We start from the raw sequence: 288,358 nt of genomic DNA, 5'->3' as shown, positions 1-288,358 counted from the left end.
AAACCTTTAATCTCACATGAGGTAATACGCCATTGAAAATATACAAAGTAGATGTTTTAGCAAATACAACTTTAGGGACAGGCAAGTTGTGTTAATGAACACCATTGAAATTTTCAGTCCTATCCTGCTTTTATTCACAGGGAAGGGGTAAGTTCCCCTTGTTACCACAGGGTGCACTGGACTTGGAGTGCAGCAGCGCAGAAAAGTCAAACAGGCAACCATGCTGCAACCTGTTAAGAGAATATAACATGCAGTCAACAGGGAACTGGGTACCCGCTTCATCATAATCCCTGTAGAAGTATCCTTGCTTATGGATGCATATGCTTGGGCTGCATAAACTATTGCTCAATGTTGCATCCACAGTCTTTCTCCTTGTGAAAGGAGATGGTTACAGCTTCTCTGCATCTTTCAGTGACAGATGGTTGAACGAGGCTGGCTTCTCCACTCCCTTCCCTTTCCTCCCCAGCACTGAGAGTGGTGGAGACAGCCCTCTGCACTGACCACCTGGGCTCCCTGCCCAAATTATTTTCCAGAAGATAAACCTTCTGTTCTATTTACCTAAGAAGTACCTCAGTTTTATTGAGAAGATTTATTTGTTTTTCTAAATATGTTCTCAGGTTTAAAAGGTTTGAATCTTGGCCTAGCTTGTACATAGTTATCCTATTTTTAACAAGATGATAGCATGGCCAGTAGTCAGTCACAACATAGAAAATCAGGATTTTCCAGTTTCTATACCGCTGTTGTTTTGTTTTTTTGTTGTTGTTTGTTTGTTTCCAGAAAGGGCAAAATATGCAACAGAACAAGATCAATCTTTAAATTCAGACACTTCAGAGAAACTTCGCTTCTGGAGTAATACATGAAAATAAACTATTTGAAAGTATAGCCAGTGTTCTTGCTATAATTACATAATTACATAATTACAGCTGCAGTGAACCAGTTAGCTGGCTTGTTTTAAGTACAATTCTATGATTTGAACAATGTAGTGTTGCTGTTGATGTTTAAAATACAAATAATTCTTGTGTACCTTCCCCGTTGACGTATGGTAATCAATGACCTAGTGCCAGTTGAATGGGCTGACTCGTTGACCTATTGACCCATGTTCAGAGTAGCACTCAGGATTTGGTCTAATCTTGTCTAAACTTATATAGGGGCATAATCTCCAGAGAAGATTCTGTAAAAAAACAGAGATGGAAATGCTATTACCCAAACAGATAGGCAAATAAGATAACTGAATAGATCTTTTACAAGTATGTTTGTTATTGCTACTGCTTAAATTGAATTTTCGTATGTAGAGGAAGAAAAGGCATTTTTGGTTGTTTCAGGGTCTTTGCAAACTAGTGATGTGCTAATTTCAGAACAGAGGTTCTAAAAACACCAACTTCAATTATATAAACAACTTTTAAATAAAAGAAGACCATGAGAATTAGGAAATACCAGCTGATGTATTCAGTCAGTCACCTTTTTTTTTTTTTTTTTTTTTTTTGTAGTCAGCACTTAATTGTTATAACTGATAATAAAAAAGTCTTTGTTCTGAAATGAAAACATGAGCAGTATGCAAATTGACAGAAATATTAGCACAGCAGTTCACTCAGGTGTAGAGTGTAATTCAAAGTTCATTTTATAATATTCGGCCCAAAGCATGTAGCTTGAACATATGCTCATAGATTTATCAAAACTAAGACACTGGTTTAATTTTATCATTTTCATTGAATGCTTATCACAAACAAAGCCCAATGGAGTTATTGTTGATACATTTTACATCCCATGCTCAATACATCTACAAAAACAAAGATGTGAAGCAATTCTAATAAAGAGATAGGAGTCTTTGTGAAGTTTGTAAGATTTCCCAGAGTTAGTCAAAATGTAAATTTAGAACTTACCCTAAATTGTTCAAATTTTGTCTCCTGTCCTGAAAGTTTATTAATATAAGAATATTTTTTAATGGTATTTTCTGCATGCTACTTTTAGTCTAGGCTGAAAATTTCTTAACAGCTTCTATACAATTGTAACCACTTTTCATTATTGAAGTTTAGGAATGCAAAGAGAACACAGATGGAGACAGCAAGGATATCTGAACATTGAAGAACTGCTATAGAAGAAATAAAAAAAAAAAAAGATGTGAAGAGGTCTCTTATTTCTTCCAGCCAGAAAATGCTTGGAAATTCAATCTGCTCTCTCTGTGTCCTTACAAAAGCAACATTCTCAGGGTGAGGTAATTTACAATGTATGTGGAAAGGACTATCTGCCATTATCATCATTCAGCATAAATCATAATTTGTTGTTAAATAAATTAAATATCTGAACAGAATATTAGAATAGAGAATTAGAAAGGAGTAAAACTTGACTTTTTTTTTTTTGGTTAATTATATCCTACATGAACTTCAGTGTCAGAATCTAAAATATTTAAAATCTCAGCAATAATATCAATACAAATTAATATCATTGTACAACTATAGTTGTACAATACTTTCCATTCTTTATTTGTACTGCATACTGTTTAGAATATTTAGTGGAATATGTTTTGCTACATAAAACTGTAATTATATTCCAGCCTATAGGTGCAATTGCAATATTAATATCAACATCTGCTTAGTGAGTTGATCACTTAGCTGTTTTGTTTGGTGTTTGTATGGACTTTCATGGTACTGTGGTTACTAGCATTTAGAAATACATGACTTAAAACCTGAGAGTTTATTTTACTATAGTCATTATATCTTTACAGTCCTCAGCTCCTGCAGAAATATGTATGGATTGGAAAGCATTTAAAACAAACAAACAAAAAAACAAGTAAACAAACAAAAAACAAACAAACAAAAAAAAAACTTGGGAAGCATGAAGGGAATGCTTTTAGACAAATTGAGAAGGGGGGCTGAAGAACATTATCTGTCTTGGACAACATGGGAAACTGAGAAGAATATAAGATTGCTGTTGTATTCTTTCTGGCATAAGGTAGAGGTGAAGATGAAGAGAGGCAATTAGGAGAATGTGCTTACTTCATTACTTTATTTACTTTATTACTTTATTATATTTTGGGGGGAGGGATTTTTTGGTATTTTTTGGTGGTATTTCATAATGTTTTCTGCATTAAGATTCTCTTTGCAAATAGCTTGCCACTAAAATAACCATAGGCAATTTTCCCAGTAATTTCCATGTAACTTTTCAGATGAGACAAGATTTTTAGCCAACCAGCAGTACTGTATGCCATTCTACTTCTGTCAAAAGCTGTAGCATGTATACCATGCTGTAATACAGAAAATCTGATCTCCTGTTGTTCACTGTCAGCCTGAAAGACGTGAATAAACATACGGTCAATGATGTGAGAAGCACAGTACATTGCCTCAACCACTCCCTGTTGGATAGAGAGGGACTCTTTCATTATTAGTATCCTAAGTATGGAAAAGTCACATGGTCAAATGAAGAAATGCATGTACATGTATTCTAGATCCTCAGTAGTTCAACATCTTTTTATCATTTATGTTGGTTGAGTATCGGGAATTTGGACTAAATGGGAAAAAAAACAGATGCTAACAGCACAGTTTGACCTAATATTGATAGGGTAAGGTTGATAAACTTCTGGTACAACTCAAGAAGGCTTAACTTACTGTGGGATAACAGCTTTTGTTTGTTTGTTTATTAATATTTTAGTAGGAACTGTGGTTTAGATATATGTTCCTGGTAAAATACCAGCCACATAAGTACCTTGGGTCATTGTGGTAGGTGTTTATTGTTCTGTTTTATAGTTATGTAGGGGCATCCATATATATACATATATATATATAATTATTATTATTTTGTATACAAAGGGGAGTGTCATTGCACCTTTAAGATCTGATCATACTCTAGCATGGAAAAGGAAGGGAAACTGTATGCAAGCTTTTCCTCATACAAGCTTTTTTTTTTTTTTTCTGTTTGAAATAGTTTACCTAGCTTTTTTTTCTACAATATAAGAGAAATATTTAGATATTTTCTTAAGCCAAGAGAAGAAAGAGTGTGTGTCTAAGGGATGAAATAGAGAGAAAGCCATCTTATTGGTGATTCTGAAACATTTATATTTTCTGTTGTGGCAGCTTTGGCCCTCCCCCCCCTTGCTCTGTTACTTCTGAGATTTGCAGAGTTAAAGTGCTAAGTGATTTCCTTAGTTTGCTATACTGATTAGACATGTTGAGGTGCACTTTGGCTCTGTGACAGTTCTTGACAAAACTGGTGGAGCTGGTGATTCCCTTGAGGGAATATTTAGTACACAACTCTTAAATAAGTAAACATCTGCTGGCTTTCATACTATGTCTCTCTTTCACTTATTCTATCTCTGAAAATTAAACATGGAGGAGACAATTGAAAATACTTTCATTTTCCCTCTACAAGAAAAAAATAAGCTTTTATTTTAATTATTGCTTACATAAAAAAATAAACTGTTGAGGTTCAGCAGAGGCAGACAGGTCAGAAAATTGTCACAGGATTGACATAAGTGCTGATAGCTTTTATTTTATTTTATTTTATTTTATTTGTACATTTTAACTTTTGGCAAAGTGTTCATAGAATTTAATTAAGCTGTTAAATTGTTCTTTGTGATCAAAGAGCAACCGTGGGGTCTTGCCTGGACATGTTAAATACACAAAATTTCATTGCAAGTTGATCCTCTGCAGGAGGATCTGGGTAGGCTGTACCAATGGGCTGAGGTCAACTGTATGAAGTTCAACAAGGCCAAGTGCCAGGACCTGCACCTGGGGCGCAATAACACCAAGCAGAGCTACAGGCTCTGTAGATGAGTGGTTGGAAAGCTGCCTGGTAGAGAAGGACCTGGGAGTGATGGTTGATAGCCATCTGAATATGAGCCAGAAGTGTGCTCAGGTGGCCAAGAAGGCCAGCAGCATCCTAGCTTGTATACGAAGCAGTGTGGCCAGCAGGTCTAGGGAAGTGATTGTCCCCCTGTACTCAGCTCTGGTGAGACCACACCTTGAGTACTGTGTTCAGTTTTGGGTCCCTAGCTACAAGAAGGACATCGAGGTTCTTGAGCGAGTCCAGAGAAGGGCGACGAAGCTGGTGAGGGGTCTGGAGAACAAGTCCTACGAGGAGCGACTGAGGGAGCTGGGCTTGTTCAGCCTGGAGTAGAGGAGGCTCAGGGGCGACCTTATTGCTCTCTATAGGTACCTTAAAGGAGGCTGTAGTGAGGTGGGGTTGGTCTGTTCTCCCACGTGCCTGGTGACAGGACGAGGGGGAACGGCTTAAGTTGTGCCAGGGGAATTTTAGGTCGGATGTTAGGAAGAACTTCTTTACTGAAAGGATTGTTAGGCATTGGAACGGGCTGCCCAGGGAAGTGGTTGAGTCACCATCCCTGGAAGTCTTTAAAAGGCATTTAGATGTAGAGCTTAGGGATATGGTTTAGTGGAGGACTTGTTAGCGTTAGGTCAGAGGTTGGACTCGATGATCTTGAGGTCTCTTCCAACCTAGAAATTCTGTGTGAAATTACTGTCTGCCACAGGACAGGAGAGAAACAAAAAAGAATGTTGTAGAAACATGAAATTGATTTTTAAAGCATGAAAAAAATCTATGGATTTTGACATAGATAATGGATGAATTCTTTTCCATAAAATTAACAGTAACATTTTGAGTATTTGAGGTTTTGAAATTGATTTTATGTATCAAAAAAATATTGTAGATTTCTAGTAGCACTGTTATCTTTCAGAACCATTAAGTTATTAAGCAGAAGCTCGCTATGAATTGTTTGATGAGAAGATTTCTAGCAGTCTATTTTCAGAGTGCAAATTACCTATATCCTTCTGCATGTTCTGTGTTTCAGGGCTTCTACGTGCTCTTCATAAAGAATCTACAGAAACAAAAATTACTTTTTTTCCAGTTAGATGCATTCATAACCTTGCTATCAGTTTTTATTAAAAATGCAAAATGAATTTTTAGAAGAGCTTTGACACTTGCATTGTTAATGTGCTTTCAGGCATGTAATTAGTAGAAGAGTTTAATCTTTTATATTCCATACTTTGATCAGAATAAATAAGCTCAGGCAATCTATAAAGTATTGACCAGCATCCTTGATTGAAGAAAGCTGTAAGCACCACTTCAAGACACTATCATAAATGTGAATGCACATCACTAGTTCTGAATATAATGGAGAACATGTTCAGTTGTTATTGTTATTATTGGTATATCAATCCAGACCATAGAAATCTCTATTTTTACTTCTTCCTCTCCCTTTGTTTAGAAACTCAGCATGTTTTTTCAACATTTGGGGAAAAAATTGAAAACTGCCATCTGTAGCAGCCAGATAAATAAATGATTTATTCTATAGCTGAATCCATACTAAAAAATTTAATCAGTCATTAACAAAACATGTCTGGTAGGCTGACTGGTAAGATGAAGCATTAATATTTTTTAACATGTAATAAAAGTGAAATGAAATTAGTTTGCCATAAAAGTAAAATATGAATTTGTCATTGAATTAACAGAACAAAAACCAGGCTTGAAAAAACTGCACTTTTTAGTTACTTTGTAGTAACTAAATTTAAAACACTTATAAAATACCATGTTGAAAGCTTTGACTTTAACTCCACGCTTTTTTTCACACTTACATAGATCAGACCTGTCACTAATTGAAATTAGTAGGTGAAATATTCAGTGAAATGTTTTTGCCTGAAAGATTCAAAATTTTTCTTCATGTATGGAGTTATGAAACATAATAAAATGAAAATTGTGATTTTCTAATGAAACAGAATAAGACCATAAGGCACAAATTAAAATAATAATAATAATAATAATGTGGGCGCGTAGTATTCAATCTGTCTAAAAAATATTTGAAAAAATGCACTTGTTTGACGTCCCTCAGTTTTTTAAAACGAAAGTAAGTCACATTTCCAGCTGTTTTTTCTTGATGTTCAGAATAAGTAACAGTGCTGTTTCAGTGCGTGTACTTCTTAGTTTACTTGTTCCTCAAAGCTTAGATGGACAACATTGCCCAAGGATGAAAAATTTAATGTTCAAACCCTGAAATGCTTAATACCACCATTGACTCAAACCTTCATGATTCAGACATGAAAACGTGCTGAGTAAAAGCAACTGGGCAACAGTTAACATAGTTCTTTTCCATTTTTTCTTCCAGATGGCTTCCTGCATACGCTTTGTCTGGCATGCTAAATCACAGAGAAGAGCAAAGATCCTGGCATATAAAAGGTGAGTTTTGGGCTGCACCTGTGGGTATTACCTGCATTTGTCAATGCAGGTAAGTTTTATCTTGAGCCTTTAATTCCAGCTCTTAAAAGAGAGCTGCACTCTCTTCAAGGGCCCAGCCTTGAAGAGAGTTTAGTCAGAGTCTAATGACTAGATTCCATCAGCAGCTAAGCACCCACACAGCTGCTTGCTCACTATCTCCATCCTTTCTGTAACTGGAGTGGGCTCCCCAGGTGAGTGTTCATGGCTCCAAGTTTGCAGGAGTTCAGGAAGCATTTGGACAATGCTATTTGGACATAGGATTTGATTTTTGGGTGGTTCTGTGTGGAGCCAGGAGCTGGACCCAACGATCCTTGTGAATCCCTTCCAATTTGGCATATTCTATGAATCTGTGATTTTGTCTCAGTCTATACATAATAAAAATGAAAAAGTATTTTTACTTCTGAACTTTACAAAACTAAACTGTAATTCAGGTCATACTTAGAGACAGATCCCCACAGGAGAGTTTTGTTGTAAAATCACGTATGCTCAGTAGGTAGTACATGAAATACAGGATCATACATCAAGGAAAATATTTTGATAACTGGCTATAAAGTAAATATCCTGTGTTATGCTAATTTTGGTAACAATGCAAAGTAATACAACTATTTTATATATTCCAGTTAGTGCTTGGTTGCTTCGCATTCCGTATAACACTTCATGTTCAAATACCTATAAATAATTCTTTAAGATCTTTGAATAATAATAATTTCAATATTTTACATTGGTTAAATAAACAATAATAATTAAAAACCACCTTGAATATAACAGTATTTTAAAGAATCGTTGGTGCTATCTCTAAATTATGAAACTAGAAAGAAATTAACTAGTCTTATTTACTCACTTCAACAAAAACTTGAATCCAGCACTTGCATTTTGTCAAAAACTTGAATTCTCCAGCATTTTATCTCACTGTTATCTCTTCCCATTCTATAAATAAAAGTAAGAAACAAAAATCAATGTTTTAGGATCAAAAAATATAACCTATTTAATTCCTTTTATACATACAGGGATGATCACTGCTTCTGCATTATGATGACATTCAAGATTTCAGCCTTCAGAAGTAGGAGGTATTTTGACAAACCTAGAGACTATATATTATATATTATTTAACTATTACATATTTTGAAATTATTTTGCCAGTTAAGATAGTAACAGTTTCTATGGTCAAGTAATGAAGTCATGTGAATCTACTAGTTCTGCAGAGAAGACACACAGCTAACTAACTAACTAACTAACTAACTAAATAAATAAATAAAATGAAGTATTTAACATCATTTTAATTAATTTCCCTGTCTTGACAATTTCTCAATACTTTTTTCCCCTATCAAAGACTTCATTCTTCTTTTTTTAATTAGCTACTTAGGTTTGGCTGTTTATAAACTACTCAACATATCTTTGAAAATACAAAAATTAATCGCTTTCCCATATATATTTTAAATTATTCTGCCATGTGTAACTTGTGTTGAATTATTCACCAACACAGCATTCATTATGAAGCTAATATATTTTGATACGGGTTATCAAAAGAAATGCACTGTAACCAGAAATAACCTCTCTAAGCACCATTTTGCTAATTTCTCTCAAAAGATACAATTAAAATGGGAATTGCGATGGTAATGTTACATTTATTCTTTTATTTTCCTTTGAATTATAATAAAAAAACAGACATTCATAGTGTAATATATGTCTTGGGGAAAAAAAAAAAAAGTGGGTAAAATCCCACATAGGACATTTTAAATAACATTTAATTTCTCATTCTTTGTTTGTTGCTTTTTTTTATAGATAAAATAGTCAACTTTATATTTTATTTTAAAAATGCAATACTTTGCACACTACTTAGTACTCTCTATATTTAATCAATGCTCTGAAAGTAATAGGAGTCATTCAGAGAAAGAATAATATAAAACAGTATGATTAAAGACTTCACCATAATGCATATTAATAATTTAAAATAAGCTAGCTTTTCCTAAAATCCAAATACTTATTTTTTTCAGCATTAGATTTTCTTTTTGTTACTTTCTATTCTTGAAAGGGATTTTGAATATATACATGTTGCAGAAATAATAGTTCTTCCTTCATATATCTTTCCTTCAACATAAATTAAAAAATAATAATAATTATTTTTCTATACAATAATATACAGTATATATATACTTCTATACAGTAGCTCAATAAAAAGATTAGAGCTTTTTTTGTTGTTTGTTTTTGGTGCTGTTGCTTTTTGAGGGAGAGTGTCAGCGCCAGCAGGAGACAGGATGATCAAACAAGGCCCTAAAATAATATGTATTTTCTAATTCTAGATTTTGTTTGTACATATTTTCTAAGCCAGATTATTTAAATATATATTTAGTGAGGAAGGGATCTATGTTTTTTAAAAACTATATTTTGCAAGAACTTTATAACCTAAAAAAAAATAATTCATTATTTCAGATAATAAATAGGAAACACAATGAGGTTATTGAAAAGCTTTAAACATTAGAAATATTGAATATCATAGTGTTTAAATATGCATTTGGAGTATGAACTGCTTTGTTTTTTAAACATATGATTTTTCTCAGAAATTATTTCAATAAGCTAAATTACTGTTTGTTAAAAACAGTAATTAGGTTAGATGTTAGGAAGAACTTCTTTACCGAAAGGGTTGTTAGACACTGGAACAGGCTGCCCAGGGAAGTGGTGGAGTCGCCATCCCTGCAGGTCTTTAAAAGACGTTTAGATGTAGAGCTTAGGGATATGGTTTAGTGGGGACTGTTAGCGTTAGGTCAGAGGTTGGACTCTATGATCTTGAGGTCTCTTCCAACCTAGAAATTCTGTGAAATCTGTGAAAAAAAAAAAAAAAAATCATGCAAAGATTGATTCACCATTATAACAAAACCCACAAGTTCTACCCTGAAAAAGAATTTCATTTTCAGAGTTGCACTGCCAGATCTATCATACCTCTGTAGCTAGAGTCTATTCATTGTGCCACAAGCTTCATTTAACCTGGGCAGTGGCAGGGCAAGTGAGACACTGTCTCAGCTAGTGACTTCCTGAGGTGTTTTTTTCCATTCCTCCCTTCTTGGGGAGCAGGTTCTTGCTGTAGATGACTGATGGTGCTGAACATCACAGCTGAAACTACAGCTTGCCTACCAGAATCATAGTGAAGATGGATCATTTTAGGCCTCAGCAGGGAAATAGGTAGCTATGGTCTCTGACTTTGCGGTTAATTTAGAATACAGCTGTAGGAGGATATGTTCTGGTAAGGGAAGACAGCAGTTGTCAGACCCACCCCCTTTCCCAGTAAAGAGAAGCAGTTGCCCACCCAGGTAGGACAGGGGCAGCAACTGTGTGATTGGTTTTGATCTTCCACTCTTCTGGAGGGAATTTAAGGTAGACTAAGCTTTCTAATACAGTGGAGAAAGGACAGATTTTCAAATCACAAGTTATCTTTTATTAAATAGGTGTGAATCTTGTGGCTAGTGCAGATGTACCTATGAGCATCCACACAGGCACGTATTATGTTTTCAGCCTCAAAGCACTAGACATGATGTATATGCTCAACCAGAAAATACTGCATATATGAAACATGACAGAAACGACACTAGTACATTATCACACATGGCTACACCACTGCTATGCATCAAAAATGTCTTAAAAAAAAAAATATATATATATATAGTAGTTACTCCTCTTTGGTTTTCATCATGTTATCCTGCAGTTTTCTCTTGATTTTGCTGAGCTGTTTCTGTTTTGTATACATCATTGATATGCTGGGAGAAAGCCGTTGTATAAGAGGCTCTGTGCATTAAGGGTAGCTGCAAGAGTATGAGAGGAGGCAGGAGTGTATGTTTTGTGGTACATCATAGTCATGAAAATGGAAAAACTCACCCATATCTGGTGGAGAAGAAAAGTCAAAAGTACAAAGGCTTTAATATTGAGGAACTGACAACAGCATTGCTCTTACTTAGATATAGAGGCTTACTTTAAATTTCTTTAAGAAAAAAAAAAAAAAAAAACAGTGCTTAAAACTACACGTGGATTATTTTCATGCTTTTGTGTCAATAATGGAAGCCTTCTAGGATAGGAAACTGAACATAACATCTGTTTATGTAAATTAATTTATACAGTTAAAAAAAATTAGAAAATCATAATGTGGACATTAACAGACAGCTGTTGAAGAAAACACAAACATGGCAATGTTATCTATATTCATCATGCTTGGAAGCTGTTTTTTTTCCCCTGATTTTCCCCTTTTTAAATTTTTTATTAATCTTACAAAACTTACTACTTGAATTGGCAACACAAAATGTTAAAATGTCACTTCATTTGTTTAGATGAAAGTTAAAAAATTTTACATGCTGAAGCAATATGAAACTAAATTTAACAAAAGCCATGTGGTTGCTATTAGTCTGCTATAGCACAAGTGCAGGTAACAGAAGATTAGAGAAAAACAAACAAAACCTTATAATACATCTATGACTCTCCAAAACAAACAACAGCAATTAATGTTGGATAAAATATTCTTGGCTGTAAGCTGCTGAATATTACTCACAGAATACATTATTCTCCCAAAGTAGCTGTTATTCATTAAATAAATTATTCACGAATAGTCTTTTTGCAGTATTTGACCAGCTCTCTATCTGGTTGATTGCCAACTCATTGAATAAATTGTTCAAAAGATAACAGCTTGATTCATGTATAATGTATTTGAAAAGCTTCTTTTCTAGTTCTTACCAACTCTGCTTAGACTAAGTAATATCCTGTGCATTTATTAATAATTTGTCATTTGGTTGGCAGAAGTGAATAAAGGCAACAATAAAGGATGGGATCTGACTTCCCCTGAGGTCAGTGGAAGTTTTGCCATTGACTTCAGATGGGTCCAGGGTTTCATCTGCAATGTTTAAATGATGACTTTGAAATGTGATGCTCATTGTTGGTGTATTTAAGTTTGTATAAACTTTAAAGTACTGAAGGTATGCTAATATGCTACAGTGATGACAATGTGCCATAACATTTTGGTATAAACACATGATTGATGTAGGAGTAGAATCATTATCCAGCATGAACAGCATGTATGTTTAAAGTTACCTCTCTTAAGTCATTCTTTGAGCTTATATCAATCTACAGATCACAGAAAATATAAAAATTGCAGTATGAATACAATTGTGATTTTGAAACACTTTGTGATAAATATATAAAGAAAAAAAAATCTGCAAATGTATATTGTCACTCTTCTTTTTAAGAAGGTAGAGTCAGAGGTGATATACAATAAGCAAGTTGCCAGAATCCCCTTCCAAGCATGCTAGAGTTGAAGTGACAATGATAAAAGACCTATGCTGTTGATTACATTAGACAAGACAGGACAAAATAGCGGAAGATGTATTAATGTTGAAGTTAAATTTAAATCCAGGTAGAAATGATTTCAAGCAGTGTGCATAAAGCAAAAAATAGCTCAAAAATAAAGCATCATGCATTTATCCAAAGATAGGGGTTCATCTTTTTGGAGTACAAGTGTTTTATTTTATTGTTATTGTTTTTTAATATAAAATTTGTTATACCATTATTGTAATTTGACTTATTAATTTGTGGATTACTTTGACTTCCAGGCAGTGCATTGTACATAGAACTTGCATTCAGTTATTTTTTCTTGTAACATTTCTGCATTTTTCTCAGGCATTATTTTCCAAAGTATAATTAACTTGTGTGTGACCTTCAACTTCTGCTTACTGTCACATTTAGATTAAATCAGTTTATTAAGTCTAGTCTTTTCCTATATTACAATTTTGCAGTATTCCACTATTTTATTATTTTTTATAATTAATTTTCTAAATGAATTACAAAGATCTTTTGAATACCATTAAGCCTTGGAAACTTACAGATTACCTACTTAAAATGCTTGGATAGTAAGCATATAAGGACTTTTTAAGGAAGGATTGTTGGCTATTGATTCCTGTGCTACTTTGATTTCATACAGTATGACAGTTTTATGAAGTGCGACACTGAAAAGGAGCTTTTGAAAAACCTCACACCCTCTTGTACAAGTGAGTCTTCCCAATTCCTGATCACAAATGCAGTCAAAGTCACCGATTCATATTCTTTTATGAAAGATGGAGGTAGAAAGACCCCTGTCCCCCGTTTTTCACCCCTTTGACAGGGGTGAAAAACAGGAACTTTTTTATTTTATTTTATTTTTATTTTTTATCTTGCTCTGAATTTCCTTGAGTGTGATAGCTGCCTTCTGAGTTCTTATTTGGTAGTGCTTAGTAATGTCAGACACTATGGGATTAGTGAGTCCTTTTCTAATATATTGGTGTATTGACTGAATCTCATAAGTGCTTAATGATTTTATGCCACTCACAAGACCATCAAATTATTCTGTAATATCAACATTTTCAGGTACCTGAAATATTCACACCTGCTTATTTATTATTATTATTATTTAATTAATTTTAAATGGACTCCATGTTGACCAGTATATTCCCAGAAAAATAACATTATAGAATAAGGCTAGAATAACCAAGAATCTGCAATTGAAGTGTTTCATTACAGATGGCAGGTAAAAAACAGTGTGCACCTGCATTCATGTACAATAGTATTTCTCTTCCCTGTGTCTTTCTATTTTGCTGCTATGTCCTGCAATTTAGAGGTCCAAAATTCAACTAAAAAGAAGAAAACAGTATCAAATATGTAAAAATATTTAAAGATGAGTAGTCACAGCTAATAAAACACCACCAGCTTTTCTCTTCAGCTCATGATCTTTGAAATAAAGGATAGAAAATGATTTTTTTTTTGGTAAAATATTCAGAATTATTTTAGACAGTAATGGAAAAATTTAAACACAGCTCACAACAATTTAAACTAGCACATTTGAAGAAAGCATGCGTAGAATATTAGATGATACATATTTAACACTAGCTTCTTTATACACACTTTCATAGCTTCAGGTACAAACAAACTGATCTTGGCATTTTGCTTTTTGTTCCACTGTTATCTAAGTTTCATTATTGCATTCAAACAACAAAACAAAGCTTTGGTTATCAAATTTGGTGACTTACAATATCTTGTTCCAGTCAAAACATAAAATTTAGATTTTCTTAGAATGAAAAGGCTTTAAAGTTTCGCTTTGACATGGTGCAGGTGCTGGTATCGTTACACCCGATCTGGAAGATTTCATTGAAGAGAACAGTAAGCAGATGATTTTTACATCCTAAAGAGAGTGATTAGGGTGTTATTTCTGGGGATCTGAAGTGAATATGTTATGCTTTATTCTTAGTAATACTGAAAAGTTGTTTTAGCTCCATTTTTCCTTTGCTTGGAACTTTAGTTAAATAGTTACAGTGGATCTGCATCAGAACAGTTTTAATACTATTTGCAATGAACATATTCTCAGAAGGAGTATTTAGTTTATTAACCATTTTTCTCTTATTATAGAATGGTGGCAAATGCTATGGTCTAAAAATAAGTTGTTTAGAAATAACTGATGTTAAAATCAGTTGCTACTTGCTAGGTTTTGCTACAACTCATTGAAACTGCTTACACAGGGCTACAGGTTGAAATGTTTTGAGTGAATGTAGATGACACTTGTGATTTGTAATGAATTTATAAAAAGACCTCATCTGAGATTCATTGAACTTCAAACCACTTGTCCAGTAGGCAACCATACAATGTGCAATGCTCTTTTTTTCATCTTTATTGTAAGGAGGAAAAAAAAAATGTTCCAACCTTAATGCTGACTTAATATTTGAAGTATGTGTGAGTAACAGAAAATAATTTTATAGGCCTTAATCACCTATTCCAATAAAGGAACCTGGAAGGAACCTGGGAAGGAACAACCACATGTATCAGTACAGGCTGGGAGATGACCTGCTGGAGAGGAGCTCTGAGGAGAAGGACCCCTGAAGGGGTCCTGATGGACAACAAGTTGACTGTGAGCCAGCAGTGTGCTCTCATGGCCAAGAGGGCCAATGGGATCCTGGCGTGCATTAAAAGGAGCATGGCCAAGGGAGGTGATCATCCCCCTCTACTCTGCCCGGGTCAGGCCTCACCTGGAGTACTGTGTCCAGTTCTGGGCTCCCCGGTAAAGAAGAGACAGGGATCTCCTGGAAAGAGTCCAGTGGAGGGCCACAAAGATGATACAAGGCCTGGAGCATCTTCCTTATGAGGAAAGGTTGAGAGACCTGGGTCTGTTCAGCCTGGAGAAAAGAAGACTGGGAGGGGATCTCATCAATGTGTATAAATACCTGAGGTGTGGGGGACAGAGGGATTTGGCTAACCTCTTTTCAGTGGTTTGTGGGACAGGACAAGTAGTAATGGTCACAAGATAGAGCACAGGAAGTTCCGCACCAACATGAGAAAGAACTTCTTCACGGTGAGGGTGATGGAGCACTGGAACAGGCTACCCAGGAAGGTTGTGGAGTCTCCTTCTCTGGAGATATTTAAGGCCCATCTGGATGCCTACCTGGGCAGCCTGCTCTAAAGAACCTGCTTTGGCAGGGGGGTTGGACCCAATGATCCTCTAAGGTCCCTTCCAACCCCTTCAATTCTGTGATTCTGTGAAAGTTAGTTTGAAAAACTCTGATGGGCATGAACCAAATAAACTTGGTGGGTTGAATAATTTTTGGAGGAGGTGAAAGGAGTTCACTTAGAGTCTTAAAGAGGCATCAGTTTGAAACAATCTAATTCAATGCTTCCTTTAATCAAGACTTGCTTCTGCTTAAGCAGTATAGTATATATACTCTTCTGCAAATTAACAGTGGATCTTTGGTTGAGTTTTCAACTCTGTAGATTTATAAGTGTTTGCAGAAGGTGATCCTTTCTGCTGTCATGATTTTGACAAGATAAGATTAAGTAAGTTTATTACAAAGCATTGAAAATATTTTTAAAAATTTGGTCTTAGGTACAAACGCAGAAGACCTGTGTATCCTGGGAGTGTTAAATGGAGACTGAGAAATAGTCACTTTACCTATTAATAATATATTAGTGAGTATCTGTTAGAGGATGATGTCAGAAAATACTTTCATCTAGGTAGACTTCTTAACACAAAACTTGTCTAATGGATCATATTTGAATAGCGAAATCACTTAGAAAATAGATGTATATTTCAGCTGTTTTTTTTTTTTTTTTTTTTTTTTTGCTTGTTTGTTTTGTTTTTGTTTTGTTTTGTTTTATTTTCTGTACTCATTTCTCAATTTCAGTTGTTTGTGCTCTGGTGATATATGTATATATTCTTTAAAATTTTCTTCCTTTTCCAATGCAGTTGAAAGCAAAGATATTCTTATTGCTTACTGAGGTACCAGAAGGTGCTGTTCTGAAAATGAATGTTACCACAGATGCATTAGTGTGACCTTACTAATGGAACCAAGAGGAAGAAGAGAGGATGGGTTTCACATGTCTTATGTCTTACTTTTTATTTTCTCTCCTTGGCATCCTTCTCTGCAGTCTCAGCAGATATTTCTTTGTCTGAGATACAGTCAGAGGCTTATTTCTACTTTGAAAGTTTTGTGAGAGGCTGAGGCATGAACTGGCAGAAATGGAAACTTCCCGTACATAAATACAACAAAATTATATAGAATTATAATACTATATAAAATTATATATAGCGTTATATTATTGTAGTGGGTTTACATGGCAAGGTTTTGGTAGCAGGGGGCCATAGGGGTGGTTTCTGTGAGAAGGATCTAGAAGCTGCCCCATGTTTGGTAAGGGCCCCACTGCTGACCAGAGCCGAGCCAATAAGTGATGTTGTTTAGTGCCTCTATGAGAGCATATTTAAGACAGGGAAAAAAATGCTGCACCACACAGCAGCTGGGAGAGTGAGAGGAGTGAGGAACAGCCTTGCAGGTGCCAAGGTCAGTGAAGAAGGAGTGGGAGAGGTGCTCCAGGCGCTGGAGCAGAAGTCCCCTGCAGGCTGTGGTGAGGACCATGGTGAAGCAGGATGTCCCCCTGCAGCCCATGGAGTACCACGGTGGAGCAGGGTTCCATGCTGCAGCCCGTGGAGGAGACCACGGTGGAGCAGGTGGCCCTGCAACAATGGAGGCTGCCACCTGTGGAAAACCCCTGTCGGAGCAGATTCCGGGCCGGACCTGTAGCCCTTGGAGAAGAGACCACACAGGAGCAGGTGACCTGGGAGGAGCTGCTGCCCGTGGGGGACCCAGGTTGGAGCAGTTTTCTCCTGAGGGATGGACCCCGTGGTACGGACCCATATCTGGAGCAGTTCTGGAAGAGCTGCTGCCTACAGGAAGCCCACAGCGGATCAGTTCATCAAGGACTGTATCCCGTGGGTGGGACCCCACAGCACAGGGGACAAGAGTGACCAAAAAGGAGCGGCAGAGAAGAAGCGCTGTAGACTGACCATAATCCCTATTCCCCCGTTCCCCTGCGCTGCTCGGGGGGAGGAGGTGGAAGAGGGTGGATGGGAGGGAAGGTGCTTTTGGTTTCTTTCCTTTGTTTCTCACTTCTCTAGATTGTTAGTAATAAGCAATAAATCTTACTGTCTCCCTATGCCAAGTCTGTTTTGCCTGTTACAATAATTACTGCATGATCTTCTCATCCTTATCTCAACCTTTGAGCCCTTTTCATCATATTTTCTCCCCATTCCTCTTTGAGGAGGGGGAGTGAGAGAGTGGCTGTGGTGGAGCTCGGCTGCCCACTCAAGCGGAACCATGATGATTATATTATATATCATGTTATATATTAGAATTATATATAATTATATATGCATACATAATTTTATTATTGTTATCTTTATTGTTGTTGTTATTATTATTATATATAACTCTGAAGTTAAGTTGAAACCTTTCTGGAAACCGAGGACAGTTCCTGCACCAAACCCATGAAGGCATGTTTCTGAGTTCCACAGAGAAATTAGGGAAACTGTAGTGTCTGTTTGGCTTGCTCTTTGCAGATGGTTACAGTTCTCTGTCACCTGCTTTGATCACTACTCATCTCAGAAGAGTGGGACAGATGGGAGCACTCTGGAAACTTCTGGTCTGTACTCTCTTCTAAAATGTAGATGTTCTGATATCAAAGAAAAGTACCAATCTTCACGACTTAAAGACTTGCAACTGTCTCCTCTCCTAACTTCCATAACAGTCCCCCCCACCCCCCCAAAAAAAAAAAAAAAAGAAAAAAAAAAAAAGAGGAAAGAGTTCCATTCAAATACAACAGTTTGAAACAGAAGCAGAAAACATTTCAATCAGCTCAGATGATATAGAGACCTTACACTCACCTATGTTCATCTATAATTTGTCTTGTGAAAGTATTATTTTTTTTTAAATAGCATATAACAATATGTAGCTTATGTGGACCTATGCTTCTATTCAGAAAACAAATATATAAAGGGACTCAGTGTGTAGACGTACAAAAGCTATTGTTTTTTTGTTATTATATTTTTTGGTATTAACTAATTATTTTTTTGTTATTATTAACTTTTCAGGAAAGAGCTTGCCTTGCAGCAGATGTCATTTAGTTTACTTTTTCCTTAAAGAGGACAGTCCGACTTAAAAAATTAACATGGGGAAACTCATCATGCCTATGCAAATGGACAGGTACTACAAGATAGGTAAGTAACTGTGCTGATGTAGTAACTTGCAGTGATGTGTTTATGTAGCCATGTCTCCTGGCTCACAATTTCTAGAGAAATTGTCATAAAAATTATTAAGTACATAAACATGTATTAAAAACAACAACAACAAGGAGGTACTGGTAGCTCTCTGCATGGATTAATTCTTGTAGTCTTTTTTGCTCCCCTTCCCATCAAGACCTCTCAACATGCGACAGGAGATTTTTTGAAATCCAGAACAAATAGTGACTTAAACCATTTTTCATCTTGCATTAATGTTCTGAGATGTTTCATAATTTATATAGTGCTCAAATAGTAAGTATTTAGGACATAAAAGCATTAGGACAAGTTTCTGTCTGCAAGCTTGTACAGCCAGAGTGATAATTTAAACTTGCCTTTGTATTGTTTGTCTCCAATTTTTCTACTTTTTTTCTCTAACAACAGAAATTAAATCTATTACTTTATTTACTGATGTATTATGTGTAAAAGGTTTACACATAAATTAAATTAGGGATTGGATTTTTTGCCATGTATATGAAATAACGTAACAAACGTAGTTCTAATGTTGCTCACAAACTCTTAACTGTTCCTCTGTTGACATAACTCAACTTCCACATCTACCATTTCCAATCCTCTCCAATTCCAGCCACTGACTCAAATTTCCTGCTAACACTAGAAGGTTATACTCTTGATGTCTATTTTTTATATATTGATTTTTTATATATATATCTATATATATATATATAGAGAGAGAGAGACTTTCCTATATTTTTTCTGGTGCATAAAAATTTCTTTTCCAAAGCTCAACCCCATATATATGTGTGCGTGTATATATTTCCATTAACATAAACCACCACAGTTATTTTATAATGCCTTATTTTCTTGAGAATGGCATATAACCAATATTTTTGTCCTTGTATTATTTAAGAGAAGAATTTTGAGTTTGGTCTTCACTCACAAATGATTAGAAATCTTATTTTTTTCAAGTGAATGATTTGTAAACCTTGTACTTATACTATACTTATAGTGAAAATGGAGAACACCACAATTATGAATGAAGGCATTTTTTCCATAAATGCAAAAAGTGTTTTTTGTTGTTGTTTTGTTTTCATTTTTACTAAAAAGTCATTTGTCCCTTCCTGTTTCAAACTAGCTTTTAAAATCTGTCATATGTCTTCACCCAACTTTAATCGTGTTAAAAGTAATATAGCACTTGTGTATTCAGACCTTCATGTATATTTGGAACATATTGTTAAGGAAGATGTGTATATATGAAATAATATGAAAGATATTCTTAACACAATATTTTCCTTTTTGTTTGGAAGTTTCAGGGTTTTTTTTGTTTGTTTTTTCAAGTATGAAGTCTCACATTGGAGATAGAGATAAAAATATAATCCGAATCCAAAGAAGTCTGATAAAATTTGTATTAGCAGGGATGAGTCCTGTTAATTAAGCTAGTCCACGCATAACTGAAGTAATCACTGAAAACTGTGACTGTTACCACCTCAGCAACAAGCAATGCATCCAGGATGTTAATTTTACCCTTCACAAATTCAAGATGTAGCAAAAGGTGATTAAATTGACATAATCAGAAGAGAGAGAAGTGAGAGAAGTGTCAAACAAACAAACAAAAAAACATAATAACTTTGCATCAAGATTCATATAGTCATTTAAAAAGGAAAAGACTCAGATCTTAGCTGCTGGTGAAGGCTGGTACCATGCATCAAATTGTGCACATTTTATACCACCTTATCATTAAGCAGTTAAGATGTCTATGGTGATATTACATGGGAGCCAAGATCAGTCCAGTCCTAAAGAGCATAGCAAAATAATGGCATGCTAGCAAAAATACAGGAACAAAAAAACTAATTTCAAGATTGTTAATGTCTGGGTCAACCTAAATAGAAGACAGTAATTCTTGCTATTATTAGAAATGATTTGGGTGCAAGGTAGAGGTGCTTGAGGTGAGAAAAAATATAAGGCAATATTGAGTCAATACTAGTAGGCCATGAATGTGAAATGATCTCAGATACCTCATGCAATGGCTGTTAAATGAGTCTAAAGTTCTCTGCAAATCTGATGCTGTCCTGCCTATTTGTGCACCTGCCAGGAATCCCTATTCAAATGCGCATGGTGTATGAAGAGCATGATAAGGACAGACTGCACAATTGCTCCAAATTCTACTGAAATGTGATCTTTGGGAGAAGAAGATATCACAGTGGGGCTGATAACAATCCCGCTGAAAATGAGGCTGACTAGATTCACTTCTTAATAGAGATGGATACAAATGAAAATTCCAGATTAGTCCCAGAGTTCACAGCTCGATTTAGGAAACTCAAGTTTATAGCAAAGGCTTTTGTTGCTGCTCATTATAAAAGTATGAAGTTCGTAATGATCTTAATATTTGCTCTAACATTTTGCCCTATTCCACATTCCTGTTTTTTCATTCCACTTATTTTTTTAATCAATAGAAACAAAGCAGATGATGAGATGGAATTTTTATATAATCTCTGTCTGTGCTGTAATAGATTTCACTAAAGAGGAAAAATATAATATTAATTAAGCTTTCTAGTTCTAATTCTGCTGCCTTAAGATGTTCTCGTGTCATTGTCAGCAGCTGTTCAAAAATTAAATCCAAACAAAAATCTAGAGAGCTACTGTGATTCTTCGGCTGACAGTGGTCATTAAAAGCATCTAATATCAACTAAACACTCTAAAGAGAAATATCCAGTAGTAACATTCGTAATTTAAATCTGCCCAGAGATAAGATGTAAACCGATTTTATGAAAAAGTATTGTAGCTATGTTAGAATTTATTCTTTTAATTTGGGGTTTTTAACTTATTATGCATTATACACCACTGTTTCCTTATATTTCCTTTTGTCAGGTGAGGAGGTCTGAAGTAACCACATGAAAAGTGATAGATGTAAGTAGACAAACTATTATTATTATTATTATTATTATTATTAATTATTGGATTCCTTGCATGTGTTGTAAGGATTAAAAGACAAGTAGCAAATAGTAGTGTCCATTCAAATTGGATTCTGATGGCTTGGCACATCATCAGATTTAAGTAAGCATTCAGCAGATAAACAGCCTTCTACATCTTAGTTATTAATTCTCCCAGGGGTATTCTGTCTATAACCTGTTCAGATTCACTACCATGCAGGAAAAGTGTTTCCCTGCAAGAGTGATAATCTTGCCTATGTGTTTCTGTGTAATAACTAACATCAATGAAAAAAAAAAAAAAAAAAAAAAAAAAAAAAAAGGCAAAACTCTGTTTCTTTTGCATTTTATAAATATTTTGTACTTTAAAACAGTCCATTCTGTTCAAAAACTGAATTTAAAATGCCACACTGAAAATTCGCAAAGACTGATTATTTCTTTGTAAAATATTTAATGATAGATTTCCTAGGGTGGTGGTGGTAGAATTCACATTAGGTAAAAATGTAACTGTTTTCTTTTTGAAATCTTGCCATGCTACATGGAATTTTCATAGGGCAGGAAGTTAAGCTTGTGCATAATTCTTTGTGAGATTATAGTTCACAGATACTGCTAGAGAGATGACTGGTGCTATAGACCAATTTTAATGTGATATTTTGAGTAAGGGAAAGGGACATTTTTGTAATGTATAATAAAAAATGAAAAGATATAGCAGTTTATCTCCTTTACAGCCATAATGAGTACATCATTTATTTGCCCTGAGAGCTTCTGATCTGAAGAGATGAGATGCGCGAAAGAATACAAAGTGAACAGAAAAGGTTCGTGCAGCAGGTCAGTGTTGGAGCTGCAAAGAGAATTCTAAGTGTCCATTAGCCCATGTAGCTTTGGAAAAGCTTGTGTGAAGTGTACAAAAGGACAAAAGACTGTGAAAGATCATTTCTGTATGGTTGATTTTAAGGTATCGTTGCACTATTTTTTCAGTACTCTAATAAATGTAAACTGTCCTCTGTATCACTTAGGATTTAACTTTTCACTTCAGGCTTCAAAAAAGAGGCTACAGGATGAACAGAATTTGTCAATTTGTCATAACTCAGTAATGAAGTTATGACTTTTTTTTTTCTCCTGAGAATTACAGCATATCTAGATCTGAGAAGATAAAATAAAATAGCATTTAGATGCTTAAATGCAAAATTACTGTGCTATTATTTCTTGACTGTCTGCAGATGAACAAGGATCCACAGTAAGACTCCATTTCAGTAGTAAAAATAACCACATCTCTGTAGTTCTGCTTCATTATCTGCTGTTTAGAAGTCTTAGGAGTGTTCTGAAGTTCAGTGATTATCTCTTGTCTCACATTTTTCAAGTCTGATCAGGCTCCACACAGAGATGTGTCTTAACCTACCTCATGGGAGGAGATTCCCTGAAATAAATGTTCTCAGAGAACAATTAAGGAGTCGGCTTCTGTGCAAAAACACAGTTACAACTTTTCTTAAATATCAGTGAAAGTAAAAGTGGTGCCTTTAAATAAATAAAATAAATAAATAAATAATAATAATTAACAAACAAAAGCAACCTCCCAATAGCTCTGTTGTCTCCTCAGCACTCAGCACTTCCATAGATCGTAGAAAAAAAATAGATTAAATTAAAGGCCTACTCATGCGCTTCTCTGTCTGAGACTGAATGTTCCATTTCTTTCTATACTGCCTTAAAAGCACAGTGTTGTTTAAAAGGAGATGCTTCTCATCCATGGGATCAAGTAGAGGTTACTTTTTGAACTGAATAGAGATGTTGACTTCAGGCTTAGCTTCATTCAGTAGCTCAAGCCACTTTCATTCTTACTCTGTTGGAAGTCCTGTTGCCACTGTGACCCTTTATGAGCTTCACTCTGGAAATCTACCCAGAGTAAACCCTGTACTGGGTATTTCCAGCATTGTCTATATATCTTGAAATATGGAAATGTGCTGCCTACTACCCTGCCTATGTCTAGTATGCAAGATATATACATAAGCAGGACTTCCACGTCATCAGGAGATAATTCTTGTTCCTATTGTTATTGAAGTTATCCCATATTACACTTTCAGCTGTGAATCATGACCTGCCCTATGGACAGGGAATTTAAGTCACATCGGGGCTGTGCTGTCTCCTCTGCCTTGTACTGCCTAATGACCAGGCAATGTTGTCATATGAAGTTCTTCTGTCAACAGCTGCTGTCCTGTTCTTCACTGATAATATGAGTTTGCTCATCTTGGTCTCTGTTGAAATCAGCCTCTGCAATCTGGCTGTTATTAATTCTGGTGGCTCAGATGAAAATTGATGCAAGTCCTTTTGAAGTGAATGGAAAAGGACACAGAAAGATTGTTATTGTGGTATACCGCTTCTAAGAAATACACATGGAGTGGTTTTGAGCTAAAATGATCTTCTAGTCTAGAGCATCCAGAGTTGGTCATGTTGTAGGGATGGTCTTATGCTATTGCCTCAGGATTTTCTTTGTACCCAGACTTTAAGTTTATGCGTGCTTCTATTATATGTCGATGAATACTGTGATTCCTTGGCAACCTGTGTACCTTCTTCATACAGAACAATTGGAATGATTCCCAAATAAGCTCTTCTGAAATGAGAGGGGATTGCTGTATTTTATAGTGGAACAAGGTGGCATAGCTCAGCAGTGCAGTGGTATATAAAAGTCTTGCAAGGTCATGAAGTCTCAAGAAGGCTTTTAGAAGCTAAGTGAGACAGCTCAGGCTAATCTAGTGCTGGCCATATCCAGGCTATTTTGAGACAGGAACCAAAGCAAGAGGCATCTCCTTCCATCTTTCCATTCTGCTCTATCCACGTGCAAACAAACTCATATTGAACATTGCCAAAAACACCTGGACCAGGCCTTATGAATTCCATCCTATTTTGCATCATTTATTTAGGTTATGATTTCTTCCAAGTGTGCACTCTTCTCTTGTATGGAACACATTCATTTTTCTCCCTGACACCCCTTCATGTCTATATTCTGGTCAGGAATATATTTTAACTTCTGTTTACTCTGTGCTTGCATCCAGTATCATGCTGGACTGAGAAATATGGATTGAAAAGTCAGAAATGTAGGCTGGAAGTGGCAGTCCTGTATCCTGGGGTCCTTATTTAAATAACTGGGTGTACAGGAACAAAGTGCTTGTTGTTATGCAAATACTGTTCATTCTTAACATAACCTTTGGCTCCTCATGAATGAATGAAACCCCATAAAACACATTTTTAAATGAATAATACATTCTTTGTGTGAATTGGATTATGGGGGTCTGCAGATTTCAAAAATAGTATGCAGTTATTTAAATGAGATTAAATGGAAAGAAAACTGTGAACCAAAGACTCTGCACTGAAACAAGCAGAATATCCTGCCTGCCTTATTGTTCATTTGCAAGTAACAGTCTGGTCAACAAGACAACAAAACTTTTTACCTATAAACCAGAGTTTCCACCACGCTGCAGCCCTCCCCCCCTCTTTTTAATACGTTTATGTTTTAAAGGTCAAAGCTGGTCTCAGCCTACCACTGTTCTCTTATCAAAATAAATTCCCTAAGTCATGGTGAATGTTTTCAGGACTAAACTGTTGAACCCATGATAAAAAATGTCAGTTGTCATCAACAATCAGATGCTCTGTACAAAGAGACAGGGAAAGAAATGTCTGTCACTTGACACACATCGTGAATAATAGTTTTCTGCATGGTCTTGAATACACTGTGCACATCTCTTTCATAGCTCCAGATTTCTGCACTGAGCCAAATCTAAATAGGTGAATAAGCTGTTATTTTCACAATGGACCAGAATACATCTGGACAGTGTAAAAATATTTTATATTAAAAATATATTTATTTTTTAAAGTATTTATTAAATAAAATGCAAATTTTCAGAGGATGTCAAATTCTTTTTCTTCATTTGGGCAAATAGATTCATTTTTGATACTTAGAGAGGAATTAAATTTAGTGTTTCTCAGTCTGGATGAGTCCTTCCAAGAGCTGTGGAACAGAGGTCAGTGTTCTGTCACCAGTTTCTACTTCTGTGATGCCTTGAAGAGTCATACCTAACCACGAGATCAGTGTACAGCTTGATCCAGCCAACGTAGTGAGAGAAGGCTAATGAGAGCATGCAAAACAGGTGAAAGCACAGTTTGTGTATTTCCAAAGGCCTTCTGTAGTGTGTAGATGGCCAGCTGCATGGGCTCATAATCAGAACTTTGCTGCCTAGAGAATTTTTGAATATTGAAAGCTTTCCTATCTGCGGGCCTAAGCAATCACTGAACAGCATTTAGCATATCTAATGTTGGATTTGGTACATAATGCCTCTGTGGATTGGCCTCATTGCTAGAAATTAAATTTGCATTGCATGTGATTATTATTTTTTTAGATCCTTGGTATTATGATATCTTCCATTAATATCAGAGACCCTTATGTTATCTACAATGCATATTCACCATGAAAGAAGGTCTATCCACTGAAAAGTTTAGAGCTGAACATGCTTAAAACTCTAGGTTATGAACCTTTTGTTAGAATCATTATTCCCTGTTCTCACAGTCTCTGTACAGTCTGATCCTTTTTTAAAAAAGAAGTGTTATCTTCCATATGGATGTGTGGACATTCATAACATTTACTGAGTCCAGAGCTTTCATCCCAATGCTGACTTTGTAATGTCAGGTGATCCTACATGGCAGAGTAACTTTATGGTTGCATCTGCAATTCCCCATAATGGAATAGTTGCAGGTTTGATGCAGTGAAATAGTTGACTTTCAAAGTTCCAGTTACCTGTAATCAACTGGTGAAGACAGTGAAAATTCACAAGTTTATCTTATTATTTTATTTTGAAGATGTCACGTGTGCTTACTACCTTTAATTCGCCCTTCTAATTCTTACTACCTTTAATTCCCCCCATTTTTCCGATAAATGGAAATCCCTTAGAAATCCCTTAGCGATCACTGGAAACTGATTGATTAAAGTGATTAAAGTTGAAACTATCTATATTTTTACCATCAAAAAACTATATATATATATAATATCACAAATTATGCATTGCTCTATACAGTTATAATTCATCATCTTGGTACTTAATTTTAGAAAAAAATGTTATTTCTATTAGATATCCTGAAATTTGTGGGAATAAGGAAATTGATACAGACCATGCTAAATTTTCAAATGTTCTTACATTTTCCTCACTGAGTGTCAAGCATAAATGCTACAAAATAGCACATCACAGAAACAATGAAATAGATAACTTGCATAAGAAAGAGCATCTCAAATATGAAAGTAACTTGTCAAGAAGTATAAATAGCTTATAGAAGATATAAAAACAGATGATGTGGTAAAGTACAAGGGAGAAATATCACCACAATAGATGTACTGGTTTTTAACAGGGGAACAAGCAATGGGGAGAAATATGAAAAGTATACACAGAAGACCAGGTGATGTTAGACAGAATTGACAAGCAGGGATCAAAAAGTATCAAACTGGGAAGAACTGAGAAACTGATAGGAGTAAATGAGTATTTTATATTTGTCATATAATTGAAAATATTTGAAGTGCTGATTGAAAAACATTATGAACCTTGTCATAATGCTGAAGTATATGGCAATAGCTTTTGCCTTGTGAAATGAATCCCCAAATAGTACAGAGGATGAATTAGTACAAACTACAACATATTCTACGTTACCTTATCTGAACCAGCTAAGATCTCTTGATTAGAATATTGAATGATGGCTGTGAAGAAAGTTCAATATAGGAAATCTCTTTTGAAAAATAAGTCTGTAGTTATATAGTACCTTCTACACATTTCAGTTAAGAACGGTCCTAAGGCTGCTTTGCTCATTTTGCATACATTCTCATGAAAAGTTCTTTTACACTCCCAATAAAGTATGATTGCAAGCTACCAATCTCTTTTCAGCCTCTGCATAAATAAAGGTGGCTTTTTAAGTGTTAAAACTTCATAGAGATTTGGTGGCTCATTTGTGTAATTCTTAGGCAAAACTTCAACTGATATCAATGAGAATTTTGCATGCAAATATGTGTCTGAAGATGTAGTAAGTAGTTCAGACTGGCTTGAGCCATGCCAAACATTTGACAGTGGGGGATAGTACTGGCAGAGGGCCTGCTGACTCGTCTCTCTCCATGGAAATAAATGAGTTATCAAGGGCAGATTGCTCAGTGTGGAGCTAGAGATCCTGGGAATACATTGCTCTCTTACACTTGTAAGAGAGGCATGCAATATATATTTTTTTTTCTGTCTCTCAGCATAGTAGTGTTTTTTGTAGGTGGCTCACCAGATCATGAGCTCACTTGCTAACTTCCACAGACATGCAGCCTAACCCTTGAGGTACTAACATTTCGTCAGATCTGTTTTTGGCAGGACCAAAGACCAAAATCACCTTAGTTTTCAAAACACTAAGCAGCTTGTCTTGATCTTCTGCATTTTTTATTTTTTTATTTTATTTTATTTTTTTTTGGAACATGACAGCACAATGTGTTTAAAAAGAAATAAAAATCTTTGTTTTTAAGAAGTTTCTGGGGTATACATCTTCAGCTAGAGGAAAGATGATTTTATCTGGTTTTCTCTCTTGGACTTAAGATACATGCCTGTTGGCGGTATTTGGTGTTATTTAACTGCTAACCAGAACTGGACATTCCAGCCAAAGTGTACTTCAAAAGGTCTTTGATTTTCTTCTAACAGTTGCTAAATAGATAATTATCTTTACTGATTGACTCAAGTACATATGGTCAATAGTAAACATTGTTGATCACAGAATGTGAGAGGCTTTCAATAAATTTTCATGTCATCTTCTTTATGATTATGACTTTTCTCTGGATAACAAAGCTTTGAATTTGATTGTCAACACTCATTTGAACTATACGCTTGGCAGGAAGATAACTTGACAGAATTATATTGTCTTCTCATTTTTTGACAGTTTTAAACAGCATAGAGGTAAATAAAATTTTAGTTTCTTTAGGCTGATTTAAGTTATTTGTACTAGTAGATTTGCACAACAAGCCAACTTCATTAGTCATTTCTAAGATTATTTATATTATTAATGATGAGGATGCTTATAAATGCTGAAGAATCAGTGTCCCTGCACTTCTACCTCACTTCTCCCTTCCTTTTTTTTGCTGAAGATACCAAGCTGCTGACTGGATATCTGCTTGAAAAGATTTTTGTAGATTTAATCCAATGACTTTTTTTCATTACCTCTTGTTTGTATCTTGTGCTCTCATATTGAAATTATCTATAGCCATACTTATCAGATTTTATTTGAATGGCTTCTACCTTTATTAGAAATATCTCATCATGTTCTGTGACAACAGAGAAAAATCAAATTATTTAACTGAATCATGCTTAGTTGAGATGGAATGTTGTCAGAAAAGGCTTTTCTGAACAGTTATTGATTACACTGTAACAGCATTGGCTATGTGCTGTCTCAGGCATTCTCCTTTAGGTTATAATTATCATCTTATTTACAATCATTATTTGGTATTTGAAGACTGTGTGTGCTATAATAGAATATGAGAAGCAATTGCAATGAAAGCAAATGTACTTTGTCTTCCTGTTCTTCCTGTCTTTTAGGCAGTTCTATAAATTCTATAAATAATCATTGTATCCATAGCAGAAAAATAGGAAGTTGGAAAGATTTTAGTCAGAGCTATTTGAATTTTCTTGTTTAACACTTTTAATTGCATATGTCATAATCTCTAATGTTTAATTTTAAAAAGTGTCATAACGTAAATATAACTATGTTTACAATTTCTGTTCTGGTTTCCTTTAGATGAGTGGCATTTAAAATTCAAGCTTAGTGATAGAAAAGGAAGCAAAAAAAAAAAAAAAAAAAGAGTTAAATTTGGAAAAGCAGCATCTTGGTTTGCAAGAATATAGCATGGACAGTGAAGAAATGTGACATTCTAAAGAGAAAGATATCTAACTGAAAAAAAAGTCAGTAGCCCATTGATTAGGACACAAGGCTAAGGGAGCAATTCGGAGTCTATTTACTTCTCTGTCTAAGATACTCTTTATATGGGGGAAAGAGGAGGGAACTAACTTTGATATTCTTATGAAATCAAATAGTCAAAATTATAATGACATGAAAGTCTTGTTACCCATCCAGTATTAGGTAGCGGATTTAAATTTTGTACAATTTGTGTAAAGTTTTTATTCTTTGTTAGCTAAGTTTTTTATTATTATTATTATCCTTTGTTTAGCTAGGGAGAATTTATTTATTTTTATTTTTTCTAAGAAATGTATTCTTAAATATTAATTGGGTCCAGAAATAGACTGCAAGTTTCCCTCCTCCATTTTCAGTATCTTTGTGGTCTATCTCACTCCAAAACAAAATAAAATAGCAAGGATAATTCAAACAATGCTGAAAAAACATACTTGTAATTCCTTCAGGCAGAATTTGAATCTGTCTCCTGTGTCTTATGGGGAACAAACGAGTAGAAAAAAAATGTCCTGTTGGAAAAATAAAAATACTACATCTGTCTGTTATATCTGGTGTTTTAAAAAGCACTCTTTCCCTCTTTGCTTTTAGTGTATCATGTTCTAGTAGTATCTAGAGGGTTTTGTTGGTGTTTTTTGTTTGTTTTTGGTTGGTTGGTTTTTTTTTTTCAAAACAGTCTTTGCAACAAGGTTATGGCTCCCTGGTCTGCTTGGACAAGCAGCAAATTTAAAGTAAAAAGGAAACAGAAAATAAGAACTTTCTAGAAAGTAATTCAAATCCTTTTGTAGGTTTAATGGCAATTCCTTGCTGTTTCCGCAGATATCCAGTGGCAGAGGATATGAGCCTTGAGCTCTCAGGTGATTTTTGCCATCATCACCGAGTTTACACAGAAATGCTTAGTTTCCCATACCTTTGTGTTACACAGTGTTCTTTGAAGCAAGTATGGCTGTAGATTTCTGGCTTTCATTTCTGCTAGGAGAGGAGGATTGGTTGTCTTTTTAGTATGTTTTCAGCTATCATTTTGAAACAAGAGTTACCTTGTCTGTATAGCTTCTGTTTCCCAAAGTACATGGTAGATCCTTTATGACTGCATTCAAATTGAGTTTAACTCACTGGTCCAAAGGTATTTCTAGGTTTGCATATAATGAGGAAAACAATGGCACCACTCTACAAACTATGTCAGGTAGGAAATATAGTAACAGCAAAACATGGGTAACAGCAAAAAGAAGTGACAGCAAATGGCTTGGTTTATTCTAGGGCAGAAAGTGACAAAATAATATGCTTTGTGTGTGTGCTTATATATGTATGTATATATATATATAATATGCAATTTAAATACTGTTGATATTGCCATCTCAACATTGTACATGCTACTTCACTTGGAATTATAGATTTGCCAGATGTTATGACTAATTAGGCAGACGGTGGTTGATAATGTTGAGGTTTTTCTAACAGACAGTTGCATTCCTCTCTCTCCTAGTTTCCTCAGTTCTTTGTCCTAACCTTTGTTCTTCCAGCAAGGAAACAGCAGGGAACGTTCTATTTACAAATCAATCTTATTAATGCCAGGATCACTTAGTAAACTATTAGCCAAATGGATGTGGGAATAACTTTCCTGAACATTGTAATTGAAGTATACGAAAATTCCAGATGCATTTTGTACAGAAAAAGTAACCAAGTTAAAATATACATATATAGTCTCTCTGACTGTTTTCATAGATTCAGTATAGAGACAGAAATTCTGTCCAAGCATAACATAACTCAAGCAAGAGAACAGCAAATTTTCATATTCCCTAATATGAGTATGCTCAAGCTACTGTACTTGAGATATATGGGATTTAATTCACTTCATGACGTGGCCTTACACAATTAAGATATTAATCAATATAATCAACTGCTACATCTATGTTGTTTTTAAATTCTGTGAAGGGAAATTTGTATTTTTTTTTTTTTTGGACTATTCAGCTCTGTCCTTGGTCTGAAAAATAACCCTTTCTACTGGTAAAATAAGGAGAAACATGTTAATCTCATTTTCTGTACTTCTTACAGAGATGGAGTTAAACTGTACGATAATGATATTTCAACATGGTTAGGTTAATGTATGGAAACAAATGGTAAAATCTTTCCTACTGAATTTTGATTATCTCACTTCAAGTTGATTAGAAGGATGGAAATGGCTTCATCTAGCATGCCCTTACAGCCTCCTGCTTCAAGCACTTCAAGCAAATTTTCATATTTGAGTACCCTCTGATCTGGAACTCCAATCTCCTGATGAGCAGATTTGTCTGTTTCATAAAATAGACATGGTGACCCCATCAACAGGTTGGTTATAAAAGTAAAGGTGGTAATCTCTGCACTTGTAGAGAGCTCAATCTGTATCTGAGTATCTGCTTAGTGTATGCTGAAAACACAAGCCATTACCCTTTTGTTACAAAGTCCTGAGACATCTGGGTCAGCCTTACCATATGTTAAATGCCTTTATCCTTTCCACCTTCTGCTTTTCTCACCTGGATCCTAACCCTAAAGGCTTATATTTGCTCTTCCCAGTGGGATCTGATGTGGTGGGTTAATATGAATGACTCTGAGCTGACATCACAAAATAGTTTTTAAAATCTCAGACCTCTTCTGGGCACTATTTGCATTTGGAATGCAGGTTTTGAGGCTAGCAGAGATAACATTTGTCAGCTTTGCAGGTTAGAGTTAGTAATTCAAATTCCAGGAAACATGTCTCCAATGTGACCTTCTCACCTTCCTGTTCTCTCTTAGTGATTTGAAGCAGCATTTGCTGTACAATTTTCTGTGTTTCTAGCTAATGGTAACTTAGCATTGCCAGCGTTGTTCAATCAGTTCCAACTTTCACTGTAAATAGTTTCTGAGCAAGTCAGTAATTAATGTTGCACTGATGACTGGTGGCATCTGTATGAGTTTATTATCATCTGTACTGAAACACAATGCACAATGAAAACATGGGGGACTCTAAAGAAAGAGTCTAATAAATTTACATGAATTAACATTAAATTTAATTTGCCACATGCCAACCAAACTGTGCAGCAGATCTAAATCCTTTAAAAGGTATTGATTTTTCTGTTGTTGCTTCTACCCAGGCCTGATTGCTACACTTACATGTATTTCAAGACTTTACTCTGTTTTTTTTTTGTTTTGTTTTGTTTTGTTTTTGTTATTTACCAAGCCCACAACGTTCCAGATGTGATGATTGATATACATGGATTGTTTTTTCTTGATGAAAGAAATGAACTTTTTCTTATATCTTGTAAAGAATGTTTAAATGATTAATTCACACATACATGTATATCATGCACAGAATAATTATAATAGATATGATGTTTACTGTAATCTGCTCTCTTGGACCAAATATTAAAGGATAATGGAAAACTAACATGAATAAAATGGTACCTCTGTTTGGCAGTGTTCCTATTCAAAATAGAGCAGTATTCAAATTTGATAGCAACATTGAAATACACTAACAGCTAGTAAAGAAGCTGTTGACCCCTTCCATAAGGGACTATGTGGTAGATTCTGACAGCCCTCAAAATGCTAAACAAGTGGAAAAAAAATCATCATTTTAGCAAACATTGTCAGAGAGTCTAAATTCAGAATGAAAATAAAATACACAGAATAGAAAGTAGAAACATCAAGACAGATGGCAACAAACAATTTTGCATCAGAGAAGTTCCTCATGCTTTAAAGGCTCAGAATCATAGCTTTGCTGTGCCCAGTTTTAAAAACAGAAAAATGTGAAATCAAAGTCCAAATATAGACCTCAACAAGGTCCATGCTTCTGGTAAATCCTTGAGTGTTACTGGATGTTACAAAATAAAAATAATAACGAAATAAAAATAAATAAATTAGGAAAATTCCATTGAAAACAAATCAGATCTCCCACACAAATGCATTAAAAATGCTATCAATTTGTTTTAGTCTTTGAATGAGTTTTAGCTTGACTTGCTGAATCAAAAGCTGAAAACGGAACAACACACATGCAGACAAATTTAATTTTAAGATAAAGTTTTAAATCTCAGCAAGTGCTGCAGTCCATCCAGGGAGCAGGAACATCTGGCTTTCTCCATGGACTTGAAAAGCCACATGCTTAGTGCTGCTGAAAGCCCTCTTCCCTGATGTCTACTGGTGTAGATGCAGCTACAGCATCTGAGGACATCTGGGTCCTTCGATGTCCGAGAATGAAACTGCATAATCTCAGATTAAAAGCTTTTTGGATGCACTGTGTATCAGGACAACAACTTAATTTTTCCATCTGTGCATTAGAAGAAGACATCTTCAGACAAATTTTCAGTAGCTACTGAAAGATTTCATGTTTCTACTCCTACTGTAGCTGCTCCAGTAGAAAAGAAAAGAATAAAAGCATCATTGAAAATATTATCCTGGATCCAGCACAGTTGGCTGAAAAGTTTGGTTAAGTCACTAACTTCGTAAAATAAAATCCAGAAAGAAAGGTGGCCAGTCAAAGTATATTCAAATAAATGTAATAAGAAAAATTACCTCATCCATCTTTCACTACTTGTCAGGGTATATGGTTAAAAAGAAAATGGCAGGATAATGAATACTAATATATATCATCAAAAGAAGAAAAAAATTCAAAGAAAGGTGAGAGCTACACAACATTATTAGTGGTCTCTAGTGTATATAAGTTAATGCGTGTCATCCCAGGTTACATCAGAAAGAAGATAGGTGCTGTCAAACAGTATTTAGTTTGACATTAATTTTAATCCTAAAATTAGATTTTCAATTTAGAAATATTATCAAAAGAGTAGAAAATGTAATTAGTCATCCACTTTTGTTTCTAAAGGTCTTCTAGTTTACAATAAAGATTTTCGGTTTTATCTGAAGTCTGTCCTTCCTTCTCCCCCACCCTATTCCAAAAATCAGTGAATAGACTGGTTGGAAATAGGATTAGGTTAGTATGTTCACCAACATACTTTAAATGTGGCTACAAAACAAAGGGATCCTTTAGTAACAAGCACTTCAAGACAGAGAAGCCAGAACATTGGTAAACAACTTATTTTTTCTGAATGAATATAAGATATCTTTAATTAAAAGAAGAAACTAAAATGTTCCATCAATTTTCCACAGGCATCTTTTATATTTGCTAAATCAGGATTGTTTTTTTTTTTTTTGTCAAAGATTTCACAGCAAAATAAAATGTTCTGAAAATAATTGGTACCCATTATTTTCATGACTACATGTATTTTGTTTCACATGTATATTTGCTTTGTTAAACAGCTTTGTAAGAAAATTGTTTCCAACTCCCCTTTCAGCTGTGTTTTAAAGGAATACCATTTTATTCATGTTAGTTTTCCATTATCCTTTAATATTTGGTCCAAGAGAGCAGATTACAGTAAACATCATATCTATTATAATTATTCTGTGCATGATATACATGTATGTGTGAATTAATCATTTAAACATTTTAAAGGAAACAGTCTAAAGCCTGGAGAGAGTTTTGGGCATTGCATGCTGACCCTAAGCATTCATCCTTTGCAGTCCACATTCTGACACCTCTGAGTATTGCTGAAAAGAGATTTAACATGGCTGCTCCAGAAGTTGCCATCTTGTCAGAGTATAGTTTGTGTTAAGTGACTACAGAAACAATAATGCTTTATACAAATTACATGGGGAAATTGTAACAAACAAAGAGACCCAAAAGTTGATATATCGATGCTTCATGTTGCCAGGGTGTCTGTAGCACAAAGCATGACCTTTTTCTCACCCTACATTTTCAGCTCTTTCACATTTAGTTTTATCTGTTACAAGTAAGCAGTGCTTTCTGTTTAGATCTTCTGACCTTTTGGAAGAATTAAAAATTTCACCTTAGTCTGTTCTGTTGTCAGATTAAATAGTTGAAGTAAATGGAGAGTGAGAGATGATACCTGAAGCTCTACTGAGTGCACAGAAGTGCTGAGGGGATATTGAGTCTCCCAGTCCATGCAAACTCACTTAGCTTTTTTTCTAGTCTTAGTCTGCAAAGTATAGGATGTATACACTGTCCCAGGAAACCTCTGAAGAGAGAAGAGGGATTAATACTTCGTGTTTCTGTATGGCTTGACTGGACAACTTTTTGGTGGACTTAGAGTCAAATTATGTACTGCTCCAAAGCAGTGCTTTGTCTGCAGTTTCAAGAATAACATAGAGGCAAAACAAATGTGCCATCTTCTCTCTGTCATTCTCTATTTGTTTTCCCAGGTGTACCTAATACATAAAAGATAACTTGGTCTTGAGGGTAGGTATTACCCCAGTGCTCCTCAAAACTGAGACTGTACATGTGCCAAGCTTTCCAAGCTCAGAGTGAAAATGCCTAAAGATGCACCTTTAAAGGATTTCAGATGTAGACTTAAATGTCTAAATTCTTGTCTGTGTTTCATTACTAGTATTTAAACATGGTGGGGTTTTGTTTGCTCATTTTTGTTTGTTTATTCTTATTTTAAATATTTTTCTTTTCTTTTTAAAGGTGGATGTTTGGTTTTGTGTTTTGAATAGGCTGAAGATGTACCTACTGGGTCAGGAAACCTGGCTTTTCTCAGAAAAGCAATTGACTAAATGGTTGTATAGTATGAAGCAAATCTAAAATCACAACAGATTTACACATGCACAATTAAAACATTAAAACACAATCAGGGCACGTTTTAGTATTGCAGAGCTGGGTAAAACTATAAAAATATAGGGGAAAAGGTTGCTTTATCCAAGTGTTTTACGAAGTACTGTAACAAAGTGTCTAGCAGTTTCAATAGTACGACAGTACTATTCTCAAACAGTCCTTCAACAAAATATGACTTATTTCTGTCCTTCTCTATCATTATCTAACAATTTACTGTCATTATTCTGAAATTTTGGCTTGTATTTTCTCTCTATGAATGATGATCCGAATGGATACTGGGGGCAGGAAAGTGCAATTTCAACAAAACGGCATTTGAGTGTTTTTTTGTTTGTTTTTGTTTTAAAAAATCCAACAAGCCATTTTTTATATGTATTTGTTATCCAATATGGCATACTCAAATGCTTGAGAAGGCTTGTGTATTCATCACTGGAAGACAAACTGAGGATTTAAGCATTCTATGGATTATTTTTTAGCTCCACAGTCAAAATATTAGTAATCCCACTTAAATTTATATGAAAAAGACAGCTGGAACATTTTGCTCATCACAGTGAATTTAATTCCAGTAGATTTCAAAGCACTTTCTAAACTTAAAATAATTGACTATTGCAATATGCCTATCTCTAGAGAAAAACATAAGCAGAAATCAAAAGCTCAAATGTATTCAAGTGTTATTAAATTAACTACGGATGTTGTCTCTTTCACTTTCTGGTGGTTACTGCATAAAAGCAGTATTCTGGTATCTGGATCAAAGAGAGCAGTTGATGCAGTTATGGGATCAGCTTTTGATAAATGAGCTGCATAATCTCATATACCTGTAGAGATGTGTAGAAATCAAAGAGAGAGCACAGGTGGAGGTTTTTTAAAGAGCACTGAGTCAGATGAGAAATATGAGTTAAGTTATTTAAAAAAACAAACAAGACTACCCCTAACAACTGAAAACCTTTCCATAGCACATTAAGGAAAACTGTACTGTGATGGAAGTTCTGTTTTGGATAACACATATTAGAGGTCATATAGAGGCATAAACAAGAATTAATTCATGTTTCTAAAGACAGTAGGCAACTTTCTAACAACAACGACAAAAAGTGTTGTATTCAAAAATCAGTCATTTAAGATTTGGAACATACTATGTTCCAAGATAACTGGAAATTTATGATAGATTGGAGGGGAAAAAGTCAATATCTGGTGATGGTACTACAGTAAAATCGTCTATATCCATAATATTACGTTTCATATCATATGTGTTTATCATTATACCACTGCATGTTTATCTGTTAACTTGTAGTGTTAATTCAAAAGACTATGTGAAATTATAAACACAATTGGGTAGAAGAAGACAGAAAAAAATGTAAGTAGAAATAGAGTTTTCAAACAGAAGAAGCCCAAGTAAAAATGGGTGAAATGCCTATCATTTTGCTAAGTTTGTAATTTTGTTCTCATCCTAACAGAACTAGTGGGAAATATTCAGTGAAATGAAATATTATAAAACTACTTTCAGCAACCCATTTTATTAAATGGGAAATGGGTCTCATCAAAATGAATTTACTGTATTTTTGAATTTCTAAATCTGGCCAGTAAAGCAATTTGGTGGATCTAATGATTGAAAAAAAAAAAGCAAAACACTTTTTTAAAAGTACTATGAATTTGTTTACTTTTAGATGGAAAAATATTAAAAGAACAAATAACTAATAGCAAATAGAAGAATGATGCTAAGGATTAGAGTTAACAATTCCATACTACTGAGTCACAGAAACCCACTGAAACAAAGTACTTTTTAATACAGATAGACTACAGACCATGACTTCAGACTGGCAGACAATAGATACATCTGTGTAATCAATTTATTCATGTGAAGAATGATTTTTACCTGAATCTCCTCATCATCATTACGTATGTGTTCAGCTTCACTTTGGCCTGTGCTATTTGCAAAGTGCATTGATAGCCAGTGTAAAATAACGCAGTGAACTAGGCATGTGCCTTACTCTGAACTACCACAGTTATACTTTGCAGAAACAACTGATACCATTCTAAGATCAGGGTAGCAGTGAATGGAAAATGGGGAGCTGAGTTCATGTTCAGTATCTTTCCTCTTTACTAATTATTTTAGTTGTACTTACATGCTTTTAGTTACATTACTAATATGAATAAGATAAATAGTCTAACATTGGACTCACTCCTGACAAACTTATATGTGAAAGGCTATTAAAAATTTTACAGAAAGTTTTCAGAAAATATGTATGAAATACCCATGGGTACTAGAAATGTCTTAATGTGAGAACTCAGTCTCAGAAGATTTAAGGGTGACTTGATTATTCTGCACAAGTACTTTCAATGACACAGAATACTGGATTCTGAAGGTCACTTAAAACTAACATAATAAGAAGCTAGGAAACAAACAAACAAACAAACAAACAAAAAAGGCATATGTTTGTTTTTCCTGCCATATATCTGCACAAAGGTCCTGAAAACTTGATCCCCCTTGGGGTAAAAGGTCTTTCTGACCCAGTTTGTCCAGACATATTAATGAATGACTGCTATGGAATAAACAATGTAACCCATATTATCTTGGAAGAAGCTAGTTGTGATTCTGAAGAAGATGTAGTCTACCTAGGAAAGGTGCCTTTCATCTCAGCACAGATTGGGTAAACTCCTGTACTAATCTACCTTTTGAAAACTAGAGAGACATGACAAGATATTTTAGGTTAATTAAGAAAGCATGTGAAGAAAGAATGTTAAAATCATAAAGACTGTTCCTCACTGGCATTATACTCTGTTCTCTGTCAAATCATTGAAACATTTTAACTTCTTTTCCCTCTATTAAATGAAAAAAAAAAAAAAAAAAAAAAAAAAAAGTCTTTGCCTTTCTCTAAAGAATAATTATGTTTATTTCTGATTTTAGTACCTTGAAAAGCAATACCACAAAATATTGCAATTATTTAGAAGATACATTTCCTCAACTATTAACATGTTTTTTAGATTGTAAGTCTTTTTTTATTTGATTTTTCTGTTTTCCTGAAATACATATCTTCTTAAATATCAAGAAGAATTGTTTCAAGTCTGTGAAGTTACACTGGTACAAAGTATAGAACCTTTTTCATGTATTTGATAAGCCTGATGATTTTATAGAACTTGATTTTGAGAACAGTTTAGAAGAATTATTGCTATATTTCACACTCCAACAGTGTTTACATTACAGTGAGTTCGTATTTGATGTCATGTAACGTTATAGGCACGAATTTGGTTTAGATCAGCTTGGAAAGTCTAACTTACATTAGACTGGCCAATTCTACTGGAGTTTAATGGTACTTGTTGCTTCAGGGGGTTTCTAAGATTAAAAAATTGTCTTTCAGTAATATGCCTTATAGAAATGATCGCCATACTGAAAATTAAATATCATATTTTAAAGACAAACAGAAATGAATTTTAAACCCTTTTTAATACAACTTGTTCATTAAAAAAAAAAAAAATTACAAGTGATACACATTGTGATATACATTTCAATCATGACTTTCGATTCTGATGATCTGTATTTTTTTTTACTGCATACTGATAGTCGGCTGAATATGAGCCAGCAGTGTGCTCAGGTGGCCAAGAAGGCCAACGGCATCCTGGCTTGTATCAGAAACAGCGTGACCAGCAGGGCTAGGGAGGTGATCGTCCCCCTGTACTCAGCTCTGGTGAGGCCGCACCTCGAGTACTGTGTTCAGTTTTGGGCCCCTCGCTACAAGAAGGACATCGAGGTGCTTGAGCGGGTGCAGAGAAGGGCGACGAAGCTGGTGAGGGGCCTGGAGAACAAGTCCTACGAGGAGCGGCTGAGGGAGCTGGGCTTGTTCAGCCTGGAGAAGAGGAGGCTCAGGGGCGACCTTATCGCTCTTTTTAGGTACCTCAAGGGAGGCTGTAGCGAGGTGGGGGTTGGCCTGTTCTCCCACGTGCCTGGTGACAGGACGAGGGGGAATGGGTTTAAGCTGAGCCAGGGGAGTTTTAGGTTAGATGTTAGGAAGAACTTCTTCACTGAAAGGGTTGTGAGGCACTGGAACAGGCTGCCCAGGGAAGTGGTGGAGTCATCATCCCTGGAAGTCTTCAAAAGACGTTTAGATGTAGAGCTTAGGGATATGGTTTAGTGGAGGGCTGTTAGCGTTAGGTTGGAGGTTGGACTCGATGACCTTGAGGTCTCTTCCAACCTAGGAAATTCTGTGATTCTGTGATACTTGTTCTTGAAGTTCAACCACAAGTAGACAAATTACAATTAAAGACCTTGATTGTAATACCTCTCTCTATATAATTTGAGCGTATTTTTCCTATCTACTTTGTGAATACATGAAGAAATTTCTCGATGAAATTTCTCTCGCTCAAATACAAGGCTAAGTTGAAACTTAGCATTAGAACAAAAATGAACAAAAAAAAAAACCTTTTTCAATGTTGTGGGTTTTAGAGTCTAATTGTGATTTATTTATTTTTTAATGTAAAGCTTATGGGATCTCAGTCTGGGAATCAGAGTGTATTACTGTCAGCTTCTTAAATTCTAGGTTTGACGTATTCTGGACTTTGAGTAACTACAAAAGGAGAAGCACTCTGATGAGCTAAATCTTTAACTGACATGGAAGTGAGGAATGGTTGACATGTAGTTTACAAGATGCAGTTGGATTGTTAACGTGCTTGTGATGAACACAACACCAAATTTCCAAACAGAGAAGATTACACCAAAGAGTAAGTCCTCTCAAAGTTTCTATTTGGAGGGTTGAAACGTCTTGTAGTATAATTTATATTGGAGATTGGGCCCAGCTCTATAAACTGTGATGTTAGCTCTAACATTCAATTTCTTTTGCAGTCCTTAACTAGAGCTTACAAAAGCTTTATGCCCAAGTTGTACACAGAGCCTGCCTTTACCATTTTGATTCTATTTGTAGAGAAGGCATTTCTCCAGACAGAAAAGACAGAAAGGTTTCACTGTTGAAAATTACAAAGGTTGAGCAAGTTAAGAATAAAGTTTATGCACAATTTATGCTATCAAAAAAAAATAAAAAATAGCAATAGCTAAATTTTTCTTCTCCCTTATGAATGAGGAAAAGTATCTTCTAAGTTATTTTAAGTGATCCAGTCTTAAGTAGTTGTTGGGGGTGGGGGATTGTTTGTTTGTTTTGTAATTTTGTTTGTTTGTTTTTATTTGGTCATAATCTTTCCATGATATTTCAATCAAGAAACTGAAACATATCAAATTAAACAGCCTTTTAGGCAGATGTATATCCAATGATCCAATGTAGAAAATGAAGCTATCATAAAAGAGATAGAGTACAGCATAAAGAAACCATAAAAACATATCCAGTAGCAGCAAATACATATTATATCCAAACAACAATTATAAAATATAAAAATCAGCCTTCTGTTAAAAATAATACAAAAGACCCATAATCTCTAATCCTAGCTATAAGCCCTTACCTATCTATAGGAAAACAAACCAAAAACATTTTCCCAGAAGACCTTTGCTATTTCTAGAGGTTTTTGATTGAGGATTGTTGGACTTTCTTTTTTTGAGGGAAGGGAGGATATGGAAGGGAAAGAGGGGATAAAGGACTGCTTAAATATATCTAGTTCTTTGATTTTGTTTTAAAATTGAAAATATTTATATTTTTTAAAGGATATTTATTTCAGGTTATAGTGTTTAAGAAAACTATTTCCTTAGTTAAAAGCTACCTAATGCATATTTTAAATAGCCACAACAAGCAGATATGGGAATAATTTAATGACAATATTCAACATCCAATGAACAAAAATAATTTTATCATTTTTTCTCTGTTCGGAGCAGGACAGTTTGGTTAGGCAGTTTATCTAGAATCCTGTCTGACAAAGAAACACCTTTTTGTGTGTGTGTGTTTCCCAATTCATTTTTCCAAATATGGAACCAGGTAGGAATCTGTGTCTCATATTTCATGTGCGTTTCCTCATGAGAAGGTGAGAGTGCCCGTGAGAGTTTCTTGATTTCTGTGTAATTTTTTTCCATTTTTGCAAAATAAATAAATAAATAAAATCCTCCCCTCCTGTTAGCATTCCTCGAGCCATAAAATCCCTTCCGAGGTGTATTAAATAAAAAATAAAAAATAAAAAAAAAATAATAAAAAAAAAAAAAAGGAAAATGGGAAGGTGTTATGATGAGAAGACAGGTTGATTTTAGAGAGAAGATCTGTTACTGTAGTGAAGTCCAAAAAAAAAAAAAATACTTTTAATTGAAAGCTATGCATATTTAATAGGTCAGATAAAAACAAAGCTACTTGGAAAGCATCTATGGACACGACAACTTAAGCATAGGGTCCTTTATTTTTTCTTTTTAATTTGAGAATATGCCATCCTATCTTTGCATCCTTTATTAATCATACTTAACTTTTGCCTCAGTGAAGTAAAAAATAAGGGTTTCATTAATCTCTTCTTTGTCAGAAGTACTTGACTCCTAAGAAATCTCTTTATAGCTGTTACACTCAGATACACTCAAACTGTTTGTGTGCTCTGCTTCTATGCTTCATCACCCACGAGGAGCTATAAGTCATTAAAACTTTGCTAAAACAGTTTTCCTAACTTGTGACTGTTTGGTGGTTTCATTATTAAAAATGATTAAAAAAAAATAATGGAAACATTGAATCCCTAAAAGGTTGCGCCTGAAGTCCAATAAGACTCATTATTAAATCTAATATTGCTCGATGCAATTTAGCATGAATATTATTTAAAAGCTGCTATGGTAGAAGTTTGCATGTAGGGTCTATGTTACTGTTAATGCTAAACTGCTGTCGTTGCCTTATACTATATTTTGTCATTAATTATCTAAGAATTTTATATCTTTTTATTACATATAGCAAGATTTCATTCTTCAGGTGCCAAAAGTGGAACATTAGTAACATGTAGGAAATCAGAACATTTGCAGCAAAGCTTCCATAGCACTGTGGGAGTTCTGCTTTGATCTTGCTGTAATTAGCTGCCTTAAAGTACAAATGAAAAACTCACAAAATCCTTTATTACTTATACCTATTAGAGTGGATATTTACGATTCTGTGGTTCAGAACTTGTTAGTTTTGAACACTTACGGACTCTGAAGAAAGCTATGTTTTGCTCCTCTCTCTTGCTCAGTTCTTCCATCTACTTAGTTTCTGCTTTATTCTCTAAAGCAGGTCAATCATTAAGACCAATTTTGCTTTTGGAAGGCTTGTATCACTCACTGCTGGATCCTTACAAATGAACTATTAATGTGCAAGTACCAAGATCCTCCATTCCCCCACAGTTGGCACTTCATCCCTGAAGCTTAGCCTTCTAACACTTTGATGCACACTGCTGGCAACCTCATGGTTTAGAAAAGTGTTTTTTAGCATTTGAAGATTCTGTGTACGTTACATGGCCCATCTATCAATGACTTTCAGGTTATTAATTGCTCATAAATGTTCATGAATTTGTGTCACTCTGATGAACCTGTTAACTTGCATACAAGCTATTAATTATTCATTTGTAAGTAATTATGCTGCTGATTTTTGCATCCTCTATAGCTCATTATGTAAACTAAACATGTTAACAGTCCCAATACTGATTCAGACTTGAGATACAGCTCTCTGTGACAGCAGCTAAAGGCTGTGAGATCAAAGATTTCTATAACAAAGTAAAAATTATCTATTGATGGAAAAATCTTTGTAATAGATGAAATGAAAATATTTGTTCAGAAATATATTTACAAATATTTTACAAATTTTTACAAATATTTTTTATTATTTATATTATTATTTATTATTTACAAATACATATTTTTTTTCTGAAGAAAAAGCATTTAAGTGAGACAATAACTTCTGAAATAAAATCTCTCTTTCCAAATAAACGTCATTGACAAGGACATAGTAATCTTAACAGTGAGAAAATTTCATATTTGCAACTGTAATTGTTTTAAAGTTTCTGCTACTTAAATCCAACCAATCTTCTTGATTTGAATGTATGGGTTTCTATTCATACTGTACTGTTAGGAACTGATGTGAAAGTATAAGAAAAAATATATCTGTGAATCTTGGGTGTGAATTTCCTGAAGGTCACAACTCCTTTGTATTGAGACTCTTCACAGCACTGTGGACAGGGATATTTGCTGGGCAAGTCTCCCAGTGACTCCAGAATAACCTAGGGGCAGACCACAAAATAGGGAAAACGAACAAATCACAACCTGTTCTCTTCTCATTTTTCTTGCTGCGAATTGTCAGATGATCTTCTGCTTACCCAACATATGAAAGAAATGTAAGAAACACCTATTTGTCAATTCACTTGTTTTCTTTTTGTGCATACTGGATAGCAGAGCATTTTGCCATTTCATGTGTATTATCTACTAAAGGACTGGTGTACTGCTACACTGGTAAGTGTTCACTGTACTGCATGGAGACAATCCTCTTCCAATTTGCAGTACAGGCTTTTACAGTTGACAGTGTGCTTAAAGTCTTCAGTTATACAGAGGAATTTAGTAGTTTAAACTACATAACGTTTCCACTTTCTTTCTTTGGAGTAGAGCCCTATTAACTTGAGAATGTGTTCTTTTATTTCATGATAGAAATGCTTGTGAATATACTCATTACCACAGGAATATTGAGTATTTGCTAATAAGTATTGTAGCATTGTGTATAATTCCTGGATTGTAAAAGCTTTAGACAATTCCTAGTCTATATGCATGTTCAGGGTACCTACCAAGCTGGTGTAAGACTTCAGCTACAAGGATTATTTAAAAAGTAGGAAATTATTATTTTTTTGGAATTGTAATATTTTTGGCAGCGAGGCTCAAAAGTACAATTTAAGCATTTAAAGTACATATAGGTACTTTTGAATAATAACAAAACAGATTCATCAGAGATTTATTACCAGCCACCACATAACACCTGTCAAAATACTCTTCCTTTTGACTTGAATCATGGACTATCCTGCATTGAAAGGGACCCACAAAGATCATCAAGTCCAATTCCTGGTTCCACACAGGGCTACCTAAAAATCAGACCATATATCTGACAGCATTGTCCAAACACTTCCTGAACTCCAGCAGGCTAGGCGCGATGGCCACTGCTGTGGGGAGCCTGTTTCAGTACCAGACCACCCGTCTCAGTGAAGAACCTTTCCCAATACCCAGTCTGAACCTCCCCTGTTGCAGTTTCATGCCATTCCTTTGGGTCCTGTCACTGTCCCAAGAGAGCAGAGCTCAGCGCCTGCCCCTCCTCTCCCATCATAAGGGAGCTGTAGGCTGCCATGAGGCCTCCCCTCAGTCTCCTTTTCTCTAGGCTAAACAAACCAAGTGACTTCAGCTGCTTCCCATTCATCTACTACAGCCCCTTCACCATCTTTATAGACTTCCTTTGGCCATTCTGTAAAAGTTTTGTGTGTCCTTGTTTTATTGTGGCACCCAAAACTGCACATAATACTCAAAGTAAGGCCACATAAGCAGCATAGAGTAGAGTGAGACAATCCCTTCCCTTTACCAGCTAGTATTGCTGTAGTTGATGTTCCCCAGGATACAGTGCACCAGTCTTAGTGATGTTTATTAACTATCTTCATTTGTGACTTTGCATCAGTCAAGTAACTGTAAGATGGTTAGTTTACGTAATGAACAGCAGTACAAGAAGCAAAATCTTCAGTTTAATTAATTAGAAATTAATATGAATGATTTACACGTATACTAACAAGTTCATCAGGCTAACGTACTATAAATGCCAGAACATTTGAGAAGTTAACAACCAAAGTAATACTAGTGCCTGGTAGTAGAAGGCTATTTTTATACTCTATGGTCAAAGTACTGCTGTCTACATCAGAATTCTAGCTCTAATGAACTGAGTGGCCTGTGACTTTAATAAATTAAACACCAAAGGTAGACTTCAGGTCAACCTATACTGCAAGTTTCTCACAGGAATAAAGAATAACTCATAATTTGTAATCTGAAATGCATCCACTGTTACAAAGTGATATAATATCAGTACTAGTACAGTACTAGTATATTTTTTCTATTTTTAAAAAATAAATACTGTTGTTCAAATTTCAGAAAATCTCCAGATGTGAATAAAATCTTTTTTGATGAACAGGTGTGAGAAGAAGTATGTGACGTGTAGATTCTTTAAGAATGTATAGAAGATACTAGATCTTTCTGTTTTCACTTACTCAGTTTCACATATATTTTGGAAGCAGGAGACTGTTTTCCTGTGGAAAAAATACTAAGAGAACTGTCCTGTTGTATATGCATCTAACGAACCTCTTGACTGAAACACAACTGAAGTACAGAGCTACAAGGGACAACTAACCCTTAAACATTAATAAAAATAGGTACTTGTAAAAATGCCTCAAGTGAGATAAAAACTGAAGGCAAGCTCCTGTTACTAGCTACTTCAGCAAACCCACACAGTAGATAGCTCTTTTGAGTGAGTCTACTTGAGAAAAAAAAAAAAAAAAAAGCAGCTTCAGTTTGTGCTCACACCTTTCTTTACTAAAAAAACGTACTACCATGGGATTCACATCAGAGAACAGGCTTCATTAGTTCCAGTTCTATGGTTTCATTGAACTACTTGTGCTTTTCTTGTTTTTGTCTGTTTGTTTAACCTAAATCCTTAGTGGCTTAATTCTACGTCGTCATATTTATTGGCCAATAATGGTAGTTTTGTTTTCAATTTATGAGTGTTTTACATTATTTTAATTGACATTTTTGGGCTTTTAAATTATTTGTGCATGGAACTCAATCTCAAAGGGTTTAATTTAGCTGTGTGTAAAATTTGATGAATGTACAGAAGAACATGAAAGAATAAAAACAAAGATCTTGATACAAATCTCACAACACAGGAACTGCTCCCTAAAGGGGGATTCTTTCAGGCAGATCAGTGTCTTTCTCTGTTGAAGTCAATGGAGCTACGGTAGTTTACACCTCCTGAGGATCAGGATATACACCATTAATACCTGATCCAAAGCCCACAGAAATCATTTGCTTTTAGTATTGTGACTTCATGGCTAGAATAATCTGCTGGTATTTGTGAGCCTTCTGTTTAATGAGTTCTGACATGTTTGTCAGGGAGCCTGCTCCTTGCCTAAGGTAAATCTCTGAAGAACTGCTTCTTTCCTAAGATGCTCTTATAGCCGTGCACACCTTAATGACTGCTGGATATGATATAATCAGGCAATCCATCTATTGCATTTGAGCAAATGTTGACTACTTTTTCATTTTTTTTCTCCTGTTTCTCTTTTTTTATTTTTTTTTTTTCTCTTTGTTTTTATTTTTCCTGAGATAGACCTCAGATAGTTTTTGGCCACTAATAAGTGGCCAAAGTGGCAGAGGCTGACATTGTTAATTATGATGTATATGTGAAAATAATAGTGAAACTTAATGCTTAAAAGGTAAAATTTAACAATATGTGTTTAGTAACAACTAGAAGAATCTACTATGTAATTTGTTCTTCCAGCTACTTAGGGAAAATTTGAATTTGTTTGTGCTTTTTACCCTTAGGAACAGATGGAGCTAAATAGCTTACATATATGCTTCTGGAGCTATTTGAGAAAATGATCCTGCTACTGCAAGTGAAAAAGTTATCCTGAATCTTGGCTGAAATGGGTTACAGAGCAGCAAAATCATAGCATAAAAATGAATAAGGGATGACTCAGCATATGCACTGAATTGACTTAATTGGTTTTGATTGTCTTAAAATACAAACATTTCACAAGTTGTTAAGATACTTGTTCTGTGCAACTTGCTTGTGAATCTCATGAGACCACTAATTCTATTATGACATTGCTACATTCAGTTCTCCAACAGGATTCAGCTATAGTATTTTGGTGCTCATACTTCCAGTACCAGGCCTGGGCAATAGTAAGCAGCATGCCAGACACTGAGAGCTTGAGGAAACACAAACTTTTCATAAAGATTATTTTATTTTATTTCAGAATTATCTGGCAATACATGTCACTCATTAAATCTATGTAGCTTATCACTGTTTTATCAGATGACTCATGTGAACACCTAGCAAATATTTTTGAGGGTTTCTGTTTTGTTTTGGTGGGTTTTTCTGTTTGTTTGTTTTTTGAAACTGCTAGATAAAAATAAAAACTAAAAATGAATTCAGTGTTGATGCTTCTGGATTCCTACTGAATGTAGGAAAAAAAATCACATCTTCCCTGTATCTTAAAATACAGGACATAGTGTGTTTATCTCAACACATCAAGATGTAATGACTATCTGTTACTGTACCAGAAAATATTACGATATCAGATTATCTTGTTGGATCTCAGAAAATGCATTAATGAGTTAATGATGGAATGGATGACTTTGTCATTATATTTTGTTTATTCCTTTTTTATTAAAATTCTTTTTTTTTTTGATAAGTAAAATTCTCAGCCAACTATCAATGCCATCAACATGCACTCATCAGACCCAGGAATACAGCTGCCAAATCAAACAAATAGCACCATTAGAATGCTTTTCTTGTTTCACTTGGTCATGAGCAAGATATTTGCAGTTACTGATGTGTTGATGACCTTAAGCAAGTCTCACACATTGAAGATGTAATTATCTAATTTTTCCTGTAAATTCAATGTGACAAAAGATATTGAATACTGTCATATTTAAGGTTAACTCTAAATTAGAGTAATGAAAATTAGAAAGAAAAAAAAAAAAAAAAAGAGGAAGTGAAAGCACTGTGTTTCTCATCCTATCTTGATGACATTTGTGCTCCAACAAGCCTTTTTCTAAACTCCTGTGCAAACATTCTACTATTCTTCATCTCCAGGTATATAACACATCATAAACGGTATACGTCACTGAAATTTTCAGTAGCTTAGGGAAAATGAAATATTTTGCAAGAGGTTCTGAGTGGGATTTTGATAAAAATGTTTATAGATTCCTAATGCAGAGATGAAAACACTGGCATGACAGAAAAACTCTCCTTGGATCTAGAAATGTCTGGATCTCATAATCAATTCTCTTTAAAGGAGGAATTAGTTTTACTTATGCAGTATAGTTTTTACTTTGTGGGGAAATAATGATACCGAAAGGACATTTGCACTGAATTTAATTGCTGAAATTAATTTCAGAAGCGTGCAGTTCCCACTAAATATCCAAACAAAAAGAGATAGGGTCCTGGGAACTTGAGAACAGTGAATTTATGACAGTTATAAGATGATTTTCCTAGTTACTAGGGAGCTTAGGAGCTCTGTTTCTACAGTAGCATTGCCAAAGCATGTGGTGAACAGGAGACTGGTGTGTTCTAATTTCATGGCAAGCTGCCATTCTGTCTGCCAATGAACTGAAGAGGAAAAAAACAAACAAACAAAAGTGAGTAGTGATATATAAGCTGTTAGAAAAGTAGGCAAATCTTCCTAAAACATAAAATGATTTCATGAAAGACAAATCTTTTGAGTCAAATTGTATTGTCCCATTTGATAACCATAAGAAAAACAAAATTGCTCATGCCTCAAGCTCATGGGTGCAAAGAGTAGGAGAGCATCTGAGAATCACTTATGCATTTACTGTATGTTTCTTCAGGGCAACAGACTACTTTGTATTAGTGATAAGTTTTATTGATGAGGATGTGGCATGGTAATACCAATAGTGAATTGAAAATAAGATATTAAGATACTTTTTTTGTTTAGGTTTTTAATATTCCTGCAACTCAGTACCTATAAAACACAGGTATTAAAAACACAAGTATTATTTCCCTACTTCACTGTGAACTTGGGAGGATAAATATCATTTTGTGTGTGTGTGTTCCCAGTATGTTGGTTTTAAACATGTTCCTAATCTAGTTTTTGTTGTTGTTGTTGTTTTGTTTTGTTTTGTTTTGTTTTCAACAGCAGCGAGTAAACTGGCAGAGTGAACACTGAATCATCTTCAGTGTGAAGAACTAAGTCAGGTGAATACTGAAATAATATGTACTTCTCTTTTGTTTCTTCTGCTGATTCACAACTCAAATTAGTAAGGGGAATTGTAGATTTATTTAATTACAATACAGTGCATGGACATAAACCTCTAATGAAGATATACAACTTTAAGGTGGAAAGTTACAGTAATCAGGCTGTTTAAGACACATCACATCTGTTTAAGACCTTCCTTACCCTTTTGACATAAACCAATAATAGAGGCATCCATTAATGTGGATGCAACAGTAGAGTTTTATGGCTGCAACAGTCCTTCAATGGGGAGTAAAAGGAAGAAATGTGCTTCCATTGCTGAATCACAAGCTAGGAGCCACAACATTTTTAAATATGCCTCTTAACTCTACCGTTTTTTTGTTTTAAATGATTACTTCATGACCTTAAAAATACCATCACAAAGTTTCTTGGCTTTGTTGTTATTTACTTGCAAATACAGTCACTTTAATGCTACAAGTATCTATTTTATGCACCTTTTTTAATAAAGATTGAGTTTGCAGCTAGAAACCTTTTGAGATTTGAGGAATATATACAGTATCTAAAATATCTAATCCTTCCTTCCCCTTCCTTCCAAAAATAGTCACTCATTGGATAGTTAAGTTATTTTAAGAAAACTGAGAAATATCATTACTGTTTCTATTGTCCTGGAAAAATATCTTGTTACAGCACTTCTGATATTTGTAAAACTACTATATTAAAAATATGAGATTATTTAGGGTCAGCAGGAACAGGAAAAAAAAAAAAAAAAAAAAAAAAAAGATATATGCCTTGTAAAGCTCACTGTAGATATGAAAATAAACATCCAGAATAAAGGCATGAGCTTACCAGAGAAATATAAATGATACAGATAATATTCTGCAGAGACAAACAAAATCCCAAATATGATAAATTTTGTATTAGAAGAAAGATTATGGCAACAAAGGGCAAGACTTGAGTAATTTTTTTTTATTTTTTTTACACTTAAAATAGTTGAAGAGTTTCATAAACACTTTTTCATGATTGACTTTAAAGTGTCACAAGTGGGACTGAGCTTTACATAAGGTTGGGGTAGAGGACATATACAGAAAGTTCTGCCCTTTTTAATGTTCTTAGTGTGCATCGTCTATTTTATGCTTCCAAAGATAACAGACAAATTCTCTTGCATGCTTTTCTCCTTCACTATTGACAGAGGTCACCTGTAGCATTGCTCCTGGAAATAGCCCCTCAATGGAATCATTCCCCATAGACATGGATCTTGTTGTGTTAGAGCTATAATAAAAGCATGTTTTCTAAGAGAACACGTATTTAATTATATAACAGGTCTACATTGTTTAGGTTTAGAAAGGTACTCTGAGGCTGAAGTTTGTTTCTAATCTAAAGTGGAGGGGACTTTTTTCTTCCCTTTCCAAATTTTATATCAAGTGCAATGTAAAATCTTAAAATGAAGGTTAAAGCTATGCTTATGTTGATCTTAGGTTAGAAAAGGCTTGAAAATAAGTGTCTTCCAAGCTCTTTCCTTATTCATTAAACTTTTGCTGTGGAATAGGTTGCAATAACAAGAATCAAGATTCTCACAAGTGATTAACTTAACAAAATGTCACTTTTTTTTTTTTTTTTTTTAACATAAACGTGCATTACTTCAGTCATCTAGTGTATTGATCCTCTTTTGCTGCTTTGAAATATCATGATATCAGTCTCCATATGCCTATTTCCTTAAATGAAGTTAAAAAGAGAGAGAGAGAGAAAACACTGAAAGTTGCCGAATGATTTTAAAGTCTGCAGAACTGATGTGGGCATTACTTCATTAGGATTTCTCTTACTGAGAAGGATTAATTTTTTTAGATTAACTTAAATCTAGGGTAAATACTGAAGATACTAAGGGATTAAATCAATGTTACCATTTAAGTCTTCAAGTACCAAAGTGACGATTATAGCAGAAAAAAGAGCAAAATTACTCTTACTGAATAGCTTCTTAGTAGATGTGTTCAACCTTTTTTTTTATCAGATAATTAGGGATGTTTTCATACTCTTTGTCTCTTTATTCTAATACCTCTTCTGCACTAGAAAGACTGAGATAGAAAGGAAGAAAGAAAGAGGAAGGAAAAGCAAAAAAAAGACGAAAGAAAAAAAGTCTTGCAACATCTATGCAAATGATCAGTTTCTTCTTTACATAACCTGGTTCCATCCTCCACTACACTTTTTAATTTGTTTTCCTTCCAGTACTCGTGGATATTTGCTGTTTACAATAATTTGGTATTAACAACTGTACATGGAAAAGAACAGTCAAACATCTTGATATAGGTGACATAGAATTTTGCTTCAAAGACTGAAGCTGAGAGAGTAAGAACCCAAGCCTAGGAGGTAAAGCCCTTAGAATAGTTAAGAGAGTCTGTGCTGTCAGCTGCAACTGTGACTTTCCTGGAAAAGAACTGTAACTGAGAAAAGCACATTTCTTTTATCTTTCACTTTTCTATTCTCTTTTCTCCTTTATTTGTAGTCTGCCTCATAAGAAGACTGGACTAGACTCTAGCAACAGGACTAAAAGTGCCATCTCAAATATATTCCTTTCTCTACCCAGCAAGGGCACTTCAAATTCTTGGAGAGACCAGTTGAAAGGAAGGAAGAACAGGAAAGATTATTAAAATGGAGGTGTGTTTAAGGTTGTTTTGGGGTGGTTCATCAGGTGGCACTGTTTCATATAGTCAGTACATCTTTTCATGATGAACAATATACTTACTGTTTGAGGGCTGCCATAGCCGTTTTGAGAATCAAGGTTTCTTTTTGAGGGAGGCTTTGTCAGCAGGCTTGAAAGCGCCCTTTGTCAGCATCATCCAGGCTGAAGCAAGTTCTGCAAGTGGATGCTGCACAGCGTTCAACTTCCTCCAGCTTCTGCTCCAGGGACTTGATGGCTGGCTGTTCAAGGGCTGCTGCTCAAGGACTTGTGCAAGTAAGCAAGGGATAATAGCACTATTAATGCTATGGCTCTCTGGAATATATATCTTGCCCAAAGTACTTCTTTCTGTCATCATGGCTTTAAATGACAGGCACAACTGCATTAATGCAGTAGACTTTGCTGGGATGCTTATTTCTGATGATCAACAGCACCGTCTGGAGCCAGAAAAGCCCATATTAAGGAGGCTAAGATTGATTAGGCCATAGTGTGAAACAGGGTGAATCATTACATAGTACTCTGAAACAGGTCTCTTGAGATGTGCCAAGGACAGTCTCTTTCAAGTTTAGGTGAGGATGTTGAAACACTACTTCCTGCCTGTTGAGGTGCACGAGGGGTAGCCACGGATAAGAGCTACCAACTCTGTGGAGAGCAAAGGAAGGGATGGAGCTGGCTGCTCACTGCAGTGTGTTGTCCAAATGTTGCTGTGCCTTTGCAGACTGGCATTATAGACAGATCGTGCTGCTTCAGATGCTGTCTGGAAAATTGATACAGCCTTTTAAATCACCTGAATGCTTTGCCATCACTATTTGCTGAGCAGCATAACTCCAGGCATAATATGCTTATGGGGGTATTTTAATTCAGCAGGCTGATCCTGCCATCTCAGGGTGGTGGCTGGGGCTAGCACCAAGACTCCCCTGTTGTACTGCGGCCTGGGGCTAGGCCAGATGTACATGTATGTTTGGGCCTACGCCCAGGTCCACAGCCCAGCAGCAAGGCAGCAGGGCTATCCACGGGTCCAGGCCAAGGCTGAAAGCAGCCTCGAGGCCTGGGCGGCTTAGACAGCGGTGTCCCTGCTTGCTTCATCATTACCACCGCTTGCAGCTGTGGGACAGGGCTGTGGGCTGAGCCACCACTGTTGAGCAGGTGCTTCAGATGCAGGGCCCAGCTGCCTGTGAGTGCCGTGCTGAGCTGATGAGCCCTCAAGGGTTTGGCACATGGACTCATGGGGCTTGTTTACCTCAGCAGCAGCACACCAGACTCCTGCTTGCATAGCCCCCTACTAAGTGCAGTGGCAGAGGAGAAAGCTGTTCTGCAGCTGGTTGAGCCCAGAATGGCCTGCTTTGTTTACACCTCATCCCTGTCTTTTCAGGGTAAGTGGAAGCAAAATATCATTTGTATGATGGGTTTCTTGCAAAAGGTGTCCAGTTACCTTGCATGCATCAGCAGAAATCAAAATGTGGGCGGTGCAGCCTCAGTGTGAAATGGCTGGCTTGTCCTGATAGCGTGCACTTCTGTATGGACATCATCGTTTAAATCCTCTGCCTACTGCATACACCTCAAAAATTATATAGACTTCAAAAAATAACAACAGGATTGGTCTAAAGAGCTTGGATGTGATCACAAACTCCAATGATCTTTGGCCCTTTTGTGTAGGGGAGGAAGAAGAAAGAAGGGAAGCGGGTAGGCATAGGGGAATAAAAGCAATTTTACATTTCTTTCTTGTTTAGCTGAAGCACAAAATGCTACAACATTTCACTGTCATCTCTCTAATTAAATGATATTCTTTATTTTTAAATAGCTGGAATAGCATTTTGGCAGAAGGGGCTGGAAGCCTTTTTCAGCTGTTTCTTTTGTTGTACCATATTCTTAGTCAATTAATTTTAGTCTTTCTGTATGTTACAGCTAATGTTACAATATTACTAGAATAGCAGTGCTTTCTCAGATATCTTTGGTATTATAAAATTAAAAATGATTAGAAATGGAAAGGGCATTTTCCATTAAATTCTTCATTATCTTTTGTAGAAACACGTAAATTAGTTTTGAAATCCTTAGCTGTTATTTCATGAATGAGTGCTTTCTCTTGTCAGGAGGCATGTTTTGTTTTTTTTTTTTTTTTTTTTTTTTTTACTCTTACTATTAATTCCTATAAATCTGTTTTTAAATCCAAATTTTAAAGTCAGTGTTTATTCGATATATATGTTCCTTTGATGTAAAATTTTGAATTCAGCATGGAAGGTTTCCAAATTGTTTATAAAAATAGCTTATAAAATAGTGTTACCCTTACAAGCCTTTCAGATCATGACTTTATAGGGTGAGTTTCCAGAAAATTTGCCCTCTGGCTGCTCTTCTGGTGAAGAGTGTGAAAGCATGCCTGATTTTCTAATTCTCCCAAGGTTAAAAATTGTAGCTGAATAACTAATCTTCACAATTTTCTTTTAGACAGACAGGCATATAGTATATATATATACACACTCTTTTGACACTATTTAAAACTGAAATTTTACCAATACTCAAGGTCATGTCACCAAAAGAAAAAAAAAAAAAAAAAAAGGAAAATTTACTAATTTGTTTATTTTTTTTAAATTTGATTATACCAAAATAAAGAAATGTGGATAATATTATAATTGTCTTTTTCCTAGGTAAATTAGTCACTGCACCAAATTATGTAAGAGCTTCCAAGTTGATATGCCTTGTTGTCATGGTATTAAAGAAATCAAAGACATTTAACATTTGAAACTTTTTTTTTTTTAAACTTTCTTTAAAAGATAGGCAATCTGTATACATGCGTTTGCCCAACTGGTCGCTCATTAGTTTGGTCAAAATTGGTTTGAGGTTTTAATGTTCTTAATATTCCTTTGAGTATGGAAGGAACTTAATTTGCATAAAGCATATTTAAGTTCATTATACTGAGCTCATTATTGTTCCTTCTTTTGTAACTGATACATCTGATACGTGAGCTTGAGTTTGTTTGTTTGTTTGTTTTTAAATTCAAGGGAATTCTTAGCAGACGCTGTTTTATTCTTTTTTTTCTAGTGTTTTCTTTACAGGTTTTTCTTCTAAAATTATTTGTGAATTACAACTTCTCTACCTTTGAATATGTTCAGATTATGTGACAGAAAAAAACCTCACATACTTTCTTCAAGTTTTCTACAAAGTTTTAGTAACCGAAGTGAACCGTAATCAGTGTGTTTTCTTTCATTTCAGTTTGATTTTGATTGGGTGCCCCAGCTACTCTTGATATAAAGTACTAAAATTCTTCGCTTATTCTTATGACAAGGTGTATGACCTTTCTCTTTTCTTGCATTATTATTCATCCTTTTTTGATAACATTGGCATGTTATTTCTAGTGCTCTGACATTCTTGGCATCCTGCCATGCTCTTCATGCTTTTGACCCAGAAATGTTAGAAAGGGAGGAATGTTTTTTAAGAAGTTTGTTCCTACAGGAAAGGTAAACACATTGCTTTAAAGAAACTACCTTTCTTCTACTGTTAAGGCTTTTGTTTTGCTTTGTTACTTTTTTCACCATGCTCCATGAAAAATTAATCTTGATGTATGCAGCCACATGTTGAATAGTGGATTTGAAAATAATCAGTCAGTAGTTCTGGCCTGACAGTCTGTGAAGTAAATTTACAGCAAAAGTCAGGTAGCTGTTGTGGCTGAAACTCTAAATTAAATCATATTTTATGTTCTTTTGTACTGCTCCAAACAACAAAGTTCATTGTGATTGGTGAGATATAATATTTCAGATCCAGTTCTTACTATAAAACCTATGATTTTGAGACACATGATAGACTGTTATCTGAACAATATTTCTGTATACTTATGTCATTTTGCAACAAAGAAAATCAGTTTCAAATATTTGAGATAACCCAATATAAATTATTTTAGGGAAAGATAAATGTCAAGCGCACACATCTTACATGATGCAATTAATAGAAAAATCTTTTTCTCATAATTCTGTTTTGCTGCTTTCCACATACTCAAATATAATGTGTAGGTACTGATCTAAAGTATTGTTGCAGATAAAGTATGGAACTCTTTATAATTTTTTTCCATTAAGTATATCGATCACTGTGATTGTTTTGCTGCTTTCCACATACTCAAATATATTATTATATATTTTTATTAACTGCTTATTATTTATATTATTATTAACTGCTTATTCCGGGAAGGTTTTCGAGCACATACAGGTTAAACCGTCATTGACATTTTTGATGCTTTTTTCCTGGATAAGATCTTAAAATTCAACAGCATAGTGTCCTTCATTTATGTGTAGAGACATAAAGTTGTGCAAGGTGGCACAACTGACAGAGATTTGCAGCGTTCCTCAGCAGAAACATGTTTGTGCTTCTTCTGATCTGATATGTAGGTACCTGAATTAGGTCTGCACTTTTGTCCAGTGTATGCATGTGTATTCATGTCTATAATAACCTTTGGCAGGTTTCTCACTGACAACTCACTGACTTAATTCCTGCATAGGAGGAGGTGTGCACTCTTTGATTGAAAATCCAGAGGCTAGAGCATTTGCCCAGTTTGATGGGTGGTTCACATTAAACAGCTTCATTTGAACCAAATCTGAGAGGGGGATCTTCATTTGAAGATTCCTTTTCTTCCCTGCTATTTGCCCTATGCTAACTATTCCATGTTTTTTATTTGTTTGTTTGTTTTCCTAATAGAAGGAATTTTGCTTTCTCTGCTATACAATGAAACAGCTTTGAAAAATGTTTCACTACTGGTTCTAAACTCTAACTTCCCAGTTAGCTAATTCCCTAGCTGAGGTACAGTTGATGAATTTAAATAATCGCTGGTGGTGATAACATATATTTTCCACTTTCTAAATGTTTTTTTTTTTCAGTTTGCTTCTGAGATGCTGAAAAAAAAAACGAAAAAGACAGCATCTCTTTTCATGTCTATTATTTAAAGACAAAAGGCACTGAGGATGACCTACTGACCTACACCTGATCAGATGTTTTGGGCATGACCTCAGAGTTGGAAGTACTTTTCTAATTTTTATCTAATTTCTATTTGTCAGTGTATGTACCTTTAGACAGCTAAGTTCCTCACCTCAACCTGAGTCGTGGTGGACTTACATTCATTGGGGATCTGCAGGTGCGCAAGAAACCAAACATTTCTAGGGGCTGTCCAGGTGTCATCTGTATTTTCTACGTAATTTATACTTAAAGTGTTTTATTCAGCCAATTCTGGCTGTGTATCAGGGCAACACTTTTCAGTGCAATACAGTATTTCACCAGTGAATTGGCTAAAGAATTGTCAGAACAAGATGCACTGTACGGAAACTTCCAGTACCAAATACAAATAAATTCAGTAGAAATTAGTATTGCTTGAAAAAGATCTAAGTCAATATGACTTTTCTGACTCAAGCTGCTTTCTAAAAGGAAAGATAATTCAGAAATGTAGTCACTTTTTATAGTCATCAGATTAATTCACAAAAATTGATTCATTGAAACTAGTAAGCCGATACAAACCAGTAGGACAGAATTCATACTCTTTCATATATTCTATGAAACCCTTGTTCCTCTCACACCTGCTGTTACCCTGCTAGCCTTAGGAAAATTATGACATTGTTAGTAAATTTCTCTTTACATTTGGAGAGTACCTTTTGCAAGCTCAATAAATCTCAGATGGTTTTCAGATGGAAGTATTTTGGGGGAGATTAACAAAAGAACAAAAAAAATCATAGCCATTTTTCATTCAACAGCAACAGTATCAGGAAGATAAGCCTAGGAGATATACACAGGTCTTTTATTAACTGTTTTTGAATCCTCACTTTGACAGTTTAAAAAAATATTTGTCTCAAATTCCTTGCATTTGCAGAAAAAATAATGTGCATTCACTAGATTCAGAAGTCATGCTTGAGGATTGCGACATACAGTATTACCAAATATTCTGTGACTAATGGATTGTCACAACAGTACAGAGCCATGTTGGAGCAGTTCTTTAAGAGCTGCTGCCTGTGGGCAGCCCCCGCAGGACCAGTCTGGGAAGGATGGCATCCCGTGGGAGGGACCCCGCGTGGAGCAGGGGCAGAGATTGACCGTGAAGGAGCGGTGGAGATGACTCCCCTTTGAGAAAGGGGAGTGAGAGGTCGATTGTGGTTGCTCAGCATGGGGGAACCACCACACAAACTGAAGTTCTTTATCAGTATATTTTGAGTGTCCTACAGTAATCTGACTAGAAAATATCTTTAGTTATTTAGCTAACCTGATCTCATGGGTCCCTGTCAATGGCAGGGGGGTTGGAGTTAAATGATCTCTTCTAAAAGGTCTCTTCTAACCCATCTGTTTTATGATCATCCAGATTTTAGAAACCAAGGAATTATTTCATATTCTGTGAGTTAATTCAAATAAGTATGTTACCACACTATAGCCTTTGACTTACAAATCGTAGAAATGGAAAAAAGTTTTTTTTTTTTGTAGTCATAGTTACCTGGTGAATGTATTGGGTTTTGTTTTGTTGCTTTTTCCCTACGTTATTGACTGTTTCAAGTGGAATATCCTATTCTGAGTTCATTTCTAACCTTTCCATAACTTCTTTTTTTTTTTTTTTTTTTTTTTTTTTTTCCTTTTCCCTAGATGTGCTAGTTCAAATATTTGGTTTACACACAAGGAAAATTGTTAATAGTATTTATTTATTAAGCTTTTGTACCTATTTTTTTTTTCACTGCTTCTATATTGTCTTTTCAAAATTATTACAGCGAAAAATTGCTGCTTTGTCTTTAAAGGAACAATTTGACCTCTGTCCCCCCCATCTTTTTTTCTCCCTTTAATACTTGTTCTCCCCTCCACATTAATTCTAGGAAACTTCTTTCTAATGAGCAGTACCAGTGTGCAAGAGTAGAAAATAGCAAGAGAAGGATGTTCTAATATTAACTATCGTTTTATAAAAGTTATTAGTGGCAGCTGTCTAAATAATTTTTTTTTTTTTTTTTTTTTTTTTTCCATTATGGTTATAAATCAGAGTAAAGATTTGTCTGACACAACATGGAATTTCAGACTCTTCTAACCTGGTAGCCATGCCATTTGTTTTTAAACAGCAAATTCAGAATTGTGCTTTGTGTTTTAAATCTGAAATTTGTTACTTTATATTTTCATTTTGTCATTTCCTCCTTGGATTCTTGGCTTTTTTTTTTAAAGACACAGTGAGAAAAACATAATAAAATGTTTAAAAGATTCTAATTTATTACCTTATAGTTGATATTACAGGACATTTTCTCCAGAATTATGACAAGACTATTGTAAAACAGGAGATGACTAGTCTAACAGTTGGTTTTGGGTAATGACTGATTAACATATGTTAGCTGAAGACTTTTTCATTCCTGCAGCTACTTCAGATGTGTGTTATTAAACTGCATAGTAAAGATGTTTTCAGTTTAGATTTTGAGATCACTTAAATGACTTTGCATATATATTATTTCTTTAAGTAAAGCAAACAGAATATTTTAATACTTTTTTTTTTAATGCGTAAATCTGTGATGATAGTAACAGGAAATTAGAAAGACAGACTGTGCTGTAACTTAGAAGACAAATGAACTCATCAAAACTAAACCTGCCATGAAAGTCTTTTATTTTGCAGCATTCTTCCTGTTTACGGTAAAACAGGATTCTTGTAGATTTACTTTTTATAGCATGAAAAAATAAGCTTGGACAAGCAATGTAGATAGATTGCCGAGAATGAACTCACCTAGTCACTGAAGATTTCAGACACAGCAAATCATTTAACAGGATATAAAGTGACCAACATATATATAGATATAGGTATAGTTATGGATATATAGATATATTACTGAGCCACACAAGTAAAATAGTTTGTATGGCAGTGAGTTTGGCAGGTGAGGGAGAGAGATTACTCTCCTGGACAGAGCTTACCTTGGGTGGACAAACACGCTGCTTGTTTATCTTAAGGCTTGCAACTGTGATTGACATGAAATCCTTCTGCGGCTTCCGTATTTACAATTAGTGATACTGTTATTAATGACATTGTTTCATTATGTTCATGGGGAGGTTGATTATTACGTTTACGTTTTTCTATGTTACATCAGTATCCATTCAGTATCCAGTTATCTGGAAGATATCTGTTCTTGAATTCAACACTGTGCAGCTTCAGGTTTCACCACTGCAAATCCATTACACTTCCTTTTTTCCAGTCAGTTTGATCTCTCCAGGAAAGTATGTCATGCATCTTTATTGTCAATGTGTTCTGCTCTGCGGAAATGTGTGTTAGTTAAAAAACAAAACCACAGCAAACAATATGGATTCCCTATGTAAAAATACTTTCCAGTTGGTGATCTTTCTCCATAGTTATGCAAACGAAATTTGGCAAGATTTTTGTGACAGCGACAGTGCCCTCATGTTGACAGTCATGTCAAGATTAGAATTGTAGGTAATTATCCTGTAGATTTTACTATATGGTGCCATGTCTTGATCTGAGACACAAAGTCACTCACAGTGAAATCCCCCTGCTTATAAATATTGATGTTTCCAACATGACTTGTCAGATTGGTGATGAGTACAAGCTCTTTCTTATAATCCAGCGAATTATTGAACAACATAAGTTCACTGTTGTTTATCTTGCCAGCTTTGTTGTGATCAATTGCTGCATACCAGATGTCAGCTGCCAAAGCAGCACATTGAAGTCATCTGTGATGAACAGTTTGCTTGCCACAGGATCTGTGCCAGTGTTGCAATCAAGGCTTTTGAACTCTTTTTTCCCCACTGCTGTATTGGGGGATTTTTGTTTGTTTATTTTTGAAGTTCCAGTGATAGTAATATTGAACTTGCAGAAATATTGAACAGCAGCATGGTCTAGTGATGTGGTTTTGTTTTGTTTTGTTTTTTAACTGAACTCTACAAATTTGTAATTGCAAATTCTTTATGGATATTGGTATTGCCCAGGTGTGGTCTCAGTGTCTGGGTTCCAGAGATGATTAGTCCAGCTGTGTCTTCCTAGATCCTCTTCCATTATTAATGTGGTTCTACAGTCTTCACAATATCCTTCATATCTGAAGGAAGTGATGGGTTGTGGGGGCTCTGTAAGAGCAGACTTGAGGATGATATGCATCAGTTAGGATATCCAAATATTTAAATTAGGTTAGTTTTTGTAATCTTTTTGCAATAGTTATGTTATTGCAGTGAGCATCAATCAGTTGAAACATACGTGTTTTTTTTGTGCATCTAATTTTTGTATTATAAGCACATTACTCATTCAATATAAAATACTGTGATAACCAGCTTTTTGTTTGACAAGAGTATATGAATCGAATGAAGGTAGAAGGAAGACTCTGAAACTTGAATTAAAGGACCACCGAGTTCTAGCAGATCGTTTGATAAGACTCTCAAATTTAATATTTTCTCAGAACTCCTAAAACACAGTATTTTCATGTAAAATCAGTTATTTCTGTACTATATTAATATCCTTATTTTTGTTGTTCTGGAAAGAAATTTTAACAGCTTCATGAGGTATGTGTTAGCATTTTAAACTTTTATAAGTGTATGTGTATTTATAAACAAAATGATTCATCTTCCACAGCAATAAAAGGAAATAAGAGAATAAGATATAGTATTATGTTGTACGATCTGCAATACGTACAACTGAACCAGTTGTTATTTAGTGTGAAAGGAGAAGTATAATACTAAAAATCATTTAAAAAATTCAAGACACCCTGACGTACTAAAAGAAAATGAGATTCCATCCCACAAAACCAATATTGGCCAGCAAAATTAAATATTTGTACTTAGAGATAGGGGGAAATGAACATTGATTGGAGGTACAGATTATAAACTGGTTAAAAATATATAGATAGATGTGTCAGAGGATCAGTATCTGTATATTTCACATAAGATACATGGGAACCCTGGATCAGAAAGAAACAGTCTATTTAAACTGTCAGACTTAAATGATAAAGATAACATTTTTGAAAGCAATATGAGAGCTGGAAGAGATAATATAAATCCCCATGAATTCTCTGTAGTCCAGATTAGAGTCCCTCTGCTCAAGCAATGAATAAAGTCTTAATGTCCATGATGACTTTCTTTCTAGAGGAAATACTAGAGACAACAACTGTATTTCCTGAACAATATGAAGTTAAGCAAAATTGAAGTTTACATTTCTTCTGCGTACATAATGGTTTAAAACTGAAGAAGAGATCTTAAAACAAATAGTTGGAATTGATCATAAAAAAATAATTTTAGCTTTTGAAGTAGAATGATATGCTGCAGGATAAGATATTAATGATCAAGACAGATCGTAATATAATCTGCTTTTTAAGTAGATTCAAATACTGAAGAGAACACAAAGTCTTCCCTGAAGCTTAAGAACAGCCTAAAGCCCCTTTGAAGGGAACATTGCGCCAATGATAATCAGCAGAATTGAGCTGAATTTTATTTGACAGGGGTCAATAACTGAACTAAAACACTTTAAAAGCCATTCAAACCAATATGCTATGTTGTTGATGATACCAGCTGACAGCAGCCATCTTATCTGCATCATCTGGAGCTCAAACCTTACAAATGATTCCAATGCAGCTGTTTTGTATCAGATTAATTTAGAGGAAAGGAGGAGTAGTCACCTGTTTCCTATACAAATTCATGAGGAAATACGGGGTAAAGCAGGCATTAGACTCATAGATCCAGTTTCACAAAACACATTTATATAAATATCTATTAGATATGTGGAACAGCAAATGCAACCTGTGTCACACGTTATTCAGAAATTAAATGGACAAAAGTGGAATGTGCTGCTGAGACAGTCTCCATTCATTCCCCAAACTTCCCAAACCCCTCTTCCTTGGTTCAGTTAACAGACTTCATTTATTATGTTGTGTTCATGATGAGAACACTGGAGTCAGGAAGCAAGCTCAAAGATGAATCATTTCAGCCCCAATTACAGAAGACAGTCTCCTCAGCAACACTTAAGCCAGCTAGAGGATATCAGAAATCATGGGCATAGGCCAGAAAAGGTATGGGGGAATAGGAAGTTTAAAGATAAGGAAAGATATTTCTGTTCTGCTTTCAGAACAGAAATAAGGGGAGAGGAGGGATTATTATTTTTATTTTTTTTTCTCAGAAGTCTGCTTGATAGATAGAGGAATGAAGGTATTTCAGGGAACCCGTTGTCAGTAGTGGAAAAAAGTCCAGAATATAAAACTTAGAGGTCAGAGCCCTTTTAACCCCAATCTTGGAGAGTCTTACATATTTTATTTTCATTTCACAGTGGAATACTGTGGAGTAGTACTGTGGAGTCGAAAGGCTATTAGTCTTTTTTTTTTTTTTCCTTTCTTTTAAATTTGCATAGCATCCTGGAGAAAATTCAGTGCTTATCATTGAATGGAAATTCATACATGAAAATGTTGAAAGGCTTTGGTACGTATATAGTACAAACACAAACTGCAATACATGAAACAGAAGTAGTAGCAAGTATGAACGTGTTGCAGAAATATCATGTGGTCCTGAGATATTTGGTGGTGCAGTTAATTGAAATATAAATTCAAGCGGAGTTGCCAAATGCCCTAGTAGCTTAGATGCTCTTATTTAGTTATCTGAATATGTTAGACAATGGGCTAAACTGTTTTTCACAGGATAGATTCCTTATATAGTAGAATTTACTGCTCCAAGATTGGTTCACGTTCATTATTTTCTCTGACATTTTCTGGATAATGTGAAAGAAACAGTTTCCATTTACCAAAGCAAGTTCAATAAGACAAAGTGATTTAATCTTTCTTATTGATTTAGTTAGTGGGGTTTCAAATTAATATTTCCATTCAAGTATATAGAGTTGAACTTGCAAAATGAGGGACTGAAAGCTACTCTTCAATCCCAGCAACAAAATATGTAATACTGATATTTTGACAAGACCATTTAATGGTCTACAGCGTAGATTCCTATCCTCTAGTTTGTCGAAGTACTTACTTGTTTTCCCACTACACCTCTAAAACTTTAGAAGTATGTGCCTCAGCAATATAGATATAATCTGCTGAAGTGTCATAAATCCATTATAATACATTTTCTGCTACTATAAGGCTGTTAGTCATAAAAATCTGAGGTGTAACTTTCCCCACAGTGTGGAGTCAAATTATGTACAAACCCTTAATACCCTTTAAGTAAAATTTCTTAATAATAGCCATTCATTTTAATTTTCTTACTTTAATCCCTAACTACATCATTTTGAAGATGTGCGTTTTAGAATTATTAAACGAATATCCTAAAACTAATTTTGTATAAGCCCTGATGGCACTTATTCAATAACAGGTAGAATCACTTTAAAAATCCAGATGCAATTATTCACTGCTGTGATAGAGTAGTCAATGCTTTATGATCTTAAGACATTTTACAGTAAGGTAAGATGATCTCCATTTTATGGAGATTTATCATCCTCATTTACAAATAATATATGCAGTACTTTTTTATTATTTTTTATTTTTTTTAACCTGATTCAACTAAACCAGCTGAGTGATCCCGAAACTTAGGTTAATTAAGTTATAAATGATTTTCTACTGGCATGTAGTTTCTATGGAACTGTGAAACTAGGTGTAGTATCAGCAATTTTTGTGCTTAATAGAAGTTTCTCTAAATGAAGACAAACTAGTTCTTGCACAAACAATTACACTCTTTTTTTTTTCTTTTTAGTTCCTTCCTATATCAAACTATCCAAAGTTTTTCACTTATCTCACAAACAGGTTAACAAGATTCTCAGTAGCCTCTTTTGAAAAGCCACGAAGTCCAAAACAGAAGAAAGCAAGCATTTAAAAAAAAAATGTTTTTCAGTAATCCTTAACAGTATTCTCCTCAAAAACTTACTTTTGCTGTATGTTATTTCCTTTGTCTTAGGAGAAAAAAAAAAAAAAAAAAAAAAAACGAAAACGAAAAATAACTAGCTTGTCATTCAGAATACTATAAAGAGTTTTATTTTTCAGGGTGTTACTGTGAGATCTTGTAAGCATAGATAACTTTATTCACATGAATAACAGAAATGATTTGTTGTGAGGGAAGTAACTCAAGAGGATATTTGTCTGCTCTGAAGCAGAATTAAGTACATTTATACAATTCCATGCTCACAAAACTTTGTAGGTTTTTCAGCAATTAAATCAGCTAGGAGAGACAAAGTGTTCTGTTATATATAGTTTTTATTTTGTTTCACTAATTTGTTCTTGTTGAGTTCTTGCGTTGTATACTTTTTGTTTGAGCCACAGCTGATATTACTGAGTGGTACTCAACCACTATTTCTGATGTAAACAGAAGTCATGTCACGATGATTATCTTTATTCTGCTTTTAGAAGATGAACTGGATATTCTTGATGTCCTTACAAGTGGTTCCAATATGCCCATAAGAGGGATATAATCATATATAATAGGTAGGCTAGCAGCCAACCATACATTCAACTGTTCACTCCTTTTCTCTCTTGGTGGGGTGGGGGTGTTTAAGTCACAAGTAAATCAGACTTGACTTGGAAAATTAACTTAATTTATTGCCAATTAAAATTTATATTTAATTACTGATTTAAAGTGGTGGGAAATAACAAGTGGGTTGCCTGCTCTGCCATTGAGCACCTTGTCCTCTTCTGACCTTGGTGTTTCCTCTGCTGATTCTTGCTTTTTTTTTTTTTTTTTGTTCCTTTCTCCTCTCTTGGTCCAGTGCTTTCTGCCCTTTCTTAAGTATGTTTTCACAGAGGCACTACAAATGTAGTTAATGGACTCACCTGTGTCTTGTGGTGGGTCCACTGCAGCAGCAGCTGGGACTGGCTGACTGGCACAAGGCAGAGCCTGGGCTTGTCTCAGAGGCCACTCCTGCAGCCACAATGCTACAAGTACTGTGCCATGTGTACCTGATGCAAATTATTTATAAAAAAAAAAAAAAAAAAAAAAAAAAAAGTGCTTAGAAAGGAGGTATGCATATACAAAGTATGTACTAAAATTCTTCCATGAGGCTGCAAAGGAAACCGAACAAGTTTCTTCTGCTTTCCGGATGAGTACAGTAACTATTACCCTGAAGGGAAACTAATGTTCAGCTTTCAGATGTATTTTTAAAGCGTTGCACGTCCAAGATGCAATTATTCTTTCAAAGTCTGTTTTTAGTAAAGGGCTCATTGCTGTGAATCATGAATTCAGAACCATATCAAAGTACCTGATTTTGGTCGGAGTTGAGACAAATTCCTGTTAACAGCATTTGCAATTAGTTAGTGATAGACAAGATTTATTAGCCAGGGTTCACACCATGGTAACTATAGTCATGTTAGTACAACACTGAAGTGCTCCCGTCGGAAGAGAGAGTAAAGCAGGTAGAAATATCTTTCCAGACCACAATCAGTTTTTATATTACTCAGGTCATACAGAAATATTTGTGGTGAAGAAAAACAGACTTTGAGACTAGTGTCTTCCCGTTTAATATTTGGTCCAAAGCTCAATGAAAGAAATGCAGGGACTCTGTTTCCCTCATGCTCTGCCAGCATTGCCAACTGTTCAGTTAAGGATATTTGAGGAACTGTCTCTGACTAATCCTTTTTGTATGCGTGTTGTCCAATAATCTATTGAGTTTATAGGTCAATCTGCTGATAGTGTCTGCCTCCACATGCCCTTGTGTCCTCAAATTCTATTGCTTGCTATGTAAAGAAAGGCCTTGTGTTCTTTCTCTCTTCATCCGATCTTCTACTACTTTTATCAGAGGCACTAAATACACAAGCACGTGCGTATGCAAGCATAATCTGTGCATAACTTGCCTCTTGTCTTCGATTTTGTAAATGCTGATCAGCACTTTCTCTTCAACCACACGAGCCTGAGCCATTTATTCTAGTGTACCTTTCCTGAGATGCAAACACCAGAACTGCACGCAGTATTTATATTGTGGGTTAAACAAGTTTTATGTGCTAAGAGAATGACGTTTTTTGTGTTATTTTTGCAATATCCTTCGTGACAATGTGCAACATTTCACTGGCTTCTTTGCCATATGCTGAAAACTGAGCTTACGATTTCCGAGAATGCTAGAAAGCCATTCAAAAACTTTCCTCATCTCTAACAACCAGTTCTGAGCTCAATATTGCAGAGGCATTTTTCACTATTGAAGCTCATGTATCACCTTTTTGTATTCTCATTCAGTTTTGTGAGGTCATTCATCATTTGGATGTCATCTGATTATCTGTCCACAACTCTTGAGATTTTGAATTACTTCCTCTTCCAGGTCACTGATTAGACGTTGAATAAAACTAGTCTCAGGACCAGCCTCTCTGACCCTTCTCTGTTCTGGAAAGTGACCATTAACATTGCCCTTTGCATTGTATCCTTCAACTGACTTTCAGTTCTGAAAAAAGCCTTTCTTCTAGTCCTGTAACAGTTTCTTTACAAACTTTGGTATGGGGCCTTCTCCAACACATTATTTTGTTTTCATTGGTTTGTTAGTGAATTTAGACTCATCTGATTCTTTTTTTTTCTTCTTCTTCTATGTCATTAATATACTTAATAATCCTACTGGAATTTAAGAACTCAAGAGTTCAAACCTGAGATAATCATAATTTTTAAATACAGAATCAAAGAATAGCTTGGATTGAAATGGTCTTTCATAGATCATCTAATTCCAACCTCCCTGCCATAATTAGGAACACCTCCCACTAGACCAAGTTGCTCAAAGCCGCATTGAGCTTGACCACTTCCAGAGATGGGGCATCCACAGCTTCTCTGGGCAACCTGCTCCAGTGCCTCACCAATTTCATCATAAATGCTTCCTTATAGCCAATTTGAATCTACCCACTTGCAATTTAAAACTGTTGCCCTTTGTCCTGTCACTGCATACACGACAAAATAGTAAATAGTCTTTCTCTATCTTTCTTATAAGCTCTTTTTATGTATTGAATGGACACAACAAGATCTTCAAAAAGCTTTTTCTTCTCTAGGCTGAACAACCCTAACTCTCAACTTTTTTTAATAATAGATGTTTTCCACCCCCTGATCGTTTCTTTGCCCTTCTCTGGACCTGCTCTAATAGGTCCATGTCTTTGACAGTAAATAGAATGAATAGTTTTGCTGTGGTTTTGATTTGAAAATATCAAATATTTTCTGTTTGCAATGCTATTCCTGTAGCAAAAATAACTTAATTTCTATTACAAAAACTGCTGTTACAAAAATTAGTGCAGTTGTGGGAAAAATTGTGTTAAATATAAGGTCTTATGTAAGAGATGTTCATATGTTTATAAGATATTCAAAAGTATATACTGATGTGGTCCTGTTTAGCTGTATGCAGGAAATTCATCTTCTGTGTTTGCATTTATGTCTGTGGGGACACTGGCGACATATATTGCTTGTACTTTTAGACAATAGGGCTACAGTATCACAGTTTTCTTCCAAAGGACTTCACATAGTGGTTTCCTGAAAACATGACTTATGTTTTACTTTCACTGAATAGTCCACCCTATGCAAATGATATTCATTAATGAATATTCATGCACACACATGGTTTGGTAACATTATTAGAATGTCATTGCTGGTGTTTTGTGAAACTTGTTTTGTCGGTAATAAAATACCTAGAATCAGAATTAATCTTTCATATTACATTGCTCCTGGTTAGTGACTTAGATGGCTTCTGATGTCATTGTTCTGTTTTGCTGATTCTTCAGTTTCTAAATTGGACTCATCTGCCAGATATGGAAAGAGAAGCACAACAGTGGACTTAAACAACACATTTCTTCTCTGTGCTAGCTTAGATAGAAGGTGTAATTAAGAATTTTCTGACACTTCTTGCCTGAAGTGGAAATGCCAGTGGTTTGATATCTTCATTGTCAGGTGCTGCTATGACCAATGTGAAGGTGGAGAAGGTGTGTGAATTACTAGAAACACTGTTGACATAACCATTGGATGGACAGACTTTTTCATGTAAAAATAACTTTGGATAGAAATTAATAGAGATTTTGTTCTGTGGGTGTACTGTTCCCCCTGTATTTATGTTTAATTAAGGGTAAATTTTCATTGTTGAATAAGATGTGGTCATCCTCATCATAAGATGTTGATCATCCTCAGCTTTCTGGAGAGGTATTTGGAACTTATTCTCTTTACTCTGAATTCTCATTTAATTTTGCTTAAATAAATGACAGGTTAGGAAAAAAAAAAAAAAGTGAAGGTAAGATCTGGCTAAATTTTTCATAAACATTTTCTGTATGTGTACTATGACAAAACTTATCTTTGTCATGGGTATCAAGGACTGTGAGTGATAATAGATTATGGAAACTTATTTTAAAATTATTATTATATTTCAAACGTGTGGCTGTCTCTGTACAGTTTAATTTTAGATGGCTGTATGTGTCATCTCAGTTTTGCAACGTTTCACTGGGGAGAAGATTCACACTGTGATTGTTTATGTGTTTGTGCCAAAAGCAATGTAGTGGGGCTCTGTAATTCAGTAATTCCTTCTTAGAAGGGAGAACTCATTAAGTTGTGAGCATTGTCTGCAGTGTTAAATATATGTAAATTCAAGCCTATTTGAAAGGGCTACTATTATGTAATGAATAGCAGTATAATGGAACAAAAGTTCAGTAATGATCCAGAGTATATTGGTTTAATAGATTTTAAAGCCAGTCTGACCTCAGCGATGTCACTAATACAGAATTTTGGTTGTTAAAGTTTTCAGAAAGGAAATAACTTTTCAATAAGTAGCTTTACTATAGTAATTTTCACTCTAATGTACTGTATTACTGTTGTTATTGTAGTACTTGATTGATCATCCTCAGCTTTCTGGAGAGGTATTTGGAACTTATTCTCTTTACTCTGAATTCTCATTTAATTTTGCTTAAATAAATGACAGTTTTGGACAACTGGTAATATGAAGACAGTTGTGATCAAAGACTATGGTCAACGTTCTTTCTTGATTAATTTCTAAATAACCATAATACACAAAGATGACCGTTTTAATGCTGGTATGGGTTTGAGCAGAAGTTTGAATAATTTTCTCCGCTCTAAGGAGGAGCTAATGGTTTATAGAGCCCGATTGTGTTATTTAAGAGACGACACACTTGTGCGTATGTTTGTACGTAAACAGGGTAATACCATAGTAATTGTGTCTTACAGGCCTACATTTTGTTTTGAGCTCATTTGTGGAAAGAAAACAAAGATTTGTTAAAAATTGCTATCACCTTAAAAAATAAATATTCAAAGGAAATATCAAAAGAGAGACATGTGTTCTAAAGGGCAACTAAAACATAACATAATCAGGAAATTGTGTTTTAGAAAGTAAGGAATAAATGGGATTGGAAATCAGTGGATAAAAATTACTGGAAATTATCTAATTAGTGGGAAAAAAATACTGAAAGAAAGAATGGCTGTTGCACATTCTGCCCCATCTGAGATCCTGTTGTGTTTTTTTTTTTTTTCTGTGATTTCTTTGGAGGTTATGTTTGAGTTCCTCCTGCAGAAGATAATAGGTGTATGAATTGTCTGGATTTCCTTTCTTTCCAGAACCTGCATTCTTTGTCTGTGCCCTTGTGACTTACTGTATTGTTGTGGCAGATGCTCTTCTACCTATAGGTATATCTGACCATGATATGTCTCACGTTACAATCTTCCACATGCATTTGTATCCCTATAAGTCTAAATTTCTTTGATGTTCCTTTCATTCCTTTCTCCTTTTTCTCAATATCCATTTTCATTCCATTATTCACTTGATAATGAAACCAGCAGAACAAAAATGTTATTAGAAGGCAGAAAGTCTAACAATATTTGCTTGAGAATGAAGGCTTTTAAAACATCCCAAAGAGGTAAATAACATATTAGGGAAGCAAAATAATGTCCCTGAATATAGCTTCTACAGCCATTTGGCTAGCCTAGCATGTGCCTGAACACCAATCTATACAGTGGTCCAAGAACACAGATTTTTTTTTTCCACATTCCCTGACTTGGCCTCCCCCACCTCCCCCTTTTGTGTATTTGTTAAAGCAGGAAAAGGCATGATTATTCACAGTTCAGAATTTAGCAACAGAACAACTTTATTTTTTTTAATTTCCCCTCACAATAGAATGCGTGTGTTGTTTTTGTTTTGTTTTGTTTTTAAATGAAATTCTCTTTTCAGAAAACTTTTATATTGTTTCTCAAAACTGAAATTGATGTTCCAATAAGTTTCAAAATTATCACTTAATGTTCTACTATTCGAAGTGAAATTCAGAACCCCAAATGTATCAAAGCCCAAGGCACTGCCATACAGCAGTCATTGACCCTTGTGTCTATTTATTGTGTTAAAGTTGATAATGTAGTACCTTTGAAATTTATTTTGGAAATTTCTGTAGGATCTTATCTCTACTGATGTTGTTTGCTCATTTATTCCAGATTTCTGATACAGTTTTAATGACTAAAATATGTAGAAGGCTGTTAAGTCCCATAGACTTTTTAAGAGAATTAAAATTGGTTTATTCAAGACCAAGTTCTTTATAGATCGATTTAGCTTTGCTGATGTACTAGCATTGTGCCAGTTTCTGCCAACAGAGAATTTTCTCCTCATTTAAGGTTCTATTAGCTAGGTCTATTTTGCCCTTTTCACTGTGTCTCTTCTAGTTCTACATTATGTGATCATGGAACATTGGTACTTAGTATAGATTAATTATTATCAAAGTGTCACTGTTTTCTTTGACTATAAATGTCCATAGGCATGCTTTGTTTCTGTATGTTCATAGTTGTTTGAATGATAAGACAACCCTGGAGTGAACATACACATTTCAGATAGCAAGATGATATTTTCTTATCTGAAGCAGCTTCAGTAATATACTACTATTGTACCAGTTCCTGAATATGCTTGCCTTTATCTCTGTTTTTCATGTCTGCTTTGCTCAGCTTTTGAGTTTGACTTAATGGGGTTTTGAAATGTATTATTAACCTCTTGTTTATTTATTCTGTTCCTTCTGGATGATCTGGTGTGTGAGGAACAGAGAGAATCAGAGTCTTGAATTCTCATAAAGATTTTTGTTCTTCACATTAGAGCTGCTCTCATGTAAGCCACTCTCTTTTTGACCTTTCTTCCTTTATTATCGTCTGCTCTATTCCTCGGTAAGGTAGAATGATACCCTTGCAACGGGGCATGCTTAAATTGGGTTTGCTTTTATATCCTGTCATCGATGTATGCAAAGCTTTCTGAACCTCAATTTCCAGATTTTCTTATCTCTAACAATCTGTTTTGCTCCGTCTGTACTTGCTCAATAGCTATGAATTAAGGCCAGCTACCCTAAAGGGATTTGGTCAAAGCTCTGATGTTATTTTAATATTCCCCCTACATACAATTCTTTCTCAGTCTCACCATTACTTTCATCATAATATACCCCAAGGGCAATTTTGGTTGCTTTCGAAAGTCTTGAAAGACAACAGTTAAACATGAGCAATACACGTGAATGAAACCTCTCAATAGCTGTACTGGAAATTTTCAAACGTTTACTAAAAAACAATGGAGATGAAACATGTCCTTAAAGATGCAAAGCTAAAAGAAAAACCAGTAGACAGGTACAGAGAAGATCTTTGGGGAGAAATCTAAATTTAAAATAAAATAAAAAAAGTTTAGTATCCTTGCTGGGGATACTATAACAACAATTAGAAACAGCTGAAAAGAAAGAAGAAAGAAAGACTGAAACAGAATCTTTTACACATTTGATTTGGAATGACTGAAAAGTAGGAAGCCTTAGGAATCCTAAGTAAAAATGTACCAAAGTAAAAACAACACATTCATTTTAACCGTCCTTTTATAAACAGTTCAAAATATCAATGATTGGGAAAACAGCAAGGCTCTACTTTCTATTTACATTAATGTTATTCATAATTGTAGATAATATTACTCACAGATGTTGTCATTGTTTCTGATTGTTGCCTGTCTATAGGTGTTTTGCCCCAGCTTCTGCAAATCAGCAGAATATGGAAAGAGCTACTAAGCCTCAGTAAGATTCATATTTTATCAGAAGCAAGGACTGCAGGGGAAAATAATATGCCCCCCACCTTCCCTTTCCCACAAAAACAAACCACAAAAAAAAAAAAAAAAAACAATCAGTGATCTTCTATAGGATTTTCAGAATCAAGATTTGCTATCATGCTGCTAGTGAATTAGTATGTCATCATGAATCAATACCTTATCAAACTTATCCAAAACCCTAGAATCAAATAGTTTACACAGATGGCAAAGATAAATAAGGTTACTAGATTTCCAATCCAGTGTTTTTTAGTGTATTCATTACTGTTGGAGATGCAAAAGGATTCATACTGTCTCACAACAGAGGGCTTTATAAAATGGGTAACTACCAAGCAAAATAGAGAACTATCCAGTTAAGCATTCTGCGAGTTAGGTTTTATGTAATCGGGACATTATGGCATTCTTTCTACAGTATGTAAAAGTCTAACTGAAATAATGCCTGGGCATTATTTGTGACAGGTTTTGCAGGGCAAAGGAAGGTCCAAAATAGTGGGAAAAGATAAATTGCCAACTTCGAAAGGAAGAGATGCCACAGGGAATTACATAAGTCTCACTTTGCTAACAGGAAAGGTTACAAAGCAAACTAAAAAACATTCTGTATGTAAACACCACGAGGGGAATAAGTTCAAGCTGATAAAAACCAGTAACATGTATTTGTCAGGATAGAACCAACTCAGTGAATGGCAAATGTAGAAGACAAAATTGTTCTAATTTAACAAGACACAATGAATTCCTCAAGCATTCAAAAAGTTGTTGTAAATTGGCAGTGATCGGTTATTCCTCCTTGGAGGTAGACAAGGAAAGATGTCCAAACTACTTTGACCACCAATTCAGGTTGATAGTAGGATCTTTCCAGTCATAAAAATAGACTTCTCAGTTGATTAGCAAAGGCTGTAGAGATGTTCACGAAAAGATAGACATCTCTCAGAATTAGTAGTAGTAGTCAGTCCTGCAGTATAATTAGTAAGTGGATTGTATGACTGCTGTGCTTTTGCAGTGATATGTTTCTGCCTCCAAAGGAGATGATTTTTGCATTGTCAGACCTCTCAAATTTGGTCCTCAATTATTTGCATCTCTAAATCAAAGACCCCTACTTCCTAGCCTCAGTTTTATAAATTAGTGGATCAGAAGAAAAGCATTTCATTTCTAAGTGCGTCTTATAGCAAATAAGTACTTGTGAGGAGTAGTTTAGTTCATTCGCACATACATTGTGAGAATGAAACAATACATGTTTTTTGTATGTTGTGTTTATATTCCGTGGTAACATTTTTTGAAGGGCAATCAATCATTTCCAGAATTCAAAGAATGACCTATGCCTCAGTAATCAAAATTTTTTGTTTCGTTGGTTGGTTGGTTTTTAGTGTTTTTTTTGGTGAAAAGCTAGAAAATTGAGAGAGATCAAATTTCGGTCAGAGCCTATAGCTCTGTTTACCATGCTCTACAGTCTACATGGGTATTGCTATTTTACTCATGTTTGTGCATCAGACGCACTTATTCCATTGGTTCAAAAACTATAGTGTGTTACCAGCTGTCAGTGGAGAATGGTAGGGATATATCTATTAGAGAGTTGTGTTGTTAATATCTTGCGGGACCTGACTGTAAGAGCAAGTCTCTCTATACAGAGAACCCTGTTCATCATGTGCTCACCTCCAAGCTCTTGAGTAGTGTTTACTACTACTGAATTTTATTAAGTAGAAATCATCGTAATTAAAATAGCTATTAAAGTCACTCTTCAGCAAAATATGTATTAGCAGACTCAGCCTTAGAACTAATTGGTCATTGGAGAAAGTTAGTATTGTATAAAAATGTTGCTTGAAAAAATGTCTTCTTTTTACATTTAAAAGCAGACAGCAATTTCAGGTACATGCAAATTTTGCCTTGTCTATGACCAATTATGATGAATATAATGGATAAACTAAAATAAAAAGTTCTCAAATTATAACATTAAAAAAGCATAAAAAGAAAAATACTGCAGCATAAAAAGACAGATGCAGAAAGAGAAAATGAAAATTAAATTGTATAGTTCCAGCTGGCTGTTTTAACACCTGCTAATAGGTGTAGAATAGTTTCTTAAATTAAGTTGGAATACAATCTTTATAAATAGAAGCACAAGAATATTATGTAACAGATCTAAATACATAACTCCAGTTTGAATAGTTATAGTTTTATTTATTTATTTACTTATTTATTTGGTGTTTGGATGCTCACATTTCTGATTTTAACTTTCTGTGAACATTTGTACTTAGTAATCTATCATGCCACTATTATTTTTACTGGATCTATTTTGCTTTATTAAAAGGTCAAATTCTTAACAGTATTTCACTAAAAGAGTCTCCCAACAGTAGAAGCAGTGTTGCAATGGTAGATTTGCTATAACTCATTGAAATTTCTGATTTGTTGATAGTCAACAGTGGAGATGATCTTTTTTTTTTTTTTTTTTTTTATAGGCATTAACTAGTTGTGTATCTTTATACATGTGGCTTAACTCCCTTATAGAGTAAAAAATAACTACATTAAGTTAAAGATGATACTGCACTTTAGGACAGGAAAACTAATATTTCTTATTAATTATATAGTCTTTCATTTTAAAGACAGTGACTCAGAGAACCTCTCTAAACCTTTCAGAACACTAAAAAATTGATGGCAATATTATTGCTTTTAAAATGTTCATGAAGTTGTAGATGATGGTAAAATAGTGAGATGAGAGACATGGAAAATGGTAGATGTGATTTTGTTCCTCTGTATTTCAATGCATGTTTTGTTTCTGACATTGCAGAAACCCTGCTTGCAAAATAATTATGTGATCAGCGGAATAAGTTACCTGTTAAGATCTGATATTTGGTACTGTATTAGCTCAGCATCTCACAATGCATAATGCAATTTCCCTCCAAACATTGTTGTGATACTGAGGTGTTTTAAGAAGAAAACTGTTTTTGTGCCTGAAACATCCATCTTCTGGGATGCTCTGTGGTGAGTCCTTGGATCTAGATCTGCCTGTTCATATAAAACCAGTAAACTCCCATTTGAATTTTGCTCATGTGAAAACCAACATGAGCTCAGAGTGATTCTGAAAAACAGCTAGAAGTGCATGTGTTGGCCTGCAAGGACTTATCAGAGAGGCAAAAAACTACACTGATGATAGGTGTATTTAAAGCATACATATATAGATGAAGAGCTAAAGCTGAAGCCTTGAAAACCTCCACCTTATCAAGTGCACCTTTCTCAGGCAACATGTTTCTACATTGTAAACTTTTGGACATTAACTTTTTTTTTTTTTTAATCTTACTATGTCTAAACTTTTTAGCATATAGGTAAGTTCTAAACACAGCAAGGATGTTACTTCTGCTGAAGCCCTCAAAACCTATAGGCGTGCTCAGGTCACTCCAAGTACTTATAGACAGACTCCTTGTAGAACAGGGATGAATGTAACAACATTCTCTTTTATGCAATAAAGTGGCTATAATACCTTCAGGTAAGAGCTTTTCCTTGTGAAGCAATTGCCATACCCTTGGAATTGGCAAAGCTTGTATGAGCTTCTATCTCATTTCACAAGTGTCATCTTCCAAAACAATGAATTCATCAGCTGGAATTTGTCCTTGGTTATGAGAGACCCTTGATGTAGGGCTCTCTTCTTTCACAGCTTAACCTCTCTTTTTTCCTGTTTACCCTTTAATATAATGATTTGTTCTGCTTTTTGTAAATAAATAAGAAAATGTAGCCGTATATTTCTATATGAATAGGAGGTTGTTCCTAAATGGATGCTAGTAGTGCATAAAATTGAAAGGTACTTTGATCTCTGTCTTTCTGTGAAAGAATATCAAAATACTTTTATGCATCAGTTTAGCTTGTTGTAAGGGAGCTATCATTCTCCAAGAGTAGTATCAAAACAGCCTGTTATTGCCTATTCCTTGATATCAACAGGTAATGTGGGAAAGGACCATAGTACTTGGTAAGGCAGTAGAAATGTCATACCTTAAATAGTAAAATAATATTTTAAAAAATATTATTTCAGGCTGAAGTTGTTCTTCTTCTTTTCCATGCCTATTTTTTATGCAGGACTACTTCTGAAGCCTATTTTGGTTGTACTTCAAAGAAGACGGCAATATTGTCTAGAAGACAGTAAGGAAATCTGAGAATCTAGAACTTGTACATATAATCATCTCTCTACCAGTGATTTAACAGTATTTGAGTAAAAAACTGACTCGTGAATGTGCCTAATTAAAAAGGCAGTTTATTAAATTGAACTGATCTCTTAGCCTTAATGAATGGTGATTTTTTTTTTTGTTTTCTTTTTGATTTTTCTTTGTTTTTGAGTTTAGAAGGAAAAATTAGTGTAGCGCTGATGGAATTAATTAACAACCTATAGTTTGTCTAGGACAGTAGGCTTATGGCTGCAAGAAAAACAGTTTTCAAAATTCCTACCTTTAAATTTAAGTAGAACTTTGATGAGAAATCCAGTCTTACACTGTTTTTTAATCTCATTTTAGAAAGAGGCGTGTTATTACTTCTGAGATACCACATGTTTCCAGTATGGAGTATAACTGAATTGGAAAACATGATGTAAGAAACAACAGTAAAGAAAGATGTATTGACTTACAGAAACAAACATTGTATGTTAAGTTTTGCAAAAAATAATAGATTTCACCAAGGAAAATAATAATAGAAAAATATAGAAATAGAAAAAATAATAAAATATTAATAATAAATACTGATAATCAATATCTCTGTTTAATTAGAAGGGGTCTTGATATCATTTGAGTATCTGGACCATCTTCTTTGCTGACTTAGGGAAGCCTCAGAAAAACAAATGGTGGAAGTAAAGGTAAATTTGACCTTCCATGTGCAGTGTATGGATCGTTCTCTAGTACTTTTGAGTTACTCTTTCATTGGTGAAATAAAACCTGTAATCTGTTCCTTTATTTTCAAGGCAAATACTGCTTTTAAGGTATCAGCATCCAAAAGAAATAACAGCATCCTGACAGTGTTGGTGCTTTGTTAGTTGTTCAGTATGAATGAGAAGGGCCTAAATAGCAAGACTTGGACACTAAGCCTAAAATTCAGTATTAAACTGAAAAGGTGGAAAAACACATGAAAACAAACAAACAAACAAACAAAAAAAAAACAAAAAAGAAAAAGACACTATTTTTTCTCCTTATTTCATTATGATGACATCATGAAAACACTTAATTTTAAGTCAGAAAATGCTTCATTTGCTTGGAGGGCTCCAAGTGTGACCAGCAAATCACAGATTAAGGCATACTTTCAGCCTTGTTCCTAGTCATTTTCATCTATTTGTGAATTCCTTGTCCTTTTCTTTCTAGTAACAAAGCTATGTTGAAGGTCAACAGACAGTGCCAGGAAAACTTTGGAATTGATTTTGGTAAATATTACTGTTATAATATGTCAATCACACATATTCCTCTCTACAACTCTACTGTGGGACCAGTTACAGTGATAACAATATATCCCAGGCATATTGGGTCAGATTATTTTGCATTTTCTATAGGCTTTGCAGAGGAGTTCTTTCTTTGCCCTTGCTTAAAATTGCAGTCGTTAACCAAGCAGAAATTTCACTCTTTGTTGAATTTTGTTCATGTGATGAATTGCGTAGTACGCTTATTATTATTTTTATTTCATGTAAGAATTCTGATTTTCAGTTTCTTTCCTTTGTAGTTTTCATATGAACTTCAAAGAGGATGTACACAGATGAGGTGGTAATGTCTGTTGTTGAATGCTTGCTGAAAAGAGATTGTTATCATATTTTACAGAGGAAAATTGCTTGACAACAGTCTAACTCCAGAATTACAGTATATTAATCACCAGAAACATTTATAGTCAGTATGTCTTCTGCGTATTAAAATAAGAATCTATAATGTACAAGCAATATGTACATACATCTGACAAAATAAAAGCATGTCATGATACTGCTACACTTAAAGTAGCATTACAAAAATAAAACAATTGATGCTTCAATAAGCTGAAAGTCTTTATTTATTTATTTATTTTCCAAATAGAGTAAGTTTCTCGTGTGTATAGTCTTCTAAAAAGTAGGGGGGTTGTTGGTATATTTGAGAAAGGCTTCTCTTCTACAATACTTTTTATCTTATCACAGATCATAAAAAACACCTGTAGTTCCCAATTTCAGATAACTTGAGACCCATATGTATTACTATAACTTTTGAAAAGTTTTTTTTTTATGATAAGGCATAGGATTCCTAATCTTAAAGAAGTGGAGTTTTGTTGCAAGATAGTAAAATGTAATATAAATTCAATTTTTTTTTATTATAAGTTACAGGCTGTTTCTTTCAACTGGAAATACTTAGGGGAGCTAACGGCTGTTGTGTTATTAAAAATTAAAATATCTTTAAATGTGTTTTATTATTTATGTATGATATTGTTATTCACTACTTGCTGTTGGGAAAAAAAAAATAATAATTTGCAGTTAAAATATTTTCTGTCTGTATATAATAAAAGCATTTCAGTAGTGGACAATTGAATTAGCCAGAAAGGAAAAAGAGGTTTATTCATGTAGAGTATCCTAGCAACTGACAAATATCAGAATTTTAGACTGACAGAATTAAAAAATGGTACCAATTACAAAATGACACCTATGATAGATTTTGAATGTGTTAAAAATACGTTCTCTGATTGCTTTTTTTTAATTGATTAACTTGTTGCAATGAAGTCATTATTTTATTTGCATTATCTGTTGAGGTACTATTATGTGGTGTAAATGCCTGGAGTAACTAGGAAAATAAAACTAACATTCACATTTTTAGGAAAAGGTACAGCATTGAAGAGGCTTTCAGGGTAGGGCATAACTGCTTTATCTGAGCGTTCCCTAGGCTCCCAGCCTTAGATGCTATCGCGCTGGGGAAACTTGGTGTGCTAGCTCTAAGGAACAGCACGGAGCATAGAGTGGAGTGGAGACACCACGGCTAGGCTCTGTAATCAGATGGGACCTCGATTGTTCTTGTGCACAAAGCTGCACTTTTTGCCACCCTAAACCAAAGACCTGTCATGTTTTGACAAATGCTGTACCCTAGTGTACTTTTTGCTCATTATAATATCATTATAATACCAAAACACACCTCCATCCCAAAAGCTACCCGCCTCCAAGGTGCGACCACCCCTCACTGAGCATGCGCTCTGAATTTCTCGGAGCCTATTGCTTTAAACGGAGACGGGAAAACTTTACACCAATCATAACTAAGATATGCTTGACTAGAGCCACTCAAGCTCCACCTAAAAGATAGAAAATAATATAAATTGGCCGAAGAGAAAGGGGATGTTAGGGAAGATACCACCGTCAGGGGAGATACCATCCCGAGGACAACATCCTTAGGACCTCCTGACTCTTGGGATCAGTCGACGGGCTGAGCCTCTCTTCCCCCCCCCATTGGGACGCCTTTGGGTGAGATCTGAATACTTGCTTATAAACCTCTATAGAGTCTTTGATCCTTTTAACGCGTTTATTTCTAGGCTGCGCACCTGTAACACCTGTAACATCTGTAACATCTGTAACACCTATAAACACCTGTAACATCTATAACACCTATAACACCTGTGTATTTTATGCATACTAGCTTGCTTTTGCAGACAGTTACTATCGCTGGCAATCCAAAAGAACCTGATTATCTGTTGCTGTAATAAACCATACTTGATTGCATTGTGATAACTCTCATTGAGTGCAACGAGGGTGAGGGTGGTTATCCGTGATAGTTCAGTGTTCTGAATCTAACCAGACCCCCAGGCGGTTAATGCATTTTTGGTGAATGTCCGAACGGACCCCCAGATGGTTAATGCGTTTTTGGTGAATGTCTGAACGAACCCCCAGGCCGTTAATGCGTTTTTGGTGAATGTCTGACTGGACCCCCAGGCCGTTAATGTGTTTTTGGTGAATGTCCGACTGGTTCAGTAACCTGAATCTGACCGGGCCCGTAACGGTTAATCAGCTACACCCCTTAACGCGACACATTATTGTCATGGAACGATGCTTTTTTAGTGTGTAAATGGATATCTTTCGTCATTCTAAATTATAGTTTCTTCCAAGCGTGAAGTCATGACAATGGATATTTGTGTTTATACTGAACTTTATCGTGACCAATTATCAGAAGACTTGTAAGAGAGGAAAGGTGAATCAAAATTTTAGAACTAATTGAAGTGTATTGAAGCAGCTGTTGGTTATAATAATAGTAAGAATAGTAAATTCATTTAAAATTCAGTAATGTTGAACAACATCTGCTTTTATGTTTTCCATATAAATTTAGTATTCTTGCTTTTGGTCTTCATTGTGTGAGAATGTTGATTTCCAATTTGAGAAAATATTGATTTCTTTATGAAACTGATGGAAAGCTTATTGGTTTAGGTGGTTGTTGGATTTTGTTTCTATTTCCATATGCTTGTGAAGGCAGATCCAAAAAGCCAGTCTGTACTCAGGTATTCTGGTTCACAGGTATGGTTTGGATTTTTGATTGTGATTCAAGGGAAAAAGTTCTGTGAACAGCCACCAAGTCCTGGAGTTTCTAGTTCATTTCCTATTTGACAGTTATTTTTCCTCTGAGTCAAAACAGAGCTTTAAAACAGAAACAAACAAAAAAGAACAGAAAAAAAAAAAAACCCACCCTGCACTATAGATAATCTAATTTTTGTCAGTTTCAACAAGTAATGTTTTCTTTTTTTATTACATTAAATAATAGACTGTTTCAAACCAACAGTTTTATTCCTAATGATCAAATAATTCATTAGTTAGATTCCCTCAATCTTAGCAAGATCCATTAAAACATACAAACCGTAAAACTAATCAACAGTTCAGATACTTTCAGTGGCTATTGTAAATATTTGGATATAGGGGAAAAGTGGTTGTTAAAACAACATTGTTTTTTATTATTTACACCAACTACCTTAGCTTCCATTTTATGAAAAGAAAGGTGTATATCATTTTCTCACTGTTTTTGAAATTATTCTAGAGGTAATCTGCATAACATTGAACACAACTGAGTTTGTTTGGTCTAAAGGTATCTTGAAGCAAATAATATTTTCATAGCACGTTACATAATAGACTAGGTGTGAAATTAGTTTTATGGTGAATGGACATCCTGAAACTGGTTAGCCTTTTCTTATGTACAGATTCTCTCTTATATATCTGCATTTTTTCATAGGTAGTAAAATATACTTCAATGTATGAATTATTCTTGAAGTGTATAGAGGAGTACCTAAATACCTCCTCAGCTATTTTGATATTGTTGTATTCATTACGATTTAGAATTTTACATAATTGATCTAAAAATATTAAGTTGTAAAGAAAAAGAAAAGTTAAAATTGATGTTCTATGTTTGTGACAGTTTTATAGTTACAGATTCTCGGTATCTCTGGTATATAATTTCATTTATACTGAAAATGGATTAGGAAGAGTTTTATTAAGTTCTAATGTTACAGATGTTTTTCAAATGTTGTTACAGGACCTCATTAGTACTGCTGCAGAGCTTCCGTGTCTATCTTTTCAAGTTTTTCACTCCCAAGAGAAAGGATTTTGCTCTCCATTTGGTTGAGTAAAGCTGAATCTCAGCTACAGGGATACATAAGAAGCCACCTATGTACTGGTTTAAGTTGTTAAAAATGGGCATTCATGTATAAGGTAGTTTAGGAGAAAATTATTTAATCTGAAATGTCTGATTATGCAGCACAAAAAAAGTGGAAAAGCACAAAACAAACAGAACATTCATCTCCAGACCAGAAGAGTGAATTTGCTAATTGATGAAATTGCTTTTTGCTGGAAAACGTCTTTTTGCTAGGACAGAACAATTTCCTGTAAATATACTAATTTGGGTTTAACTTTCTTAGCTCTAGCAGTACAAGTCTGTTTGAAGTCCAATAGTTCAACGACTGAAAATGGACTAGGTATATGGGAGATATGATGTTTTGGGTTTAAAACCTGATTCACATCTAGGTTTTAAACCATAGCTTATTCTGACATCTTCTGCCAATTTTTCCTGCACCTTTCCCCTTTCTGATGGTATACCAGCAGAACTACTAGCTGGCCACATTTTAAATCCTGTAGTTGAACAGATACTAATATATATTTGTTTTGTTTTGTTTTCCTGACGTAGATGACTCTGACTACAGCATCTCCTTGATTCAGAAGGACACTGCACAGAGAGAGTGGGGCTGGCAAGGTGAGTGATGCTTCAGTTAGAGCAGGAGCAAGTCTTATCAAGCTAGCCTTTCTGGTCTCAGTATTTTTAAGCATTGGACTGTTCTTTGATTGTACTTGAAATGGTTTGATACTGTTGTAACAGCAACACTTAAAATCAAAAATTCTACAGCTAGACTGTCATTTCTCGTTGATTCCAGTTACACACTTTAGCTCCTTGACCTAGATTTATATCCAAGTTCCAAGTGATATCAATGCAAGTTCTGTCTGAAGAGTACATAGAGAGTATGTATTCAGCATTTTAAATTTTTTCAGTATGGATTGGTAGCTAGACATTTAAGTTTGCCTTAGCAGTTACAAAATAGGTCAAAGCTAATAACTATAAACCATAACCATTTCTATTTACGCCATGTAATATCCTATTAAGGTGCTGGTTGAGTGGTTTCATGACATGTCTAATATTTAATTGAAATATTTATTGTTAATTTGGGAGCATCTCTTGCTATGAGATTTTTCATACTCTTTTCTGTAATTTCCCTCTACTGACATAAATATGATTATAAGAAAGTCCTGCATAAGGTCCTCTAGGGAAGACTGAAACAGTCAAAAGCAGCACACTTCTTTACCTTGAGAAAAATTGCAAAAGGCAGTGCTGTTCAGGAAGCAGTAGTAGTTTGGGCTTATACTCAGTCAGTACATACCTTTTGACAGTCCTTGCCTCAAGGGCTACTGCCAAGGCTTCAGTGGAAATTAAAACTGACCCTGACCGGTGGAACTCTGAAGAAAGGCAAGACGATTTTGTCTTTTCTGTCTTGAGAGTGATTTGGAGTTGAGTTGTATTTGTACATCAATATACAAACTGCATAAAAATTCATCCCATGGTTGTAAAGTTCTCAATTCAAATACCTACAAATTATCTGAATTGAATTTCTATTTAATGAGGGGACTTTCACATTTCTAAGACACCCTAATAAACTAGATCCATCTAAATCATAGCCTTTCATAAGCTTTTTGACATGAGATGTTTTCACGTTCTATGTGAAAACAAAACAAAAACAACAACAAAAAGCAAACAAACAAAAACACTTTTGCTTTTCTAGGGATTCGGACTTTTTTTCTCTCTGCCTCTCTGTATGAGTATTTCCATGTAACAGAAACCAATAAAACAGTTGCAGACCTAGATACCTACTTCTAAATAAGTATATATAAGCTATCTTCATATTTTTCTGCTACTTTTCTTCTATGTTTTGGCTAGTGTATTTGTTGGAATTGTAATATGAAGAGAGGCGTTAATATAATTAAAAAGCCTTGATGACATGGGGAGAGAGAGGCAGGAGAGATTACTTTCATCACGATTAAACCTGTAGGAGCTTAAGTTGCATTTAGAAGGTAAAAAATTCTAGTTAGAAACTTAAGAGGAAAAAAAAGATAGGAAGAAATATCTCATTTCAACCTTTACTCCTGGAAGAAATAAAATGCCTACAGTAGCTTAAGACCCTAATTCTAATAAAGAAACTTTACTAAGAATCTTATTCTAATAAAGGAATCTAACTCTCATTTTATATTCTATTGTTGCTACACAGACATTTTAACACTGAGACTGGCATCTTTGTCGTTTGAAGTATGCTCAGGTGGCCAAGAAGGCCAACAGCATCCTGCCTTGTATAAAAAGCAGTGTGGCCAGCAGGTCTAGGGAAGTGATTGTCCCCCTGTACTCAGCTCTGGTGAGGCCGCACCTCGAGTATTGTGTTCAGTTTTGGGCTTCTCACTACAAGAAGGACATGGAGGTGCTCGAATGAGCACCAGAGAAGGGCGACGAAGCTGGTGAGGGGTCTGGAGAACAAGTCCTATGAGGAGCAGCTGAGGGATCTGGGCTTGTTCAGCCTGGAGAAAAGGAGGCTCAGAGGCGACCTTATTGCTCTCTACAGGTACCTTAAAGGAGGCTGTAGTGAGGTGGGGGTTGGTCTATTCTCCCACGTGCCTGGTGATAGGACGAGGGGGAATGGGCTTAAGTTGCGCCAGGGGAGTTTTAGGTTGGATCTTAGGAAAAGCTTCTTTACTGTTAGGCATTGGAATGGGCTGCCCAGGATAGTGGTGGAGTCACCATCCCTGGAGGTCTTTAAAAGATGTTTAGATGTAGAGCTTAGTGATATGGTTTAGTGGAAGACTTGTTAGTGTTAGGTCAGAGGTTGGACTAGGTGATCTTGGAGGTCTCTTCCAACCTAGATGATTCTGTAATTCTGTGATTCTATGAATGGAGTTTGAAAGAACTCATATAAAAAAACGTAATGAGTTCATTTAAGGGAGGGATAGGAAAATTTGTTTTAAATAACAAGAAGGCAGTTAAACCAAACAAGTGATTACAGAATTTAAAGTGTTATAGCACAAATCCAAAGAAGTCAAAAACAGGAAAAGGAGCATTAATAACAACCAGTGGCAAAATTAAGATAGAAAGATTTATTTAGAGAACTGAATTATGTATACAATTTCAATAGAGATAAAGGTTCATACGTGTTCTTAGATAATTTATGGAATCTCATTTTAAACTTCTGACATGGTTAGAAAAAAAAGATAGAACAAATAATTCTTTTCTTGACAGCGTTTGATTTTTGGAATTGCCTCTGAAGAGAAGTTCTTAGCCTGTATGCATGCAGTCTTTCTCTGATGCTCTTGACTCTATGATTCTATGATTCTTTCTGCATATTTACAATTACATGCTGAGGATATAAATTCAATATTTCATTACTCTGGTGGGAACTTTACATATACAAAAAGATGTTATTTACAAAAAAAAAAAAAAAAAGGTAACTTAAGACTACCAATACCATCACAAGTAGGTCGTCTTCGAGGTTTTCCAGTGTCAGTATGTTGCATAACAGTATTCCAGTCCCATGTAGACTTTCTATGAGCACATGTAATATGAATTATGTCTATATAAATCCGACAATATAAAATGCATCAATATAAAATAAATTATGGCTGTTATGGGTTAACTCAGATAAAACTGAAAGACATTGTACTTAGACAGTTACTGCAAAGTTCTTCAGCTGCTGCTTATTTTTAAAGTAATTTATTCTCAAACTAATCTTGAATTTCAGAGCTCGAAGGATACATCTGTGTCATGAGGCTATTGACCATATATCTGTGATCAGTGGCATATTTTCCAAAAACTTTGGTGGAAGATTTATTAGCCTATTAGTGGAAAGACCTTCTTTCTTTCCTTAGAAAGATAAAGGAAGTATACATGATTGTGTATAGTTAACACCGTACTTCTGAAAGACTAAAATCACAAAAAAAAAAAAAAAAAAAAAAGTAATATTCCATACGTAGAGTGACAATATTAAACAGCAAAATAAGTATATTCGAAAGCATTTTTATTTAGTAGTTTGTGGGATGCGTATATTGGACTTTAAATTAGAAAATGTTTTGTTGTTTCATTTTTGAATAAGAACTTCATAAAGCAGTGACAGGAGGCTGGGTTTGATGAGATTACATTTATGTTTGTGAATTTGCCACTGATTAGTACATGGTTTTAAAATGTAAGATGTAAATTTATGGATTTCAACTATAAAGAGAAAAACCTTCATACATTTTCTGGAAATGCATTATTCTGTGAAGTCTTTTTTTTTGAATTTGATACCCACATACTGTGTACATTTCTTTGAACTCATCCATTGCAGTGAGTTTAAAAGTAGATAATAAATCATTAACTTTTCACATCAAGCAGTCAGTTCTCAGGATTTCTGAGCATTAGGGAAGATTCTCACTTGCCTAAGGATGTCATTTAAGGAAACTTTTAGAAGGCTGAGAACCACACTATGGAGAAGAGATTGATACAAACTTAACAAACCTAAGCATCACTGCAGAATTCAAATTTAACCATTTAAGGAAAAATCTGTAGATGCTTCCAATTGTTGACGCAAGTGATAGAAAGTTACAATACATTATTCATTTTGCTTAAAATTACTTTACATAATCCCCTTCTTACAGTGAATACTTCTTTATTTATCTGAAAAAGGCTAGGGATTGGGTAGGGAATTTAAAAAAAAAAAAAAAAAAAAAAAAGAGCCAGATCTTCTAATTATTTCTTTGATAATTAGACCATTAACTATATTTTTATAGGAGAAATTCTTTGCATTTAGGTTAGTAAAATCAAAATTATTGCATTTTTAGAAGGGGAATGTAATAAAACAATCCAATAATATTTGTATTTGTGTATTATAACTGAATAAGTCCTCAGGAAGAATGCTATTTCTAATAGAATTTATAGTAAAAAATAAAAATATAAAACTCTTTAATAAATTTAATCAACTCCTTTTCAAACTGAGATTGCAAATTTTCATTCATATTTTGGATATGGTTTTTATTGACGTAGTAAACAGAGAAATAGTTTATTGAGAACTCCATGGAATCTAGCCTAGAAGAATGAGGCTGACAGAAAATCTAGAGAGGCATGACAATTTAATTTAAGATGTAGTCACTGTATACTTTTCTATGGAGGTCTACAGCACATTCTTTTTGAATGCACTGTGACCATCCCATAGTTGGAGATTTGACTGATCCCAACTACTGTCGGGGCCTTATAGCCTACTAGAAAGTGAATATTGTACTTATTCTCTCTCTACTCAAACAGAGAAACAGCTAGAAAGTCTTGTTCATTAACTTAATTTAAGCAAAGTATCTCTCATAAACTGCTGTTCCTGGTTTAACCAAGCAGTTAGCTTTTCTACAAACACTTTTTGATATACTCTATACAAGCTGCTATTGTGAAGAAACATGAGGTGTTTTCAGGGCCACTTTAGTTCTTTGCTGTCATTTGGGTACAGAAGTGTTATTCAGGTTAAAACTGTGTTTGTTCTTTGTGTGTGAAGAGCTCAGAATATAATCTATTAACTTCTAATAATTTCTAAGAACATGTACTGTGAGACAGTGAAGCCAGTCATGGGAGACTAAAGATTTCAATGAAACTGAAGCACAGAATTCTCAATAACACAAGTTAAGGGAGAACTGAGAAATGCATTCTGTAGCAGAGGAAATAATAATGATTAAGATTCAGCTAATAAATAATAAATCAACAAGAGTGTTCATTGGTAGTAATACTATTAAAGAGCAGACTAGATACACTGTTTCTCCATAAAGGTAGGATTTCACTCAATGTGAACAATTTAACACACCTCTGAAGACTTCGCTCTAACTGATCAAAGAAAATTTTATGATCAAAGGTGCTTTTTAGATATGTAAAGGAGCAGTGAGAAAATAACCTGTACTGTGTGAGCATAAACTCAGTATGTAATTCATGACCCTTAATAGCATAAAATCCTGTGGTGTGGACAAGAAAAATTAGTCTGTTGGACATACCCGGGGGAGGGGTGGAAAGCACTTTTGTTTTACAGAGAGAAAATGAGTGGGAGAGCCTTGAAAGAGATGTGCAGAAAAATGCACTGTGATTGACAGAAGCTAGAGGATAAAAGAGAAAAGGATGGGTTTGTTTTTATTTTTTCTTCCTACAGATGACAGCCCTTCACAATTGGAAGGGGGAAGAAGTTGTGTATGGTGCAGCTCAGCTTTCCATTAACATGCTTCTTAGAAGCATTCAAGAGAAAATAGTGTTACTGGAATTTTAGAGGAATGTACAAATAAATGAAAATTAATTGGCTTCTTACTTATGGACTGTTTAAAGTTTGGCTGAGGATTCCTGGTGCAGCACTCTGTAAGAAAGAGTACTCTCCAAGCTCTATAAAACAAAAAGCTCAAAACAACTGAAACAATCACTTCAAATAACAAAATTTAGTATTTTCTTTCACTTACTCTAAAACTAATCACAGTATGAATACTATCAAGCAACTAATATTTCAAATAATGTCCTGGTGAAATGTACCTACAAACAAAAAAGTCACAGACCGGAGAAGATTTCTTTTGAAATAAATGAGAATGTCTTCAAGGTTATACTTATTTGTGTAATCCTAGATCTAATTCTGAACATGGTAAACTAGATTTAAATTTGCTATAGTCATTCAAATAATCTGTATTATCACATGAGTTGATGCCCTTAATAAAACACTTCCTAGCACTTGTTACTTGTGAAGTAGGATTATTCACACACACCGTTTTATTGTCAGAGGGGACTAACCCCACTTTCTGTTCTTCCACACACTCTGCTTCTGAAGAAACTCCTTACACCTGGAATCCTGGAAGGTGACAGGTGATTTTTTGAAGATACGAGGGAGATACACTCTCATTCCTCCTGTAGCCATACCCATGCTTGAATAATAAAAATAAATAAATACATAAGCAAACAAAATTTCCACTTGGAATCATACTTGACCAATAATTTTCCAGATAGTTTTATCAGTCCTTTTCACATAATTTGTTTTTATTAATGAGGTATTAATAACAAATATAATTACAAGTGGGAACCAATATAATAAAAAGAGAGCTAACTTCTCAGCTTACATATAGGCAAAACCTTCACATCTTTGTATAGATTTAACTAACTTAACACTTACAAACCCACTCTTTGGAACATCATATCTTGAGATATATATCCTGAGTGGCTATCCCCTGCGTAAATTTTGAGGAAAAGTTATCCTGTTAAGAAGATTCAAAAGAGCAACTCATGATCGTGATAGATAGAAGCTATTAATAAATAAAAATTGCATAATATTTTAATTTCAAGACTACTGTGAAAATTAACACAAAAATAATGTTTAAGAACATGTGCTAGCTATCTTGACAGGAGGATTTTAGGGATTTCTGTATTTTGATGATTTAGTATCACACCAGCTAAAAAGATTAACATCACAAATTACCTAGAAAAAAAACACACGCATATTCTGATTTGCAGAAGGTCACAAAGCTTTAATTGCAACTTAATCATTTAAGAAACTGTAAGAGGCTTGAATCATGAAAAGAAAAGCAGTCTTACACCATTAGCAGTATATGGAAACGCATGCTCCCAATTTTCTCAGACAGCTAATCCTAGGGAAGAGTAGGTGAAAGACTTCAGTTGTTAGCGATGCTTGGCTGGAAAGCCTAACACCTGTGGTGTATTATAAACTCAGATCTCCTCTGGTTTTGTTTCTACAACAATTTATATATTAAAAAGCTGAATTTAGAAACCATTATACTTTCCTTTTTGAAGAAGTGTGTATATCTCTATCTTGTTTGTTTTTTTTTCATTTGTCATACAGGTGTATTTAGTAGTCTATAAGAAGATATGGGATAATAAGAATGATGTACACTAACTTGCAGCTAATGTAAAATTACCTGATGATATAAATAGAGGCGGTTTTCATGTTTGAACCTCAATCTATTTAAACATTTCTCCTTGCATGCACTAGATGAAAATACACCGAATAATAATCCTGGAAGAAGCAACTGTAACTTAGAACTTCCCAGCTGCAGGTGAGTTCTGTAATCACCCTATTACAGATTCATACTCAATATTTTGTTCATTCTCTTTCCAGCCCAGTATTTATTTATTTATTTATTTATTCATTCATTGTTCCCTTTTGGCACAAATTCAGCAGGAGGCTGAAGAGATCTTCTGTAGAATCTTCTCTGGAGATTTAGGGTGGGAAACGTATATAAGGCTGTTTCATAAAGCACACAGATCAAAGATTAAAGTTAAGACTTAGATAGGCATTCAATCTTCTCAGATGTTTAACCACTGGTATATCTTGTTGCCTGTTAGGATACTATGAAAAAATTGATCAGTGGCAGCACTGTGGGCTGCACTGTGAAACAAAGCTGCAATTTTTTTTTTTTTTTTTTTTTTTTTTTCAGGAATCCTGTCTTGCTTGTATGTTGTGTTCTGGAGAAAGCCTATTGTATCAGTCAGGAGTAGGATGAAATTTTATGTATTCTCCAGGCTAGTTTGGTTCAAGCTGCGCAACAGTGAATTTTGGAGACACTGTATAGCTACTAACCAGTGGTTCTTCAAGTTCCCTGTCTAGCTTCTTAAGCTCTAAGTCCTGTGTAGACATGCTCTGTGTCTTTCTGCATGTAGATGAGGGCTATTGTTTCCAGAACCAGTCTGTAACTTGTGTGATGCTGAATCTTGAGTCCTGCTTTGGATTCCATTCACATTATTTTTGCTTAGAGCACAGGCAAGCAGCAGCAAGTCATGGACTCACTTTCAACAGAGGCTGAGCTGAGTCTGTTTTGTTCTGGTGTAGAGACAGTTTTGAGCAAGGAGAAAATCCTCACATAGCCAGTCGTGAGTGGTAGCTGACAGCACCAGGTCCCAAAAGAAAATGGCACCTGACTGTGTGAAAGTTTTTCCCCTGTTTCCCTGTCAACCTGTTTGACTCTCGGTAGAGGAGTACTGGAAGTACTCAAACAACATATACTGGTCAGCAGGTACAGCATATACGTGAGGAGCTGAATGCCAGATTATGCTTGGAGGCATTGCTTTTAATTGTCACTTCTTAGCCCAGGCCAATACTTTGCCATATAAGTACCTCTAATTTGTTCATATTCCAAGTGAAATGGCTAGAGCTCTAAAACAAATAGAAGAGACACTTGACAGCTGGCATGAGTCACAGTGATGATGTGGAAGCTTGGAGCTGTGCTTCTTACAGTCTTGTTCACAGACCACGAAGACCTGAGCTATAAGCTGTTTGGCTCTACTTCTAAGTGAACGCCTTAATCTCTGGCAACATTACTGAGAGGAAAATGTGAGCAGCTGAAAGACTGATGTGGAAGAACCATGCACATCAGGAGTGTAACGAAGAACCTTCATGATTGTAAAATATATTAGCTGAATGCCCTTCCATCCTGTACACATTAACAGGTTATCATCCCAAGAAACCTGTTGATTATAAGTTTTTCTCTAATATTTTAATTTCGTAAGCTCTAGAGCTCTTTATTTGCCTGTTTTTCTAATCACATGTTAGAGTAGGTAAATTTCCAGGACCTACTTTAGGTAACCCTGTGGAGCAAATTTTTTGTTTCACTTTTGTTGTTTACATCTTATTTTTTAGGACAACCTTAAAGACCTGATTTCTCTATTGAGTTTGAATGTACTGAAAAAGTGAACAGGAGCTATAGCAGATCCTTGAAAAACTACGGTAAGTACACATGAATATGGCCTAGTTAGAAGTTTAAGGAAAAACAATCTTGTAATTAGGTCAGTTGTAAATATCTTTAATTGAAGCTGAGAGAGTGTCAGCTAAGAATTCTAATAACAGACAAACTTGTGGTTTGGTTCTCTCCTCCACTTTCTCAGTTTTTGCCCTCTCCCTCCTCTACTAAAGTTCATCTTAAAGATGCAATGATGAATTTTTTTTCAGTAGGTCTCTTTTTGCTTATATTTATACCTTTAATTGCAGCAACTCCATGCATTCTAAATGTAAATATATTTATAAAAGAATCCAGCAAGATGAATATTTGGATATAGCCAAATTCTCCAAAGACTTAGAGACTGGGATACAGACTCGTTATTTTTATTCCAGAAGAATAAAATTATAAGTAATGGTTGTAAATGGAAAGCAATGAATTTAATTAAACTTAAAGATTAGAAATAGGGCTGAAGGTATTCAACAAATTTGAATGTATTACTGGAATGTCTGCTTGAATTTGGCTCAGTCAACGAGTTTGTTCTAAGGGAGTTCTTCATACTATAACTGGTAATAAAAGATTTGGAATCGCAATAGTACTAGAGAAGCTGTATATGAAAAACAATATGAAAACACCCAATAGCCACTAGCCAATATGGCAGTTCAGAGAGCCTGCTTAAAATTAAAAATATGCAGCTGTGACAGTGCTGAGAAGAACATATATCTATTCAGCTCAAGGCTTAATATTAACATGCAAAGAAGCTGAGGGATGTCTTTTCAATGCATAAGGATTTATGAAGTAGATAGGAACGATCAAATCCTGCAAATGCTTCAGCTCAAAAAAATTGTAGTGGGAGTAAAATTACTCAAGGATGTATTAGAAGAGTGAGCCTACTAAGTGGGTAGACAGAGGACAGACAAGATTACAGTGGTTATGGACTGCCACTGCCACCAAAATAACTATAATTTTATTTTGAGTTTAAGGAAGCAGGACAAAACTAATATGGTGTGTGTAAACAGAGGAGGAATGAGGCTGGACATTGACTGGTTAATTAACCAACAGCTTTGAGTTGAGCACCACTTCTGTGTTAATAATGCTATTTTTAATTGTACACATGTTTTAGTTGTAACATTTCTTTAATAAAACCGTGACTGTTCATTTTAGTCCTAGGTGGCTAATTTCAAATTGAAATTTTGATTATGATCACATACAAAAATTCTTTCTGGCTTTCTTTCTCTTTTCCTTATTTCTTTCATTTTTAAAAAATATTTTTTTCCTCCAAGCTTGAATAGCTAAAATGTTTTGGCCACTTAGAAGGAAATTACAACAAAAAAAAAAAAAAAAAAAAAAAAAGGAGGGGGGTGGATTCTAAATAAGAAATATGAACGTCTAACAGGATGATCCCAAAGGGTCTAAGGATACTACCCTAAGACAGGCAGGTCCAGGCCTCCTGTCACTCAGAAATGACTATATCCTACTTTTTATTTTGATGTTATATGTTATTTTGTTTACCAGAAAGATTGTCATTTTTTGGGGGGGGATGATTGTGGATCTTACTGAACATGCTTTTCAGGGTTGCTCAGATTTCTGTTTTTAAGACCTATGATTTAAAAATTTATCTATTCTTTCCTGTTTGATTCAGTGTGGTGTGAAGCATAAAATTAATGTAGAACTATCATACCCATAAAATTCTTTGTGAAGAAATAGCAAGCTGCTTTTTCACTGTCCGTACCTCACCAACAGGATATGAAACATGGAAACACTTCCCTTAAAAACTGAACAAAGGTTTGTAGGCTACCCTTCTATACAGAAAAATCTTCCATTGTTGCTAAAAAAATTCTGATGATCTTGGTTTTCTCCTTTCTACTCTTCATTATTTTAAGGGGATACAAGGTGAGTAAAATAAAAGGTGTTACTTGCGGCGTTAGAGCTAACTAACTCAATCTCCTAGCGATCAGCATTTGATCAAATCTGTCTTTGTGAAAACTTTATCAGTAAGTCATTTTTTTTTTTTACAGATTACTATAGTACTGACATTTTTGTGAAACATTTGAAAATAACCATTTTCATTTGTATTTTCAATGAATGCTATTTTAAAAAGTATGCGTACTTTTATGTGTAAGCCATAAGAAACGAATACTCTGTATTTGCGACCACATTTGCTTTCTGCTGTTACACTGGCCGGATCACAAAGCCATTAGAATACATTAGTTAACAAGGAAGCCTCAAAATTCAGTACCATCAAATGCTTAATTTGATGTCTGTTAATATGATAGTAGTTCATTGATCATATTCAATTAAATAATTTTGTTGTTCTTTCAGTTCCTTAAGAGAAGGTCTAAGCCGGGATAAAAGATAGTGTTTTTTCAAGGCAGCAGGAGAAGCAACTCCTGCAAAAGTGATACAAAAAATTCCTTTACTATTATAGTAGAGGAAAAGGCAGAGAAGTCCAATGATGCTTCGCACCAAAATTCTATTGTAGCACAAATTAAAGGGTAACATTTCAAACGGTCAGTTGTAAATCAAGTAATTTAATTTTAAAATATGTACATTCCCAGTTGTATTGACTTTTTTGTCTCTATTGAAGATCACTTGCCTCTTTATCCTTTCACTGTATGGGTCTGCCTCGTATTATGACAAGGAATTTTGCTGGTTGTCTCCAATTTGAAGGTTAGCAATTTCTACTCAATAAACATCTTCACATCATCAGTTAGAAATTATTAATTCTAATTCTTGAAAGCTTCTAAATATTTGCTATTTTTGTGATTTCTTTGTTGATAAAAAGGGGCATAAGTACTCAAAACATGGTTTTATCCTGACCCCAAAATGTTACCTGAAATTATTATTTGCTGTGGTAGGGACACATGTAAGGTGCACATGTGTTAACTACAACATAAGTTTTGATCTCAATAAAGTTGTGCCAAAAATTGTTAAGTACTTGTTCTTGCTGTGATGCCATGCTGTATATATATGCATGTTTGTGCTAATGCTAACTTGACAAGAGGGGGAGAGAATGCCTCTGAGCTATCCCCATTGTTCGACCTAGCACTGCCCTTCAAAAAGTGTTATGTACTAAATGGACCTTTCAAAACTTTCTCAGTTGAAGGAAATACCACTTCGGTAAATAATAAAATAAGCTTAAAATTTCTGAAAAAATGTATGGAACTGACCTTTAAATGTTCCAAACACCAGTAGTTCCATGGCATTACAATTTATTTAACCTTTGAGAGAGTGTTCATTTAAGTCACTCCAGCTTTATTTTATTTTTTAAGTATAAGGAAATGAATTACATCACAAAAGGTGCTTTTATTCTTATTGGGTAACTAATTGTATTGCATTTTATGTTTTTAAAGTCATTTGGTAAGTAAATCTCACAGGTTTTTTTAATTTTCTTTAAATTATTAATTTTAAGACTATATTAACTATATTTTCTAGGCATTTTTCCCCCATCATGGCATTGCCATTTAAGATGCTTTATCTACCAGTGCAGGACTTTGAGAGGTCAAGTGGCTACTATTAGTGCAGTCTTTAGTTTATTCATTTAATATAAGATTAACCATATATTTCAAATGGAAAAGTACTGCATATCAAAAACTATTTTTAAATAATATGTAAGTAATAAGTAGTAACAATCACAAAGGTAGAGGGCCTATAAATCAATCTGCTGGCTCGTTTTTCTTCTAGAAGTGTATTTCTTAATATCAATTTCAAGAGCAGTGTGTTCAAAAAGTCCTGTTCCATGCATAGCATTGAGCTTTACTTTTGCTATATCTGAGTTAAGTTCCTTTTGAAAAGTTGAGTCTTGTTTATTTACTAGAAAGTTTATAAACCGGTAAATGATTTTGGGAAGAGGGTAAAATGACACTCCTTCACTGTCAATGTATTATCCTTTCCCTCTGAATGAAGGCATGTGGACTTTGTTGGTGAGTAGCGTAGTACTCATCCCTCTGAACATTTAGAATTTATAATAAGTTTAATAAGTTATTATTGAAATTATTGTACAAATTTTAAAACAAAACAAAAAAAAGGTGCTGTTTTTCGTGAGTGCAGGAACCAATTCAGGAGCCACAGGGTGGTGTTACAGGTATTGTGTTTGTGCACAAAAATCTATTTCAGAGCCCACTAGAAGTGGGATTAGAAGCATCTAATCTGTAGCAAGAATGTTTTCTGTATCTTTAAAATTTTTTTTTGAAACTGATACAGACTATACCTTTCACATGATAAAAGCCACTGAAAGCCACATCAGTTTGGTCAGAGACATTAAATAGTAAAAATTAGATTATGAAAGACGAGAAAGCTCTTAAGGTAAATCTTGAAGTACTCTCTTGTCATTTCACATGGGTGTTTGGTTATGACATATACCGAGCTTCTTGACTATCTGATTCTGTCCTCCAGTTGTTTTATCAGTCTGTGTGGCTGGCCTATTGTTTGACAAGATCCATTGAAAACACTGGAGAATTTGAAGCCAGTTGGGTCAACAGCTTCAGCATGTCTATAAATCCATGTTTTCACAAGCAGAAAAATGTATGTCTGCAAAACTATCTCATGTCTTTTTTTTTTTTTTTTTTTTTTTGTGTGTGTAGATAAACAATTGCGTAATTTCTTTTCAAATGCAGAAAACTCTGCTGAAGATCAGGAGGGAAAACTGTCTGTCTATGCTTTGAATGTTTACCATGTAATGGGAAATAAGCCTCTGAAGGAAGAAGGATATTATTCTATTATTCTTTCTCTGAAAACAACAAAACACATGCTTAAGGAAATTTCTAGGTGCTCTTACCCTGTACCAGTAGAAATCTCTGGGATTATCTCACATTTCTAGATCTTCTCCTTTCAATAATTTGGTTTGTTTTACACTCAGCTTTCTGTAGCAGATGTGACCTTTAAAGGCCTAAGAAAAAAAAAAAAAAAAGTTATCAGACCTCTTTTCAGTTCCATGAAATGTTTTAGCACCCATTGCGCTGTCAGAATTTGAAACAAGTTGATTTTTCTCTTATCATTTTATAAGGTCGTATGACTGCTTATCCTTGCTGCATGAATGACGTTTCCAGTTTGAATCTCTTTGTTTCTAATTTCAGCAATAAGGTTTGCATCTGTAGACTGTTACATAATAATTCATACCTGGGCTTTTGTGCTGGCAACCACTCACCAGAATTTAAGCACTGTATGTCTGTGTCACTAGTTAAGTCGTTCCTGTGTGGTTCTCTGTCGTATGTCTTCAGGTAAATTGAACTCATGCATCCCAGCTGTTTACCTCACCGTGTCTTTGGTGGAGAACTTTGATAAATACAGATCATTATTCTGATATTCTGAGTATTCTGATCATTATTCATTATTCTGAGTATTTATCTTCTTCTTCTGTGTTTGCTTACAAGTATTCTCTGTAGGGTTTAACTTTGTACTCTTGCCCTCTATATTCTCCTTTTTGCTCAGTTTATGTGTCAGTTTGTGTACTGCCCATTTTGCAGGTAGCTAAGAAAGTTGCAGAAGCTCCACGCATTGAGGGTCAGCAGAAAGTAAGAGCTACTCCTTTCCAGAAGGTTGTCCATGGCTCAAAGTGCACAACCTTTTTAGTGATGCCTTTTTTAAATAAAAATGCAGCATGTAAAGGACACATTAGAAATAAATATTTAGAATACTTGTATCAGCTGTCACATTTCCCCATCAAATTGTGCAGGAAGATGTGCGTTTAAAAAAATATGGAATTTCTGAAAGAGTAAAATTTTTCTCTGCTTGTACTTGCAACATAAAACTTAACTTTTGAATAAGCTCTCAAGACTTCAGTTTTGTCCAATGTAATAGCTGTACCAAAATTTTCAGAGGAGCTATGTCTGTTTGACTAGCACATCTCAGGTGTTTAAAAAGAGGAGAAGTTTGTTCTACTGAAGTAGCTCTAAAGAGATAAAACTTAGAATTTCCAAAGAGCAAGTTGTTAAATATTTTGGAGAGTAAGTAACTTATTACTGCAAATGAGTCGGTTAATAATAGCAATAACAGATGTTCCCTAACACAGTTAAAATTAGGTGGCTAATACACAGAGATACATGTATTTCAGTCTGGCATCTTATTAAAAGAAAAATAGCAACAATCCCCAATTATACTAGATTGATGTTTTCCCTTCTTTCCCATACTAAGTGTAATTAGGATCTCTGAGATCTAGTGACCAGTATACATTTCTGTCTTTGGCAATCCTTTGTGAAGACAAATGAAGACACCTTTATGTAAAATACTATCTTTCTTGTCTGCTAGAGAAGTATTCTAGACTTCAGCTTCCCATCAGGCATAAACCAACCCTCAGAATACTTTGTGTCTTCTGAATATCCTGAGGTAAGATAAATTCATCAAGAATAATACCTTTAGTATTATTTAGCCTGGAGCCATCTTATTCTCTTATACCAATGAATAAACTGCAAGTATACAGTCAGTGATTTTAACTAATCAGTATCTGTGTGGAGAAAGAAAACAAAAAGACTCCCAATGTCATGTTGTTCCTGAGGTTCGAAAAATATTCCAGGTTTTTATTACCCAAATCTGTCATATTTTTTTGTGTCCCACAGCTTCTGACAATTAATTTGGGGCGTTTGATATTCATAAGGAGAGAAAGAGAGCTCCTACAAAAGACAGCAATTTTTTTCTCTTAAAATGTAAACATACATGATAGGTTTTGGTTTGCTTTTAGTACTGTATAAAAAATACCCATGTAATCTTTGGCTAAAATTATTTTAAGACAGTGTTGAATGGTATGTGACAATTCATATGCTTGCACTTGTTTGCATTTTCTGTTTCATCATCAAGAACTATACAATGTTTTAAAGGTAATTTTACCTGAAATTCTGACTTCAATCAGCTTAAATGCATCTTTGTACCTAGATACATCTGTGTGTTTGTAAGCTTTTGCTCATTGAATACAAACTTAAGTACGTATTATTTTCAACATAAAAAGCTGCTAAAACTTTGTGTTCAAGTTGACATTGGAACATGATCTAATACATTAATTACTATTTTAGTTAGCCTACTTATATATCCAGAGAATAATAAATTGACTTATGAAGCATAGTCTTTTAAAAAACAAAAAACAACAACAACAAAAACTTAGTACACCTTTTTTTAATCAGTGCAACTAAGGAAAAAAAAATAAAGCTTGACTACAAGGAACAGAAAGACAGAAAAATAAAACTGAGGCCAAGATTCAAAAGCCAACTAAATGGTGGGATCAAAGGTTACATAAAGATCCCATTTTATTTTTCTAATTTTACATGATGGTTTGACTTAGGATTTTTTTTTTCTTGCTTCCTTTCACTGCAGTCTTAACTGAATCCGCTCAGTATTGTCCATCTTAATACTTTTCTCTGTAAGTATTTATTCTACTTTTCTGCATAGGATGTTTTTAAGCAGTTATTTTGGCCACAGACAGAATACATTACTCAGAATAGAGAATTACTCAGAGTAATAATATTATGCCATTAGTTTTTATTAGTTTTTATTGGCCAAATTACTACTATTATTCTTTCTTTTGCATCTTTACTAAGTAGAAGCCCTTCTGTAAATATTATTTACAGAAAACACAGTGTGCTTAAAGGTAACAGAAATGTGAGAAGTCTGTCAAAAAGTGGTGCCCTAAGCCTGTAGGAACTGTATAAGTTCTGTTATAGGAGACCTGAGGAGATCGTTGTTTCCTACTCCAGAAGAAAACCTAGAGACTTATTGGACTTAACATTTTCAGTTGTGACCAGGAGGTGCAACCAGAGAAGGGATAAAACTGTGACTAAAAGAGTTTAATATCGATCCCAGCTGTGTCTTCAGCAAAGTTTATAAGTGATATGATGCAATCAGATTTTAGAAATGATTATGAACTGAATTAATTGAAATTAATGCTTTAAAATATGTTAAGGAGAGGAATGAGGGCACTAACATATAGTACTCCCTAAATCCTGACTATTGTTCAATGTTTTTCTTTTTAAAGAAAAGAAAATCAGCTCTGTTTTCCTGAAGAAATTTTTGCTTGCTCTAACAACCAAGGAAGTATTGCTAATTTTGTTTTTTCTCCCTAGCTTTTTGCAATAGTGAATGTAAATTCACCTAGCTCAGAATATTTAAATTTATCGGTGATGTCTATTGGAAGAGGGACTTCTTATATTCCCCAGGCTAATAAATTGGGATTTGGAGCTTTTCAGGGTTAACTGTTCCTAGTGAGATTAATCACATTAGTCTCAGTTTCTATTATTCCTTCTCAAAATCAGGTCACATGCTTTAGTGCCACTTTTTACTCTTTCTCTCAATAATATCTATGTGTTTGGTTTGTCTGTGATTTTTTTTATTATTTTTTTTCTATGTATTTATTTTTTCCCCATATATCAAGTTTGCTATAAGTACTTAAAGAAAAAGCCTAGTATAAAGTAAAAGTAAAAAGACGTAGTATAGGAAAAAATATTTTACAATCATCTCCTATTATATAATCTTATTTCTTTACTTCTATTCCTTACTTAGCCTGCACAGATAATATGAGTGGTATTCAGCATGCTTTTCAGAGCTTCTCAGAGAAATCGTTTAACTACATATAACTGCACCTGACTAATCACTATTCTCAGTAGTTCTTATTCTGTATTTGTGTCTTTTTGAATGTATGTTCAATTCAAAGCAGGATTTTTTGTGTGCTATATGAATTAATACACAAATTTATGTACAAAAGAATTTATGTTCTACAGTACTTATAACTATCCATAGTTTAAAACTCAAAATTGGGTTGGGAAAGAGTATCTCTTAAAACAGATACGTATAATGCTTTTTAAAAGAATAAAGTGTGCCCTTAAATATCTCTTCCATCTTTAAAAGAAAATACAAGAGTAGTTTTTTACATATTTGCTGAACAAAAGTTTAAATATTATCACAGGTACCTACTTGGAAAGTTTTTTAGATGTGTGTGGCAGTGGCAGGATTGAAATGAGGTACACTCTAATTACTTTATAATTAATACTTTTTTGCTTCTGGGATTAATATACTTTTACATACATGTCACTGAAGTTCTTGTTCCCCTGATCAGTGGAACAACCAGTAATCAAGCTTCAAGGGGGAATGGGATTTTATTGGATATTGGTTCCCATCAAGTGATATCTAAATACAGTATTTTTCTTTGAGTCTAATATATAGATAGAGTAAGAACATGATATTCAGTCCTTTGGCTTCACTGTGAAAACCTATGATATGCCAGGTTCTTGGTGGTTAAGTAATTTGGAGAAGGAAATCAAAGATCTCACAAGATCAATGATAACAAAGGCGAAACCTTCATTTGTAGCTCAGCTAAGCTCCTTTTTTTTTTTTTTTTTTTTTCCTTTTTTTTAATAAAATTGATTTTATTGTTTTTTCAAATGTAATTTCCATTGGCAATGAAAGCTTCCACTGTGTTTTCAAAGGGCCAGGGTCTTACAAAATGTTGGTCTTTTTCCCAGTTACTTATGCAAATTAACATGTTATGGAATAGTCATATGATAACATTAGAAAAATAGTGTGGTGACTTTTTGTTGCCCTTAATGTTATTGAAAACTTCATTTATATTTTTCAGGCAAAATTATGCCTTGAAATATTCTAAATAAATTGGTTAAAAATTGCATTACCCAAGACATGATTATATAAAATAGGGTAGTCCATTCCCTACCTCTAACTTGGTTAATAAAGTATTTAAGAGGAGTTGCCATGGTAATCAAAGTTAGAAAAGTACTTCTTCTGACAGGAAAGCAGAAAGCAGAGGACTCCTTATCTTGTGATTTTCTGGAGCAGTGGTCTACTCCAATGATTTTACAGCTAGTCAGGAAGGAAAAAAAAAAAAACAACAACAACAAAAAAACAAACAAACAAAAAAAAAAAACACAAAACAAAAGTAACAGTCTGAGGCTTAAAAGCTTTGCTTTTAAGACAAGACATCATAGGATGTCTTGGGTTGAAGGAACCTTAAAGATTGTCTAACTCCAATCCCCTTGCTATGGGACGGCACACAACCCACTAAGTCAAGTTACTCAGGGTCCCATCCAACTTGGCCTTGAACACCTTTAGGGATAGAACATACACAAATTCTCTGGTCACCCTGTTCCAGTGCCTCACCACCCTATCAGTAAAGAATTTCCTCCTAATATCTAATCTAAAACACCCTTCTTTTAGTTTAAAACAATTTCTCCTTGTCCCATAACTGTTTGCCTCTATAAAAAATCATTCTCCATCTTTTTTATAAGCTTCAGTCCAGAGGCTTATATGTTCAGTCTGGAAATACTTCTAAATTTCATGGAAATTACTCCTCCCCCTATTGAAGCTCTTTCTGTTTTACAGTTCTCCTGAGTTGCAATATTTTGTTTGGCATAGAGAAAATAATAATAATAATAATAATAATAATAATAATAATAATAATAAAAAAAGATGTAGGACTAAATTAATGGATTTTGAACACAACTAAAGTTAAGAGACTACAATTCTTACTCCCTTGATTGGAATCAGGAATTTAGGATTCTTGGCTTTTTACCTAGTATGAAAATAAATGGTCTATATAAACAACTATCTAAGTTATACTTGAGGTACATTTTTTTCTTCATTTTAAAAGTTTAGAATGTAAATACTAAGGACAGCAATATCTGTGTCTCGCTCAAGGTTGTGGGGAAATAACTCATTGGAAATCCCCAGTGACAATATCTCTCCTGCAGATATTGTATTCCCTATTTTTATTAAATCTAACCTACAGTTAATATGATAATACATAATAATATTGCAAAAATATAGATCTAACTGAACTATATTCCAGCAAAAGAAAACTCAGATTTGCAGTGGAAAAGTAAATGTGAGCCAAGAAATTCAGTGCTTTTGTTTAGAAGAGAAAAATGTAATTTAAGAACCACCTTTAAGAAAAACATTATTATAAGACTGGCAACTTGAAAGCATGCATGTAATTCTGTTTGGATAGATATTGTTTAGTGAGTTCATTAAATGTGAGGAAAAAGATTATGATTTTCAATTAGAGAGAAGCTGTGGTGCTTTGTAGACAAATGAGCTGTGGCAGAGCCCACACTATAGAGCTGTTATGAATCTAAGACTGAAATAATTTCCAAAGAAAAGGAAAAATATCTGAAAGAGTCACATGAAAAAATACATCAGACAGTTGTAGATACAGTGCTACCATCTCAAACTATTTTGGGACTCAGGATTCATAGAAAACTATAACAGTAAAGGCATGTTATCCACTATTTCTAAAGGTAAAGAACAGCTTTTCAATATTCCAAACAAGTATTCCAAGTATTTACAATAGCTGTTAAATGACCAATGTTGTTACACTGTGCAATGCATAACATAACATTTCTAATTCCTTAGTGCAAATGTTTCTGTGGAATGTAACAGACAATTACCAGTAATCAATTTTGCATTGATATAAAAGTATCAGTATGTGAATGAATGATCAATGTTAATTATTTTTTTAATCTTTCTCTCTTAAAAACAAAAACAAAAAAGCTCCACTCCTTGCTCTGCTTCAGAAATAATTTAGATATCCAATCTCACAGCACGCACAACAGTAATAAAGAATGAATAGGAAAGGGAGCAATTCATCAAGAACTCACTGGGTGGAATTTGTTTGCCTACATGATTTAAGCAAATATTAATAAAATTCAAAATCTGTTCGCATCTGGTCTTGGGCAGAAAGTTGGACCAAATTCATCAGGCTGTGTTTGTAAGTAATAATTTGTCCAACTCTAATTAAAATCCACTAGTGATCACAGTGTTATATTGGAACTAAATAGAAAGTAATCTAAAATAGAAATTATGAGTGTTTCTTCTCCCATTATGCTATACAGATGAGCTGAATCATATTTTAAATCAGAAAATTAACACTTTTCTTTGATTTTTTTAGGATTTTTTTTAATCAAGAAGTAATAGACGCTTACTTTATAATTAACATAAGAGAGAAGGACTCAATATTCTAGTCCAGATTCTACTAAAATAGCAAGAACTACACTGAAACACTGTAGAGGTGTTTATATGCAACTTAAAATTTGATGTGGCAAGGTATGCTTGATTATTTATTGCATAGAGGACAGGGTAAGTCAGACATGTTGGTGAGACTCTCCCATTGAGTCACCAGGTTCAGAGTGGACCCCGTTGCTTTACTCATCGAACCAAAGAGGGAATGAGCCTAGGTACAGATGAATTCACTCCTAGTCCTAGACTGGGTCAACAGTCTAAGGATTATATGGCTAAGGATTATATGTGCTCAATCAAAGATAAAATCTTAGTGAAGCTTACAAGGTTTAGCAAATTAATAATAATTCACTGAGGATCTGTTGTGGCAAGGGGAGATCCCGTCATGCAGCCATCTGCTGGGTGGAAGAGCTCACAGGGCTCTTGGCCTGCTCACTGTTTGTGGGGTAAAATGATGGACTAATGGACATATTGGTGGGTTTTCTTGGCACATGCTCCATTGGCCCTCAGCTGCTGAGCAAGACATCTGTCTGCTGGTTTGAGCACCCAGTTTGAGACAATATTGTGATTGCAATCTGCATGAGCAAGGTCTCAGGTGTAGCCAGTATACTAGTCGCTATCTACCTGAGCAAGTCCTTGGGTGCAGTGTATGAGGAAGGCAACATCCAGACTGAAGAGGAGGGGGCTAGAGGGGTGGGAACACACCATCGCATAGAGTCATGTTAGTGATGAATAAAATGAATGGAAGAATACTTAGAGCATATTCAAAAAGTCTTATGGTACAAGGTTATTTGTGTGCAGCTGAATAACTGTCCAGAGTAGAATTCTTGGATGGAGAGTGGGTGAAAGGTTTTGTGTTGTAAGCTGGATTTGCTTCCCATCAGTTGGAAGGGAAAAAAAGTTTTTGTGTTTATTTTTATTTTTTGTAATATTTCAATTTGTTTTGGGCCAAATCCTCAAGTCCCTAGACAGGCTTTGCTTCCACAAAACTCCTATTATGAGGAATATTTCTGTTGATTAAAGAATAAGTCAAGGAATTTTGCCCTGCTATTTAATTAGTAAATGTGTCACTTGCTGCAAGGATATCCCAGTAGTAACATTACATAGCTCTATGATTAGACTCATTCATAGCAGGCAAACCACATACTGTGGCGAGGAAAGCATGGGATTAAAAAATTGGAGCTGTGACTTATGATACCTAAGCATTCGCTTTATAAACCAAATTAACTTGAAAGCTTTGAAATGTCAAGAGAAAAAGAAAAGCTCTGCTATGTGTGCAAATACATATAATATATAGATGTAGGGCAATCTTTGTGAACAATGTTGACAAGAACATAAGCAGGTAGAAGAGCAATGCAGACAGAAGTAACAGCACTGGTGTGTAACCAAAATTTCTTAAGCTAGTGAGGTTAGTAATGCGGATGAGGGAGGCATGAGCAGAGTGACAAACATGGGCTTTGAGCATAAGGAAATTATTTGAAATGTAATGCCACCAGTTTTCATAATGAAGTTCTCCAGCATCCCTGCCTGCTTTAAACGTATCCTTTTAGGCATGATAATTTTCAGAGATACTTCCAGATGCTGAAATGCTGCTGTTACATTCTTAGTATCTTCTGTTCTTACTAAGGCAATAAGGTTCAAAGACATTGAGCAATTTCTATCCCCTCCTAGGATTAAGACAATTAAAAGCACTGTTTAAGGTACATTTTGCTTCCTAGCACAAAGCTTTTCTTAAAGTAGAAGCTGTGTCAGCAGTCCTGTGACAGTATAAGGGACCACAACCAGTCAAAAGGAATGCAGTCCGGTCCATATATTTGTAGACTAAGCAAGTGCTCTTGCAGTTCCCAACTGCTGTAACAGTCTTAACTAGGTTTGACCAGAACTCCTTCAGAAGGACAGAATAACAAGGAAACTTTAAAGATTTCTTGGTACGTATGGATATGTTTTATTTTCCCTGAAAACTGATCTACTGTAGCTGAAAATCTGTCTCTGAGCTTACTGGCCCGTTAAGCTGACAATTCTGTCTTTATGTTGGTCACTCCTGCATCATTATGAACCTTCTGAGTTTTCTGGCTTTATCTGTGAAGAATGAAGTGCCTAACAAAAATTAGGCACCAGAAATTAGATGTCTGTTTTAAGGGTTTTTGAAGAGGTAAAAGGAATGGGAGTGTTCCAGAAGGCAAAGACCTGAAGGACAATTGGTGTGATTTCAAGTATTAGTGATTTGCAACAGCTGTATATCAATTACAAAGTCATTTCCAGAGCTTAGATTTCGGCTGGGATAAATGAGATAACATCTTTTTCATTCAGGCACTTTAACTGAAGTCTAAGGAAGATTTATTGACTGGGTATGACAATGCATTTAGAGGTATAATTGTTCATAATACAGGGTAATATAACTTGGTAATATTAACAACAAACGAAGAAGTGGGAGTAATACTGATAAAAAATAGTAAGCAAGGGAAGATTCCCAATATTTTTTTCCAGATCCCCCTTCCCCCAAAAACAAACAAACAAACAAAAAACATTTCTAACTACTATCTAGTATTTCAAGTCAGAACAATAATACTTATCAAATACAGTACAGTTTGCTTTAGTTCTGTTTCCTCACATTACCTCTGTTACAGACTTAATAATCCAGTCACATCCAAATATCTCAGTTTTACAATCTGTCCAAAATATAAAACTTTGTTGCACCTGTTCTTCCATCTATTATACATTATAAATTCTCTCTCTTACTCTATCATTTATTTTATTTTGGAAGCTTACCCATGGCCCAAAAGTTGTTTCTACAAAGTTATAGCAATGAAAGAAATATTGGATAAAGGCTGTACTACAACTGTAAACATTTTAAATGAATATTTCATCTAAAATCAAATGTACGGTTCTTATTGCATTTGGTTGCTACACAGATTGCAAGACTCATGTTCTTTCTCAGCATAACATCAATAAGCTATTTTCTCTTGCAGCTGCTCACAAGTTTGGTTTGTTGTGACTACTAACCCATAGAAAAACTACTTCAGTATTGGTTCTTATTGATGAAAAGTCTCAAGGCATCTTGATTTCTTGCAGTTATTGTTTGGCTTTTTTTGATTAAAGATGTTTATATTACTATCAAGCGCTTTAACAATTTGTGATAACTATAAATCAAACCATTTTTGCAAATATTTTATACTAATTTTCATAATCAGCTTTCTATTTTCTGTTATACGATTCAGCTTCATTTTGGTCTTGCATTTTTATATTAAAAAAAAAAAAATGATATCAGAAATATTTTTCCCAGCTTGAGCTTTTTACTAGATTCATAAATGTATGTATAATCTGTAAGCGTATCTACATATATATATATATACACACACACACATATATATAGATACGTATTCCATTCAATATTTACTTGAAAGATAAATCTTTTGTATTCTTCTGTGAAAACAGCAGAAATAGGAAATCCCCAAATAGCGAAAGTTCAGTAGTGACTGTAAGAATATGTGAGGCCTGAGACTTCATACATGGCTTGCAAAGGTTTAATACAAGTGAAATACTCTGGCAATCCAAGCTTGTTTCAGCTTATTGTTTCTAAGCTGATTTTTTTGTTTGTTTGTTTTGATTTGGAATTCTACCAAGGACTAAGAAATTCTTGCAATGAAAATTTTCTGTCAAAACTTCTATGTGTGAAAAACGTTCTGAGAAGTCTTTTTCCAGCTAAATATCATTGTTGAAAAAAGTCCTAACTGACTTAAAATAATGAAATTTTTTTTCATTACATTTAAGCTAAAAACATTATTATTGCTCACAGTGATTAATAGTGGCAGATACTGACAATGGTGGCATACTTTCTGCACTGTTTGCTTTAACCATGTCCTTGCTGATTGCTTTGAAAGCTTTTCTTCTAGAAGTACTATAACCTCAAGTTCAAAGGCTTGAAATAATATTTTCCTGGACAGAAAAATGTTTCCATCAAGAAGAGCTTTTTTTTTTAATAAGAATACTCTTTATGAGAATTCTATTTCCATAATAATTCCAAATGTTAACAGTTATACTTTGCATCTTTATTTTTTTAATGAACAAGTCTGTAAACCTTTTTTTTTTTTTTTTTCCAAGTGCAACAGTCAAAACAGCACTTATGAGGTAGTACACTTACATTGACTGAAACAGGAGAAAATTTTAAACTCTAACAGAGTCCCTAGATTATTATAGAGTTCCCTATTACTAGAAATAGTTATTTATCCCAACTCTGAAAATACACAAAAAAAAAAAAAAACCTTCATTTTACGTTTAGCATGGACAAAATGATAATCACAGGCATCAAAGAGCAAGAAATGTCCTGCTACCTAGTAGGTTTCCTGTTATATTCTTAGGTTTTGTATCCTGTCATCAGTCATTTCATGAGAAATACAGGTAGGTACAGGTATTAGGTAGAACTGGCTACAGACTGAAGTTATGTTTTGATTGCTGTGTTTCAAGGAAGTCACTTTGTCTATGGATTTGTCGTAAAATGAATTTTCTAACAAAGAATTTAGAAACTGGATCTACAGAAATATAAACACATTTGCATTTGTGAACATTTGTGAGAGAAGTCTAGACTTCCACTTCATGGAAGCGTTGGTGAGCTTTGCCTCAGCTTGTTGCTGAGAAACTCATCAACAAGGAGTTATTGCAATGAGCAAAATCATTTTTAGAGTCTTTTCAAACATTAGGATTATTTTGCTTATAACTAGTACAATACTTCAACTGTGCATTCTTTGTTATCACAACTAATACGTACAAGTTATTTCTCTGATTTATACAACTGCATTTGTAGTTTGTGGGAAAGACCCTTTCCCACAAACTACAAATGCAGTTGTATAAATCAGAACAGATGGTGTTTTAGAGTGAAGATGTGCTAAACTTCTATGAAGGTATAGTTACTGGGATACTGTGTTGTGACAGATGTTAGTAAGAGCTTATGAGTTTGTTTTGTTTTGTCTTAATTTTCTTTATTGTAGCTTGGTAGTGTACCTCATACACTTCGAAACAATATAATCCTATTTTCCTTCATAGACTTCCAGTTTGGATGTTACATTTTCTTCATAGAGATTCTTGAATGTTCCTGAGTTTTCAACCACTCGAGTATTTAAATTATCTTTTCGAAGAAGAATTTGACTACAGAAGTAAAATCTAATAATATGTACCTCTGTTTTTATTCCTACAGAAAAGAAAGGATCTGTCCAAAGAAAACAGTTGAAAGAGTACAAAAAATGAAAAAAGCATACACTTCTGTACCACGCTCAACAGACTTGACGTTTGATAGAGCATGTGCCTTAACTTGACAGATCTTTACTTAGAATGGCCCTGTTAATTAGGGAAATCTAAATCCAGGTGATATTAGGAGTGCTCCATCTGACCTCAACTTCCAGATAACAGAGAGAAGCTTTTAAGGGTTTTCCACAGCTGCGATGACCTGAACTCATAAATGCACAAGAAAATTATGAATTTCTTGCACAATATTTTTTGCATGAATCTAATTATGCTTAGTTAACAGCCTGTTTTTTTTTTTTTTTTTTTTTTTTTTTTTTTTTTGCCTCAAAGTAGACTAAGTAGGAATTTCATACAGAAAAGTTTCAAAAACATGGGCGAGCTAGTTGCAAGAATAGATTATATTGGGGACTTTTGGATACTTATTTTTTTTATTTATTTATTTTTCTGAATGCAGTTTTCTATTTTCCCCTCTGTTCTAGGACCACCGGATGCCCATTGCTAACCAAGATTCTCTTGAGAGAATTTCTCAGACAGGAATGATCTCCAAGGAAGTGGACAAGGAAGTCTCAACCACATTGTTCTCTGCAGTTTTCAGTTCAGTTAAGCTCTGGCAATTCCAGGTACAAGCTTAAAAGAACACCCACTTTAAAGGCTAAGGTATGAAGTAGGAATGGATTTTCTTACTCTGGGATCTGCTCTGAGAAACTGAGGATGTGTTTCTAAGAGAAGGAATTGTTCCTAAAAGAAAAGAACTGTCTCAGAAATCAGCAGGATCACAGACAGTAAATGTGAAACAGAGACTAAAGATGACCTATACACAGAAAAGATAAGATTGAAGAGGAAGTTCAAATGAATTTGTGGGACTGAAAACAACAAAGACTCAAATTTAACAGAAATGTCACTTAGCATGGAAAACAAGTCATTTCGGTAATATAGAGAATAGTCTTATAAAGAACAAAACAACTATCAACAATCACAACAATGTGTATAGAGTGGGAGGATAAGGGATAAGAGACAATCTTATCAGACCAAATGAAGGATAAATTTTAAAGATCCTCCAATGGGAAAACTGAGAAAGATTTGCTTTTAAATGTTTTAAGTCAAGTTAGCTTGTCTTCTTTGTGGACATAAGTATTTCTTAGTCATAGGAAACATTTATATAATGTTGTCATTTTACATGAGATTTGTGTCTATAAAAAGCAAAATTTGAATACAAACACTGTTTCAGGATTAAATACTAGACTAGCAATATTGTATTTTGATCTTGTGTTGGTTGTAAACTGACTCTGACCAGCCTAATGGTATTATTGATACCGCTATTTGTACCACGCATAAACTCAGAAACAAATATGTGATCTTCCTTTCCACAGGGAGATGCAAGTTTTGGTTTTGGCAAAGAATCAACCAAGAATTGCAACAGAGAATTGAAGTTTAAGGCAAAAATTGAGCCAAGGTAGGCATCAAGTAGGTATTTACTTTCAAAATACTTATACAACCTAATGAACCAGAACTCTGTCTACACCATAGATTTGGAATTGCAGTCTTCATTGCAGTTTTGCAAAAGTACATCTTTGGTGGTATGCTTGATGGTCAGGTTGTGATTCCAACTGTTCTGGCAAAAACTCATTAAGTGTTAGCAAATGACAGGGGAATGAAAGAAAGAAAAAATCAAGAGGCAATGATGAGCTAGTAAAGGCAAGATATATTTTCATTCTCTGTGTAAACAGAATTGCAATTGTCATTTCAGTGCTTATGTATCAATGACAACTGGTCTATTAGGAAAGCATTTTATATCTGTATACTGTAACTTTGTGGGCATGCAGGTGGTGGGTAACATACTGCAAGTATCAAATGGATAAAGGTTGTATTTGGCCGGGTAAGATACAGAAGCCTGGCAGAGGGGCTCTTGGTGCCACAACACAGCAAGCGCTGTGCATCTTGTTGGATTAAAGACTAGATTTGTGTCTTAGCCAATATAATGTCATGTTGAGTTATGTAAATCCCATCACAGAAATGCAAACACAATGCAGCAGCAGCATTCTTTGGCATGGGCTTTTCAGCTGTTTTCCTCAAACTGATTTGATGTCTTGCTACAGATTGTTTTTTCCCTTGCAGCGCAACCATACTGTTAGTTAATTCCTTTTTTTTTTTTTTTAATTAGCATTATTATTTTTTTCTGACTTATCGTGATGTAAACCCCACAGTTTAATAAATGGATTTTTTTTTTTTCTTAAATGCAATTTTTCTGTATTAAATGCAATTCTTTGGTAGAGCTAGAAAGTTGATATCATAGTACATAATAAAAACTATATTATGCAGCAAGGGAGTCAAGCGACATTCTTATTCAGCTAACAAGTATTTAATGTGTAAGGCAAAAATCCGTACTGAAAGTAGGATAGAAGTGTTCATATAATCAGACAGATTTTCTAATATTGTTTTCAGAGTCTGAAGATACTAGAGACAACCATTGACTGGTCACTAGGTTCAGTAATACCGTTCCACAAACAAAGATTATCTTACTAGTGGGCTCTGATAAATTCAGAGTGAACACGGAAGGAAAACAAGAGCATGGGCTTATTTTGTGTCTCCCCTCTTGTGAGTGGGCAGGAAGAGGACAGAGCCAGACAGATGACAGAAAAAGACATGCATGTCTTTGTCTCTGTGCACAGCAACTGAAAAGGAAATCTTCCATTGGGAGAAAGGGGTTGAGCAGCAGAATAAGATGGCGGTTCAGGGTGAACTGAGGGTGAGTGGAACACTGTTTTCTGATGATGTATGCCATGACTATCAATTTCTTCTTTGGCTGAAGTGTCCTAATTATATCTCTAATCTAGCCATAAGTGCTAAAGGTGTAATACCAAAGGTCAAGCCCTGCTTCTGTGGCGTTTTATAACAAACGCTAAATCATTTTAAACATGCAAGTTTGGACTCTGAGCATAGCTTTTGGAAGCAAGCTTAACTGCTCTCAGACTAAAATGCCTATAGATGTCTTCCTTTCATTTTGATATATGTTAATACTAGGCCTAATGTAGCTAAAATAATGGGGAGTTTTCCTTTAGCTAAGCTTTTTAGCATACGCTTTGTATGTGACACTTACTTTGAATATCACAAAAAATAAATTTTTGAAAATGTCAACTTTAAGCCTTGCAGTGCATCCAAAAAAAAGATTATTAGAACAGCAAGATTATAGCATAAAGTTCTTAAATTTTATATGCTGAAATTTATTTTCCTTTATAACATCTATGAGGAATTCATTTATCAGTGAAAAATGTGAGCTTAGCAGCATGTAGTTTGCTAGCATTCTTTGATTTTATAGATCTACTTGCATTCACCTCTATGTTCAGGAATATCAAATAGCCATGTGGCATTTATTACTTATCCTTCCAAAGGCCACTTTCAAGTTTACAGTAAAATAAAAATTCAAATGGTATGTTGGGAAAGTCACTATTGCCTTTTAAAAGGGAATATTGCATCAGGTGTGCTTTCGTATTTCCCAATGGCACTACAATTCTCAAGCCTTAAATCTTTTCAAAATATTTTGGTTTAGTAGGCTAGTTTGACACTAAACATATGTAAAAGTGTTCTGCAAATGTGCAGTAACACTGTTTATTAAGATCTGTAAAAGCACTCATAGCTTCCAGAACTGTTTTCTGTGAGAACAGATTGCAACTGTTAGCAGTGACGACAATGGGCATGAAACTAAGAGAGTCCAAGCTTATCTTGGTGTTAAAAGATTACCCACTTACATAAAAAGAGAACTAATTGGAATACTGTATCGATGATTCAGCTTTGAAGTCACTGCTCCAGGCCAAAGGTGATATGATTTCACTTGCTTGTAGACACAAGTTCAGCTAAACTCTTTTGTTATTTAGCAACCCACCACAGAATAACAGTTTAGTTATTCTAAACTATTCTAAACTATTAGTTATTTAGTTATTATAGTTCCAATTCATCCAGAAGTCTCATTATTAGTTTATCAAAACAATTCAAATCTGTATTAATAATCTATGATTGACTAGAGCTTTGTAAAAGTGCATTTGCACTCACTATGACAAACGCTAGATATCTATCTCTGGACATTCTATAATTTTAGAGACAGTGGGCACAGTAGCATCTTCTCATATACTTACTGAGCCATGTGAGAAGGTGAACACATTTAAATGAAGACTGCCATATGAATCTTAGAGTAGATTTTACCCTTATCTATAATAGTAGCGAAAATATGATATTAATTATTAATATTAAATATTGTTGGCTATATTAAGCCAACATTTAATATAAAATATGTACCTCTGTTACTAATGTTAAATATATAAATGGAGAACCAAACTGAATTTTCAGGTGTCACTGAGGCCAGTGAATTATCTTATTGAAGTAAAGTACGTGGACTCAAATACTCTGGAGCTGAAACAAAAAAGTGGGCAGCCTTTCTTTTGTGGACACAGCTGGCCCTTGTCTTCAGAAAGAATCAACACTGTTGTGTTAACATTCCCTTTTGCTAAATGCATGTACTTGGAATATGTGTATATTCCTTGGAAAGGAAGGTGAAGTAGTGGATTCATTCCCATTCTTTTAGGTGTCAAACCTGTATCTCTGATGGTGTCCAAGCCAATTTTCCTTTTGGTACCTGAAAACTGAGAACATCTAACTAATTCGTCTTTTGAAAAATCAACTCTATCAGTTATATTCTGGGAATCACTACTCAGAACCCAAGATATGTCAGAGAAATACCTAGCTCCTTGATCTAAATACGATAAAAAAATACAACATAGAAGCTAAGCTGATGCTGGGAAAAAAAAAAATGCATGAGTCGTGCCTGAGTATTTGTAGAAGCAAAACTGTAGACATTCAAGAGATAGAGTTTTCAGGTGCTATGAAGTGTACCTTTTAGGCAGAAACTAAGTAAGGGAGTGCTGCTATTAAAATTCAGATGATAAAATTAAGTCTTATTGTAGACGTTTGAGTCTTGCTTTTAGTTGAATAATTACTCATTTGTGTGGCTCTGTAACTTAGTAACAGAGAAAGACAGTAACATTTAAACTGGAATTATAAATTATGCGATCTGATTGGCCAAATTCTTACAAGTTATCATATAAAGAAAATTGATTTTATTTTTGCTTGTTGTTTTAATTTGTTTAGTTTTATAATGACAATCTGAGTTAGAAAACTCCAGGTAAAATAAAAAAGGCATGAAGGAATCTATTTTGCCTGTTTTGTTAGGAATATGGTGTTACAATCCTTGTGGAAAACAATGAAATTTTGATTTGAAAATAATAGAAAATTCAAAATAATTATATGTTGTAAAAATCAACAGAAATTTACTTTCATAATACCGGTTTACTGTAAAAAAAATAATAATTATAATAAAAAATAACCATACCATAAATGTAGAAAAAATAAGTCTTCAAGGGCAGAAGAAGTAAAGATTGCTAACGTCACGAGTGTCACACTTTATGAAATATCATTGTTGTTTTGGGGTCATAAGAATGATAGCTTCGCTTGCAAGAGAGTAATGAATCATATGTGGAAGGCTGGAGGGGGGAGGGGTAACACATTTCATCTACATAGTATTTTATTATTAACTAGAAAAGTTATTGCCTTATCTTGGAAACCTCCACTCCATCTGGAACATACTCCATGGTTGAAAGATCTATGAAGATGTGCTTCAGTGGAAGAAATATATTTATGTGAAAGCATCACACCTGATGTACGATGCACTAAGCTTTGATTTCATGGTCCTATGCAGACTGCACAAATATCACTCAGTACAGCTTTTACTAGGAAATGACAGCCAGAAACGGATGAATAGAAACTAGATATCATGTAATTTCAAAAGTTTAGTGGCAGTATTTTAATTCACTCAGTTGTTTGGAAGTTTTACTTCTGGTGGGATAAGTCCTTATTCTAAATGACAATGTAATAACACGTGAATATTTACCTCATAGTTGTCTTGCTGAAGAGTGATTTTAATTTCCTTGTAATAACAGGCAGCCGTTGGGTGCTCTAAAAATCCAGATATTTAATTATGGGTGTGAAGAAAGAGGTCAATGTTTGGAGTTAACAGCTGAACTAGATTTAAAAAAATAAAAATAAAAATAAAAATTGAGTTTGGGTCTAAGGAATATACCAGATCGATATACACTAAAGGTATTACTGAACTGAAGAAGAAATTATAGCAAAGTTTGTAATAGTATTCTGGTGAATAATTTCACCCAGCTCCCTCATGAACATTGATTTTAAGCTTTACTCTTTTGTCAAATTTTGGGTGACTTTTCACAGGAATAACACAACCTCCCTTTTCACAGCTCCCTGCCATGTTTTAAAAGTCCTTTTAAAAGAATAGAAGCAATAAAAGTGCTCAGAGAAAATACTGGCAAAACATTTCTCATGAGGCATCATAGTTCATAAAGTTCCCTAATCTTCACCGGAAACAATGGGATCATCTGTATAGAAAATGCAGGTAACTAGAATGGGCCTAGCCAAGGGGTTCAGCTCTGGAAAACTTGCATGTAATCTAGAAGGAGGCATGTAATCTAGAAGGAGGCTTGATTAGGAGGAGGATTGGGTTACAGCACTTTGCCTTTTTATCTATCAGAGGTTCTGCACAAACAGAATGAGCTAAGCTCTTTATTTAATAAATAGTGTTCGTTGTTATTTTGGTTCATTTGAGAACATAATATATTGCATACACTGCAAATGGTAGCAGCTATATGATATTATCAATCAATCTATTAACTTCCTCAGTACTGAAGAGACTAAAGGCATCTTGGTGTGAATTTTTCCAGTTAAAGCATACAGTGAAGTAGCTAAAACAAGCATTTTTTCCTGACTTCATGCTCAAAGCAATCTTCTTTGCAATAGTCTTCCACAATTTGAGAGCTTCCTTGATTTGTGCCGTTTGAAAACAATATTTAGTTCAGCAAGCACTTATGAAGTTTTCCATTTTAAAGCTGTTCAGCAACTTTAATCTTTAAAATGATGCACTTCCAGACCAAAATCAATAATCTAGGCCTCATGGAGTTGATTAAACATACAGATTCAAAGGGTATACAATTTTTATTTGAACAAATGAAGTAGATTATTAATTCTTTAGGCTAAACCAGATGAAATGCACATTTTATGCCTGTCTCACTTGCTTACTAGTTAAATATAAACCAGATACTTGCTTACTAGTTAAATATAAACCAGATACTGAGGCTATTTCTAGCTTTTTTCTTTTTTCTTTTTTCTTTTCTAGAAATAAAAGCTATAAAGCTTCCAGAATTAATATGTAGCCAAGATGCAGCTATTGTTAATTGCTGTTGTAAGACACTGTACATAGCAATTAAGTCTTTGTGACATCACTGGCTTGGGGCCAGTGTTTGCAGTCTTCTGATATATCCTTTTATAAACTGTGCTACACATTTCTTTAAACTCATAGGAATGTTGTTTAGATTATCTATAATCATAAAATGTAATACTTATTAGCAGCCTGGAAAAGACCTTGAATTTGAATTCGTGCATCTTTATCTTGCATAAAGACCAGCATTTTTCCTTGAAGTTGAAAATTATGTGGCTGTTCTGTCCTACCTGGAGATCAAATATCATACCTTGAATAAGTAGGTACAGTAGAGAATGAAAGTATAATACAGAAACACATTAAGACATAGTCTAACATTTTGGCCTTCATCTTTCTAATTGTTTTGCTCAGAAAGGAAGTAGTAGTAAAATTTCAGTAAATAGCTTTACTGTTAGGAGAATATTTTTCTTATATCAGTTAACCATCACTGTAAAAATTTTATTTTTTCCTGTCTAGAGGACTGGAATGTGTTGTGTTTGTTGTTTGTTTCTTTTAGTTTTAGTTTTTCTCTTCAGGCTTTATCTTGATAAGCGTAGTCATTAACACAGTTATATTTGGAAAATGTCATCTTCACTGTTATTGAAAAGTCACACATTGGTGACAGCTGGTTCTGTCATAAGATAGTATCTGGTTTGCTGAATACTAAAACTGAGTTTTAATATGTAAGTCTGTCTGACCTGACTGAATTTAGATAAAGACGGTCAATAGCTATTAGTAAATTGGGTACATTTCTTAGAAACATTTCTTTTTTTATAAACTCCTTTCTGATTTTTGTTTGTTTGTTTGCTTGTTTGTTTTCTGTAAACATATGGTTTCATCCTGCAATGTGTTGTGCAATGTGTTGACTGTCACTTGGAATCGACATCTTTATAGGTTGTGCCAGCCATAAGATTTCTGAAAACTAGTGTTTCAGGAAAAAAAAAAAAACAAAAACAAAAACAAAAACAAAAACAAAAAAAAAAAAAACAAACAAACAAAAAAAAAAAAACACTGAAAATGTGTTTAGAGAAAATTAATGATATGAAAACTGCTCCGTCTTATTTTAGTATTTCCCAGAGAAATGTAATAGATATAACAAATCTTCCAAATAAAAAATAAAACAAAAGTGAAACATGAAAAAGTTTTTTCCTAAATAGTTAACAGCTAAATTTGCTAAATTTAGCAATTAACTATTTTAAAGCAAGATTCTATACTTACATATGCAAGACTAATAGCAAAATGGCAATATGCCGAGTTTAACGAATTTCTTGAAAAGCCATAAACTTCTTGGTCTTACAAGCATTAATTTATGTATTACTTACAGTGAAAACACTGATGTTCTGAAAACAGTGAACTTTGGCCTCTGTTTTCTTTATTCTGTCATAATGCCATGCTTTTTATTTAGATTTTCTAGTGAATACAGAGAATGACACAAGCCTACTAGATGAATTAAGTATACTGGAAACTTTGTCTGTTATGTTCTATTAGTAGAAAATAGAAATAATATCAAGACAATATCATAATTATCATAATTAATTTTTTAAAATTTTTTCAACAGTATTTTGTGCTATGAGACATAATAATTGAAATAATTGAGATAATGAGATATATTATTGAACAGAAAGAAAATAGTCTATCCATTGAATAAAGTACCTAGAACGTACTTGAAGGCGCTTTAAAGGAATTAAATAGTTATTTAGAGCTAGTTGGATCTGTTTTTAATACCTGAAATCAGTTCTCATCCTGTTTTCTAATAGGCTTTTCCCAAGCTTTCCACATTTGTTGTTGGTAGTGTCTATTCACACATCTAAAGAAGGCTGACTAGAAATTTTAACAATAGCTTATTAACTTTACAAGTCTGTAAAAATCAAGACTTTTTATTTTATTTTTAATATGATAGTTTCAACAAAGCACTCATCAAGATTTCACTGGAGTGTCTGGTCAAAGGCAGAAGTTCTACATCCTGTCTTCTTCTCTCTCCTTTTAAAGTCCAGTTTCCATTCAAGCCTGAACGAGCACTGAAGTTGAAGTAACCTCTCAAAGGCAATGTTTGGTCTCTTCATCTCTGTGTGCCCTCTTTAGTTATTTCTCTCTGAAGTTCAGGTAAGCTGTTTTACAGGTGATTGTTTTATACTTTTTCCCACCCAGTCTGGAAGTAATATTTTCCACCAGGAAAAAGGCATGAGATCTCTATCATTAATTCTTAGTGTCTAACAAATCTGAATGTCCTTTAGTCCCTGATGAAAAGGAAAAGATCAATAACAACTCCCTGAATGTGTGCAGGCATTTTCTAGCTACTATTTTCTATTCCATCAGTTGTGATGGAATAAATAAATACCTTATTCTCAGATATCTAAAATTCAAGCAGCAGTAATACTGAATCTGCTGTTGTAAGGTGTAGGTGCCCTTAGTCTCCTGTGATGAGCGCTTTATTGTTTTAAGTGCATTGTTTGCAGCCCATTAACTGCAGCTAGGTCTGAAGACACTGCTGTATGAAAAACTGTTTGTACTACAATAGTGAAAAACATTTGTTGAAAAGTATTTCTTTGGTGTAAAATGTGGATAAAAAATAATGGATATTGTTTTACTGGTGTAGTGAATTACTGAAAGTCCAGTATACCCTTTATCTGGATACCATGTTCTAAAATCAGGGATATTCCATTTGTAATTCTTTTTTACAAAGCAGTTTTTGTGGAAGGTTTTGTACTTTCCTCGCAACCAAGAAAATATGAAATTCTTCTTCAGTAGTAGAAATTCTAGCAGTTATCATTTTTAGTCCAGGGGAAAAATATTTAGGAAAAAATATTACTTTTTCTATTCAATTTAATTGACCACCACTGACTTTATGCAGATTCAAGGTAAGATAAGGTAAACAATATGAGCAACTAATGGCAGTCTTCCTGGTGACTCCTCTTCCAGTATTTCTCAATCAATTTTAAGAATTATTTATTATGACTCAAAACATTTAATAAAATCATAAGCAAAAGAAAAAGAACACTCTATCTCAAAAGGAAGTCATGTGCTTAGTTAGCTGTTAAACACTTTTATGTACCACAACAAATGGTATATATTTGTCTTCATAAATTCATTCTCATCTAACAAGATGTATTAGTTACTTTATAATAATAACAAGGTATTGTATAATGAAACCTGCTTTTTTGCAATAGCTGTAATCTCAGAACACTTCTAAGTCTTTAAGGCTTTTTTTATATTTAAAACAACAACAAAAAAAGGTTTTGAAGCTATGTTTCTAATTAAACATCATCTCATACAGAAAATTTCTAAGCAAGCAGTATACAAGAAACTGTTCTTCATTAAAGCAAAACAAGATGAATTTCTCCTATAATAGAAAATGTTTGCTTTTGTAAAAATTATTTAATGAAATTCATATTTCTCTGCATTTAAAATATATCGTTTTTCATATATTTTGCATTTTTTTTAATTATTTGAACATTATGTGAAATAAAACAGAAAGGCAAAGAATGAGGGAAAATGATGCCAAGATTACCTAATACTCTAAAAACATGTAAAATGCAGTAAATACAAGTATATAACCGTCATATTATAAAACACCTGCCATTCTATTATTTTAAATATTATAAATTATTATGATGATAGTCTCCAAACATGTAAAAGGTGAAAATAAAATTAAATAAATAAATACATACAAAGTAGCACATTAATTTAAAAGGAAAAGTAAAAACTAAGAACCAGAAATCAATGCACCAGTTAGTTATTGTGTACATAAGTGGTAAGGTTAATTTATTATAACTAATTATAATTATAACTAATTTAACTTTAATTTGTATTGAATTTCTATTATTAATGATAGTCCAATTTTTTGAGTCAAATTAACATAATACTTATATGCCAATAAACTCAGGAAGGCAAGAAAGAAAATACCAAGGGAACAGTAAAGCTTCATTATTTTATTTCCAAAGTTAGACAATAAATTTCAAGTACTGGTATTTTGAAAGATTCTAGCTGTGTTCATTTGTTTTGCAGTGATTTTGACAGTAAGTGTCAGTCCCACGCTTGCTGGCCTTTTGCAAAAAAATTAATGCAAAATATTACTTTATAATTTCATTGTAAGGCCTCTTACAGCTAAAATAATTTTATAAGTACTTACTTGTAGATATTCTTTTAATACATAGGGTGCCTGGCTTGATATCTTTCAGGTGGTCTCCGTCACTCACAGTGAACTTAGCTAAGCAGCATTGGCTTCAGACAGCTTCCCCTTTCTCACCATAACTGAGAATCAATTCAGAATCAAGAAAGTCTCTGTCATCTCTATATTTTAAAGCTACTGAAGCCATCTCAGCGTAAAAGAGGGTTATGAATATTCTAAATGTAAAGGCTAGAGAATTAACCTGTAGAGTGAGAGTGCTATGAATGATGAGCTCCTCTCTTAGGTTCAGAAGAGTATCCACTAATTTAGTTGCTGAGAACGTCAGAACAATTCCTTCATGTGACATTGTACTCTTTTTCAGTCTTGGCTTAATGTACAGTTGTGCTTGGTATGTGAACTGCTAGCTTGCACAGTGTGAAAACAGAGTAACACTAGAAACACTTTCTCAAAATATGTTTTTGTAGTTTTATAGTGAGCAAATGTTCATTACATTTCTTTCTGTAAGCTTTCGGCCCACTCTCAGATTACAATTACTGTGCCACTCTACACCACACTATATTGACACGTACAAGAGTAGCAGCAATGAAAACAGATGTTGTGGACAGGACCATCTAGGTTATTGGAATTCCCTCTAATCTTTCTAAGATTGTTGGTTACTTTTGTTATTTAAATAGTATATTATTTCTGGGGTCATTGAGTGATGCCTCAGAAAAGTGTTCTCATTTGTATAATAGGGCTCAGTAAATAACATGTATGTAGTTTGAATGGAGATCCTTAGGGGACACTGCCTTGAGATACTTCAGGACAGTTGCCATTAAACTGCACTGTGAAAAAATGAGGCATGTCATTTCCCTGGGGGCCACTGAAGGACCCTTAGCTCTCATCATAGGTACAAGTTAGGGGTATTGTAAGTGCTATGTTTAGTAAGGCAAGATTTAAAAACTTTTACATTTAGTAAAAGTAATATAGGGAAGTGCATTTCAGTAAAATTCAAAGACAACTACTGTGAGGTCTCCAACGTAGTTTCTACATAATAGTTATTAGATTAATCCAGGAAAAAAAAAATACAGTATTTCATTCTTTCAGGTTCCATTGAACCAAGGCGAAGCCTAGGGTCAGTGTCAGGATTATGGTAGAGGCAAGCAGACTAGAGATAACAGAATCATTCAGACTTAATGTAGGGATAGCAACAGGAGATATCTAATCTAGGCACCATGGCATGACAAAGAGACTGATGTAAGGAAATCTACTCCCAAATTAGTATAGTACTCTTTACATTCTTCAGGGACATAAAGAATTGTTGTGCTTTTCCTGTGTTCTGAGTTTCAGTTCAAAGTTGGGTGCTCAAGTTCATTAAAACAGAAGGTATGGAATGTAACTTTATCTCACCTTTTGATTAGGATTTAATAAAATGGTAGCATTCAATTGGTAGTATGTACCTCAAATCAATATAGGGCAGTATATTTTCCTTGAGGAAAAATTAGGTTTGTTTTAGGTATGTTTTAAGTCTATGCTTTGCAGTATCTTTTTGGAGTCTTTTTGGAGGGTATCCCACTGCATCTGTACTGCTGAGAATGCTCAGAGCTGTTGGGGCTCTATTACACAGATTCTGCTCTCTGAGGGAGACCATGTGTACAAGGTGCAATTTTGCTCTATTATTTGAAAAGTAAAACAGGGCACATAGCAGGATTGTGCCCAGCAGTCCCTTTGTTGCGACCTTGATTGCAGACAATCTTAGTCACAGGGTCTATATACTGTTGCCTCTCCGTCTTTTGCAGAAAGTAGTCTCAAGCATCATCCACAAAATGTCATCCGCATCTTCTCTATCATATGGTTTCAGCTCTCACTCAGGGCATTTATCACTCACTGTAAGAAAGGACATGATACAATGCCAAAGAGGATTTCTCAGAGTTTCAAACTGGGATGAAGAGTTCTGCTCCTTTGATAAGGCTTTGAACTTGCAACTTTATGCTTACAAAGCCTGTGCAAGAACCACCACCTCCTCCACACACTATGGTTGCATTTCAGGGAGAGCTAATCCACGTTCCCATTCCATGAATTTTAAGCTAAGGGGGGCTTGCAGCAAGCATTAAACTTTACCTTAGGTATTCAACAGTAAAACAGCATCCATATGTCACTCTGGTTCCAGAAGTAGATAAGGCACTCAGCTGCATTCTTTAATGCAAATCCCTCTAAAACCTTATATGCTATTAGTAGTCTGCTAGTTATTTGATGAAAGAGAAAATTAACTTTTCAAAGAGCAAGGCAAAAAATAGAACCGAGTCTATTACACCAACCAATCCAATATTCTGCACAATGAGATAGCGTTTCTTTCTACTCGTTATGCGGAGCAAAAGCAATCAACAGAAGCCTGAAATGATAATTGTACAGAAATGAGATCTGATTAAAAGCAAAGATCGGCAGGTATTGGAAATAACCCACCTATCTCTGAAAGAAAGTGCAAATTCCTTACAGTGCAAGTGTTGGATTATTTAACTTGGCATTGCAGGCCTCGTTTTCTTTTTATCTGAATTTGCTATGATTTAAGACAACTGTGGTCACAATGGACACGTCAGTTTAAAGCTGAAGTAAATAACATGAGAATTGAAGCCATAATGCTCATTCAACTCAAAGACTAGAATGTATATTAACATTTTGATCTCTTTGTCCCTCATTCTACCCCAAAGCATTCAGTAAGCTACAGTAAATCAGAAGCTTATTCTGAGTTGCATCAAGGTTAATTAGAGAAAAATAAAACAGTATTAGATATGACCATAAACTCTGTAGCAACAGTTATTAACCATTTGATGTTATCTGAAATTACTGGATAACATGAAACTATGTCATTCAGGATCCTATATTTTACTTGCATTAAGTGGAATAAAAATAAATAAATAAATAAATAACAAAAACAGATACTGTTATTCGGGAATTGGTGAGTGGTAAACTGCCAGGGAAATTGCTCCTTTAAGAAGAAATTGTAATAAATAACAAAAGGTAAGTGCGGGACACTTTATGTATACCTTTTTACATGTCCACAATCAGGCTGGAGTCACAGCGTGTTCAAGATTAATTTGATAACTGGAAGAAAAATCCATCAGAGGGAAACAAGAGGATATATCTAAAGTGTACCTAACTCCTATCTTTCATAATGCAAGATGATTTATGTACGCTCCATCTAAACTGTATGCAGTGCTTCCCAACTGTGAGAAGCTGTGTCTCTCACAACACAGTAATTGCATTTTGATTTTTTGTTTTTGTATGCTTTTCTTTTCCTCCTTCAGTCTGCCTTCCTCCTTCAGTCTGCCTTTCCCTCTTCTCCTCATACACAGTGAACTTTTTCTTTCTCAGGTTTCTAATGCCTTGTCCATATTTTGCACAGGGAGTAAATTCCTGTTTACTTCTAAGGGAAAGACCCAAGCTGAGGGTCTAAATCAAGAAAGCTTGGGAGGATATGGGAAAAAAAAACTTGGACAGCAGGGTTTTTTGTTGATAAAAAGCCCCGATGAGGGAAGAAATGTAGGAGCATTATAGCTAATAGACTTACCCTATAACTGCAGTCTGTGTAGCCATGCTGATTTTTTCAGCAGCAAAAGGATTGGGCAAGCCAGGAGAAAAACTTTTCAAGATGAAATGGTAAATCCTTTCTCTTTAGGCCCAGGCAAATCTGGTGGCCTCCCAGCTACTACAAACTGCTGTAGAAGGCAGCTGAGTACTACACCTATTCTTGGAACCAGTTATGTGACTGACTTATCCTCTAGACAAATCTTAAGAGAAAACTAGTATTGATGGTGTGTCAAAAGGGTACAATTCAAACAACATCAGCTGTGTCAGCTCTGTAGGACTACAGTGGAGACCTAATTTAATACTGACAATAGAGAAGAGATAGTTTGAAAACATTTGTGTGAGAGAGTAGATAGCATTAGCTGTACTGTAGAATACACCTGAACTGCAATATAACCAAGATAACTGTGACCACCAGTGTATAATTGCTTTTTTCTGTATACAGATTAAAATGAATAATGGAAAGTATTCAGCTGAATCTCAACTTTAAGAAAATAAAAGCTTGAAGTGAAGATGTTTCTGTTCAAGAGAAGAGGGAACTCTTCTGTAGTTATAGAGGTACAGAGACTGAACTGATTAGTTAAAAAAAAAAAAAAATCATTAAATATCCTGTATTTTGCAGAAAATTATCAATTTTTTTGATAGTCAAATTTATAAATCCATGTAAAAATTGTTTTGAAACAAGCTCTGTTGCCATAAGCAGTGATGGAGGACATTTATTTGCTTACATGATATGTAATATTGGGGTTCATTTACTCTTTCAGGTTGCTTTCCTTGAGCATCTTCAGAAAACCTTGGGGCACATAGAGATTTACCTGTGCAGACACTTGTAGTATTCATAGCCAAGGGCTACCAGCCTACTGGAGGTGCCATTTTTGATGTACAACTTTATATCACCCTCAGTCAGCCACTCCCCACCAAAAACTCAGCATTGTGATCACATGCAGAATTTCTTATAGATTAAGGTCAGTGGTCTGTCCTCATTTTCTGTCTTAGTAGCTGTGAAGAGATGCCATTTAGGGAGGATATGTAAGTCAGACTACTGTTTACTCTGTAAGGAAATACTTCTTTTGCTCTGTGTTATAGTGATTTGCAAGTTTCAGTGAGTGTCAATAGCTCTTTAGTTGCAGGATTTGAGAAGCAACAGTTCTGTCATCACCTTATAAAGCCATTCAGAGGAAATGGTTGCTGACCAGATGATGAGAATTACCCCAAGTGGCAATGCCAAACTTGTTCTACATAAACAGCTTGTCTGTTTTGCCATGTTGAGGAACTGATGTGTTCTGAAAAATGTCAGGTAAGCGCTGTTTCTTTGGATTCTAATGTCTTTATTGCCATAATGGTGCCCATCTCACCCTTTTCTCATGGAGTTGCTGCTATTCTTTGGCTTTTATGCTAAGTAGGTTACAATAACATGATTATTGGTTAAAGTAACTCACAAATATTTACATGCATGAGGAAAAAAGAAGAGCTGGGGGGAGAAAAAGAAGAAATTGGAAACCTAGAAGAGGCAATAGCTGGTCTATGCTCCTCCTCGACCAAGACGGGGATGCCTTCTTGGTAAGATCTATGCCTTCAGCTTTTCTTGAGAAATACCTGGGACAGCATTTTGCTAGTATTATCATTAGTGGTATTATATAGCTATCAGTAAGTGTATTTATCAATGGCAATTCTGAATCTGTTATATGGGTCACCCTATTAAATATTTTCACCTTTGCAAAACTGTCTCAGTGAAAGTTCTTAGCAGGGCTTTGAAACAGGCAAGTGTTAGACTCTGAGAAGTCCCCCTTTAATGTGACAGTAACCCACTCACACATGTATCCGTATATCTGTGTAGATGTACGCAAACATACACCTCAAATTTACATTCAGCACGCTCAGTCCAACTCTGCTAGGACTCTTAAATTTACATTTCTTCTGATTTTCCATATATGCCCATAAATAAGCAGTCAGATTCTAAAGCCAGTGTTTTATTTTAGTAAAATAAGACTTCTCAAAATTGTCACTGGATACTTCAGAAAAATGCATTAGGATACTATTTTTTTTTTCCCCTGGAGAAAATCGAAAGATGCTTCTTACAGATGATTGCATTTTCATATAATAGAGGTAGCCAACTGGCAACAGGGTCACAAACAGCCATTCCAACTTGCATAGCCAATTGCCAGCTGTGACACATTTGGCTTTCTTGGAATTAATGTTCTATAAATCACTTATACCAAACCAGGTAATAGAAAATGCTTTTTGTTTTGTTTTAATTATTATTTTGACAATGCAGATGCCTGTCCTAGTTTTAGCAAGCTGGTATTTTATAAATGTTTTTGTTTTGTATGACACACCCAGGTTTAAGTAGAAACAGAATATGGCATCAAATCACAAATGGACTTTGACAGAAAAGCTGTGTAAATATTGCAATAAAGATGATTTCTGCACAGGAATAGCACAGAAACAATACATTAATTAATGTTATGCACCTTTCTTATTGCCAAAGTAGTTGGCGAAAGGTGGTAAAAAGGATAAATATGAATACTTTTTTTTTTTTTTTTTTTTTTTTTTTTTTTGAATTATACAGATTAACATGTTGAGGTCTTCAGGCTACTTTGAAAGAGCACTGCCTAATGAGTGCTACAGAAGTGTGCTTTATTTAGGCAGCATCCTTGAGATGCACGATCTGCAATGAAATAATATAAGAAAATCTGGCTGTGTGGGTTGTATATTCTAGAAAATCTTGATTGCACTGTCTCTTCACTGACCGCTCAAAGTTGAAAATGGCTGTATGCAAAATCTTATTTTGGTTTCTCAGGGGGAACATAGTTAAATATGATGAATCATACAGTCTTAGCAATTACTGTCAAAGTCTTGTCGTTTTGAAAGGAGAAAGATGGAAAATAGTTGCTTAAATTTACAAATGGAAAAATAGAAATGAAAAATAAAGCCTTTTCAAAGGAGTTCCTCTAAAATCAAATAAAAAGAAATCAGAGACAAAAACAATAACCTTCTTTTTTTGTCTGCTTTGTGGAGATTCATAGCAGTATAAGCATGTACTAAGTCTTAGTCTGAAAGAGAAATCAAGGAGAAAGGAAAATACATTTCTTAGCTAAAAGTAGAATTTTGTCCTCCAGTTCTACAATTTGGGTGCTTTGTGCAGGACAAAGCCATGGGCTTTACAATTAATGTCATCTTGAATTTTCTGTTTGCTAGTCCTGTAATATATGTGCAAAAATATGTGCACATAGGTATGTTCAGCTGTGAAAGAAGTGATCATTGCAAAGAGCACGTATAACTCTGATTTGTTTACTCTTTTCCTTTTCGTACCCTTATCTCTTTTGATCTTGGTTTATTTTTAAATTCTGCATTTCAGTGCAGTCATGATGTCTGCTCCTGATTTCACTACATTGTTGTAAAATGGGAAAAATAACATAAACTAATTTGAGTTTACAAGAAAAAGCTGTATCTGAGATTTGCTACAGTGATCAGAGCTACAAATGTGTGGTGACAAGCTTGGACAGATATGACAAGGTTCAAGTCAATAAAACAATATGACATGCACTGGCTGAAAGAGAATAAAACCAAGGACGTTTTTGTATCCCAGTAAGCCCTACCATGGCAGTAGGACAATCCTGAAAAAGCAAACAGGACCAGACACTAGCCTAGTCAAACTGGGAAGCCTCAGGTCACCTTATCCAGGGGCATTCAGCTACTGTACTGCATGATGACGAGCAGTAAGGCTGTCAGTCTTCTTGTGATACTGGAAATCGCCACTCATGCAAAAGCTGAATGTTCAAAGATCAGTCAGTGTGATGAGAATTTGAGAACCTAAAATTATTTGAAAAGATGCCAATGGGTATCAGTGCCACTCACATGAATGCATTCATTATCTAGGGCTGACAGATCAGGAAAGCATAGGGGAGAGGACTGAGGGCTCTTTCCATGTCCTGGAAAGTGAATTGGATCACAGGCGCAAGCATTGAAAATGTTGATAAAATGTGGTTTAATAATCAAAAATCCATAAAAAATACCTCTGGTGAGATTCTCTTCAAGATATAAATTCACATTATCACTGTCAGAAATCACATATGCAAGAGAAGAAATGAAGAAGAAAGTGAGGAAGGTATTTTGTATCTTCAGTCAAGACAAAGATGTTTCATGTGAGCAAGTCATAAAAATGTAAGGGCTTCATCCTAGTTCAGGTGTCAGCACTTCCTTTAAGAAATGCCAAGTTTACCCAGACATCATGGACACACTTTACTAAGGACTGACTCTCTATTTATTCAAATGAACATTTTCTACCAATGTCAAAAAAATCCAGTAAAAACATAAGTGTTTCTGGTAATAAAACCAATGCTGCTAACACTAAGAAGAAGTACAGTCAGACCAGAAAATGTAAAATGTTTACTTAGGTGCATGCAATTAGATGTCACAAACGCTTTGATTTTTTTTTTTTTTTTTAATTATTTCTCCTATTGCTCCAGGCCTGTTCATGCTTCCATGTACTGTCTCTTTTCTTTCTATTTCTTTGTTTGGACAGGCAACAGATTTGTAATTATGATGGAGGCAGTTAAGAAGTCTTAGGAGGTGATCTTCTATTTTTCAACATGAATCCATTTCAAGATTACATTAACGTTTTAGAGCATTTTTATGGTAAGGTGCCTTTCAAATGAATGTGTATATTTTCTGTGGTTGCCAGTGATGGGTATAAAAAGAAAATTGTAAAGTTTCAGTGAAATAACATTATTTTTTGCCTTAAAATGAGATTACTTATTTTCTAATGAATGAAAAATAATGAAAATTGGAAAAAAAAATCTTATTTTTACAAAGTATTTGAATTGTGAAAGTAGATCTGCAAGGCTCTATCTAATACATTATGGTGTATACTCAATTATTAACTCAGCTTCCTATATACCCTTGATGTTTCATTGCATTTTCATAAACTGTGACTTACTGATTCTACTGCTTGTAATTTAATTCTTTCTATTTTTAATGATCCAGATTAAGTTGCATAGATCTAAACTGGATCTAAAAGAGCTGTTCATTGCTTTTATCTTTGAATACTTTGGGATATATCATGTCAATCTGTTAAAATGATAATTTAATTTTCTGATTAAACATACATGTAGATAGAATGCTATACTCAGAAATGGGAGATGATCAAATATGGAATAAATTGATAAGTCTCTGTTTAAGGTAGGACACAGATTCTTTTCTCTGAACAGTTTTGATTCTTTAATTTACAGCCAAATTTGGTGATTTGGAATGACAATACTACTGAATATTTCTTTGATTACTGAAAATTAAACTGCAGTGTAAGGAATCCTTATTAGGGCTGTGCTTATAATAATATTAAGTTTATGTTAAAAGGAGGGAAGAATATGTATTAGGAGAAAATTATGTGAACCAGTTCAATGATGAGATTTCACATGTATGTTTTAAAATTACTCCTCAAACTTGGCACACAAATTTTTAGTCAACATTTTAGCTTCTCTTAGAAGAAATTCCTGTGAATATGTATAAAATAATTGAAATATAAGATCTTTCAATTTTAAGCTCTTTTTAATTTTAAGCACAAGATACCTTAGTCAAACTTTCTATAGAGCTCTGCTCCTTGCCTTGTTGCACAGAGACCATACCAGGAATGCAGGCTGATGGTTTTGACAGAGTTGAAAATAATGCAGAGTGATGATAGGTTCTAAAATAGACCTACCTCCACTAGCTAAACTGGGTTATAATCCCCCCTTTTTCAACCATTTTTGGCTGCGTGCCTACAGTTCAAATGATGAAAAATAAATCTTTGCAGTTGCTACTGCTGATTAAACCTACTAGAGGGACAAATTGGGGCCTAACTTCTCTTTTACATCTTTTATGCGTTTTAAAATGGAGAATATAGCTGCAGTTGATAATCTCAAAAGAGGGGCGATTTTTTTTTTAATTTTATTTTCAGTTTAAATAATATACATACCACTACTGCTGGGAAAATATGACCTTTGAGTATGAATGTCAAGACAGTAATGACAACTAATTAAATTAACCTCAGCTATTTCTGAATATATTTAAATAAATATATAAAAACATGCTTTCCTTTACTGAATGCCAAGATGAAAGAATGCTGCGTCTCGTCTAAGACATCAAAGCCTTGAAATAGTTTGAAGAAGAAATGCAGTTTTAATTCTTGTTGAAAGCAAAAGTATTCCTAAGAGAGCTACTTCTTCCAAACCGTATGTCTGACATAAACTGGCAATAAAGGAAAAAATTGCTGCTGAGAGTCTGAGAAATTCAGCTCAAATGCTTGTTCCTGTTCAGATATATTTGAATAATTTGACCTCATTGGAAATACATAGCACATCCTTATTTTGAGACTCATAAACTGTTGAATTGAGCTTGGCACAATTCACTGTGTTAAAAAAATGGAATACATTTGAAAGTAAGCAATAAGATTGTAGTGTTACTAACTGGAATGAAATCATCAACAGAGTTCACTTGGAGTTTGTCACCTACTCTGAATGCGGGTCACAGGAGCATTGTTGTAAATTCCCAAATCTGGGTCTGTGTACATTGTAACTCCATGTGACAACTAGAAGAACATCAATCATTCTTCCTGGTATTTCCACTTGAAGTAAACAGAATATCTTTTGTTCTCTTCCAGTTCTGCCGTTCAGTTTGAAAGAGATTCAAGATGTAGTCTAGTCCAAACCCTTCTCTGAATGACACTGGGATTTCTTCCTTCTGTACAATGGAGAAGGTATCACTTTGTTTTCTTTGGTATGACACAATAAATCCTCTTACAGGGAATGCCTAGTGCTGTTCTGTGAGAGACAGGTCCTAAGAAATAACATGGTAAATACAGCAAACAAAAAGATGTACCAAGAAATGAGAAAGATATCTGCCAAAAGCTAAAGAGCAATCAATAGCAGAAGTTTAACAGTCAAAGCTGCATCACATAGTTAGGTTACTGCATTTCTCTGGCCTTCTAAGTAACCTTTATTAAAACACTACCAGTAGGTAGCCACAGCTGATTTAGAACTGAAACTTTGGCCATAAACTGTTATGTACATTTGCATCTGAGAGATGCACTGTGTGATAGATCTAAGGAGTAACTTTATCTCCTTTTCACTTTCTCTGTAAAAGAAAAAATAATAATCCAGATAAATACTATTTTTTACTTTTTTTATATTCTTATATAATGGAAATCTAGGTAAATGGAAATCTAAGTAAAATCCTTATTGGATTAGTTCTGCTGTCAGTACTATTAAACAATGGATGAGGTACAAAATTTTCATTGTTTTAGGACCTGAAGCTTTTCATCCCACTCCATTAAAAAAAGTCACTGACCTGTTTTGTTTATACTTCCTTTTTCACCCACTGAAGCTTGTATTATGTTCCTTACAGTAGAATAACTTTAAGAGAATCAGTAGTTTATACCTTCTCTCTGGTTTAAAAATCAGCTTTAATATAGCCTTTCGCTCAGGGTGTTCATCTTGGAAACAAGATGAATATTAGAAGTCAAACATATAGGCAGTAGCCATGAGGTTTCTCTGTGTAGTCAGACTTGATTTTAGAAGAAAATGGCAGTTATAACTTTATTTTGCCTAGAGTTTAACCTGATGGGCATCCATTGACAATGTCTATCATGCTGACCTCCTTAAAGTATGCAACTGTTCCTTAGCCTAATTTAGAAGAATTCAAGGATAGAATGATCTGAAATACCGTTTCAGTCAGGGTACTGCTTTTTGTTTGTTTGTTTGTTTTTGTAGTTTTGCATGTATGTTTATTTTATTTTTTAATCACTTACAATGCTTCTTACTAAATGAACAAAAAAGTCTTTTTTTTTTTTTTTTGGGGGGGGGGGACAATCTATATATTTTTAGAAAAGTGTATTATCTAAGTGTTGTAAGAGAAGCTGATGACCACTTAGGTCTCCTAAAAGTAGGGGTTTGGTTTCTGTTTTAAATAAGTCCAAAATACTGAATTTTCCTCTAAGTCCATGTATCTGCATTTGACAAATCACTCTTTTATAGAAAGCCATATAGTAAAACGTGCTGTGTAAGAGATGAAATAAATCAAAAACCCTTGCTTTTCCTCTCACATGCCTCCTTTAGGATTACATTTTAAAATGCATTATGGATATCTCTGTTGTAGCGTTTGTCAAAGGCAAGACATTGCTTTGTTATGCCATGATGTAATGACATACCAACACAATAATACTGCTTTCTCAACCCATGTTACATTTCAGATGTGAAACCTGCTGAGTAACTGAATGGGTGTGTTATTCCTATATAATTTTGATAAGATGAATTAACTTATTACCCATGCCATATTTCAGACATGAAACCTATTGAGAAACTGAATGGGCATGTTATTTCTATGTAATTTTGATAAGATTAATTTTATTTTTATAAATGCAGTGTTTGAAAACCTTGTTTCTTCTCTTATTTTTTCTGTTTTGTAAAGACGAAGTATTTTGTATTGTCATGTTATTACCCAAGTGAAAGTAAAACAAAAATAGTCAAATTAAGTAATCTTTTCAAGATTACAGTGGCACAATCAGGTTGATGAAGTTGTAATGTTTAAAATCCTTTTACAGGCAAAAAAAAAAAAAAGGAAACAGCTTAAATGTAAAGTTCAATTTATGGTCTAATAAAAAAAAAAATAATAATAATAATAATATAGCATTTACTATTATTAGTCCAGTTGCAACACTTAAGACGACAAGTAAGACCAGCATATACATGAACATCCTCAAACGTGCCCCTTTTCCCCTAGTGTTATGCTAAACACCCAAAACACTCCTTGGCCCTTGGCTTTCAGTCCTCCTGGAGGAGAAGTGCATAGCTGGGGAGAAGATGACAGGCCATCATTAGAAATCTGAGTCCTCCCCCATGAAAAGTACAGCTCACATTAAGTGTTTCTTTCTCATCAGACTAAGTCTGCTTGGGGATATTTTTCTGCTTTCTAGACATTCTTCACCAGTTAGAAAAAGTAACACAGCAGCCTTCCCTAACTCCAGTTAACAGAAAGGCCTGTTAGCTACTGTGTGGCTGTGGAGGTTTGTTAGGCGTCTACTGACTGTATTTGGTATTGACGTTGCTAAACTAAAACACATTAGGAGCAGTTACTTCATTTTCACAGCTAAAACAAGAAAAAATCAGCCTGCCTAAGGCAATGAGTCTGGATACTTGACACTATCAGGTCAGTGTAAAGTGGTGGCTTTCTACTAGTGATGTCAAAATCATGTTCACCTGGCTACAGGCTATTTCTCAGACCAGCTCTGTAATAGAGTCATAGAATCATAGAATGTTTTGGGTTGGAAGGGACCTTTTACAGATCATCTAATTCCAACCCCCCTGCCACCTTTCACTAGGCCAGGTTGGTTAAAGCCCCATCCAACCAGGCCTTAAACACTTCAAAGGAATGAGACATCCACAACTTGTCTGGGCAACCTGTGCCAGCGCTTCACTCCCCTCATAGTGAAGATTTTCATCTTCATATCTAATCTAAATCTACCTTTGTTTTTTCTTAAGAAAAATATATATATATATTCCTTGTCCTATCGCTACACTCACTGACAAAGAGTCACTTTCCTGCTTTTCTGTAGGTCCCCTTTAGGTACTGGAAGGCTTCAATGAGGTCTCTGCAGAGCCTTCTCTTCTTCAGGCTGAACAACCCCAACTCCCTCAACCTGTCTTCACAGGAGAGACGCTCCTGCCCTTTGATCATGTTTGTGGTGCTCCTCTGGATTCATTCTAATATGTCCACATCTTTCTTGTGCTGGGAGCTCCAGAACTGAGGGCAGGACTCCAGGTGGGGTTTCATGAGAACAGAGTAGAGGGGGAGAATCACTTCCCTTGACCTGCCGGCCATGTTTCTTTTGATGCAGCCTAGGATACAATTGGCTTTCTGGGCTGCATTTGCACATTGCCAGCTCATGTTGAGCTTCTCAACAGCCAGCAACCCCAAGTCCTTGTCTTTAGAGCTGCTCTCAATCCATTCTCCACCCAGCCTACAGCTGTGCTTAGGATTGCACTGGTCCAGATTCAGGAACTTCCACTTGACCTTGCTGAACTTTGAGATTTTCACAGGCCCGCCTGTCAAGGTCCCTTTGGGGGGCATCCCTTCCCTCCATCATGTTAACCACACCACACAGCTTTGTGTCATTGGCAAATTTGCAGAGGGTGTGCTCAGTCCTACTGTCCATGTCACCAACAGATGTTAAACAGCATCAGTCCCAATACTGACCCCTGAGGAACACCACTCCTTAGTGATTTCCACTTGGACGTTGAGCCATTGATCACAACTCTTTGAGTGCAACCATCTAGCCAGTTCCTTACCCACTGAGTGGTCCATCCATCAAATCTATACCTCTCCAATTTAGAGACAAAGATGTCATGGGGGACAGTGTCAAATGCTTTGGCCAAGTCCAGGTAGACAATGTCAGTTGCTCTTCCCCTATCCACCAATGTTGTAACCCTGTCGTAGAAGGCCACCACATTTGTCAGGCACAATCTGTCCTTAGTGAAGCCATGTTGGCTGTCACCAATCACCTCCGTATTTTTCATATGCCATAGTATAGTTTCTAGGAGGATCTGCTCTGTGATCTTGCCAGGCCCAGAGGTGAGACTGACCGTCCTGTAGTTCCCTGGGATTTCCTTTGAACTCTCCTTCTTAACCCCTAAAATTGGGGGGGGGGGGGGAGGGAGGAGGGAGGTGTTCCCCTCTTCTTGTCAGTGGAAACTTCACCAGACTGCCACAGCTTCTAAAATACGACGGATAGTGGCTACATCTGCCAGTTTCTTCAGGCCATATGGATGTATCCCATCAGGTCCCACGGACTTGTGCACCTTTATGTTCTTTAGCTGGTCTTGAGCCTGATATTCTCCTACAGCTGGCAGTTCATCATTCTCCCAGTCCCTGCTTTTGCATTCTGGGCCTGGGATATGTGTCTAGAGCTAGTGCTGGTGAAGGTACAGGCAAAAAAGTCATTGACTACCTCAGCCTTCTCCATATCCCTGGAAACCGGGTCACCTATTACCTTCCAGAGAGGGCCCACAATTTCCCTAGTCTTCCTTGTATTACTGATGTACCTATAGAAGCTTTTCTTGTTGTCCTTAACATCCCTGACCAAATTTAATTCCATCAGGGCTTTAGCTTTCTTAACCTGATCCCTGGCTGCTCAGAAATTTTCTCTGTATTCCTACTGGGCTACCTGTCCTTTCTTCTACCCTCTGTAGTCCCCATTCTTCTGTTTGAGTTTGATCAGGAGCTCCTTGTTCATATATGCAAGCCTCCTGAGTTGAGAAGAAGTGGTTCCTTGTCTGTTGATAAGTAGAGAAGCCACAATGTCTCAAGTAGGGTCTGAAATAGAAATTTTAAGGAAAATGCCTTAGAGAGAGATTTTTTTTTTTTCCACACCAAGAAGAAACAAAGCTTGGTTATGCTTTTTTATTATTTTTTTTTCTTTCCCCAGAAAGAAATATCTTATCTGGGGAGTACACATTTTAGTAATGTGAGTTTTTGGAATAGAATTTTAAAGTAGTGGCTTGTTCAGAGTTGGTACTAATTCCCTTGGTGTCTCCAGAATGCTTCTTTACAACACTTACATTTATGTGTAAATGTTATCTCTACTTAATAACACCAATAAAAATAAACAATTAGAAAAATTTAGCATAGAGGAGACTCCTAATTTATTTCAGCATATTTTTATCCTTTTCTTGAAGATAAGGAAGATTTCATATGTCCTCAATTCTTCAAAGGGCCTTTAGGAAAAAAAAAAAAAAAAAGCCAAATTAAATTGTTCCTTTGTTCCTACTTGCTTCATTTCTTTTGGGCACAATGCAATTGATGCATGATTTTTCATATGAACTTACTTTTACTGATGAGAGTCAACCAGATCTAGTGTAATTCATAATTTGGTAGTTGTAGCTATTGATTGGACTTCAGGTCTCTATGTGCCCATAACTGTGTTTATAGAATGTGAAGCAATGGGAGAAAAATCCTGGTGCATCTTCTGGTTCTTCACAGCTGTTTCATGGTAGAGAGAGGCTGTTAGTGTGGTAATATATTGCTATATTTTTTTTTTTTACAGAACTGTACTTCAAAGGAACTATGATCTGTGAATAACATTTCTTTAAAGAAGGGTTAAAAATCGTTGTCTTTCTAGCTTGAGATCGGTGTTCACATTACAGTAACTTCAAGCATATTCATTAAAAAAAACATAATTCTCTTTACTCTTACCCAGTCTCACATTTTCAACTGTTCCCAACTGTAAATTGAAGCCCAATGAAATCTAATTGCCTGGTGCACAACCTGAGAGACATTTAAAGAGAAAATAGAAACTCTAATTACCTGCTAACTTTCCTCCATTACATTTGCAAATTTAACTTCCCAGCCCTTTAATTTTCTGTCCACTGCTTTAATTTTGACTTTTCATTATTAGTAGTACTGAACTGCTGTCTAGCTGCCTCAATATACCGTTAAGTTTTCCTAAATTAACACAAATCAGTTTATTATGCATGATGTTTATGTTGCAATCAGAATTCTTAGAAGAGATTTGTTGCATGTTCTTCTAGAGAACTTTGTTACAAAAAGATCAAATAAGATAGTCCAACTATTATTAGAACATGAAGGCATATTCTCATTCCTGAGGGTGTGGAATAAAATAAATTGATTTCGTTCCCAAACTGTGTTTGTCTCACCATCCTTTCAGCTGTTGTTAGAGCTAATAATTACTTTCCTCAGCTTACCACACACTGTGCAGGTTATTGATTGGAGGCAGATTCATTTCAAGTGCCCATTAGCTTGCATATTGAATGTGATGTACAGTGAACTCATAATTTCAAATTAACATTACAGTAACGTTTCCCATATATATGGAAAATATTTGAACTTTTCATATTTTGTGTGTATGTTGACCATCGTGGAATACTCAAAATGCTGAATTCAAGCACTGCAAGTTTGTAAGGTTAAAACATAAGAGTACAAGGCTCTTCACATAAAGATCAAAAGTTCGTCTATCCCCGTATCCCATGTCTAGCAGCAAACTACAGCAAATGTTTAGGAAACAGTGAACAAGACCCAGTTTTAGTGCTCATTTCCCCAGGTATACTCTCATCCTACAGAAAGCTGCAGTTCAGGATCTGGCTCAGACATAAATAGCACCCTGCGTTTAGCAGCCCTCATTTTATTTGTTGTAACTTTTTTCAACCCCTGTAAACTTCTAATGATCACTAAATCCTATGGCAAGGACTCACAAGCTTAATTGGGAGTTGTTTGAAGATGCGTTTTCATTAGTTCATTTTGAATATGTATTCTGATATTTTTATGTGACTATGCCATGGTTCTTGTATGGAAAGTAAATGTTTATCCATTGTTTCCGTAACAACATGAATGAGTCACCTTCCTGGAGAAAAGAAGGCTCAGGGGCAACCTTATTGCTCTTTATAAGTACATTAAAGGAGGCTGTAGTGAGGTGGGGGTTGGTCTATTCTCCCACGTGCCTGGTGACAGGATGAGGGGGAATGGGCTAAAGTTGCACCAGGGGAGGTGTAGGTTAGATATTAGGAAGAACTTCTTTACCGAGAGGGTTGTTAGGCATTGGAATGGGCTGCCCAGGGAAGTGGTGCAGTCACCATCCCTGGAGGTCTTTAAAAGATGTTTAGATGTTGAACTTAGCGATATGGTTTAGTGGAGGACTTGTTAGTGTTAGGTCAGAGGTTGGACTCGATGATCTTCAGGTCCCTTTCAATCTAGACGGTTTTGTGATTCTGTGATTCAGTAGACCATTTATAAAAAAAAAATGAATCTTTCACATTGGGTGTGCAGCTATCGATTGGATAAGAGTGTGATATAGAGATAAAGCTATCTGGGATTTAGGTCCTGCTTTTGGGAGGTGTTTCAGGTTCTAGGTAACAGTTACAGACAGAATAGATATGCTTATCGTGGTGGTTCTCTTTAGAGCGAAAAGTTTAAAGAAAATATTATTATTTAAAATTAGTTGGATATTGGAGACCTAAATATTCCAATCACATGACCCTTCCAGGACACCATAATAAAGTACAGATAAAGCAGTGGTATACATTTTCATATATTGAAGCTAACAACAGCATATTTAGGCCTACCTTAGTTCTGAATTTCTTTCATTTTTACTACATGCTTTATAAATGTTGTGTGTTACCTTTAATGTATTGGAAACTCCAGTATTACTTTACATAGGTGTTTTTTGTTGTTTGTTTTCTTGTTTGAGAAATGTTTGTGTTTCTATACAGTCAATAGCTTAGTAATTAGTACGTTAAGACAAATGTCCATACTGTGGACAGCACTAAGAGTCATTTCCAGTTGAACCTGCTCTAGAAGAACTAACAAAATAGCTATCTAGTGAGGCAGAGCTGCTCAGTTTATATGCAGTGCTGTGTTAAGCAGCTAAACTGCTATATATATGAAATTATTGCCACTGTATAGTATCATGTGGATATTCTTGCAGGGGATCTCTGCATGGCTCTGCATATGGAAGATAAATACCCTAATTATTCATGTGTCGTTTACAGGCAAAGACAATATATAGAAAATGATTCAGAGGCTATTGTGTGTACACAGATGTCTTTATATGCTTTTACTGAAATGACTATTTCTTATAATCTTTTTTTTTTTTTTTTTTTTTTCCTGCATGCACATAAATCAGCTATACAATTTATGTTTTCTATGGCATTTATAAGATATCTGAAATATCTGTAAAGGGTATTATTTTTAAACCTTGACAATCTGGATACCTCCCATGACATTACTGAGAGTATGCAAACTGAAATGAAGCCTTATTCTTAAAAATAAAGAAATAAAATCTTTATTTTTTGTAGATACTTAAATCTGCAAATTGAAGATATCTCTTTCAAAGTTGTTCAGTTTCAAAATTGCATTCCTGCTAATCCACACATGAACTATAAAAATATTTCAACTTCTACTCTTCTTTTGTGCTTTTGTAGTTTTTTCGAAAAGAATTGATTACATGACTGCATGCTAGAAAGCTTGCCTGATTGTTCCCCACTATATCAGCTGGTCTAATAAAAGATATTGCCTCTGCCAATAAACCTCATTTCTTACTTCTGAAACTGCTTTAGAAACTTTTCTACTTTCTGGCAAAATATCAGAAAAATGATGATTACCAGCAACCAGTTGTCTAAAAATGATGTAGCTCATGCTAGAAAACGTATCAAACATGAAATATGCTAAGATTTTATATCAACAATGGAATAACTTTGCAACATTTAGCATTGTAACAGATGTATTTTTTATTTTTACAGCTTAGTGATATGAAAGTAAATTATTAACAAATAACAATAAGCACTTAAGTACTAAGAAATTTAAGGAATTGCAGCTCAGACCTGCATCATTCACTACAGCCTGTCCCACAGCATCCTGTCTCCAGCTGCAGCTTCCCCATCTACCATGCAAGGACCCTTCTGGGAAGGCAGCCCATGGACGTGCAGTAAAAGTTGGCTGGGTAGGAGTTGTTTTGTTTTTTCATTCCATGCATCAAATTTTAATAGTTGGTATTCACTCTGTTTTAGATTCAAGAATGCTAAGAATGCTTTTTTTTTTTTTTTTTTTTTTTTTCCCTTCCTATAAGATTTCTTACATGTCTTAATTTCTGATGGTATCTGTCTCTAAGCTAATCATTCCAAGTGTCTGTTGTAATCAGTGGAGTTCTAATCAGTATCATCTGGGGTAATTATTTGCATCCTGAAGTGCATATCTAAAAGAAACCAAATTAATTGCATCCTAAAAGTGGCTATTTCTTGCCATTTGGCTGTAAAGAAAATACAAGGACTCTCTTAATGTCTGTAATCTGTGTTATAGAGCCATAAAGTTAGCTAAAATGAATGGTATAACTAAGCCATAAGAAATATTTTTAACAATATAGTCATCTTTATAAGTGTTTTTGAAACTATTTTTTGTGACAACGTAGGTATTTTCTGTCAGTTCCTTTTGTGGACTCTGTTGGCCTCCATAGATGGAATCATAGAATCATTAAGGTTGGAAAAGACCTCCAAGATCAGCTGGTCCAACTGTCCCTCAACCACCACTATCAGCCACTAAACCATGTCCCTAAGCACAACATCCAGCCTTTCCTTAAATGCCCCTAGGGACGGTGACACCACCACTTTCCTGGGCAACCCGTTCCAATGCCTGACTACTCTTTCTGAGAAGAAGTTTCTCCTAATTTCCAACCAAAACCTTTCCTGGTGCAACTTGAGACCATTCCCTCTAGCCCTATCACTAGTTATCTGCAAGAAGAGGCTGACCCCCAGCTCCCCAGAACTTCCTTTCAGGTAGTTGTAGAGGGCAATAATGTCTCCCCTGATCCTTCTCTTCTCCAGACTAAACAGCTCCAGTTCCCTCAGCTGCTCCTCATACGACTTGTGTTCCAGGCCCTTCACCAGATTCATAGCCAATGCCACAAAAGCATTTTTCTTGTTTTTCTTTTCCTTGTTATCAAATCCCGATTTCAAAGTTATCTAAATTTTATATGTGATACTGACTATAAAGTGTTTTCAGTGATTCTGTACATGTTGCAATTACACCAGTTTCGCAACTCTCAGCATGAAACTACTATCAGCTGTACAGTAAGACTTTGTCTTCTACTGGAAAATCCATAGACAAGTGATGTTTGGAATGAAGCTTACTTAGGTGCACTCTCTATTTCAGTTTACATCAATTTTTGCCTTTTTATGATCTGACAGTATCATCAAGTAGCATGTCCCTTTTGCTTTCACTGGAGGACTTCAGTGTGCTTAGCTGCTTGTCCCTGCTCTTTAGGAAAATTGTGTAAACAGTTTTCATGAAAAATGAGCTCATCTGGAATTCTTGCTGTTCTTAGTTATACATGATTTTCAATGTAATATTTTGCAACTACTAAGCCATGTTCATTCAACAAATGCCAGAGCCGCTTCATTGTAATGTTTTTCTCAAGTGAATAGTCTCACTATTTCGTTTGGGAAAACCCTGTGCTCGAATACATGGCAAGGTGTTGAGGTATACATACTCACCTCAGTATTGTATTTTTGTGTCTACCATAAAGTGTTTTCTAGGCAACCGCATGTTTGTATTTAAGGCTCAAATGATGACTCTTATGTTGTTCTCAAATGTATCTTGTGAGTAAAATCCATTCTGTTAGGAGTAAAAGAAAATATTGTTCTACTTAAATTTTATTTACTTAATACCTTTCCTGTTTTGCTGTAGCTAAGCACTGGCACAGCCCATAATGAGTAGAGCTAATACTTAATACGTTGTGGTGGCCAGTTGTATCTCTTGTTATTTCTTGAAGTTGCAGAAAATATGGGTAAATAGGTCAACAAATTCATGAGTTTATTGTGGCTTGCAACCATTAGCAAAAAACATAACACCATATTTTTTAAAAATAGCACAGGTTCATGTGTCTGCTTTCGTTTTCATTTCATTTGCATAATTAATTTCTCCCTGAGTGGGTTACTCAGGGCCTAACAGCTTGACCCTGCTTTCCCACATTTACACTGATATTTCCAGTTGCTTGTGAATAGTAATGGAAGAATTCACAGTCTGTAATAATGTTAACAAAAGGGCATTAAAACAATAAGTATTGAAATTCAATGAGTTATCAAATTTTAGAAGAAGAAAAAATAAAGTTAATAAATTTGGATAAGTTAAATGAGGATTTTTATAATCGCCTTTGAATTCTATTAAACATTTTTCTTTGACTAAAATTTCACAGAAAAGATAATAGCTTTTCTTTTTTACAAACTGCTGAAATCAATTTACTTCTCTGTTTTTAGCCTTCCATTTTTACCTAAGATGCATGGTATGAATGTTGAAACACAGTATTTTTCCAAGCTCTTTGGCTGATACCAAATAATTTGACAGTTTGGACACACTATTGCCTTTATTTTTGCAGAAAGCCTAAATATGCATTCTTGGATATCCTGAGGAAGATGTTGCAGATATATCCTCCTAATACTTGCAGTATGTTCATAGCCCTAAGGATGCATTCAATATGTTCTAATATGTTATTATACTGCAGGTAATAAGAGGATGTATGTTGATGGCCCAAAGGGCACTTTTAACATGTTCAATTGTAAGTAAATATTAATATTTTTGGAAATATCTTTCAATATATATCTATTAAATATTAAATAATTAACCATATTTGTAATCTTGACCTGGATCTTCTCAAAATAGATATGTATATATTTGTATCTATATATATGTATATATGTGAGTATATGTTCATATATCTATATACCTCCAAATATTTGTAAATGGTTTCGTCTTCTTGAAGGAATTATTTTTTGTGTGTTAGGAAAAAATAACAGCAAGAAGAGGTCCATGTCATGCACAAGTTCATGAAGAAACTTTCTAGGTATTCTTTAGTGCCAAGTGATTACATATCTTCTTGTAAGTTTAATATGAAGTCATATGTTCATTATTAGACACTTCATAAAATGCCATCACTGCAAAGCAAGTATGTTACGTTAATCTGTCTAGATTTAATGAATTTTCAGTTTTGGAAAAACATAAAGTTCAGTACAATTAAGCTGGGACAAGCAACATTCTTGCCCCTCCAAAAGAAAAGTAAAAATGTTTATATATATGGCGATATTCCTATCTCCTTATGACAAGGAGATATTCCTATCTCCTTATGTGTTGGGTCTGTCTGAGCTGGAGTCACCTTTTCCCTACAGCAGCCTACACAGTGCTGTACTCTGCACTCGTAGCTGGAACAGCACTGATATCACTCCAGTGTTGTGTCTATTGCTGCATAGTGCTGGCACAGCATCAGGACTCCTTCCAAGCCCCCAAGAGCCAGCAGGCTGGGGGTGGGCAAGTGATGGGGAGGGGACATTGCTGGGGCAGCTGACCTAAACCAACCAAAGGGATATTCCATAACACCTGATGTCACACTCAGCAATAAAAGGGGGGACTCTCGTGGGGGAGGGGGCTGTTCCTCCTGAACAACCACTACGCGTTTGGGGCCCTGCTTCCCAGGACGTGGCCGAACACCGCTCGCTGATGGGAAGTAGAGAATAATTTTTCCTCTCTCTGTGCTTCCGCGCGGACTGATTGCTTCTTTTGTCTCTGTTTTTTTTCCTCCCATTCCCTTTCCCTTTAATTAAACCTTTCTTATCTCAAACCTCGAGTTCTCTGTGTTGTATTTTCTCCCCCTTCCTCTTTGAGGAGAGGGGGAGTGAGAGAGCGGTTGTGGTGGAGCTCGGCTGCCCACCTGAGTAAAACCACCACAGTCCTTTTTGGCGCCCAACGTGGGGCTCGAGGGTTGAGATAATAATAGCATTGATTGAAGTATTTACAACTAACATATTGGTAGTCATAATGCTCGGTTTTCTGGTAATACTTTTCTGTGTGGATATGTTGTATATAGCCCACTCTCTGTTTTCTTTTTTCCTTTACATCCGATCGGAGAAAGTGTTGAAGTCTGTGCTTGTTTTTTTTATCATGTTGTGCTGTAACATACTGGCCTTCAGTTTTGTTTGGTATTCAGACCCGGCATTGTTATCCTCCTGGTCTCCTGGAGATTATCTTATTGAAAATATTAGGAATTACAGTGCCTTCTACTTTTCTCCCTGTGGGCTAATTACAGCAGCCTTTCAGTATCTTGGATACCCCTGGTCAGATATTATCCTCCTATCACTAGGTCTAGTGTTTGTCATCTTCCCCAAAGTAAAGCAATTTATTAAGAATATTATTCAAGGACCTGTCCCCAGACAAAGTTGTGGGTGGCAAGGTGTGTGGGGGGATTTGGGCAGGTACCTATCACGGTTTTCTCCTCCAATGGTTCTAAATTTCACCCCTGAACAAGTACAAAATCCAAGAAAACTGGTGGAATGTTTGAAAGACGTATGCCCTGACCCTGGCAATACTAGAGAACTCCACCAGCTGGCTGCACTCTGCTGGGGTCTGGCTTACGCCTATCAGATGTCAATTAACATTGCCCAGCACCCTCAAGGGGATAGGGAGCTTCCTGAATTTGATAATGAGACAGCACACACTGTGACTACCCTAGAGGACCGACCATCTATGGTATCAGTCGCCCCTGTAGTGAAGACGAAACAGTGGAAACGGAGATCAGGTCGTTTAGTAAGGGAAGAAGCTCCTTCTACGGATGAGGGAGAAGAGGAAAAGGCAAGTGGCTCTAAAGCAGCGTTATCACGGCAACATCGCGAAGAAGAGACTGAAATCATAGATGAATCAGAAACTACTCGGTCTCTATCTCTGAGTGAGCTGCGAGAAATACGGAAAGACTTCAGTCGCCATCCAGGTGAGCACATCCTCACTTGGCTGCTTCGATGCTGGGATAGTGGGGCCAATACCCAACAGCTAGAAGGCAACGAAGCCAAGCAGCTGGGATCCCTTTCTAGAGAAAGACTCATTGATAGAGTAATTGGAAGAGAGGCACAAGTTATCAGCCTCTGGAGGCGAATCCTAACAGCAGTGAAAGAAAGGTATCCCCACAAAGAGGATATTGTCTACCAAGTAAACAAATGGACCACTATGGATAAGGGCCTCCAGCAGCTGCGAGAATTAGCTGTGCTGGAGATGCTTTATAGTGATTTAAACAACGCCCAGGCACCTAAAGACCCCGATGAAGTGCAATGCACAGCGTCCATGTGGCGGAAGTTTGTACGAGCTGCACCCCCAACACATGCCAGCACACTGGCAGTCATGGGTTGGGACGAGGGGATGGGGCCAACTGTGGATACCGTGTCCAACCAGCTTCATAAATATGAAGAAAATCTCTCTCCCCCAGTACGGGGCTGCATTTCAGCTGTGGAGAAACTGTCCCAACGGTTAGATGAACACATAGCTTCGTCCTCACCTAAACGGAAAAATCTTTCGGCCATCAAGCGCCAGCAGTCCCCGGCTCAAACAAGGGAGAATCCGGGACGCACACCGCGAGGTACCTTGTGGTTTTATTTACGTGACCACGGGGAAGATATGAGGAAGTGGGATGGTGAACCGACCTCGGCCCTAGCTGCTCGGGTACGTGAGCTACGGAAAGATACAACAGCAACAAAGAGGGCCCCTAGGAAGATTGCTGCCCCAGTTTCTGTTGAACAGTCCCCCAGAGGCAGTAGAAGGAATAGTATTACTCCTGACCCTGATGAAGAGGTTTCTGCTTCACGTTTGGAAGAAATAATTGATAGATACTCCGACCAGGATTAGTGGGGCCCTGCCTCTGGCCAGGTAGAGGAGAGGGACAACCGGATTTACTGGACTGTGTGGATTCGATGGCCTGGCACACCGGAACCGCAAAAATATAAAGCTTTAGTGGACACAGGCGCACAGTGTACCCTAATGCCGTCAGGCCACCAAGGGGCAGAACCCATCTCTATCTCTGGAGTGACGGGGGGATCCCAAGAGCTAACCATATTGGAAGCTGAAGTGAGTCTAACTGGGAATGAGTGGCAAAAGCACCCCATCGTGACTGGCCCAGAGGCTCCGTGCATCCTTGGCATAGACTACCTCAGGAAAGGGTACTTCAAGGATCCAAAAGGGTACCGGTGGGCTTTTGGCATAGCTGCCTTGAGCACAGAGAAGATTAAGCAGCTGTCTACCCTGCCTGGTCTCTCACAAGACCCTTCTGCTGTAGGATTGCTGAGGATTGAAGAACAGCAAGTGCCAATTGCAACTACAACTGTGCACCGGCGGCAATATCGCACCAACCGAGACTCCCTGATTCCTATCCATGAGTTAGTTCACCATCTGGAGAGCCAAGGAGTAATCAGCAAGACTCATTCACCTTTTAACAGTCCTATATGGCCAGTGCGGAAGTCCAATGGCGAGTGGAGGCTAACAGTGGACTATCGGGGCCTGAATGAAGTCACACCACCACTAAGTGCAGCAGTGCCAGACATGCTGGAACTCCAGTACGAACTAGAGTCAAAGGCAGCCAAGTGGTATGCTACAATTGATATTGCTAATGCATTTTTCTCTATCCCTCTAGCAGCAGCATGCAGGCCACAATTCGCTTTCACTTGGAGGGGCATTCAGTATACTTGGAATCGACTGCCCCAGGGGTGGAAACATAGCCCTACCATCTGCCATGGACTGATCCAGACGACACTGGAACAGGGGAACGCTCCTGAACACCTGCAGTATATCGATGATATCATCGTATGGGGTAACACAGCAGAAGAAGTTTTTGGGAAAGGGAAGAAAATAATTCAAATTCTTCTGAAAGCTGGATTTGCCATTAAACAGAATAAAGTCAAGGGACCTGCACAGGAAATCCAGTTCTTGGGGGTAAAATGCCCCTCCAAGTGAGGAGGGGCATTTTTTTTTTTTTGAAAAAAAGGACTGTGGTGGTTTTACTCAGGTGGGCAGCCGAGCTCCACCACAACCGCTCTCTCACTCCCCCTCTCCTCAAAGAGGAAGGGGGAGAAAATACAACACAGAGAACTCGAGGTTTGAGATAAGAAAGGTTTAATTAAAGGGAAAGGGAATGGGAGGAAAAAAAACAGAGACAAAAGAAGCAATCAGTCCGCGCGGAAGCACAGAGAGAGGAAAAATTATTCTCTACTTCCCATCAGCGAGCGGTGTTCGGCCACGTCCTGGGAAGCAGGGCCCCAAACGCGTAGTGGTTGTTCAGGAGGAACAGCCCCCTCCCCCACGAGAGTCCCCCCTTTTATTGCTGAGTGTGACATCAGGTGTTATGGAATATCCCTTTGGTTGGTTTAGGTCAGCTGCCCCAGCAATGTCCCCTCCCCATCACTTGCCCACCCCCAGCCTGCTGGCTCTTGGGGGCTTGGAAGGAGTCCTGATGCTGTGCCAGCACTATGCAGCAATAGACACAACACTGGAGTGATATCAGTGCTGTTCCAGCTACGAGTGCAGAGTACAGCACTGTGTAGGCTGCTGTAGGGAAAAGGTGACTCCAGCTCAGACAGACCCAACACACTAGGGAAAAGCATTTACTGTTCATCAAAAGAAAAAAAAAAAAAAAAAAAAGTAATATTTATATAATATATATGATATTTATAGGTGGGTAACTCATTTCTTCTTTTTATGCTGATTTTACACAAAACAAAGCCTTGCACAGCTGCTCTTTGGAAGATAAAAAGAATTCAAATTGCTGTAACAGACTTGTGAGTGAAAGTGTTTTCAGATGCTTAGTGAATCAAATCACATGGGGAAAGGGCAGGTTTTGTTTGCCTCCAGGATTGTTTATCCTTTGCTTATTCTTAATTGATTAGCTCTTCATCATAGGTAGATTTTTATTTATTTATTTATTTATTTATTTATTTATTTTGCTACTGTAGACTTCATGGAATGAAAGAATAAATATTTTTAAAATTTTATCCTATAATCATCAGAAGAGACATGGGCAGTGAGAATTTTGCTAAGGTAACAATTAGGAACAGTTAGCTTGTTGGTCTCTGATACTTGTCCAGTTTTTAGGTCCATGATTTACTTTCATTATCTACCGAGGCACTTACAAAGTATCCATCACTTTATAGAAACAGATCACACAGACTTCTCTGAAGTAAACTTCGATGTGCAATAGCAGGCCTAGTATTTAACTATTGGCTGTAGAACTAAATGTTTATAACTTGATATGACATGAAAGATAAACTTTATTGAAGGGGAATAAAATAAGTGGATGTAAACATATATAAAAAGAGAACTAATAAGGAAAAATAGGTTTTATTTAAAGGAATTGTGGAGGATTTTTTTCTGCACAGAATCTATATGTGCTATTTGAAAGACTGAATTTTATTCCAAAGTGCTGCCCTATTCTGAAATGGATGTAGGGGTAAGCTGAGTTTCTCTCAGATTCTCACAATCAGTCATCATCATGATTTTATGTTGTCAGCAAGATGGGGACTATTTCAGGCATCTCTTCTCTCTGCTTGCTTTACTAGGTGACATGTCATGAGATTGACCTAGCTTGCAAATCAGATCTGAAGAGGCAGAGGAGGACAATGACATGACTTCCTGCAGTCAGTCAGTCACTATATAGAGATATCCTTCAAAAGATCTGTGCTTGCCTTGAGTGAAATAGATGTCAAATTTGCCCTAAGGGTATGGATCAAAGACTGTTGCCAACTCATACTACACAGATAAAAACAGCCTTCAGCTGAATTGCCTTTTTTCTACTGAAGCAAAGTTTTCCCCTTGTGTGGGTGTTGCATAAAATACGTATTTTAATCAGCTTAAAATGTCTTCTAATTATTTGCACAATTCCAACTATGGAAAATATAAAAATGGAAGTTTTGGACTCATCCATGCTGTCTGAGACATGTGGGAAAATGCCAGGTTTAATCAGTCTTGAAAGATTTACTCTTTTTCAACGTAACAAGGAATTGTTTGGCAATAGCTTGTACCTTTCAAGTGTTGTTTTGCTGTTGTTTCTGTCAGGTTTATGTTATTTCTGTTTTGGGTTATAAAAAAGAAAAGAAAAGAAAAGAAAAAAACAAAAACCTGTGGTCATATTTTATGTCCTGCAAAGCTGGTCCTGTCTTCTTGCAACCAGTAACTTTTCTTTCCTCAATTCTGCTGCCAGTGTTGTAGACACCTTGGACATGGGAGCAAAGGTAAATTTATTCCCTCACAGTTACAGAAATCAGATTCCAGCTTTGGCTGTTAGTGTTTTAGGAGATTCATTCTCTTAAGAGATTTCTGATTTTACTAAGGATTCTATGCATCTGGGTGGACCAAATACTCATATGTTGCTAAAAGCTAGACTTCTTTCCAGCCTCAGGAGAGAAGTCTATCTCCTCAGTTGATCATGCAGGAGATAGAGGTTTATCAAAAATACATCTGCTTTTACATTTTACAAGCAAAATATATTTCTTGGGTAACTCAGATACCATTCAAAATATCATACTATGCTGTATGTATGATTTTATCCATATACGTCCTTTATTTGCCAATGGAGGAAGTTATGGTTTTAAACTAAGACAGGAGAGATTGAGGTTGGAAATTAGGAGAAAGTTTTTCACTCAGAGGGTGGTGAGGCACTTGAACAGGTTGCCCAGAGAGGTTGTGGATGCCCCATCCCTGAAGGCATTCAAGGCCAGGCTGGATAAAGCTCTGAGCAGCCTGCTGTTGGTAACCCTGCCCAGAGCAGGGGAATTGAAACTAGATGATCTTTTAGAACTTTACATTGTTCAGTGGTGTTGAATATACTTACCTTTCAAAACAGCATGAACTATTCATTAGATTAAAATGCATTTTACCAAGTTCTTTACTGTACAACAGTAGATTTTATTTTATTTTATTTTATTTTATTTTATTTTATTTTATTTTATTTTATTTTATTTTATTTTATTTTATTTTATTTTATTTTAATTTCCACTATTAGAAAATCAGAAAAAATAGAACTGGGAAACTTTGAGCAAAGCTTTGTAATTCCTTTGTTTCACCATTACAAGTTTTCTTAAAATAGACAAAGTATTTCTGCCAGTCCAGCAGGTAAGACCTCATTTTTTTTAATACTCATTGTCATGAATATTAAAAAAAAAAAGAAAAAAAAAGAAAAAAAAAACTTTAGAAACATAAATGAAGATAATTTTGAATGACTGTTTTGAATATTTGTTTAAGGAAATTAACAAACGTAAGAAAAGTCTTTCCTAAAGCATTTTGTTTCGAATCTTCAGAAAAATTTTTAAGTTTAGATTCTCATGGTTATTTCAGTCAGTCATGCTTATTTTAATTAGCTATTGAACATACAGGGGAAAAAAATCTGATGTTGCTCTTTGCCAGTTCACAATGCCCTTTTCACTTCTGCCAAGTATGGCATGTATGAGAAAAATAGACGAGTTCTTTGATTCATCCAGGAAAGCCACTATTAAAATGAAGAATTTTAAATACATATGTTGTTTTATTTTTTTATTATTATTATTATTTTATATGCTGCTCATGTAGTAGAATTAGAGCACACTGCTATTCTGGGTTAGCTATATGGTTCAAAAGGCTGTTTCTGAGGACTGTGATGACTCCTACTCTGAGACTTTCAATAACAGGGGATTGTTTCTAGATAGCAATAGTACCATCACGATGAAAATGATTAAATTTCATAATTAAATGTCATTAAATGCTTTTATTGTCAAAGGCAACAGAGGGCTAATGAAGGCAGAGCAAAGAACAAAGAGATAAAGATAAACAAAGAGCTTTAGGCACTGTTTTTGAGATTCCTTGTGTTATATCTACTGACCTCACAGCAGTTGATCAATAGTGTTAATGTTAAATATTTTAGAAAGTATATTCAAATAGTAATAAATAAATAAATAAACATCAACAACAACAACAAAAACCTTTGTATTAATGCCTAGCATGTTTATTAGCATATTTATTTTACTTTTCTAAGTTAGTATTTTCTGATATTTTTTGAGACCTTAGAGGTGACCTCAAAATCTGTGCACCTTTCAGTTAGTTGTGTTAGTTCTGCTCTCTACACCTCTCTCAAGGAAAGATATGTCAGCAACCACTGTCCTACTCTGTAGTTCTATAGCTTTCTTGAAGGAATTGCGAAGTAAAGGCTTGTGACTAATGAACCTCTAACTTGAAGAAGGATCAGTGGAGAAGGGCAAGGTTGATGCGTCTATGAAGTTCAGGGAACAAAGCAGGGTGTGACTGACCATAGCTAATGCAAAGTCAGTGTAACAATTTACATTTTTTATTGGGATTTCAGTATATTTTGTATCACACAGCTAAATTAGAAATGCAGTGCAAGACTAACATCAACTTTGTTGGTGTTAAACATTCACACATAGAATATCTAAAAGAACCTGGATGAACGCTGACAAGGCCAAAGGGGGTTTTCTCCAACATCTAGCATCCCATCATGGCTGGTTAGATGAGATTCCTTTTTTGGTTTTGCTGTACAAGCATGTCAGGACAAAAGTCCACCAAGTATTTCCTCTGCAGCTTTGACCATGATTTAAGCAGGGATTAGATGAGCATAAAGGAAAACCCTGCATGTAGTCTTCCCTGAATTTAATTTTGTGTAGCTTAGCCATGGTTCACTGCCTGACCTTGTGTTTACAGGATTTTATTATATAAAAACATTGCCCTTAAGAAAAGGCTTAATAGAATTTAGCAGAGATTAATCCAGATGCCCTAACCAAATTACTCCAGCAAACCTTTATCTGGAAGAATATTTATTCCATGGATATTATTAAACTGTTTTGAGAAATGCTACAACAGTAGAAGAATCCTTTGTAAAACATTGAAAAAAACTGTGAGGGTATGAACACTGCAGAGGTATGTGCTAATACGGGAGGACTTGCAAATTTAACATAGGACATTTCATAGAATAATCAATGTCAATTAGCAAAATGTAACATAGTCTGGCTTTTGGAGAACTATTTACATATTTAGATATTTAGATAACTAATGCATTTAAATAACTATAAAGATTATAGTTCATGATCTCGGAACATAAAGCTGTTGAAACTAGGTAACTACAACCAAAATTATAGAACATAATGAGATTTATCTAAAAAATTAATGTGTCTAAATAAACATTAGAAAAAGTTCATATAAAATGACATTACCTATGGGTTTTTTATACTGTAGCACTTGAAAGGTTTTTCAGTTGGTAGGGTGCCACAACAACCGGAAAATACCTGAGGAAAAGGATCTCATAATACTCTGCAGTCTTTATGACAACATGGTATTTTATGTTAGATGAATATACATGTATATTCTGTGAAATATGCTATCCTTAGTTGTGTGTTTCAATTTCTGTCAAATGTCAAAAATTAAAAAAGTACTAAAAATTAAAAAAATACTTTGAGCTTTTTATTAATGTTTTTGTTAATTAACACATTCCTGTGATTCAAAATACATCTCTAAGCTGTACAGTAGTTCTAAATTGAATAAATTACATGTTTTAGCACTGCGGTGTTAAAAAAAAAAAAAAAAAAAAAAAAGGTATAGTAGTAATAAAGATGGATTAAGATGGTTTTAGTTTTTTAGTTCATTTTTAATCTACTCAGTCATATTTTGATCCCAGTTTTAAACTCTAAGGTGTAGCTATGGGTAGGATCTAGAGTAATTTTAATGACAGCTGTCTTATACTCCAAAGAACCTTAAAATGCAAAAAGCAAAGCTACTGTTAGTTAACTTCTTGTAGGCAAATGTTTTCACAAGGTAGCATATTGGTGATGATGCCAGAGTTCTGGATGGCAGAAAACAACTGATCAGATTTTTTTCTTGCCATCTTAAAGATGAAACAACGTATTTCAACTTTATCTGTAGAGTGTCACAGTTTTGCTTTTTGATAGGACAGGAGAAACTTCTCTGGGTGATCAGCTATGGAGAAAGAACGATGAAACTGAGATCTAGCATATTCCTTGACACGGAGCAGAATGAGAACGGCATGTTTTTTCTGCTGTCCTTTGAATGTGTTTTTGGTCACAAGCATTCCCCTGAGCTTTCTGGAAAATAGGCTTATGAGAGAGCTATTCTGCTGTTGTTTTTTCATGCCCCATAAATGTCACCCTGCCTATACCTACAGCTGCCACTGTACCCTCTTCCACCAGAACAGGTTGCCAGAATCCCATTCTGAAAAAGCCAAGTTTGCAGAATGGCACTAAAAAAATAGTGTCTTGTGTTCAGATCCAGGAGTAACTGAAACTAGTTTTGTTTCTCCTTGAGTTCACAGAATCACAGAATTGAAGGGATTGGAAGGGACCTTGAAAGATCATCAGGTCCAACCACCCTGCCAAAGAAGGTTCCTTAGAGGAGTTGATGCATATTAGTACAAATTCCATTTGTTTGCAGAGGTGATTTCTTTTTCTTTGAGCACATTTGTAGATGATAGTATATTGAAATAGGTTAATGGAATGAAAGAAAAAATATACTAATCATTCAATGTGACTGCTCTAGCAATCTAGAATGGCTGGTAAATTCATGTTCCATACTATTTAGCAGGATTTTAAAAGATTTTTTAATAGACCATATATCATTTCTTTGTTTGAATATTACTTGTTCTAGTTATTAGCAACGCATTATTCACAAACCATTCAGTTCATCGTGAACTATCAAGCCCAACTGATTTGGAGAACTGAGTGTGCTTTTCATTCAAATGAAGATGCTAACCAAAAACCCAATGAAAAACTGCAATAAAACACATTCAGGGAACTCTGCCTAAACTGACAATTTTAATATAATTTTATTTATCCTTTTCTTTCAGTGTACAGAAGATACAAAGACTCCTATATGTTGGTGTTAGCAGCTTTCATCAAATATTCTTTTAATTCTGTGTTAAGACAGATGGGTCAGTTTTGACCTTTTAGCTGTTCTTGTTAGGATCTCTTGTTCTGCCAACTTTGACATCTCTGATGCCCAGTTTGTTACCAGAAGTCAAATAGGTGGCAGAATGTTTCTAGCTGTCTTGTTTATTAAAAAGAAAAAAAAAAATCAAGCTTGCAATTTACCACTTTTTTTTTTTTTTTTTTTTTTTTTTTTCAACATGCTGATTTTTAAAACTGATCAAAATGTTTGTTTTGTTGTTTTTGTTTTTGTTTTTTTTTCCACTTGAAACAAAGTAATTTTGGGTTGATTTAATATGTAAGGGCAAAATTATTTCCTAACTTTACGTGTATAATTTATTTGCTCATTTAATGCAAGTTATTATATTGGCAGTTATCCCTGTTAATGTTAATTATTGTCTTATAGCAGAGAAATATCATACTACTACTATCAGTTATTGTCCTACCTGATGTCTTTCACATCTGGGTTGGAGGAGCATGTCAGTTTCAGGATCCATGCATTTGTTACATCATGCATAGACATTGACTGAGTGTGGAGTCTGTGATGCTTGATATTTTATATGAAATTAATAATTAATTTTGCAGCCTTAATTATTATTATGCAACCAGAGTAGTATGCGACCTTTTTTTTGGTTATAAATTCACTGCTTAAGTCAGTGGTTAATAGATTGATCAATGGAAAAAGTAATGTAAAGTAATATAAAATAGTGTTTACTTTTGTCCTCTTTCTGTCCAGCAATGAAAATCCTAACAGCTGTCTCTGTCCACGTTTCTCTTATTACAGAACTCTTCAGAGAGATTAAAAGGTGTCTTTTGTGTTACTTGGCCTACCCTACTCTGCAACGTACTTTTTTTCCTTGTGAAAATCATCTTCAACTCAAGTCAGATTGTTTAATTTTTAGTCAGGTTTAATTATAATTAATAGTCAGGTTTAATTGTTACATGGACCTATTGCTTCATAAAGAGTGAGGTAAAATAAGTTTAGTATGTACTTCTATGGTGTTTTTACACTGGTGGGCAGGTAAAACTGCAACATCCACTCTCTCACTCGCCCTCCTCAAAGGAAGAGGGGGAGAAAATATGATGGGAAAGGGCTCAAGGGATGAGATGAGGACAAGGGAGTTGGCTCACCAATTGCTGTCAGGAGTAAAGCAGGCTCAGTCAGCATAGGGAGATTAATATAATTGGTATATAATTGCCTATCACTACCAGCCTACAGCAGTGAGAAACTAAAAGCAAACTAAAAATACTTTGCCCCCATCCACCCCACTTAGGTGTCTTCAGAGCTGTTTCTCTAACATTTTCTCTCTTATTCCGAGCTGCTGCTGTGCATGATTTTTTGCTTGTTTGTTTGTTTCTCCCCTTTCTTAATTCTGCTTTCACAGAGGCCCAACCAGTGACACTCACTGGCTCAGCTCTGGCCAGCAGCGGGTTCCTTTCGGAGTCAGCTGGAGCTGGCTCTGATCTGACATGGGGCAGTTCCTGGCTCATGAGTCCAATCCTGCAGCCCCCCTGCTACCAAGACCTTACCATGTGAACCCAGTACAATTTGTGATGATACCTTGTGTTGAGTTAATCCTTAAGGAACAGTTAAACTGGATGCATGGATCAGTTTTGCACAAAAAAGAATAGTAGGAGAAAAGTAGTCATCCAATTTGTTAATTCCCTCCTGAGAAAGGCCAACTAAATCTGTTGATCACCATGGAAGAAAATACGGAAAAAGGTCATGCTGTTGAAAAAGTGCCTTTGAATATTTTTTATATTGTGCCTGAATATTTTTATATTTTTTATTAAATATATGGTATGAAGACAGTTAAAATGAATAATATGAAATGCTGAAAGAAGCTGAGCATTTCTGTAAGGTCAATAGAACATTCATGATCTGTGAGAGTAAGGTTGCTTAATACTACATGGAAAGACTTATTAATTCTCAAGAGTCTCATTAATCCTTAAGGAACTAGGCATGTGCTAATACCATGACTAGAAAACTATCACTATGTAGCACCTGTTTTTTTTCTGAGTGGCTTGAATTACCACACTCAAAATGTATTCATCTTTCAGAAATGTGTGTTCAGGTTTTCCAAAGCAGAACCTGCCTTTTTTAATGACAACCTAACCTTGTTTGACCTCATGAATGCTTATCATGGATAAAAGAAAATTTTCTTCTACCTCAGTGAGAAACTTCTGTGTTTTGCTCCAGTTTGTTTCAGGACTTAAACTAACTTGTTCCTGTGCAAGTGAAGGAAATTCCTGCAAAGAATTAATAAAGGTCAAATTACCATTTTTTTTTTTAGTGATCCCAAACAGAGTTGTTTCCTTAAATGGATGAAAACTCTGGAATAGCATATAGAATGAATGGCAGAAGCATAAATTAAAGAAGCAGGTAGCAGTGACTCATTTTCTAAATCCTTTGCCCTGAAAGTGTAAGATCACCAGTGATCTTGCTGCTGCAGTATATGAAATAAGTATGTCAAAGCCACAGTTCCTGAGGATTCTGATTTTTATTTTAAAATTCTCTCCCTTATGTTAGAAAAAATTCATTCTTGAAAATAATCTGGAAAGCTAGAATAAGGCATACTTCAGGTTTCAAATGTAACCTATTATTTTAAAAGACTGCAGTTATGAACATTTGTCTTGCTTAGACACTTTTAAAGGACAAACAACTGACCTAGAAATTGATAAAATGGAGATGGTACTGAATATCACATTTTCCTTTCACAGTTTGTGGCACTTTTTTTCACTTACGGAGAATACATGTGATTAATGCTGTCATTTTAAAATGTAAGTCTGGATTGCTTTTAAGGAATAATTACCTACCTGTGCTTTAAAGTTTTTCTTTCAGTATTACAGAATAATTTATCATTAGAAATAATGAGTCATTGTTCATTTTCTTCAGATAAATTGAACATGTGAAGTAAGTGGTAAATGATTTCATGTTAGAGTACATCAGAAATTCTTCCCTTCCTTCAGTTTCCTTCTTTTCCAGACAATCCTTCAGAATATATACAAGCGTCCTAATCAGCAAGCATTTGGCTTGTGTGTGGAAAATCACTAATGTCCTTATTTGATGCAGTTAAAAACAAAAACAAACAAACAAACAAACAAACAAACAAAAAAAAAAAAAAACAAAAAAAAAAAAAAGGAAAGAAAAGAAACATAAAAGCAGAGTCCTGATATTAGCTTATGAGTTTATGTACTCAAGCTTCTGTGGCATCCATGTTTCCCTCTCTTGTTTTTGTTTGTTTTCCTTTTGAAGAACATTTCAAGACACATAGAAAGATAAGTGATGTAACTGTATTCATATCTCTTTGGCTTGAGCCTATACCATCTGCCTATATACATTAGATGTATTAGATATTTAAGTACTAGGCGTTAACCTCTAAACTTGATAACCTGCTGCTGTAGGGTTGAAGCTGGTGATAGTCTGAAGCTCCAAGGATGCTGTAGTTTAATCTGGCACGCAACTAAATGCCACATAGCCATTCTCTTAAATCCCCCCTGCCACCTGAGTGGGATGGAGGAAAGAATCAAAGAAATAATAAGAAGGGAAAAACTCGTGGGTTCATATAAAGACAGTTTAACGGGACAGAAAAGGAAGGTAAAATAATGATAAAAAATTATAGAAGAATATAGAAGGCAAGTTATGCACAATGCAGTTGCTCACTACCTGCTGAATGATGCCCAGACGCTCCCTAAGCAGCTGCTGCCTGCCCCACCCTGGCCGACTCACCTAGTTTTATTGTTCAGCATAACACAATATGGTATGGGACATCCCTTTGGCTAGTCTGGGTCAGCTGTCCTAGTTCTGTCCCCTCTCAGCTACTTGTGTATCCTGTCTTCTTCTGAGCAGGGTGGTGTGAGAAGCTGAAAAGTCTTGGACTCTGTGTAAGCACTGCTCTACAACAACTAAAACATCAGTGTGTTATCAGCATTGTTCTCATCCTAAACCCAAAACACAGCACCATACCAGTTACTAGGAAGAAAATTAGCTCTATCCCAGCTGAAACCAGGACAAAGGAATTTACAGGGAACTTTGAATTTGCATTTAATGGAATTGGGAAGGAATTTGTAATTGGGTTTATGCTTGGGTGGGGAGCAATCAACAGAAAAAGCATCAAGGATGAATTTCTGTAGTGTTTGCTCATGACAGTCATATTTTTGTCCTGTATTGCTCTCCCTGCACTGACTGTCTGACTAGTGGCCAACTTTGAAATCCAGAACTGGGAGAACTATGGATCAAACTGAAGACATGGATGATATAAAGCCTAAACTCACCATTAGCTTAATTTATAGTATTCACACATCCTTTTAATCTAGGCAGAGTTTGTTGTTGTTGTTTTCAAATATGTTTTCAAATTACGCTGATTCTTGTTCATTATTTTGTGTGTATATATATATATATATAGACATATATATATACATGAGAAACTGATTTCATAGATCATTGTACATTGTTAATGGATCTACTCAGAATCAGAATGTCTGTCAATTGCCAGGTATGGATGTTTCCATATATGTCACTAATTTTCATTGAATAATATGACTGTGGAAGCTTAGTACATGGGAGTCTGTGTCTGGGAACATATATGAAGATGAAGATATATTAAGGAAATGTACTGGTGTTGGGTAATTTTATTAGTATAATTTTAATTTATGATTTTGTCCTACTATAGAATGATAATAAAAAAAGCTGGTGGTTAACCTGGATATTAATTTTTTTTACTTGGTTAAACAAGCTATCTTTTGAGTTTAAATTGAAAAGAAATTGAAATTTCTTATATGAATAAATTTAATCTGTACTTTTAATAACATGGTAAAGGAAACAGCGTTTATAAGGAAATAAGCATTGCCACAGAGCAATTATTCATAGGAAGGGTATACATTAAACGAGTATCATAGGTTTATTTTCAAAGCTATAATGGCATATATGCACTTGGTGAGTATGTTCCTTGTTTGGTGAATGCTACTGTTTTACCATTATAGACAATTTAGTGATCCAGAAACCCTTGGTCTATAAGCAGAATGAGAACATCCCAAAGCAGGTGAGTATTTGTAAGTTTTCTTTGCTCTGAGGTGAATGGCTGACTGTAACACACAGTCTGTTAAATCAACTATCAGGGTCTGGCTTGGTGACTGTCATGTTTCCGCTCGAGTGGTCAGCCGAGCTCCACCACAGCCACTCTCTCAATCCCCCTCCTCAAAGAGGAATGGGGAGAAAATATGTGAAAAGGGCTCAAAGGTTGAGATAAGGATGAGAAAATCATGCAGTAATTATTGTAATGGGCAAAACAGGCTTGGCATAGGGAGCTAGTAAGATTTATTGCTTATTACTAACAAGCTAGAGAAGTGAGAAACAAAGGAAAGAAACCAAAAGCACCTTCCCCCCCCATCCACCCTCTTTTACCTCCTCCCCCCGAGTGGCGCAGGGGAATGGGGGAATGGGGGTTATGGTCAGTCTACAGCACTTCTTCTCTGCCGCTCCTTCTCAGTCACTCTCGTCCCCTGTGCTGTGGGGGTCCCTCCAATGGGATACAGTCCTTGATGAACTGATCCGGCGTGGGCTTCCCACAGGCAGCAGCGCTTCCAGAACTGCTCCAGATATGGGTCCGTATGGGCTCCTGAACTGACCATTCCCCTGTGGTTAATTATCTAGAGCTGACTTCCAGGGCACTGTGTATTCACCATCTCTGAGATTTCTACTGTCTTCTAGAAAAGTAACCTCAACTAAACTGCACTCTGCGAGGTATGCAGAGCTTTTCACTCCACTGTGAGCCTTGATCCTAACTCCATGGTTGTGTGTAATATCTTTCCCATTCTCTGTTATGCTGTTTCTGTTGGTAGAAACTGGAGGTATACACAGAAAAAGCCACAGCACTCTGCAACCAGGCTGTCCAGTTCTGATGCATATGAGACCACAGTTTCAGGGAAAATGCCACAGATAACATTGGTTTTATTTTTTTTATGAAGCCCAAGGTATCTAGGTTTCCTGTACAGAGAATTAAATGTCATACATGCCTTGGTCTGGTTATAGGTTTGGAAATTAGACACCTAAAATAAAAGGCAAGTTTTAAACTTCAAGTCATTAGTTTCCTTCAATACCTAGTAAATCACTAACAACAGCAGTGTGATAGAGTTAGTTAGAAAAAATTCTTATTGTTCAATGTAGTCCTCAGTCTGTCTCGACTCCAGGGGCCCTAGTTCAAAAAAAATTTAGTCCAGTATAGAAATATATTTCTGCTCACAAAATCATTTTACTCTGTGCAGACATCAGTGCAACCTAACTTTGTGCTCCAGATTTTTCATGTGTTTTCTTGGTAATTTCTTGAATAGGACTGTTACTGGGTGTTTTCCTGAAACATATTCTTAACCAACCCACAGATCTCCTGACTCCTATGTGAGTTTTCACTCAGTTAAAACCTGCTCTGTGGAGAAGACTCTTAAAATCATGGTAGTGTTCTTCTCAAGGGCTCTTGAAAATACGTCTTCATCTTCATATGTCTTTGAATGATAGAACGACAGACGAGCAGGGGTGAACTAACTGCTGATTAAAGCTCAAACTTTCTATGAATGGGGTTATGTACTTTTGAGAAAAATTAAATTTCAGGATAGCAAATCAATAATTTCATTTAGGTCAGGCGTCAGTTTTCAGTGAGTGACAAATGTTAGGGCAATACATGAATAATCCTTTTCATGAATAATTTCTAGGGCACATTGGGTAGATTACTTTTAAATTCAGTATATAATTATCAGTTGAATGCAAGTGGCATTTTATTTCTGTGCAAACTGGGGGGAGGCAAAGTTTTTGCCCAGGAGTATCCCTGTAAGCCTATCAATCTTTCAAACATAATGCATTGAGACTACAGGAGACTGGTAGTTCCTGAAGAATAGTGTCCTTCTATATGCATACATATTATATAGGTATCTCTGTACATATAGATTTAACAACACTTCATAAATGGAACCAATGCCCTTAGAGAAAAATAGTTGTATGTTTAAATGACACGCAAGTTGCAAAGACAAGAATGAGAAGAAGGTACAAAGTTGTTTAAAAAGATTAGCTTGGTAGGAGTAGATAAATGAAGCAGAAGAGAATGAAGGAGTTCCTGACAGAAATGTAGTTGGGTTTCAGGGTCTTTCATACATGAGGATTAAAAGCTTCAAATAGGTTAAAATGGCAGGAGTGGGGGGAAGCTTGTGCAGGTGAAAAGACAAGGTCTGAAAATATGCAGAAGGGATGCTCAGAGAGGGGGCTTGCTGGAGATCAGGACAAAACTAGAGGCAAACTATACATTTGCCTCTGCACTGTATAGTTTACAGCTTTCACTGTTTTGTCTAGGAAAAAAAATACCATAAAATATGAAGTTTTAAGAGTATTCCTTGACAAGGGCAACACCTGTTGTTTTGTTTGTTTTTGAGCTTTGGGACAGGAGACAAAATTCACAATTTTGTGCCTTCTTTGCATTTTGTTTGTAGTATATAATAGTGACAAAGCTTAGAAGAGTGCTAGGATTAAAGTTCAATATGTTGTAAATATGACACTTAAGATCAGTGTCTTTTCTTCTTATAGATATGTTATTTCTGTCTTACTTATATTGTGGTGTTTCAATGGAGAAATTATTTAAATTTCTCAGAGGACACCGGGAAGACTAAGAGTGATATGAAGAACTTCCTTGACTTTTCAGTGCTGATACAGAGTACTCAGAAAAATCAATACAGCTTCTCCAGGATATCAGTGAGTTTTTCATCTGTTTTATATCCTCCATTGCACTTTGAAAAATCAGATCATGGGCTTGAATGTCTTAAAGGCAGAGTATATTTTCAAATAACAGGAATGGAATGACTTTGCTTTGGTATAATCTACAGCTAACTTTGTAATATATTGTATTAAAATTATATTTTTAAATTCACTTCTTGCTTGTTAGAAACCCAGAAAGAATGGGAATTTAGATATCTCTTCCATGTTTTTTTGTTTGTTTGTTTGCTTGTTTTCATCTCTTTAAAAACTGTGTAGCTCTCAAGTTCCAGCTAACTAAGGTGATGAGTATATTTCAATTTATTGCCATTTCTGTTTTGAAGTGAAGTAGAATTAATATCTGCTTATATGACTTCTTTTATATAGGTTTACTTTCTGAACACTGGATTGCACACACAGAGGTACCTTTCCATGTTTCTTTCATTTCCCTTATGAAAAAGGCATAAGCAACTGATATTCTTGCCCCTGTTTGTTTGTTTGTTTGTTTGTTTTAACTTTAGATGCAACTGAACCAATACTTATGCAGGAGGCTAACATGAATTTCTGTGGCTTCATTCACATGTTGATAGGCTCTTGCCTAAGTAGTTCTTCAGCAGTTTTCATTATAATGATGGATATCACTCTCCTTAGATTCTGTGGTTTAATTCACACACTTAAACATTGTCATGCAAAAGTTTTATCTGATCTAGGTTAAGTTTTTAAAGAGAGAACATTGACTTTAGATTGTTTTAGTTATTATTTCAAAACGTTATGGTCTTTTCTGCTATGGCATAGAATAGGGAAGAGAGGCTTTTGTATCTGCCAGCAGGTCATAAGCTATTTGTATGAGTCTGACGATCACTTTAAGAAACTTTGGTTACACAAACTAAAAAGTCAGAATGTTACTAGACTGGACTCTTTAATGAGCTTAAGATTTTATTTTCCAATAGTAATTTTATTTTTGGTGAACTAACCTTACTCATAAGTTCTTTGCCCTGGGAGAACTGTTACTGCAAAGAGAAAAAGTTTTCTCTTTGTACTTTTTTTGAATGTACTTTTTTTACTTTCAAAATCATATATCTCTTTTGGATTATGTGCAAATGAATGAATCAACTGTTTATTCTCACTTTTATGGAATAAATTGAATATATGTCATTGACTTTGTAAGGTAGGATTGAGTTTGACAAAAAAAAAAAAAAAAACACAGAACTGATTATCACAGATTGTTTAAAGTATGCATTTTGACAAAACTAATGCTGGACTTGGTACTACCATGTAAAGGCTTTTGTCATCTGGACACTTTAATGTACATCTGAACTTAGTGCAGGAAAATAAGCATGTTAACTTCAGTATTCAATATAAGCAAATATATGAACAAGCTTAGATTTAAGTATGTTCCAAGTGCTTTGCTAAACTGAATATTGTACTTCTATCAGTAAAACAAACAAAACCTCTGTTGTGTTTTGTGTGTTACACAGTGAAAATTAAAATTTACTGAAATACAGAGAAGAAACAAACATCAAAGCCATTATATTCTTCCTCTGTTATCGGATAATTACATCTTTAGGCAGTTGTACTTGGTTCTTGTTATTTTAACTTATGCCACACCAATAAAAGAGTAAGTTTAGATCTGTGAAATATTTGGATAGAAAAATGTCTCCATTTATATATCTGCTTCATTAAAAATATAATTTAATTTTTACTAATGGTTGAACACATCTTGCATATGGAGACATTAGAGACTAGAAAATATACCAGAGAAGCTTTACTGTAGCCTGTACCCTGCTGTTATGCTCTTCCTGTGACCACTGTTGGATAGTGGATTCAGTAGACCTTTCACGTGCTTTGGTAAAAACTGTTCTTATGAAAACCATTCTTAGGTATACTTAATTGAAAGACAAGAACAAATGATTTTGCATTATAATCAAGAAAAAAGGCTCATGGACGTCTTGTGTAATGATAACACAAGGAATGAGAGAACTCTTAAACATGCTTTCTGTCATTTTTTGAGACTCTAGTACAGAAGAAAGTCCATAAAGTGTCTGCCTCTCCAGACTCTAAAATGGTGTCATGCTTTATTGATTGCTTCATATTTTATATCAATCAGTTATATAATAGCTTGTTCTACCCATTTTGAACTTAGTAATTAAGATAAATAATTGAACAAATACTGAGAGTATATGTATTTCATGTATTTTCACTTTAAGTCATGAAATACAAGTAGCTTTTTACTCCCAAAAAACACATAGTAGATTTTTATTTGTTTATTTATTGAGGTATGCCTCTGATCCATGCTGAATCCTTTCAAATGTCTTACTTGAGCATCATGAAGATGAACATATTGAATTTGACTTTACAAGTGCCACCATGCCACAATATTCAGCCTACACAGAATGGAGTTACAAACAAATATCACTTTGAGGCTTGCGTGTTCTACAAATCCTACATGATCATGACATATATGTCAGACTTTTACTTCTGCAGCAATGCCACCATTCTTGACAAATGCAGCCCTTCTGATTTGTCTAGTGGTGGAATGTCAATTTTAACATACTTTCCAGAGGACTTGTACAAAGAACAATGTTAGATTTGCATTTTTACTATACCCCCTTATAATTTCCTAATTGTTTGGGAGTAAAAAATATATACCAGGAAAACAGAATGATACAAAATATCTTCCTTGATATCAAATTAGCTTGCTATTCTGAAAATTCTGTTTAAAGGCAAAGAGGAAATTCATGTAACATACAAAGCCAAAAATGTATTGAAAGTAATCTAAATAAATTCTTAATGGTCAAAGAATGATTGAAGAGTCATAATTAGACCTATGTAATTATTACAGAAAGAGAAAGAACACGTGTGTGCAGAAATATTTTGGTAACAGTTTCCACCGCTTTTCCTGCTTTTTTGCTCATCCTTTTGGGCCATAAGGTTGGAGTTTTCACAATTCTAGAAAGCTTTTAATCTGTTGTGTAAAAACACATGATAGACAATATGAGTTATTAGATTTTGATAATAGATAAGTTATTAACAGGTTAACAATAAAATTGAAAAAAATTAATGATCTGACTTAAAGCCATAAAAGGTGAGAAACATAGTGTCTAGGCTTAAATTTCTAGTCTGACTAAGGTAGATTATAAAATCCTTTAATTTTGTGATCCCCGAGAAAGAAAACAATAGATGAAGGCCTAGCTGACCTTCAACTTAAATTTAATCTTAGATATATTTCTCTTTGTATTGTTTTGGTTTTAAATTTTGATAAATATACTATTGATTTGCAATAAAATAGTGATGATAGTAAAAAAAAAAAACATAAAATTGTCATCTCAAAAAATATTACAGATATGAAGATCGTATTGTTTATAAAACTGTATTTTGATTTAGCCAATGTAAGGAAGCAATGTGAGTCCAGGGTTCAATGGAGTCATAATGGAGTCATCTTTTTTTTAGTCAGTATGTCAACTCTTTCCTTCTTGAGCAATTCCCCAACACTTGCCAGTCAACAAAAATGTTCCCATTTACTTAAAGGAACTTAAGGAGGAGCAAGAGTTGAAAATGCTAAATAATTTTGTGCAGCCTCTCTTTCATCCATCGCATGATTAATTGTGTCAGTGACACCTGAACAAGGACATACGTGCTAAGTAACCTAAAAAATGGTTGTAGAAGGCTCATGATCTGGCTTACTTGAAACTTTTTCTGAACTGGGATGCCAGTTTATAATTTGTATCTTTGCTGAAGAAAACCTTCTTTCCTGAAATGATTACAATAAATGAATGACATTTAGCTGGCTTCTTTAACAACTCTTTTTTTTCCCCATATATATTATGAAATAGCTTCAATTATGTAATCAAAAGCTTTTCTGCCATACTGAATTTCTTTAGCCTAGCTGTTACAGTAACTGTTCTACTTTCTTTCTTGCACTGATTGTTAATGCTTCTGGGTCTTACGTGGCTTCTTATGTTGTGGCAACCAGAAAAGTTTGGGGTAATTTGTTGATAACATAACATAACATAAGTGCTGGGTGCTTCATTGGCGTGTGAAGATTCCCAATATGTTGGGGCCAATTTCAAGTTATTAAGACGACTAGAGATGCAGTAAGGTAATTATATCCACATCAGTTTACAGGCATTAATGAAGAATCTTTATCTTGAAGGTGAAGCTTGCAAATGCTTTTTTTTTTTTTCTTCTCTTTAATTTTCTTATTCTTTTTCTTCCTACTGTTTGAAAACAGCAAGAAATGACAAAAGAAGAGTTGTGAGGACTTTGCTGGGCTTTTGAGCTTGTACTAATGAGACATTTATTTTGTATTTCCTTTCTCTTCATAACATCTATTCACTTGCACTCTGGGAATAAACTTCTGTGTGGCTGCTATCTGCAGTGGCTAACACGTTGCAGCTATACTGTAGATGTAGTTCATGTCTCCATATCAAACAGAGAAGCCTTTACAACTTCACCTTGAGAAACAGGGCTCTGGTTGAGCTCAGTAACAAATTTTCTTTGCATCAGGCATAGAGGGTGATAGGCAAAATGCACTTCATGAGGTCCCTCTAGTCTTGATAAAAATACACTGTTTATTTTGGCCAAATGGTGGGAAATGCAATCAGGCAGAAAGGGGAGGACCGTATAGGTACATACATTTATATATAAAATATGATTATAACTTAATTATTCAAAGTGATATAGTGAGATAACTTTGCACCACTGGAATGCTTTTAACTTGAAAATATCTAATGAACAAAACTGTTTGTTCTATTCTATTCTATTTTATTCCTTATAAATAAGGTGTTGACAAGATTCCTATTTTAAAGGGGAAATACAGTGAGCTACAAGAATTTTAATCAATTTACCTGCATTGAAATAATGGCCAATTTGAAAGCAATATTTTTCAGCCTCAGTGCAGGTACTTTTTTTTTTTTTTACCTTTTTATGCTGCTTAAAATATTAACAATTTTCTCTGTAACTCGTCTGTTATCTTTCCATTTTAAAAGGAATTTCTCTAACCCCTGAATTCTGTATCTTTTACTGAATATCTGAAACATTAGAAAATTTTGAGTGCTGTTGTTACCATGAAACAAAGAATGGAAACTTAAGTTAGGAGTGTGTATGCATTATTTAAGCTGTATTAATAGCCTTTAAAAATAACAAAATAGCTTAGATTTATCCTCTCTTGTACTATACATGATCAAAAAATTTTCTCATTAAAGTGTGACAGTGCTTTATATTGCCTGTACATAAAACCTCTGTGGTTATTATACTAAAAGAAAAGGCAAATGACAGTTGGTGTCAACACTAAACAGCTTAGGGCAAACTATTTTCTCAATACATATGTAATTTAATTGAAATGCAATATTTCATGAATATTAGAAAGTGAGGCTTTATTAAAAATGGCAAGGAAAGTGAAAGCATTACTGTTTAGAGTAACAAGCAGCACAAATTTATTCATTCAATACATTGCTGAATTATTTAAAACTCAGTTTAAGCACAAGGTCATGGAATAATTTTGGCAAGTATGCACTTTTGCATGATGCATTTCCATAATTCCACTGCATCTATAAAGTTAATCACAGCTTTGGCATGCAAGCCTGCTTCAGACACTAAGCTGAGCCAGAAAAAAGGCTCTGAATTAAAACCTAGGAACAAACCAAACTACTGACACTACATAGAGACAAATGATCTGTGATAGTTTAGAGCAGATGTGAACTCCATATTACTAGCAATTCTTACAAATATTTCATTTAGTAATAATCCCATATTTACTTTTAATACACATTTACAAGTAAAAACATGTTACTAGTCTGGAGGAACATCAAAATTTATGTGCACACACACATTTAGATGTCATGAGTCTTCTTGAGGACATACTCTTTCTTGTAAGGAGTGAGAACTGAAAAATGGTATTCTTTGGACTACTGGGAAGGGAGAGATTGAACTGTCTTTGGAAGCACTCCATTGAAACAGAGCTGATTTTATAAGACGAAAACTAGTATTCAGCTATCCCAAGTCCAGACTGGCTGATAACCACTCCCTATGCACTACTAAGACAGACAGACAGGCTTAATTAATGTAATTTTCAAAATCGCCTTGTCGCTTCTAAGCACTCAGTAAGGCAGGGTGATACATGTGAATTGTGTGATGCTTAAGGCTTCTTCCCAGGGTACATTTAACATTTCCAAGACAAAATTGATGTTATTTTGGATTTTTCAATAGAGTTTTTATATCCAGTATTTTGCATCTCATTTCTATGTTAATACAGTCTTTTTGAGCTTGGATAATCTTCAGTGGACTCTTATGATCAATCAATACTATCTTGAAGGAAATATATCTATACTAATTCTGATGTATGGTTAATTTATAATACCTGGTACAGTTGTTAAATGATTATTGCTGAACCTTGATGATTGTCAGCATTGCAGTCCTTACCAACCAGTTCGGGTAGTTCCAAAACAGCAACTTGGTTGGGTGCTGGTGCCTCGTGGATATCCATTACAGGTATGCACTGCCACTTAGAGATGTAGCACAGAAATTGCCACTGTAAGATGTGTTGGACTCTGTAGCAGTGGAACTATATTGACAAACGTGATTTTGAACACAAAGGACCATGTAGTAGTACAAACAATAATCTAGGTACAGTGATAACCTTCCTGTTTTGAAAGGACTGTGTGCTAGCTGGAAACTTCTGGACTTACTCTGTGTTTCCTTTATGCTTCCTTCACACATACACTGGTAGTTATGTGTGAACTAGATTTTCAAACAAGAACGTGATTTGATATTTGAAAGCTTGTTGGACCTGATTTTTCTTTTAGATGGTTTGTTCATATTATTTATTGTGCAGCTCTTTTTTTTTCTTTTTTTTTTTTTTTTTCCAAATTAATCTTGAAATAGAAGTAATTCATCTCAATGTGTTTTCAGACCAGTGCACATGTGACATTAAGGACACAGCATCTATATTTTGAATACATGCAGTACACTGAATATATCTTTTCAGCACATTTAATGTAAAAATCATTTAGTTCTTTTTAAAGAAGAATGACCTTAAAACAATAATTTTAGGAGAGAATATTGGTTTTGTACAGCTTATTTACAGTTTGGTTGTCTGCCAAAGAATTCCCAGAAAGTTTTATTTTTCAAAATGCAGGGATTTTCATCTTGGTACCCTGCTATGCTCTTTAAGTCCAATCAATGAGTTACTGTGGAGGTAATACATAGAGATACTTTATTCAATCACTATGCTGACTTTAAGCTGAATTACTGTATGAATTTATTTGGACTTTTCTGATTAATAACAAAAATCAATGAGATTTTTCAGTATCTAAAAGCATAATATAAAAACACTATTAAAAGTTGCATATGTGATAGTAGTAATGCATGAAAGAATTAACATCTTCAGAAATTGCTAAAAGTTTTCTTGTGTAGTTAAATCTTAAAATAGTTTTCTTGCTGGAGAAACAAGCAGGCAAAATACTAGAAGGTTAAGAAGATTTTTCAAGTTTTTATTAAGCATAATAAGTAGTCATTTTATTACACATTTTGGCATGTACAGAGCAATGTCACTCAAGAAAACATGCATTAGAGAATGTTCACAGTGTTCTGTGTGCAAAATTCATTATATAATTTCTTATCACAAAAAATAAGCCATCTATTCAAAACTTAAATAGAAGTTGCTTGAGTGCACTTAAAAGAAGTTTCCATTTGATGTGGTGAATTTGGCTGCAGAGAACTTACTCATACTCATTACTTTCTAATTGCAGTTCTACGCAGGACGAGTTGCAAAATGACTTTTATAACCATACAGATGATTATATTTACTATCTGCGTAAGCAGGGAAGATACATCCTAACATTTTGGAAGAGTTTCTTTCATACTTTAAGGATAATGTGTTACCTGATTAACTATGAATTACCTAATTTAGTGCCACAGACCTGTTTTCACAAGCCAGTAGGAGTGGATGCATTAGAGCCTACTGCATGTAGAGTTCCCACAAGGAGAGGTGTCAGATACTACTAGTCCAAGATGTAACATCAGTTTACTGTTAAGTCTTGAGAAAATTGTGTTTGAAAAACATCATCATCAATGCATCCATATTTGATTTCTGGTATGGCTTAACCCATCTTAGTTTTTTGCTGTTGGATTGGTACAGGAGTACACTTCTGAGGAAAAACTCCCATTACCCCAGTTATCATGCTTTGGTCACTGACTGAAATTGTATTCCTTCAGGATGAAATTAAACTAAAAGATAAAGTCACACGGCTACATCAGTGTGCCATCAGGTGATTTTGGGGGAAAATAATAATAGCCTTTGCATTTTTAGTTTAGAATTTTAATGCACAGAACTAGGAAGAAAATAACCAACAACAAAAACACCACCAAACATCTGTACAATTGAAATCAGATATTGACAGTACAAGAAATATTACAGGAGTTCTGAAACTGAACACTGATGTGATATTCACTAAGAAGTAATTCTTTCTTAAAACTATCAAACATCTAACTGTCTGCCAGGTCTTGGGAACAGTCAAGTGAAAGTGACCTTCTGCCTCAATCTGTGATCAGTTTATCAGGGATGATAGCTATGCATTTTGTGTATGCAGTTCTGCATTATGAGAAACAATACCACTCACTAAGATAATATCCATGTAATTATTTTCTTTTTCTCCCCATCAATCATATTAAAATAAAAGCACTTTCAAAGTTCTTTGCATTGTTGTTTAAGTACCATGGTCACAATCATTAATCTATTTATTGTATCATCACATAACTGGCTTAAGACAAGTGAATAACCATAAGACGAATTGATTTTTTAAAAATATAATTATACGTAAAGCTCCATTTAACATTTCAAGAGAAAGCTCACCAAATTCTATGCAACATAAGAATTTGTCAGTCTTCATCTATCTTTAACTGAATTACATTATATGCCTTATTTTGATGGCATTTAAAAATATGCAATTTGGAGCTTTATGGGAGGACAGCAAACATCATCTGTTTGCCTTCAGCCTAACAGTTTGTCATTGACTTTCTGTATTCACTTAGCTGTAAGTACAAAGAAACTGTCATTCCGATGTGACATTTTGACTCCAGATGTTAGAAAAACATAAGCAAATTACGCTTACCAATTATGCAGAGTCTTCACTGTCACAAGCTACGCATTGTCTTAAGTCTTTTCTTAACTTTAGTGATTCCAATGGGAAATCTCATTGCAAAGGGGGTTATGTAAGAATCCAATATATAAATCATGGATTAACTGATTTTATTGCCCTTTTTACTCAGGAGTCCTGCAAGCCAGACAGGAAAGGGACCAAGAAGAGATCTAAAAAGATTATATCATTTTTCTAAATTACTCTTTGTCTGTACTTAAGGGAATATTTACTGTCTTAAGTAACTGTCTTGATGTCATTCCCTGAAGATTCAGCTAAAGTTCTTGTGTGGCATAATGGATAATAGTGTTGGGGTTTTGAGATGCCTGTTCTTCTCACCCATAATTTAAGTGGTCTTAGGAGAAGCACAGACTGATATTTTTGTATTTAGTGCAAGCCTGTCTTTAAAGGTGAGTCACAAGCAGCCTAGCTACTCAATCTCAGATCATATTCTCAGCAATTTATGCATTTATCTTCCTAACAATAATTCCTACTGTGGCAATTAATCCTCTTTTAGAATCAAAACCTTGTTCTGTTGTCTCTATTTCTCTCCTTTTCCAGACTCTGCAGATTCCCAGAGAAGAGCAAGACACAAAGAGAAAGAATAATAGGGCTAGCCTCAGAGGAGAAATCATCGTTGTCCTTCAGAATCAAACGTTAAGTGAAAAGGTTAGTACATCCTTTTCTGATTATGTTTCTACACAGCTGTTATACCTGAGCTCAGGTAAGGGCTGTCTGAGTGAACTACTGTGATAGAACAGGTCTGAAAAAGGTCTCACTGCTTTGAAGTAGATATTAGGCTAGGGCAGGAGCCACTCTAGGTGACTTTGATCTCAGACTCCTGGAAAATGTATTCCTTTTTGGGTGGAATCTGCTGCCTCCGTGGTCACAGGGGTGAAGTTTTGTCCCAGAGGGGTCATATTTCTTAAGATTCCTTCAGACACTTTTACGTGAAGAAAAAAAATCTGAGCCATAGCCAAAGAGCTACCATTCACACAGATAATGACCAAGTCTTAGAGAAACGAAGTAGTGAAGTACTAGGAAACAATGGGAGGACTAGGAAACAATGAGCCCTCAGTGTCACTGTTAATAAATGATGGAGAGAACCATGGGCTTCATCTGAAGAAAGTTCTTGTAAAATGTCATAAGCAGCTTGTTCTGTTTCAGAAAGGACCAAAGATGTGATTTCAGCTTATCAAATGCAGTGTGATTCTCATACTGTCCACATTTTAAATACATCTAAGATGTGAGCACTGCTATATTTAGTTCTGCAAAAAAAAAAAAAAAATTCCTACAGATTAGTAAAAACAATTGATTTTATGGTCTCATGCCAAGACAGGTTTTTTTTTTTTTTTTTCTCAGTGTGTGTAGATTTGTTGTACTCTGTGAAATAAAGAAAAACTGCTCATCATAAATGCTTGTCCAGATGTTCTGAAGCTACAGATATTTCTGAGAGATAAAATATAACAGAAAGAGAACAGGGCTAAAGGATGTTTTGCTTCTTAAAATGTTACAGAAGCTTAAGCTGTGAAAATACTTCCTGTGGTCTTGCATTATGAATAAAGCACTGCTTGTTCCACTGGTGGGTGAAACTGGAAAATGCAGAAGAAAGGAAAATTACAGATATTACTTCTTATAATGTTATGTCCCTTTTAAAAGCTCAGTGGGACAAATCATAACCTTTGCCACTCAAAAGAAGACTATTCCAATTCTAATAGACAATATGAGTACACAAATATTCTAAATAAAAATCTTCCCATCACAGTCAAGTACATACTTACTTTGGAGAGTGGCAATCATTTCACTTCATGACTTTTTTTTTTTTAATTATTTTTACCTTTGAGGCCCTACATTACAGTCCTTTTGTGTATTGTTAGATTAAAATACAGAACATTTTCCCCGCTAACAAGTCAATGACACTGCTTCAGTCAGCAAGATTGCAGGTTGTCATTAGTGATATTTCCTACCCTAGAGATATATGGCCTTGTTGGCACTCCTAGTCTCTGTTCATGGCTCCCCATTAGGATCTGCATTGTGCTACTGCAAGACCATGATTCTAGCTGGCACATGCTCATTTTACTCTCTGTAATATGGATTTTGTGCCATTATAATGTATTAGGGCTCTTAATATCTTTACCTGTTTAAATAAGTAAGCTGGTGGATTCTTCTGTAAATTTGCTTCCCTGATGGGAGCTGAATTCTCTTAAGAGCCAAGTGAAAATAAAATGTTGTGGGCACCCTGTTGTTTGCTGTGATACAGTGACAAAATGTAAGTGGAGTTAACTTTTACTTAATTTTATGTTCAGTTTGCATGTCTAGTTCCAGTTAATGAGAATTAAGGTGATTGCATATATGTATTTTAAGGAAAATGTTGAGCAGATATAATACAGGCCTGCAATATAACTCTAATATGTAATTGTTCTAATAACTCTGATGTGTAATTGTTCTTAGAGTGGCAATGACTTTTTAATGGCTATTGTGTTATACAGCAAATTAAGATGAGCCACAGAGGAATAGTCTGTATTTATAAAGTATTAGCACATACTATCTGAAAAACCACCACAAGCCCCAAACTTTCTCAAAATACCCAGATTGTCTACTTGCCTTGTCCTGTTCAAAAAAGTGAATCAGAGAGAAGTAATGAAAGGATATTTCTTCTCAATCTGTCTAGTTCTTTATGTTTAAAATAATACTTTATTAGAGACTACATTCCTGTATTATTAACATTACCTAAAATCTTAGAGTGTTAAAAATGTTTAAGGGTTCTTATGTGTCTGTCACCTGAAGTATTGTAATTTGTTAATAAATTTAGTAGAGTTTCAAGCCCAATATAATTGTTATGGCTGAAGTAAAGCTCTTCTGGAGAATCTGGAGGTTAAATCTAATTGACCTACTGAGTAGAGTTGTTTTCATGACATTGTCTTTATTCGAAAGGAAAATGGTTGCAAATAGCTGGAAGTTTCCCATGCGGCCTTGAATAGATTTTCTAAATATTATTTTTTCATGGCATTATAAATTTATGCTGCCTAATGTACTGTAGATCAGTCAGTAAAATATTTGGGTATATTGTCTACGTCAATAATGATGTCAGTCTATCTGGTAGCTAAAAGAAGTCTTATAAACTTTCTGTGGGATTTCAAGAAAAAGGCCTACTAGCAGTATTAAAAGGAAAAAATGATGTCTTTCTGTTGTTTTTGTATGTTTATTTTTGTTTTTACTTTTGTTTGTTTTGGTGTTTTTGTTTTGTTTTGTTTTTTTAAAAAGTTATAAATCTTCATTGCAGCCTTTGGATTTTTTTTTTTTTTTTTTTTTTTTACCATCAAACATGCCTTGGTGGCATGAAGATAGAGGCAAATACATTATCATTTATGACATAACTTGTCAAGAGACTAAAAATAGATTATTTCTTGAAGCAGGCTGAAAAATAAATTTGTGTCTGTCTTTGAAATGAAGTTACTTCTCACTGAATTTTTGAAAGAATTTGGCACAAGGACTAATAAAAATTATTTTTGAATATGTTCATAAGTTGAATATTTTAATATTTTAACACTATTTTATAACGTAGAATCTCAGGGGAGAAAGAAAGGATTTGTGCCCCACTGTGTTGAAGACTGTGCTGTCTTTATTGTCTTCAGTGGTTTAGAGTGATTGATCTCAAGAATGTGCTTGAGGCATCCATCAACTTCAGTCTTGCCATCAGCTGGAGAAGTCAACTGTATGATGTTTCCTTGGTTTGACTGAACTCACAGAATATTGAGTCAGAATGAACAACTTTTCTTGCCCCAAAAGTGCAAAGGCTAGGTAAACTTTTTTCCATGTAATGTTAAGAACATTAAAATAAGCTAAATGCAGGTCTAAATACTTAATGGAAACTTTTATGAATCATTATATAAAAGCAGTTGCTGGAAGTAGCTAATATTCATTATGAAAAAAACCTTTATTCCTCCAAAACCACTTGGAAGGAGGCTTTGTTTAGTAAGAACAGTGATTTATTTATTTATTTATTAAGTAGGAAGCAAGTGAGAGAGGCTTTCTTTTATTTTTTTGTTATTAGCTGAAAGTGAACATCACATTTTTACATTCTTGTGCTGTGAGAAGCATCATAAAGAAAAAAACTGTAGGTAAGGGCCCTGTTCAATAAATGGCTATTGAACACCAAATTCTGATTTGTTTCTGTCACTTGATAAATATCACAATAGAGACTACTCATTAAAATGTTAGTATTGCAGAAAAAAAAAAAAAAAAAAAAAAAAAAACTTTGATTAGCAATGTTTAATAAAGTATTTGTAAATATGGATATTTTACAATATTGTATCCTTTTGAATTATCAGAAAGGCTCTGTTGTGGAATTATTATCTAAAATGAAAGTTTTTCAACTTATACAAAAATGTTGAAAAGTGGTTTGTTTGTTTGTTTGTTTGCTTTTTCCCTCCATTTGTATCAGAACAAAACTCTGATATCTTTATATCATATGTATGTTATTCTACTTCCTAAATAATCTTCTACAGGAATGTTTTCAAAATCAGAGTTACCAACCATAATTATTTGCTGGTAAAAGGGAGCAATTAAAACTACTTATTTGTTCCTGCACGTATAAAAAGTATAAAATGCACTAAAATGCATGTTGTGTGATTGCTTATAAGAGTCTAGACATGACTGAGAAGAGTAACAGATTTCTGTTGTAGTGTTTGACCAGGCGGACATCTCTGTTCTCCTGCAGTAAAACTGCAGGAAAATAGAAGGCATTGTGAGTAAATAATAACGAATTGGAGAGGGGAACTAGGTGCCGTTTTGAGAATGTTTCTTAAGCAGGGAAAAGGGAAGGCAACACCAAATACAATTGGCTGAGTTAAAAATTGATGAAAGATGGTGTCACATGTGTTAATGCTTCCACATAAAGGATTGTGTGTGTGTGATAGGGATGGGAGGTGTGGGGGGTGGGGAGCAAAAGGTTTTGTTTCTGTCAGTTGATTATCACTAAATATATTACAGGAGAAGCAGTCAAACTGTACTTTCAGCTCTGTGCTGTCAGTGAGAGCTGCAAACATGAAGCAGTTGCCATTCTCAGTGGTACAATAATCAAGTAGGAACTAGAGTTTCAGCACTCTCAGGCTCATTCTGCATTTGCACTGCCACTTGAAATACCAGGTGAGTGCCATAAAAGCTTGTCTTGCTAATACCTAGTCTTAGTAGGCAGGTAGGCTTTGAGGCAGGAGGAAAAAAAAATCACCTTCTTCTGGAAGAAGATAAATTGGGATGCTAAATTTTGCATTCTGTAATCTTCAAAGGGTAATCTTCAAATTGGTCTGTATCATACCAATTTTGGAACTAGACAATAATCTCTTAATCTGAAGGCAGAAAACTTCTATGTAGCATAATGCACCAACCTGGGATACCACAGGGAATGGATCAAAGAACCTCATGGGAAAGCAAAGACAAAAATGAATTTAGTGGCCAATGCTCCAAACGATAAATAAGAAAGAGGAAAAAAAAAAAAAAAAAAAAAAAAAAAAAAAAACAGGAAAAGAAATAGTGAGGTTTTAAAATCAGAAGAAAACATTTTAAAAGACTGGAAGACTGGAAATAACTCGGGTCTGCCTAAGGCAACAGTTAAAAACAATGAAACAAAAAATACTCATGGATAGGTGGAGTATAACTTAACTGAGACAAATAATTACGTTAATCTAATTGCATCAGAATATTATCCATATTTTGAACATCCTTTGAGATTTTAATTTTAAATGAACAACCTTTTCAAAATGCAGTCAGAAGAAGGTAAAAGTCATGTGTGATACGTATCATATCTCTGCTTAAATCACTACTGTAAAATTAAATGACTGCAAGATCAAGATCAATACAAAAAATATCAGTGAGTAAACGGAGTAGCAGACAATAGCAAATTAGTGTTAGTTATTAAACACATGTATTTTTCCTAAGCCTTTGAGTAACTTAAAGATACAAACTACCCTATTATAGATAATTTATGAATTCTTACCTTGTAATCTATATACTGCAGTTGTTATTAAACATATTTGAAAAATATTATCAGTAGAGCTATAAAGAAAATTATTTCCCTTTCACACAAACCTTCCTGTTCTTTATAACTGTTGCCATCCTGTGCTAAAGAGCTCTCAATTTTATTGCTGAAAAGTGGATAGCTACTGCCTTTAGAATTAAAACACCCTGGAAAATGAGGTAGCTTATTTTGCATCTTGTAAAGACCGGAAAAAAATTGAGCAGCTGCTCTGTAATAAACAAAATGGTCTTTCTGATATGAGATTGGGTACCCAACTCATAAAAAGAAAGAAAACGCTACAGAGTCAGCCTTGTCCTCTCTTTCCCAGAAAATACCCAGGTGTACAAAGATGACTGTGTCCAGCAGACATAAAAAGTTGTCACTAAGTGTTAAGTATACCAGCTGATACACAGTGACTATCAGTGGGGTGCTATGAATGAGACAACTTTATCTCATTAGCCTTTTTTTGTTTTTTCTAATGGAAAAGATACTGATTTTGCCAGAAAATTTACATCTAGGTCCAGATACAAGTTTAAAGCTTAAACTCTTAGAACTGTTTAACAAGAAAAATGTCAGCTGTTTCAAAATGATTCTAGTGAGTGACAGTAAAACCAAAAGTGTGCAGCAAATAAAAGTGAAGAAAACAGCTGTCTTTAAAAAAAAAAAAAAAAAAAAAAAAAAAAAAAAAAAAAGAAAAACCTGGCAAATTCTTTTAAATGCCACACTCCGGTGAAAGCATAATTTCACCCTCAATTTAATTAGGCTAATCAAGATAATGGGTAATTAATTGCTTAGAACTGGATGGTAGATTGGAGAAAAGGGGGTAGAAATTTTAAATAACTGTTTACTACTCAAACAGTGGGATTATTAGATCTTGTTTTATTTCTCTAAATTGAAAATTATCCCTTTCTGCATAACTTCACTCTACACAATACCTTCCTTAATCTCGCAATTATATGTTCAAGGGAAGTTTTATTGAGCTTAATGATACTACATATTCATTTTCCTGTATTTGTAAACTGTTTTTTGCTTGTTTGTTTGTTTTTCCCAGATCCAAAACTTTCTATTCAAATACGGCTTTGGTGATACTACTACTAAGATTATTATTCCTCCCCAGCCCCACCTCTTCTTTTTAGAAAAAAAGGAGTTTTAGGGGAAAGAAAAAAAAAAAAAAAAAAGCTAAAAATGCTTCTAATGAAATTGAATTTGAACTCATTTTTTTTTTCTTGTTAAAAAATGTAATCAAATCAATATATTTGATACTATGGAATAAGGCTAATATTTAACCTAAAATAAGATACTTTATAAGTTACTTTTTTGAATATAATAACAGACAGATGTGCTACAGATTTTGAATGAAAGCAGTTTTATTTCCCTTTTCCTTTTCCTGGATAATACTGGCATATCTATTCCCTTCCTAATATCTACCAAGTCATGAATTAGTATATCATGATGTGAATTTGCATACCTGGCGCTCAAAGCTCATTGGAAGGTGAATTGGAAGGTTCCTCTATGCAGAGAAACAATCAACTACAAATGGACTCTGCCTGTGTGAATATCATTGTATGATCAAGTCTTAAAATGTCTTTCCCTTTCTGCAAAACATAATAAAATACTTAAAAGCCTTTAATAAATGATGGAAGTACAGGAAAAAAAAAGGGTGAGAAATCATTGTGTGGCCTTGCAAAATGGTTAAAACGAATAGCTGAAATGAGGATGATAATATTTGCATTGCATAGATGTTTGTTTACCTTTGAAAACAAACAGCACTTTGTGGATTTCAATCATAAGCAAATTTGAAATTCCAGCTGAGTTTCCACAGGAATATATGAAGTGATACTGTTAGCCAAATCAGAAAAAAAAAAAAAAAAAAAAAAAAAAAGCTTGTTTTATACATATATATTTATATATATATGTTATATATATATATAAAATATGGTTACACTAAAATGTTAGCGTCGTATTGTATTGCAATTTATGATGTTGATTTTTTATTTTGAGAAAACATGGAGCATAAAGAGAAAAACTTTGCTTAGATCTTGTTTCTTGTCAGATATAACTGGGTGCTAGACTAGCTGAGAGATAAAATGGAATGGTAGAAAAAGACCAAAAACAAAGTTACTTTTATAATATATCATACAATAAAGAGTGATTTAGAGATTTGCAGCATTTTTTTTTCCTCTATTTGAGTACCATAGTTATAGATGAAATTAGGATACAGTTAAAGCAATTCAGGTGCTGAAGTAGCTGCCTCCAGTTTCCATGACACAAAGTCCATTTTAGATTCTACATGGGCAAGAAGGCACAGTTCTTTTGTAGATGCAGATTCATGTTTGAAAACCCATCGTTGTGGATGTTACTGTTATCTCAATACACATGAAATAAAATTGGATCTGTATGCTTAGCATCTACGGACGCTAAACAGTTTGTAATCTGTTCATAATACTAGAAAATGTAGGTGTTTGTCCATTCTTTGTTTTATGCTTACAGTTAAAATATTTATGGAGGCATATTGTTGGAACTGAGAAAATATTAAACACATGCATCTGGTAATAGAAAGGAAATCACAACCTGTGGAATAATCTGTCCCATTTTGTTGTAGTTTATTATAAGTGTATCTGCATTATTTCCTGATTATCAAAGTACCATTTTATTCACAGGGTAAAACCTAAAAGTTAAAACAGTGTCATGCCTGAGGAGCATAAATTCTGCAGAGGTACTCAAGCTTTTTGTGGCAATGAGTCTTCAGATAGCTTAATCTCTCCTAGGTTTGCTCTTTCTCCAACCCTGGCCTGTAAGCCCCACCTCTGGCTAAGTTGGCACATCGTTTTGTGCAGTTGTCCATGGACATGCTCTAATTTTAAAACAGATTAGAAAACATGGACATTTTTCAGTCAGGCTATTTCATTAATCCCGTTCACATTGTCATCATGATAGTGCAATGCAGATACAGTGTGCTATGAAGAGGAGGTTACTTAGCTTGGCAAAGGGCTGGGAGCTGCCCCTAAAAGTGTGCATTAAACTATGGTCCTGAGGCAGTGGCAGGACTGAGGAGGCAACAATTCCAACTTTCTCAGCCATCATAGGTGATCCTAGGCATCTCCTGGCTTGCATATTTGGTTTACTTCTGGAGAGCCAGGCTGAAGGATATGAACAAAGGAACAAATAATAGATACTATCCCACTCTACTTCCCAGGACACCTCTGAATCTGGCAGATGTGAAGTGCTCCCATTTTCTGCCATTTACACATGCCATGGAGACCAAGCTGTCCACATTCATAGAGGAAATCTATGATAGGAATAGGAATGTATTGCAGGTTTTTCAGGTGAATAGTTTGTAACTGGTTGAGAAATGCTTTGGCAGAAGGGAATATGTAGGTGCTGCAGAGGCAATACAGCCAGCTTTACATCGTTGCCCAAGCTCATAGCTATGCTCTGAAAATCCCTGGCTGCCTGACTAATTCCTCTCAGAGCAATCAGAATACTCTAAATTGCTTTTTTAGGAACAGACTGACTCTTGCTGGTCTCAGATTTAAAGTTTAATCTCTCAGTGAGTTTTGTTGTACTTTAAGGTCCCCAGATAGTCAACCTATTTCTTCTGTCTCCCAGGCTTATTCTTTATTTCAAAGAACTTCTCTTTTGATAGTGTTCAATCTGATTCACTTTTTTTTCTGTGTATATTTATACATATCCCAATTTTATTTTTTTCAGCTATATGCTGTAGCAGATATTTATTATATGAATTATTACCCATAAAAATCCTTAACATTTAGTATGAATAAAATGCAAACAAATATCAGGTATAATTCCCAGCCAAAGTTTCTCTTACTTATTAAAAAAATTAAAAAATATTATGTCTTTGTTCAACCATAGTCTTCTCAAGCTTATTTTTGTGAGTGATTAATTTGGGAAAGGTTTTTTTTTTCATGTTTGTTTGTTTGTTTTTTTTTTTTTGGCTAGCTGTGAATCTCTCATAAATATTTATATAAATCTTCACAGTCCCTTCTATTTAAACAACTTGTTTGCAGCCATTCTCTGCTAAGCCACAGATATATCTATGTGTGTGTATATATACATATATATGCACATGTATAGATATACATGTATGTATATATATATGCACGTATAGAAAGTAGATTTCATAAAAGAATACAAATGTATTTTCTTTGAGATTATGCCATGTGAAATCATAAATTGATCTGAAAGGCTGTTGGCAGCCTACTATTTAGCTATATTAAGTTTGTCTCCATTAGATCAAAATACAGGAGGCTGGATCTGTGTCTGAATGTCAGATTTCCATTCAGTAGCACAGAGACAGAAAGTCTGTATGAGTAAACATGCCCATCAAAGATGAGATTATTAAACTAACAATAACAACTGTCCTGGTTTCAGTTAAAACAGAATTAATTTTCTTCTGTAAGAAGAAACAGCATAAAAATGTCCTCTCTTAATTGCATTTAATGTCAAATCATCATGGTATTAATGGAGCAGATTATATCAGTGACTTCCTCCCCTATGTTGTTTAGCTATTCAGCTATCTTGCTGAGTAATGGTTAAATGCCACCATAGATCATAGTTCTCAAAAGGACTTTCATTTATTAAAACTAGGAGAAAATATATTTTTTATTCTTGTCAAAGTCCATGTCAGCTCCAGAATGTAGAATATCCTCTGCTACAGACTGCCCTCTCCATTTCTTCTTTGTCCACTGTAGAGATACAGTTTTGCCTGATATAACCATTTTTCAAGAGATAACAATATATTTTGTTTAATTTCTCCTGTATATAATTCTTTCAGAAACCAGTCTAGATCATTTTAGGATAAGATTTAATCCCAGTAGCAAGGCTGATGGGATGAACCAGTTTAGGGAAGAAATGGCTGAGAAAGGTGTCAGAGAAAGAAAAAGAAGGGATATGATTCTGACTGCAGAACAGTGAAAAAGAATAAAAACATCACCTTAGGTATTCTGACTTCCATCTACCTTCTTAATCACAACCAGTTGTTTTGGACATGGGTTTTGTACAGTAGGATAGTGAAGAAAGAATGATTTCCCTGATGGCAACAGCTGGTAATTGTTCCTAGATGATGGGATGTGCAGCAGTTTCTGCTATAGTAACAACTTAAAACAACTATATTGCATCCACTGTTCCTGCTTTTTTAATTGCCATTTATGATGCTAGGCATAATTAACACCATTTTCAATCTAGTTTGCCTAACTTATTAAATTTTTTTCCTCCCTTTCAATTGCATTTTTTTTTTTAATCGCTTTTTCTTTTTAACTTAGTTCTCTTCCTTTAGCATCTTTATGTCTGCCTTTCCAGAGTGCTTGGAGCATATGCTTTCATTCTTTCCTACAACCACTTTCTTTGTCTAACTTGTATGGATACAGAGCAATTTTGAAACAATTTCAAGCTTGTCTTGATTTTTGCATGCAGTTTTTTCCATTTATAAACCTTTTTCTATGCAAATCAAGTATTTAGGTGCTATGGATTAGGTTCACACAAAGGACAATGACAATGAAACAGCATTAGACAATTTAAGTGCACAAGTGTTTTTTAAAAAAATGTTTTTGGTGCCCATATTCCTCTATCTTATGTTTTTTTTTTTCTTTCTGTTCATTTATTTATTTATTTTCTAACTGTAGTGCTAATTCCAGAAAATGACGGAAAAGCAAAATAGAATTTAGAGATTAAGATGTCATGTGTGACCATGTCAAAAGCCTTACAGAAGTCCAAGTAGGTGACATCAATTGTTAATTAAGTTAAATGTATACTTTTTTTTTTTTGTTTCCTAAAGAGGTCCTTAAGGACCTAGGGGTTGATTTAAGTCACAAGAGGTAAAATAGCCTGCCCTGTTCTCAATTGACGGAATAAATGATTTTGTAAATTGAACCTGGAAATAATGAGTTGTTTTGTGCCATTCAGCCTTTCTTTTCAAGAACGAGTCTCAAAAATTCCATAATCTAGCAACACAGATCTGCCGATTCAGTGCACAATCAGAACCGTTCAGAATGGTGAGTGGTACCTTTTCCTTCTTTTTTTCTTCTTACAAAGTATAAAAGTATAATACTGGGTAAGTTATAATAATAGTAGTAAATTCTGTGATCTTAGTCTCAAAGCTCTGATTTTCTTCACCTAAAATACTGTAATGATAAGCATCCTTATAAGAAAGTAACCACTTATTTCTGCCCTAACAAACCGAGACGTTGCATAGTCCAGAACACTTCCATATGGTGACCTATGTAATTTATATCTGTTAGATTGCTATTCCTGACATAGTTTTTGCCTGGGCTAGTTAGCATTGTCACAAATTATGGCTATTGCATAGGCTGGATTTTGGGGCCAAAGACCACTAGGAGCAAGGTGCTTGGATTTTTGTTTTCGGCATATAAGTTAATGTGATGGATAGAGACAATTGGAATTTCCTTGTTTCCTGTCCCACCTTATTTACAGCAATTTAAAGCTACCACCTAAATGCAAGAAGACCTTACAGAGATAAAAAAAAAAAAAAAAAAGTCTTCTTGATACTGGAATTCTCTGTCTTAAGAGCAGACATGGATAAAGTCAAACTATGTATTTCACTAAATGAAATACAACTACCAGGGCACATAAAAGATAATAAATAATTACGTGAGTGCATTAGCAGTAAAAGGCAAACTAAGGAAAGTGTTGATCTGCTGTTTAGTGGCCCAGTAAAGTTCTCTGAATTATGACAACAAAATTAATATATATTTTCTCATTCAGTCTTCTCCAAATAACACCACTGAGCATTAGCAACATGAGTAGTACAATTAGTATCAACAACAAGTGTTTTGTATCAGACTAAACAGAGATAGATTCGTATACTTGAACAAATTGTGTGTTGAATGGACTAAATCAGATAAATTTGATTCAAAGATTTTCAAAGCATCATTGAAACTGTCTCAGAGGTTGTCTATTTATCAGTCAAAGATAACAGGAAAGGTTCCAGAAAACTGCAAAAAGTATCTTTTTCCTTTAAAGTAATCTTTTACTTTTGAAATGAACTGCAAGAAAATTTTAGTCCTGTCAAACCTTAATTTATGAAAGCAAATGAACTCTTCCCCAGCACCTGTGAAAACAAACAAACAAACACAAGGTTCTAAGCAGGAGCTGACAAGGAAAAACAAGAAGAAATCAAGTTAAACCTATCTCATTATCTTTTAAGAGAAGGTAATGGGGGCATATATATGAATCTTATTGTGGTGGTTCTGCTCAAGTGGGAAGCCGAGCTCCACCACAGCCGCTCTCTCACTCCCCCTCCTCAAAGAGGAACAGGGAGAAAATATGTGAAAAGGGCTCAAAGGTTGAGATAAGGACAAGGAGATCACACAGTAATTATTGTAATGGGCAAAACAGACTTGGCATAAGGAGACAGTAAGATTTATTGCTTATTACTAACAAGCTAGAGAAGTGAGAAAACAAAGGAAAGAAACCAAAAGCACCTTCCCCCCCATCCACCCTCTTTTACCTCCTCCCCCCAAGCGGCACAGGAAACGGGGGAATGGGGGTCATGGTCAGTCTACAGTGCTTCTTCTCTGCCACTCCTTCTCAGTCACTCTCGTCCCCTGTGCTGTGGGGTCCCTCCCACGGGATGCAGTCCTTGATGAACTGATCCGGCATGGGCTTCCCACAGGCAGCAGCTCTTCCAAAACTGCTCCAGATATGGGTCTGTACCACAGGGTCCATCCCTCAGGAGAAAACTGCTCCAACCTGGCTCCCCCACGGGCAGCAGCTCCTGCCAGGTCACCTGCTCCACGGGCTACAGGTCCAGCATGGGATCTGCTCCGGCAGGGGTCCTCCACAGGCTGCAGCCCCCATCAGTGCAGATCTACCTGCTCCACCATGGTCTCCTCCACAGGCTGCAGCGTGGAACCCTGCTCCACCGTGGTACTCCATGGGCTGCAGGGGGACATCCTGCTTCACCATGGTCCTCACCACAGGCCGCAGGGGACTTCTGCTCCAGTGCCTGGAGCACCTCTCCCCCTCCTTCTGCACTGACCTTGGTGCCTGCAAGGCCGTTCCTCACTCCTCTCACTCTCCCAGCTGCTGTATGGTGCAGAGTTGCTTTTTTTTCCCTGTTTTAAATATGCTCTCACAGATGCACAAAACAACATCGCTTATTGGCTCGGCTCTGGTCAGCAGTGGGGCCCTTACCAACTTATCAAACATGGGGCAGCTTCTAGATCCTTCTCACAGAAGCCACCCCAATGGCTCCCTGCTACCAAAACCTTGCCACGTAAACCCACTACACTTATATATATGAATCTTATGAGCAAATTGATGTATATATGTATTTATTTACTTTACCATGCCTTGGTAAAGGGCTTTCCCAAGAAAGATATGCCATGAATTTTCAGACAAAGCACTGAAATGAATCTTTACAGCATCAGTTTGGAGTGAACCCATTCTGCTTCCTCCAGCAAATATCTCCTTTCACTGTATGTGTCTGTTTTTGTTGTTTTTCATTGTTTTGTTTTGTGTTTTGTTTTATTTTTGGTAGATGATTCATACACACTATTGTAGAAAACAAATATTAAAAAAAAAGTCATGATTCTAGGCACCCAAGATTATTAACTTGCTTTGTAATGATGCATAAGAAATACGTAATATTTGTTTGTGAAATACATTAAGATATTTCTTCAAAATTGTCACTACTGAAAACTTTATGAAGACAGTTATCCATTATTCTAACAGTCAAGGCTTAGGAAAAACATGTTATTCATAATTAAATGCAAAGTGTTAGCAATAATCCATTTACTTGCTTAATGATATGTGAGCTTTAATGTAAGTGCACTAATGTGAAGGTCTTTACACCCTGCTTTGATGCACATCAAAATTTTAGTCACCAGACTGATTTTTTTTGAGGAGGAAGTAATCCTGTAAATGTAAACGTCCTCTTGGTAAAATAATAATCATATGGGAAAAAAAATAAAAATGAATGAATGTTACACACTTTCTAAATTAAAAGTCTCAGAACCAAGATTTTAAATTGATCTGTAATCAGTCCATAATCCTGTAGATCCTGGTGTCCTTTCCTTTCCCTGCATAAGTAGAAGACTAAACTGTTGTATTTTCAGTTAATGTAATCTTTAAGAACTGTTATTAACCAGCCACTTTGCATATGGAAATTTTAAATCCTTAAAATGCTGATAATTGACTTCTTGATATAGGGAATGAGATAACTTGTCTCCTTATGTGTTGGGAATCTCCGTATATTATGGTGTTAAAGGCTAGTAGTTACATTTTAATCCTGTTTATGATACTGAGTTTTATCCGATTTTGAATTACTGGGTCTAAAAAAGGTAAATATTGTCTTGTTTAGGAAATAGAATAGGATAATTACAAATTTTTCTTTCAGTCTTCACTAAAAACAACCCTTGACAGAATTCTTAAAAATCAGCTATTGGAATATATATTCCAATACATTCAGATGATGAGGACTTAGCTTTTCTTTAATACCCTCTTCTCAAACTAGTAAAAAGAAATAAGTTTGATTCCTTTTAAGGAATCTTTTGGTAGATGCATATATATTTTGTTTTAAATGTATACACAATAATTTTACACTAAGTAAATTTCAAAGACATATTTTATAACTCTTTTAGGAAATATTCCCATCTTTGACATTTTTATTGTAGGTGTATTACTTCAGATGAAAAAAAAAAATCCGTTCTGTCATTGAATCCAGTGTCATTTGGTCATTACATTTACATATGAAAATTAAATAAATAGCTTTCTTCCAATGCTGACTCAATGTATTCAATGAGCTATTTACATCTGATTTTTATGGAAAAAAATAAAATCGGAATCTCAGCACAAAGATCAGGTTGGATGGGGCCCTGGGCAATCTGATCTCAAGGGTGACATTCCTGTCCATAGCAGGGGGGTTTGAACTAGATGATCAATAAGGTCTGTTCCAACCCAGACCATGCTATGATTTTTATTACTGAGAGATACTTTTCATATTTTCTATTCTTAATAATTATATTATGAGATGTAAGGTATAAGTATCAATTGCTGATAGATTTCTAAAAGGTGCTTCTGAAGAGACCAAGATGTCTAGTCTTTTGCAACTCAGTTGCAATATGTTGCATGTATAAATCCTATTTTTCTAGTGGTTACCATGAGCTAACATTCTAATTGTAGAGTTGCAAATATTTAAAACACAAATTAAAAAGTGGGGGTCAAAACTAAAGATTGTGTTTTTTTTGGTTGGTTGGTTGGTTGGTTTTTAGTTCAACTGCTGTCATGATCATTTGCATGGCTCTTCAGGTGGAGCCACAATGCTGTGGTAGGAGTATTATGTCCTTGACTATGCTTTCATGACAAATTACCCTTCTTGAGATAAGTAACATAAGGTGAAATTGTATGAGATAATTTTACAACAATGAATTAAATGGTAATTTGTGAAATTTATTTACAACACTGGAAAAAGAATGAATAAGGAAACATAAAAAGGAGAAAAAAGTTTAGACAGGCTTTTTGCTAAACACACAAGCAAATATTTTGAAACAAAACTACCAGCTTATGCTTACATAATGTAAAAGGATCTTGGAGAAATATAATGCAGATGGCAAAATTAAAGTGTCGTGATAATAATTTTTCCCTAGTTGTTTGATGTTTGTTCTACCAAGGATGGAACACCATACCTAGTAATAAAAGATCCTTTCTAAATTTAATAAGATGGTTAAAAAAAATAATGGAAAAGTTGTTCTAAATGTTAGTGTTTGGGAAAGAATATACCACCAAACTGTCTTAAGGTTCTGAAAGAACAATCAACAGCGTAACCTGCTGCCTTGACAATATATTAATGTCTTAGCAGGCTGTGTAATAACAGTTCAGATATTGTTTTTTGAATGTCTTTGACATTTTTAAAATTAAGCTGCAAAATAATCTTTTTGTTGCTGTTAAGTACAGATGAAACAAATTCTTTAATTGATTACCTCTTCTGCCACAGAAAAAAATTCTGTCAATAAATCCAAAACTCCAACAAAAAGCAAAACACAAAATATGTAATTGATTGTTGGCTTGTTTTGAAAATGAAATGATCTTTAAAAGGTCTTCAAAATGGAAACCAAAATTAAAGCACAGAATTTAGTGTATAGGCCAACATGACACACTCTATTATGTATTTGAGTCTCTACAGTAGTCTTGAAATTGCGGATGCAGTTGTTGAGGTTTTTTTTTTTGCACTCTCATTCTTAACTGTCTTCACTTTCCACAGCTTTTTTCACATAGTGCCTGATCTGCAGTTTAAAATATAGAATTATCTTTCATAATGTAGGAAATTAGAACTAAACAAAAAATTTGCATGTTAGTTTAACAGGTATCCTTTACCTGCTTTTCTTTGTGAGTGGTCCTTCTTGCTATCAAAGCACAGTAAAGGAATTGAAAACCCTAAGTGGCTCTTAAGAGAACACATTTTAGGGAACAGGAGTGGTAACAAAAATGTGATCATTCTTGAGACTTTCTTAGTCCTGTTCTGTAATCCAATCAAGCAGTCACTATTAACCATCCTAAAGAGGAGAGACCTGACCTGTCTTAGCAAGATAGTTTATATCAGTAACAATACTATTTAAGATGTATGTATAGTCACGTGATGGAAAAGACACATTTAGGCCTATGTCTTAAGCAGCTCCGTTTAGGCTATTTAGCCATTACCTAATTTTCTTTTATTTATGCATTTATGTACACAAGAACTTATAAAGTACACATAGAATCATAGAGTGGTTTGGGTGAATAATTTGAGTAATTAGTTTTGCTCTGTTTGAATTTTCTGTTTGAATCCCATTCTTATTTTTCAGATCTCTTTCTTGCTACTTAGTGGCCATGTATAATTTTCTTTATTTTTTAGCAAAATATAGACAGATTTAAGTAGTTTGCTTGGCATGAGAATTGAATAATTTATACGTTTATAGAGGATGGTAGTACCTTTATTTTTTTATGTTGAAAAATGAGGAATTATATTTTTGATATTGTAGAACATATTTTGCTTGCTAGAATAAATTTTGGCTAACAAGTGCAAAATTAAGTTATAATACTATAATCATGCTAAAAAATTGTTTATTGATGAAATTACACACAAGTATAACTGAGTGATTTTTTTTGCTACCAGTAAGAATTAGTTGTGTATCATCCTTCAAAAAAAAATGATAATCAAGGCTGAAAGGCAGAAGTAAGGTATATTCAGTGTATACTATTAGGTCATATAGGGAATCCTCCTACTTCAGCAGTATCACTAATGTAGATCCTAATCTTAGGTACAGAACTGTTAGCGGGCACACATTGTAAATGAAAGTTAATTCAAATTGCATTTTAGGTGTTTCCTGGTGTTGGATTTGTGCCTGGCTCACTGACTTGACTAACTTCACCCCATTTCAAATCTGGATTCTTATTCTGCCAGACCCAAGTTCATGACTTCTATTTTATAACATTTTTAGTAAGCCTGCTTGTTTCCTGCTGGGGATGCTGCTTACTATACAAGAATCTGTGTTTACTTTAAGTGCAAAGAATTCATGAAGAATGAATCATAGTAATGAACGTAATGTATTTTTTCTTTTTCCATGGTACTGTAATTATCAGACTAGCCTTTTGTGAGGCTTCAAAGGTGACATATGCAGGTGCCATATCCAAAAGAAAATCTTTTTCTGAGTTGTGTTTTGGGGCTGGGGAATAGGAGAATGAAAGGGAAAGAAAGCTGGTTTTACAGGCCTCTCCTCACACAACATTGCTGTCTTAGACTTGGCACAAATGTTCACACAGTCATGTGCTGATTTTACTTGGAGAATAAATGTGGCATGGACTTTTGTTTTCTAAGCTGTGTGATCTACTCTGTTTGTCTGGAGCTAGCAAAGTATGAGGAATCAGTATTAGGCTTCATCCTTATTTATTATATGCTGTAGAGTTCTAAAGCAAGAAGGAAAAAAACAAACAAACAAAAAAATGCTGTTGGCATTTGAAGGTGGTAGAACCATAGCAAGTATTTTAAATATCAGACACGTTTGAGGAATATCTTTGAGGCTCCTCTGTTAAATATCTGCTTCTTTTCAAAGCCTTGCTAGAACTTTAAACAACACAAATACAGTATCATAACGGTTTTTCTTTTATTGTCCTTCAAATAGTTCTTACCTTGTAAAAAATATAGTGAGGTATTCTTTTTAGAATAAAGTATTTTGTCTTTTTACATTACTGGTAAAATAGCAGCAACTGAAAGGATGCTGATCACCCTTTCTACTTTCTTTTATTGCTGGGAGTCAGAAAAGTCTGCAATTTAATAACACAAAATAACTGATACTAGTCATGAGCTCATCTTGTAGCAGATACAGCCATCAGTAAGACTGTTCAGCAGCACTCTGAGTCACAAGCAAAAGATTTTTCAATGTCCTATGATCTTTACTAGGTAACAAAAATTTGCAATGAACTGTAATTGTTCCTGCTTCAGAAAAACCCTTGTTGAAAAATACTTTGTTAATAGAAAACTATGTGGCACGAGTGAACTTTAATTCTTCTTTTTGATGGAGCTTCAGGAGTCTGAATGAATGTGCTGCGGTTGGGAAATAAAAATTTCTAAATATTTCATTTGTCATTGTCATAACAGCTTAAAAGTCAGATGACTGAAAAGCTCTTAGTATTATACTTGTTTCTGTATTTATCTTCTCATTGCAACAGCACTGTCTCCTCTGTGTCTCCTCTGTGTCTCCAAAAAGTCTGCCAGCTTCAAGGCTCTCTTCATTGTTGTCTAGGGTTCATTACTTTTCAGGTCACATCTGAAAATCATGCCTAACTTTAATTTCTCTCTTCTTACTCAAGCAATTATTATTTTATCCAGAAAATTATATTAAAAAATTACTAAGGTGACTAAGTCAAGCACTCATATTAAAAAATGTTAAAATTAAAGTTGCCCATACAACCTCCATTTGGATCCCTTGGGCGTACGCAAAATAATGCTCTTCAATTACATCATCACAGATTTTTTTTTTTTTTTGAAAGGGATCCCTGACTCATTCTGTCAGGGATTAACATCTTCCTTAATGAGGAATAGACAGCATTTTGTTCTCTTGCCCTTGTTCAGTATGTGGACATGCCTTATTGACTTTAAACTATTCAGACCACACTCTTTAAGCAGAAATTATTGATTCTTCTATGCTATTTTTTAAATGGAACTCATTAATATAGTGTCAGGCTTTACTTTATATTCACAAAATCCTCATTAGGTTAAGGGATTTTATTATCTCCATTTTACAGATGGGTAATGGCCATGCAGAGAAATTAAGCTTAAATGTATTCACTAACTTTGGGTGTCCAATTTTGGGTGTCTGTAACGTCCTATTCTTCAGTGTGTTTAAATCTATGCATGCTCTACTAAATTTTATTTCTTTTAAATACTCATGAATTTGGCTCAGGATCTGTAGTGGGAAAAAATAGAAAACAAAGATTTAAGAATTAGCAAAGGAAAGCCTTTAAAAAGTCAGTATAAAATTTGGAATAAAACATTTCCACAGGGCCTCTAAGGAAAATGCTAACATCCAGTCCAGATCTGTAGTGCATCTAGAGCAACCTCATTTTTGTTTCTGAAGCTCCTTCTTCAGTTCACTGCATTTTCAGCAAAAAAAAATAAACAGATTGTATAAGGAAAATATATAATTATACTATGTTAGTGCATTGTCTGTAAAAGTCTTGAATATAAGAGTGATTTCCAGAAATAAAAAAGGGAACATTAAGTGATGACAGGAAGTAGCTTAATAACAGGTATGTACAACGAGACTGCAGTTTAATAGTAGATATCATCTCAATTTTTCTCCTGCTTTAATTTTGAAATGTTGATTTTGTATCAAATTTTAAATAAGATCATAATTACGGATGGGATGGAAGGGTTTATAATATTTATATTTATTGATTACATTAATATCAAATAATCTGTATGTGTATCAAATAATCTGTATATTTTTGACACATTTTCAAACAAGGAACAGAAAAGCATTCCACCATGTCTCATAACCACTACCCAGCTCATCAACAGTACTGGAGTCTTTTATTTCCCAGCAGAGACCTGTGGCCTTTGAACTAGCAGAACAGGATGCAGTGCCAGGTTATTTCATCCTTGGGAGGGTGGGGAGGATTGATATTGAGTCAGTTGTGCACAATCTGTGTTGTTGGAAGAATTCATACATCCTCACTGCTGACGGAGGACAAAAACGGATAAGGTTTCGGTAGAGGATCTGGGGGGATTCTAACCTTAATCAGAAAGTAAAAGGTACCATGTAGTGACTTTGAAAATCAGCTTCATCCCCCCACAGCCTGCCTCACCAGCTCCCTGCTTGCTTCTTTTATCATTCGCAGGATTTTGTCCCATAGCTCCCATCCACATTTACATTCTCCTCCATGATCAAAATTCTGATTCTCTGTATTTGAGCTGGGTAACATTTTTGTTTCATGACAGAGGACAATGACATTGCAAGCACAAGAAAGGCCTTTTATCACCTTGCTATGGGTGCATTTAAAAATATTAAATGTTTCTTTCAGTAAGATTATTGTATTGATAACCTTGTTAAATGGGATACTAAGACAAGGGGGTGAAGTCACAGACACAGTATACAGAGACACAGACCTGACCAGCAAAATAAACCTAACAGACAAAAACAAAAAACAAACCTTGTCAATCACAGTAATTGATGTTAAGAAAATGTAGGCAAAGACTTTGAAAATGATTAGAATGCAAACCTGGGTGTTCAAGGTGGTGGTGGTGGTGGTGGCGTCAGTGGGATTATGCAAACTGATGAGGGAATAATGTGCAGGGGAAGGGAGTTGCAGGGGGAGCAAAGGAGGAACAGACGAGGATAAAAGGGACAAGTTTTATGTAAAATGCAGCCGGTCAGTGCACTTCTCTGACCAAGCCCTGTACCTGATAAGTACAATCTGTCCTATTTTATTGTTAAATCCTTTCTTAACTATCTGTCTGCATAATCTTATTCCCTATCCTGTGTGTAAATGCTGAGAGGTCTGAGTGCCAACCAGTGAAGTCAACTGGCTTGAGTGGGTGTGGGGCCAGCTGAGTGGGATCCATGTTCAGCCTCAGTGCTGGCTGGACCTGTAAACACAGAAGCAGCAGCTGCTGCATCCCTCAGCCAGGAAAAGGCCCCTGGTTCTTGGGCACCAGGCTGACTGGTGACTGCAGAAGGGGTACCTGGGCTGCAGATGATTGAGAAGGCATCTGCTTGTAACATCCCTCACAGAAAGCTTGGCAGAAGTGCTTCTGAAGAGTAGATTGGACACAGGGATATAATTTTGAACTTATAAAAGAGTAACCCTACCTACTCCTTGGTGCAAGTATTATGAAAAGTTTCTCTTTGGTACAGGGCTAATTATTTCAATTATCAATATTAAAGCTTTTTTTTTATTATTTATTTTCTTGGTTACAATGCTTATAGCTGATAATCTTTAGAAATATTGTGTGATTATAAACAAAACAATGAGAAATTGCAAGACAAATGAATATGTCATATCTTTTATCTTATTTATATGTTGTTTGGTTCAAAATCCTATTTAAGATCATAACATGACTGGGAAAAATTATACACTGCACTTATCCAGGCATGGATGGAATTCAAATTTTTAAACATCCATTCTTTCAAGGTTGTGCAGGATTCTATATAATGTTCTTTACTGTATGTAGCTACAGCAGAAAAAGATAGTAGCGTCGCTTCCTCATGACTATTGAAAACAATGGGGAAACACAATTTCCTACATGCTTTCATATGTAGAGTTTTTCCCCAATGTAACACTAGCTCAAAATATTATGGTTTAATGTTGTTTGTTTTTTGTTTGTTTGTTTTTCAATAAACAGTAAAAATGATCTCTACAGCAACTGGTAGCTCAGGTACTAAGGTTATTTGAGAAAATTGAATTGAGCTGGGGAGAAACTGTGTTTATGAAGTGTGTAGTGCCTGCAAACAAACAGAAAAAGATGCATATTCCCTCAGCAATAGCTACTTCCAGAGAGCAGAGAATGTCAATAAGTAGGCGTATGAGGTGGCTATAGCAAATAGTGCAGACAGAGGAGGAGAACCAGATGTTGCAATGCTGTGACACTACATAGAAGACCGATGTGTTACATTAAAATAAGCAGTTTCCCTGCTACAGCTGGCCATGCATAGCACACTGTACAGTTGGAATTTGTAATGTCATAGCATCTGCTTCTGTGTAAGGCTTTCATTTTATTTTTCAGACAATTATAATCTCTCTCATTCTCTCTCTCTCTCTCTCGATAACTCAGATTTGCTTGACAGAAGAAAAAAAAAGGCTGCAGTGTTGTCAGGATCTCTAACTGCAATCCTCTGGTGATGAAAGAGACCCCAGAAATTACGTATAGTATGCTGCAGTGAAAACATAAAAAGCCTCAGTTTCCTACCTGCTGCACCCCAGTCATTTTCTCTTCTTGACACAAGATGGAGAAGAGGGGACAACCAGTAGTCAGAAAGGTAAAAGAAATACATTTCTTTTTAAGTTGGAACAAGTCACAAAATAATAGACATTTTTTAGAGCTGAAGCTTATTGCTTTGGTTATATTTTTGAACTTCAGGGCATATAGAACTCTTAAAGAAATGCAAACTAAAGTTGTTCTGTGCAGATTTTGTTTTGCCACAGAAATCTTGTCTTTTCCAAAACTGTTTTTCCTTGCTAGGATTTGAAAGAAGTTATCTATTTATAGGCACATTCCTCAACTATATATATCTGTGTATTTGCTCTCCTTGAAAAAGATCAGGAGATTAATGTATTGACAGATAGTTGGGAAATTAAAAATTATGAATACACTTTAATATGGTTTTCATGCCTGCAGGTTTGACCACAATGAATAAACCGTGACGTTTGTTTAGTTTTCTGTGGTTTCCAATAGTCCTTCCAGGCTATGGCAGCTTAGTCTTTTTAATAATTTTATTTTGCCTTTGGAGAAAAGCCTGCTGCATATACTGAGTCCACAGATAAATGTACAAATATTAAAAGGGGAAAAGGGATTTATATCTGTGTATTAGATTGATCTAATTACATTATAGAATCAAATAAAATCACTTCTCTGGAAGCCAGGCTGCTAAATTTCATGCATAACTGTATATCCATTTTGCAAAAATAAACCAATTATGTCATTGGTATATTCACATAGAATGTGATTGAAGGGCCCAGCCTTATAGTAAACACGCACATTCTATTGAAAGGTACAGCCTTTTTGCTTCTTAATACCAGGTTGGCTGTACATGCCAGTAATTTTCTACGTTCCTCCCTCTTCAAATCCTGTGGATGCAATTTTTCTATCACCTTCTTTTTCAGGGAATCCTTGCAGCCTTTCCTATCCACCTCCTTTGCTGACAATTTACTCAGTTTCTCCAGAGTATCAGATACAATCTTTGCTTCATCTATAGTTCTCCCATCTCAACTCAACTTTTCAGTGATTCTCTCTTTTACCTTCAACTGTTTGAAGTACACGTTTTGTTCTGTTAATCCTGTAATGAATCAATTTATCTGTAATCCTGACCATTTTTTCATCTTTTTTTTTTTTTTTTTTTTTTTTTATTCTTCCTTCTTACATATTCCTCTTTCCAGGTAGTAGAGGAATTAACCTAAAAAGCATTGTGGTGTGAAACCTGAATGTGCAATGCATTCTGCTTCACTGTGCTACAGAATACAGTGATAAACTCCAAGGTCAAATGATCAATGGAGCAAGTGTAAGTGAGAGAAGGTATACAGTCCTTCCTGCATAAAAAAGTCTAGGGTTTGCTTGTGGACCAGTTCAAGTTGCACAAAGCATAAGAATGGCAAATAGCCCAAAGTAATTTTGTTTCTCTTATCTTGGTAGTGAATGTTTTCCAAAGAGGGTAATACTCTCCGTCAACAAAAAACAGCAACTTTTAAGGTCTACATCAGCTGTGTGATCTTTCATTCTTTTGCTGGAACAGTAATCCATTACATTTTTTACTGTCTTAAACAATATGTTTACTTCCATCCTCCAGCTATCTTTTCTCATTTTGTTAGGTAGGACAGGAAAACATTAAAAAGCAAAACAGAAAATAAGTAATTAACTCTAAGATTTTCTCACATTTACTGCAGAGACATGTTACAAACTAAAGAAGAATTAATCCTCAGCTGCAAAAGTATTCTTCTACCTTTCACTATTTATACAGATTTGCTTCTTATCCCCTTTCAGCAATACTTAGTTGTTTTTGCCGAGACCGTAATAATAAAGCTGAAGTTAGTCTTGAAAAAAAAAATAAATGAATAACTGTAGGCCAAGTGGAAGAAAACTGATTGAAATCAGCTCAGAGCAGAAGAGGTTTCAAGTTGATGGTCTGTGTTCATTCCAGTAAGTCCATGTGGTTCATCAAACAACTAGAGGTGTATCAAAGACTAAGCAGTCAGAAACATGAGGGAACCAGGAAAATGTCAAGGATGAAGCAAAACTGGAACAGAAAATGTGGTGTGTATGTTGAGCAGGTGAAGGAGAAAGAGACATTTGAGAGTCTAAATGATTAATAATTAACAGACGTGAAAACAACCTTAGAAAAGAGATGTTGTGATTCTAACAGTTCAGTGCTATGTTAAATGTTACAGATGAACACTGGGGAAAAGGCTATACCCTCAGGAATCTGAACAACCCTACACAGCCAGTAATTTCATGACCTCTCTCTCACTGACTAGGAAGGATTATGTTTGCTAAAATAGGGATAAACTTAAGTCTTGACTCCTAAAAGATTTATATAGCAATAAAATAAATAAATATATAAATTTAAAAACTTCTGCAACAACCATCCTGAAAATGGATGGACAAGCAACAAGGGCATGTCATTTAATCACCATTTAGTAAATGAAATGTTGCTGTCATCAACTATGAAGCACGAAGCACTGTTGAACTGAACTTATTTTCAGGCAGAGAAAACAAATTTTCTGAAGATGCCCAATTGTAAGCACAATAGTAGACTTTAGGATTACATATCTTTACCAGAAAACTTTACATATATAAACTATGTGTTAATAACATAAAACAAGAGAATACACCTGAAAATATTTTTCTAACTGTAATAAAGGCCCTAATTTAGACATAATAGACATAGAACAGAGTTTAGACATTAGACATAGAATATTAATGATATTAATGCTACATTAATGTAAGTAGTCCGTGTCATCACATATATGGAAGCAGCTATAAAATTATTTCAGAATTCGTAGGGCCTCTGAATTTTACTAGCTGAGTTGGAGGATTTGGTCAGTTTATCTATTTTTTTCTAATTTTTCTATAACCACTCACTTCCCATGAGACATTTTTCACCTAGAGAACCCCAGGTGAAAGTCAGCATAGACTTGGGTCTGGCTTGCAACCCCCAAAAACCACATCATTATTAGAAAACAGATGATCATTGTCATGGGTATTTGTTCCCCACTACCTTCTGTGCAGGAACTACAAAAGTATCAAGATCAGATACATCCTTGATAGTGCTAGACACAGTACTCCTCCAGTTTTTCTCTAATTAACCAATCTATGATTTTCAGAGAATAGTAAGAATTTCCAAATGACCAGAAATTGGGAGTAGCTGTGTCTCTGAATCTAGAACATTAATGACAATCTTAGGCCAAGTTCTCATTCTGGATAAAATGGCTTTATGTTGTAGCAATCAAAGGTGTCAGTTATTTTGCTTTACACTACTAGAGTATCTGACTTAAAGAGGATATGGAAAAGTCAGTTCTAGTCCTTCCTGCATCCCCACACCCTACCCATGCCAATCTGAATGAGGTAGTGAATGAAATACTATCTATCTACTATTCTGTACGTAGATCCACGTAGCTATAAAGTTTTTGTATCATCCAATCCATCTGAAAAAAAAAAAAAAAAAAAAAAAAAAAAAGAAAGAAAAAAGTGTAAAAAAATGGTAGGCATCCATTTGGTAAATTACTTGAATGTCCAGACTCACTTATCTAGGTGTCACCTCTAACTGTTCTAATGTCTCTCATGTAGCTGTGTCTTTAATTTATCTACCAGAAAATAAGGTGATAATAATGTAATTAATATGAGATATCAGATTTGTAAAGTTATCTGAAAGAAATTCCTGTTATGTTGTCAGATATCTTAGGATGCAGATACCAAGAAAGACTCACTAGAAAGATCACAAGAGGTGAGGAATGGCTGAGTGATTCTTTCAAATGAGAAACAATATCTTTCACTATATAGTCTCCTTTACAGGAGGCTGGCAAAGGATGGTAAGTGAAATTCTACCACACACAGTGGACTTTGTCATATTTCATTATAAAAATGTAGGAAGACTTGCATTATTACTTCACTATCCATGAAAATTTGTTCTTTTACTAGACTGTGTAAAGTCATTTTGGTGGAAGATGAGGTTGCTGCTTCAGTGCTCCAGCTGTGGTCTATAAGAGAAAGAGATGTACAATGAAGTTATGCAGATGAAAAACAGTGCTTGACATTCATTATTTTCCTATTTATAGCTGAGGCATATCCTAGTACATAGAAAATTATTGCATTCTGAGATATAATATTGTTAGTGATTCTAACTTTAACCTGCATTTATCATTAGTTCTCATCTTCATTTACAGTGCTGCTCTTACTGTTTTCCTTCTCATTTGCTATATCTTGATAAATTAGATGACAGGCTCTTTGGGGCAGTAGCCATGTTTTGCTGAATGTTCTCTGCTATGAAGTAAGCCCTGCTTTAGATTTGGCTGAATGTTTGCTAACACTCTAAAGAGAAAATTAATAACTTGAGAATGAGTTGTGGCCCCCTGAAAAAGCTGTAGTTAGGGGCCTCATCCTGCGTTTATTGCACAGATTCACTTCACTGTTTTCCTTACACATAAAATATGTACACCATAAGTAATGGTGTATTGTATATACCATTATGTATATATATATCATGTATATGGTGTATATATATATCATGTATATATATATCATGTGTATATATATATATCATATATATATCATGTATATGGTGTATGGTATATACACCATAAGTAATGGTGTATTGAAGATCTGGCCAAATTAAAAGTGAATATCTTGTTTTCCAGTATCTTTGTAGCTAGACATACAGAGGCACAAAATTTTTTAATTTGAATCAAGGTAGTAGTTATTTCTTAGTCCTGTGTCTCTGCCATCATTAATATCAGTGTATGATATTATACTCCTTAAATATATGGGAGAAGCTTCCCTGATTTAGATTAGAATATTTAAATATTAGATTTAGATCAGTGTCTGTTCCCCCACCACTTTTTTCCTTCCTTCCTTCCTTCCTTCCTTCCTTCCTTCCTTCCTTCCTTCCTTCCTTCCTTCCTTCCTTCCTTCCTTCCTTCCTTCCTTCCTTCCTTCCTTCCTTCCTTCCTTCCTTCCTTCCTTCCTTCCTTCCTTCCTTCCTTCCTTCCTTCCTTCCTTCCTTCCTTCCTTCCTTCCTTCCTTCCTTCCTTCCTTCCTTCCTTCCTTCCTTCCTTCCTTCCTTCCTTCCTTCCTTCCTTCCTTCCTTCCTTCCTTCCTTCCTTCCTTCCTTCCTTCCTTCCTTCCTTCCTTCCTTCCTTCCTTCCTTCCTTCCTTCCTTCCTTCCTTCCTTCCTTCCTTCCTTCCTTCCTTCCTTCCTTCCTTCCTTCCTTCCTTCCTTCCTTCCTTCCTTCCTTCCTTCCTTCCTTCCTTCCTTCCTTCCTTCCTTCCTTCCTTCCTTCCTTCCTTCCTTCCTTCCTTCCTTCCTTCCTTCCTTCCTTCCTTCCTTCCTTCCTTCCTTCCTTCCTTCCTTCCTTCCTTCCTTCCTTCCTTCCTTCCTTCCTTCCTTCCTTCCTTCCTTCCTTCCTTCCTTCCTTCCTTCCTTCCTTCCTTCCTTCCTTCCTTCCTTCCTCTGAAAATACCAGACTGCATTTGCTCAGCTGAGTCTCTTATGCCAATAAACAGCAGGCATGCTGACACCTTACCACAGGTCACTGGGGATCCAGTTTCTTGAATGGATTTGAATTTCCTGTTGGCTGATCAAAATACTGATGTTGTCAAAATTGGAATATGGATGTGCACATTTTGCAGCTCTTACTTATCATGGGATGTTTCACATGAAATGAGAAGCAGAGCAGAGTTAGTCATGTGAGAATCTCTTCTCTGTGCTTTGCTGCTTCTTGTCTCCATCTGTGAAAGCTATACATAGCCTTTGAGCACCCACAGTGAAGCACTCAAAAAATAACAGATAAACTCTTAATAAGTGAAAATATGGAAACAACAAGCAAATGTAAAGTCTTATTTTCATAAATTATAGGTTTGAATAGGATATGCTGTGTTTTTGTTTTGTTTTGTTTTATTCTAATACATAGGCAAATACTGCTGATTTTCTCACAAAAACCTTTTTTTTTTTTTTTTTTTTATTTTAAAGATAACAACATACAAGCTTTCAGAAAGGAGCATTTTTTGGAATGCTATAAGGCACAATATAAACCTATCTGCAAATAAAAAAGGAACTTAGAGCTCATCTTTTATTTATTTCTTTGTCTGTAATCTCAGAATTTTATTTGTGGGTGCACCATGCTGGAGACCTTAGTAGATTAGGAATACTTTAGGCTAGTGGCTGTATTAAAAATAGGTTGCATGGAAATTTAGGAAATATTTTTGGAGGCAGGTATTTTGTAGGAGGATGGAGATCAGCTGGGAGGGGAGGGAAGGGGAGGTGAGGGGAGATATGCAAAGGACTGTATTTGACGAATAAATTAAAATTGGTGTGTTAGCTTGTGCCATTCCTCTAAATGAAGTAAAGTTCTGAAAGAAGGGTGCTTTGAGATAAAAAGTTTCACTTTGAAAACATTGAAGCAGAATATTCAAAAATCTACTGAAAATATAAAATAGATATGTGACAATTCATATTTTTCCACATCCTTTTTGTCTAACAGAAACAAACTTCATGTCTGAGACAAGACATATGCCATTTATATATATATATATATATAAATACAGTTTAAGCTCATCCAAGAGGGTTTCCATCCTTTAGTTTTAGATACAAAGAAATGGATTTTTTTTTTCTATACTTAATGTGTTGGACAAAATGAGAACCCATTTATGCAGCTTCTGAAATCAGCAGGCCTATATATTCCTCACTTTTACACAAAGACATAGTTAAAAGCCAAGGATTTTCATGTTGTGAACGGGATTTAAACTGTTATGTTTAATTAAAATATATTTAAATGACATTGCCAACGATAATTTCAAATAGTGCCAATTCAGTCTTGTATTATTGACTTTCATTAGTCTTAATCACAATTTAATGCAGTTTATTAAAGAAATAATGATGGATATTCTTTTAAAATATATTTTACAATAAATATTTAATTTCCAAATAAGTGGGGAGGATTGAATGTGAAATACTAAGTACAAAAACATATGGGTAATACAGTATTCTATTATTTTATAAAATTCAATGTCACCATTCCAATTTTTATGTATTTAATATTTTCTTATTTTTCATTTTATTGAGGTATTTAAATTCCCTTACTAGTTGGTAGATTCTTTTGGAAGTTCTACAGCATAAATTGATCATCATTATTTTCTCCTGTTGTTTCATTCTAAAACCATATCTTACTCAAGTGTGCTACATTTCTATTGCTACATCTCTAATTAACCTATTGCTACATCTGACGATTAATGAAGTAAAAAAAAAAAAAAAAAGCAAGCGACTTCCTTCCTATAAGTTCATTTTTCATTAAAAACAGACATTGTTGACTATCTGTTAACCAGTAGAAACATCTCTGATAAATACTAATAAATAATATGAAATATAAGTTGAAGATGATGGAAAAGGAAGAAGCTCCAAAGAGATCTTTCTTCCCATGATTTGAATGTTACACTCCTAATGCAAAGAAACGCAACTATGCCAGACTTAAAAATCTTAATGCTGTGTATGAAATATAGCTTCTTTGCATACTTTATACATGTAATTTTGCTTGTGTTGCCTGTGTTTTAGAGATGAACCTGTAGTGTGCCCTTTTATCTAAGTTATCCAAAAGCACAATGAGAGAAAAAGCAGTCAAAGCCTGATCTGGAAAATAAATAAATAAGTAATTAAAAAATTGTAAGGACACAGAAAGAGAATGGGTATGGGCCAAAATAAAAGTTTGTGTCCCTGTATCTCAAATTAGCAGTACTAGAAATTCACATAAAATTTCTCTTTCTGAATCAACTGCATCTTTCCTTGCTTTCATGACTTATTTTATATCCAGTAATTGTGCAATTTAGTTTGCCTATAGAGAAACTCATAACAGCAATATATGATCACAGCTTCTGTAATAGTTTCATGAAAAGAATTACTGAATAATCTTCTTTAGTTGAAATCAATTCTTATTAATTACAACTTTCTCAGTATTTTTTTTTTAATTTAGTTATTAAAATTCAGAAAGTAAGTCCTTCTGAAATGGAATAGCACACTCTGAGGGTGTTTTCTTTCAATTCTAATGTTATTCTTATCTTATAAACAACACGTTTGTTTTACATGATTATGTTACTATTTATCTTTTTTTTTTTTTTTTTCTTTCCTCTGGATGTTCATAATTGTAAAAGCATAATAATTAGAGCAGGATAGCCAAATGGCCTCATATAAACTTCTTTGGAACAGTTTTAAAATAAGCTCTTTTCTGCTTTTTAATTTGGAAGTGGGCCTTTTCCATTTTTAATTTGATTTCATAAACTCTCAGTTGCACTAAAGGTTTGTTGTAATGGGTTTTTAAATACCATTGTCAGGATGCCCTATGGCAATCTTCTTCTAATTCTTAATGGCATACAGCTGGGCAGGAATGGACATCAAGATGTCCACCAAAATCAAAGAATCATTTTAGCTTGGGAGTAAAAATGCAGTATTCATATTTTGAATGACTCATTTTTATTCCCTTTTCCTTTATACAGGTTGTTGAAGGCTGTCTCTAGAAAAGCCATAGCTAAAACACATTTGCTGACTTGGAGTTTAAGGACCTCAAGGAGATACGTATTGTGGAAGAAAATGTTAGAAGGAGAAAGGGAATGTTTTAATCTCTTGTTGAATTGTAATTCTTACAAGATTAAAGGAAAATCTCTCCTTGGTTCTTTCCTGATAAATTGACAGGAAGAAGGAAAAAACAGTATTGTGAGGCATCTCTTACTTCTTCTTCACTAATTCTGTTTCCCTGCTCTTTTTGACACCCTTTTTGCTACATATTTATATGCCTTAATAAGACTTAATAAGATAAATATGATCTTATAATAAGACCAAATATGGTCTTTTGCCATGGTTTCAACAAATTACTGGCTTTATAATTCTATATCATAGTTGCTTTATGAGTTAGACAAGAAAAGATTAGGAAGACACCATTTCACCTCGCACATGGCTATATCAACTTTCCAAGAAGCCTAATGCAGTGAAAAGACAAAAGAAGTGCAGTTATACACTCTTTGAGGATATTCAGTTAACAAAACGTCCCAATCTGTAGAAGAGGATTATCCAATCCACACTTTTTAAATGGGAAGAGATAAACAGTTTATTGTCTCGTTAACTCAAAACAGTATTTTATCATAGAATTTTCTAAATTACTAAATTGAAGTCAGTTAAATATGGAATGTGAACATGTCCCTGTATTCAAAACAGAAGGAAAAGAATTAGTGAGCCTACCCAATATTTTGTGGGAGATTTCCATAAGCATACTGGACCATAGATTTGGTGAAAATGTGATTAAAAATACATTAGAGTTAGAGAGGCTGCTGTAACATGAGACTATTGTTGAAAATTAAATCTGATAATTGTTTTTTTCTCTTTTGCTTTTCTGATGAGGGTGCAGAAGAGCAAATCATGGTAAACATCGTTGCTGTATGGGTAGTAAAATTGTTGTTTACTCTGGTAAAAGGGCGGATTTATTTATTTTTTTTTCAGAAGCTTAGCTGCTAGCAATATCCCTATCCTCTGAAACATAATATAATGGCTGTTACAAAGAAAGTGATGATAAATATCAGGAATCCCTCCAGTTGTACAAATTAAATGCAATATTTAGATTTAACATGTAAGAATAGTGATATCCCTGAAAAATTATGCATGGGCATATCATAAACCTATATACTATTCTTCTTTTGTTTAAGTACACTCATGAAGAGAGAGTGTGGGTGAATTGGGATGTCCTGTATAAATTAGTAATTTTTACTAGATAATTTTGTAACACGCAGCTGAAAGTTCAAGAGGACATCCTCTCATAGTGCAAACTTTTTATATCACTAAAAAGGTCTACTCAGCTATGAGTAAGCTTACTTTAAGTAAGCTTATTTTTTATTTTTTAAACATTTCATCTTCAGTGTATTTTTTCTTCAATGCTGAGTGATTTGTTTCTCTGGTCTTAGTTTTTCACACACTGAAAGTCCTTTGGCTGTGATTTTATTAGACGAAGAATTAAGCACCCATTCTGTGAAACAGAAAGAAGCAATAAACTCCACCGTGCTTCTTTGAAACTCCCACCTAATGATTGTAGTAAGAAAGATTTTGAAAATTTTTCCTTTTTGAACATCTTTAGATATCCCTATCCTTAGATATTCATCACATACACTTCTACTTTTTTCAACTTTGCTTAACCTTTAAGCACTGTCTTTTCCTATTTCTAGCACTTCCCTTTTCATTTCTATTCCCATCTTTCATTTTGATTCTTATTCAAATTAAATTCCATTCTTTCTGTCCATGCATGCAGAAGTACTTTAATCAGTAGTTAGTGTCATCTTAAAGCAAATATGTTTACTTTTTTCTACTTTTTCAACTTTCAAATACCTTTAACTTTTTTCCATTCTCTTTTTTTTTTTTTTTTTTTTTTTTTTTTCTTTTGAGTTCACAAGCTACATTGAATAAAATGCTTTGACTTTAAAATGCCAAGCTCTTGTTTTCTTTTCTTGGGTATTCATTTGCTTAGGATAGCTCTGAGATAAGTACATTTTGCTAAGGACCAAAGGCAAAATTGAGCATATGGTAGAATTCCTAAACTGTGCAGCTAATTCACTAACCTACTGTTTCCACTAGCAATCTCATTTCTCATTTATTTTCACTATGTACACTTGTTAAGAAGTGTCATTTTCCAAGCATACCAATATCTGAAGCAATTTACAATATTTTCTCATAAGTACAAACATACAGTTCATTGTAGAGCCTCGAGTAAAATTCTCTCCTTATTTTACCTAATATTTTAACATGAGCTAAAATACTTGCAGCCTAAAAATATAGAAAGTTATTGGGAAATTATCATTACTGTGGTTTTTATTCAGTGAGTCATAGAGTCTGAACCAAGGACATGCTGAAGAAAGTCTGAATAACTAATAAGTTGTACTAAGCTCCCCCATGAAAATAGACACAGTATTGAGTTGAAAGTTTTTCTTTAAACAGTTACTGTAGTTTTCTTTTTTCATAAAAAATCTGGATTGTCACATAGATTAGCCCATAGAAGTTTATAGTTCATTAAATTAAAAAGGACGGAAAGAAAGAAAGAGAAAGACATGCATGACTTAGAACAATTGGTTTCATAGTAAGGTAGCTGTGATTTTAAATATGACTGAAAGTATTTTCCATTAAACAAAAATGTGTTTTAGAATTAGAGGACTGGTCAAACAGACTGTGCTGTAGGAGACAAAATACTTTCATCTTTGAATTTAAGGGAATACAAATCTCATATTCAATAATAAAAAAAAAAAAAAAAAAAACATTCTTGACTTGGAGGGTGAATAAATCTATGATAAGCAGCTCACTAACAAAAGACAAAAAACAAATTTTCTGAAAATCTGTTTAGAATTTAAAATAATGGCACTGGTAAAAAAAAAAAAAAAAAAGTCTGTATTTTCCTTTGCTGGAATGTTAAAAAAAAAAAAAAAAAAAGTGATAACCATTTCTGTTTTAGGTAGAATACTGACTAGATGCTGAATAAATTGTTTTGCATTATCTTACTTGTTATGTATGATATTGTGCTTGTCATGGACACTGCCAATAAAGAAAAGGTAAAAGGTACCTTTACAAGTAAAAGGACTTGTATATAAACATCATACTGCTGCAACTGATAATGGCAAATAATATATTGGCAATAATATATTATATTGGCAAATAATATATGGCAAATAATATTTGCCATAAACAGGTCCTGAGTTAAAATGGTTGTTACAAGTAAATTTAATGGGGATGCCATTTGAAGTGTTTGGAGAGTGACATTAGAAGGAGTAAAGTAAACTACTTAGGAAATATATACTTTCTATAAATTGTATTCTCAAGACTGAGATTTGGAATAGACATAGTGGAAAAGAAAGATGAAGAGATATTAGTTATGATGAATTATTCATATTGTAGCAACAGGACAATATTTATTCTCAATAATGTACTTACACCTCTGGAGAGTTGAAGCACATCAAAGCTTGTTTATTGTTGATTTATGATCAAAAACGTAAGAAATATTCAATCCTCACAATTTTGGAAAAAAAAAAATTCTTCCTAGTCAGTAAAAAGGGGATGTTTGTCCTAAGGAATTCTGCTGAATAATAAATAAATAAATAAATAAATAAGGCTTCTGACAATACACAATACAAATTATGACCTACTTCTGGCTGAAGCTATTAAAATTAAGCTTCTCTGCTCTGAATACAAATATATATATAGTGTTCTATATCTCTGAGTAATGAAAACCATATATTTCTGTTTATTTAAATTATGTATAGATTAAATAAAAATATAATAATGAAATATTGTACAACTGGGATTTCTGTAAGACCTGACATAATTCTATGCGATCAGGCTTATCAAGGCTAAAAAAAACAAACTTCTTCAGGATATCATGTAGGTAAGTAGATTTTTCAAATCTGTTCAGTACCTGTGAACCTCCCCTGTAACCAACATCAGTTGTTGGATTAAGAGCTGTGATTCTGAGAAAGAAATAGCTGTGTGTTTTATTACTTTCTGCATTGTTTTAATTACTTTCAGGGTCACTGTTCTCTGGGTCTGCCTCCCTTGACTGGTGATGGTGCACAGTTTACAGAAGATAGCCCTTGGAGGAACTGCTTGCCTTTTGCAGTGACCAAAGGTTTCCGCTCTTTGAGCGGAGGAGGCAGATTCAAGAAAGCTGCAGTCGCTGAAGTGTGCTCATCATCTTCCCTCATGGCATCTTCCTCCTTGAATTGTGCTTGTTGTGCTTGCTTCCTCCTTTGCTGCCCTTGTGAGATGTCACATTTCAGTTGGGTAAGCAATTTGGTTGTAGCTCTAATCAGAAAGAGGTGTCCAAGCACCAAGATTAGGGGCTTAAGGTTGATTTCTCCTCCCTCCCCCACCCTGTATCCTGTAGTAAATCATTTGTGTACAGCACCATAGCAAAACGAAAGCTGCTGACAGAAACTTTGAAGGAGTCAGTCTTTCATCATATACATGAATAACTTGGCATGACTGATGCAGCAAAAGGAGGATTGAATGGTTGCTGTCTACAAATACAAAACAAGGTTACTTACCTAGAAGAGCATAGAACTAAAAAGTATTATAAAAGGATGAATAGTTACATCCTTGCCTTGAATAAAAATTAGCTGTAAATTAGAAATCCCTTAATGTCCTCTTAAATCTTAGCAAGCCAAATCTGTCTTTCACTGAAAATGCAGGAAGCAAAACTCAAATAAGTGGCTTCTAAGACAAGGATCAATAGTTTTATGAAGGCAATTCTGAGACATGCATCTGATGTGACAGAATTTCTCAGGAAAATTATTTCTGTTCAACAAACCCCATATTTGCTTATTTATTGGCTTTATAAAATATAGCACGTTTTAAAATGAGAATCACAGAATCACAGAATTTCTAGGTTGGAATAGACCTCAAGATCATCGAGTCCAACCTCTACGTAACGCTAACAATCCCCACCAAACCATATATCTAAGCTCTACGTCTAAACGTCTTTTAAAGACTTCCAGGGATGGTGACTCCACCACTTCCCTGGGCAGCTTGTTCCAGTGTCTAACAACCCCTCCGGTAAAGAAGTTCTTCCTAACATGTAACCTAAAACTCCCCTGGAGCAACTCAAGCCCATTCCCCCTCGTCCTGTCACCAGGCACGTGGGAGAACAGACCAACCCCCACCTCACTACAGCCTCCTTTAAGGTATCTGTAGAGAGCAATAAGGTCACCCCTGAGCCTCCTTTTCTCCAGGCTGAACAAGCCCAGCTCCCTCAGCTGCTCCTCGTAGGACTCGTTCTCCAGGCCCCTCACCAGCTTCGTCGCCCTTCTCTGCACCCGCTCAAGCACCTCGATGTCCTTCTTGTAGCGAGGGGCCCAAAACTAAACACACTACTCAAGGTGCGGCCTCACCAGAGCTGAGTACAGGGGGACGATTATTTCCCTAGACCTGCTGGCCACACTGTTTCTGATACAAGCCAGGATGCTGTTGGCCTTCTTGGCCACCTGAGCACACTGCTGGCTCATATTCAGCCGACTCTCCACCATCACTCCCAGGTCCTTCTCTGCCTGGCAGCTCTCCAACCATTCCTCTCCCAGCCTGTAGCTCTGCTTGGGGTTATTGCGCCCCAGGTGCAGGACCCGGCACTTGGCCTTGTTAAACTTCATGCAGTTGACCTCAGCCCATCGGTGCAGCCTATCCAGATCCTCATGCAAAGCCTTCCTACCCTCGAGCAGATCGACACACGCGCATAGCTTGGTGTCATCTGCAAACTTACTGAGGGTGCACTCAATGCCCTCATCCAGATCATCGATTAAGATATTAAAGAGGACCGGCCCCAGCACCGAGCCCTGGGGGGACGCCACTAGTGACTGGCCTCCAACTGGACTTGGCTCCATTCACCACGACTCTTTGGGCCCGGCTATCCAGCCAGTTTCTAACCCAACGAAGTGTGCGCCAGTCCAAGACACGAGCAGACAGTTTCTTGAGGAGAATGCTGTGGGAGACGGTGTCAAAAGCCTTGCTGAAGTCAAGGTAGACCACATCCACAGCCTTTCCCTCATCCACCCAGCGCGTCACTTTGTCATAGAAGGAGATCAGGTTCGTCAAGCAGGACCTGCCTTTCATAAACCCATGCTGACTGGGCCTGATCGCCTGGTTGCCCTGCAAGTGCTGCGTGATGACTGTCAAGAGGATCTGCTCCATGAGCTTCCCTGGCACTGAGGTCAAACTGACAGGCCTGTAGTTTCCCGGGTCTGCCCTCCGGCCCTTCTTGTAGGTGGGCGTCACGTTTGCTGCCGCCAGTCAACTGGGACCTCCCCCGATAGCCAGGACTGCTGATAAATGATGGATAGTGGCCTGGCCAGCTCCTCTGCCAGTTCACTCAGTACCTTTGGGTGGATCCCATCTGGTCCCATCGACTTGTGCACATCCAAGTGCCGTAGCAGGTCACCAACCAGTTCTTCGTGGATGGTGAGGGCCACATCCTGCCCCCCATCCCCTTCCACCAGCTCAGGGTACTGGGTATCCAAACAACAACCGGTATTGCCGCTAAATACTGAGGCAAAGAAGGCATTGAGCACCTCCGCCTTTTCTTCATCTCTTGTAACTAAGTTTCCCCCCACATCCAGTAAAGGATGGAGATTCTCCTTAGTCCTCCTTGTTGTGTTGATGTATTTATAGAAACGTTTTTTGTTATCTTTAACGGCAGTAAAAGATTATATAATATTGAATAAATCAATAGTATTACTAATCTAGTAATTATTATTACTAATAAAACAGCTTATTAGGTTAAATAGTATGGCTCTATATATGGTTACTATGGGCTAAAAATCAGGTGATCTTTGTAGGTAATTTTTTCAAAGGAAATTGATAGTCATTTAGAAAGATCTGAACAAGCTTTCAGTTTCAAAATATTCTCTTTCAGTACTCTGACTTCCTTCAATTTCAGCTGAGAGCTCTATTATTATTGTGAACTGTTAAAATTCAGATCTTCAATATTTATCATATGCATGAAGGTTTAGAATTATATGAAGACTCTTGAAATGCTTTACTTACAGCATTTATACGTGCTTCAATTTCTCTGCTATACATGCTGTAACGTTGAATGAGTTAAACTCTATGCAGGGTTTAGCATGGAGGCGTGAACATTGAAGGAACAGTTTTCCAATGCAGTACAAACTCTTAGAACTGGGAATTAGTATTTGGAGTTGAAAGGAACCTTGGAAGACAGAGAAGTAGAGACCCCAAAAGAGGAAGTATGGGCTCTAGTTACCTGTAGATGTAAATAGCATGTTTGATATCATGCTTCCACAGGAAGCCTTCCTGTGGCCTTTATTTCCAATATAGCTGAATTCTTGAAATCTTTTTTATTTTTTTAGAGGGGTGGTGGTAGGTGGGTATGTTGGTGGGGGAAGAGTCAATTCATCTAGAAACTCTTTGAATTGGTGTCCTATGAAGTAACAACAGCATTTGTGGTCATACAAAGGTGAAGATAGGAAAGCATAGTTAAAGGTCCTGAATCAGCTGGACAGACTATAATCTTTTAAAAAAGATAAAGAAAAAAAATACATTGAGAAAATTTTGCAGCAGAATATTAATATTTTCTGTCTCTCTTGCCAATACAGACTGAATTAAATTGTTGCACAGTAAAAGACAAACATCTGGTTTCTCAGTACAGTTTACTTTTGTCAGATATACTTGCATTCAAAGTCCTCATCAAGAGGTAAGCTTATTTCAGCTCATACTGGGGACTACTGGTTTAAACTATACTCTTGAATTTTAGAATTAACTGCAAAATTTTGCAATGAGAGGATCTGTGAACACGTTAGAAATTTGTATATGCGGTTTATTCAAAAAAAGCATCTTGGAAAGCTTCTTAAAGTAACTTAGAAAAAAAAAATCAATATGAATGATCTCATTCTTCTTGAAATTTATAAACTCAGCAACACACAGTCAAGATTTCAAGGAGATAAATAGTCCTTCCTTCAAGGCAGGTGCAAAATATTTTGCAGGGTCAAAAAAAAAAAAAAGAAAAAGCAAGAAAATTTAAATTGTTAGGTTGGAGAAAGGAGATTGAATTGATATGCTTTTATTCATTAGAAATACACAACACAAAAGCTTTTTATATTGTTTGATACTTTTTGTTCTGATCAACATTTAAACTTAAAAAATAAAAATAAGCTGTTAGAAATTTTAGTGAAACTTAAAAAGCATGTAGATTAGAAGTCACCAGTGGAATGTAAACTGCAAAACCATTACCAGAATGACATCAAAACCAGAAAACGTAAAGTTTGAAAACTCTCTGAATTGTTGTAGTTTTCATAATTACTCGTTCTTTAAAAAAAAAAAAAAAAAAAATGTTAACACCGTTAAGAATTCTAAATTCCTAATTTAAAAATAAAAATTAAAAAAAAAAAAAAAACTAATTATTCTCATTCCTTTTATTGAAGCCCTAATTTCAGTAAGATTGTAAGATTGTCCAATAGCACAAAGTCTTCATAGTGATTTCAGTATTAATTCAGATGAACTCTCCATATATGAACAGGTGGAAATCATATGCATTGACCATGTAATAGGAGAGCAAGAGAGATCATTATAAAGGTGGTCAGTGACCATAAAGATTTGAAGGTATTTGAGAATTGGTAACAACGTCATATGTTTTATCGGGATTGCAAAATGTTACCAGTGTTCATCTAGGCTCTGCTTTAGCTTTTTCCTTGAGTCCCCATTTCCTTTTTGTAAAATTTTGTACTTAGTGTCTTGTGTTTCTCTCTGCTGCAGTTAACTGATGTGCATCTGTCTCTGTGCAAATCATAAAGTTTAAAAAGTCTGGACAAAGGGAAATAATTCTTCTTCCCCTCCTCTTCCCCCCTTCCCCCCCCCCCTCCTCCATAGACATCGAATTGATGAATCATTGAACTTGTGTAAGTTATCTCTCAGAATTAGAATGAAACAAAATTAGTAGGAGTTTATCTTTCTTTCTTTCCTTTCTTTCTCTTTCTTTCTCTTTTGTTGTTTCATTCTTTTGTTCTTTCATTCTTTCTTTCATTTTCCAGACCTCTCAAGATAGGAACACAAGGCAAGAGAAAGAAGTGAGGAAGAATACTTTAGTGCTGTACTCAAAGAGTGCTGAAACTTTCAGTATGTAATGTTGAGAAGACTCTCAGGTCTAAAGTCCTGACAGCTTTACCATCAGGAAAACATTTATGTGGTTTCCATTTATATGGAAAACATTCATGTTGCTGGCAAGAATCGGTATCTTCCATAAACTAAAATATCTGATTTAAAAAAATAAATAAAATAACAAGATTCCTTATCTGAAAAAAACAGTGCAATGCTAGAAACAATATATAAAACTTGTCCCCTTTTAAGCTTTTCACTGCTTAAACCCATAAATATATTTTTTTAGATAGATAGTTGACTAAAGTGGCACAAGTGAGTATTGCTGTCACTTTGAAAATGTGCAGTGTTCTAAAAAGCAATGAAGCTATTTTGTATGTATCCAAAGAAGAGAATCTCCCTCCTCTTTCTATTTGCTTGTTTTGCATAATAAAATGAGCTTTAATATGGGAGCATTTAATAGAAATAAATTAGTGTCATTTTATTTGACACTTTTTTATCTGTTTGAAGTAAAGAAAGAAAACAGAAAAACGAATTATGATGCTCTCTCATGTTTTGTGAAACTCCTCTACCACTAAAAAATCACAACAGAAGAACATTACTTCAACAGTCTGTGGTATTCAAAGAGCTCATTAGCACCTTTCAAAATTACATTGCCAATGTTGTTAACTTTGCATCCAGAAGAGCTATAGAAGCAAAAAGGAAAAAAAAAAAAAAAAAAAAAAAAAAAAAGTAAAAAAGTCCTGTACACAATTAGTAATTGAAATGTTCTCAGAGTAGTTTGAACTGAATCCAAGATTATACAACATATATTTTCAGTTTGAAATAAAGCAGTGATAGGGATTTACACTGCTTATAATGGATTCTGAATAAACTAAAGGCTACAAGATTTTTGAAGGCAAAATACGAAAGTGTTTTTTATGTTCATTTTTGCTGTTATCCACCTACAGTCTACGCTACCGCTGTGCTCAACCTACTGCTGGTATGAACAAACAAGAGTTTTTCATTTCAGAAAGATGATTTTTTTCCAAAAACAAACAAACAAAAAAACATTGTTGTTTTGTGTTTTTTGTTTTTTTTTTTTTTTTGTTTTTTTTTTTTTTTATTATTATTATTGTTTTGGTTTGATTTGTTTTTCACAATGAATTGGAAACATAGAAATGGCAAAAAAAAAATCTATATGAAAAACATCTATACATTGTTACTTATGCTAACAAAGTTTTAGCAATTTGATTATTATTACCTAAAAACGATTTAAAAAAAAAAAAAAAAAAAAAAGAAAGAGAAGGCATGGCATTCTTAGTAAGGAATTTTATGCACAGTATACAGTTGGAATTGAATTTCATCTTGCAAAACAAGTATTCTCCATAAAGAAACATTTGATTAGGTAGTCAATGAAAAAACATATAACAAATCTTAATCTCAACTTCCTCACTGCATGAAATAAGGCACTAAGGGTGGCTGTTAACCAGTTGAAAAAGATAGAAGTTAGACTTCTATTTGCAGCAAAGATTATCTGAAAATAAATAAATAAAAAAATAAAACATATAAGGTAAGCTTTTTTATTTTTTCCTCCCATTCCTTAACTCTACTTATCCCTGTTCTTCAGTAAATTTAAAAAAATCCTGGCATATAAAGTGCACAAAATCATAGAAGAGGCAGATAAAAACATGCAATTTTTTTACTTTTTTTTTTTCTTTTTTTTTCCAAAAGGGAAAAAAAATCTCTTGCCTCCACAGCTTTATTGCAAGAAATGTTAAATACGGATATTATCAGTGATGCAGTTGTTGGGCCTGATCATTGAAGTACTCTTCAATTTGACTGTCTCAATAAAATAATTATATTGATGTATTAGAGGAGCCTATGCAAAACTCAGATTTTATTCAATCAGAATATAACTTTTTAAGAAAATGAAGGGGAGCAGAGGGTTGTGCATTTTTGAATGAAATTGAATTTTGAACATTTTCCTACCATATCTGTAAACGGTTAAGGTGTAATCCTTTAGAAATATAATGAGTGTTACCTGCCAGCTAATTAAGAAATTTTTATATTTTCTGTCAATTATTTTGAAAAACAAATTCAAAAATAATTATATTTTTCAATAACCCATATAGCCACTGTGATTTTAGTTTAAAAGTGATAAATATGTCATCTTCCATGCCTAAGGATTTCTCTATCTATTTTCGAAAGGAAAAGTATTAATTTGAATGACAGCCATTTTGCATTAGCTGGTATGAAATTAAGCTTATCTCTGCACACATTATCTATGGAGAAGCTTAGTTTTCATATTACTTTTTTAGAAGTTTGTTTTATATGTATAAGTGTATATAATTCATATATATGCGTACAGCTGTGCATATGTGCAAGAAAATCTATAAAATTATAAATCTGAAATCCAAATATAGATTTAAGAGACTAAGTCAATATTTTAAAATTATTGTGTTTTCAAGATTGAAAATTACTCTGATGTGGGGACGTAAAGGAAAGCAATATGTCTGTAATATTTTATTTTTGCATTGAGATGAGCAAAAAAAAACAAACAGTGTTTATACAAAGAATTTCTTTGGTAAAGGATTTATCCCGTCCTGTGGCACCCCTGAGATCTATCCTCTAGATCTAAGGTCTAGAAGACCATTATTGCCTCAAAGTGGAAGCATAGAAAGAAAGTGACAGCCATTTTACTTAATAAGTTTGAATAATGTGCAGTAAACAACAGGTTTTTTACTCTCACTTCCATTGGCCAAATTAAAGTGGAGTGATTTATGCTTTGCTTCCCTGTTGAATTCTTTCTGCTGCACTTTCCCCACCTCAAATCAGGCTTCACTTATACAAAAAGAGAGTGTCATTTCCTGTGAAAAAAAAAAAAAAAAAAGGTACCTGAATCAGACTAATTGTGTATTCATTCTTGTTTAATTCTTTATTTCATATGTGTGATAGGTGAAGAAAACAAACAAACAAAAACAACCAACAAACAAAACCAGTGATTATTGTTTAACAGAAGTACTTTTCCCCCTTGGAATTCAATATAATTCCAATTAACTTTAACCCAATACCCTAAGGAACTTGACATTCTAAGGGTCTTGTGTGTTTGAAGATAGGGAGTGTGCTGAATTGATTAAAGTAAAAAAAATAAAAAATAAAGAAATAAATCAAAAAGTAACACCTTACTCAGGATGGACACTTACCAAATGTGTTTCTAAGAGATATATTTGATTCCGGTGAAAGTGAGATCTTTTTGTTTGCATCACTGTCACTCTAAAGGGAATTCAACTAATTCTTCTAGAATGAAGTAGCATTTTATAAAATAATTATTAGTGAGTAACTGCATTAAGATACAGTACTTCTTCAGGGCTTGCTTCAAAGAGATTAAATAAGAAAGATTTACTTTACATGCATAGAGAGCAGGGATTTGAAACAATGCCATAAAGTTAAAAAAAAAAAAAAAAAAAAAAAAAAAAAAAAAGTCTTCTATCTGAAGAATGTGTCAATTAAATAGAACAATTAAGAGGAATAATTATGCCAAATATGGGTTAGATACCACAGTGCTATGTAAGAGGAAATCTGGTTTTAAGAAATACAAGTTTGATTTGTATCTATTTCTAAAGGATTAAGTAATTCTTTATGGGAATGGTATTTATTAGTAACTACAGTCATTCAGATAGCCTGAGTAAAGAAGGTAACAAAACTTATTCTGTTCACAGACCAGTCCAGAAAAGGAAATAAATTAACTCTGTGAACCCAAAAGTCCATTTGCTCACTATGTTTGTTTGTTTGTTTGTTTGTTTTCCAGTGGAGAAGTATAGCAAAGCAGAGGTGTGTTACTTTCACAGCTGCAGAGTTTGGTAGGTTAGTGTATAGTGTATATAATACACTATACATGTATATAGTGTATTCTGTTCATACTGTTGTACTCCTTATTTGTTTTTGGCAAGTTAAGCATAGACAGCAAAGTAATTCCCTGAACCAGGTAGCTAAATGTAGCTAAAAAGCTGGAGCAGGGTGTGTGTGTGGGTGTGCGTGTGTGTTTTAAATAACCTATGATTTTCCATTGATTTTTGAATTAGGCAGAGGTTTTATGCTAGGACTCAAACTTTCTCACACCTTTTGTTTTGATTTCTAAATGCAGATTATCTTGACTGTCATCACGAGACACTTGCAGGGCAACCAGGCGATCAGGCCCAGTCAGCATGGGTTTATGAAAGGCAGGTCCTGCTTGACGAACCTGATCTCCTTCTATGACAAAGTGACGCGCTGGGTGGATGAGGGAAAGGCTGTGGATGTGGTCTACCTTGACTTCAGCAAGGCTTTTGACACCGTCTCCCACAGCATTCTCCTCAAGAAACTGTCTGCTCGTGTCTTGGACTGGCGTATGCTTCGTTGGTTTAAAAACTGGCTGGATAGCCAGGCCCAAAGAGTCGTGGTGAATGCAGTCAAATCCAGCTGGAGGCCGATCACTAGTGGCATTCCCCAAGGCTCAGTACTGGGGCCGGTCCACTTTAATGTCTTTACCAATGATCTGGATGAGGGGATCGCGTACACCCTCAATAAGTTCACAGATAACACCAAGTTAGGTGCGTATGTCAATCTGCTCGAGGGTAGGAAGGCTTTTCATGAGGATCTGGATAGGCTGGACCAATGGGCTGAGGCCAACTGTATGAAGTTCAACAAGGCCAAGTGCCGGGTCCTTCACCTGGGGCGCAATAACCCCAAGCAGAGCTAGAGGCTGGGAGATGAGTGGTTGGAAAGCTGCCAGGCAGAGAAGGACCCGGGAGCATTGGTTGATAGTCAGCTGAATATGAGCCAGCAGTGTGCTCAGGTGGCCAAGAAGGCCAACGGCATGCTGGCTTGCATAAGAGCCAGTGTGGCCAGCAGGTCTAGGGAAGTGATTGTCCCCCTGTACTCGGCTCTGGTGAGGCCGCACCTCGAGTACTGTGTTCAGTTTTGGGTCCCTCACTACAAGAAGGACATGGAGGTGCTTGAAAGAGTCCAGCGAAGGTCGACAAAGCTGGTGAGGGGCCTGGAGAACAAGTCCTCTGAGGAGTGGCTGAAGGAGCTGGGTTTGTTCAGCCTGGAGAAGAGGAGGCTTGGAGGTAACCTTATCGCTCTTTATAAGTACATTAAAGGAGGCTGTAGCGAGGTGGGGGTTGGTCTGTTCTCCCACGTGCCTGGTGATAGGACGAAGGGGAACAGGCTAAAGTTGTGCCAGGGGTGTTTTAGGTTGGATATTAGGAAGGACTTCTTTACCAGAGGGGTTGTGAGGCATTGGAATGAAACTTACATATTTTACTCACAGTAATTGATCGTTACAGAACAGTTTTACTTGGTAGAATGACAAGTAACAGCAGTATAAAATGCAGTTCTTAAAATATTTAAAATACTGTGGTGTAAATGCCTGAAGTAACTAGGAAAATAAAACTAACATTCACATTTTTAAGGAAAAGGTACAGCATTGAAGAGGCTTTCAGGGTAGGGCATAACTGCTTTATCAGAGCGTTCCCTAGGCTCGCAGCCTTAGATGCTATCGCGCTGGGGAAACTTGGTGTGCTAGCTCTAAGGAACAGCACGGAGCATAGAGTGGAGTGGAGACACCACGGCTAGGCTCTGTAATCAGATGGGACCTCGATTGTTCTTGTGCACAAAGCTGCACTTTTTGCCACCCTAAGCCAAAGACCTGTCATGTTTTGACAAATGCTGTACCCTAGTGTACTTTTTGCTCATTATAATATCATTATAATACCAAAACACACCTCCATCCCAAAAGCTACCCGCCTCCAAGGTGCGACCACCCCTCACTGAGCATGCGCTCTGAATTCCTCGGAGCCTATTACTTTAAACAGAGACGGGAAAACTTTACACCAATCATAACTAAGATATGCTTGACTAGAGCCACTCAAGCTCCACCTAAAAGATAGAAAATAATATAAATTGGCCGAAGAGAAAGGGGATGTTAGGGAAGATACCACCGTCAGGGGAGATACCATCCCGAGGACAACATCCTTAGGACCTCCTGACTCTTGGGATCAGTCGACGGGCTGAGCCTCTCTTCCCCCCCCATTGGGACGCCTTTGGGTGAGATCTGAATACTTGCTTATAAACCTCTATAGAGTCTTTGATCCTTTTAACGCGTTTATTTCTAGGCTGCGCACCTGTAACATCTGTAAACACCTGTAACACCTGTAACATCTATAACATCTGTAACACCTGTAACATCTATAACATCTATAACACCTGTAACATCTATAACATCTATAACATCTATAACACCTGTAACATCTATAACACCTATAACACCTATAACACCTGTGTATTTTATGCATACTAACTTGCTTTTGCAGACAGTCACTATCGCCGGCAATCCAAAAGAACCTGATTATCTGTTGCTGTAATAAACCATACTTGATTGCATTGTGATAACTCTCATTGAGTGCAACGAGGGTGAGGGTGGTTATCCGTGATAGTTCAGTGTTCTGAATCTAACCAGACCCCCAGGCGGTTAATGCATTTTTGGTGAATGTCCGAACGGACCCCCAGATGGTTAATGCGTTTTTGGTGAATGTCTGAACGGACCCCCAGGCCGTTAATGCGTTTTTGGTGAATGTCCGACTGGTTCAGTATCCTGAATCTGACCGGGCCCGTAACGGTTAATCAGCTACACCCCTTAACGCGACAAATACAATTCAGTTAACTTTGAAGGCCTATAGAAAAGCTATGTGTAGGAAGAAGGAAAGATAAACAGATTATTTTCTTCTCAGAAATGTAAATGTAAATCATTTTTGAAATTCTGTGTGTCATCTTGTGAGTTTAGCAACTATAAAATTAAAGTCAAGCATTAAACTTTTATGAAGAGAACAAATTAGAGATCCCCTAGTAATAACTGAGCTCTCACTACTGTTTTCAGTCATTTTAGCTGTCAAGTAGACATCTTCCTTTGTCTGACAAGGAACACATTTGCAATTCAGAACAAACTTTTTTTTTTTTCTTTGTCTATGGAGGTAAAGAGTGTATTAGCTTATGTTGAACATCTGTAGTATCTGTACAGATCCCTGAAAAAAGGTATTTATATGGGAGTTACATTTGAAAAACCTTTCTTTAAAAAGTAGTTTGTTCTGATTTATGATGTTCTCATTAACATAATTCCTTTCTAAATACTGGTGTTAACAGTGTTTTGATGCTGTTTGACCAAAACAAGAATAAAGGGGAGAGCAAATAATACTATTAGACACTTCTTCCTACTTTTGGATATGTTCTGCTGCTTGACTGAATACTTCCATTAAATTCAGCACACAAATTACACAGTTAGGAAGTGTTTCTCCGTGCCAGTCATTAGCATGTTCTGGAAAAAGAAGAGAACAGGAGAAGAGAAGACAATAACCTTTTCTTTAACTTGTTCTTTATATTTGACAATGTTTTCTGTTCAAGGCCATATCTTGAGTGCTTTTTAATTTAAAGAACACTCAAAGGCTTGTATGTATGGCAATATATAAAAATATATTTCTAATAAGACAAGATTATACATCCCCACTGTTATTCATAGTATCATGTCCTGATAACACTCTGGATGATCGCAGAGTACTGGATTTTGTAGTGGATTATCTACTTTGGGCAGTAGATATCAGTACTATGTGTTGACCAGAACTGTAGAATAATAAATAACTTTAGCATTAGTGTCCATTCATAAGAGAAAGTGGCAATACTGTGGAGTTATTTCAAATGTTTTGTATCAACATTATGATAATCCCTGTTCATTCATGACTAAACTCACTTGAGTTGAAATTGCAACTCATTGGAAAAAGAACCTGTTTCAGACATGAAGTGATTAGTTACACAAGCTAGTGTTGCTTTTGCATCTTCTAGGTCTTGATGAAATGAATAGAAATTATAACCTTAGATAAGGAAGCAACTGTACTACCATGGAAGCAATCACACAGGGATACTCTGTGTTACTGGAAGTTTGTATTGTCTGTATCTAAGGATACTTTGTTCTGATAGGTCTTACATCAATATCAGTTGTTAGAAACTGGAACAATTCCAAAATTTCTCTTTTTTATGCCTTTTTTTTTTTTTTTTTTTTTTTTTTTTATCAATTCTTGCTGATTTTTGAGCAATATATTCTGCAATATCAGCTGTGGGAACCACATAATGTGAAAGTTTTTGCTCTCAGTATACGTAGAGAATCCTACCATCCAGAAAGATTATAAAACAATAGCAATGCAAAACAAAACATACATATTGAAAAGTCACTAATATCTCTCTCTCTTTTTTTTTTTTTTCCTTCAAAATTACCTAAAATTTTGTTCACCTTCTGCTGGAATGACTGACTTTGTCTGTAATTTATGTTGAACCCTTTACTACAGATTCTGTATCTTTTTTCTTTCTCTCCCTCTCTCTCTTTCTCCCCCCACCCTTCTCTCTTTGTTTTTCTCTCTCTATGTTTCCTTTTCTCTCTCTCTCTTCCTTTCTCTTTGTGTGTGAGTGAGTGTGTTTTCTATTAAGGAAAAACTATAATTGAGACTGCTCTTGTTCTGAAAAAAAAATACAGGAAGCCTTGATGGTATAATCTCACTGTTTTTCTTAGGAGTCAGGACTATTTCTCTCTGTAGATTTTTATCATTGAAATTTAAATAGGCAAATGCAATGCTAAAAAAAAAAAAAAAAATCAAAAGCTTTCAAATGTTTTCAATCTGAAGACCAGAATTTTATTTTGCTTTAGAGGTTTTCTAGCCCAATACACTGCTTTCCAAAATGCAAAAAATCAAAATGCAAACTCATTTCTTGGTAATGAAGAATGAACAAATAAGTTCTTAATTTTTTAATCATCCACCCATATTAATAGTATTCATTTGGCATGCACATAATGGCATTTATCAGAGCATATGAAAATACTTGACAGACCCTTTATTGAGCCTCTTAACACTTGGGAGGATTAAATCTGTCTTCCAGATAAATGCATTAATAATAATAATGTGAGAAATACTTCTTTTTACTTCTTTTTTAAGGTATGATAAAGATTTTGAGCTCAGTCCAAAAAAATAAAATGCTTCTGGTGGTCCGTGTTCAAAGTCATCTGAAGTGAAATGTGGTGATGCAGTTAGTAGACAAGATCTGAATAGATGACATTTCCTGTACAACAAATGAAAATTAATTCACCCCATGACCTATATAGAGAGCAGAATGTGTGTAAGGACTGAGGGGTAGAGATAGGGGTTCATAAACATACAGAGTGATGATGACAGTAGAGTCCAGATGGAAGGGAACAAGAGCTGATCAAGTTTTCAGTTCATATGCAGAAATTCCTCTGTACAGGAAAATTGAATATTCAATGCAATAGCTAATTGTTCTTGAGGGAACCAAACTGAGGGCAAAAATAAACTCTAACTATTACTAAATTGATTACATTTGTTATATTTTGAGAAAATTAGTTTGGGTTTCCTTGTCATCCGACATTGCCTATTCCTAAGTCTTGTAGTCTAGCTGGTATTTTGTTGCTGTTAATGTAGGCATAATGATAATGAAACTGAAACAGTTTAACCTTTTTTCAGTAGGTCACTGAACAGGGGTGACTGTGGAAAGGGTCTGAAATACTTCTCTGGGCTTTAAGCTCTGTAATTATACTATGTAAACACATTCCTTAATGCTGGCTAGAAAACTAAGATAAATTGTGAGAGTGGTGAGGCAGGTAGCTTACCTTGCCTTCAGGAAGAATACAGAGTCTAGGTTAAGATAAGAGAAGGGAAAGACTAGGGGTTCTGCACAGGCTACAGTTCCGTGAATTAAAGAGTGATGCATGATGCATGAGAAACTGCAGGAAGCATTCAAGGAACAAGTCCTGGTCTACCAAAGGAGGGGCTTTAATTTCTTGGATACTTAATGTTAACACACTAGACATGAACAAATTCTTGGAAGTGTGGAGGACAGTTTCTTATCTCAGAGTTTGGATAAAGCAACTTAGTTGTAATATTCACAGTGAAGATAAGGGAGAACAGATTGAGCAGGTTAGCATAACCATGTGGGGATAACCAGAAAAAATCTAAAAAGCAGTATAAAATGAAAATACCAAAAGATATAAAAAAACAACCAGAGTTCTAGTAGATACACAAGAAGTAAAATTAGAGGAAGGCAAAGGGTCATGTAGTTTTACTGATTAATAACAACGAGAACAGTTAACAGGAGACAAGGTGGAGTGCTGAAAGGCAGTCAATATAACACTCCACACACTGGATAAATTAAAATACTCAGTTCCTGATGAAATTCACTGCAGTGTATTTAAGGAAGTAGCCTAAGAAGTCTCTGAACATTAGCAATTATCCTCTTGAATTAATGGAGGCTATCCTTTAAGTCCCTGGAGACTTAAAGAACAAACATAGGAACTTACCTTTAAAGAAGAAAAAAATATTTCTTGGGAAATAATGACCAGTCAGTCTAGTTGGGATACACTGAAAGTTATTTGAAAAAAAAAAAAAAAAAAAAAAAAAAAAAATTATAAGCATCTAAGAGATAATAAAGTGATAATAAAGTGATTAGGACAGGTAACATGAATTTGTCAAGAATGAGCAAGTCTAATTTTCTTCTTAAATGAAAACACTGACAGACTGGATAAAGCAGAAATGGATAAAACAACTGGATAAAGCAACTAGATATGATATATTCTGTCTTTAGTAGAACTTGTTGCATAGCTTTCTTCATAGCTAACTGGGGAAGCATAGTGTAAATAGATTATTTCAAATTAAGATGAAAATAAAAAATTGGAAAATAATACCTCTGGGGTGATTACCTGTTGTAGGCAAAGTGGGAAATTTTAATTTTTAAGTGAATTACTCTAGCTACCTTTACTGGATATTATTCTATTCAGGATTTTTGTTAGTTGCATATTGCCCTACTTCAGTTACAACTGGTTCTGTGCTTTCAACAATCAGGATGAAATACTGTTTAGATTTTGGGCACCTCACTTTTAATAAAGAGAGACAAGGAAGATAAACATACAGTGTCTTTAGGTAGTTTTACTTTTCTTCTGGAAAGGTTTACCTCCCACTGTGTTAGATTGTATAAGGACATTGGTGAGACCAAGATAAGTATTTCTCTTTGGTAGCTGAAGAGAAAACGCTATTGGTGTTGCAGGCAGGTGTCTAATACACAGCAAAACTCACTACAGGATCAGAAAAGATGTGCTTTTTAGGAAACTTAGAATACTTTAGAAGAGAAAGAAGAGGGGACAAATTTTCTTATATGCAAATGTTTGCTTTTGGTTCCACAAGGCTTAGGAAAGCCTTTGATTTGGGTTAATTTGTAGGGAAGATGAGATTTGTTACATATAAGAGAAAAATTCATTAAAACAAACAAACAAACAACAACAAAAAAAGAAGCATAATTAAGCAAAAGGAAATAAATTCCTTAAGGAGTCTGTGACATCTCTCTATTAAAAGAAGCATTCAGAAATAAACATCTATCAGGGGTAGTTTGAGTCTTTCTAACCTTGTTTCAGTGCAGGGGGGTGAACTAAGTCAGCCTCCAGATAAATTCCAGACATACTTCTGTGTTTCTATGATATCATGGATGTTTTCTCTGTGACTGCACAAAAATATCTGCATGCCCGAAGCATGTAATTTAAACATCAGCTGAACAAAGCAGGGTTGTAAATTTCAACTCATATGACAAACAGTTCACGACACCAATGTGCCAACTGCCTGCCACTGAAAACTCTGAGAAGAGTTCCTTTTCTGTGATATTTTAGTTCATCAGTCACTAGTTCTTAATAAGATAACATGTTTAATATTTGACCTCTAAATTAATAATCAGATGTTGCCCTTTGACAAGTGTTTCATATGAAAAACTGTTATTCTTAAATAGTTTTTCTGTCATTCTGTTTACAATAGAATGACAGAAATTCTGTTTACAACAGAAAAACAACATTCTAGTTGTTTTGATCCCTAACTGTCTTTAGTTAGTGGTTATACAAATAGGATTTACAGACAAACATAATCCATTTATTTTGTAATGCAAAAATAATTTGTTTGACATTCAGTGTCAGTTGCATGGCTTAGTGTTTAATAGTTATATGCCCACTGTACTCTGAATTTGCTGTTATTTGATTGGTGTTAGTTTTCTTCCCTCTCTGTCTACAGAGGTAGTATATCTGATACCTCCTGAATTAGTCACTGTGGGATTCATTTCTTCTCGCCTCACAGACTACTCATGTTTTCTCTGATCAAAAGAACAATGAAGTGGTTTTTTCTTTTGTAAAACATACAAAAGTAACAATTTTAATTAGTACAGACTCAGTCCAGCAACATACATGAGATATTTTCAATTAAACGTTATGAAAGTAATAAGTGTAATGATCATATATCATTAATACTTGCTGCAAAGTGATGTTGCTGTGAAAACAAGATCTTAGAAAATATCTTTCACCATTTGCATGTCTCAGAAATACATTGATTCGTAAGAGAAAAGCTACATGCTTTGCAGTATGTTTCAGTATGTTTTCAGATCATTCAATTGCCAAGTTTTTGCCTTGACAAAGGAATAGGTAAGCATGATGAGAAAAAGAAAGGGAGAAAGGAAAAGAGGAAAAAAGAAGGGAAAGGGGAAAGGGAGAAGGAAAATAGGAAAAAGAAGGAAAGAGTAAGAAGGGAACCAGGTTCCTAATCCCAGTAAATACTGGGCTGTTATAAAGACTGTTATCTCAGCAGAGTCAACATCTATGTCTTGAAATCTTGCTATGGAATAATAATATATTAATTAACAGTAGGCTTTCAAACAATTTCTGTTGATTTAACACTGGTGAGATTTACTACTGAATTCCATGGGATCAGAACCAAGTCAACAATGAGCTCCTGTGTAAACATATTTCTAATTGAAAAGATTAAGAACTCTTAATACAGTGTTACTGTATGGGTCTAATACAATATTTGCATTATTTCTGATAGAGTATTTGATACTGTTTGAAAAAAAAAATCAAAACATAAACAAAATGGATATTTCTTTGGACTGTTGTATAAGGTAGAATTCTATTTTTCTAGCTGCCAGCTTAACAAATAATTTGCTTTAATATTTGCCCTTTCCCATCCTTATCAAATGCATTATGCAGAGCACTCCAGAAGAATCCCTTAAAGAGTTTGTTTATTTATTTATTTATTTTACTTATTTACCTAGCTTTTTTCCACAAAGCCTGTAGCTTTTACAAACAATTCTTGGAAGATAGGTACTAAGGGAGAGCTAACTCCTGACAACTTAGTTACTATTACTGAAACTAGTTGATATTCTGCCAATATCTGACTAAAATTGAGAAAACATGTTAACTATTACACTGTTGTCTTGCAGATTTGTGGCAACCTAAAAGTTTTACTTTATACCCCATAAAGACACAGCAGAGATTATGTATTTTCACGATGTCTGACTGCTGTGTTCAATAGGACTATCAAACCAGAACATGACTTCAGCGCTAGTGAACCTATTCCCCAAATCACTTCTACCAGTTCCCAGTCACTTCATGTGCTCAATTTCTCCAATCATTGGTCACAGCCAATACAGATTCACTGTTTAACTAATTTGATTTCCTACTATGGCAAGGTTACCCACCTAGTTGACCAAGGAAAGCTGGTTGATGTAAACTTTTTGGATTTCAGCAAAAGTTTTAATACTGTTTCTCAATGTGCTTCTGGACAAAAAGTCCAGTATAAAATTAGAGAAATACATAATACAATGGGTGAACAATTGGCTGACAGATCAGGCTCAAAGGTTTATAGTAACTGGGGATAAATCAGACTGGAGACTCTAGTCACTAATGCGGTTCCCCAATGCTCCATTTTAGGGCCAGTTCTCTCTAATGTTTTTATAAATGATCTGGATGCAGAATATAAATGGACACTAAGGAAGTTTGCAGATGATACTAAAGCAGGAGGAGCTGTTAACACAAGAGCACAAGAGCAAATGCTGGATTCTGCACCTGAGACAGGGCAATCCTGGATATACATACAGACTGGGGGATGAGAGGCTGGAGAGAGAAGCCCTTCAGAAGGGGATCTCGAGTTCAGGTCAACGGAAGTTGAATACAAGTCTGATCTGTCAGCCAAAAGGGCCAGCTATATTCTGGGTGCATCAAGTGTGGCATTGCTAGCTGCTCAAGAGAAGTGATGGTCCCTCTCTCTGGTGCTGGTACAGCTTCACCTCAAGTACTGCGTGCAGGTTTGGACGTAACAATATAAAGACATTAAAATTATTTGAAGGTGACCGATGGTGGGCAACAAAGATGGTGAAGGGTCTAGAGGGAAGGATGTATGTGGGGCAGATGAAGTTGCTAGGTTTGTCCAGCCTAGAGAAGAGAAGGCTAAAGGGTGACCTCTTTGTGGCCTACATCTTCCTCATGAGGAAGAGGCATTGATCTCTTCTCTCTGGTGACCAGCAATAGGACGAAAGAGAGTAGTAGCATGAAGTTGCTTTGTCCAAATATGTTTTTTTTTTCCTTATGCTGGGGAATACAGTTTGCAGTATTTGATGCTACAAAATGTTTAATGAGCTGGTAAAGCACTTTTATCTCTTTTTCTACTTTATTTTTTTATTATTATTATTATTCATGGAAAATATACACCTTTGCAAGGAATTAAATTTTCTTTTTTCTTCTTTTCTTTTTTCTTTTTTTTTTTTTCCTAGAAAGCTATGAAAATAATGAAATAAATTATTTTTTTCTCCTATTTGAATTATTTACTGAAAGCATGTTTCATGTAGCATAATAGACGACTATTTACCACAAGATTGGAATAGATCTTATAAAAATATGAAACAAGGTTTCTTTCTCATTTACTAGTCTTTAGCTGTTTTGATGAACACCTGACATCGAGCATGTATACAACATAATGTCTGTATGGAACAGTTGGAGAACAGCACAGATATTTTAAAGCTAAACTGCTTTTAGTAAATTGCTCTTAAAGGTCAAATTAGCAGGTTCAGTCTAACCTAAAGTATCATGGTGTTACAAAGTGAACCTTCAGTGCCTATTTCAGCCATTAGTAGAGATATAGTGATGGGTGTTCAGTGATGAGTGGAGCATTACTGGAAAAAAAAATTGCATTTTTTTCAGACAACACTAGAAATGAGACATCTAGCTAAACAAAATAAACCACATCACAGGTTTTGAAAATATATCAGTGGATTTATTTAATAGTTTTGTTTATTTTTCAAAAACAAGTTATGGGGAGCAAATAATAGCATTTTGTTGTGCAAACATTGGCATGCTTTTATCAAAATTAAATTATTTAATGTAAAACTTCGTAACCTACAAACAGAAAATGATGTCTTTTAATATTAACATTAATATTCCATTTGTTAAACGTTAAGTCTAATCATCAGATATTTGATTTGTTTTAGCAAAGTTCCCAGTAGTGAACATGTGTGCCAAGACATATAAATATAGAAATATTGGTTATGTTTTAAATACACGTTTTGCTATACTATTGTTTAAAGGGGAATAAACATCACTGTTTAGAAATGTGTAAGTTTGGTATTTATTACACTTTCCCAGTAAAAATGCCTTTAAGAATCGCTTTCAGTTCAAAGAAAATAATTTCTAAGCTTTTCCATCTGGAAACAGCTTGCTTCATATGATCAAAAAGACATTTATATACTTTGATTAAATGGTCCTTTCAAAATAGCAACATGAGGAATCATTCAAGAACTGGAAACAAGGTAAGTTTTTCATATGAAAATATTCTTCAGGGAAGGAAATGAGCTTTTAAAAAAATCATTTAGAAAACATGGAAGTATATATATTTGCACTCTTGTTGCTAAATAAAATCTGTTAATTGTAGATCTTTGATAAAACTGATAAGAATCCAAATTTAAGGGATTACAATAAACTATGTGTAATTAATAATATGGAAAAAAATATGGGGGGGGGAGGGGAAGTGTTCAGAAATAAACGAACTGGTCTGTTTTAAAGAAATTGAAGTAAATATGAATTTACTTCATATTTTTTACATTTACTCTTAAATAAAGTTCCAAAACTACAAATTTTGCCCTTGGAAGGATAAGGATGTATCCTGTAGAGCTCAGTGATGTGTGTGAGGGCAAAATTTGACTTAATGTGCCTGAAATGTGAAAAAGATAGTTTATGAAAAAAGGGCATTAACTTTGTTAACCTGCAAGGCTGTGTCACACTGCTCACCTTTTTACTTACGATGAGTAAGGTCCCAGAACAAAAACCTTTCCTGCTCTGTCCTACTTTTTTTTTTTTTTTTTTTCAATGAGATTTTTTCATTCTAGTTTTGTTTAGGGATTAAGTTCAAAACAGTATACTGGATGAAATATGTATTTGAGATTGGAACTATTTGGAACTACCTTGGTAATTAACAGAATCTTGTTCAGCACTAGTTAGTCTGAGTACAAGCAACTTATTTATAAAAGAAGTGGTGATTTTTCTGTTTGTTTACATCTGATGAGCCTGTAATAATAAAAAGTCTGAAAACTGGAGGAAAAATAATCTAAATTCTAAATTTACAATCTTAATTACCATATGGTTCAGAAAAAAAAAAGTGTGTACTTAGTGTGAAATGAGTAAATGTACAACAGGTAAAATACTTAGATTGTCCTATTATTGTTTATCAAATTTTGTTCCTTCTAAAGGAGTTCTGGTAGTAAAAAGTTCTAATGATCTAAGAAAACAGATAAAATCCTGAAAGCAGAAGAAGAGAAATATAGATATATTTGCTGTTAAGTAGCAGGAAGAATTTACACATGATGGGTTTAATTCAACTTCAGAACTAGGGATTCAATGTTTTCTGATTCTGTGGAAGCCTATATTCACAGAAACTTCAAAACTGGCTGCACAGACTTTTCAAGGGTGAGGACTGAGGAACCCTACTGTTCTTCCTCCTAAAGGAAATTTTGATTTTCTAAAAGAAATTACTTATACTTGGAAAAAGAGAAACTACGAGATGGTGAGTAAAACTACATCCCAGTATTTATTTAATCTAAAGTTAACAGATGTTCTACTCTGACCTGTATTTTGTTATTTTATTTGCAAACACTTAACTTCTTAGAACAAGGTATTCATATGTGTATATGTGTCTCTTGTATTCTTAGCAATGAAAAAGGCTGGAATAAGATCTGAATGAAAATGCAAAAATTAAAAAATAAAAAAAATAATAAAAATACTGTTTTGCTCTGTTTTTGTTTTGTTGTTGTTCCTAAACAAACAAAACTATTATTTAGGGATGTAGAAGAGTTATAGACCTTTATATCAATGTCACATTAAGTTTGAGATGTAGAACCAGTAAGATTAGGAACATTAAAGTTAAGAATCCACTGATCCTACACCTGTCACCTTTTATGCATATACTATGATATGAAATTTAATTACTGGTATCCTCTCGTTATCTCAGTTACCTGAACATTAACATAAGAGTGGTGAGACCTTACCAGACAGTGGCATCTCTATATAGTTTGAAGATATCCCAGTCTGCTGAAATTGGGAAAGCACTATACACAGCAGAGAGACACAAGTCTGCTTGTCCGTATTTCTTTTCAGTAGCACAGTTAAAATCAAAAGAATCAGAGGGCAAGAAAAGTATTCAGCTCTTGGAATCTTAATCAGCATTTCAAAATCTACAGTGCCTATTATGTATACAACAATATGCCAGAGTAGAGGCTGAATACATTGGTAGTTTTGTTTACAGTTTTTGAAGTGCCTGGTAAGGAAGAGGAAAAGGAGGAAATGGAAGAGGCAGAAAAATAGATGAGAAAAATGAATACTTTAAATGAAAATCATAGATATTTATGAAAAAAAAAAAAAAAATCATCACAGGTACTTATGAGTAAAGTTGCCAGGAACATGAATTTTACTTATTTGATTTTTTTTAAGCTTTCAGGTAATCACATGATAGCAGAGAACTTGTACTCTAAAGAAACTTTAAAGAGGGGTATTATAGGAATTATATGATCTTTAAGGTCCTTTCCAAACCAAACTATTCTGCGATTCTGGAATAAGTACTCTAACATGTATCTTCCTATTCTAAAGCCAGTACTCTACTGTCAGTCACTACTAACAAAATTCATGAACTTATTATTCTTGTTTAAAAATGATGTGCAGTGCTTTAGTGTTAATTTTGAAAACAGCACCAGAAAAACAAACAAACAAACAAAGTCTAATCTTTTGAAATAAAAAAGGAAGAACGTGTGAACATGCATTTAACATAGAAAAATACATAGAAAAAATACATAGAAAAATATAGAGGTTATTTATGAGTGAATCTTGTAATCCCAGGTAACAATTCTTACTTTATTATTCTAGCAAAATAATGCCTCACTATTGGTGTTCCTAAAGACATTTTTTAATGATATTAGAATACCCTGTACTGATCACTTTAGAACTGTAGTAGAGTTGTGTCATATCATATCCATAGGATTTCATACCAATGGCAGGGAAATTTGAATGAATTAACTTAATGTTGAGTGGTCTATAAATGTTACCTAGATAGTTTCAGTGTTTCAGCTGAAGTTTCAGCTTATCATCAAGACTTTTTTTAAAGTATTTCATGTACTGCTATGGTTTTAAGGTAGTGTCCTGGTTTCAGTTAGAACAGAATTAATTTTCTTCCTAGTAGCTGGTGGAATGCTGTGTTTTGGCTTAGGATGAGAAGAGTGCTGATAACACCCCGATGTTTTAATTGTTGCAGAGCAGTGCTTATACCAAGCCAAGGACATCTCAGCCTTTTGCTCTGTCCTGCCAACAGGCAGGCTGGGGGTGCAGTAAGAGCTGGGAGGGGACAGACCCAGGACAGGTGACCCAAACTAGCCAAAGGGGTATTCCATACCATCTGACGTCATGCTAAACAATATATAGGGGTGGCTAGCCGGGGGGAGGGGTCCGGACAGCTCGGCGTTAGGCTGGGCATCGGTCAGCGGGTGGTGAGCAATTGCATTGTGCATCACTTGTTTGTACATATTATTATTATTTTCCTATTATCACCATTGTAACATTATTGTTATTATTATTTTGTTATTATTATTTTCCTGTCTTATTAAACTGTCTTTATCTCAACTTACGGGCTTCACTTTCCATTTCTCTCCCCCGTCCCAGAGAGGGAGGGGGGAGGGTGAGCGAACGGCTGCGTGGTATTTAGCTGCCAGCCGGGTTAAACCACGACAGTCTTTTTGGCGCCCAACGTGGGGCCCAAAAGGTTGAGATAACGGCAGATCTGACCACAGTGTGTTAAACTAAAATTTGTGTAAGTATTAGACCTGCTTAATAGTCACTTGTCATAATGCTGATTGCTTTAATCTCAACTCTGCTGCGCCTGTTTTCCAAATTGAGTATTATAGTACATTATTTTCCATATTTGCTCTCTGTCATGTTGTTTATCCTCTCCGGGCCCTGGTTTCAGATCATTATGGTACTGAGTGTTGTAGCAATGGCTTATGAGACGATGAGATATCTGGTCATGACTCTAACTTGGTATTTGTACTCAGTAACATCGTCGACTCTGTATTTTGGAAACTGTATCTTGGAAACTATTAGCAATTATACCTATTGTTTTTTTCCGTTAGGGAGTCAATCTGTGGAGGGGAAAGGGGAAGATATTTTTTCTTACTTGATTACTCTCCCTTTCTCCTTCACCACCCCTGTATCCTCCTGGATCACTATGCCTTCCTCCTTCACCACCCTCTTACCCTCCGAGCTTGCTACAATAGCTCTCCAAGATATTGAATATCCTTGGGATACTCAGACCAGCATAGTCTTGTTGTTCTGCCTCCTGAATGCACTTCAGGTTCTGCTTAAAGTTAAACAACTACTTAGGAAGCTCATCCGGAGATCTGCCCGGAGGCAGTATAGTTGTGGGTGGCAGGGAGTATGGGAGGATATGGGCAGGCATATAGAGCAGTTGGCACCCCCAGTGTTTTGGAAATTCACCCCTGAACAACTGCAAAATCCTCAAAAACTGGCAGAATGCTTGAGAAAAAGGTGTCATGATTCTGGCAGTTCCAAAGTAACACAAATCATTGTAACATGCTGGGGCCTGGCTTATGCCTATCGAGCTGCCCTTGATACTGCTATCAACTTAATGACAGACCCTGCGGCCACTCCAAGCCCTGTGACAGATCCAACGGCCACTGTGACCCCTACGGTGGACTCTGCAGCCGCTCCAGTCCCAGCTTCTGCACATGCTCCAGTCCCAGCTCCTGCAGCTGCTCCAGTCCCAGCTCCTGCAGCTGCTCCAGTTCCAGCTCCTGCAGCCGCTCCAGTTCCAGCTCCTGCTGCTACTCCAGTCCCAGCTCCTGCAACTGCTCCAACTCCAGTTCCTGCAGCTACTCCAGCTCCGGTTCCTGCAGCTGCTCCAGCTCCTGCAGCCGCTCCAGCTCCTGTGGCTGGGTCAGAGAAAAGAGCTGTAGCAGTGCAAGTTGACCCTGCAGAGGGTATTCCAACCTCTGTGGCAGACCCTGTAACAAGGTCAGAGAAACGAGCTGTAGCAGTGCAAGTTGACCCTGCAGAGGGTATTCCAACCTCTGTGGCAGACCCTGTAACAAGGTCAGAGAAACGAGCAGTAGCAGTGCAAGCTGCCCCTGTAGAGAAAGTGAAAAAATGGTATAGAGATTCAGGTCGTTTAGAACGCAGAGAGTCTTCTGCCAAATCTAGGTATAGAGACGACGGAGACGACGACGATGCTGGGCCATCAAGGGTTCAGGAGGAGGAAGATGAGGATGCCGAAAAATCAACAGTAACTACCCGAAGCCTAAACGAGCGTGAGTTACGAGATGTGCGAAAAGATTTTGGTCGCTGTATAGGTGAGCAGCTTGTCACCTGGCTGCTCTGATGCTGGGACTCTGGAGCCAATTGTGTGGAATTAGACGGCAGGGAAGCCAAGCGACTGGGATCCCTTGCTAGAGACGCAGGCATTGACAAAGCAATTGCAGATGGAGCACAATCTCACAGCCTCTGGAGGCGTCTCCTCTCAGCTGTGAGGGAAAGGTATCCCTTCAAGGAAGAACTTTTATGTCTACCAGGCAAGTGGACCACTATGGAGAAGGGAATCCAGTACCTGAGGGAATTAGCCATACGGGAAGTGATTTATGAGGATCCAGACCTCAGACAAACATCCAAAGATCCAGATGAAGTCAGGTGTACACGACCCATGTGGCGGAAGTTTGTACGGAGTGCACCATCATCATATGCCAGCTCATTGGCAATAATGGCCTGGAAAGAGGGTGAGGAACCCACAGTGGATGAAGTGGCTAAACAACTCCGGCAGTACGAAGAAAGTCTCTCGTCTTCCTTACAGGCCTGCGTCTCAGCTGTGGAGAAACTTTCTGAAGAGTTCCACCAACTTAAAGAGAATCTGTCTTCATCCCCACCTGAACCAACCAGTGTCCACCGACCAAAAGAGAACACTGTGGAGAAACTTTCTGAAAAGGTTCACCAACTTGAAGAGAGATTATTCTCCTCCGTACCTGTACAGAGCAGTGTCTCAGCTATCAGGGGTAGGCGTTCATCCACACAAGGAAGACGATATGGTGGGTACTCACCCCGTGCCACCCTGTGGTTTTACTTACGAGACCATGGAGAGGACATGAGAAAATGGGATGGAAAATCTACTGTGACCCTAGAGGCACGGGTACGTGAGTTGCAAAAGAAAACAATCAAGAAAAAGGGATTCTCTGAAAAGTTTGCTGCTCCAACTTCCAGCAGACAGTCCTTCAAACACAGAAATGAAGAAGATTCTGACCAGGATTAGGGGAGCCCTGCCTCCAGCCAGGGGGAGGAAAGGGACAATCGAGTTTATTGGACTGTGTGGATTCGATGGCCTGGCACGTCAGACGCACAGAAGTATAAGGCTTTAGTAGACACCGGTGCACAATGTACTATAATGCCATCGAGATATAAAGGACCAGAGCCCATCTATATTTGTGGAGTGACAGGCGGATCTCAGCAGTTGACTGTATTGGAGGCTGAAGTGAGTCTGACTGGGAATGAGTGGGAAAAGCACCGCATTGTGACTGGCCCGGATGCTCCATGTATCCTTGGCATAGACTATCTTAGAAGAGGATATTGCAAGGACCCAAAAGGGTTCCGGTGGGCTTTTGGTATAGCTGCCTTAGAGACAGAAGGCATTAAACAATTATCTACCTTGCCTGGTCTCTCAGAGGACCCCTCTGTTGTGGGGTTGCTGAGGGTCGAAGAACAGCAAGTGCCAATCGCTACCACAACTGTGCACCGGCGGCAATATCGCACTAACCGAGACTCCCTGATTCCCATCCATAAGCTAATTCGTCAATTGGAGAGCCAAGGAGTGATCAGCAAGACTCATTCACCTTTCAATAGTCCCATATGGCCAGTGCGAAAGTCTAATGGCGAGTGGAGACTAACAGTGGACTATCGTGGCCTGAACGAAGTGACGCCACCACTGAGTGCTGCAGTGCCGGACATGCTGGAACTTCAGTATGAACTTGAATCGAAGGCAGCCAAGTGGTATGCCACAATTGATATCGCTAATGCATTTTTCTCCATCCCTCTAGCAGCAGAGTGCAGGCCACAATTTGCCTTCACTTGGAGGGGAGTCCAATATACTTGGAATTGGCTGCCCCAGGGGTGGAAACACAGCCCTACCATTTGCCATGGGCTGATCCAGTCTGCGCTAGAGCAGGGGGAAGCTCCTGAACACCTACAGTACATCGATGACATTATTGTGTGGGGTGACACAGCAGAGGAAGTTTTTGAGAAAGGGAAGAAAATAGTCCAAATCCTTCTGAAAGCTGGTTTTGCCATAAAACAAAATAAAGTCAAAGGACCTGCATGAGAGATCCAGTTTTTAGGAATAAAATGGCAAGATGGACGTCGTCAAATCCCAATGGATGTGATCAACAAAATAACAGCTATGTCTCCACCAACTAACAAAAAAGAAACACAGACTTTCCTAGGTGTTGTGGGGTTTTGGAGAATGCACATCCCAAATTACAGTCTGATTGTAAACCCGCTCTACCAAGTAACCCGTAAGAAGAATGAGTTTGAATGGGGCCCTGAACAACGACAAGCCTTTGAACAAATTAAGCAGGAAATAGTCCATGCAGTAGCCCTTGGGCCAGTTCGAACAGGACCAGATGTAAAGAATGTGCTCTACACTGCAGCCGGGGAGAACGGCCCCACCTGGAGCCTCTGGCAGAAAGAACCTGGGGAAACTCGAGGTCGGCCCCTGGGGTTTTGGAGTCGGGGATACAGAGGATCTGAGGCCCGCTATACTCCAACTGAAAAGGAGATATTGGCAGCATATGAAGGAGTTCGATCTGCTTCGGAGGTGGTCGGTACTGAAGCGCAGCTCCTCCTAGCACCTCGATTGCCAGTACTAGGCTGGATGTTCAAGGGAAGAGTCTCTTCTACGCATCATGCAACTGATGCTACGTGGAGCAAGTGGGTTGCACTGATTACTCAGCGGGCTCGAATAGGAAACCCCAGTCGCCCAGGAATATTGGAAGTGATTATGGACTGGCCAGAAGGCAAATACTTTGGGATGTCATCCGAGGAGGAGGTGGGTCGTGCTGAAGAAGCCCCACTGTACAACCAGTTACCAGAGAATGAAAAGAAATATGCCCTGTTCACTGATGGGTCCTGTCGTATTGTGGGGAAGCATCGGAGATGGAAGGCTGCTGTATGGAGCCCTACATGACAAGTTGCAGAAGCTGCTGAGGGAGAAGGTGAATCGAGTCAGTTTGCAGAAGTGAAAGCCATTCAGCTGGCTTTAGACATTGCTGAATGAGAAAAATGGCCAGTTCTCTATCTCTACACTGATTCATGGATGGTAGCAAATGCCCTGTGGGGATGGTTACAGCAATGGAAGCAAAACAACTGGCAGCGTAGGGGCAAACCCATCTGGGCTGCTGCTTTGTGGCAAGGCATTGCTGCTCGGGTAGAGAACCTGGCTGTGAAAGTACGTCATGTAGATGCTCATGTGCCCAAGAATCGGGCTACTGAAGAACATCAAAACAACCAGCAGGTGGATCAGGCTGCTAAGATTGAAGTAGCTCAGGTGGACCTGGATTGGCAGCATAAAGGTGAATTATTTATAGCCCGATGGGCCCATGACACCTCAGGCCATCAAGGTAGAGATGCAACATACAGATGGGCTCGTGATCGAGGGGTGGACCTGACCATGGACGCTATAGCACAGGTTATTCATGACTGTGAAACATGTGCTGCAATCAAGCAAGCCAAACGGTCAAAGCCTCTTTGGTATGGAGGACGATGGCTGAAATATAAATATGGAGAGGCCTGGCAGATTGATTACATCACACTCCCTCAAACTCGCAATGGCAAGCGCCACGTACTTACAATGGTGGAAGCAACCACCGGATGGCTGGAAACATATCCTGTGCCTCATGCCACCTCCCGGAACACTATCCTGGGCCTTGAAAAGCAAGTCCTATGACGACATGGTACCCCAGAAAGAATAGAGTCAGACAATGGAACTCATTTCCGAAACAACCTTATAGACACTTGGGCCAAAGAACATGGTATTGAGTGGGTGTATCACATCCCCTATCATGCACCAGCCTCCGGGAAAGTTGAACGATACAACGGACTGTTAAAGACTACATTGAAAGCAATGGGCGCTGGAACATTCAAAAATTGGGATACGCATTTGGCAAAGGCCACCTGGTTAGTCAATACTAGGGGATCTGCCAACCGAGCTGGACCTGCCCAATCAAACCTGTTACGTACTGTAGATGGGGATAAAGTTCCTGTAGTGCATGTAAGAAATATGCTGGGTAAAACAGTCTGGGCTACTCCTGCCTCAGGAAAAGGCAAACCTATTCGTGGAATTGTTTTCGCTCAGGGACCTGGATACACTTGGTGGGTGATGCAAAAGAACGGAGAGGTCCGGTGTGTACCTCAAGGAGATTTAATACTGGGTGAGAATAGCCCATGAACTGAATTGTACCATGTTAATTACTATATAATACTGTATGTTATCACTACTATGACTACTGTAGGTGACTAATTAGAATGTATGGAAAAGAGTGTAACCTGAGCATGACATAAATGGTATGGAATAAGGGGTGGATAGATGTCCTGGTTTCAGTTAGAACAGAATTAATTTTCTTCCTAGTAGCTGGTAGAATGCTGTGTTTTGGCTTAGGATGAGAAGAGTGCTGATAACACCCCGATGTTTTAATTGTTGCAGAGCAGTGCTTATACCAAGACAAGGACATCTCAGCCTTTTGCTCTGTCCTGCCAACAGGCAGGCTGGGGGTGCAGTAAGAGCTGGGAGGGGACAGACCCAGGACAGGTGACCCAAACTAGCCAAAGGGGTATTCCATACCATCTGACGTCATGCTAAACAATATATAGGGGTGGCTAGCTGGGGGGAGGGGGCCGGACTGCTCGGCGTTAGGCTGGGCATCGGTCAGCGGGTGGTGAGCAATTGCATTGTGCATCACTTGTTTGTACATATTATTATTATTTTCCTATTATCACCATTGTAACATTATTGTTATTATTGTTATTATTATTTTGTTATTATTATTTTCCTGTCTTATTAAACTGTCTTTATCTCAACTCACGGGCTTCACTTTCCATTTCTCTCCCCCGTCCCAGAGAGGGAGGGGGGAGGGTGAGCGAACGGCTGCGTGGTATTTAGCTGCCAGCCGGGTTAAACCACGACAGGTAGAATATGAAAATATGGTATTTCTTTGATATCTGTCTTCCTCACCTCCAGTCTGAAACTATTGTTGAGACAATGGTCTCAACAATAATCTTAGCACTCAACAATGATCTTAGCACTCATTTACTTTCCTATTACAGTAACTAATATTTACTGTTCTCAGAAATATACCTTTGTTCCATATTAGGTACTTAAGCCAGGAAAGCTTCCAAATAGTCCTTACATTTTCTCGCTCTCCTTGTTTAAATGTTGTTTAAGTGGCTTGCAAGCAATTAGGTTGCAGTTATGTTATCAGCGTGGAAGATTGGTTGAGACTTAGTGAAGTCAAATTTCATTTTTAAGTATCTGAAATACACATGAGCATTCCAATGATTCAGTAGATCATGGATGTAGATTTAATAAAGTAGAATTATGACCACAAATAAAGTTATTCTATTTTATCGATAAAGCTGATGTAGTAACTTGTGCTATACTATACTTATTATCATTTTTATTTATGTTGAAATCATGTCTTCCTCTTAAAAATGCCAAATGAATTTCTTCTTTATTCTACTTAACATAAAAAAATGAAAAAAAGACTTTATTGAAGACGCAGTAAATGCAAACATTAAAAGTGACAAACAAATGATGGTATTTAGATATAAAAGATATAGCAATAATTTAGGTGAAATTGCATTTATAAAACAGTACCTTTATTTCTTTTTCTCCTTTTTAAATACTTCATGATGTCATACTTTCTTTATGTTATGGCATGGGTCCTTTTATTTAATGACAGTCATTTGCAACATCAAAACACATGTTATAAATTTGCATTCTCAGCACAAAAGAATACAATTCCAGGATAACTCACTCCCAAAACATTAATAAATTTGAATAAAAGTGAAATAAACACAAATTATGAAATTTAAGTTTCATAATATATATATATATATAAATGTGATTAAGAAAAACTAAAATATCAATATTGGCAAACTATAAAGTTGTGTTTTGTTTTGTTTTTTTTCCCTGTTCATCATATATAGCTGATATTCTTATTGCTAGAGAATATCTAAACAACATTTTTTTTCTCTACAATTTAGGGAAAATATTTTCCACCTTATCACCTATTCACTTAGGTGATACTTCTTTACTATTGAGGCAGCAATTTGTGTTATGAAAACATCTTTTCCCAAAGGATAGCTGAAGTGAATGGTAATAGATTAACAGACAATTAAGTTCTTGGTTAAAGACCAACGCAAATTGGCATGACTAAAACATTCTACCACCTGTTCATAATTCTTTTTTTTTTTTTTTTTTTTAAATGAGCATAACAAACTCAATCCAACTCCCAAAGGAAAAGTGTCCATACCAGAAATATCATCATAGCTGGCATTAATTGGCCTGTCTTTTGGCAGTTCCAAGGAGAAGCTAAATGGCATGAAGACTGAACTATCCCTCCATCCAGAGAGAAGTTAGCTTAAAGATGGTTTGCAGCAAGCCTGGTGTCTGCCTGTTGGTGCCTGTTGGTCTCATCTCTGCCTTTGTCAATAGAATGCAAACAAGCCTTCTCCTTCCAGACATATGAGTCTAAAAGCATTTAGTAAGTATTAGTGCACGTGGAAAAAAAAAAAAAAAGCCACAACATTTTCAGTCTTTTCCAACTAAACAGTAGCTGGAATGACTAGTCCAGAAATCTTCAGACTCTCCCAAAGGGTTTCATAAACTTCTGTAGCTTTGTTATTACATCTACTGATTTCCATGGAAGTTTACTGGAGACTGAAAGCAGGTGTTTGAACTATGCTATTTCACATAAATATAGTGTCTTAAATATAATCTATGTTTCTTTGCTGCAAAATGTCTGAATTGTTAAGAACAGCAAAGATACGTGTCTATAAAAAGAGCAAATGGCTGCTTGTTTAAAATGGTGTCTGTGGAAAGTAAACTGAAGCCATAAAAATAAACTATGAAAATAAAATAGCTGGGCAGCCACCATTCTGACACATAGATTAAAAAATAAAGAAAAATATTAGGACCAACATCAAACATTTAATAAGTGCAAGAGAGAAGTTATAGCTAGTTCCACAAGCTAAATAAATAATAAAAAGGAAATGAAATAACAATCAACAGAAAAACTGGGGTTGTTTTTCTTAATATTTTCATTTATTGAAAAATATAAGGACAATTTACCATTTTCTCAGTACATATTCTTTCTATTCAGAAGTAGGAGAGCCTGTTCAGATGTAGGAGATAATGTGAAACTATCCAGTTTTATAGATTTTCTTGTTGATTAGCAGTCCCAACATATAAATCACAGAGTTATAAATTATGAGATTGAAGTAGTCATGATCATCAAATTAGAGCTTCTGAACACCATTAACCGTAGGATTCCTCCATATGTTTTATGATTCAAGTAGATCTTTTAGAGGAAAAACAAAATATTTTTTGTTATGAATAATAATAAAAAATACAGCGGTGGAAACTCTAGCTCAGCCCTAGAGGAACAGTTTGAATGGGAAATTAATAGAGCTTTTATGATTAATTAAGTTTTGATTGGTGATGGGAAAAAAAATGAATCTGAAGCAAAAATGTTCAGTTCAATCTTAGAACAAAACATATGGTGTTTCTCTATCTATATTAAAGAAATGGAGGCTGAAAGCTGCCAGGCTTGTATAATCTGTATTTTAGTCCTTGGCTAGAAAATAACCCTGGGGGATGATTTCAGCCTTTTTATTACTGATCTTCTAGCAGCCTGATCATATCAGGAGCTAGGAGGAAAGGATAAAGAAACTTTCTATTGATCTTTCCTTGCCCTTTAAAGTTGATCTTTCTTTCTGTCCTTAGGTTTGTTTCAATTCTATTTTCATTTCTATCAATTGTGCAATGCTGGAATTCTCCTGAGTCTTGATTACTTTTTCATAAGCATACACATGGCAGATGTGTATCATAACCAAAAGGAGACCAGTATGTCCCACCCTCACAGTCAGAAGGGATAGGGATCAATTCCATTAAGACACAGCATATTTCTTTTTCCAAGTGCAAACTCTGAACCATTCCAGCTGAATGTCTCAGAAACATCTTGTCTTAACTGGTCTCATGGATACTAGTCCTCTGTAGTTTTCCTGGTTTTTGTTGTTTGTTTTTAGAAAATATACCTAACTACCAAATATCCAAATGAAATTACTTACAACAGATACTCATAGAGTTGTCATCAGCTTCTCATTCACTAGTAATTTTATTACTATTATTTAAAAATGCTCAATATTCGTTCTGATAAATTTAAAATGCATTCTGATATGAAAAAATAGAAATAATAATTTACAGGTTTTTTAGGAGACACTGCAGAAAAATGAAATAAAGGGGAAAGAAAGCCAAAATCAGATAGAGTAAAATAGACCAGAGAAAAATTCAGTAGGCAAATCAAATATAAAGCTAAAATTAAAAGTCTGAAAGGATGATGAAATACAAAACAGCCCCACACCCAGGCTGCATCCTGGAACCAGGACTGTGAGAGGACTGTGAGAGAATACTCAAGCTCTGGCTGTAGAAAACTGTTTGGGAGTTTTTACTCAGGACAGGGAGCCTGAAGGTATGTCCAGCCTTGATTTAAAAAGAAAAATAAATAAATAAATAAATAACAGAAACATCCTTTTAACTCTATTTGCTCTTTATCACTTCTCTCTCTCTTTTTTTTTTTTTTTTTTTTTTTTTTTCCTGAAATTACAGGAGGTTTGAGTTCAGAAATGTTGAAATAAACTAACTTCCTTTTTAGTCATTAGAATGCTACACATCACTGTATTAGCTAAACTCTCTTCTCAGTTAAAAAAAAAAAAAAAAAAAAAAAAAAAAAAAAAAGTCTGAAAAAAAGTCTGTATTCCAAGCAATTTCTAAGTCTTTTTGTGCAGATGTACCCCAGTTTAACCCTCTTTTCTGGACTGGCTTCATGAAAGCATTTTGAGAGACATTTTGAGAAAAAGAAAACAGAGTATATTGTCAAGATTTACAAAATCAGACAGGTGGTCAATGCAAAACTGATTTTCACCAAATTTCACAGAACTAAAACTAGAGGGCTATCACTGACATTACTAGAAGATATAATTAAATTAGACAAAATATCATATTTTTTCTCAGTAGGTAGAAAACTTCTGGTTGCAGGGCAAACACTATTAGTAGATTCAAAGCAGGGTTAGACATGGATAGAAGGTTCATAAACAGGTAATAGCAGGAGCAGGCAAGCATGTACATTTTATGTCTTTAATTCAATATGAATGTTGGGGAATACAGGGGGAATGGATTGCATACAGTGACCATGTCATGCATCCTCCCTAAACTGCTTCTTTTCTCACTGTCTGTAAGGCAGACCAGTGATCTTAATCTTTCTTCTGAAACTGCAGAAAATACTAATAATTTGTCTGTCATATTATCTAGTTTTCATTTCAAACACAGCCAAAACTCAGAGGCAAATACTGCTGAAGTTTTAGGGATTTAAACTGTACCAAAACAAAAACAAACAAACACCACACTTTTTTTTTTTCTTCTGCATTTTCCCAGACATTACTGTAAATGACAGGAATAAGAAACAGGACTTATAAAGAACTGTCTTGGGCTTTCAACTAATATGATAAAATATTTAGCTAATTCAGTTTTCTTTTATTTTAGATTGCATGCAGTCTAGATTCTGCTCCTTGCTTCTGTCATCATCTGAATGTTGGAGGTAATTTATAACTAAATTTGTTTTACTTTGTTACTCATTTTAACATTTAAATTAACATTAAAGTACCTGCTACAGATATATGAAATTCCCTGCCAATTGAGAACAGAATTACAGGGACAGTAACGCTGCAAACCTCCTGACCCTGTCAGTGTCTACTTGTAGGAAAACAAACAAACAAACAAACAAAACTATTCATTTGCTCTGTCTTCTGTTTGTTTGCTTGCTTGCTTGTTTGTTTTTTTATTTTGTTTTGTTTTGGTTTGGTTTTTTTTTGGTCTACCATCAATATATATGATGATCTGTATAGTTGATGTATCATTCTGATAAGTTAAGTCTTGAACATTATAATCATCTAGAGTGATTTCTGGGGAAAATAATCACAAATGATAATGCTATTTGGTGGTATCTTGTTTTCTCAGAACAAGTGCAAAGTTAAATTTCTGAGAACTATCTGAGATTGGAAAGAAAGGATATACCTCCAACAGTACGTACTGATTGCTCCATTGTGATTGTCACTAAAAATACTTTACAAATTGCTTTAAGATGAAAGAACATTTTTAGTGTATTTCAATTCTTACTTTCTAGTACAAAATTGTGAATTTAGATTTTTAGTGTTTTTGTATGTGTTTGTTTGTTTTTTACAAGAGGGAAGTATATGCACTCTTAAATACTTTGGTCAAATGGTCAAATTAATGTCATATTCTGTCAAAAGTGTATTTGACTTGTATATTCTTTTTTATATAACTGATTATAATACAACTACTGGCATTATTTGCTAAAATCATTTTTCAGTAGACAAGACTTAATAATTCTTAAAGACAGAAGAACAAATAAGCTACACCTGTAAACTTTGTCTTGAATTTAATGTTTCAGTCTTTAGGCAATTTGTCCAGAAGGGGCCTGAGACTGTAGCTTCCTTGCATGTTTTATCTTCTGGCTACCTCATGGATTTATTGCTGTTTGTGTTAGTTCAGCTGTAACCTGGACAATGCTGTCACTTGTGACTCAATAAATCTGTACAGAAAAAGAGCAGACCTGTAAGGAAGAGTTCAGATATAAAAAGAAGTGAAAAAAATAGGATGGAAAATAATGATTTACTGTTTTCCCATCACATTTCTCTATAGATTTAAACAGGGTGTATTACTATGGGTGACAATATAGGAATAGTTTAAATATATTTTTGAGGTAACTGTTCCAGAAGTTAGAATTTTCAGTTAGTGCTATCACAGTGAAAATATTGTGTTGTTGCCTGACATCTTTCCAATATTATTTTCTAAATTTGTATAAAGCCTCTTTATTTAAATGTTTTTTAATTTTTTGTTATTCCAATAAAGTCTCAAGTAGAGCATGAATTGTAGAAGATTACCGTCACCTAAAAAAGTTGGAAATAAGCTCAGTATATCATTGCTTAATTTGATTTTTTATTCTACTATTTACATTAGCATGAATAACAGTAAAGAGCATGAGACATGCATAAGCATTGCAATTCTGGTAAGTAAAGTCTTATCATACAGACAATGGCAACGCAGGATGCATTTTGAAGGTGTAAGTGTTGTAAATTATGCTGCCATACTTCCACAAAAAGTGGAAGTAAAATGTACATAGATTATTCACTGTTTCTTTTGTGACATTTGGCATTTGCTTTCTAAACATGTTCTTCGTTTTAGTTCATTCTTATCTTAAAGTGAGCTAGCTTGATTAAACACTACGAGGAAGATTTTGTGTTACAGAGCATACAAAGCTCTAAATATAATTACAAGGACATAGAGCAACATATACTTGCAGAAAAGCAAATGCTACATGCAGGTTTGGTAAAAGTTTGTAATCTAGACTCAGTTACCTTATAATTATTATTGGCGGTATTCCTTTTGGAACCTTTGATTTTTGTTTCTATTATTAGGTAAGAACAAAACAGAGACAACGTTTTAAGAAGAACAAACGAGGTACTTTGAGAAAAAGATTTTTCAAGGTGGCCTTTTAATTTTATATATTTAGGCTTCTAAATTATTGTAAAAGATCTGTTTTCAGTGTTTTTGAAGGGGGGGGAGGGGGGAGAGAAAAAGGAAAAATAACCCGGAGGTTGCATAATGATCTTCAACGCTCTCTACCTCAGGTGTATAATCAGTTAAGATACGGTTCAACGTACTTTAATAACTTTTTTTTTTTTTTTCCCACTGTTTTATTTGTTTTTCCTTCTCATAATTAAATTCTTCACATTAACCCTATTATGTAGAGAATGAACTATTTTATCATATATGGCATCAGCAAACGACAGCTCATATTTTATTTCTTACTGTGGTTTACCATCACGTTAGAACTCAAAACATTACATTTTACATCACCTGTGAAAAGTTAGTAATACTTTTCAGCTGTGAGATGATGCTGATGATTTAGTCATAAACTACTTGGGACACCTTTCTTGTCTTTGCTGCTCCTGAAGTAAAGAATTTCTTTTGTATCTTGGATTTAATGTTTCAACCTTTAGGCAAGTTGTCCAGAAGGGGCCTGAGAATGTAGCTTCCTGCATGTTTTATCTTCTGGCTACCTCATGGATTTATTGCTGTTTGTGTCACTTGTAACCTGGACAATGCTGTCACTTGTGACTCAATAAATCAGTACAGAGCCTATCTAAGCCTATCATTTTTTAGTTTTAGTGGTGTGTGTGAGTGCGTTTATTTTTTTCCCTTCAAAAGCATTCATAAAGTCAGTCAGGAGGCCCCTTTCCCAGTGAATGGAAATTACCACGACTTTTTCTTCTTCTTCTTCATATTTCTTAGAATATTATTTTCTATCTCACTCAACACCAGGCTGTTATACTTTATGGAACTGAATACAACAGGGATAGAACCTGGTTTTAGAAAAGCTGATTTTTAGAGAATGTGATTCCTGAACCACATTCAGACAAAGTAATAACAGCAATCAGGCACATAAATTAACTCTTCCCATAGAATAAAAAGTAAATAAACAAATCCACACGAGATAGAAAAATAGTTTGGAATAAGGAATATTGAATTAGATAAAAAGAATAATTTATAAATATTTTCCATAATACTTAAATAATAAAACCATAGAAGTGCTTAACTAACTCAAGAAAATAAGCAGTAGAAAATAACTTCAGAAGAATAAATAATTCAATACTATACTAAAATGTGTGTTATTGTAACCACAAATTAATTTATGAAATGTAGGAAAGATTGTCTTGTACTAAGAGTGTACTAAGATTGTCTTGTCATTCTGATTGTCATTCTTGTCAAACTGTACTAACTGTTTGTACAAGTCTCTGCTTGTTTTAGACTTCGAGAAAAACCGTATGATTTCTGCTAAGTCTTGTTAAGTGGAAGAAAGACTATTGATTAAGCTTGCCTTTTTGCTAGGGTGAATATTTGTCACATGCAGTGCTTCAGCACAGAAGATGTTGAGTATTTCTGCTTGCCAGGAGTACAAGGTCTCACTGAACAAGTCACATCACTACATCCTAACAACAGATGATCTGTAAAAGGACCCAGAAGCTAGTTTTCTCTCACTTTTTTTTTTTTTTTTTTTTTTTTTCTGATGTATTATTTTTTATTATCTGAAACTATACTACTTCAGTTTTCATTGACTAACTGGCCTTTATAACTATAACCAAACCAGGTAACTGGATTTTCCAGGTTTTCTAATCATGGATTTAGAACTGGCTCATAGTTTTTATTTCTATGTTGCTGACAACTCTGTCTCTCCTAAATGTAATGGCAAAATACATGAGACTCAAGAGAAATGCAGGTCATAGACTTTATACACAGAAAACCACAAGAAAAAAAAAAAAAAAAAAAAAAAGCCACAAAACCCCTAAACACTGATCTGGTTATTAATTCATTCTGAAGCCAGTATGAAATGTGTATGAGGTAGGAGGGGAATATTTATGGATTTCATTCAGCACTTTGAAAATATTCTTATAACACTGTCAGTCATAGAATATGCTAAAATATTATAAGTATATGTAGAGTATGGTAGGACATTTTCTGCAAATCCATATTATATACACATACAATTAGATATGTATGTAGTGCTTTTATAATAGGCAGAGAAAGCCAGTCTTGGGGAGCAGTTAGTTTTTTTCCTCTTTTTCAGTTGCTGACAGCAGAGGATGTGATTAAAAACTTGCTTTACTAATGTCACCTATTAGCAAATACATAATTTACTTTATTTTGTGTCATAAATTGTGACAGATTCTAGTGTGGATTCAGTTATGCACAGATGACCTCATTTACTTCTTTATCTGCAGCCATGAAATTCTGAGATACTACTGAGGCATCAGAACTGAGACTGGAATAGCCCCAGATTTTCAGTCCTCTGGACATAGTGAAGTCAGCTGAGGGATACTGAAGTTGTCACAGTGAAAGATGTGTTGTATCCACAGATCTGTGTGACTCACTTCTTCAGTGCTTAGGCTGTGTGGACTTATACTCTCAAATCAACCTGGGGGTTTGAGAATCTCTGGGGTTTGATAGTAGCCATACTTGCTCTTTGAAATTTGTACTGAAAACATGGCTACCACACACTTTCTGGTGACAATCTGAGTTTATCAAAAATCTTTATTGGAGATGAAGAAGAAAAGAAACATCAGGCAAGTAACACTGGTGTTATGCACTACATTTATTTGTGATGCTTGTAGAGATAGAGCTGCTGCCTGGACTTCTGTGGCATTCAGAAAAGTGCTCAAAAACAGAACATTACTTCTGTGCATTCCCTCTTGCAACTATGCAAATAACACTTCTGTTAGAGAGGTTCCCACTTTTCTCTCGCTGAACAGTTAACTAAGAAATCATTTTTATCACATCAAAAGTTGGCAGACTGCAACTAAATTTTCTGCATATGGAAAACAAAATGTAAATCTAGCCATGATTATAGACCAGATGACTTCCAGAGGTCCCTTCCAATATCAACCCTTCTGTGATCCACAGATTTAGTGGTAGAGAGTATTTTATTACCTGAAGTGGAGGTGTCTGTTTTAAAGTGATTCCTTCACCCCTAGAAGTTTTCACTAAGTTCTGTTCTCACATTGTTTGTATTGATCTTCTGTGACTTTGTAGAGAAGGAAGGATGCTGCAGATTCCCTGTTGTATGTGCACCACTTGAGGCATGTTGTCATTCATTGCATTATTCCAGTATTATTATATTGTATTTGTTTTTTACGTTGATATTTTGACCAGAACACTTATATTTGTGTGCTAGGTGTACATGTAAAAGGCATCGGGTTATAGACGTTACTGAAACCATATGTTCTTTGTGATACTTTTAAAGGAGTTACTGACTACTACAATTACCTTACCTCCTTTGGTATCACAAGCTACATGTGTCTAGCAAACCAGTAAGTTTGTCTGAGAAGTTGCCTAAGTAGCCTGGTAGACAAAAGAGGGGGAGGGAGAAAGGGAGTGAAATGAGTGCTTTGGGTAATAGATTGGAGAGGCAGTGTTTCTAGAATTGACTAGAAATCTCTGTTAAGTTTAATATGCTGCATCTGTGGTAAAAAGTTTAATATTGAGCTCAACTAGTAGGAGTCTAACCTTCAAGCATCAAATGTTGTGAGGTCCTCCTACCTAGTAACAGAGCAATGATTGTCAAAGATGGGATAGGTCAAGAAGTTAATTTAAACTCTTCCTCAGGCACAGCACATCACACTACAGATATTAGATATATTTCTTAGAGACTAGACAATTGGATTTTAATTGGATTATAATTGGGGGCAAGGGAGAAATTTAAATATATATATATATAAAATCATAACACCTGAGAACCTTCATATAAATGCAAGATGGTGAGGGCAAGACAGCTGAAGCCTGTGTGGATGAAGGACAGCAGTAAAGTGGTGAAAATGTGATACAGGTGCTATCATGGCTTGGCAGTGAGTTGCAGGATAAGGATGAGGTTTCATCCTGCTGGTGGCCATGTTACATGGCTGCTGTACATTATCCACCCTGTTGTTTGTCACAGGGACCTGAAAATCACAACTTTTTTTTTCTGTAGTAAAGATGTGAAGCAAGTATCAAAAAGGTGGAGGAACTGAAGATGTATTAATTTTTGCTGATGGTCAGGTATGTGGTTGATTTTCTTTGGGGTGCTAGTTTTGTTTTCTTATAAGTTTTCATGCTGTTTGGGTTTGTCACCTCTCTCCTTCCCTGCTACCTTTTTGGGGATGGACTCTAGTTGCAGGCAGATGTTACTTGCTCCTTGTTCAGGCTTCTGAACTGGGAAGAAAGATGTATGAGGTTCAAGGCAGCGTCATTTAAAAGATGCAGTTCTTAACAAGAAAAGAAAAATCATGTCATTACTTTTCTGTGCTTTCATCCTTCTGTTCATAATACTCCTGTATAGATAGCCCATGATGAGTATGAAATACATTCTTACTATAGTTCTTTCTATATATCTTTGTATTCTTTTGGAGAAAGATAATAAGAACAAATAAAGTAGAAGAAATAACTTAGGTAAATGAATATTTAGAAGACTATTTTGTGGTTATTGGGAGTTCTGCAATGTTCTTTCCTATCCCTTACTTCTATGACTGTTGTTTTCTTTTGTTTGTTTACTTCATTCCATGAAAGCGTTTTAAGCTATCATTCCAGTTATTTTAAATTAATTATTGGAATGTACCTGGAATAGAGAATACAGTTGTTGAAAAATAATCATCCTGAAATGCCATGAATTACTGCACGCTACCATAGCTGGTAAAATAAATAGAATCAGTACACCAGGATGAGAGAAAATGTTTTAGAAAGGTGCTTCTTCTAGGATTAATGACTTGGCTACAACATCAAAGATAATGAAAAACAAACAAACCTGTAGTTGTGTCAGGAATGTGCTGTAAACAAAAGATTTGGTATTTAGCTGCTTATTTGATTCTCTGTCTTTACACTCTCCACTTCCTGTTTGTATTTTAACAGTGCTGAAAACTATATCACTCAGAGCAGTGTTGGGTAAGGTGGTTTGACCAAGTGAATTGTTACTTCTATTTAATTAATAGTTACTGACCAGAATGATAACTATGGGAGTGGGATAAAAATGGCTTGCATGCTCTTGTGTCTGTGAGGTTAGTAATTTGTGTCTCTCGTAATCATGTCTTCACATTGTGTTTTACTGGAAAACACAGTCCATTTTAATTCTTCTTGTACTGTACACTGAATAAGGTCTTTTTTCCTACATTTTCCCTTCTACTTTTAACCTGATTTTGACTTCTGAACATTTTTCTGTATTTATTAATTTCCTTTTAAATAGATTAGGAAGGGGACAGGGATATGGTAGAGAAGTGAGGGGATTTATTAACATGTATCATATAACCGTATTTTCTCGTTAATGGCTACCTAAAGAAGCTGTGCCATACCTGAAGGTTAATTAATTGTCAGTGGACAAGTCTTCAGTATTGTGGAATATGTCAAAAGCATGATATGAAGAACTGAGTTGCTTTGTTTATGCAGTAAATATTTCTGTGAATGTACTTTAATTGCAAGTTGCATAAGGAAAGAAAAATAATCACTTTCTGTGGAATTCTGTATTTCTTTTGAAGATATTCATGCTGATTCATCTTGTGGGCAAGCTATGAGTTGATTTGTTCACCCATCTCATGTGTTTGAGAATGCACTGTATTTGTGTACTTGATCTGAAACATTCCAACATGTGTGGCTTTCCTTCTGAAAGAAACAAGGATAACTCCTACAGAAGGATGAAATCTTACACTAAAGGAACAATAATAAATAGAAATTTGTGTAATTTATTCAGAAAGCATTCATTTTATAAACCTATTCTAAATTGTTCTCTCATGTCACTCCAGAAACAACACGTTTTCTGAGGATAGCAATTCCCCACACACACATGCACACCTTGTGAATGAGTGTATCTCTTGGATACTGCAAACTTATTTTGGCTGCTAGTAAACCCTCAATTCAATCCTGAGAAGCAAAAGGCCTTTAGTTCAACTAGACTATGCCTAAATCAAAAGTATTAAAAAAAAAAATAATAAAAAAAATGTAAATGAATAAACCAGAAAGAACTTTTTTTTCCTTTTTCTGTCTGCAAGGTCAACTGCTTAATCATCTTCCAGAGATTATGAGTTCGTTAGTGCCCAGTGGGCCTGCCTCTCATTGCCCTCAACCTTATGTAGTCACTTAGCTGTACAAAATAATTTTTTTTTTTTTTTAAAAAAGACATAAAATTCTATCAAATCAGAATGTTCTTATTTCACACCAATACTAAAACAACATAAATGACTACTTAAATTACAGGTGAAAGTGAGATTTCTTTTTTTTCCATCATGACAAGCAAGTACAGCCTCAGTATAAATTCAGCAGCCCTTCCCCTTTCCTTCTTGTTGTTTTTATTTCTTTGTATAGGACTGTTTTATGGAAGAAACACTAATATGAAGTGTTAAATTCTGCACAGGTAAGGGTGAGTCATGCTGACAGGTGAGAGTATACAAGTGTAAAAATGGAAGGTGTTTCTCTTCATGCAGAAGAGGGAGTTGCTAGTAGAGTACAGCAAAAAAAAAAAAAAAAAAGGTGCTTTTTTAAATCTCATTTTGGGCCAGACTTTAGCTGATGTCTTCAGTGTAGTCGTTGTTAAGCTTTTTTGTAATGTAAGCAAGGCCTTTTCACAGGGAATTTACTACCTGACTGAACTCTACAAACCACCCTTCTGATGAATTAACTTCTCAAAGCCAAATTCTTTTAATATGCAGTTCCTTATCATTTTGTCATTGCAACCTACATAGAAGGTATTCTAAATACTTTTAGTAACTTAATTCCATCGATATTTTTCATAAAACTATCTACTTCTCATACAAGTTGATCAGTTCTGATCTTGTTTTCTCTTAAATGTCCTAGGGCAATGAACACGTTTCTCTGCGGCTAGAAGGAACTGAGAGGAAAGTGTTAAATGTACTCATCTTTCACCGATTTCTTATACTCCATCCTTTTTTATTTTTTTCTTTTTAGTATCCAAATCATAAATCTGTTCTGCTCATTCTCTAATGCAACTTGTAAGCTTGATATGTAGGTGAGGTGAAAAGCACATTGCAAATCAGTTGTCAGCTGAAGTGAAGTGGGAAGGCAGATCCCAAAATGCACTCAGGTCTTTGACCTGCTTTGATTGACACAGATACGCATGACTGATGCTGTGGCAGGCTCAGCAAGCCATGAAGTAGTTTTATTTTAACTAGGGAATTGTCTATGTCTCAGCGTTACTTACATGCTGTGTGTCTATGAATAAATATTTCTGAGATTCTATGTAAATGGTTCAGCCTTTACAGCTGAACTGAGACTTTTGCTAATGTTATAAATGAAGTCTCAACTCAATCTGAATTTAGTAATATCTATAAAAGAATATTTATAAAAGGTATAAAAGGCAACTATAAGAGGCAAGTAAACAGCGCTGGGTGTGCAGGTAGTCTACGCTCCACCAACACACACACACAAACATCAAACATTCTAAATATACAGAACATTGCTTTTACATACTAAACCCGAGTATGCCTATACAGTCAGAAAAGGTAACAAACAGTCCTTTGAGTCTATTACTATCAATGTCCATGACTGGGGGAGCATAGTTGGTCTGGTTGGAGTGCTCCCGTATCTTCCATGACTTGTAACAGTCTCCATTTTCCATTCCTTTTCTGTATTACAAACACCGGAGAATTCCAGGGCTAGTCATGGGAACAATATGTCTTGCTTTAAGTTGTCAAGCAACTCGGTCTTCGGGTCTCATGCAACCCACTCTTCCCGGATCGAAGGGAAACATATCCGTCTCCTTTTCAAGGTCAATAGGGCCTGGGCCAAAAGGCACGTACAGGTCAGCAGGGGGCACAACAGCAAAAGCCTTCGGTGGCACTAGCAGCAGGGGGGCCTATGGCATGGCAGTTGGATCAGTAAAGGAGCCCGCAGCTCCCTCGCTATCTGGCAAACCACACGTTTCTGACTGTGGGCCCACATGGCTCTTTAAGGCCTCAGAGATTGCTCGCCAGGTGCTGAGCAATCCCACTGCTACCTTGTCGTTTTTGGTAGCAGAGTCCCACACCTTGACATCAATTTGGTCGTATTTCAGGATCATAAACTAACTGATTGTTAATAAGGAGAATAAGCTGTAAGGTTACCAGGTCAGTCTTTGTTTCTAGAGACCTATGATTCCCCATAACGTGCAACTGCTTACCAGCGAGGGGCAGTTGTGTGTGTGGGTCCGCTTCTCTCAGCTTGAGCTTCTTTCTAGTGACTTTATGTACGAGCTTCTATGAGCGGTTTGCTGAGTTTGGCCGAACCTGTCTTCATGAGGCGATCAGTGTGCCTGTTCCCGTCCTGGTCTACATTCTGCTAGCCTGTTTCTTTTCATTCCTTCTTTCTACTTCTTTATCGATGACATAACTTCATCGTGTTGTCTTTTCTTCTTTTTTTTTTTTTTTTTTTTTTTTTTTTTTTTTATCTTGAGGACAGGCTCCCCTCTTATACTCTTCTCCCCACAGCAGTTCTTTTCAAATCAACCTTTCATTGATCAAACAACTTTGCAAGTAACAGCAAAGGCAAACACTCAGAAACTTCCATGCCTTGACAGCTGGAGAACAAGCAACCTGAGACTGCATGGAGTCTCCTGAATCACCCTTGTTTGTTCTGTCTAAACTCTTGCACATTCCTGATGGCCTCATTGTTAAGAGCCTAATCTTATCATCAACCACGGGACTTTCTGACCCCCATGGCCACACTCCCAAATCTCCCCCTTTTTTATTAATATCAACCATTTTCTCGACACGAATTACCACTCCATATATAACACTAAGATTGCAGATCTGTGCATGTTGAACACTGAAATATTAAATGTGGGGATATCCTTAATGTGTGAAGACATGGTAGCAATTCACTTCTTTAACACTTAAACTGACTAAACTCAGTGCTCGTAAAAACAAAAACTCTACCGTTCATTAGACTGTAGACAATTACTGAAGTACTGACTGGACACAGTTTGAGCAGCTCTTGTCTGTGTTAGGAAACAGTGGATTTCTCCCAGCAGTGTATCCTGTAGCATTAGCCTGCTAATCCCAAAAAATCCCTTTCCTCTTGTACACACCACACGATGGTATTTCAGGCTTATCCTGTACCATTAAGGTGATTAGGATACCTGCTATTGAAAACTGTAGTTCAGAGTTTGCAATAACCCTAGAGGGAAGTGGCAGGAATATAGCAGTGAAATAAAGGGAAGAAAACCAAGCCATTTGTTAATACAGCATTTCAAATATAGCAGGTGAGTTCTTGAAATGTTTAAGCATTTTTAGACAGCTGCAACACCTCAGCTATTAAATACTGCTCCCTTACTGAAACATGCTATGTGAGTGAGAACTGTTAACTTACAAGCTTTTTAGAAGGATATTTTACTTTTTATAGAATGTCAAAACAGGTCACGTTTAGTTATTAGCTTTCGTGTTAGGGTAAGTTTTCTAGTTTTTTGTTTGTTTGTTTGTTTTAAAGCTATCCCTTAGCTATATTGTACATTAAACTAAAGTGCTGTTTTATTTGAACAAATACTTTCTCAGCTTAATCCTTTCTCTACTCATGTGTATGTATGTATGCAAAATACTTAAGCAGTTAATAGTTCACTGTCTATTATATTTTAATCGTTTTCAAGCATGACCATTTGAAATTCCTTCAAACTCTATATGAGGTAAAGAATCTATGATATTTGGGGGAAAAAATGTAGGTATGGATAAACTTTTGACAAATCTGTCATTCCATATCTTTCCTAATGTTCACCAGGATCTTGATAAATCTATTTCGCCAGTCATCACATAAATCAAAGATTTCTGAATGATGCCTGTGAGTAGTGCCCTAATAGTAGGTATTTCCTGTAATTGTAGCTCCAAATTCTGTACTCCCACCAACATCTGTGCTGGGTGGGTGTGTTGCTGGGATACCTTTATCTGCTTCACTCCTAGTTTGTGTCTCCTTTTGTACCTCTTCTCAGACTTTTTTTTTTTTTTTTTCCTTACATTGTCTCTAATCTCTCTGCCTTTCGCACCTTGTCCAATTCAGTTACCTTTTCTGAACATCTTGTGCTATCTCCAAAGCTTGCTTGGATTTTTCTTGAACTTCTTACCCTGCTTCTGCCTTGCAGACCTGCCTGTGCTCTGCTCACGTATCACTTTATTATCTCAGTATTGAACATCTTTTGAAAGGTGCAATGCTGTCTAAAGATAGTCTTCACCAGCCAATCTATCAGGCTGAGGAGTAAAGATGGCTTAGTAAAAGCTATGAACTCTATAATGATAAATGTGTTGTCCTATTCATCACAATAAAAATAAAGCATTTCCCTGGCTTGCTGATAGGGCAGTGTATGTACTGTGAAGAGCAATATTGTTCTAAGTATGCCATTTCAATGTATTCAGGGCTTTTATTTAATAACTAACTGAAAATAAACACAAGCATGGAGGCTGAATACAACAGATTCATGCAGTTTCAAAGATTTAATTAAAACGCCATAGACAGGAAATTTATTACAATTAAAATCAGTTTAGAAACTGCTTTTCTGTACTAAAGTGCTAATTTGTATTTTTATGGCTTCATTATGGCTACTGTGAAGAAATACTAAAGCTGAAAAGCATTAATTGTCACAAAACTAAGACTAAAGCTTAATATTGTAATTTTAATGTGTTCAGGGCAGTTTAGTACTGTTGAGTTCTCCATATTTCTGTGTATTTTAAGCAGCTGAAGGATTCTTTGAAATTAGGAAAGGCTAATTGGTTTAAATTTAAACAAGTCTTATGAGTAGGGTGTGGACTGGGGTTTAGAATATCAGACTTCATTTCTGCCACCTTTTTACTGTCCTCTAAGTTGTTCTATGTGAATTTCTAACCTTTGTTTTCCTTGACGTTTCTATAGTTTGAGTGGGCTCTGTAGTTGATGTACTTTCCAATGTGTTTGCAGGACTCCACACTGCTGCAATAATCTTAGCATCTTTTAGGAATATGGAGAAAGTAATGTACAAATAGAAACATGTTCACATGATAGTGGTGTTAGTTCCCTATGTACTTGTAATTTCTCTCTCTTCCTTCACCCCCAAGCTATTTTTCCTTAAAGACTGTACTAGACAGTTTCAATGTCATGCAACCATCATGATCTTTAAAGAAAGAGGGAAATATTATAAATAAACTCTATTTTTGACAGTGAAATTCAAAACTTCCTCAAAGGTTTGTTAAAAAAAAAAATCAAAAAACAAACAAACAAAAAAACTAAAAACACAAAATTGAATGTCTACCACAACACGTTCCTGATTGTGACTACAACTGACCACTTCGTGCAACTGAAAACCTAACTTTCCAGCACAACTTAGTATCTTCAAAGAAACAGAGAAATCAAATTTGAAGCCTGCAATGCATTTGTATATGATGTACGCACTTCCTTCTGTGATAAATAAAGACAGAGGTGTTTCACAGTACATAGATAATGTATGTGGTGATTCTTTCGTAATTATTTTATCGCCTGATACCTTATTGGCTTTACAGTAGAGGTAAAAGATCATGATGATGTACTTTTCAAAACTTAGTCACTCAGCTGATTATCTCCTTTTGTGTTCAAACCACAACTTAAAAAAAAAAAAAAAAAAAGGATCATAAGGAAAAAATGTTTCTAGTACATTTGAGGATAAGTTTGTTTTTTGTTTTTTGTTTTGCATACACAATATGCAAAGTTATTAGCTTCCACAAGGTCCTCTTTGACCTCCTTTGCTCATTTTCAAGTCAAAAAAGCTTGTCTAGTAAAATCTGATATTTCATAACAGCAGTAAATGCTATTTTCTCTCAGTTCATAGGTTTTATCTTCCTCCCCAAACTATGATATTTACAGAAATAAAAAATGGCAAACTATTTTTTTATTTGTTTTTCCTTTTAATAGTATTAATATTTGCATAAACAATTGCATTGTTCTTGAGTGGTGAAATATTATGGTTATGGGTTAATTGTGGGGGTGTGTCTTAGGTTTTTGGAGGGAGGAGAGTCTGTCATTTTTATTTTTTACCAAAGGAAAAACATTTCAAACAGGTTACTGTTTTTAGAAGTCTTTATTTGAGTTTAAATTTCTCAACAAGAGCCTCTAGAAACACCAATTTGTCTTTTCCTTTTAATAAATCAGACTTTGCAGGCTGGGTTTACTGCTAAAAGTGTGGAAGTATTTAATGTTCATTTAAAAATTGCTTCAGGCAGCTTCTGTGAGTTTATCTGCTTGTGTAAAGAACAGCAGAGCATTTGGAATAAGCAGTGTTACTGTAGTGTGTGTGATACAGAAAGATTTCAGCTATATATATCTTCATTTTCCCCTGGAGCTTCTATCAGATAACTAATGTTTGGGATAAAGCTAGGTGGAAGAATAATAATAAACTGAAAAGTTATTGTTTACCTCTTTGATCAAAACCAATTATATTTTGTTCCTTAAAGGTTTAATTAGCTCTGATTTTTCTTTGAAATTAAAAACACATTGTTCTGTGGTAATAACCTCCAGACAGTGAGTGACTTGATGGAATGTGTGAACTCTGTTCTTATAGATATTAAGGGATATTTTACAACTGAATTATTCTAAAGCATTTCCCCTCTCTAATATCTTGAAATTTTACCAGAAAAAAGTGTAGTCAGGTTAATGACAAATATTTCAATTGCATACCAGTCTCTCCTTAGTGCGGATGGGTTCCAAATTATAAAAATAGCTCACTAAGAGGGTTTATCTGGAGATATTATTACTTTGATGAGGGCTGAGCAGAACAGAGCTGCAGGCATAAACACTCGATTACCTGAGCAGCCTTTGTCCACCATTATTTTCAGTCTGAGCCAGAAACCTTGTCTTTGATAACTCATAACCCATCATCCAGTCTCTTTAATTGTACGAACCTAAGGGGAGAAATCAAACCTCATCTGAAAAGTTAAATAAAATTATATATATATTCATTATTTTCATTATTTCTGACTCATATGTAATCCAGGCAAACTTTCTCATTATGCTAGAATTTCTTTGCTGTGAAACTTCTGACCAAATTTTTCAGTCTGTTGGAAATTTGGTAAAGGTTTAATGTGCCATTAAAATCTGTATCCATTGAAATTAAGACTACTTTCTTTTCTTGCACAGAAAGTGAATGCAAAGTTGGTAATAAAAGTACCTTCTATTAAAGAAGATTGCTTATGTTAAAAATGGATGCTTTAATCTGACTGCCTTTGAGCTCATTAGGGTTCATCAAATTTCAATAATTTGAAGCTAAGGGGAAAAAAAATCATCTTAAATAATGTCTAACACTGTAAAAAAAGTTAGCAAAGATTAGTCCATATGAAAGTTGCATATACCAGAAATGAACAAAAAAAATTGGTTTGAGGTTAGAAAATAATTTGAAGGGAAAGATTAACTGTTAAGGCTTTTTGAGATTAAAATTAATTTATCTAATTTCACTTGATTAAAACCTGCTACCTATATCATGCTTCATCATAGGTGTAATGCTAGAGCTAGATAGAAAAGGAAAGATCTCTAATTATTCCTTATTTCTCCATGTTGTATTTCACTACTTGTTTTGACTCATACCATGTACTCAATATTAATATTACAAAATGTAATGATATATGAGTGTAGATTCCAGGATATCCATTACCAATAAATAAAAATATATCAATATGTATGAGGTTTGTCATGGTTTACTCTAAATTGTCAATAAACAACTGCCTGTTAGGTAGATTTCAGACTAACCAATATTAACATCCAGGCTGTAGAAAGGACCGTGTGGCTGCAGACTGCTGGAGGTGATGGTGATGGGTGCATGCTGATAAGACTGGTTAAGAACTGGAGGGTACTCATAACTTAAACAGCTGGGTTTTGGTTAGCAAGATCTAATACCATGTAGAACGTTTCTTGATTGAATGTGGTTACAACTGTCACGTTAAGGAATGTAGCTGATTAACCATTATGGGCCCAGTTGGATTCAGGGTACTGAACTATCACAATCATAGATTTCACCAATAATGCATTAACCATTAGGGGTCCAGTCGGATATTCACCAATAATGCATTAACCATTCGTTAGGGGTCTGGTTTGATTCAGAACACTGAACTATCACGGTCACGGATTCACCAGTAACGTATAACCACCCTTACCCTAGTCACGCTTAATGAGAGCTGTAACAATGAAGTCAAGTGCGATTTATTACAGCAACAGGTACATAGGTTCTTTGGATTGCCAGCGATAGTGACTGTCTGCAAAAGCAAGCTAGCATGCATGAAATACACAGGCATCACAGGTACGCAGCCTAGAAATTAATGCATTAAAAGGATCAAAGACTCTAGAAAGATTTATAACCAAGTGTTCAAATCTCACCCAAAGGTGTCCCAATGTGAGGGGAAGAGAGGCTCGGCCTGTCGACTGGTCCCAGGAGTCAGGAGGTCCTAAGGATGTTGTATTCCCTCGGGGTGGTATTTTTCCTCACATCCCCTCTCTCTTAGGCCAGTTTATATTTTCTATCTTTAGGTGGAGTTTGAGTGACTCTAGTCAAGCATATCTCAGTTATGATTGGTGAAAAGTTCTCCTGTCTCCGTTTAAAGTAATAGGCTCCAAGAAATTCAGAGCGCATGCTCAGTGAGGGGTGGTTGCATCTTGGAGGCGGGTAGCTTTTGGGATGGAGGTGTGTTTTGGTATTATAATGAGCAAAAGTACACTAGGGTACAGCATTTGTCAAAACATAATAGATCCTTGGATCAGGGTACCAAAAAGTGCAGCTTATTGGTCTTGGTGTGCACAAGAACAATAGAGTCCTCACCTGGTCACAGAGCTTAGCTGTGGTGTCTCCACTTCACTCTACGCTCCATACTGTTCCTTGGAGCTAGCACACCAGGTTTCCCCAGTGTGATAGCATCTAAGATTGGAAGCCTAGGGAACGCTCAGGTAATGCAGCTATGCCCTACCCTGAAAGCCTCTTCAATGCTGTATATTTTCTTTAAAATGTGAATGTTAGTTTTATTTTCCTAGTTACTTCAGGCAATTGCACCACATACAACACACAAATATTTCCCCACCCAAGTTCCCACTTTATCTATTGGGGCAACACATTTCTCAAGTATGTTGGATTTTACTGGTGGTTAGGGAAAATACTGCAATGAATTTAATAAATTAGTCGTTCATACTCCCCACCTCACCCCTTTTATTCCTTATTTTCACTTAATCACTCTATGATCTGCTTCTTGCTCAAACTGAAATACCAGTACTGGGAGGAATTACCTTCAACATCTTCCAAGTGAAAGCACTTGGACTAGCCAGTGTTTTTCATACTGCTAATGAAGAAACAGAAAATACCTTCTCTGCACAAATGGTTTAAGGATCACAGAATCACAGAATTTCTAGGTTGGAAGAGACCTCAAGATCATCGAGTCCATCCTCTGACCTAACGCTAACAGTCCCCACTAAACCATATCCCTAAACTCTACATCTAAACGTCTTTTGAAGACTTCCACGGATGGTGACTCCACCACTTCCCTGGGCAGCCTGTTCCAATGCCTCACAACCCTTTCAGTAAAGAAGTTCTTCCTAATATCTAACCTAAAACTCCCCTGGTGCAACTTAAGCCCATTCCCCCTCGTCCTGTCACCAGGCACGTGGGAGAACAGACCAACCCCCACCTCGCTACAGCCTCCCTTGAGGTACCTATAGAGAGCGATAAGGTCACCCCTGAGCCTCCTCTTCTCCAGGCTGAACAAGCCCAGCTCCCTCAGCCACTCCTCGTAGGACTTGTTCTCCAGGCCCCTCACCAGCTTCGTCGCCCTTCTCTGCACCCGCTTAAGCACCTCGATGTCCTTCTTGTAGCGAGGGGCCCAAAGCTGAACACAGTACTCGAGGTGCGGCCTCACCAGAGCTGAGTACAGGGGGACGATTATTTCCCTAGCCCTGCTGGCCACACTGTTTCTGATACAAGCCAGGATGCCGTTGGCCTTCTTGGCCACCTGAGCACACTGCTGGCTCATATTCAGCTGACTATCCACCATCACTCCCAGGTCCTTCTCTGCCGGGCAGCTCTCCAACCATTCCTCTCCCAGCCTGTAGCTCTGCTTGGGGTTATTGCGCCCCAGGTGAAGGTCCCGGCACTTGGCCTTGTTGAACTTCATGCAGTTGACCTCAGCCCATCGGTGCAGCCTATCCAGATCCTCCTGCAGAGCTTTCCTACCCTCAAGCAGATCGACACACGCACCTAACTTGGTGTCATCTGCAAACTTACTGAGGGTGCACTCGATGCCCTCGTCCAGATCATCAATGAAGATATTAAAGAGGACCGGCCCCAGCACCGAGCCCTGGGGGATGCCACTAGTGACTGGCCTCCAACTGGACTTGACTCCACTCACCACGACTCTTTGGGCCCGGCTATCCAGCCAGTTTCTAACCCAACAAAACATGCACCAGTCCAAGCCAAGAGCAGCCAGTTTCTTGAGGAGAATGCTGTGGGAGACGGTGTCAAAAGCCTTGCTGAAGTCAAGGTAGACCACATCCACAGCCTTTCCCTCGTCCACCCAGCGCGTCACTTTGTCATAGAAGGAGATCAGGTTCGTCAAGCAGGGTCTGTCTTTCGTAAAAGGATGTCATTCTCCTATTGCAAGTTCAGAAATGTCAACAATTGAAAGCAATGTTAACATTCTTCTTTTAAGAAAGAATTAAATTATTAAATAATTGTTAATAATAGTTGAATAAATAAATAATTTAAAAAATGTTAATTGAAATCTAATTGAAAAATTAGATTGTTATATGTTGTTTCTAAGAGGAATAGTTTGCTGGGGGTTGGCATATGTTTCATCTCACAAATGTTTAGGGTAGGTGAAAGTAGGAAAAAATAAAAATGCATTTCTTGTGTTACTCATGCTGATAACTTAGGTCTGGAGACCTTGATGAGGTGTTTATGCTGTTAATGTCTATGCTTAAGTAAGATGCATCCTGTTTCTGAGATCTCAGACTAAGAAAAAGGGACATAATTGGGATTGTCCTTGCTGCTGTGACTTTTTTTGGTGGACCACAAACAAAAACACAAGGCCTCATTGCGCTGTACATCTTCTGTATTATTGAAGGTAAAAATAAAATAATACTCCAGAGTATGTTGAATTTAGTATTCTGTTGGACGCAACTGCCCTTAAAAATTGTTTTTCACTCTAGGTTTGTGCCCATGTTGTGAGGAACTCAGTCTTTGTCCAAGATGGCTTAAGAATGTTCCCTTAAAAGAGCAATTAGATCAAAGTATTTGTAGGTACTCTGTGAAGTAGATTTTCTCTCTCTTTTTTATTTATTTATTTTTTTTTTTTTTAAACCTAAGTCTGCATTACAAGGTGTGTCAAGTTCCAAAAGGTTGTTGTTTATTCACAGTGGAATATATATCAATCATAATTCGCCTGTGGGAGCTGAGCTGTAGCTGTGACATGGTATGGAAAGTGACTGTGGAGTGGGAAGGAGTTAGTCTGAGGTAGAGGCCATGCAAGTGACTTCTTTGACATACATAGGTGTATGACAAATGTGACGACAAAGCATACAGTTCACATTCCAAAAAGGCTTGGAAATAATCTGTAATACAGTTCATTTTTTTCTCTGGGAAGCTACTTCATACTGTGTTTTGTTTATTTATGATGATGATTGTTAATGTTTATACATAGCATGGGTGAAGCAGAGATTGTTTTTTGAATGCTCAGTAATAAAGTTGATTTTTCCCCTAAAACAGAATCAACCCAATATATAGAAGATCTTTTATTTCTGGCATGGCTGCTATCTTCAAATGCCATATACATGTATGACCTGGATAAAAATAGTAAGTGTATATATAGTTTTTATCATATAAGTCCTTTCAGCGTCTTCCAGAGATAAGAAACATTTGTCACATTTTGAAGAGGTTTTCATTGACAAAGGCTTCAATCATGCAGAAAGCTGTTTTCAGATTTCCATAAAACAAAGCAGACACCATTTACATGATAAATTGCTCCCAGACAAGAATCTTAGCTGACTACCCAAGTGCTTGATTCTGTTATCACTGATTTGTCCTTCAGTTTTCAGCAGAATGAAAATGAAGGACTTGCAACTAATTGTGCCAGGAAAACAGAGCTAATTTGCTCATACTGCCAAAAAAAATAAATGGGTTGTAAGTCATTAGAGTTGAGTGTAAATCATATCCTATACAACAACAAAGCATTATTAATGGCTATACTGTCCTACAAAGAGCCTGAGGGTGATACTTTTGTAGTAAAATTACATCTTGAAAGGTCGAAGACTTTTTTTGTTAAAGCATGAGGGCATGTGCTTCTAAAGGTATCTGAAAATTATGTCTTCCAACAAAAGCTATGAATATATACTATTTTTAATCAGTAACAATCAAAGGGAGGAAATAAAGTCTAGTTATATAAATGTTTTGGAGGTCCTGTTTTTATGAAACTTTATGACGAAGATTTCAGGAACTAGATAATCTTAAAAACTTTAACCCATTAAAAGGCCAAGCATGAAACTAATTGATACTTTAATTAGTATAATGGTGAAATACTAGTCTATTTTATGTACATTTTTATTTATTCCCAGCCAGACTGACAATTCAGAATATAACAGTTGTTGAGTAAGCAGGAAAAAATCTGACCTTCACTGAGAGCTCAACCATCCACTTCTTAGAGACGCCCTTTTTTCTTCAAAACTGTTTTGGAATAAAATTAAAAGGATTGTGGCAATGACATAGACATTTCAAGCTATTTTGGTGCATTTAAATATTTTTCTCTGTAAGCAAGTATTATGCATAATGTTAGCTGTGCCTTGTTTTATGATTGTCTGCTCTTGTGCTTTACTCTCTCACCTTTTTATTGTTTCAAGAGTTTTAAAAATGTTTAGAATAACTTTGCCACTTCCTATATTCTTCATTATTATTTCTGCTTTTTCTTCTCAATTTCTGTTGTTATAAGTGTGATTTTGTTTAAGAAAGAACATTAAGACTATAGATGGAGCAATACTATTAACTTGCATGTGATTAGTGTAACTTTTGTCTGTATAGTTTTGTATACGTAGACTTGGATTCTATTGCTAACCAGAAGACCCTGAAAGATGGTTATGTTATGTTCTCATTTAAAAAATAATAATTAAAAAATAAAGGTAAAAGATGAATATTATAGAACAAGGAAGGAGAACTAGAATAAAAATGAAAAGATGTAATTTCATTAGGTTCATAAGCAAAACCACTCAGTGGTTCGACATCATTTATTACTGTTCCAGTCTCTATTAATGTGCAGCCTAAATAGTTGATTTTGACTGTTTTTTATTATTACTTTTTTATTTTTCCTTCCTGATTTTCTTATAACTTATGGATCTCTGATTTCATCGTATAAACACTGATGGGCTGCATATGCAACTTAATGTGAAGTTATCAAGCTTTGGGGCTAGTATGTTAGCTTCAAGGCCAAATTTGAGTCCTTGCTCAGTCTTACTGAGTAACAGGTGAAAGGAAGGATAGCAAGTATAGTTGTTGGTAATAAAAATTGATATTCAAACCAAAGGGATTGCTGCGTTAAATTCAATCAATGTGGGATTAGAAGGAAAAATCTGTGTTGGAGAAAATGTACCTAACTTACTGCTAGTGTTCTACCTCCTACATCATCTCACAGCCCATAAACAATGATATGGGAACTAGAGCTTGTACTGCACGTTTTAATTAATTTTGTGAATAGTATTGCCTGAAATTGTTGTATTCAGTATGTTAATTAGTTAGAATGCTGATAATCAAATTTGATCATAAATTTCACCACAAATGATACCTAAACTACTTCAGATTAAGTATATTCATTATCTTTTTTATTGCATTGTTATACCTATTGCTCCTTATCTTAGCCAACCCTTCCCCAATACTTTCTGAAGCTATGTATTAAATTCTATTTCTTATGTGAAAAGATCAGCTTCTTTCAAAGAACTTTAAGATGGTTTAGAGCCCAAGAAAAATATTCATTAGGACAAGAATTGTCAGGTGGATTTTCTATGTTACAATGACTTCAAAACATATTTCAGTTAGTTATAAATGTGGATAATGTTTTTGAAACAGTCTGGAATCTACTGTGAAGTCCTTCAACGAATCTTCAGGACAAACTCTTAAAAATAAGCAGAGCTTCTTCTAACTAGGGAAACTGACTACAAAAGGGGATGAACAAGTTCATGTATTGCAAAGTCAGGTTTGTTGTGTTTTTTTTTTTTTTTTTTTTTTTTTTGTTGTTGTTGTTTGTTTGTTTGTTTGTTTTTGTTTTTGTTTTGTTTTTCAACAGTCACATGTCCACATACAGTTGATGAGATCATAAATTAATATGTGTGAGGAAGGCTTATAGATGCCTGTTCAAAAATTGCATGGAGTATCAGGAAGATTTATAGTATAGTATTATAGTATTGATTCTCTTTCTAGATCTGGATAATATAGGATATAGGATTTCACCTAAACTTTATTATAATATAGATTGTAATAGCATGCTACATGTAGATAATGTATAGGCATAGGTGTGGTTGTGAAATTTGAAGTAAGACTCTATTCTTCCATTCAGAATTAGGATTTATTTAGAAGCTGTAATTTAACGTAACATCAGGTCTCAAAATTCCCAGAATGCCCTTAAAAATAATGGTAAATTATGGTTTATTTTACTTTCATAAAGATAATTCTGGAAACACAAAATCCATAAAATACGAGTTCTTCCTTCTGGAAGCACCAGAAATAGACTGCTAAATTTAAGTGTTTTGCAGGGTCAGAGTACAGCAGACAAATTACTTTTGCTCAGAAAGCAAGTTATGGGGGAAAGCATGGTGGGAGAAAGAAATAAAAACAGGAGGAAGAATCTGGGCAGTGGAATGAACACTTGATAAGACTTCTTCCACCAAATGCTGGGACTGGAATTTTTGAGTAGTGACACTACACAGCTGTAGAGGGAAACATGTGAGTTGCTAAAGGAGATAGTTTAGAAGGAGCAAGTCCTACTTGCCTCAGCCTGAAACTATAGTGAATATGAAATCAGAATGGTGAGATGAAAGAAAGAGGGAGGAGAGTATTCTGTAATGTTTAACAGATGCTCTAGATACACTGAATATCACAGCATCACTTTATTTATGGTAGCCCAACTTAGTTCACTGGTGCTTTGCATAAGGAACTGTTTACCTCATAACAGTGCTGTCTAAACAGGTAATAAAAAAAAGTTTGTGTAGCATGTTTTAACACTGCACAGAGAAGAAAACCATAACGATGAGGACAAAACTGTATAAACAATTTTACACTTCCCATCTGAAAAAGTCTTTTCAAAAATAATCTAGAATTCCCTGTATAAGTATACAGATAAGCTAGTTGTTATCAGCTGCTCTTAGTCCATCTAGGTTGAGATGCAGTTATCAAACATCTTGATTTCCCATTTCTCCACTGAGCCTTCAGTTTGTGATTTTTCTCTGCCATTTGGCAGAGATGGACTTGAAAAAGAAGTTTAGATCAAAATTTCTCTGTATTTAAAAGAAGCAGTTAAAACCCTTATTTTCTAAATGATAGTTGGAAATTATTTTTTTTTTAAAGCATAGAATTTGATTTATGTTGCTCTCTAGAGCTGGAATTAAGGGATATATTAACATCTTGTTTTGGCTCTGTTGAATTCTGCTATTCTGAATAGCTGCACGTTTGCTCTCGGAAGCAATATCTATTACTTCCTTTTGTGTCCATTTGATTGTTGCTGTCCAAGACTGAGTTAACTTATTTTGGTGCCCATTGTCTTCTGAATTGCTTGAATCTGTTGGATGGCAGTTTCCAACCTGAAAGCATCTGGACAACCTTTTCCTGCCCAAAATATAAACAAGTTATAGGGTGGCATTGCAGCTCCTTTGGATAAGGATGACATAACCTTCAGAAAACCCATGTTGCTCCTGAACTATGGTTTTTGTTGTGTGAAAGAGACGAAAGCATAAGTTTCCCCTTGAAATGAGTGAAGAGTTTGAACATCTGAATTAGGACCACTTGCAGGGACTAATTATTCTCACTTTGGCTATTTTTGACCTTTCTTAAACTGCATCTCATAAATGCAAAACTGCCTTATTCATTGGCTGAAACACTTCCTTCACTAAATCATGGGATCAATGTAGATGTGTTCCCAACTGTGTGATCAATGTTTTGGTGGGGTTTGTTTGTTTTTAGGAAAGGTGAGAACCCACTTTATTCTCTGTGTCTCTGTCTCCCTCTTATCTATATGATAGTTTCTTAGGAAAGGAAACTGGCTCACTGCATGCTGGATAGGATTGTAATTTCTTTGACTGCTTGTTCAGCACTGGGAGATGCATGGAGGGGGTAACATCATCCCAGAATTTAGAATCATGTTTTGTTTTGTTTTTGTCCTGTTCTTGGTGGAATTTAGAGGACTTAAAAATCTGTACTGATGTTCCCAAACCTGGCATAGTTTTGATTATCTTAATTTACTTAATGCCTGTTGGCTTTTTTTTTCTCTCTCTCTCTCTCCTCAGCTCACTTTGTTGTTATATTCCAAATGCTTCTTTATTTGGGTTTTCCTCTATTTTCCTTGGGATATCCCTACTTGATGTTGTTCTCCAAGGTACAAATGTTCCTATTAGGTTATTAGTCTTCATCAAACTTAATCTACATTAAAAAGCAAGAACAGGCAGTTTTTAATCCTTGTGATTTCTAGTTCTGCCATGTATCACAGATTGGGGCTGAAAATTTCTGGCATGTCTTTTGCTCTGTATAAGCTCTATTTGGGAAGGGAATAGTGATTCCTGGAACTGAAATCAAAAAGAATAATACGGTAAACTATATTTATAAAAAGAAGCCCTAGTAGAGGTAAATAAATAAATAAATAATAATAAAAAAAAAAAAATGAAGAGAAAGCAGAAGGTTCTCTAAGGAAATAGAATTCTTAAATTGCATGGATTTGTCATTTGCCAGTAATCTAGGACGGTGATTTTCAGACTGTCCTCTGCAGAGCACTTCTATGTACTTGGAGGAGTTACTTTTGTCAAAATTGTGCAGCAATGATGAAAAATTGAAATACGAGGTCATTCCACTATCCTAGGAAATTTCACTTGGGTCTGGCTTCAAGGAGAATTGCCACCACTCCCTTATATTTCTTTGTCTTATGGGGTTCCTGTACAAGAAATGAAGTTAGTTTCTCTTTTTTTGATGTGCCTGTCTAAAGACAGCTGAGTTCAGTATGCTTTTGGCACTAAAATTGGAATGGAGAGACAGAAGAGAGTAAGCTAAATAGCAGAATCATCTCAAGTCATACAATTCAAAAATCTAAATAATGTCAACTTTAGCAGTCCGGTGAGAATACATATTAGTAAATGTAATAATCTGTAGTTTTAGTGGGGGACAAGGATCAGAATGAATATACAATTTTAAATTCACCTTTGTCTCACAACAACAAGAAAAATAGGATCAGCCGTCCTGTTAAAATTGTTGTTCTCCTTAATACTGTAGAAAGAATATTTTTCATATAACTTCAGGATGTTGCTTTGCAAGATCTGCAACCAGGGCATGCATATAAATTACCCAGTAGCAGCTGACAAATGGGAAGGAGTCAGGGGAATAGTCATAAAGAGATCTCCCTCTTGCTCTCCATAAAAATAAAATATCAACTGAAATGAATAGTAGTAGTTAAATAATATTATGATTTTACTACAGTGACGGTTTCTTTTCAAGTGAATTAAATCTGATAGTGAAGATTTTTTTGGTTGTTTGGATTTTTTTTATATATAAAAGAACAAGTTCTTTTATATATAAAAGAATTTTATATATGTGTAGCAGCCCTCTCCTAAATCTACAGAAGATATAGCAGTAATTTCAGTAATGAAAATAGTATTTGCTCTAACCAGTTTTCAAACTTTTCCTGCCGCTGCATTCCAACAGCTTCTCATTAATGTTTTTCGAAACAAATGCTGCAGTCTTCAGTGAAGTAAAACCTTCACTTAAGTCAATGTAAGTTTTCTCCGTTTTGGAACATCAAAATCTTCCCTAAGTATTTCATTTATCATTGTTTTAGATATAGACCAATGGAACTGCTGTGGGTAATGAAAACACAAAACACATAGGGAATCTGTTAACTTATGTCTGTGCTAACTTATGATTTTCAGCTGTTGTCTGGAGGTGGTTTTCTTTGTTCATTACCATTCTAACCAGCTACAGAGATGTCCTCTGAAATCTACATAAAGGCAAGGGTAAAAAGATTAAGAAATAATGAAAAGATGATTCCTACAATCTATTAAAGCTTTTTCTGTTGAGGGAAATGCATGCAATCAAAATTCCAGAAATTAAAAAAAATGTTAAAATAACTGTTTTATGTAGCATCAAAGGGAGGAAAATTAGAGATCACAGAGATTATGAAAAACGATGTCTATTAGTGTCATTTGTGGTTACAGCGCTAAACAAACAGTTCTCTTTCACAGTAGAAGGACTGCTAGAACAGACTGTTAAATCTAATGTAATATTTCTCTTCATCTCCTCCTTCCCTGCACCTGGTTTCTCCACTGCAAATAACGAATGCAGCTGGTCACACTTCCAATCTTCCTTTCTTTCTTCTGCCTAGGTGACAGGGGTAGCCCTCTGGGATTCTTTGAAATGGCTGGTGAGCAAGATATTTTCCTGTTTACAATGACTAGTAATGCTTGCAAGCCTACAGAGAGCTTAATTAGTTTTTCTTTATCTCTGCTTCGGTGTGTCTCAAAGTCTCTCAATGCTGAAATATATGCTCTCTCACATGCTCTAAGAAGAAGAGAGAAGTACATTGTGAATGAGCTCATTTTGAGCATCACCTTATGGTTTCAGTAGTTCTGTTGGCTCTGTGCTTGGAGCAGTGGGAAATATTTTGGCAGCTTGGTTGTGTGATTTTCTACTCACTCATCAGTTTGATCCAAATGGGTGAACAGCTGGGATCTCACCATCTTGGAGACAATTGCTTACTGGAGTTCATTTCTCTGGCAGATGACATGCTGTAATTTTATTGAATGGTGCTTTGCTATTATCCTTTCTTTCCTTTTTGCCTAATGAAAAGAATATTGAAGTTCAACCTGAAAGTCTTTATCTCTAGTGTTTGTTTTTTTTTTGTTTATTTATTATTATTTTTATTTTAGTGGTAAAAAGCTTACTATTGTATTTGCAAACTTTCAGGGAAGATCTGACAAATAAAATTCCTTGAGGACATCGTTAAATGGGTTTTTCTCCTTTGAAAAATACCCAAACCTTATCACTAAAGTTCAGTAATTATATGCAGCAGACCCACAAATAGTCCCATCGTGAAGTTTTCTATTTTCCTTGATACCCTCCAAAAGAAAAAAAGTTAAAGCATTCAAGTACAATACTTTTGAAATATTTAAATGACCTTAAAAGTTAGAAATACTTTAAGCGTGGATATTCCCTGCTAAAGAACATAGAAAGTGACATTGTCTTATCAGTTGAAGGACATATGCCTCACTGCCATGAAGTAGCTCCAGAATCACAGAACTGTCTAGGTTGGAAAAGAACTCCAAGATCACCTAGTCCAACCTCTGACCAAACACTAACCAGTCCTCCACTAAACCACATCACTGAGCTCTACATCTAAACATCTGTCAGTTTGACCTCAGTGCCAGGGAAGCTCATGGAGCAGATCCTCCTGAGAGTCATCACACAGCACTTGCAGGGCAAGCAGGCGATCAGGCCCAGTCAGCATGGGTTTATGAAAGGCAGATCCTGCTTGATGAACCTGATCTCCTTCTATGACAAAGTGACGCGCTGGGTGGATGAGGGAAAGGCTGTGGATGTGGTCTACCTTGACTTCAGCAAGGCTTTTGACACCGTCTCCCACAGCATTCTCCTCAAGAAACTGGCTGCTCTTGGCTTGGACTGGCGCACGCTTCGTTGGGTTAGAAACTGGCTGGATAGCCGGGCCCAAAGAGTCGTGGTGAATGGAGCCAAGTCCAGTTGGAGGCCAGTCACTAGTGGCGTCCCCCAGGGCTCAGTGCTGGGGCCGGTCCTCTTTAATATCTTCATCGATGATCTGGACGAGGACATCGAGTGCACCCTCAGTAAGTTTGCAGATGACACCAAGTTAGGTGCGTGTGTCGATCTGCTTGAGGGTAGGAAGGCTCTGCAGGAGGATCTGGATAGGCTGCACCGATGGGCTGAGGTCAACTGCATGAAGTTCAACAAGGCCAAGTGCCGGGACCTTCACCTGGAGCGCAATAACCCCAAGCAGAGCTACAGGCTGGGAGAGGAATGGTTGGAGAGCTGCCCGGCAGAGAAGGACCTGGGAGTGATGGTGGATAGTCAGCTGAATATGAGCCAGCAGTGTGCTCAGGTGGCCAAGAAGGCCAATGGCATCCTGGCTTGCATAAGAGCCAGTGTGGCCAGCAGGTCTAGGGAAGTGATTGTCCCCCTGTACTCGGCTCTGGTGAGGCCGCACCTCGAGTATTGTGTTCAGTTTTGGGCCCCTCGCTACAAGAAGGACATCGAGGTGCTTGAGCGGGTGCAGAGAAGGGCGACGAAGCTGGTGAGGGGCCTGGAGAACAAGTCCTGCGAGGAGCGGCTGAGGGAGCTGGGCTTGTTCAGCCTGGAGAAAAGGCAGCTTGGGGGCGACCTTATTGCTCTCTATAGGTACATTAAAAGAGGCTGTAGCAAGGTGGGATTGGTCTGTTCTCCCACATGCCTGGTGACAGTGTGAGGGGGAACAGGCTAAAGTTGAGCCACAGGAGGCTTAGGTTGGATGTTAGGAAAAACTTCTTTACCAGAGGGGTTGTTAAGCATTGGAATGGGCTGCCCAGGGAAGTGGTGGAGTCACCATCCGTGGAGGTCTTTAAAAGATCACAGAATCACAGAATTTCTAGGTTGGAAGAGACCTCAAGATCATCGAGTCCAACCTCTGACCTAACGCTAACAGTCCCCACTAAACCATTTCCCTAAGCTCTACATCTAAATGTCTTTTGAAGACTTCCATGGATGGTGACTCCACCACTTCCCTGGGCAGCCTGTTCCAATGCCTCACAACCCTTTCAGTAAAGAAGTTCTTCCTAACATCTAACCTAAAACTCCCCTGGTGCAACTTAAGCCCATTCCCCCTCACCCTGTCACCAGGCACGTGGGAGAACAGGCCAACCCCCACCTCGCTACAGCCTCCCTTGAGGTACCTATAAAGAGCGATAAGGTCGCCCCTGAGCCTCCTCTTCTCCAGGCTGAACAAGCCCAGCTCCCTCAGCCACTCCTCGTAGGACTTGTTCTCCAGACCCCTCACCAGCTTCGTCGCCCTTCTCTGCACCCGCTTAAGCACCTCGATGTCCTTCTTGTAGCGAGGGGCCCAAAGCTGAACACAGTACTCGAGGTGCGGCCTCAACAGAGCTGAGTATAGGGGGACGATCACCTCCCTAGCCCTGCTGGTCACACTGTTTCTGATACAAGCCAGGATGCCATTGGCCTTCTTGGCCACCTGAGCACACTGCTGGCTCATATTCAGCTGATTATCCACCAATGCTCCCAGGTCCTTCTCTGCCAGGCAGCTTTCCAACCACTTATCTCCCAGCCTCTAGCTCTGCTTGGGGTTATTGCACCTCAGGTGCAGTACCCGGCACTTGGCCTTGTTGAACTTCATGCAGTTGACCTCAGCCCATTGGTCCAGATCCTCCTGCAGAGCCTTCCTACCCTCAAGCAGATCGACACACGCACCTAACTTGGTGTCATCTGCAAACTTACTGAGGGGGCACTCAATCCCCTCATTCTTAAAGGATCCAACAAAGATCATTGATAAAGACATTAAAGAGGACTGGCCCCTGTACTGAGCCCTGGGGAACGCCACTAGTGACCGGCCTGCAGCTGGATTTGACTCTATTCACCACAACTCTTTGGGCCTGGATATCGAGCCAGTTTTTAAACCAACAAAGCATACCCCAGTCCAAACCATGAGCTGCCAGTTTCTTGAGGAGAATGTTGTGGGTAACAGTGTCAAAGGCCTTGCTGAAGTCAAGGTAGACCACATCCACAGCCTTTCCCTCATCCAGCCAGAGTGTCACTTTGTCATAGAAGGAGATCAGGTTCGTCAAGCAGGACCTGCCTTTCATAAACCCATGCTGACTGGGCCTGATCGCCTGGTTGCCCTGCAAGTGCCACGTGATGACGCTCAAGATAATCTGCTCCATGAGCTTCCCTGGCACTGAGGTCAAACTAACAGGCCTGTAGTTTCCCGGGTCTACCCTCTGGCCCTTCTTGTAGATGGGCGTCACGTTTGCTAGCCACCAGTCGACTGGGACCTCCCAGAATTGTAAATGCAATTTCAAATCTTTTTTTTTTTTTTTTTTTAATTTACATTTGATTTCAATCATGTAATGATTTTTCTTGATTTTAAATAAATTCCCATAATATTCCTGTATTAACATGTTTCTCCTCCAGAAAGGAACACTGAATATATTAAAACAGTTAATAGTACTTATCAGATAAAGGGGTGCAGTTCAATTTTCTTGGTTCTTCACAGAGGACTTAACTTCTGTTTCTTATTTTTAGTAGTGAAGAAGACTTAAAAACAGGTGAACTGAATTATCTATGTTCACATAGTTAGAAAATAGTAGAGCTATTTTACTTTTAAAAGTAATATGGACGTTAATTTTTCTGGTTATTTAGTCACATGATCTGATTCTGTTAGCATAACACATTGTGACCTCTTTGTAAATTCATCTTCAGATGAAAAGGAGCTGTTTGTCTACATCTGTTGATAAATTAGAACAAGAAACAAAATGATTCCTCTGTATGATTTGCTTTGCTTGTTTTAAGACCTTAACCTTAAAATACTATTGTAATTATTTGCCTCTTTGAACAGTAGAAGTATATTTAGTTATATTACGGAAACAACCGTAAATACAATCTGTTGCATTCCCCTGGGTAAAGGAAGAAAAGAACGTCAAGATAGCCTACTGGCTTGTGGGCTTGCAGTGAGCAGAGAACTTAGAAAGTTAAGGACCTTCCTCCTAATTTTCATTTTTGTTCTCTGACCTGAAGTCATTCCATCTGAATGAGGTGACGGTGCCTTGGGATTGAAAGGGAAGCAAAGTGTTAAGCGTGATACAGGTTGGACAAAAACTAGTGAGATTCTAACTTGACCTAATAGGGAGAGGAAATATGCACAGGAAAATGATGTCCCTGGGAAAATAATATAATTCAAGATAAAGGAACATTTCACAAGACACTGCTGAGATAGATAGGACGTAAGCACAGTGATGGCTTTGTGTTGCTAATTTTTCTTTTCCAAGCTTTGTCTCTGATTTAAACTTGGTGCTTCTGTAAGAAAAACATATGACTTTTTAGTTACATAATAGGTATGTATAGTGAAAAGTCTCCTCCTCTCTCCTGTATTAGGAGTAGGGGATAAAATTTGTTTCCTCAGTTTTAGAAGGAGTCACAGTATACTTGAATCTAGTTCTTCCTTTCTGCAGGAAAAAAAAAAAAAAAAAAAAAAAAAAAAAAAGAGAGAGAGAGAAAAAAAAAAAGGCAAAGAGCTTGTGTATGTATTTTCAGTCCAAGTAGAAATAACATTTTCAATTAATAACTTTCTCTTCACAGTCTGCTCTCTGTTAGTCCAATCTGGAGAACAATTCTCTTAATCTTAGCTTTCCAAGAGAAGCAAACAATAAATCTCTACAGTGCTGCTTGGCGCAAGTACTTTTTCCCAGACAAGAAATAGAGAGTTTTTATTTCCAGGTGCTTTTCTGTCCCTGTCACTCTCACTCTTAATCATTCTTCTCTTTTCCTACACTAGCATGCAATATCTCTACTTAATATACAGTTAACTTCTGAGAGGTATAAAAAGACTTTTTAAAAGAAGTCTTCAATATGGTCAATAAATTGTTTAATTTATGTTGTTCCAAAAATTACTGTGGTCCAAAAAATACCTAGTGAAAGTATTGAAGCCTTTATTTGTAAAAGTGTCTCCCATGTCTAAATATATCAGTCAGTATTTTGTTTTTGTTTTAAGTTTAGGCTTTAGGCAGCAATCCCCTTCAGACCTTTCCTTGTTGGTAGAAGTCACACCTTTTTGTCAGTAGAATGGCTCACATGAACTTGCAAATTTTTCCAAAAGTAAATTAGGAAAAAATCTCATGAACTGGTTTGTGACAACCTTATTTTTATGTTTGCGTGTGTGTATATATATACATATATCAGACTGAAAGTCCGAAATGCACTTTAAATATATTTTTTATGAAATTGGCATTTAATTTGAGAAACCATATGGAGAGCAGTGCTTATCTGATGAATATCTAGTTTCAGCAAGTGGATATGACAATATTTTAGTCAAATTTTAAAATAACAATATTAGACGTAGTTCAGAGAATTCTTAACCATTATCTTTAAAATAAGTAAATAAATAAATAAATTTTTTGAGCCTCAAAGAAACACATTCAACTTGTTGCATCTGTTGGAAGTGATGGGAAATGTGCTGTAGATGTTCCACCTAGTAGCCAAGACATTGAAAAACTGTGTTTGGACACACAGAATGTCTACGTTTGTGGTAACAAATATTTTACTTAATTTGTCTATTGTAATGTCAAGTCAGCTTGCTGCAAAACAGTTTGATATCATTTGCTTCAAACTGTAGGGGACTAATTCCTTGAAAACAATTTTCAGTGTATCGGCAGGCTGCATACATGGCCGTTTTCAGTAATACAGATGACAAATGGTGGCAACTGATCTCCAAATGACTATCAACTGTTCACAAAGTTCTGTATAACTTTGTTCAACACTGTGCTTGCTATGAAAATGCCACTTCATGATTCACAGAATCAGAGGAGATTTGATTAATTATTTGAAGCTGTTTTTTTTTGTTTGTTTGTTTGTTTTGTTTTTTTTTTTTTTTTCCCTGTCCAGAGGATAACATTTCCAAAATCAAATGACATGTTAGGCTAATGTTTCTCCCAAGTTATGTATGCACAGTTTTCAATGGAGTCTTTTATTAAAAGTTGTTTTTCTGCATCTTTGTATGAGTGACAGTGAAGATGTGGTTGTTATTGAGGTAGAGAATTTGGATGTATCCATTAAAATAGTGTCATTATGTTTTCTAAATACGGTATATCCAATAACTTTCCATTGTCTGAGTGGCTCTGATATAGCCCTTACTATTTCTAGCTGCTTTTCAGCTTGTTGTTTCATTGTTTAATTCTGTTTAATTAAATCAGCTTAATTAAATCCCATAGTATCCCCTCTCACTCCCTTTGCATCTCCCTCATTCAGTGCTTTTACCAGCATCTGTAACAGTTTTAGTAAGCTTAATTTAGATAGAACAGAAAAACTTGGATGGTTCAATCCCATTAATTAGTACTGTCTGCCATTGTTTTTAATCTATTGGCTATTTTTTTAAGCTTCTCAGTGCTCATATATTGTGGATGATTTCTCAGAGGTCCAGGATTTCGCCTTGGTTTTGATACAACTTCTGTGACTTACTGATTTCTAAGCCTTATGGTGCAGAACTGTAGCAATACTGGACTAGAAAGCTCATGCTGGTTCCAGTTTCCTTAAAAACATAGAATATATCTTGACCCACAAGGATCATTGACTCCAACTCCCTGCTCTGCAAAGGAGCACCCAAACATTAGACCGTACGTCTGAGAGCATTGTCCAAACACTTCTTGGACTCTGACATGCTTAGTGCTGTTACCACTTCCCTAGGGAGACTGTTCCATTGTCCAACAACCTGTTGCAGCTCTATGCCATTCTCTTGGGTCACATCACTGTTCACAAGGCTCAATGCCTCCACTCCCCTTTCTGAGGAATCTGTAGGCTGCCAATGAGGTCTCCCCTCAGTATACTCTTCTTAGGATGAACAGTGCAGGTGACTTCCACCGCTCCTCATATGTCTTGCCCTCTAGACTCTTCATTTGTATACTTAAGTAGTTCTCTCTAACTCAATTACTAGTTTGAAGCATCAAATGACCTTACTGTAATTGTCCATACCGTTTTATAAAGTAAAAGTATTGGGCTTCTCTATATCCTGAAAGCATGTTAGAGCCTACTAAACCTTTGAAGGGAATATATATTAATCTTTTTATAGAAAAATGAATGTGAGGAACCAGTAAGTAGTTTCTACAAATACATGTGTGTGTATATATGCATGAATATACAGATTACATTTGTGCTTGGGAAATTTTCCTTAGGATTTAGAAAAAAACTGTTTCAGTTTTTTTGTTTGTTTGTTTACTTTTTTAGTAAAGAAATGTGAGAGTTAGTGTAATTGTATAGAAAACTACTTGGCAGTTCTGATAACAGATCGTAAGCACCACTGACTCTGAAACTTGGAAGGTGGATTAAATTGGAACATAGATTAAATGGCTGACTGCAATTTTATTTCAACTGCTTTTAAACCCTACACTGGCCAAATAGGACAAATAGAAGCCTAAACAAGCGTTTGCTGCGATCTAAAGAGTTGGGTGTCACATAACATATGCCTTGGAGCTTGGCAATTGTCTTAGTTCATCTAGTCCAAGTAAACATTTGGCATTCTGCTTGTTTCCTGTCTAGAGAGCATGTTTGCTGTTTTCTGGTTATATTTTTTGTTCTTGAAAAATATTTTATCCTGTCTCAGACAACTAAAGGCTTTACAATAGTATAGGCAAATTGAATTTTTGCCACTCAAAGAACACAGGGCCAAAACTTGTCTTTCCTGCCCATAAAGGAAGCAGAGGGAGACCTGAATGTTTAAACATGCTACTCTTGATACTGTCTTCCACTTCGTATCAGTCCATCAGCAGCAGCTGTTTCCAGAAGGAGTTGCCTCTACAATAATTATGGAATATGAAAACAATATACAATATACAAAGAAATGTGATAATATTCTCTGCATAAAAGGAAAGACATACAGTTCCATTTTAAAGTATTATTCATTCTAATTAACCAAAGCATTCAACACCTACTGTGTCAGAATAAAGATGGACACTGTATCATGAAGATGGCTTTGCTAATTCTGGTTGAAATATGTTAGAGTAACTGGAAGAAAGAGGTAAATGCTTAATCAGATAATCAGAATATGAAAGAGAGCAAACAAACAAACAAACAAAGTATGCTGATCCTCCTCAGACTATGACATCTGAAAATATACAGATGTGTAGTCAGGCTTGAAACTCTATTGCAATGGTAGCTATCATAGTTCCACTCAGATGAAACCTGTACAGGTCAATTCATTTAATGCTTTTTTTTTTTTTTTTTTTCCCCTAGTGTATGAGAAAAACAGCACATCAATGCTTTCTAAAAATTGAGAATTTAAAGTCTAGTGTTTGCATGAGTGATCAAGTATTTCTAGCTATGACATGTAAGGAAGTCTAAACAAAACAAAAGAAAAATTGCAAGATCTCTGAGGTTTCATACTGCTGACAATTGTATGCATTCTGCACATATTAGAGACTATTTTTAATAAGATTTAGTCTGATAAATTTACTATCTTCCTTATCCAATATATCATGCCATTTTGACAGATTAATTTGAAATCATATCTTGCTGTAATTAGGAAGGTAGAAGCTATCCTAAAAATTATATTCAAGAGGAATGGCAGGGAACAGGTCTGGGAATGGTCTCCAGGAATCATACAGACCATCTGCCTTGGAACAGAATTTAACAACTAATACCTTCTTGATATCATGAAGTTGTTCATAGCACCTGCCAGCAATGGACACTTCAAACACTTTCTAGACAGCTTTTTTACATCTCATGTTCTTCTCTCCATTCTTACTCCTGTTTTCCATCCTGCTATTAAAACACATACTTCGCCTTTGGTCAGTGAACGTGGAGATCTACCTTCTTCCTATTCATTTTGGAAAAAGAGAGGAAGGAGGTTAGGAGAATTGGAAATAATGCTTTATTAAATACACAACCAGGAGCATTTAACAGATGCGTAAAATGAATATATATATCTATATACACACACACTTCTGGCTGTATGAAAGAGCAGCAAGCTTAAATACTTAGGTTTTATATTCTTATTCAGAAAAATTGCACAGATCTATGTCTATGCCATTCTACCATATTTTCTGTTATTTCTAGTCTATTATAATGCAGAAATTGTATGTTACTATTGCAGTTGTGTGCCTAATTTTTTATAGTTGAGATTTAAACAAAAAAATATTTATAAAATAACTGTATATGTGTGGTTTTGTTTTGGATGATTTGATTTGGTTAGTTCCAGTCACTTGTGATAGGACTGGTGTTTTGAAGGAAATAAAAAAACAAACAAACAAAAACACTAGTATGTATACGTATTTTAGGAAGCATAAAAAATGGGTCATAGATTTTTAGCATGTGATTAGTAAGTATCAAGAAATGTTTAAGTGTTTATCCATAGTTCTGTCACACTGAAAGCCAGTCTGTAACTTCTGTTTTAGGAAATAGACAGTAGATTAAATAGATATTTTATCTGTATGCAAATTTCATCTGACTTTATGAATATAGTTTCTGTTGTAGCATATTATTAGCTGAAATGTGCTATTAACTATGCAGCATTTTTCAACATCAATTTAAATAGAACTAAATGTGTTCTCTTGAACATAGTAATTGCATCCTCACTTTTTTATTTAAAATAATTCATTTTACAGACAATAATATGATTTACCTTCTAATATAAATTCCTTGGGGCAAAGATAATGTATTATTCTCTGTTTGGGAGACAGGCACATCATGGGAACTACTAGAAACGAAGGATAGTAATTACATTTCTTAAGGGGAGAGGGAAAAGCTTAGTTTAAACTTCAGGAGACATATAAATGAGTACTCTGCACAGAATGAATTTCAACACGAATGAGCAAAACCTTTGTCTATATTAAAAAAAGGGGGGGGGGGGATATTGCAAATTAAAGTTCTAGAGTGTTTTATGTAAACAGCTTGAAAAGATGGTGAATGTTGGTTTTGAGTGTGTTTATTATCAGAAAAATGAAATGGTGACAATATTACGGAATTGAGGGTAACTGATAGTTTTTTAAAAGAAAAATGCAGTAGTTAAATAAAAGTTTAGTTTATTGATGGGGAGAGGAAAATCAAACTTCGCAAGGGAATTTCTGTAACCTTTTAGGAATGCTTTCTTACAAAAAAAAACTAACCAACAGGTCTGTCTGTCCACCAAAGCTGTCTGTAAGCTATACTGAAAGTTGATTGTCCTATGCCACTGATGTCCATATGTATGGACATCTCTCTGAAATTTGAAATATGCAACAGTTCAACGAGGAATCAAAAAAAAAAAAAAAAAAAAAGCATTAATGCCTGTCTTGTTCCTAATGTTATAAGTGAAGTCTCAACTCAATCTGAATTTGGTAATATTTATAAAAGAAATATTTATACAAGGTATAAAAGGCAAGTAAACAGCCCTGGATGTGCAGGGAGTCTACAATCCACCAACACGCACACATGAACATCAAACATTCTAAATATATAGAACATTGCTTTCATATACTAAACACGAGTATACTTATACAATCAGAAAAGGGAACAAACAATCCTTTAAGTTCCATGACTTACTAAACTCGAGTACACCTATACATATGTACTATTAGAAAAGATAACAAATAATCCCTTAAATTCCATGACTTAACAGTCTGCATTTTCCATTCCTTTTCTTTATTACAAACAAGTCTCCAGTTTACATTCCTTTTGAACAATATGTCTCGCTTTAAGTTGTCAAGCAACTCGGTCTTCAGGACTTATGTATCCCGTTCTTCCCGCATCAAAGAAAAGTATATCCATCTCCTTTTCAAGGTCAATAGGCCCTGGGCCAAAAGGCACGTACAGGTCAGCAGGGGGCGCAATAGCAAAAGCCTTCGATGGCACTAGCGGTGTGGGGGCCGATGGTGTAACAAGAAGGATCAGTAAACGAGCCCGCAGTTCCCTCACTATCTGGCAAACCACACGTTTCTGACTGTGGGCCCACATGGCTCTTTAAGGCCTCAGAGATTGCTCGCCAGGTGCTGAGCAATCCCACTGCTACCTTGTCGTTTTTGGTAGCAGAGTCCCACACCTTGACATCAATTTGGTCGTATTTCAGGATCATAAACTAACTGATTGTTAATAAGGAGAATAAGCTGTAAGGTTACCAGGTCAGTCTTTGTTTCTAGAGACCTATGATTCCCCATAACGTGCAACTGCTTACCAGCGAGGGGCAGTTGTGTGTGTGGGTCCGCTTCTCTCAGCTTGAGCTTCTTTCTAGTGACTTTATGTACGAGCTTCTATGAGCGGTTTGCTGAGTTTGGCCGAACCTGTCTTCATGAGGCGATCAGTGTGCCTGTTCCCGTCCTGGTCTACATTCTGCTAGCCTGTTTCTTTTCATTCCTTCTTTCTACTTCTTTATCGATGACATAACTTCATCGTGTTGTCTTTTCTTCTTTTTTTTTTTTTTTTTTTTTTTTTTTTTTTTTTTATCTTGAGGACAGGCTCCCCTCTTATACTCTTCTCCCCACAGCAGTTCTTTTCAAATCAACCTTTCATTGATCAAACAACTTTGCATATAACAACAACGGCACACACCCAGAAACTTCCATGCCTTGACGGCTGGAGAACAAGCAACCTGAGACTGCATGGGGTCTCCTGAATCACCCTTCTTTGTTCCCTCTAAACTCTTTTACATTCCTGATGGCCTCATCCTTAAGACTCTGATGTTATCATCAACCACAGGGCTTTGCAACCCCCATGACCACACTCCCAAATCTCCCCCTTCTTTATTAATATCAACCATTTTCTCGACACGAATTACCACTCCATATATAACGCTAATCTCTTCGTGTTATAATGACGACATTTTGAATGAATCGGACATATTGGCAAACTTCTCATGCTACTTTACTAATTTGCTAGTATAAAACCACAGAACGAAGGATGAGCTCTTACTTTTGTTGTCATTATTTTCGTGTCATAGAAACTGTTTTCCCTACATCATTTTTACAGGAGTAGTCAGATATTTTGTAAGAATTCATTTATATTTTACCTCTTCACCTAAAATTAATTGAGTTACATTGATTATGGTGATGCCATATTAATTTTGGTACAGAACTTTTATCAAGAGTATTTTATGAGCAGTTCTACTGTATGATATAAATAAAAAGAGAAAAGGTTGTTACTTGCATAGTCCTAAAACTGTTTCATTCTTAAACGACTTTTACACATTTTAAGATTCTTTATAGAAGAACCACATAGTCGGTTTAAAAAGAACCGTAAAAAAAAGCATGCCACCCTCAGCCACTATCAAGAACAATAGCTGTGCCTTCCATGGCCTTTCATTGCCTGAGGCCATGAAGTGCTTTTTAGATGATATGTTACTGACTGTTCTAGGCATATGTAAAAGTCTAGTTTGAAATAAACTCACCTTGTTGATGGAGAAAAATGAGATCATCATTATCTAAAGCATGCAATTTTTCTTTGGTGGAAAAACAAGCAGGTGTGCAGAATTGTATATCAAGCAGCATAGGTCATGACAGCAAAGAAAAAACATCGGATTCTTTCAGCTTTACTATTTTTTTCAGTAATAGACAAAAGCAGTCACTTAAGGTTGGAATAAATTAAAGCTAGGGTCTGTTTTCATAAACTACATTGAATATGGGAAGAGTATCACCTGGAGACTATAGTGAGGTGGGGATTGGTCTCTTCTCATAAGCACCAAATGATAAGACAAGAGGAAATGGCCTTAAGTTGTGGCAAGGAAGGTTTAAGTTGGATGTTAGGAAAAATTTCTTCATTGGAAGGGTTTTGGACTATTGGAACAGGCTGACCAGGGAAGTAGTTGAGTCACCATCCCTGGAGGTCTTCAAGAAATGCATAGATGTAGAGCTTAGTGACATGGCTTACTGGACTTGGCAGTGCTAGCTTAAATGTTAGCCTAGATGGTTTTAGAAGTCTTTTCCAACCTACATGGTTCTATGAATGATTCTTTACACTCATATGGAATTAATTACAGGAATCAGGCCATTTTTAAGTGCAGACAGTTACAAGACCAGATCTACTTTTTTTTTTTTTTTTTTTTTTTTAACAAAATACTTTTTTATAGCTGCATGAGATATTTATTTTATTTCATTTTGCTATTTATTTGGCTAGAACAAATGCTGTTTAATGACTACAACAAGGGCAGAAAATTCTTCAGCTGGTTTAATGCTGGAAAAAAAATAAGTCTACATTGATAATATAAAACAGTCCTAATGTAAATGTTGGTTATTACTCTTGAAAGGAAAGAGTTAAGATGAAAGATAGATGCTTACTTGCAATATGAGTTCTTTAGAGACCTTTTTGAATTTTAATGGAAGATCTGTTTTAATTTCATTTAAATGTAATCACTTTTCTTAGGGTTGTATTTTCTGACAAGTTTGACAGTCATTGTAGAGAAAGATTTTTCAAACCTTAAGTCCTTGAATACATTAAAAAAAAAAAAAAAAGGTAGCTTTGTTATTACAGGGAGAAAAAAGTCCTTTCAAAACTTCAACCTTTAGAGATCAGTTAATCTGAAAGAGTTCTGCCCTGGTTATGTTTTAAAGCATACACATACAGAGATACATACACTCGCACAAATTCAGTGGTGCCCTCGGGGTGCCTCTGTTTGTATTACAGGGCTTTTCACTCACAGTTCACCCAGGGTAGAACTGCTCAACTTCCCTTTGTGCTCTCGAAGCCACCTATAATAATACAAATAGAAGTACCCTCAGGGCACAGCATACAATACATCAAGAAAAGCCAGAGATCCTCTGGGGTATGAAGTATATAAGACATAGGAAAGAGTCTGTTTTCCTCCATGGTAAATAAGTTGTTTGTGGTGTGTTTTTTTTTTTTTTTTTTTTTTTTTGTTTTTTTTTTGTTTGTTTTTTTTTTTTTGTTTGTTTGTTTGTTTTGGTTTGGTTTGGTTTTTTAAGAGTGTTTGGCAAATTTATGTGAGCTTGCAATTTTCTAAAAAAGGTGAGGCTTTGTAGCATCTTTAATTTCAACAGCCAAATGATTGGTCACAGCCTAAGAGATGTAGGTTGTTCCCTGGGAGGTTTGCCTGTTTCTGTACACAGAGAATATTTTCAGGGCAATTTACATTTTCTTTAATAAGAAACCAGAAGCTTCAAAATAAAAGGCAGAACTGTATCAAGATTCATAGCTTAAGTGCTGCACCACAGATTTACTTTACAAAATGAGACTGAATCACTGATGCACCTTTGTGTCTTTTTTTTTTTTTTTTTCCGAGCCACTCCTTATCTACTACATTGAAAAAAAAAAAAAAAAAAAAAAAAAAAGCTTCATTTCTGGCAACATTAGCTCCTTTTAACTTAGGGCCAATTAACCTTGATATCTATGATAACTTTTTTTATAATAATGAAACAGTTCTATTGCCAATAGTTTCAGCCTTTTATTTTTTTAGAAAATGTGTAAAAGAGGTGGTTTTCTACAATAGTGAATATTTTCTTATGATCTCTTCTAAAATGCAAGGGGTACATGAAAAAAATAAAATGTATGAAAAATGCATGAAAAAAATAAAATGCATAAAGTGCATGAACTTAAGTTCATGCTTGTTAATGCTACGAGAGAGTATTTCACAATTTGAGTAAGTGTCCTTTTGTGGACACTTCTCTTGTGTTTTTGACTTTTACTGTTATCTTTAAAGGCTGATTGAGATCAAGGTGCTTAATGAACTTGATTGCTACTTCCAGTGGTCTTAATTTACGTAAGATATCCTGCAGATGTTAGTAACCAGTCTCCAGCTGCAATAAAGTGTTTCATTTCCACTGAAACCAAGGGTTCTCTCAGGATTTCTTGATAATATGGTACTAGTCTCACCCTTTCGTTACTGAATATTTGATACTGCTGCTTCTTTTGTGCTATTTTTTTTGTGTTTTCACGATGCCACTTTACCACTACTACATCATCTATTTGATTTTGCGGTTTCCTTTATGCACAGTGACTATTGCTCTAAAAATAACCATTTTAATAAATGTATCCACTATATTGGATCTTTTATTTTAACTCAAAGACATACTGTCCTGATTTTTATTTCATTTTTAATAAGAGTCTTATTTATATGTAACTCACAATTCTGAAAATATTTTTTTTTCTTTTTTTTTCTGTGTTTGCCTAACAGGTTGGCCACTTCTGTCCCTGAATTCTGACCTTTTTTTATACTACTGTTCTGGCAGAGTCAAATATCTTCCTTGTTTTCTCAGGTCACTGAAGCCTAAATTGAGGAGGGGAATAGAGACTAACCTGGAGACCCTCTCATTTAAAGGTTTTATTTGGTATTTGTAATATTTTATTTGGCATTGTAATATGAAGCTTTGAAGGACAATGCCCAGTCACACAATATACGATAAACAAATGAAAGGCCTGATGAGTTTGAGTGGTAGTGTCCCCAGAAAGTTACCCCAAAGTCCTGTGGCCATGTAATAATGCCCCCAGCCCTTTACCTCCACGGAGTGCTGTATGGTAGGGGCAGGTTGTTTAATTGCTGTATACTGCTAGACTCTGAGATCTTATATTGAGCTGTAGTGCCAGCATTTTTTGTGGTTGTCATTAATGCAGTTTACCATACACAATGCTATCTTTCAGCTAACCACAAGCCTGAAGAAAACTGGAACTGTAAGGAGAGAAAACCAATTCAAGCTAATTCTAGAGGAGATTGGAAAGCTGTCAGCAAGAGGAAAACAATTTGAAGACAGACAAGTATTTGCTGTCAAGAGTTGTTATCCTTTAAGAAGGCTACTCTCAGATTCTTGCAGTTTCTTGACAACTAAATAAAATCAGAAAGCCAAAATACATATTTGGAACTCAGGGATTTATTTTATTTATTTTTTTTTTTATATCACCTCTAGACTCAAGCAACCGCATGATGTTTGTTTTCTGACTGCCAACTTTTCACATACCTGAGATTGGTTACAAAAGCCCAAGGAAACTTTTCGTCTAACTTAAACATGCTTTCCAAAGCATAAAATTGTAAGCTATTGGTTTCTCCCTGCTTCCACTTTTGTTTCAGGCTGAGGAAAAAACGGGGAAAAATGCTGCTTAAAAATTTGAAGTCCATATGCAGTAGAGTTCAAACATTACACATCAAATGTCTACCCGTGAGCACAGAATGAAACAAAGTTTTAAAATGTTTGGGTGCTTCTTCTTTGGGTGCTTTTTAAAATGTTTGGGTTCTTCTTCTTTGGGTGCTTTTTCTACTACATAGAAAAAAATAATATTAATTTTCAAAGCACATTACCATTTACCAAGCTGAATTTTCTTTACTCCTGTAGTTGAAGTTTTTGCCTTGCCATAATTTCAGGTAAGTCAATATTCAGGCATAGTGGTGTTTGTTTTTGTTTTGTTTTGTTGTGTTTTGTTTTTCTCTTGTTTCCATTCAATTCTGTATGCTATCGCAAGTTCTTAACTTTTCAAAAATGTTCAAAAAACTTTCCCTGAAATATAAGAACTTTCATAAACCACATGTCTGCACTAAATCAGTTGTGGTTCAAACAGATCTTCTGTGTCTGCATGGGAAAAGATGAATTGCTGGTATGAAGCTACAAACATTATGGTAATAAATAAATAAATAAATAATCCTACTAGCATTTTCTCCATGTGATGAAGTCTGAAGAGGGGTAAATAAGAGGCATTGACCATCCCATTTTGATATTTTTAAGGAGGTTTTAATTTAATTCATCGTGAAGAACTTTTAAGGTATAAAGCATGATTCATAAACCTTGCTTATTACAGAATAAAGGCAATACTTTATTAATTGCAACCCAACACCTAATAACCCATACCAAATACAACCTATCCTTGTTTCTTAAAAATGTTTAAAGGTTACTTATTGTAGATGTCACTGCACTTTGATACAAAGTATTCCCAGTTTAAGATCTGATCCCTGGATAAATGCTTATATGCAGGACAGTTAACTATTTATTTTTTTGTGTGTGATTTGCTTCATTTCATGGTAGTAAACATAAAAATATTTACATACAAAACATCAACAAATTCCATACTAGATTTGTTTTTGATCGATCATTCTTCAGGTGCATTAGCCTATTAAACATATTGGAAAAATATTCAGGGAATAGCTAGTCTACTAAGAGAACAAGGGTCTTTTAAAAGAAGCAGAGAAAACTTACCATATGTCAATCTTGATTGCATTGGGGACAATATTGATTTAAATATTGAAGGTAGGTATATATTCTGTGGCAAATGGTTTGTGTAAGACCGATTATTGTCTCCTAACTGATTATTAACTCCTAAGCAAAGCTTCTGACAGAAAGCCAAACTTTATGCTCTGTGGGTTAGATCACTTTAAATTGCCATAATTCAGTTAAGAAAACTGTGAACTAGCAATGCTTTACAAGTTGTTACTAAGAAATGACCCAAGGTTTCTGAAACTTAGAATTTCATTTTCCCTCTCTGCATCCTACAGGAAATTTCTTCTTCTTTTTTTTTTTTTTTTTTTTTTTTTTCTGTTCATTCATCACTTTAGCTAAACCCATTTTACCTACAGTGCTTGCAATTCAGCAACATCAGAGAAGCAAAGAAATAGTAGTAGTCTGGCAAAATATCTATTTTTTTTTTTTTCTACAGGCAAAATATCTATTTTTTTTTGCCTAAGACATTTTACAAGCTTTATTTTTGCTGGATTTCACCAGGACAGAATATTTCTACTAGAAAACCTCTATTTTTGTTTCCTTTTTTTTTTTTTTTTTCCCTGAGGTTACAGGTTACAACAATTTCTAGATCCTTTCAGTCTCTGAAAGGAAAAGAATGTAGTCTTCCACTTTTGAGCCATACCATCTTCTAAATGAATGCAAGGCCATTCATTCAGCTAAAAAGGTCAACATTTTATGTTAGGCTTGTGCCAGATTTTCAGATGTTCTTGTCTATATATTTATTCATATTGTCCTTTCTAAGTCTTCAAGTAATTAGTTTTTATTTGCATGCATCATTTCACTGCTTTGCTACCAGGATACAGTCCTTGCTTTTTGGCTGTCCTATGATTTTATTCCCTATAGCCTTTCACTGGGGCTTTTTACATTTTCTTAAAGCTTCTGCTGGAATTGTTTGTCTCCACGGTTTCTTTTCTTTTTTTTTTTTTTTTTTTTTTTTTTTTTGGTCAATTTTAGTAGCTCATAGGTTGTGCTGCTTATTAATGGAAGAAGGCACAAAACAGATTTATTTTTTTTCAGTTTCAGAGCAATGACATCGGTCACTTAAATTGATTTCCTTTCACGAACATTGTATTTTATTAATTATTCTTTATTCACAACTGTTTTAGTTCTTCATTCCCCAAAATTCTGTATGAACAAATAAGTAATTTCTTAAGAATAAATTTCTGAAATAAGTTAAACTTATTTTATTACACGTTCAAAACTTGCATAAATTTTCATAAATGCTTTTTTTTTTTTTTTTTTTTTGATTTGTTCAGGATGGGTCTTGGCATTTGTTTATTTTGTTACAGCCGCTTGCCGAGGTGATCGGCTCCGGGGCAGACGCGTTCTGCAGCGGAGAGGGGGGATTGGACAGGCAGGGCTAATTTTTCAGGCACCAAGACCACTCGAGGGAGCCGCCAGGACCTGGCAGCCCTTGCGAGTGAAGTGAACGAGGCGACAAGGAGGCGTGGGCGAAGGCAGCTGCGCCCCTTCCCGGCCGTTCATAAATTGCCCCTAGGGAGCCTAAGCGACCAGAACGGGCAAACAGCGCGTGGCGCGTCAGAGGGCAGTTAACGCAGGCAGAGCGAGCGGGAAGGG

General features: G+C 35.6%; 2 long non-coding RNA genes across 6 annotated transcripts; both read left to right on the top strand.

Moving 5' to 3' along the window:
- The first annotated feature begins 54,074 nt into the window (after positions 1 to 54,074).
- LOC311435584 lies at positions 54,075 to 196,223 on the top strand. 5 transcript variants are annotated; one of them, XR_014692222.1, is made up of 15 exons: positions 54,075 to 54,199; positions 83,868 to 83,933; positions 91,252 to 91,315; positions 91,697 to 91,712; positions 92,896 to 92,982; positions 110,635 to 110,812; positions 111,526 to 111,608; positions 119,463 to 119,576; positions 125,612 to 125,724; positions 126,291 to 126,463; positions 129,692 to 129,804; positions 131,804 to 131,899; positions 171,843 to 171,950; positions 194,585 to 194,789; positions 195,907 to 196,223. It is a non-coding gene; the product is annotated as an uncharacterized lncRNA (long non-coding RNA). The 5 variants fall into 5 exon arrangements; XR_014692223.1 differs by lacking the exons at positions 54,075 to 54,199; positions 91,697 to 91,712 and adding an exon at positions 54,388 to 54,509; XR_014692225.1 differs by lacking the exons at positions 129,692 to 129,804; positions 194,585 to 194,789; positions 195,907 to 196,223 and having other exon boundaries at positions 110,635 to 110,775; positions 171,843 to 171,943.
- Positions 196,224 to 248,496: 52,273 nt separating this feature from the next.
- Positions 248,497 to 251,620, top strand: LOC311436652. Its single transcript, XR_014693001.1, has 4 exons — positions 248,497 to 248,559; positions 248,682 to 248,749; positions 251,039 to 251,087; positions 251,528 to 251,620. It is a non-coding gene; the product is annotated as an uncharacterized lncRNA (long non-coding RNA).
- Positions 251,621 to 288,358: the final 36,738 nt, after the last annotated feature.

This window comes from Aythya ferina (genome assembly GCF_964211825.1).
Source record: "Aythya ferina genome assembly, chromosome: 4".
Taxonomy (NCBI): domain Eukaryota; kingdom Metazoa; phylum Chordata; class Aves; order Anseriformes; family Anatidae; genus Aythya; species Aythya ferina.
This window is presented reverse-complemented; position numbering and strand designations above follow the sequence as displayed.